The following is a 283,585-nucleotide window of genomic DNA, read 5'->3' on the forward strand; positions in this document are numbered from 1 at the left end:
ATACGTCATCAAATTGTTCGTGTACACGTGCCAGATTCGCCTTTAAGTGCCAGATTCGCCTTTAAATTCTAATCTCTTAGGGGTCTTGAATCGTGTACCTTCCTGTATCCGCAAGCAATACCTGGACTATCACAGTTACTCAAGTAATATGTAATGAATGAATAGCTAAAGCCGCAACCTGTTGAATGAAAGAATGAATGAACCCTCATTAAGCAAGCACTCCCGCCTTCCTACGGGGATCCACTGTGAAAACGTTGCTCTGATTTATCAACAGCGTTAAAATTTTGACCTGTTGTAGTGAAACATACAAACAAAACAGACAGGAAGAGGCGAATGGGGGGGGGAGGAAGGACCGGCGGCCAATACGCTCGCCGCACTCCGGGCCCGGCCCCGCCCCCCCCCGCCCCGCCCCGCCCCGCCCCGCCCCGCCCGGTCGGGCCTGTGCGCGTGCGCCGGAGGGAGCGCGGCAGCTGGTCTGAGCCCCGGCGCTGGGGGCGCGCAGCCGGGAGAGTGTTTGACGTGGCAGTTCCCAGCCCCGCTGCAACTCTGTGCGCGAGACCAGCCTGTGGGGATACAGGGCCGGGGGAAAGGCGCCGCGGGAGCAGCGGCCGCAGCGGGAGCTGGGTCACCGGGGGCACCCGGCGCTAGAAGCAGAGCGCAGGCTCTCGGAAGTCCAGCGGCGTGCGGGAGCAGGACCAGGACCAGGTAATGCCTCACCCTGCCTGGCTACGCTCTGGCGGGACAGCCCCTTCCCAGGCACAGCCGGAGTGGGGTGCGGTGCCCGGCCTAGGATAGTTGGCGAGAGGCTGAATGCTCACCTGTGGCAGGGCAGCGGAGGAGACCTCATACTTTGCTCCTTTAGCCTTTTCGTGCAGTTTAATAATGGGGGTGGGGTGGGTGGGCGTGGGCAGTTTTTACCGCCCCCGCCCCCATCTTTTTGTCTTGGGATGCTGGGACTGCGTGGTTAGGGTCCTCAGTGGCCACAATATTCCAGTGGCACGGCCAGCGGTTTTCTTGTCTCGGTATCAACTTAATTTCCTCTTTGGAGGAAGGCAATATTGGAAATAGAGTAAAAATGGCAACTGTATCTTCAAGCTTCGGGACATCCTATCCGATAGCGAAACCCAATTTGTCCAGATCCGAACTTGGTCCAGGGTGGGAAGCACACCTTGGCTCTCGTTGTCCAGTGACAGTGGCCTGGGGCTTGTTCTGTGATTGAAGCTCCCCAGATTTTGATCCTAGGCCTGCTCTTGCCAAGTGGCTGTGTGCCATGTCGCCGCTTGAAGCTGAGTCAGGTTTCTGTAACTTGGTGCTGTGTGAGGAAGTTTGACGTGGCAAACTGGGCTGCGTGAGGAAGCAAATTCCTGTCAGGACCAGTTCAGAGGGACCCGACTGCTTGCTTCCTGCTGTTTGGAGTGAACATCCCTGCCTTTCCTCTCCGTCACTCAGCAACAGGCTGCTACGTAGGTGTGTGCTCCTGCTGACTTCCTAAATGTGCTTGGTTGGATGAGCTTGACCAAAGCTCAGGCTGCCACGTCTCTCTCTGCTAAAGTGGGAGGAGGGTAAAAGTGTTGTCAGGAACAAAGTGGACCAGCAGGCTTTTGCCTCTCTCTCCTCTCATTATTTCTCTCCTTCCAAGGAGAAGAAAATGATCTTATAATATTTTCTTTAATTTGGGGAACTTATAGTTTAATAGGAAAATGAAACCAAATGAAGAATGAGATTTCCTGAATATAGATCTATTTCAAGTCTTAGCAGGTATCATCGAACTTTTACCTTAAAAAGTAGCATTATAAAACAACAAAAGGAGAAATATTCCTATGCCACATGAAAAAACTGGAGAGAAATTGTAGGATCAGTGTTTTATGTTTGCAAAGACTTTAGAAGCTTCATTTTGTAAGAGGGAACTGAGGCCCAGAGAGGTTCTTCACCTTATTCCATGTCACACAGCAGAGTAATGGTAGATTTGTAGTGAAAACCTGCTTCCTTTACCAGGATTCAGAGCTTTTTTTTTATTATAAAAATTCTTTGAGAATAGTTCTATGAAATGTGTCTTATTTTGTGAAACCTGGAAAAACGATAAATTTAAAACAAATCGATGTTTAGCTTCTGAGTAGAATCAAGATGGGTATGTTGTATTGTGAGGTGTGTGTGTGTGCCTGAACCTATATGAAATTGCTTTTTTCCCCTTAGTTCCTTAAATATATGTGTATATGTTCTTAGAGGTGTGATACTTAAATTAGAAAGAGAGTCTGTCATCTTTGAATGAGAAACCACTGATAACTCTCAAATCTTTGCAGGCTGCAACCTGGCTTAGTCATTTTATGACTCATAAAATAAGTCCATTACCAACTTCTTTATCTTCTGCTATATTTGTTGGACTATTGATTTCTCTTTATCCTAGCTGCCTGATTAAAATTACTAATTAGGATAGCACTGAAATGACAAAAGTCCTAAAACATCTGATTGCAGACTGCTGGCAGTTCTGCTGGTCAGTCAATTGAATGACTTGTGATTATTGCCATTGGCATGCTTTTTGCTGAAACGGGGCCATGGAAACCAAAGGCACAAAAATAGTGGATACACTATGAGAGACTGTCTGGGAAATGGTTCATTTGTCCAATGAAAAAGTGATTGGCAGTTGTTATGCAGATTTTGTGCCTGAGAATTTGCCTATAGAAGTGAGTTACTGAGTTCCATAGAGCTATGATTAGAGCCTTTTTAGAAGATAATATGATATGTTGTATGATATGAAGACGTCTCACACACCTGATATTATCCTCAAACCATTATAAATATTTATTAGCACTGTTCATATTTTGAATAACATTAAGTAACTCAAACTCTCTTGTTGACATTTTTTTTCTTTCTGTTGCAGAGTCCTTTTGTGGAGCTATCCCTTGGAATGATATTTTCATAATGAGTCAACAAGGATATGTGGCTACACCCCCCTATTCTCAGTCCCAGCCTGGAATAGGCCTTTCTCCACCCCATTATGGACACTATGGGGACCCATCTCATGCAGGTTCTCCACCAGGTAAAGTGCATTATTTTGACTTGCATGTGATTATTGATTCTCAGGCTCAGAGACATAAGATATTCTGAAAGAGCAGCTTTGGAAGTGTTGAATGGTCGTTATATGATGCTGTGGTTTGAGAGTATAAGCTTACTTGGAAAAGTCTCTTATAGAAGAAGCCTACGTCTCAGTTTGGTTGTTGCTTGGAATACAACTAGTTTGGTTTTTGGGGGTGCCTGGGTGGCCCAGTCGTTGGGCGTCTGCCTTCAGCTCAGGTCATGATCCCAGGGTCCTGGGATCGAGTCCCACATCGGGCTCCCTGCTCCGCAGGAAGCCTGCTTCTCCCTCTCCCGCTCCCCCTGCTTGTGTTCCCTCTCTTGCTGTGTCTCTCTCTGTCAAATAAATAAAATCTTAAAAAAAAAAAAAACAAAAACTAGTTTGGTTTTTAAACATGGATTAAAAAAAAGAAGCTTCCTGAGTGTGTGTTTTGTTTTTTTTTTAACTGTTAGACTTGTTCTTGCCACTACTCAGTGGTGTGAGGTTATTTAAACGTGTAATAAAAAACCAAATTAAATGTATATAAATATATATACTGTATATTATATGTATATAGTATATATTTTGGCAATCATATTAAAAAATCAGGTTTGAAATTGGAAAAATACAATTAGATTCATATACCAAAGATTACTCCATGATAATAACAAGAAAAACATGACCTTGCCTTGAAATCACTATTGAACATATTGTTTGCTCTAAAATACAGTATTTATAAGGGAATCTTGGCTTTTGGGGCAGAGATGGGAGAAAAAGGAGCAATAGAGTGTGGGACTACCATTGCTCTGATGGCTGTTGGCACTCTGAGGCCACCTTCCTTTATCAAGGGGCTGCTCTGAGGGACCAAGTTTCAGGGTTGAAGTGAGGCTAATAATAGCTTGTTTCAGGTCTAATGGTTCCAAATCTCCTAAAAATATTTGTGTAAGACAGTTCTTGGGAATTCTGAGAGAAGATGCTGAGAAATTCAACTCAAATCATTGGTGGAGATTGGCTGTGCATAAATCAGTATCTCTTGGGGCTATTGAGGACTGACTGAGATGTGTAGGATCTGGGCTCTGCTGGATAACACGTATGGAGTGCAAAGTCACTGAGGGGTGAGGAAAGCCCTGTAAGGGAGGCCGGATTGTAGCAACCACACACAGTTTGTTGCAGAAGATGCTCGAAGACTGGGAATTTCCTGTGGAAAGTCACCCTTGTGATTTAGTGTGCCCCTAATTTTCAAAAACCTTCAGATGAAGCATCCTCCTTTTGTCCAGAACCAGTCTTCCCCACAATACGTAAAGATCTGGATCCTGGAGGAACCATCTTTTTCTAGTTTCTGTCTGGTGGTTCATTCCCCCTCTGCATTTGTACATGATGAAAATTATACATTGTTCTTTTTGAATGCTTCCCATGGATCAAAAACTGGTCCTGAAAGCTTTATGTGCATTATCTTATTTAATCTTCACACAATGCTGTGCAGTAGATTATTAGCTCTATTTTGCAGCTAAGAAAACTGACTGGCTGGTGTATTGTGACTTATTCAAGGTCCCAGGAATCATACCCAAGTCCCTCAAGAAAACAAACAAAAAACTCTAAAATACACCAAAGTAGAACCTTCAGTATTCTTCACTCTTCCTCTCTTCACAGCCACTTTCTTAAGCAAGTACTCACTTCCCTCAGTGACTCTCCATCCTTGCCTCTCAGTCCCTCTATGGCTCAGTGTAGTCTCTGCTCCATGGCTTGGGCCCCATCCACCCTTCCCCCACCAAGGTCATCAGTGGCCCTATTACCAGATGTAGTAGACAGTGTCCTGTCATCTTTTGAATTTGACACTGTTTATGGCTCTTGTTTGTACAAAATTCTTTTCTCCTTTGGTTCCAGTGACACTGTCTTTTGTTATTTTTCTTGATGGCTTTCTGGACATCTTTTTTCTAAGGAGCCCCCTATCCCTTCTCAGTGACCCTAGGTATTGCTGTTTCTCCTTCTTTGTTCTATAGTCACCCCTCTTCTCCTCTCTGATTTTTTTCCCTAGGCTGTAACATTTCATATGACGTACTAGTCTCTCAGATCTATTTCTCTAGTCCATATGTCTCTCCTAAGCTCCAGACCCATATTTTCAATTACCCACCTGTTTACATGGGCACATTAAACTCATCATGTCCAAAATAATTCAGAATTTTTTTTATGAAACCTGTTTTTCCTGGCATTCCATATCTCACCCAGCGTCATCATCATTCACTCAGTTATCCAAATTAGAAACTTTCACTATTAAAAACAATCTCTTCCTTTTACCTTCTTCAATCCAGCTGTCCTCCCAAATTCTTTTGGGATGATTGTAAACCTCATTCCTACCTACTTCCTCCTCTCTATTCTCTTGTCACTCTTCTTGTTCAAGCCATTCATCTTTCACCTGGGTAACTAAAATGATCTCTTACCCATTCTCTCTCTCTCCAGTACTGCCTTTCTCCAACCATCCAGTTCTGTGCCGGAAGGATTTTTATAGCATGCAAATCTAATTTTTGACTCTTTTTGCTTAAAATCTTTTATGACTTCCCATAGCCACCGATTGTATTTTAAGCTCCTTAGACCTTCATTAATTTACCCATTTTCGTTTTTTCAGCTTGTCTGCCACATTACCATACCTGTTACAGCAGTGGTACTTAGCCATCAGTCGTCTGGAGGCTGGTTTGTGCTCTGATTTGCAGTCCACACTACTAGAAGGCCAATCCATGCCTTTATATTGTCCTCCTGGTAGGGTTTACCTCCACACCCCTCCTTTAGATTCACTTCAAGTGTTGTGCCTGTAGGCCTTTCTGACCACTGTTCTTTCTCAAGCCTATCTATAAATGCTTTCTTCCTTTTGTGTTCTCCTAACACCTGTGCAGGCCTCATTTACTACACTGTATTATAACAGATGTGCCTGGAGCAGAGAAGATACTCATTAAATGAGTGTGTGAATGACAAGCTGCTTCATTCATCAGCAACACTCTGGTATTTACCAATATTAAAACAACAACAAAGAAACTGTCTCTGTTGGATTAAATCCTTCACACTTTAATTTAAACCTCTTCCTCCTTATTTAATTCTCAGAGGGATACCAGGCTACCACACTCTGTAAATATACCTTTCTGTAAAATACAGTGTTTTTGTTTATTTAAGGCTGTTTCTATGTTACCCTAGCCTTCATTTTTCTGTATTGAGTGACCCTAGGTCTCCTAATCTTATGTGCCTTCTTTTCTAGTCTTTTGATGATCCTTTTGTTGGTTTTGTGATGGACCTAGGCAACCTGGTTGTGATTCCTTGAAGTATCTATTCTTACATAGATCTGGGCAGTGCTGACTCTTGTTTTGTGTTTCTCACAGACCATACCTCCATTTGTGCCCATCACGGGATGCTAGTGCTATGTAGTAACAAATTTAACAGATTTATTGAGTGAGCAAAGTACTTGTGGCAATATAACAGTGAATAAAATAAGCCTCATCTCAGCCCATGTAATACTTACCTACCTAGTGGAATATGCATTAAGTAAATTGACAGTGACAATACAGGGGGTAGTACCAAGATAAAGGAGGTGGAGGGTGCCATGGTAGCACATGGCAGGGGCACATAACCAAGACCTATGGATCAAGGGAATCTTCCTGGAAGAAATGACCTGGAAGATGAGTAAAAGTTGGCCAAGTAGGGAGGCAGTTCGCTGGGGTCGGGGGGTGGCACTTTTGAGCCACCTGCAAGAGGCTCAGCTTGGCTGACATGTATAATGTCGGCCGTGAGAGGTATGCCTGAAGGGAAAGTGGGGTCGTCCTAAGACTTTATTTAGGCTTTATTTTAACTGAAGCATTTTAAACTGGGAAGGGTAATGATCCCATGTATATTTTAGAAAGAGTTACACTCCACATTAGAAAGTGTAGAGAAAGGCATCAGCCCTGGACACACTGCTTTCTGGAACAGGGTGTCTCATCCTCAGCACTGGTGACATTTGGGGCCAGTTAATTCTTCATTGTGGGAGGCTGTGCTGTGTAGTGTAGGATGTTTAATAGTGTTCTTGGCCTCTACACAGTGGATACCAGTACAACCTATCCTATACCCACCTGGCCCCTGCCCCCTATCCCCAGGCTTTGGCAACCAAAAGTCTTAGACCTTGCCAAATGTCCCTTCAGGGGCGAGATCACCCCTGATTGAGGACCACTGGTCTGGAAGCTAAGAGGCAAGAACTGTTGATGTCCTGAACTAGGGTAGGGCTGTGGAAGTGGTGAGGCTCATAATAGCAAGCTTATATAGGTACACCACCAGGCACAGTGCCTTAGGAACAGTGGTCGTTATGATTATGTCCATATAATAGGGAACTTGTCTTTATTTTATTTTATTTTAGTATGATAAGTGTATTATCCCCATCACCTATTTCACCCGTCTTCCCACCCACCTCCCCTCTGGTAACCATCAGTTTGTTCTCTGTAGTGATGAGTGTGTTTCTTGGTTGCCTCTCTCTCTTTTCTCCCCCTTTGCTCGTTTGTTTTCTTTCTTAAATTCCACCTATGAAAAGATCAGATGGCATTTGTCTTTCCCTGACTGAGTTATTTTGCTGGAGTTAATACCTTCTCAAACTACTCCAAAAGAATAGAAGAGGAAGGAAAACTTCCAAATTCATTCTATAAGGCCACCATTACCCCGATACCAAAGCCAGATAAAGACACCACAAAAAAGAGAACTATAGGCCAATATTTCTCATGAATATAGTTGGAAAAATCCTTAACAAAATATTAGCAAACTGAATCCAACAATACATTAAAAAAGTCATACATCCATGATCAAGTAGGATTTATTCCTGGGATGCAAGGGTGGTTCAGTATTCATGCAAGAGTGGTTCAGTATTTGCAGAACAATCAACATGATACATCACATCAACAGAAGGAAGGATAAAAACCATATGATCATTTCAGTAGATACAGAAAAAGCATTTGACAAAGTACAACATCCATTCATGATAAAAACTCTCTGCAAAGTAGGTCTAGAGGGAACATACCTCAACATAATGAAGGCCTTATATGAAAAACCCACAGCTAATATCATACTCAATGGTGAAAAACTGAGAGCTTTTCCCCTAAGGTCAGAAACAAGACAAAGATGTCCATTCTCACCACTTTTATTCTAGTACTGGAAGTTCTAGCCACAGTAATTAGACAACATAAAGCAACAAAAGACATCTTTGTTTATTTTAGATAAACTTTTTTTTTTTCACAAATGGTTTTTAATTTTGATTTTAGTTTGTCAGATCGAGGGCCAAATCCAAGGTATGCTTTTCTGTGATGTTGTTTTAGGCAGGGTTTTTTTGTTGATCATAGAAGCCACTGTAGCAGAAAGCAATTTGTTAAAGGGTATCAAGAAGCCAAGAGAGTATTAGAGAAAGCGAGAACCAAGCTTGGGATTCCGTGGTCCATAGAAATGCACACCCCACATAGGACTCTTCCTTTAGTAGCCAGTGCCTTTCTTTTTTTTTTTTTAAGATTTTATTTATTTTTCAACAGAGGGAGAGACAGCGAGAGAGGGAACACAGCAGGGGGAGTGGGAGAGGGAGAAGCAGGCTTCCCGCAGAGCAGGGAGCCCGATGTGGGACTCGATCCCAGGACCCTGGGATCATGACCTGAGCCGAAGGCAGACGCTTAACGACTGAGCCACCCAGGCGCCCAGCCAGTGCCTTTCTACCCCAGAACCATCATCTCTGCCCCCTATCCAGGGTCTCCCAGAGGGGTGTTGTTTTGCTGAATTTAGACAACATGGCAACCCCATTTGTAAGAGAATTTATGCAATGGAGATTCCATCTTTCCAGCTCAGAACCATACAGGAAGGTAAGCCAGAAAGAAAATGGAATTGGTATTGAGTAAGCTCGCCTATAATATCTGCTGCTGTGTTAAAGACCAGTTTGTGATTTTAGAGTTTTTTCTTTTGGCATAAGCATAGTTCTTTCTCATGGTCTGGTTTTCCTTTCCTATTAAAATTCTCATACTGTTCTATAAAGAACCTGCTTTCTTTTTATCTCTGATCATTTTTGAAAATACCTATAATGTGGCCAGGACAAGACTATGACTTTGCAGATAACAGTGATACCGATTTCTCTTTGCCCTGAGGATAGAGTCCAAATGGCATACAGGACTTTGCAGCCTGACCCAACCAACTAGGACAACCTCTGTTCCAGCCCCTTTTCCTCACAATCTCTCTGTACGGCCCCTTCTACCAGTCCCTGAGCATGTCCTGCTCTCTCTTATCTTTGCACAGGTTTTCCCTTCTGCCTGAAATCCTCTATCCTGTCTCTATACTAAGAAAACTCCTGCTTGTCTTGAAAGATTCAGCTCCAGCAGTCCTTCCTCTTTGAACTTTTTCTTGATTCCTCTAGGAAGAGTCGGCTTGTCCCCTCTGCTTATTATAACACGAATGACAAGGCACTGTCATTGTTTGTTTACATGGTTGTGAGTTCCGTAAGAGCTCGCAAAGGCACATTGAATGTACCTTGAACAAGAATGAGTTTGAAACATTGCCATAGAGCTGATTTTCAAAAATAAAAGGGAAAGAACATTTTCCTGAAATTGGTGTCTAACAGTTCTGCTTGAATATATGTAAGCTGGTTTTTTTTTTTCAATTTTGTTTTTGGAAACAGAGAAATTTATGAACACGTGAATCCCATGGATACACCAGACATGAATAATTCCGAAAACTGTTTTTTGCTTCTCTGGACATATAAATGAGGGTTGTTGATGAAATTGGTATTTACTTACTTATCTAGGAAATTAGAATATCTTTGGTTTCTTGTAGTATGTGTTAATTATTATTTTTGCACTGGTGTTGTGGATTTTCTACTTTTGTCCAAACTAATGTTTCAAAAATGAAAATACAAGTGTGCATATAATTATGGTATGTATGTTCTGTTAGAATATAAATCCTTGAAAAAAGAAGGGCAGGGGATATGGTCAGAGAAGAAGCCAAGATTTGTTGATTCATTGCCTTATATATCAGGCATTCTGGATGCTCTCATACCTATTGCCTTATTCAGTTCTCAGAACAGTTCTCAGAGATAGGGGACATTACTGCTATGACACAGTTTAAAAGTTGAGGTTTCAAAACATAGAGTATCCTTGTCAGGGTCACAGCTGTGAAATGGTAGGGAAGGAATTCAAGCCCAAGTCTGTGTGACTGCAAGTCTCATGTTTTTCTAATTTTGCTGGCTTTGGAGTTTAGAACGTCATATAAAAATGTAGTGTTATAAGAAAAATATTTGTTGTTTTTCTTCTTAGTATATGAAAAAATTCTAAATAAGACTGTGACTGTAAAGTTAATATAAAATTTTTCTTAAGTTTGAGGAATCCTGTTTTAAGAAAAGAAACCTTTAGGGGCACCTGGGAGGCTCAGCTGGTTAAGCGTCTGCCTTCGGCTCAGGTCATGATCCCAGGTCCTGGAATCGAGCCCTGCATCGGGCTCCCGAGGAGTCTGCTTCTCCTTATTCCTCTTCCTCTGCCTCTCCCCACGCTCCTGCTCTCTCTCTCTCTGTGTCTCTCTCTGTCTCAAATGAATGAATAAATAAAAAATTCTTTAAAAAAAAAAAAAGAAAACAAGCCTTTGTGAAAGTTTCAATATTATTCATGAATACAGCCATTTCCCTGGTTATATTACATTCTGTATTACCCAAACATCTGAAAGCATGTTCTCAAAAGTATGATGATGATGATGATGATAGTATAAGAAACTCTTATTTGACAACTGCAAGGTCATCCAGTCAATTCTCTTGTTATTTGAGAGAATAAACTCTCTAGAGGAAGATAAAAGAAGAAAGGAGGTGTTGGGTATGAAATATCATTATGAGGTCAAGTGGAGGAGAGCACGCAAGGCATCTAGGAGGTCACTGATGATGGTGCCATAGAGGAGGGTGGGGTCAAAAGTAAGTTGAATGAACTGGAACAAAACAAGCAGATTGTAAGTAGAGAGAGCAAATAGAAGACATAGTTTGGGGTTTGTTTGTTTTTCTTTTTTTTCTTTTAAAAGACTAGAAAGGCTGTCACAGTCATCTAGTCCAAGCCCTTCCTTTTGCAGCAAGGGGAAGGAAATTGAGATACTTGAATATAACCTTCTTGCCTGCCTAGCACCATACATCTATCTGCTAGTAAATGGCCTGGTGGGGCCTTGAACTCCTCTGGCCCATGTTCAGTGATTTTTCTTCTGTACCACAATTTCTCTAGAAGAGAAAAATGTCTGCAAACAGTTCTAAAGAGAGAGCTTTAAAGATCTTTTGAGAAGGAACTTCTTGTAAATGAAAACAGTTATTTCCAGGAGCATCTACTAATCACGTGATCCCACATTTTATATGAGTGATTGTGATGACTTGAGGAGTCCTTCGATTGTTTATCACCCAACTATTTGGAATCCTGGAAGAATGATTAACTCTGAAGGCTTGCTTTGCATTTATTGGAAAAACAGATGCTACTTTCCATTTTCCTCATGCTATAACTCAAAGCATTTTCAGAGGTCTTTTTTTTTTCCATAGTTACAGTTGGGATCTTTATGATGCCTCATACTGGTTTTTTCCAGAGTTATTTTCTGATATCCAGAATGGCATTTTTCATTGTGTATTCTAGCATTCTTCGTGTGATATTATGTTCTATCAAGGTGCTTCTACCAAATGCAAGTTTATTATTTCTTCTGTTTTGGTTTCTGTTTAGTATTGAAATGATCTTTCCTTTTCTGTTCTCCTATCATTATGGTGGTCAGATAACTATGCCAGAGCCTGGCATTGACAGGTCCGTGATGGTTAAGGCAAGTTTGAAGGAGAACTTGTCTGAACCCATTTTTTCCCTTCCTCCTCCTCCTAGTTTTCATTTTTAACCTAATGGCACGGCATCCTCTCTCTTTGCACATTCATACTCTTCTAAATTCATGCCCTTCTGTTGCAGGTATGATGAAACCAGCAGGGCCTTTGGGGGCTCCTTCCCCTGGGGGGATGTTGCCTCAGGGCCCTTCACCTCCTGGACCCCATCAGTTTGGCCAGAATGGAGCTCATGCCCAAGGGCATCCTCCCCAAAGGTGAGCTAGGTAGATTCCAACCCACATTTGTATATTCTACTACAATTATCTCACAAGTGCCTTCTAAACTTGCATGTTATTGATTGAAAGTTTGACCTCTTGATACTGCCCATGCCCTTGAAAGGACTTGGTAGACAGACCTAGGAAACAAGACATTTAGAAAAGTTGGGAGGAATAAAGACAATACTAGTACATATTAAAAAAATATATAAAAAATTACTTGTGTCAATACCACACATTTTAATTTTAGATTATATTCATCTTGTTTTAGAGTTCTGTATTAATCTCTGATTCCTTCTGATGTCTATGCCCTGTATGCCCCAATAAATTTTCAATCATCTATCCTCTTGAATCCTTTGTAGAACTGAGCTCAGTGCCAGTAGGTGCTTAATAAATATTTTAAAAATTAAATCAGATGGTGGCCAGTGGTAAAAACTGGATTTGATGTGGAAGGTACACAGATGCCAATGAGGGATTTTTGAAAGGTAGGTCAAAAGTAAAAACAGCACAGGAAATAAATCCTGTTTGTGTTTATAATAAATTAAGGAAGGGAAAAGTTGGAGGAAGGCCTGAAGAAGCCAGGGTATGAGATATATAAGATGTGTAGAGCTCTGTACCCCACTGGGAACTATCCCATGGAAAGGGAGCCAACATCACACCTTCCCTGATGGAAGTCCCATTATTGATTGTCCAGTGAGCTGCTGCTATTGAGAATCCCAGTGCCAAAGCTGTGTGTAGTGTTTACTTTGGAATTTCTCCAAGGAGTACCTGGAGGCTTCATTTCCTAGGTTCCCTCCAGTGTAGGGTTGGGTGAGGGGAGGAGTAACCCCTCAGTGTGAATCTGGACCTGCTGCTGCTGAAGCCATTCAGTTATCCTTTCAAGGGGCCTGTGAATAGTCCTTGTTAGTGGGAAAACTCTCTGGTCTTTTAAATATCATCAAGTTAATGCTCTTACAGGACATTTGTGAAGTTGACACTTCCTGGCTCTTGTTTGTCAGGATAACATTTACCATTGACATGGTTGCTGTGAGATACAGAGTGAAAGAAACAGGATGAGTAAGTCTAAGTAATCTGGTTTACATGTGGTTGTGGTTTGAACAAAGAGCACAAAGTCAAAGGGCATGACTCGGGACCTGACCCTACGACCCCTACCTAGTCTCATTCGCATGGTGGTGGGGCACAAGGATTAGAGTAGAAAGACTGAGAACCAAGATGCCTCTTCCAGCTCAAAAATTCGTCATGTGATGAAATTCCTGGGGCCTCGAGGCCTCCTCATTTTGCTCACTTGTAAAATGAGGAAATAGAACTGTCAGTCCAGAGCACAGGGGAGAAGATCTGGAAAAGTTTATTGTGTGAACTGCCAAGCATTTTAGATTTTTTTTTTTTTTTTTTTTAAAGAAGAGATGCAAGAATTAAACAGCTAGTTTGAACTTAAGAAAGCTTTTGGTCACTGGTGTTAGCCTAGATTGTGTTGATCTTTTTGCTTCTTTACATTTGTTTCCCTTGAATTAGGTTCCTTAGAAATAAGTAAACTGTGGACTTTACCATCAGATAGACTTTGGCTGTTTGGTTGTGAGCTCAGCACAAAGTCTGGCACCGTGAGGAGTATAGACTGTGGAGTCAGGATGGGTTTACTACTCTTGGCTCAGGCAGCTATTACTTCACTTCTGTGTTCCTTAGTTCCCTTATCACAATTTAAACTATAATGATGTGGTTGTAAGGATTTTGATGGTTAATGCATGCCAGGAATCTTGCATAATGCATAATGCCCATGAAAGACTCAATATGTGTTAGCAGTTGTCAGTACCATTTTCAGGGCATGTAGAATGTCTACTCTCCGTAGCCTGTCCTTCCTACTGGTTCAGTCCAGCTACTCATAACAGCTCAACCTAGAAATCTGCTTTTATTCTGATTCCCAGGGAAACCCTGACAGATTTTTCCCCATCTCCCCCATTATTCACTTGCTTCAACTTGAACTGTGAATCAAAGGTTGGAAATGAATTTAAAAATGAAAAAGTCAGGGAAAAGTCTAGTATTCATGCTCAGCATCCACAGTTACCACGCTACTTTGCCCTCATGGCAAAGGGCACAGTGATTGTGGAGGTGAATCACACAATCTGATGACAAGGGGTTGTCAGAGAGCATAGGTGGCTCATGACATTTCTTTGATGATGATAGCACTTCATCGGTGCTGTTTATACTTAGAGAACCCATCAAAAAATCTCTTAATTTTTACAATATCTAAACTGTCGAATGAAAACAAGATATAATAGTCATTATGTTGATTAAAATTTAAAAATTTATCCTTTTTATTTTTAAATATTGCTCCTTCACAGCAATGTTTTATAAAATTTAAGAATTATACCTAGTCATTTGTCTTCTTGATCTTGGCTGAGGCAGAATAAATGTCTTAAACTTGTAAATAGTACTAAAGTTATTTACAAAGTGTTATTGCTGGGTGGGATTAATCTAGTAAATAAAATCTGTAACTGTAAGTTATATAAATTATCTATTTTGATCAAGAAATTATGAATTGGAGGGGAAGAGGGTAGGAAGAGATTCATCTTCCCAAATTGAAGCTGATGGGGTGAAATCTGACTAAGGACTTGGTTGCAAAGAAAAAGAGTGAGCAAGAAAAATAAGAGAAATAGTTGTTTTCTCTTTAATTTTTTTCTTTCTTTTTTTTTGGTGGAAAGCAGTGATAATGGGCAGAGGTTTTATTTTCTCTACTTCATGGACTGAGTATTTAAAATCCAGATTTTACTCCAGTCCTATCTTGACAAATTTGGTAGCATATCTCCACATTCTAGCAATTTTCAGCATACAGCTCACTACTTGAGCAATTTGTTAAAAACTTAAAAATAAGAAATATTTGAGATTGAGCAGACCACAGACAACTGAGTCAACTCTCCAGAGGTTTAGGACTAAACTGAAGCTAAGTTTTTATGTTTTATTAATCCCCTGGTAGTAATTCTTCATTGACTGTTGTTTATTATGGTGGATCTGCTCTTTTCTGACATTGAATGAAACAGCAAATTAAAATATAGCATTGAATATTTTCTCTGCCCAGAAACATGTTAAGTGAAGGAATCTACCTGAGAAATATTTAAATCATATGGTTCTTAATTTTAACCATTATATTTATAGCACAGAAAGGGATCGTTCCATTCTATCTGCTCATTTTCTCATTTGAAAGCTGAGCGCTATAGAGATTTAAGTGGCTTGCCCGCAGTCACACACCCGGGTCTCCAGTTGAGACCCAGATTCATACCTAAACTCTGATACCTACATGCTGTGTAACCTTGGATTAACTAATTTAGTAAAGTAATGAAATTGAAAAATATTAAATCACTTTGCATGTTTAAAATGTTCTGTTAATCTCTTTTATCTAAATGAAAGTTTTTGTTACCCCTTTACTACTACTTTATTCTTAAATTAATAAAATTGCTTTTAAAATTCAAATCTAAGATTTGCAACATTTAAGTTGGTTAGGGAAAAAAAAAATTTAATTATGAATTTCTAAAGCCTAACTCCCAGGACATATATTAAGCAATGAAGGATAAGTAGGCATTTATGGGTCAAAAAGTAATGGCCTAATGGTTGTGTATTCTCTTCTCTCATTCTGTATTTTAAATAATTAACCTTTTGTTAAGTTTAAAAAAAATATTGGAGGCTGCTTGTGTCATAACTTCCATTTGAAACATACTTCATCCTATTTGTAGTTTGTAATAAATTATTCATATAATTTTATATTTTACAAGTTATTAACATTTGTGAAATATCTGTAAATATGTTTTAGAGATATTTTTTTTCTTAAACAATTGAATAATCTCTTCTTCCCCCAATTTAACTGCTGGTTCCCAGTTTCTGCTTATTAGATCCAAACCCTGTAACAATACCTCATGCTGCACCCACTAATATATTTTTATAGAGTATGTACATTCTGTCTGTGTGCGATTATTGCATGTATCTATCTCTTGTGACTTTTTTAAAAAGGCAGAAGTATCATTTCTTGAAAAAAGAAATGATGTTTTTATGAAACAGTGAATTTACAAAATATATCATTGACAATTCTTGAAATCATTTCTAGGTGACCAACAATATTTTAAATGTGTCAATTAAGACTTGTTATATTTTGCCTTGCCTTTCTTATTCCTAGTGTCATTAATAAATTAGAGATATAAACAAAACTTCAATTGTGAAAAGTTAACTTTTATATTTTCTCTCTTTATTCAGTTTTGTTCCAAAAATTATTTAAATCAAAAGATGTTTAGTGTAACTGTGTTGGTCTTGTTTCAGTTTTTTGACAGGAGAGGAAATCAACAGCTTTGCTAAGCAGTATTGTTTGGGTTAAAATGTTATTCATTCTAACTTTATAACCCTTTATAACCAAGTATCTGCTATAGGGTAGCTTTTGATAGAAAAAGCGTTTGATCATTCATCCATTTAACTCAAAGTGTGGGATATCATCATTCTGAAATATGCTTAAATACCATACAGCATAATGGTTTGAAGGTTAATTTTAAGTTTTGTTTACAGTAATCATTCAATTTAAGATACATGGAGAAAAATGACAAGAGAAAATTAGTGTGATGTTTTGGAAAGTGTACTCGCTTAAGACCTGGGAAGAGGCTAGTCCTGGTTTTATCACACATAAGTTGTGGGACTTCAAGCAAGCCACTGGCCTCTCTCAGGCTCTGCTCCTAGCCTCTCAGGTGGAGTGAAAGATGGAAGGCAGGAGCGTGTGCCACTAGGGACATAGTTTCCAGTTTGTGGAGAAATTGAATTCAGAGTATACCATTTTGGGAAATTTCATTTTTATTAGTAAGAGGTCACAGTGTAACTTGAAGGGAAAGCTTTAACTTCTTTCTGTAGATTAATTACAATAAGAACAGTTTCTATTCTATTCTACTGTGGCCACTGTTTCATTCAAAATAAGGAAAAATAAATATACAGTAAGTTCAAACTAAATTAAAGGTAAAGCATGATGAAATTTTTAGATGACAAGGAATGAACGATTTCAAAACTTTTTACTGAGTTGTTCACTTTCAAGTACTGTTTTGCAGGGCACTGAAATTATAGTGCAGGTAATTTTTTTTTTTAAAGCTGGGTAGGAAAAAGGAGAATGATCATAAAGATACAATGACAAAGCATTTTATTTTTCTTGGTTCTGTTCTATTAATCATTAACCCGGGTATATATAAGGCTGTGGTGGACTCAGCTTCCCAACTTGATTTCTAAAGCTGGTTCTATGTTTACATTAGGAATTTTTTGCTAAGTATCTTGACATGCTGAGCTTGTGAGCATAGTAATGAGATGATGCTACATGATTCATTTTGAACTCTCATTAAATTAAAGACTTAGGATAAAACATCAGTTATTTCCCTGGTGTCCATTAGATGGGCTTACTTAATTTAACAAGTTATTAACGTTTGTTGTATATCATTTGCATATGAAACTATGATATTGTTTAACATCTCTTTTTCTCTCTTAGATTTCCAGGTCCTCCACCTGTCAACAGTGCGGCATCCTCCTATGCACCATACTCACCATCTACACAATCATCTTATTCAAGTCCTGCATCTACTTCATCCGTCACCCAACTGGGCAATCAGCTCAATGCTATGCACATTAACAGCTATGGTAACAGTTTCATCATTAGTGTTCACTGACCACCTATTTCATGAGTATTTTTATTGAAGGTGGTTTTTTCCATTTTTAAAATAGACATAACTCAAAAAAAAAAAGTAGGCATAATTCTGGCATATATTGAAGTGTTTTTTAGACATTTTAATATAAATCATCTGTATTATGTATGGCTGTAATTATTTTTTTCTGCCATTTATTTCAAAATAATTGAAAGACCCTCAGCATACCTAACATTCAATATTAGAATAAAAAAACAAAAAAATGCTGACTTCACAAATCAGCATTAGAACAGTGAAATTATTTTGAGAAATGTGAGGATAGTTTTAACTTTCTGTTGTTTATAATGGGGCCCTAAAATAAAAAAATATAGTACTTATTGTTTCACAGTGCTTTGATTCTGTATTTACATCATGAAAAGAATGGAAGCTCAGATGTTTGAGGCAGAAGAGAGAATAATAGGAGAGAGAACAGTTACAGTACTGAGATTTGTGTCAATAGAAATGCTGTATATTCTAAGGGCCAAAGGAATCTTCACCGTAACAACAGCCATTTAGCTTGAGGAAGAATGTTTCCATTACTTTAAGTAGTTTTTTGGAAGTATCCGTAAAACAAACAAACAAACAAACAAACCCTCTGACTATTTCCTGTCTTTTACTGATTTCAAGATGGGTAAGTCTCCAATGAAGCAAATTTCACATAATCAGAGATAGAAAGAATAGTCTGGTTTTACAACTATTTCCCATATGATTAGAAAGCATGTTAGTGGCCTGTCTCCCTTGTTATTTCTACTTAGTTCTGAGATCTATTTGATCAAGTCAAGCACAGGCCACAAAATAATTTATTGAAAGTGTAAGTTACCTGAATAATGCTTGTTACATAACATTTTCCGCTATATGGTTTTCTAGATTTTGTATCACATGCAATTTCTTAACTAGTGACATGTATCATGTAAAGTTAATGCAACCTGAGTTGAAATTTATCCTATTAATTTTCTTTTTCTTTTTTTTAAAGATTTTTATTTATTTATTGAGAGAAAGAGAATAATAGAGAGTATGAGAGGGGGGAGAGTCAGAGGGAGAAGCAGACTCCCTGCTGAGCAGGGAGCCCCATGTGGGACTTGATCTCGGGACTCCAGGATCATGACCTGAGCCAAAGGCAGTTGCTTAACCAAATGAGCCACCCAGGCGCCCTATCCTATTAATTTTCTCACCAAATTTATAAATATTGCTTTTACCCTTTAAAAATTCTCCAGTTTTATAAAATGCCCCACATAGCATTTGTATAACTTTCTGAATGAAGGTTCGTTCATCTTGGGGTGCAAAAAAAAAAAAGTGTAAGGAAGCCTTCTTGTTTTATATCAGGAAAAGAAGTGTCCCTGTGTGTACTTTGTTGAGAAATGCAATGTTTAGTGGTCTGATCTTCTTTCTCTCACAGGTTTGGGCATGGCTCCCCCTGGCCAGGGACCTCCCGGCCCTCCATCAGCACCTTCATTCCAGGGTCTTCCTCGACCTCCGCAGCCATCCATTATGCAGCCTGGATCTCAGGTTCTCCCACCACCACCCACTGCACTAAATGGCCATGGTGCCTCGCCCTTGCCTCCATCAACACATAGGCAGGACGGGTTCCCTGGGCCTGCTCCTCTGAATGTCCAGTACCAGCCCCCGCCTCTTCCAGGACAGATGCTGGGCACTGGATATTCGCCACAGCAGGGTAAGGCAGGCAGGGCTCAGGGGAAGGTCTTGGGTTACCTAGGAAATAGCTTTGTTCTATGTTACTAGGCATCTATCACTTACTCTTAAGGAAAGCTAGTTTTAGAATAGTGTGGCAAGTGCAAAGAAAAAGGGAATCATAGATATTCACACTTAACTCTCTGCCTTATATAATAAGATGAAAAAATGCAGTATACTTGACTAAACAGCATAATATTGTCAGTGAGCCCTACATTTAGGACTTTGGGTTCTAATCATTTCTTTTTAAAATTTTTTTCCAAGCAGCCAACTATGGTCCCCAGATGGCAGGTGGGCAGCTCTCCTACCCAGGAGGCTTCCCTGGAGGTCCTGCACAGATGGCTGGTCCACCACAGCTCCAGAAGAGGCTGGATCCTGACTCGATCCCCAGCCCAGTAAGTGTTCTCTCACTCCCATCCTCTCCCTCACAAAGGACCATTCTTCATTCACTATCTCAGAACTCTTCAGTTTATTAGCATTTATCCTCTCCTTTATTGTTGAAGCACAATACCCATCACATAGAGGCTTCCTTCTTTCTGTGTATGGGGGTAGGGAGGCTAGGTTATGGCATATTAGGGGTCTCCATGACAGAAAGCCTATGTAGATTTTCTTTGGTATCACATAAACTTGGCAGTACTATTGATGTTTATATTAGCCTATATTAGCAGTATTTATTGATTATTTGAAGTACGTAGTAAGAGGATATAAACATGCTAGTTTAGATAATAAATAAAGGATGCTTTTCAATAGGGGAAGATACCCACTGAAAGTGAAAGCACAAAGTATTTTACATTTTGCCTATTAACAAAATTGTTTTATGTAAAATTAGAGGTATAACTTAATTCTTCATTCAAGTGATTTTCTTTGGAAAAATGCTCTTTAGTAATTCTATCAGTCAGCTCTTATTCGGTTATTCTGCATAACGCACAATTCCCAATTTGCTTACAACCATGAAGATTTATCTGTCACTTAGATTACATGTTTTGGCTTTAGGTGCTGCTGTATGTGCCCTTATCATTCCAGAAGCCAGTGTGAAAGGGCATCCTGTATTTGGGAATGTTGTTATCATGAGAAAGGGAGAAAAGAGAACTGGCCAAAAGGTGCAATAGCTCTTAAAGTTTTCACTCAGATGTGGTACATGTCACAACCACTCACATGCCCTCAACCAAAGCAAGTCATGACAAAGCCCTGGGTCAGTCAGGCAGGGATATAAACTTCTGCTTCAGAAGAAGCTGCAAGTCTGTAGCAATGAGCAGAGAGATGTAGTCCTTTTGGAATAATAATGAAATTGATACAGTTAACCTAGGTCTTTGAAGTGGTTCTATTACCATGAGTAGAAAAAGTTAGAGATAGCCCAAAGAGCTACTGTATTAGCTAACTTTGGCTGTGTAACAAACCACCACCAAATTTAGTAATTTATAGCGACTGTTTATTAATCCCTATGAGTCAGTGGGTCCTCTGGGCAGTTCTGCTAATCTGGGCCAGGCTCAATGGATTTGGTTTGGGCTTGCTTGTACATCTGGGGTCAGCTGGAGGTATGGCTGGAGCCTGAATGGTCTAGGATGATATATTAATTCTCTGGCTGCTGTGCCAAATTACCACAAACTGGGTGACTTAAGATAGTAGGGGTTTATTCTGCTATGTTTTGGGAGGCCAGACATCTGAAATCAATGTGTTGGCAGGGCTATGCTCCCTTGAAAGGCTCTATAGGGGAATCCATTACTTGTCTCCTCCATCTTTGTGGGGCTAGTCCAACATTCTTAAGGTAGTTGTTTATTTCAGAGATGGTTTATAAAGGATAAAGGATATAAATTAATTCTGCAAAACTTCTTTATATATTCGAGAATACTTACCCTGATTTCCCACCTCATTTGTGTTATTTGCTTTTCCTTCACTGTTCCCACCCACCATGGGTACAGGTTGATCTGAAGCGGAGAAGGTAGAAAGACCAAAGTAGAAGGTTGGATGCACTATGAACAAAAGAATAATGAATTCTTCCCTCAGGTTCTGACTCCTCTTGGGACCAACGTGGCCTGATTGGAGGAGAGAGGCACTCCTTGGCTTGTGGCTACATGACTCTACTTTCTGCTTGGGTCATCATATTGCTTCTTCCTCTTCCCTGAGTCTTCTCCTTTGGGCATCCATCTCAAAACTCCTTCTGTCTCTCTATTATGATGTTACACATGATTCCATTCAGGCCCCACCCAGATAATCCAGGCTGAGTGCCTTCTTTCAAGACTTTTAATTTAATCAGTTCTCTTACTGTGTAAGGTAATAGTCACAGATTGCAAGGATTAGAACATGGAAATATCTTTGGTGTGTGTGTGTGGGGGGGGGTACCACCAAGCCACTACAGATGGTGTCATTCATGTGTCTTGTATTTGGTACCCACCTGTTAGCTGGGAATGATTGGGCCGTGTCACCAAGCAGGCTAGCCTGGGTTTGTTCACTTGGCTGTGGCAGAGATCTAAGAGGGAAAGTAGGAATCTGCAAGACCTCTTGAGCTGTGACTTCGAACTAGAACATTGCCACTTCTGTGACATTCTCTCAGTCAGAGCAAGTCACAAGATCTCCCCAGAGTCCAGGAGTAGAAAGATAAGCCTCTGTCTCTTGATGGGAGGAACTGCAAAGTCCTTGAAAAAGGCACAGAGAGGGTAGAGGATTTTGGTTATTTTTGTGATCTACCCAGTTATTCTATATTTATTTGAATATAGAGTTGAAGGTTTCTCATAAAGTGTCCTATTACATGTTAGAAATTAAATTTTAGTAACTCTTAGTGCCTTTATTGATAATTATATTACCAGCCATTAGTTTATGGCTTAATATTATTTCATTATTCTATAACAAGGAATATAATATTTTTACATTGAATTTATCATTTTCACTTCTTGTTTCTTTGCTTCTCTATAACATCTACAGACCCTTTGGGTCATTCTGTTTCCTTCTCTGAAGTTTTTAGCTCCAGGTTCACCATTAATCTCTCCAGTACTATTTTTGTCACAATTATTGGAAATTTTACTATCCACCTATAGAAATTTTCATTTCCTTGGCCTTTTAGTTCTTTTTTTTTTTTTTTTAAAGATTTTATTTATTTGAGAGAGAGAGAGAGCACAAGCAGGGGAAGCAGCAGGCAGAGGGAGAGGGAGAAGCAGACTCCCCGCTGAGCAGGGAGCCCGATGTGGGGCTCGATCCCAGGACCCTGGGATCATGACCTGAGCCAAAGGCAGACACTTAACCGTCTGAGCCTCCCAGGTGCCCCTGGCCTTTTAGTTCTTGATCTTCTTTGCTCTCAATGTTCTTTTCATCCATTCCACCTCAGTTATCCATAGTCTTACCATAGATCATGTCATTACCAAATATAGGACACTTCAGAATCTCAGTTGAAAGCATCTCATTTTCCAACCACAGCCTCCTATCTTTTTAGCTCATTCCTTTTAGGACTCAAACTTGAATAATGATTCACCCACCAGGACTTATAACTTAACACTTTTATCTCTTACATTGCCTTCATCTTCTCACTTCTATTACGCAGCTTAGATTATTTGATCCATGATAATAAATCTGTTCCTTACATCCTCTACTCTCAATTCCTTTGCCCCCTCCCTCCACTGAATTCACCTAGAAAAATCCCATTTGTTGTTAAACCAACTCCACCTGCTCCATGCCTGTACCCCAGATGCCACCTGTGACTTGATTTTATTTTATGATTCCATAATACTCTGTTCATAGCAGACAAGTGTAAAAGTAACTCTAGTGGCAGATCTTCTGAAGGAAAAAGAAATCTATATGTTTTGAGGTAGCTTTGGCATTATCAAGAGTCACTATCATCAAATCAAAATCCTGTATGTACCGAGTCATAGTCAAAATCTCTATTGAAATTTCTGTGTATTGTTAAATCTCCAAGCCTGTTTTTGAGAATATGTGTTTGAGGTAAATTTTAAAAACTTAAAACCTATAATATATTTTTAAAAATTACTAGAAGTGTTTTAATATTTCTTACTCCCTTTATAGTATTCCAGCCAAGATGTGAATTAGTTTAGAAATATAATTACCACATACAACATTGTTTCTTTGGAGGCTCTGCTTTGTAAGTTGCAAACAACTAATTTAAAAATAAATTTTTAGTAAATATAGTCTGTTTGAAGACAAGAAACTTGTTCAATATGCAGCTTATTATGGCTTTTAATGTGGTTTCGTATTTGACACTTCATTGGTTGAAATGATTACTCTAAATGTTGATTATATAAAAAGTTCTCCAAATTTGAAGGAACCAGATTAACCTTAGGGTAAAAATATAGGATATAATAGTAATGTTTCAATTTTTCTGTTTGCTTCTTGTCTCTGTCCATGGTAGCTTTTGGCTTCATCTGCATCTTACAGTAGTTATATTTGGAACATATTCTGTATCTTTAATAAGAATTCAAATCCTATGAAATTAGAGAAACAGAAATGTGTGGATTTAAAGGCAGGTTAAATCTCTCTCTGATATGCCATAAAAGCAATGATATCAGTGCCCGCTAGGCCTGGATTTGATGAGATGGGAAGGCAAAATGGAGAAGGTAACATTTCAGAGTTTGGGGGAAGATAATTTTCATATTAATAGTTTCTTCAGGAATATAAAAAAGTACATATCCTCCAAAGCTATGTGGTGTATTCTGGGCACTTGCTCATTTCTCTCTCTTTTGTTTTGTTTTTTTGTTTTTTGTTTTTTTTCTCTTTTTACTTTCTTCTTCTTCTTCTTCTTCTTTTTTTTTTTTTTTTTTTACCCCCTTGTCTCTTATCTCTTTTATTTGATGACAAAAGAAGTGAGAGCAGGGAGGAGATAAAGAGGAAGAGGAAGATAATAGATTGCCTTCTTGTTTTCTTCTTAACTCCATACTACTAGATTTTGCTTATTTTTTTCATCCCTGGACAACTACAACAGAAAGACAAATTTTTATCTTTATATTATTCACTAATAAATATTTTAGTAGAGAAATACACGGTATTTCCAAATTAGATGACAAAACTTAGGGACTTTTTCCCTTCTGATTTCTATACCATAGGCAACTTCCAGGTGGGAACACTGTATTGTTTGTTTTTTTTACTGTCTCATGGAGCAAGGGTGAGGTGGAAGAACTTGTAAGGCAACTTGAGGCTCAAGAGAGATTTAAAGAGAAAAGTTAAGGTGTTTTAAGTTATACTGTAAATCATTTCTTCTGAATTTAATGATTTTTAGCTTTGTATATTTTCCGTTAAGTATAAAAGGTATTTTCTTTAAAAGCTATTTTCAATTTCTTTTTCTACCAGAATCTTCTTTTTTTTTTTTATTTAATGCTTATCTATGTCCCAATAAACAAACTGAATAAAAATGAAGTTCTCTGAAGGGTCAGAGCTCAGAGTATTACAGAACAGAATTTAGCAACTGCTGCTCTAAAATTGTGAAAGTTTTAAAAGTAGGCCCTCAGTGAGAATTTGGTCTGAAATGAACTAAAAGGATTTAGAAAATGCCTATTTGTGTGTGTGTGAATAATGAAAGGGAGGGAGAGACAGGGATGTTTGGAAGAGTCTTAACTTACTTTAACTTGTTCTTGATATCTTATATCAGATTCAGGTGATCGAGAATGACAGAGCCACCAGAGGAGGACAAGTTTATGCCACCAATACCAGAGGCCAGGTCCCTCCCCTGGTCACTACAGATTGTGTGATACAAGACCAAGGTATTTCTTGTCAATAATATTTTTCATTGAAGTTTTAAAAGTTTTCACCATTTTTTAAAAACAAATAACACTGGCACCCTTCAGTAATGCTATCATTGACGGGGAACCTCTTGATAGGTGATAATGGGTACTAATTTTCCATCGATCACTCAAGCACTGTGAATGTATTATCAACTGAATTCTATTTTCTGCTTGTAGAAGTCTAGAGAGTGGTGAGATAGAGTTCAATATACTAGTTTAAGAAAATTATTTTAGTTTATAGGGTTAAATTAGTACATGCCCTACTTTGGTTTACTTTAGTTACTACATTAGGAACCTGGCCAAGATAGCATGAGTAGAGCAGTAGGGGATTGAACACTTGAGAAATCAGCATACTTGGTTCTAGCCCCAATGATATATATATATTTTTTCAGCAACATCTTTAATGTGTGGGTTCTGTTTTTCCAGTTTTGAACTGGGATGAGGAAAGGCTGAGCTCTATTTCTACTAGCTATCCAATGTGTGCTGCCAGTTTAATATATCTGTCCTTGCACAGGTTTGCTCTTTCTGGGAATATATCATTATTCTCTTCCTTATGGCAAGTTAAATCACAGCCTGATGAAATCATTATTATTTAATTCCTGAACTTTTTTATCATCCTACACTGAAACTCTGTACCCATTAAACAGTAACTCCCTATTCCTCCACTCCCCAAAGCCTCTGTATCCTGTATTCTATTTTCTGTCTCTTGCCTATTCTAGGTACCTTGTGTAAGTGGAATCATACAAAGTTTGTCTTTTTGTGTCTGGCTTATTTCACTTGGCATAATATTTTCAAGGTTCATCTGTGGTATAGAATGTATCAGAATTTCATTCTTTTTTAAGGCTGAATAATACACACACACACACACACACACACACATTGTTTTTGTGCATTCGTCTGTTGAAGGACATTTTGCTATTAGTAGCCTTAGCAGCCAGGTGGTTGCTGTGAACATTGGTGTACATGTATTTGTTTGAGTCCCTGCTTTCAATTCTTTTGGGTATATCCCTAGAAGTGGGATTACTGGATCAGAGGGCAGATGTAAGGAAAGAGTACAAGGAAGACTCAGGAAGAGAAGGAAGGACCAGTGAGGTGGCAAGGTCCAGATCATCATCATTTCTCCTGCAGTCCAGCCCTTGGCAGGGAGAGAGAGCTGCCTGCCATGGAGCCCCCCTCAAATTGGCCCAGTCACACCCCTTGGCTGTGAAGCCCCTTTGTCTGGCCTGGCTGATCAACTGATACTTACTAGTGAATGTTTTAGGATGTAGCCCAAATCTCAGACATGTGCAGAAATTCACAGAACATAAGTAGAACATGGAGGCAGAGGGAACCTTGGCCTTCATTTGCTCAGCTCTCCCAGTTTACAGAAGTGAGGGCGCTAAGGCCCAAGGAGCTTAAGTGACTTGCCCAAAACTACACAGCTAGTTAGGAGTGGCTCCAATAAAGAAAAACACCTACTTAAAAAAATACTGTTTTCTTTGCCTACAAAAATTATATATATTGTTTTTTTGGCTACAGGATCTAATTTAGGACCCAACTCGTCCCTTGATTCTGTACTTCTCCCTATCCTACAAGACCCTGTTCAAGCACCACGTACTTTGTGTAGTCATCTCTGACCAACGTGGCTGACTCATTGCCTCCCTGGGCTACTTCTTAATGAACTTGCTCCTCTGTGCCATGCCATTTTACAGTTACCTGTTTTTATTATCGCTCTCTCCTACCAGGCTTTGAAGCCAGAGGCTTCACTTGTCTCTGTCCCAAAGCCTCTAACAGGAGCTTAGCTTCATAAATGTTTGTCGAATGACTAATTTATTGAATGTTTTCCAGTCAGATTATCCCATAATGCTCTTTATTAAGCATCGCCAAGAGTTTTGAATCTTAATTACTGAGATTGTTAAATTATCTACTGTAGCCATATCTTTCATGCCCCACTTTTGCATACCTATTTATAAAAACAAATTCTCAGTGCCTTTTTTTTTTTTTAAGATTTTATTTATTTGAGAGAGAGAGCGTGAGCACGAGTTAGGGGAGGGAGAGGGACAAGCAGATTCCACACTGAGCGTGGAGCCCAACCTGGGGCTTGATCTCAGGACCTGAGCTGAAATCAAGAGTCAGACGCTTAAGCAGTTGAGCCACCAGGTGCCCCAAATGAATTCTCAATGGCTTTTTAAAAATTCTATCTTTGTGTGCATTATCTTCCTGAAACCAAAGTTTGTTTAGTCACTTTTATGAGCTCATTCATATGCATATTTCACTGTCAAGAACTAAAAACCCTTTAAAGAATAAATACTCAATTTCAATATATTGTTAGTAATTTTGGCTGGTAAAAATTGAGTACAATGAAAAATTAAAATACTTTTTAAAATATTCAAAAATTCTTATTTCACAGTCTGTGTAAAATTCTTATTTCATACTCTTGTGTGATGTAATGAGGAAGATCTTGTCTAAGTTTTTTTTGTCTAAGTTATGTGAAATGTGTAAAAATAATAGGGGTTCAAGCATATTTACATTTATTACCTAATATTTTTCTTTTATTTCTGCCAAAACTCTTGTTTTACCCTATGTTAGTGTTTACCTGGACTCTAACAGTAATGACCAGTCTACCTGTGTCTAATGTTTTCCTGCTCCCAGAAGCTATCTGGGTAGTTTAGTTTTTTCAAGTATTTATGTGATTATATTGCCCTTGCTTAAAAAAAAAAAAAAAATGTCCCATCATTGCCCATGGGCAAAAGGATTGATCTTAACCACCCGTCCTTCATAACCTGGACCCAACTTACCTGGGATATAGTAAAGAATTATGATAGGTTCTAATACCACTTCTGTCATTTACTAATCCCTTAACCTTTGGCAAGTCACTTAACCTCCTGATATCTCAGTTTTCTCCTCCGTAAAATGGGGTCCTAAGGGTATCGATCTCATAAGGCAGTTGTGAGACTAAAATGAAAACACTTGTAGTGGTCTTAGAACGATACCTAATACACTGGCAATTACTGTCATAATTATGAATCCAGTTTTGGGCTTTGCTACAGAGGCTGTGAGAGACTATGGCAGAAACATGGTACCAACAACTGGATTCAGCCTGCAGTCATGTTAATTTGTCGTGCACAATATTTTGTTTTGTTTCTATTTGAAGTAGTGGCCATTATGTAAAATTGGAATATCTTATGTAAAAATCCAGATTTCTAGCTGGTCCTAAAAAGTAAAATCTGGCAATAATAGGTTAAATCTGAACAGAAGAAACTCAGCTTTCTTAGGTTCAACTTCCCACTCATTCCGGGCCCACCGGTGCAGCAGAACCTGGCCAGAGAAAGGCTCCCGGCCGGGCTGCACTGCCCGCCCTGTAAACTCAGGACTGTACTTCCCCTCGTCCTCTCACTTGTCCACTGTCCTAAGTAACTGTTTCACATTCCTTCCTGAAACCTGCAATACCTCCTCTCCCAACCTTTCTTTAAGCTGTGCATATGTCCTCCTTTCTGAGAAAATTGAGCAGTCAGAAGACAGCTTCCTCGGATTGTTGCCATCATATCAGCCCTGCCCTAATGTGCACCTTTGCTCTGCCTTTCTGCTTTTGGCCATAACTGAATACTCTGTGCTCCAGTCGGAAGCTAGCCCCTCCTGTGCACTAGTGTAGTATGTTGCTACAGTAAGTCTCCCCTCTTTCTCGTGTGTCGGCAGTATCTCTTTTTACACTCTCCTATCTTCAACAATAAAAATGTTTTTTTGACCTGTTTTCCTCACCAGCTACCCTTCTTTTCTTTGCTCCCCTGTGCAACAAAACTTGAAAGGATTATTGCCAATTCCTGCCCTTACTCACTGTAGGCAGGCTTCCCACCCCAGGCCCTATTCTGCCAAAACTGTCTTCGGGTTTCTAGCAACCTCTGTGTTGTTAAATCCAGCGTGGTTTTTTTTTTTTTAAGTTTTTATCTAAAGTCCAGTTAACAATACACTGTTATATTAGTTTCAGTTATACAATGTAGTGACTCAACACTTCCATACAACACCCAGTGCTCATCACAGCAAGTGTGCTCCTTAATCCCCATCACCTATTTCACCTCCCCTCTGGTAACCATCAGTTTGTTCTCTATAGTTAAAAGTCTGTTTCTTGGTTTGCCTCTCTCTCTTTTTTTCCCTTTGCTCATTTGTTTTGTTTCTTAAATCCCACATTTGACTGAAATCATATGGTATTTGTCTTTGACTGATTAACTTATTTTGCTTAGCATAATGCTCTCTCGCTCCATCCATGTCATTGCAAATGGCACATAAATCCATTGGTCTTGCTGATCTAGCAGTACCACCTGGCGCAGATGATCATGCTTTTCCTTGATGTACTTTCTTCACCTCCAGGACACCAGATGCTCCTTGTTTTTATCCTTCTTAGTCCTTTAACTGGTTTCTCCTTTTCCCCTGACTTCTTTATGTTAGAGGACCAGGGCTTAGTTCTTGGTCATCCTCTCTGGCTACAATGATTTCATTGGTAGTTTCAAGGTAGTTCATGGCTTTAGTTTGTTCTTTATAGAAAACTCCCAAATGTGTATCTTCAACCCAGTGCCCAGACTCACATATCTAGTTGTTTACTCAGTTTCACTGTTGGATTGCTTAATAGAGTTCCCAAAGTGGACATGTCCAAAGCCAGAGTCCTGATCTCTGCCCACATTCCTATTAACACACCCCTTCCCTTCCTGCAGCTTTTCTCTTATCAGTTGGTGGCAACCTCATGCTTCTGGTCCCTCAGGCCAAAAACTTTGGAGCCATTCCCAATTTCTCTTCCTTTCCCACCTCCCATCTTCACACCTCGTATATCACTCCCATAACAATCCGTGTACTTCCAAAATATGTCCAGAATATGGCCACTTGTCAATAACTCTACTCAGGCTGGTTCCTGCCACCACCATATCTCCTCTGGTTCCTGCATAACCTTTGTAACTTCTCTGAACTCCTCACCAGCTGCTGTGCCCAGTTATGTGCTCCATTCCAGCCACACAGGCCTCCTGTGACTCCTCCAGCAGGCCAGACATGCGCTGCCCCTAAGGTACCTACCTGGGTCAATGCCTTGCTTCCTGGGAGTCTGCTTAAATGTAACCTTTTAAATAAGGCCTACTCTGTAACTGTTTAAAGTTGCAGTCCGCCTCCCACTACCCCTTTACCAGATAGATTTTTCATAGCATTTACATCTTCTAATGACCCATGTAATTTACTCATTTATTGGGTTTAATAGTTATTAATAACAATAGTTATTGTCTGTATCTTCTGTCAGAATATAAGCTCTACAAGGAAGCAATTAGGACAGTGTCTTAGTAGACGTTCAGTAAATACAAATATAAACATAGATTGTTGCATTGCATAATACTCTTTTAGAAATCATGAAGAAAGTTATACAAATAAGGCAATGTATTATCTAGAATTATAAATATTTAAATATTATAGGGCAGATTTTTTTTTTCTCAGCAAATTTCAAGTGTGTTCCTTTGAACATTTCAGGCAATGCTAGTCCTCGATACATTCGTTGCACAACATACTGTTTCCCATGCACGTCAGATATGGCCAAGCAAGCTCAGATTCCATTAGCTGCTGTCATCAAACCCTTTGCCACAATTCCTTCAAATGAGGTAAGAATGATAAAAACAGCAATTCAAGGGGTGCCTGGCTGGTTCATTCGGTGGAACATGTGACTTGATCTCGGGGTTGTGAGTTCGAACCCCACGTTGGTTGTAGCGATTACTTAAAATCTTAAAAAAAAAAAAATAGCAACTCAATAATTTAGCAATTCCAAAATTCTTCTTTCATCATTGTTTTCTTATACATTATTCTGTATTATAAACAGAAAACTGGAGAATATTTATATAATGCAGAAACATCCAATCATTCAATTCACTAGGAAGACCAAAATCTGACAAGCTATGTTTTTTGACAACCTGTATAACAAACACTGAAGGACAGGGTCACTTTTGGTTCTGCTGTAACAATGTGCATATTCAGGAAATAGAGAATGTCATGTAGTGACAAATACTAAGACTTCTCATGTGACCTTTATGCCTAGTTATTAGCCCCAACATCTAGGTGAAGGAAGCTAACAGAGCCTAAGGTCCGTGGTCTTACTATAGCTGCTTTAATAGTCACGGGGCCAACGTGCTCATGAACTCTTAAAGTCAGTATGATTCATTTGGAAAAAAGATAAGAAGTGGTATTTATTTAAAATTTCTGATATTGGGATGGTGTTAATGGATGTTGTGATTGAGACATCCCCCCCAACAAGGCTGCCATTCCTTCTTTTCATGCCCTGAATGGTGGATACACACATACTCACAGAGATACAAGGTACTATAGAGCTAGTCAAATAGGTGAGGAAAAGCTTTAATTCTGGCTGGAGCTTTGACCATAATCCCATTGCAGTAGTCTAGTAAGCTATACTGAACACTGGATTCCTTTTGCTCTACCCAGATTCTCTTCCCAGTTTAAACCTCAGCTTGGCTGTAATGACTCTGAGGTTGGCTGATCTAATGAACACCTAACAGCACCCGAGCAAAAGGCAGAGCATCTGCACAAGAGAACAGATTTGTCCCATTTCGTGGGCTGGCCATGCCAGCTGATATGGGTGGTAGAGTGGCCTGGGGAAGGGGACGAGGGCTTTGCTTTACATCACCTCAGGGAAGGAGGAAACAGAAGAGACAGTGTGCATGTTGACAGTGGCTTTCATACCCTTTAAGATATCCACTCATTCTATAAGGAGAATGGTGGCAGAATGCTGCCTTCTCTTTGTGGGTAGAGTGAACTGGGGTAGAGTGGGGCATAGAAGAGGCTGTTCCTAGAAGCCAATCTTACATGCAATATGGTCTCATATTTGTAAGTCAAGAAGTACATTCAGTATTTACTTATTTTAAGTATGGTCTCTTATATGATGGTCCCAGAAATTTAATATTAATGTCCATAAAATCCTCTTTAGAATCACTATGCTTAATAAGGATAAGGTAGACCAATGTGAAATGACAGATCCATGCTGAATATAATGTGTATGTGTGTTTTAAATAATAGCTAGAAGTAATTTTTTGCTATTTTTCAACATTTTATTATGAAAATTTTCAAGCATACAGAAAATTTAAAAGAATTTTATGGTGAACACCTAGATTCTACCATTAACATTTAACTATACTTGTTTTTATCACCTATTGATTCATCTGTCCATCAATCCATCCTTTTTTATGCATTTCAGAGTAAATTGTGGACATTAATTAGTACACTGCCCACTAAATACTCCAGCATGCATATCATTAATGAGAGTTCAGAATTTTCTTACAGATTATTTTTCCTTTTGAGGCAAAATTGATTTACAGTAAAAGGCACGTATCTTAAGTAACCACTCACTGAATTTTGACAAATGGATACACCTGAGCAACCCTAACCTCTCTCAAGATGAAAAACATTACTGTCATCCTTAGAAGTATTTCATCCTCCCACCCCTTCTAACAACCTTCTTTCCCTGGCACCCATTGTTCTGATTTTTTTTTTCCCCACCATAGATTTGTTTTGCTTATTGTAGGTCCTCATATAAATAGACTTCCAGAGTATGCACTCTTCTGTGTAAGGTTTCTGTCATCAGCGTAATGTTTTAGAGTGCCATCAACATGCTGTTGCATGTATTAGTAGTTTGCTCCTTTTTTATTGCTGAATGGTATTTGATTGTATGGACATACTAGTTTGTTTATGTAGTCTTTTACTGATGGATATCTGGGCTCTTTCCAGTTTTTGGCTCTTGTGAATAAAGCTTCCATAAATACGCTTGTACAAGTCTTTCTGTGGACATATATTCGTTTCTCTTGGATTAATACCTGTGAGTAGTTTGCTGGCTCACGAAGTACATGTTTCTTTTTAGTTTTGTAAGAAATTGCCAGACCATTTTCTTAAGTGGTTGTATCACTTTATAGTCCTTCTAACATTGTATTAGAGTGCCATTGCTCATTATCTTCTCTGTTTGGTGTCTTTTTTTTTTTAAGATTTTATTTATTTGAGAGAGCGTGCATGAGCAGTGGGAAGTGCAGAGGGAGAAGCTGAGCGGGCGGCCTGGGACTCCTGAGACTCTGGGATCATGACCTGAGCCAAAGGCAGATGCTTAACCAACTGAGCCATCCAGGCGCCCCTAATTTTAGATGTACTGATGGCTCTGGAGTAGTATCCATGAGCTGTGTTTTTATTTCAATTTTCATACTTCGAACAAAATTTAAACAAGTACCAGTGAATAACATCACACTTACATACATACCACCCATCATTAATAAATGATAACATATTGTCATATTTGCTTAAAAAATTTTTATGAGAGTTAAAACTTCATAGCTACATATGATATTTCCTTTATCAGGCCATTCCTTCCCCACCCCCCTTTTAGGGGCAGACACTGTAATGAATTTGGTATGCATCCTCCCTATATGCGACTTTATATATTGACTTCATGCTCGTGAATCCATAGTAATATGTAGTAATGTTCTGCTTTTTAATGACTCAATTAATTTTAAATAAGTAAAATATAAACTTAGATGCAAGGGGTATAAAATGAAAAAAGACCCTTCCTACCCTTCTACCGTCCCCCTTACAGACAATCTTTTTTTTTTTTTTTTAACGATTTATTTATTTATTTGTTAGTGCGAGAGAGCACAAGCAGGGGGAGCGGCAGGCAGAGGGACAAGCCGGCTCTTTGCCTAGCAAGGAGCCCGATGTGGGACTCGATCCCAGGACCCTGGGATCATGACCTGAGTTAAAGGCAGACACTTAACCGACTGACCCACTCAGGCGTCTCCCGCTTACAGACAATTTTTACCTATTCTTTGTGGTTCCTTCTAGAAATGAAAAATGCATATACCAGCATATAAGTATACATCCTTAAAAAAATAAATATATAAATGATAGTATAGTATACACACTATTCTGCACCTTTCTTTTTCCAGTTAACATGTCTGGCACTCCTACCATGTCACTACCTACAGAACTGCCTTATTCTTTCCAACAGCTGTGTGGCATGATATATGAGTAAGACAAGCACTGTTGTTACTGTATGTATCAATTTTAAGATGTGTAAGATTCCAGAGATGTGAAAATTTAAAATATGAATCCTAAAATTGAGGGAAATATAGTAAGATGAGTGTGCCTGAGAGAATGGTATAGCAAACCCTTGACACATCTCCGAGGGGGTGGGATTGCTGCAGATGTGCACTCTCTACTCTACGGCACTCATTCCTATGCTATCTGAATCATTTTATAGTAACTTGTTACTTTCATAATGAGAAGGTAACACTTTTACCTTGAAAGAAAGCCAGGCAACAACTTTACTCTCTATCAATATGAGGATACATGGGATTTCTGCCTCCAGGCAGTGTTAGCTTGAGTGCACCTTGTTCACAACAATTAATTTGCATAGTTTTCAGTTGCACACTAGCAGAAACCTCTCCTCCCTGCTCCAACGCATGAGACAACTGCCCGGGGTCAACCACCCATGGAACAGAACAAAACTCAGCAGTTATTCATACCCAAAATCAGAATCTGTAACCACCTTTTTGTTTATCACCATTTAGTATTAACAATGAAATTATTCAATAACGTGTTCCTGAAAATAAAACTTAGTATTGAGAAGTGTCTTTCAAATGTTAGTTCAAGCCAACCACCCCCTCCCGCCATGCATGTACACATTTCATACACAGATTAAATGTGTATGCTTTCTATTTAACAAAGTTGTTTGATCTAACCAAATACTAACTCCCTACCACCATGAAGTTTTTTTTTTCCTTTGGTGAAAACTTATGCTGCATTTTAGTTTTTGTGCTTCCCAAAGTACTAAATGGATGAGTTTAGAGTGGTGGTTTATTTTTGGAATCTGACTTAGGGAGAAGCTCTACTTGAGAAAATAACATTCTCTATTCTTTTCATGTTGCTAGAGACTCTGCACACTGACCAGGTAAATGTATTTTGACAGTGCTATTTTTTTTTTCTATTGCAGCTCTCTCTATAGAAGAAGCTCTTCCTTTTTCCTTAGACCAAGAACAGAATTACCCTGAATATAATATACTTATATATTTTATTCTTTCTCTATGTATATATATGTTTTCATTTGTCATATATATATATATATATATATATATATGAAGAGAGAGAGGTATAATTGACAAATGAAATTGTATGATATTTAATGAATATATTATATTTAGGAAGGATTACTGTCTCTTACATAGCAGTGTCTCCTGAGTTGAATGAAGACATTCTGTTTAAAGAAGAACATTTACTTTTATTTGTTGAAATAGGCTTACAAGTAAAAAATAAGAAATATGAAAGGGATGCTAAAACATCAGGAAGAAGTTCCTAAAGTTCATGCTTTCAAAAACCTCGTCTTCCTCTTTGGGGATTAACTAGGCCTAAATGAGGTGAGCCACAACCACTGGAGAACCATCACTGCTATGCTGTGCTGATGAGCTGGGATGAGGCAGGATTTGGGCCTCCTTGGCAGACTCTCATCTTGTGGCTTCCATGACACCTCCCTGGTGTATTTGTTTCTACTCCTATGTTTTTTTCCTGGTTTATAATGTTGGGGTTCACCAAGGCATGGACTTGGGATCTTTTCTTCTCTCTTTAGGCTCCCTTTCCTTCCAAAGACTAAATATCATCTGTAACACCTGCTTCTGTTACTGATGAGAATAATAGTAGGCAGGGAGCACTTAATGAGCACAGTTATGAGGGTTTTTTAAATGTATATTCATTTATTTAATCTTCACATCAATCTGTTATCCCACTTTAGATATAAGGAAACTGAAGCACAGACTTAGGTAACTCATTAAGGCCAATGGCTGCTAAGTAACAGAGCTAGGATTCTAGCCCAGGCAGTGTGACACGCGGGTCCTTAACTCGAAATCACTGTACTGTTACTCTCTCCCTCAATCATCCCTACATATCCACATACCCAAATGCCTTCCTGAAATCTCTCCTTGGGTACCTCATAGAAACCTCAGACTTACTATGTTTAGTGGTAAATTTCTGATCTCTACACCCTAAACCAGTTTGCTGTTCCAAATATCCATAAGTGGTGCTATCATATAAATTGCTCGAGCCAGAAATAAAAAATAAACAATTATAGTTAATAATAGAAAATGAAAGATTTCACATGCTGATTTTTGATATTTAGAACATCTAATTAAGGAAATAAATTTTAAAGAATCTTTCTTAAAGGTAAATGGGTTTTATGAATATTGTTATTCTCCATATGAATAGCATTTGAATTTATTTTCTTCTATAATAAATGACTTGCTTATTTTTAAGTATAGTAAAATTTTAAGATTTTATTCCTTATCTGACTAATATTGCCATCATTGCTGCAATTTAAAAAGATATCCCTAAAGATATCTTGATTTGGAATCTATCAAAAAGATTTAAAAAAGGATTTAATACAGTTGGTTTTTTTTAGTTGGTTCTGTTTGACAGAACCTTTTAAAGCATGCCATTGTGTTAGCAACGGCCTATGAAAATAAACCCAATCCAAGCAGTTATGATTAGAGAATGTTCCTGTGAGCATTTGCTTTGGAGATGTATGCTATTTCCAAGGGCATATATATATCATCATTGTTTAAGATTTGATGTTCCTTACTATAAATTTTAATTTTTTGTATGTGTTTCAAGTGAAACCCATTGCCACATTCAATGAAATTAACTATAAGGTATTTATTCAGGAAAAGTAATTGGTTATCTTGTAAGCTCTTCTCTTTAGTAACTTGTGATTTTATTTTTGATGCTGTATTTTAAGAATGAAGGTAGAGTATAAATTTCCAGTGCAAAAGGATTAAAGATTATACTTAATTTTTTATTTTCTTCAAAATAGAAAATCTTTACATTTTGGACAAGTGCATACATCTAGTTATATTTGACATTAAGTTATTTCACCTATAAACCAGATGGCAGAAGCTTTCACTGCCTCTGTGCCTAGATTCAGAAATACCTGTTTATATTTTTTTAGATTATAAATAGATAATAATAGTCAAAGTAATTTCCTTTCTTGTTGAATTAATGTAGTGCAGATAAATTTTTATCCAAGCCTTTAAATTTCACTTGATTTGTAATCCCCTAATTACTCTGTGCTAGGAACTGAGGTGAACTTTATGGGTATGGGGGAAAAATAAGATCAGTTACTTATGTCCATGACTTCCAGAAAATTTGCCAGTGCCCAGCTAATTTTTTGGGCAGTATGGAAAAAATTCTGATGGGTTTGTTCTGTGGAGTTTAGGTTCACGGAAGTTTTACCTTACTTATGACTTATAGAAGAAGTTTGTCCTATTATTAAACACTGCTTAAATTCTTTTTTCTTAATGATTATTTATATTCTGATAGATTCAGTAGATGTGAAGAAGCCATTGGAAAGAAAAAGGAATGGATGTCAAAGAACTGACAAAGGGGATTAAGAAAAAAAGAAAAGACTGTCAGAGGTTAAACCCAACATGAACACATTACACCAGGGGTGGACCTCGTATATATCACCTGTGGTTTAATGCATCAGAGGAAAAAAATGGTCTCACTCTAGTATTATGTCTGTATGTTATTTTTTAGGAAGATAGCAGCTTGTGAAGTAGGTGTTATCCGGGTTTTATAGATGTAGAAGCTATACAGGTTCTGAGGCTATTAAGTCACAGAGCTAAGAGCAATGCTGTTGGAACTTGAGATTTCAAATTCCAAGTTCTTTGGCTACATCTGCCTATAAATGATCTTGTTGAGGTTTTATTTAATTAAACACATAAAATAGCTTTTTCTTGCTGACACTGGTTTTAGCAATGGGCTTCTTGCTCCTGTAAGCTCGTGAATTATCTTGAAATGTCTGTCTTAACCTCTTTTCTCGAAGTCTTGTGACTTTAAGCTACTGCTTAGTACTCCTTGAAGGCAAAGACCATCCAAATCCGGCAGTAAGCTGGGCATGCAGTAAAGGTCCTAGATGAAGAAATGCACTCTCCGGGTTGGAGAGAGGTTTAAAAGACAAAGATAAACCAAACTACAGAATGGTGGTTGATTTCTAAATATTTAGGCCTCTAAATTAATATTTTTAGTGCAGTAAATCTTTTCTTTATTTGAGAGAGCGAGTGAGCATGAGCAGCGAGAGAGGGGGTGGTCAGAGGGAGAGAGACCCTGGGATCATGACCTGAGCCTAAGGCAGATGCTTAACCACCTGAGCCACCCAGGTGCCTCTAGCACAGTAGGTCTTAATTATTAAGTTTCTTGTTGATAAATATGTCACTTAATGAAGTAAGGTTTTATCTTACTTTGGCTATTCTATTTTATTTTGTACTTTTGAATGACTACAGATTTCCCTTATAACCTCATTCACCTCTCTAACAAAACTCCGTGCGTAAAGAAAAAAATCATTTGAGAGATTGTAGATGTATTCTAGCACATAGTAATGAATAAACATATTAATGAGGGGTTATATTTCATCATAAAGAGCAGAACAGTGAAACAAGTAGGAAGAAATTTTGATCATAATAACAATATTTCAGGAACCAATAAAAATTGACTATTTTCTCCAAAGTACAGTAGATAGTAACCAAATGGTGGAACACTGGGTTGGGAGCCAGGAAATGACTTTAGGTTTCTGCTGTGCCTTGTATTGTGACCTTGGGCCTTTATTCCCAAGAGGGAGAAGTCTGGCTCTGATGTCCTATAGATCTAGAAGGCTGCTAGTGTCTACCCTTCTTTTCCACTCTATTGTGCGTTCAGCGTGGATTACCATGAATATATCACACATCCTATATGTTATTAGAAATTCCTGTGAACAGATTGCACAACCCAACCCAAAGTAGTTTTGTCTATATTACATTTTTAATAAAAGAAATCTGGAGTGTATTATTCACTTAAAAAGCCCATGAAGATTGTGAGACTATGCATTTTTTACATAGAGCCCAAATTTAGCTAGCTTTAGTGAAAAACATGCCCTGAAATGAAATTGATTATGACATAATATTGTGTCCTTTAAAAAACTTTTAAGAAAACTTAAATTATTCTGAAATGAAAGCTTCAAGAGCCTGAATCTATTTTTAATATGTGCATTATAATCTGAGGTTGTCTGCTGTAATGCATTATTTTAGAAGGTATTAACATAAAAACTTGGAAAAATAAAATACATGTACTTAAATAGAAATGGAATTATGAATATAACATTTAAAATACTTTAATATATAAAGTTACTCTAGAAACTGAATCTTATCCCTTAATGATTTTGGTCACTGTTTATATAGTGCTATGAAAAAGTTTGGCAGCTGAAGAACAGAATGTTGTCCCTTTTTAGAATGGTGTTATAGCAGACATAGAGAGAGAGTTACATTTGTCAGGGCAAAGGTTATTAGAATTCTATTTTAAGTTACAGTGTAGAAGATAAATGCACCAAGCTTATTTTCTCAATCACCAAATTACTCATGGAAATCTTTTTTACTAACTGGAGAATACCTTTTGGAGAAATAAGAATAAAGAAGAAAACATTCTGCCTTGACTTAATTTTCAGTGACTGTGAGTTTTATGACTTTCCATGCCTGCTGATTGAGTGTGTGGCATCCATAACATAGGAGCCAAGACCAGTCTCACTGGACGTGGAACACTGGGCATTCGTGAGGGGCCACCCTGGAGAGGAAATATTTTAGAGCCTCTTGCTATCATTTTCATCAATTCTAAGGCCCACATTTTCTCACATTTTAATATGTCTAAAACAGGCATATCTCTTATTAACAATGACTTCTTAGCATTGTGTCCTGTTCAGTTGAAAGCTTTTGTATCTCTTACAATTGAGGAGATTTTAGAATCAGTGAAATACACTATTTATGCCTTGCTTCATGGTTCTAACTCTACTCAAATTTTATGGATATTTAGATAATACAAGGGCTTAAAATTTACGCAATTGATAGTGAGCAAATATGAGAGAATAAAATATTTTAAAGTTTTATATTTGAAAGCTCACTACGCATTCCACTGATTAAAAGCAAAAAAAACCAAAAAACAAAATCCTCTTTTGAGAAGAAAGGAGGGAAGGAGAGTAGGAAAGAAGGGAGAGGGAAAAAACATTATGCAAACCTTTCGTGTCTGAAAATGACACCCAAGTTTCTCTGAAGCACAAGTGATTTTTTTTTTTTTAAGATTTTATTTATTTATTTATTCATGAGAGACGGGGGGCGGGGAGAGAGAGAGAGAGAGAGAGAGAGAGAGAGAGAGAGAAGCAGAGGGAGAAGCAGGCTCCCAAGGAGCAGGGAGCCTGATGCGGGACTCGATCCCAGGACCCTGGGATCATGACCTGAGCTGAAGGCAGACGCTTAACCATCTGAGCCGCCCAGGCGCCCAAGCACAAGTGATTTTTGAAGTGATTCTTTGTCAGGAGTTTGAAGTGATTCTTTGTCAGGAGTTGAGCATAATTATGAGTAAAGTAAGCAAGAATTTTGGAGTCACATGAAATTAGGTGTACAGATTAACTCTAGCACTTCTGGTAGTGTGACTTTGAAAGTACTTAACTTTTAGGGCCTCATTTCTCTCATAAATAAAATTATGATAACTCTACTTACCTGATAGTTGCCTAAAAATAATAAGCTGGTGTAAGGAATGATAGTTACTCTTGTTATCATCTTTATCATTATTATTATGATTATTTGCTATACAGTATTAAATTCATCCATGGAAAATTTTAACTCAGCAATCATGATTTGGGGAGTGTACTGTATACAAAGAGGAGAAATATGAACTACAGTAATTTAAGTTTACTTGAAATGTATACATTTAAGAGGGATGTTATCATATACCTTCAGTGATTCTAGCTACACATCTTAAGAAGGAGGAAATTGATATAGACTCCACATTTATATTCATATGTAAGTGGAAAGAATTAGTTGCTCATTTACATTTTTTTAAATTTTTTTGAAGATTTTATTTATTCATGAGAGACAGAGAGGCAGAGGCAGAGGGAGAAGCAAGCTCCCTGTGGAGCAGGGAGCCCGATGCAGGACTCGATCCCAGGACCCTGGGATCATGACTTGAGCCATAGGCAGATGCTTAACCAACTGAGCCACCCAGGCGTCCTCATTTACATTTTTAAAAAGAAATGTTGCACGGTACCTGTTTTTTGATAGTATATCATAATTTTCTATATTTATTATTAGTGATAAGAACTCACCATTGCATAAACATTTATATAGCTTTTGATTTTTCATAAGCTTCTTCATGGACATTTGCTGGAATAATTTCCCCTTAATCTCTCCCACACTATCCTGTCTTTTTAGGCTAATTAATTTCTATTCAACTTTTAGATTTCAGTTCAAAGTCACCTCCTCAGGAGAGCCTTCCTGGATATCCCACATTTATATTCCTTGTAGCTCCCCTCCATACCATGTGTCACAGTTTGCAGTTTTGTATTTGTGTATTTGATGGATGTCTTTCTCCCACTAGGTTCCGTGAGGGTAGGGACCGCATCTGATTTTTCCTCACTGTTGCACTTCCAAGACCTAAAACAGTCCCTGGAACATTTTTGCACTAAATAAATAAATAAATAAATAAATTTATTTTAAAGATTTATTTATTTGACAGAAGGACACAGTGAGAGAGGGAACACAAGCAGGGAGAGTGGGAGAGGGAGAAGGAGGCTCTCTGCGGAGCAGGGAGCCTGATGTGGGGCTTGATCCCAGGACCCTGGGATCATTACCTGAACCGAAGGCAGACGCCCAACTAGGCGCCCCCTAAATAAATATTTAATACGGTATTTTCATTACTCAGTATCATTTATATATGGAAGTAAATTAGAATTTTGGAGCCAAGGAATTTGATTGAGGTTTCAGAATAGAGATCGATATGCTTAAACATTTATTGAGCATCTGCTTTGTATGTATATGTTGTATTTGTAACTGAATGAGTTACAAAGTGAATAAAAGTGGAACTGACTCTCCAGGAACCAAGCTAAAGCTAGGATTTGCATTTTGGAGTCATCTCTATCTAGCCATCTGACATTTGCTTGCATCTCCATGTTCTATATCAAAGAAAGTATTTTCTTTCCTACACATGTGTTCTTATGAAAAATCACCATTTGGATACTCACTGGAAATTATTCTTGCTTTTAGTATTGCTGGCAGACAAAAACACCTGTGCTGACTAGGATAACAGTTGCCTAAAGAATTTCCTGGACGGTGAAATTCTTCCTAAGTTTAGCTTAGGTTTCAGTTTTATCCCCTCCCCCCAAATGTTTGTTTCTTTCAATATTATCTCACTGTAAATGTGAAGATATGTACTCTGTGTGTGTGTATATATTTATGAGAGAGTGGGAAAGAGGGGGGATATATGAGACCTGTAAAGAAAAGATTAAAATCTTTGAAATGTTATTCATTGTTTGGGAAAATAAGAGCTCATTGACTTTCAGGAAAAATATTTCTGCAAAATACAGGTAAAACAGAAGAGCCAAAATTGTAAAATCTGGTGTGTATAGCTATCATGGAACTCATCCACCAGAAATCACTTTTCTTAATCCGAAACTGAACTACTGAGGTAAATTGAAGTATTTTAACATGGGGATGAGATCTTAGTTTCTTTTGGTTTACTATGTTCCATACTCCCTTTCTGCTACAGTTTTAAAAGTTTTGAAAAACTCTTATCTAAATACTCCAAACATATAATTTTGTCTACATTTCTCCTCTTTTTTTTTACACTTCTCCTTTCTTAAAGAAAAATTATAGAAAATGTGTATTAGCTCATATTCATCAATTTTTATTATTTGATAAATTAAGCAGTCATGTTTCCTCTCCTTGCAGCTTATTAATGGTATATAATACGTATATAGATGTATTTATTTCTCCAGATGCTTTTGAATTGGTCACACTCATTTTTAAGTGAAAAATCTTTTCTCAACTTTTTTTTTAACCCTATTTTCAAGTCTTTCCTCCAAATGGCTTTCGGCTATTTGCCCAAATCAAGTTAACTCACAAAGGATGATTTGCCGTATACGTGGAAGTGGTCTAGCCAGTATATGTGGCTGTCCACCAGGGATGGTAACTAAGCAATATTTACATTGACAGCAGATTGGACTGCATAAATGACAATTTATTTATTCTAACTTATTCCAACAAGGATTTAATTCAACAGATATTTATTGTTCACCCAATATGTGCCACTTAGTGTTCTTGGTGCTTGATCTATGTCAGTGAACAAAACAGATAAAGATCTCTGTCTACCCTCATGGAGCTTACATTTTAATGGAGAGAGACAAGACAATGGACCTCATACTGAGCAAATGATGTAATATGTGGAGGAAGGAAAAAACAGAGCAGGGTTAGGGAGTTGAAGACTGTTTGGGGTTGGGGGGGTAAGTGGCAGGTTTCAGATTAAGTAGGGTAGTCCAGTAAACCTGATTGAGAAGGTGTCATTTAAATGAAAGCTTGACTCTTTTTTTTTTTTTTTAACTTTTTGAGGAACCTCCATACTGTTTTCCAGAGTGGCTCCACCAGTTTGCATTCCCACCAACAGTGCAAAAGGGTTCCCCTTTTTCCACATCCTCACCAACATCTGTTGTTTTCATGTTGTTGATTTTAGCCATTCTGACTGGTGTGAGGTGGTATCTCATTGTAGTTTTGATTTGTATTTCCCTGATGATGAGTGATGTTGAACATCTTTTCATGTGTCTGTTGGCCATCTGGATGTCTTCTTTAGAAATGAAAAACTTTTGAGGAACCGCCATACTTTTTTCCAGAATGGCTTCACCAGTTTGCGTTCCCACCAGTGGCAGCCTTTCTCCGCAGCCTTGCCAACATCTGTTTTTCCTGTGTTGTTAATTTTAGCCATTCTGATAGGTATGAGGTGGTATCTCCTTGTAGCTTTGATTTGTATTTCCCTGATGATGAGTGATGTTGAGCATCTTTTCATGTGTCTGTTATCCATCTGGATGTCTTTGAAAAAGTGTCTATTCATATCTTCTGCCCATTTCTTAACTGGATTACTTGTTTTTTTGGGTGTTGAGTTCGATAAAGTTATTTATAGATTTTGGATATAAACCCTTTATCTGATATATCATTTGCAAATACCCTCTCCCATTCCATCAGCTGCCTTTTTGTTTTGTTGATTGTTTCCTTCTCTGTGCAGAAGCTTTTACCTTGGTGAGGTCCCAATAGTTCATTTTTGCTTTTGTTTCCCATGCCTTGGGAGACGTGTCTAGTAAGTTGCTGTGGTCGAGGTCAAAGGGGTTGCTGCCTGTGTTCTCCTCTAGGATTTTGATGGTTTTTTCCTGTCTTACATTTAGGTCTTTTATCCATTTTGAATTTATTTTTGTGTATGGTGTAAGAAAGTGGTCCAGTTTCATTCTTCTGCATGTCACCATCTAGTTTTCCCAACACCATTTGTTGAAACTTTTTTCCCATTGGATAGTCTTTCCTGCTGTGTCAAAGAAAAGTTAAAAATAAAACTACCCTACGACCCAGCAATTGCACTACTAGGTATTTATCCAAAGGATACAAAAATGCTGATTCGAAGGGGCACATGTGCTATCAATAATAGCCAAATTATGGAAGGAGCCCAAATGTCCATTGACTGATGAATGGGTAAAGAAGATGAGGTATATATGTACAATGGAATATTACATGGGCAATCAAAAAGAATTAAATCTTGCCATTTGCAACAACGTGGATGGAACCAGAGTGTATTATGCTAAGTGAAATATGTCAGTCAGAGAAAGACGAATATATGATTTCACTCATATGTGGAATTTAAGAAACAAAACAGATGAACATAGGGGAAAGGAAAGAAAGATAAAATGAGATAAAAACAGAGAAGGAGGCAAACCATAAGAGGCTCCTAACTACAAAAACAGACACATAGATCAATGGAACAGAATAGAGAGCCCAGAAATGGACCCTCAACTCTATGGTCAACTCATCTTCAACAAAGCAGGAAAGAATGTCCAATGGAAAAAAGACAGTCTCTTCAACGAATGGTGTTGTGAAAATTGGACAGCCATATGCAAAAGAATGAAACTGGACCATTTCCTTACACCACACACAAAAATAGACTCAAAATGGTTGAAAGACCTCAGTGTGAGACAGAAGTTCATCAGAATCCGAAAGGAGAACACAGGCAGCAACTTCTTCGACCTCATCCGCAGCAACTTCTTCCTAGAAACATTGCCAAAGGCAAGGGAAGCAAGGGCAAAAATGAACTATTGGGACTTCATCAAGATAAAAAACTAATCGCTATGCAAAAGAAACAGTCAACAAAATCAAAAGACAACCGACAGAATGGGAGAAAATATTTCCAAATAACATATCAGATAAAGGGCTAGTATCCAAAATCTATAAAGAACTTCTTAAACTCAACGCCCAAAGAACAAATGATCCAATCAAGAAATGGGCAGAAGACATGAACAGACATTTTTCCAAAGAAGACATCCAAATGGCCAACAGACACATGAAAAAGTGCTCCACATCGCTTGGCATCAGGGAAATCCAAATCAAAACGTCAATGAGATACCACCTCACACCAGTCAGAATGGCTAAAATTAACAAGTCAGGAAATGACAGATGTTGGCGGGGATACGGAGAAAGGGGAACCCTCCTACACTGTTGGTGGGAATGCAAGCTGGTGCAGCCACTCTGGAAAACAGTATGGAGGTTCCTCAAACAGTTGAAAATAGAGCTACCATATGATGCAGCAATTGCACTACTGGGTATTTACCCCAAAGATACAAATGTAGGGATCCGAAGGGGTACGTGCACCCCAATGTTTATAGCAGCAATGTCCACAATAGCCAAACTGGAAAGAGCCAAGATGTCCATCGACAGATGAATGGATAAAGAAGAATGGTGTATATATACACAATGGAATATTATGCAGCCATCAAAAGGAATGAAATCTTGCCATTTGCTACGATGTGGTTGGAACTGGAGGGTATTATGCTGAGCGAAATAAGTCAATCAGAGAAAGACATGTATCATATGACCTCACTTATATGAGGAATTCTTAATCTCAGGAAACAAACTGAGGGTTGCTGGAGTGGTGGGGGGTGGGAGGGATGGGGTGGCTGCATGATAGACATTGGGGAGGGTATGTGCTATGGTGAGTGCTGTAAATTATGTAACACTGTTGAATCACAGACCTGTACCTCTGAAACAAATAATACATTATATGTTAAAAAAAAAAAAGAAGAAGAAGAAGATAGCAGGAAGGGAAGAATGAAGGGGGGGAAATCGGAGGGGGAGATGAACCATGAGAGACTATGGACTCTGAGAAACAAACTGAGGGTTCTAGAGGGGAGTGAGATGGGGGGATGGGTTAGCCTGGTGATGGAAAAAAAAAAGGTAAGAAAGAAAAAATAAGAGGCTCTTAACTATAGAGAACAAACTGAGGGTTACTGGAGGGAAGTGGGTGGGTAGATGGGTTAAATGGGTGATGGGCATTAAGGAGGGCACTTGTTAGGATGAGCACTGGGTGTTATATGTATGTGATGAATCACTAAATTCTACTCCTGAAACCAATACCACACTATAAGTTAACTAACTTGAATTTAAAGAAAAATAAATAAATAAAGACTTGACTCATGCATAGAGGAAAATGTTTTGAAGGTGTTTTCATGGCCATATAAAGAAGTGAGATAAATGGAGAGAAGACTCTGGTTAATTTATAATTCTGCCAGAGAGACAAAGGGAGTGTGCCCCTAGGCTTATTATTTTTAACAAGTGTAGTATTTTACAACTTTCCTTTGAGGAACAGAAAACTGCCAATTATTTTGGTATAAAAGAAACAATTCATAGGGTTTTTAAGTCTAAAATGTATTTTCACCCTCTGTGCATTCTTTTTTTTTTTTTTAAGATTTTATTTATTTATTTGACAGAGAGAGACACAGTGAGAGAGGGAACACAAGCAGGTGGAGTGGGAGAGGGAGAAGCAGGCTTCCTGTGGAGCAGGGAGCCCAGTGCGGGGCTCGGTTCCAGGACCCTGGGATCATGACCCGAGCTGAAGGCAGACACTTAACGACTGAGCCACCCAGGCGCTCCATCCTCTGTGCATTCTTATAGCAAATATGTCTTCTGCAAGTGGCCTATAATTAGACAAAAAAATATAATTCTCCCTTAGGGGTAAAAGATAAACTATAATAGGTCAAGGTTTAAAAGAAATGTGGGAAAATATCTCTCAACTATAGAATTTCTAAATATCATAGCCTCTTGAGAAGGAGTGTCTTACTCAAAAGTTTCCAATATCTGTTCCAGCCAAAAAAGTGATGCTAATCTTTGCAAATATACCTGTAACTTGAAAGACTGCATCAGCATACCTAATCTAAACTGACCTATTTTTGCTTTAGAACCATTACCTACCATTTATAATCTAGTCATGAACTAGGACTGCCATTTAGGAAAACTGATATTATGATGGGCTCTTCTCCGATAATTATTTTCTCTTTCGAAACTCTGGATGCCCTCTTAACAGAAGCAGCCCTTCCTTAGACTTTAGCATATGGTCCGACTTGACCTTTCCACTAAAAAGCCCTCCTGGCATTGGAGGCCCTGGGTAGAAGGGTTACAACTGTGTTTGCTTTAAGATACTTTTGGCTATTGCAGGAAAAGAGTCTCCTATTTGTGCATATTTTGGGATGAACTTAGCATATTAGGGTTTATCATATCCAGATGTAATCTGTTGTGATAGAAGAACTGGCACATATCCTCAAGTTTAAACATGACTTCCTTCATTTTTATTTTGATGTTTTTCAGACTTATTTCAAACCAGTTTTTCTCTTCTTCTGTCTCTCCCTCCTTATCAGTCATTAAACAAATATTTTTTGAGAATTTACTCTATAATTAAGGCCCTGGGATCCGTGGTGAATCCAAAGCTTACATATAGTAATAAGGAGTGATTTTTTTTTTTTTTTTTAAGTTAGAAATTTACTTTGGGATGTCTGGGTGGCTCAGTTGGTTAAGTGTCCAACTCTTGATTTTGGTTCAAGTCAAGATCTCAGGATCTTAAGATTGGGCCCCTCATTGGGCCCTGTGCCGGGCGTGGAGCCTGCTTGGAATTCTGTCTCCCCCTCCCACTTTCCCCCCCCCTTAAAAAATATACTTTAAAAATTAGAACTAAAATATTCAAACATCTTTTGAGTTTATTTTTTAGAGTTTTATGAATTTAATAAAATATAGGAGATGATGAAATAAACTCTAGAAATCTCTCATGTTAATTGTAAAACATGTAGAATTCACTAATTTATAAGCAGGCTTCAAAACCTATGCCAAATGTACTGTTTTTCTAAAGACATCATTTATTTAGTGAATGGTGAAATCTCTTAACTATCTTCTGTCAGAATTGTTACCATGTAGTATAACAACTGACTTGAGGTGTGTGTGTTGTGCGTGTATGTGTGTGTGTATGCACGCACATGCATGCACATGTATGTCTTAAACACGGCCATTTGGGACGTACCTGGCTTTGAAGGCTCTCCACAGAATCAGTCCAGCTTTCCTCTTTATCTCCCTTCATCTCAGCTGATTTAGGCTACTTGCCTACAAGCTACCAACATACCCCAGCTTTTCCTCCTGTGTTACACTATTCTTATTGATTAGAATTGTCTTTCTTTGTCGGTCAGTGAAAATATAACTCCTTATAATTGCTCATCTCTTCCTTGAAAGAAGCTTTTATTGACCACCCTACCCCCGCTAACCATAAGGCATTTCTTCTTTTATTAGTGCCTTTTGCTTAAGCACCTATCATGAGCTGCCGAGAAATTATGGTAGTGTATTTGTGAGTACCTGATAGATATTTTGTTTGTTCATTCAAAAACTGTTAACTGCTCTCTCTCAGACGTTGTGCTCTAGGAAATACAACAATAAACACGTTAGACTTGTGAGTCATGGATTTGAGAATTTACTAGTAATACCGAAAAGTAGAGCAGTATGATGAGTGCTGTCAGGCACAAGATGATACAGGAACATATAGCTGAAATGTCTAAGCCAGTCCTCAGGGGCCAGTTTGAGACTTGGTTCCAGTTTAGACAAGGTCTCTGCCAAGTCAGGAGGAAAAAGGGATACCCTTTCCCTTGTAATAGGAAAGGGAGAGAAAGGAAAATATTAAGTAGATACTGGCAAATTAGTGGAGGAAAGTCAAGGGAATTCCTCTCTGCTTCTGTTTTATTTTTGAAGAAGAAGGCAAAATGAGCTGCTAAGGGAGGTGGAAAGAGAGCTTATTTGGAGGTTGAGAAGGTAGAAAGTAGCTCCTATAGAGAGAGAGGAAGAGAAATGACAGGAGACATTTAATAGTTACCAGGGAGCACTGAGGGCTTGGTTCAAATCATAGACCACGAGTAATGATGCCTTTCTTTGAAACTGTAGGCTTTTCTTAATCTTTTTTTTTTTTAAGATTTATTTATTTATTTTGAGAGAGTGAGAATGAGAGAGAGAGAAGGAGTACATGAGAGCGGGGAGGGTTAGAGGGAGAAGCAGGCTCCTTGCCGAGCAGGGAGCCCGATGCGGGACTCGATCCTGGGACTCCAGGATCATGACCTGAGCCGAAGGCAGTCGCTTAACCAACTGAGCCACCCAGGCGCCCCGAAACTGTAGGCTTTTCTATAGGAGCAATCTGCAAAGCCGTTTCTGTATCTGTAACACAGAGAAGGCAAATAGGTGGAGTAAATGAATGAGAATTCAAGCTGCATCTCTGCAATTTATTGGACAAGTCACTTTTCATCACTGACCTTCCATTCTTTCTGAACCCACCGATGGTAATGCCCACTCTCAAAGATGTTAGTATCTCAACATCAAATTGATATTTTTTATACATTTGAAAGCATTTTAAACTACAGATAATACTAGATAATAGTTATGATCTTACCTATAGGTTTGAATCAGTAAAATTTTTCAGAATTTTCCATACTGGATGCACAAAACAATACAAACCTCTGCCCCCCCCCCTTGGAAAGGACCCATATCCAATGATCTTCAAATCCGATGTAAGCTCTAAGATAGCTGTAAGAATAAATAGGCTAACAGTGATGTTGAAGAGAAAAAAGCTGAAAATAATCTTTGAGGTGCACTCTAACAAGAGGATACTTTTCTGAAAATATGAAAACACAAAGTTTTAGATTTACAAAGGCCAACTAAAAACATCCTTAGGAAGTATAAGTATTTGCTTAGAATTATTACAGTGCATTGGATGTTTTTATTATCAGGCTCTGTTTCTTTTCAGAAAATGCATAACATTTTTAAAAGGCATTCAGAATATATTCTTTCATGCTGTGTTTGTTATTTTAAAAAGTCAAACACAGCACTACTACTGTTTAGAAAATGTGTGTACAGTAAGTAGCCTATTGCCCTGTTCCTTTCTTTCCATGTAGGCTGACCGAATGTCATATATGGCAAGACTAAAGATAGAAAACACATACAAGCTGCTGCTTATTCCTCTTTCCTATGGAAATGTCTTTAATGAGTGCACTTGATACAGACTCCCTTTTCATTCTAGCTTCTGGGCATAATCCTCTGGAATCTAACCCTGCTTGCCTTCCATCGTGCCTAATAGTCTGAATGTTTAACATTTTTAAAGGGTAGTTGTTCATCACAGGTTCTGGATTATCTTTTCACATACCATTTCCATGCTTCTACTTACATCCCCCCAATTAATCCAAGTTATCAACTGACCTCTTCTTGATAATAGAACCAAAAAATGGGCAGTACTTCAATCCCAAGAAGTAGCTGCATGCCAAAATACATTTAACAGTATGAAACTGTTGTTGCTAAAGATACCTATTTATTAGTGATTTACTGAGGACTATAATTGATGTTGAATGTGGCCCTTTATTAAAAGCTGGAAGACTGTTTTACATTTCCACAGGTCATCTTACTTTAAAACTTTTGACCTGATTTAGGACCCACATAAGCAAAAATTTCTCTCCCTTATCAGTAACTATGTAGCTGAGGTATTTCCTTCAGGCACTAAGTGAAGTAGACTGTTGGTCCTGTTGGGACAACCGTATAGTCCAGGAGACTGATTACTTTCTTTGACCCTTCTATTGAAGGACATAAAGGGAGAAAACAGGGAAGAGAAGTCTATTTTAAAAAGGAAAATATGTACTTTTTCAAAATTAGTGAAAAAGTATTAAAAGACGGGAAAAGTAGGTAGTTACAGAATTTGTGTGCATGTATTAGAACTTCTAGAACTCTTACTTAGAACTTTGGTGCTGAAAAATAAGGAGGCAGGTAGTGGGGCAATGTGAGACAGTTTTCGTCCAGCAATATCTTGGATATGGGCAAGTGTAACCTTCCTAAGTTAAGGTGTGCCCGAACTCTCGGATTTAGCCCCTCTCTCCTGTTCCTCCCTGCATCCACACTCCTGACTGTTCCAACAGGAAGGTAGATGTTTGCTTTAGAAAATACGTTCTTGGGGAGCCTGGGTAGCACATTTGGTTAAGTGTCCGACTCTTGGTTTCGGCTCAGGTCGTAATCTCATGGTCATGAGATCGAGCCTCACACGTTGGCCGAGTTGGCTGTGCTCAGGAGGAATCTGCCTGGGATTCTCTCTCTCCCTCCCCCCGCCCCCGCACTCAGGTGTGTGCACTCTCCCTCTCTCTCTCTCTCTCTCTCTCTAAAATAAATAAATAAAAATCTAAAAAAAAAACAAAAAAGAATTTCTCCATCCCAGTGTACTGCTGCTGAGCACCATGTTGCAAACTTCACTAACTTTGCTTTGTTATTTTGGCCTTTAATGCGCATGTGACAAGTAGGAAGTGGACACTGGCCATGGGGGCATTTGCTTCCTCGGGCCACTCTCTTTCCAGGTCATCTTTAGGTTGCCCGCTGTACTTTGGGGCTACTTATTTTCCCACATATAGTCAAGGAAAAGTCGGTAAGGGGGTTAGAAACTCATTAGAATAAGTTTTTCTTAGCTATTATCTTCAGTAATTTTGACAAATTCTGTAATTTCCATATAATTTATGCTTAAGGTAGCCTGTATTTCATGTTTAATTTTGTTTCATCCAGGATATTTTAAACCATTATTTAATTTTTTTTCAAGTGAAGTATAGGTTTCTTAATTTTGTGACAGTAATAGCTGATATAAGTTTAGTTAAATGTTATTAGAGTTACATAAATGAATGTGTCATAATTATCTTGAGTATTACCTACTGGGTAGATTATATAGTTTTAATTTTTAGTTGCACAGTGCCATCTACTGGATCTGTGCTACAGAAAACCCTCATATTTTCTTTAGTTGTCCTGGTTTGGTTATAATCAGCTTTTAATATTGAGGTGCTTTCTGGTATTCATCTTTCATCTAAAAGAGAGACTAGCAAGACCTGTGTATTTAGACTTTTCTTAGCTATATAGATCCAAAACGAAGCATATAGGCTACAAATCTTAACAGTTTTTCACTTGGGATCTTTCTACATTGTACTTCATTTTCTTTGAGTATCTGTTTTTGCTTTCAGGATACAATCTGAATCGTTTAACATTGCCTTTTCAGCTAAAGAGAACTTTTATTAATGATTATTTCATAACTATTCTTTCTATTCCTACCTTACTCTTTTAATTGCATATTTGCATGCCTGTTTATTTAATGTCTTTTCTATCCTGACAGATTGAATGCCCTACCAAGGCACATACTATACTCAGCACCTACTGTACAAATAAATGTTAAAGTTCCCTGGGAGAATGGCAAGAATAGTTGGGAAACTGATAATATATTAACATAAGAAAATTTTAAAAATTGTAGTCATAGTACCAAGGAGTTATTGATTGATACATCTTGTTGTCTACTCCTTTTACTTGGAAAAATAACCCAAAAGTTGTGTTTTTTTTTTCTAAATCACTTACATCATTTTAACACTGAACCTCATTTCTCAGTGAGTTATATTCTTTCTTGTGGCCCAGTGTGGAGCATGGTATCATACTTGCACAAAAAAGAGAGATTTTATTCAATTAAAGCGTCTTAATTAAAATTAGTACAGTAAAGGACAAGCATAGCCCTGGTAATCCAAAACTGCAAGCAAAAGATTCAACTATTCCTCTTCCTTCCTCAGTTTCCGCATCACTTCCATGTTGTGTAAACTCATGCCACACAGGACCAGTGCTAAGAATAGCCAGATGAGGTTTTTAGAGCCAGTCTCTCCATCCTTTCACTTTTTCCATATACGAGAAGAACAGAAAAGAAAGAGCAGACAGGAATATACTAAAAGCCAAAAGATTAAAGCACATTTATAAACAAAATTATAGAATCTGAAAATGTTAGTGATATAATGTCCTTGGTGAAGAAAAAAAAACCTTAGAGATTTTTTGGGAGAAGTAATTTGATTTTTTTTTTTAAAAGCTGTATACACTAAAGTTGAACTCAGAAGAAGAGTAAGATTAGCTATTTATGAGCTCATGCACACTACTGTAGATCAGATAAGCAGACATCTGGAGAGAGCAAAGAAAATCTCTGATAGTTTGATAGTTTTCAACATGACCTGAGAGAGATGAAATAAGGCAGTGTAATTTAGGAACCCTTGTCCTGTTGCCCCAAAAGAAAATGTAAACAGTTAAAAAGCTTTTAACATTCTTTACTGTCACCTCAATTGTCTGAAGACCTTGCTTACCTATCCATCATCCAGTTTCCAAAAGACTGAAAATAGAAAAAATGTAAGTGTATTTAACAGCCTAGATTCAGTCACTACTCGACTCCAGTTTATTACTAGACATTCATTTTTGGTTCTGCAAGTTTGAATCTGCCAGGACTTGAATGCTCAGGTGTTAGTTGCTGACAGTTTCACAGTAATTTTAGGTTGGGCCTGCCTTTGGGTAAATCATATCAGTAAAAATAAGGCTAATTTTCCTCGTATTACCTCTGCTTTGTTTGGCAAATAATGGCATCATATTTCTAAAGTCTCTCAGGGAATTGATTATAGTCTTTGAACTCTCAAAATAAAAGGATGAGACAAGTAAAGTTGGCTGGAGTGTAGGCAAATTGCAGACTTTCTTCCTGGTTTATTTCTTCAAAGTATCTTCTGATCTCAGAGGTAAAGCTGAACAGCAACAAAGGCATGACTGATAATTGGTTTTGATCCAGAAAAAGCCATCTTATTATTACAGTTTTGTTACCTTTCACTTCTTACTCTAATTCTCCATTCACTATCCTGAGAATTTCTGGTTGGGACCTGCATCTTTTTGTTTACTTCCCTTTTGTCCCTTCAGATTAGTTATTATTATGACCAGCTAAAGAGGACAGACACTTGTCATTTTTTGCCTCTCAAACACAGAGTTTGTATTAAAAAGTATTGTATGTGTCCATATTTGAATATGTATACATTTAAGTCAGATTCCTGGGGAGGGTTTTTAAAATCTTCTGTGGCTCTCGGCTTTGACCGTTAGATTATATCCTTTAGATTATATCAATTTCCTGGAAGGTAGATATCCTCCCTTCTAGATCATTTTAACAGTGGCAGTTTACAGTAACAAGTTAGCTAATCAAAATGTTTATATAAACAAATGCCTGTAGAAACTCAAGCCTATCTTAAACTTATCAAACTGTAACCCTGCCGTTAGGTACACTCTCTCCTGAGCTCAGTGATTTTGAGAGAAGAAAGGTGGTTCTGTATCATTAACGATAGCAACAGTTACCTTTTACCCAATAATTTTGTGCCAGGCACAGTGCTCAGTACCACACATGGATCCCTCATTTAATCCCTGTCCCAGTCCTACCAATGGGGCACCAGAGCTATGCCCATGTTAGGGATCAGAAGAGATCCTGTATGAGAAGTCCAATCTGTTTTCTGCCTTCCTTGAGGCAAGAGGAGGGGGAGAGGGCAGTGCAGAGGCCGTGGGGACTAGTCCTGAATTTTTTTTCTTTTTAAGACCCTCTCCCGATTCTTTTATGTATTATACTAAACCTGTTTTTTGTTTTTAAGATCTTATTTATTTATTTGACAGAGAGAGCACAAGCAGGAGGAGCGGCAGGCTGAGGGAGGGGGAGAAGCAGGCTCCCCACTGAGCAGGGAGCCCAAGATAGGACTCAGTCCCAGCGTCCAGGGATCATGACCTGATCCAAAGGCAGATGCTTAACTGACTGAGCCACCCAGGCTCCCCTATACCAAACCTGCTGTTGTTGTTGTTTTTTCGGTTACGAGATCTCACAGCTCATTTCTGAAGCCTCAGCAGTGGATTGGTTTTCGCATTGAACATCTGGACAGGGACAAACAGTAAATCTCAGTTTTCTAAGTTGAGTAGAAAATGGCCTTCTGACCCTGTCTCATCCTCCACCTTCCTCCTCTTCAGGTCTCCATTAAAAAGCAGTCTGCTTTATTTACATCCTTTTTTTTTTTAAGTAAAACTTTGTTACCATGCCAAACCCTGTAATTCTCAAGCTTTTCTAGAAATGTTATCTTTAAGGGAGATTTATAAAAGCAAGAAGAATCTTTGTGGTTTTATTCTGAAAGCCAAAAGAGTTGAGAAACAAGGCAGACTCTAATGCTGAGCTTTTTCACTTTCAAGCTGTAAAATGGTTTCTATTCATGCTTATGAGGAAGAAGCAATTGAAATATTTATTTTTTAAGTCCTGGCAAAGCATGACCAGCGACTTTGAGAGTACATTTTGTCATGGGATAAAGAAACAGAAAAGGCAGAATCAGGGTCCTTGCCTTAAAGTGAACATTATTGTATATTTCTTCAGAGAGTTTCATTTTTGAAGAAACATTTTGTATTCTTTGATGGAACTATCTAAACTAACTAGAGCTCTATCCAAACTAGAGCTTTTGAAATCAGACCCAATTCACGTTCTTTATTTATAATCAATGAACAAACTTAGCAAAATCTGTGATTTAAGGTATCCAGGACATTTTTAACATATGCTTTATTAAATATTATTGCCATCATTATATTTTCTCTCTGCCTTCACACACATACAGATAAATACATATACATAAATATGCATATATACATATGTCCTTATTAATGAGATAAATATTCAAATTAATTTTTGTTTGGGTATTTCTTTGAATTCAGAAGGTATCAAGAGAGACATCTTTACTCTCCTGGTGAACACCAAGAGTTAAGAGTTCCTTAATGAATGCCACTGGAAGACTTTTCAAATTAAAATTATTCCATAGTATTTCTGAAGTACCTTGAAATCCTATACCCATCTACCTCTTCATTTTACTTGCTTCTTATAGATTCCCCTTTATTTGGTAAATCATGGAGAGAATGGACCAGTCAGATGCAACAGGTGCAAAGCCTACATGTGCCCATTTATGCAGTTCATTGAAGGAGGAAGGAGGTATCAGTGTGGATTTTGCAACTGTGTGAACGATGGTAAGTGGTGCCAATACATGCTCGTAGTAAAAGCTCTTTATTAGTTGAAATATGTTTTACTTCTTAGCTTAGGGGAAAAAATATATGTTAAAGCTCTTAGTTATACCTGAGCTTTCCCTAAATACTGATGAGCTCACATTCAAGAATAACTCAGAGCAATAGCAAAAGCAAAACAAAACAAAACCTCAGTTTTGTCATCTGTAAACATGAGAGGTAAAATTTTGTTTTGCCTCCAACGGAGACTTTGTGGAAGGGGATTGAGAAATAAAACTACTTACCTACTTTGGAGTTTTATAAGAAACACAGCAGCTTCGATGTGGGAAGTTGTAGGAGCAACTTCATGCATTTATATGAGGCTGAGAGGGGCGTGGAGGTCCCAAACGGAGCAAGTTCTGGTTGGTTTCCTTCCACAGATATTATAAAGAAGAACTTTTATTTTATCTGTGTTTATAGATGGTAGGTTGGAGACTTAATCTTTCCTTATTCCTCCAAGTTATTCCTGAATGTGAGCTGATCAGTATTTAGGAAAAGCTCTGATTTAACTGAGGGCTTTAACACATGTATAGATTGTTTTCCCCCTCAGGGATGAATGTTGGATTGCTTAAGAAGGAAAAAAACATTATTCTGAAGGGCTTTTGCAGATTCTTTATATTTTCACTGTCATTCCAGTATGAATTGACTGATGTTGAAGAAAACTGCAAACTTGCTAAAAGCAACTTACATTCATTATATTCATAACAAGTCTGTGTTTTTAAGTTTTTGGTGCTCAATAAAGTGCATAGTCAGCCTGAAACATTCCCACATTCATTTACATTTCTAGACCCTTTGTAGAACCATGTGATGATTATGAGAGCATGAACTTTCTACGTGTTTTCCTCTTTCCTTATCTTCATAGACATGCTTCTCTGCAGGTCATTAAATCTGAAGAATGTCACGGCTTTCTGCCTCTGTCATTGCATTCATGGCGGCTCAACTCTGTGAGTGTTCTCTGGTGGGAGAACGCCTTGTTGCCCCAGCTCCTTATTACAGTCCCTGGTTTTGTTCAACTCAGAGTGCCAGAGACTGAGTCTTTCTCACAAAAACTTTGGTCAGTTCTTAAAAATGCCTTGCTATGGAGTGGAATCATTGGTTTCTATCCTCCTCTCAAAAAACTGTGGTCCTCTTGCAATGTCTCTCTCCTTGCTCCAACTGCGGCATCCACTCATTGCAAATTGGATATCCCTGTGAGACCAGATTTCTGTTGGTTCTCCACCCTTACTTCTCTTTCTAAGGAAGATTTTATTCCTTGTTTCATCCTGGATGAAATCTGCAACCAAATCATTGGCTACCACTCCAGTCTTGGGACCTGGATTTCAGGAGCCCTGTGACAATTCATTTCCCTGTACTTTAGTTTTGTGGGGAAGAGTCATGAGAAGGCAGAGACCTCTCCTGCAGCATTTGGATAAATGTCTCCACCGAGGTCACCAGCTCCTCAGTGTCTTTAGCCAGACCCTCACCTTTCTTAGGAAGGTAATCAGAAATTTATGTAGCTTTTAGATCCAGGATTTTCAGTTTGGTGTGACACCCTGGCGTCACACCCAGAGTATCAGCTCAGAGCCCAGCCACTTCCTGGTAGAAAAAAAAAAAAAAAAAAGAATTCTTGTATCTCTACATAATAAATTCCCTTCCCTTGGGTATTCACTCCTAGGAGGCTGCCGTGTTCATTTTCCAATAGCGTTATTCATACTAGGCTCAAATATTTGTTGCTAAAAGGAGCCAGACTCCTATAGATTTACACTGACACCTGCATTCTTCATTTAGGTTTAAAGAAGACAGAGGTTTATTGAAGTTAGAAAGAACCCAGCAAGCTTGGTCACATGGTTTCACTCTATTTCCCTTCAGAGTGTCCAGAGATTGCACAGTGGGAAGCATGTGAGGCCAAAAGGCATGCAGGAAGACAAGTGTCATTTGGCAGTGCATAATTTACAATGTGACTTGAATTTTTTTTATAAACATGACAGATAATATTAAATGCTAATGAATATGAAATTAAAGGAAAAATTTCGCATGTTACATGTAGATATGTGAATGAAAATGAATTATAGTTTATACTATGTAGAAATTACCATACCTAATCCTAAATAGCCAATGTAACATCATCTCCCTCAACTAAAAGTAACAAAATTGCAGGTTTAGACGTTTAGACCCTCATAGTCTACTTATCTCTGCTGAGACTGTCAGTTTCCCACTTCCATAATCTTTACAGGACTTTGAATTTTCCAAATTCAGAGATCCATATGTACGTATGAGTGTTATAAAACTTGTTTTAAAAGAAATGGCCATGTTATGGTAAGAAAATAGAAAAATCAGTTCTTGGTGATTATTTTTAAGTTCCAACCTACGAAAACAGTCTTGTTGTAATTCATGTTGGTTCACAACTAAAAATAAAGAATACTGAGTTGTTGGTTTTAAAAGAGAATGCATTACTTCTGTAGTCTTATAAATGAAAATGTTGCTCTTTATGAAATGCTGAAAACCAGAGCATTGCTGGTTATTCTAAATACTTCTTCCTTTGTCAGTGGTTTAATAGCCAGCCCTATTAATCTCAAGGCAACAGGAGTTTGTTTTCACAGAGATACCAGGCCATATTTGTCCAAGTGTTCAGTGTGTGACTCATAAGTGTTCCTGTGCTGTTGGATGACTTCCAGGTCGTTGCCAGAACTAACCTCCTTAGACATTTGAATCAAATTAAGAGTTCTCAGCTGAGATCTTAGTGGTATAGTCTTTCCCTAATGCAGCAATCCTCTCTGCTCTGAAGTCCAGACATTAAAAGATTACCATGCAGACTTTCCATGGCTGAAGACATCTCTTAATTAAAGGATAACAAATACTGTAGTTAATAGTATGAGTCCAAATAACCAAGGTATATTTCCGTTAGGTATATTGAAAATTTAAATAGTTAGAAAAGTCAGAATTCCTTTTAAAGGAGGTAACTAAATAGGGAGAATTAAATTTTCTCTGTGACAATTTAAAAACACCAGTATTTTTATCCCTTTTCTTCACAGTGGTCTAAATGATAAATGTTATGTGTCATCGGTAACTTGCAGAAGAGTCGAGAGGATTTTTTAGAAAACCTTTGTACTTTCCACACATGCTTTTTACATAGTGGATATTTAGAATATACTGCATTCTAGCTTTAAAACACTTTTTCCCCCTCAAGTACTTCTTTTCCTCCCGTAATAAATTTTAAGAACTTATTAAGTTGTCTGTGTTATGAAAACAAAAGGTTTCCTTTCTTATTTTGATTTTATTAGTTCCACCATTCTATTTCCAACATCTGGACCACATCGGGAGAAGGCTGGACCACTATGAGAAGCCAGAGTTATCTCTAGGATCTTATGAATATGTTGCTACTTTGGATTACTGCAGAGTAAGTGTTCCCAGGACTTCAAGTGTTTATACATTGATGTCAAACTCAAGTGAATAACTTTCATATGTAAAGAACTGAATCTTGGTTCACAAACAAAGCGTTTTGGTGGTGCTATGGGGATGTAGAAATGCCTCAGACACAGATCAGGGTTTCTAGGCTGTTAACATAATTAAATTGCCAAACTATTCAGAGCAGTGATTATTTTTAAAAACTAAAAAGTGGTGCCAGAAATAGAAAACAATAATTTCATTTTTATGTCCCTATCAGATAAAATATTCTGAGTTCTTAAAGCAACAGTACCATAGAGTGCCTCAACCTTATTTGTTTTGTCAGAGGTCTCAGAAGGTTTTCCCTTCCAAGGCAGATGCTCAGCCGATATGGTCAATAGGACTGGAACAGGTTTCTCTACCTCCTTTCTGCACACCCGTCGTCACCACAATGATTTAAGACTCTTAGGATCTCCCTTGGACTATGTGAGAGCCTGGGATTCTGGCCTCCGGTTTCCTTGCTTTTAAATGTAAGCGTGAGACTCCTCCCTGTTTCCTTAATCTAAAAAATTAAATTAAAAAACGTAGCCTTCCTTATGAGATCATTAACTGTTGGCCTCCATACTGTCACCTTGGCCATCTCTTCAGCTGTACAAAACACTCACCACAGACTCTGAACTCATCACCCCTTCTTACAACTCTATGCTTTTAGGTAAGATTGTTTTGACCGGACTATCTTTGCATCCTCCTGTTACATTTATATACCCCACCTAGCAAACTCGTACTCATTCTGTAATACCTGCCTGAAATTTTATCATATGTGAGTGTACGCATGTGTACACATGAACCACTTTCTTTGACTTGATCGTAGTGGTTATTTACTAAATCTCCTGGGTTTCCCCCCCACCCCATAGAATTTGGTCTGTATATTGGTTTTAGCAGGTATCCCCATGAAATTTAAATCTTCTTAAATACTTTCCCTCTTCATAGATTTCAGTATTCTTGGTGACAGGAATCTTGGCCTGGCTGTCTTTTGGGCCTCCACTGCAGTGTCTAGTACAAGGAAGACAGTTAATCAGTGTATGTGGGGTGGGTGAATGAATGAATGAATGAATGAATGAATTGGCAGGTCTGTTACTATTCCCAGGACTGGCTATTTCCCTTTTCCAATGTCATAGTGAGAGTGACCATCATTTTGGGTAACTCGCAGGGCTTTAAAATTCTTCGGTGATTTGGAAACATTTTCTTGGGTATCAGTTCAGATTTCAGCTTCTCTCTGAAGTACCATATGTAGACCTGAAGAAACAGAGCCATTCTGACTAATTTTCTTACTTCCCCTTCCAAATGTGAATGCCTACTGATGCCCAGTGCTCCGTAAACAGCCTCCACGCACAGAATTCTATCACCGATGTTTGCAAGGGGACCAGTCCACATTATTGAGTATAAATTACAAAGAACGTTTTTCCTGAATAGAAGTTTTTTCACTTGATTGGATTTAATTTTTTTTCAGTTAATATAACTTTTGTGTTTATCTTAGTGTTTTGTATGATTTCTTTTACCACATTACATAGAACTAGTTATTAAAAGTTAATGCTTTATTAATTCAAAATGTAACATCTGAACATATTTTGAGAAACATAACATTTTTTGGTATTAATGCTTTATATCAGACAAAAAAAAATCCTAAAGTACCAACTACTTTTAGGCAGTTTATTTGTTCTTTACAGTTCTTGGCTGAAGGTGAATGATTAAGTAGACCATAAATAAAGCCATTATAAAAACTAGTGATGGAAAATTTATTGATTGATCTTTGCAACCATAGTATAAATATAACTATGCTCTCAGTTTCTAGTTCTCTTGCCAGAAAGGCTATATTATCTTGATTTTATGCTTTTTTAATAGAAACTCAGGCAGAGAGTCAAATCTATTTCTGGGAACAAAAGTTTCAGTATCTTCAAACTCTGTTATCTGGAAATGTTCCAGATGTCTAATTGATGGGAAATTTCGCCCAGCAGGCAAGGAACTAAACTAAAAAAAATGTACATTTTAAAGAATTTTTTGTAAGCTTAATCTACCTTTTATTATTCCAAGTAAAATTTAAAATTTAAAGAGTTTAAGTATCTTCAAATTTAATTATAATTCAAAATGTAAATAAAGTATAATAATGAGTCACCTTAGGGATTTGGACAATGAAAAAGAGCTTATTTAATTTGTACCTGTATTTTTTAACACCACACAAATTTAGAAATACAAAATTATATTTTCTCCTATTCATTTTAGTTTATCTTGATACCAATTTTATATAATAAGTTAACATTGATATTTACTATATGTGATGCTCTATGCTAAGTACTTTTTATGTGTTGTATCATTTAGTTCTCAAGTGAACCCATGTGGTGAGTACCACCATTACATGGGGAAACTGAGGCCTAGAGAGCCTAAGTGCCACCCTCAAATCACACACACGTAGAAAGTGCTAGAGCTAGACTGAAAACTGTGTTGGCATGACCATAGAACCCCTATTCTTTATCAATATACTGTGGATTTGTAGGCATTTAGAAAATCACCATGGGATTCCCCTGGGAAAAAAAATATCCAACTCTGTCATATAACTGAGTTTTTCACTTAAGAGTTTACAGAATAGGGCGCCTGGGTGGCTCAGTTGGTTAAGCGACTGCCTTCGGCTCAGGTCATGATCCTGGAGTCCCGGGATCGAGTCCTGCATCAGGCTCCCTGCTCAGCGGGGAGTCTGCTTCTCCCTCTGACCCTCCCCCGTCTCATGTGCTCTCTCTCTCTCTCATTCTCTCTCTCAAATAAATAAATAAAATCTTAAAAAAAAAGAGTTTACAGAATATATCTACACACAAAGTATACCTAAAATGTAAAACCCCATTCCGAGCCAGCCTTTCTTTTTTCTTTTTTTTTTTTTCTTTTTTCATCTCTCCACTTAATTTTAATTCACTGTGACATTTAATGGATACCTAACATGCCCAAGACACTTGGTTATGTGCTGTGAGGGATACCAAAGCTAACAAGATAATGAACTGGTTTCTAGGTACTTCCTATGTCTAGACCTGATAAGTATATTGTTATGATATAAACCCAAGTATGATAAATGCCATATGAGTCCAATAATCCTAGTGCCATAAGAAAACGGACAAGCGATGACGTATGATTTGGAGGATCAGGGAAGGCTTCAAAGAGTAAGTGACTTTTGAGCTGGTTACACCATGAGCAGAGTTTGGACATGTGGGAAGGGAAGGGAAAAAACCGTGAGCAGAAGCAGAGGATTTGCAGCTTCGCTTTCTTCAGGGACTAGGCAGGTGTTGTAGATGAGTGAAGTGGAGTTAGTATGGGAACTAGGATAATTGGAGAGGATGTTCCCTTTCCCCCAAAACACATTCATATTCAAATATTTTTTTAAAAAAACACTATGCCAAACAAAATACTATTCTGGCCAAATTCTTGGCCCAGGCCTACTAAACTGACTTCTGGATAGGAAATGTTTTGAAAATGGCAAACACTTAAATTAGTTGAAGGAATGTGTATTGGGGAATAATGGGAAGTAAAGCTGGAAAATTGTTTTGAGATACAGACTAACCACTGGGTTTGGTGTCATACCTTTGATCTCCTGTTTTCTTTTTATACCTGTTTGTTAATGAGTATTATGGGGAGTTGAAAATGCCAGGCCATTGAGGAATTTATGTTAATTCAGTAGGTGATGAGGACCATTAAAGGTAGAGAGGGAGTTGTTGCCTTAGTCCATTTACCCATCCATTTACTCATTTATTCACTCAGCAGTATGGAGCATTCTTTTGTGCCAAACTCTGTGCTTGACTTTGAGGACTCTCAATAAACATTCTGTCTTCAGAGGCATTATTAGCGTTGTGATCTGTATTGTGTCTTTGGACAGTTTATTCTGACAGCAGTCTGTGTAATGAGAGGAAAGAGATTGGAGGCAGGGGGATATTAGAAGTTAATGCAGTAGTCCAAGCAAGGGAAACTCAAGGGAATATAGCAGTTCTTCAAAAATTTAGAAATAGAATGACTGGGTATATACCCAAAATAATTGAAAGCAGAGTCTCAAAGAGGTATTTGCATACTCATGTTCATAGCAGCATTATTCACAATAGCCAAAAGGTGGATGGAACCCAAGAGTCCATTCATGGATGAATGGATGAACAAAATATGGTATGTACATACGTGGAATATTATTCAGCCTTAAAAGGAAGGAAATTTAGACACATGTTAAACATGGATGAACTTATGCTAAGTGAAATAAGCCAGTCACATAAAAGACAAATACTATGATTTTACTTTTCTGAGGTACCTAGAATTGTCACATTCATGGAGGTAAGAATGTAGAAATGTTGAATGGTGGTTGCCAGGGTCTGGAGAGAGGGGAATGGTTAAGTCATTGTTTAATGGTCACAGAGTTTCAGTCTTACAAGATAAAGAGTTCTGGAGGTGGATGGTGGTGATGGTTTCAGAACAGTGTGAATGTACTTAATACCACTGAACTATGCACTTAAAAATGGTTAAGGTGTTAAATTTTATGTATATTTTACCACAGTTAGAAATAATTTTGGAGGGCGCCTGGGTGGCTCAGTCGTTAAACGTCTGCCTTCGGCTCAGGTCATGATCCCAGGATCCTGGGATCGAGTCCCGCATCGGGCTCCCTGCTCTGCGGGAGACCTGCTTCTCTCTCTCCCACTCCCCCTGCTTGTGTTCCCTCTCTCTGGCTGTGTCTCTCTCTGTCAGATAAATAAATAAAATCTTAAAAAAAAATAATAATAATTTTGGAAATTAGGGTCTAAATTTGGGTACTGGAACCAGAAGGGCTTCACAATTAACTGGTCGTGGATGGTTTAGAAAGGTGGACAATTCCATGGAAAAAATGAGATTTGAAATTCAGATTGTTTTTGAGGATCATGCTTTCTCTAAGTTCCTTACGGAGAAGCCAGTACAGTGGGATAAATCTTGTCTTACCTGCTAAAATTTTGAGTGAAGATCTTGGCAGGCCCTTTATATGGAAGTGTGCTATAGTTAAATAGAATGCTGGTCTGGAGCTCAGAAAAGAGACCATGCTGAGAAAGAATTTGTGGAGTCACCTATAAAGAGGTGCTGGTTAAAATTGCGTAACTAAGATCTCTGTGATGGAGCATGTGGTAAGAGAAGAGAAGAGGGTGTCCTTTGGAGAAAGAAGAAAATGAAAAACAGAAGCAGCAGTCAGAAAAGTGGGAGAGGAGGGACACCTGGGTGGCGCAGTCGTTAAGCGTCTGCCTTCGGCTCAGGTCATGATCCCAGGGTCCTGGGATCAAGCCCCGCATCGGGCTCCCTGCTCAGCGGGAAGCCTGACTCTCCCCCTGCTTGTGTTCCCTCTCTCTGGCTGTGTCTCTCTCTGTCAAATAAATAAATAAAATCTTAAAAAAAAAAAAAGTGGGAGAGGAAATGACACCACAGTGCCTTGACAGCTAAAAAAGTGAAGGTGGTCTGCCATGCCTAAAATTGGAGAAACAAAAGAGATTTAGGATGAGAGCTGGATTTTACTTAATCCAGCTTAAAGTCCCTCATTTGCAGTCAGGAGGTCTGTGACCCTTAACAGAGTGGTTTTGGTAAGTTGTCATGGAAAACCAGGTTTTTCATACCTGTTAGGCGTGGCTAGACAAAGCAAGCTGGGTTGAAAAAGTGGAGTGATTAATTCAGGCAGCCAGGGATGAAGTCATTAGAATTTTCTAGGTATGAGATGGCAAACTTCTGGATGGTTATGAGTAGGGACCAGATAAAACATGTGAAGGGATCATTTTGAAAGGATAATCAATGGGACTCAGTGATGGAAAGAAAAGGAATAGTCAGATCTAATTTCATATTTTTAAGCCTTTGAGTTGGTGTGTAGTGATGTTTTTGATAGAGATGTTGGAAGAGAATGTCATTTAGAGGAATGAGAAATTAGTTTCCGATGCATAGAAAACTAGTTACAGTGAAGCATTCCATGGAGATGTGCGTGTTGGATTTATGGAAACTATTCACTGGGGGAACTGGTAATGAACTTGAGAGAGGACACAAGAATTGGTAAGGCACATTTGGGTCGGTTACAAAGAGGCTTTGGCTTAATTAATGGAAATGATTGTTGTTTTTATTTGATATAAATCATTGTAAGTCTATATTATAAATTAGATTAGGTGGGAATCAGGAATGATTTGCAAAAAAAAAAATGCTCAGATAGACAGCAGTGGAGTTCTTTCTTTTCTTTGTTGGTCTGATTTTGAATGTGACAAAGCAATGAAGCATTTATGTTGATGATTTTTAAGTCCTGCAGTTTTCTTATTTCAAATGACAGACTTTATTAGAAGAGTGTTATACCTAGCCTTCTAGTGGATATAGAGTTAATTAGTAAGGTAATTTGGAGATATTATCATGTAATTTTATAATTATAATAAAATACAATTTTATTTTACTTTTTAAAGATTTTATTTATTTATTCATGAGAGACAGACAGAGAGAGAGAGAGAGAGAGGCAGAGGGAGAAGCAGGCTCCCAAGGAGCAGGGAGCCCGATGCAGGACTCAATCCCAGGACTCTGGGATCATGACCTGAGCCGAAGGCAGACGCTTAACCATCTGAGCCACCCAGGTGCCCTAAAATACAATTTTATTTTAGAACATTTTGTCATTTATCATAAAGTTAAAAATTGAATTAACTTGAACTCTTGTTTTAGTTTGAGTCACTAAGTTTGCCTGTGGTTCTGTTTTCTAAATATTTTGTAAGACCCAACTGAAGAATCACTTCCTAAGAGCTCTTTGAACCCCAGCCAGTAAAGGGACCAACAGATACAAAACATTTATATAACAGCTGCTTTATGTTATAGTGATTGTTTTAAACAGATAGAGAAAAGGCCCAATATTCCATTTTTAACCATAAATATGTAAGGTATAGGTAAGTATTTGACAATATAGTACAATTTTAAGATACACAATTATATTTTATTATTTTTTAAAGATTTATTTATTTAAGAGAGATCACGAATGGGGGAGGGGCAGAGGGACAAGCAGACTCCCTGCTGAGCGGGGAGCCTGACCTGGGGCTTGATCCTAGGACCCTGAGAACATGACCTGAGCCCAAGTCAGTTGCTTAACCAACTGAGCCACCCGGGCACCACTACAATTATACATATATATTTTTAAAGATTTTATTTATTTATTAATGAGAGACAGAGAGAGAGAGGCAGAGGGAGAAGCAGGCTCCCAAGGAGCAGGGAGCCCGATGCGGGACTCGATCCCAGGACCCTGGGATCATGACCTGAGCTGAAGGCAGACGCTTAACCATCTGAGCCACCCAGGCGCCCCTTACAATTATATTTTAATATATAATTTCATATCTTTAAAACTGAAAGAGCTTATAAAGGAAAAGATTTGAAAATAGTATTATCTATAAGTTAATGATGTTTTACTAGTTTCAAGACAAATGCTAATTATTGTATGTACTCTTTGGGGGCTCAATTTGTCAAGGTACCAGACACATTTCTTCTCATAAGGCAGAGGGTTATAAGCAAGGCTGGCCACCAGACTGTACTCACCCTTGGGTAATTGTAGTGATAAGGTCTTTGGAATGCTATAAAAGTGAAGCTTTTCTGCTAGATATCATAATCCTGTCTAACTCAATAGTGTGCCGCAGGTCATACCCTGGAAAACAAACAGCTTTTATCTTTTTTATAGCATCAGAGACTGTGTTCTAGAAAATGATTTAATTCCACAGATGTTATATCCTAAAATATTAAATGAAAAGTTTGATGATCTTCAGGAGTTTCTGAGTGTTTTAATTTGATTATGCAGTATATATACTTTATAATTACATTTGTGTGATCTGTTTGCTTTCCTGTAGAAGAATAAGCCTCCCAATCCACCAGCCTTTATCTTCATGATTGATGTTTCATATAGTAACATCAAGAACGGACTTGTGAAGCTCATATGTGAAGAACTGAAGACTGTGCTGGAAAAACTTCCAAAGTAAGGGAACTCCCATTATTTTTAGAATTTGCACAATATTATGGAATTAGCTTATTGGCCAGAAAACAAGTGCTGAATGACCCATGGATATCTTTTGCTGATGAGGACATTGGGCAAATATTTATAAATCAAACAGCACTATTTTTTTGAGTCCTTAAAAAGTCCAGAGTTATCTTTTGTACAAAGCAAAAGAAACAAACTGATAAAAATTAATGCTATGGTAAACAATATTCAAAAGACATTATAAATTATAAGGAGATTCCCAACAGTGTGATGGGAAAGACTTTGGAAGTCTGTTATTCATTTTCAAAGTGGTTGATTTTCCAGTGGAAACCAGTAGCTGTGGGTTGTAGTAGAGTTCTAAGGGATGCCAGGAAAAACGGAATTGTTGTCTTACCGCAGAGATGGTAGCTTTTTAGCCAAATTTCCTTTGCCCTTTTACACCGTCAAACCCCTTTGCCACTTTACTGCTGCCTCCAGGTCCTAGCACAAGGTAGATCACTTTCCTTGGCACTGCAGGGGACAATGCACAAAAGGAAAGGTGGAAAGGTATTTCAGCAAACATGGCTGTTTTTTATAGTGTGCAAACTAGTTGGTTAGGGTGGGAAGTACCATCTAGTAAGAAGATCCTTTATGAGAGGAAACATGGTTAAGAAAAAGGCTAAGGAATATTGTCTGAAACCTAGTGTCTGCGCCAGGTTCAGCATCTTCCACCCCTCCCTATATCCTGAACATAAGCAGTCTCTGTTCTGGAAAGGGATGCGTTGAGGGATGGGTTGTCTATGGTCCTTAGGGCTTCCTGAGTCCTTGGTGCCCATTCCTCTATATTCGTTCTGTATGTGGCTGCTGTGTTGGTGCATGTGAGCCTCAAAGAGTGAACTCTGGACCTCCCAGGAGTAGCTTTGTTTGTATCTATGAAGCTCAAGTCATAATATTCCCAAGGATGGTTTGGAAAAGCCTTGGGGATGTTTAAAAAATACTGAGGTGATTTCAAACTGAATTCTAAAATGAAGAATGAACTGGGAGCAAATTGAAGATGGGGCGTAGGAAAGGCATGTGATGCCTGCTGACTGTGATTATAGCTTCTGTTACCTCATTCTTAGCGATACTTGAGAAGTGTGGACTACCTGCTGAATATCATATATCTTTTTTTTCAGTATTTTATTTATTTGTCAGAAAGAGAGTGCGTGAGCATGAGCAGGGGGAGGGGCAGAGGGAGAAGCCGACTCCACGCTGAGCAAAGAGCCCAATGTGGGACTCGATCCCAGGACCCTGGGATCACGACCTGAGCCGAAGACAGACACTTAACCGACTGAGCCACCCAGGCATCCCTGAATATCATATATCTTATAGACTTCTCTCACAGGGCTGTTTTAATTCTAAATCTGAACTCAGACTGTGAATAATATGAAAGAAAACTCTAATTTCTGGAAATGATGTCTGTCTCTTTACCTTCACTCAAACTGGTTAGATTAGGCTATCCTCTTCTCTTAGTTACCTCACTAACCCCTTGCTCCTTTCCAACACAGTGTGATATGAAGTGTATGGCCTGTTAATATAAGTCATGAAACTACCCTCCTTCCTTAGATGTTATCATGACTTTAATATCTCATTGAAGCAGATTGTGACTTTAGCAAAAGATAGGAGAAAAAAAATAAAAGGATACTGCTAGTTATTCCCTGCTACTATTTAAATATCTCTCTTCAAAATTTTAATTGAAGCCAAAATGCCTTTTCTTCCTTTATCTTTTAAAACAAATCCGGTTGCTTTTTTTTCTTCCCCGAAGTTTGTTTTGGGCTCTGTATGTGTATAACTTTATATATATATATATATATATATATATATATACATATATATATATATATATATTTAAGATTTTATTTATTTATCTGACAGAGAGACAGTGAGAGAGGGAACACAAGCAGGGGGAGTGGGAGAGGGAGAAGCAGGCCTCCCAGCTGAGCAAGGAGCCCGATGGGGGGCTCGATCCCAGGACCCTGGGATCATGACCTGAGCCGAAGGCAGACGCTTAATGACTGAGCCACCCAGGCGCCCCTATAACTTTATATTTTTTATGGTAAGATTGCCATCAGTCTGATTTACTTTCCTTGAACCAGGTAATATGCCAAATAGCCTTTTTAAAGCACAGTATATGTCTTGATTAATGTCTAAGGTATGTTCATCTCTTAGCAAATCTTTTGAAAAGTAAAGGCCCCATTCTTTACTATTTAACTTTGAATTTACATCTTTGATTTTGCCAGATGCCATTTCTGTCTGATTTCTCTGGAATAGGAAAGAAAGGATTTGAAATATTTCCTCTGTTGTTCAGATCAAGCAGTTGGGTTTTTTTGGTTGTTTTTGTTTTTGTTTTTTTTCTGGTTGTTTTTAATGCTGCTGTAGTTAACATGTTCAAAATGCTTGATTTTTGAATATTCTGATTCATCTAGTTACTAACATCTTCAGTATTGCTCTGTCAGATTCATTCCATTAAAATAACAGGGACACGTGTTGAAGGAAGTGGTAATTGAAAAGCAAAAGAAGAAACACGTATTGTTCCGTGTGATATCCCTTATGTAACTTTATTAAATTTATATAGAATTAATATGGAGAGGCTGAGATTTCATTTTCTTCTGGATATGATTTAACAAGGCAGTTTTACTGTTGAACAAGAAAATTTTAAGATAGTTCTTTGTTTCTCAAATTTTAAAAAAGTATATATTTCCATGAAAACATATACTAATATTTTGCAATAATGTGAGATGTTCTGCTAGAAGTTTTTTAAAATGTTAATTTAGATTTTAAGTGAACCCTGTGAAGCTCAGGATATGCCTTTCCCATCACTTGAAAATGTCCAAATCCAATGGGAAATAGCAATCTATATTCTTCTCTGTAATTTTTCTTCTGTGTCTTTTGCCTTAATTGACTCTAAATTGACTATTAAAAGAGAATAAATGCCCTCAGGATTTGCCGGACATTTATCACCTTATGTAATAAAAGGCTTACTCGGAAATGGGAGCTTAGCCAGTGGTATGCTGGTAAACTGGATCTCAAATAAATAAAGCCTTAATTGTAGTGTTTGCTCATTCCTGTGGTGTAAAATACTTCCAGCCAGGCCGATTTTAAACTAGCAAGGTGACATCACTAAACAGGAGTTCAGAAGAGATGCATATGATCAGTTTATCATTTGGGCTCTAACTTGCCCTCCTAAATACAGCATTTCACCATCACGATAATCATCCTGAACATACCTCTAACTCCCCATGTTATACTAGACCCTGTCAGGAGCAGAGAGCATAAACTTTGGGTTTATTGGTTTATAGTCAAGGATTCATGATACATTAACTAAAAGGCATTATTATACTAAGAGCCCAGTGTGAATGATTTGTAGAAATTTAGAAGAGGAAGTAACTTCTGGTTGGTAGCATCAGGGGAGCTTTGACAGAGGAAGAGTATCTGTGCTTGGTCTTAAAGAGTAAAATTCTAATAAATGGCGGGGGGAGGAAGAACATGGGTACAGTCTAGTATAATGGTTAGTTGCATGAAATCATATAGTTTAGGATATTGAGGGGGGTGAGTGGATATATAAGTCAGTGTATGTGCAGTTACAAAGGGTAAGGATACCATTTCTGAAAATTTTGCAGGAGTCCAGAATATAAACATTTACCAAGTGCGTTTGGAAGGGATTATGAGGACCTATTTAAACTGCCCACCCATTTATGAAGGCCACGGTGAAGAATAAATACCCTCAATTAGCAAAGGAAGTAAAGAAGAGATAGAGTTTAAAGTCAGTAGTTTGTCAGCCTGTACCCTGCTGAAACATCAAAGAAATTGGGAAGTCTGCAATGGCATCAACAATTTGAACTTAAGATCCTTTCATCTATATATTTTATTTTCCTTTCTCTCTTACTCAAGTAACTCATTATGCTATGTGCAAAGTTTAGACACTGAGCATACTAGGTACTTTTTTAAAAAAGTGGTCCTCTAGCAAAATAAGTTTTATTGATATCTAAGGATCAAAGAAAATAGCATATATCTTTTGTGGCTGTCATGTAACCATTGAGCAAGGTTATATCCACCAATGAAAATTAATAAGAGCTTCAGTAGTATTTTAGGAGGGAGGAGGGAGAGGAAGGGAGACAGAGAGAAACTTGGGTAAATATTAACTGGAGCTTAGACCATTCAACTCTGAGTATACTTCATGGAGACTTGAATAAGAATATTTATGCCTTACACTCCTTTCAGAAGATTAAGGCCTTATTTTGAGATTTCTCAAAAAAATTTGCTTTTGTTATGGTTTTAGAACTTTTATTACTTTTATTGTCTTGCCATGACATCACAAATGGCTACCTAATAAGGATTACATCATCAATTTATATATGTGATTTATTTTATATATTTATATAGTATATGGCTCTCAAAATCTCTCAGTTTCTGTTGAGATTCTCTAGAATCTGTAAGAAAAGAATCACACAGAAGGAGCAAGTCCTTTCTTGATAAAAATAGCTATCCTATTTGTAATCTGAGTGTGCCTTTCTCTTGCTTCAGATGTTCCATTTGTTCTTCTGACCTTCTGGTGACTTCTGAGAGATCTCTGTTTATGAAGAATGTAATATGCATAGCATGTTTATGAAAGAAAAAGTACACCTTGTAATTGCTGTGGATTGAGAATACATATATTAAAGAAAGGAATATATTAAAGAAATATATTTTCATATGTTTGACTTTTCTTTACCTAGAATTTTGACAATTTTTTTCTTTATCAACTTATTTTTTGTAATATCCCCATCCCCTACTGTGACTCAGTATTGTTTACACTGGTAAACAATAATTAAGAGCAAAACTTGAAACATCTCTTCCATATATTTTATAGAAGGTGTACTTAGTAAATTTCTGATAGAAACCTTTCATAAATACATGAAAGAAATTTAAACACTATGTTTTTCTCACAGGGAAGAACAAGAAGAAACTTCTGCAATCCGAGTTGGTTTTATTACATATAACAAAGTGCTGCATTTCTTTAATGTAAAGAGTAACTTGGCCCAGCCTCAGATGATGGTGGTGACCGATGTGGGAGAAGTCTTTGTTCCTTTATTGGACGGTTTCCTTGTCAACTATCAAGAATCTCAATCAGTGATTCACAAGTAAATATTAAGTGTTTTATAATTTAGATACAAATCAGGTATCTGTTTTTAATTGTTTTGATTCAAATACACATTATTTTGTCATTAGCAAGGGGGTTTTAACACATGGATTATAAAACTCCATCATTTATGTTCTATTTTAAATGTACACCAATATCTAAAAATAGGAGTTTTGTTTTGTTTTGTTTTTTAGAGAGAGAGAAACAGCAGTGGGGAAGGGGCAGAGGGAGAGAGATATAATCTTAAACAGGCTCCATGCCCAGGCTGGAGCCCGATGTGGGGCTTGATCTCATGACCCTGAGATCGTAACCTGAGCCGAAATCAAGAGTCAAGACACAACCAACTAAGCCACCCAGGCGCCCCAAGGAGGAGTTTTTTTTTTAATACTCACACTCAACCAGATCAGTCCCCTCTCTTTGCTGGAGAGAGAAATTTCCTGTGTATGAATGAGTGTATTCAGTGATGATGGTAATAACTGAAGATACAGCCACTGTTCCAAGAATTTGTGGTTTAAGAAGTCAAAAATGTAAATGGTATGCTTTTGTAAATGTTCCAAACAAATTATAAATTTTGGTTCCAAGACATGTCAGGATATCATTCCCTAAGGAATGACCTATGAAAGTCACCCATAGGTGTTTAGTGTGAAATAAATACCATATGTGTGGATATTATTCCCTAAGGAATGACCTATGAAAGTCACCCATAGGTGTTTAGTGTGAAATAAATACCATATGTGTTTAGGCTTGAAATGCTAGTGATTTATTTCTTGAAGTTTATTACAAATAAGTTAAACATTTAAAACCTTTTACTCATTCATTTCTTATAGTTTATTGGACCAGATTCCAGAGATGTTTGCAGACTCTAATGAAAATGAGACTGTCTTTGCTCCTGTCATCCAGGCTGGCATGGAAGCACTAAAGGTGAGAAGTCTTTTTGAATTGCAAGTAAATAAGTTTTTAAAACACACACACACACACACACACACACACACACTGGAAGTTTTATCTACGAAAGAAAATACGGCCTTCTTTAAAACATGTAGTTTGCTGGAGGCCGTTCCTAACTTCCCTACAAATCTTAGGAGGAAGTGGCCCAAACCATGGATTGCTCCCAGCGTTTACATTCCAGAACTATTAGCATCTGAGCAACTGATTTTGTCAGGATTTCCAGTTTAGCTCCTCCCTTTGGCTTTTATATGAACCTTAAATGATCTATTTTAAAATTACTTCAACAATATCAGAACCAGACACGAAGGGAAAAATCCCCATATCAGCCTCTCCTTCCTTGGGGTTTTCAAACATGCAAGGGCAAGGCCCCTGTGACAGTTGGTGACAGATGTGAATGCCACGCAGGGCCTTGCTGAATGCCCACAGCAAATGCAAGGTTGGCCGTGGCTTCAGTTGGAAAGCTGAGCCCTAATGACTCTGGTCATTTTCATAGTAATAAAGACAGTAATCTGAAGAAGGCAAAATGATTGAAAAGTACTGACTGTTGGGGGACCTGGGTGGCTCAGTCGTTAAGCGTCTGCCTTCGGCTTAGGTCACGATCCCAGGGTCCTGGGATCGAGCCCCACATCAGGCTCCCTGCTGAGCGGGAAGCCTGCTTCTCCCTCTCCCTCTCCTGCTCCCCCTGCTTGTGTTCCCTCTCTCACTGTCTCTCTCTCTCTCTGTCAAATAAATAAATAAAATCTTTAAAAAAAAAGAAAAAGAAAAGTACTGACGGTTGATCATTATTTACCTTAGCACAAGCGTCAAACCACTTTGATCTGCACAGCTAGTGCCTAAAAAGTTGATTTTCAAATTTTATTATTAAAGTTAAATTGAAAATAACTTTTAAAATAAAATGGCTAATAACAACAATAACAGTAGCAATAATAACAAACAGCAAGAATAATGCTAAAGAACTGAGTTTATGAAATATTCCCAGAAATTCTGTGTCTAAACATTGTAGTTTTGTTTTGTTTTAAGATTTTATTTATTTATTTTACAGAGAGCATGAGCAGGGGCAGAGGGAGAAGTAGACTCCCCTGCTGAGGAGGGAGCCCAGTGTGGGGCCTGATCCCAGAACCCTGAGACCATGACCTGAGCCGAAGGCAAATGCTGAACTGACTGAGCCACCCAGGCGCCTCTGTAGTTTTTGGTTTTAGTACAATGATTCTTGCTTGGGTTTTCTGATCTTCAGAGTATTTACTCATTGAATAAAAAATTGCTGATGTCCCTTAAAAATCTTCAGGATACATGTCAATTTAACATAAAATTAAAAATAAATTTTACATCATAAAGTGACTTGGCCAAGTTAGGGTCCGTCTAGTGGAAACCAGTACTAATCATTTTGGGCTATAGAAAGACACGGGAATTCCCATTTTATTCCACATTACGGAAAATGAGTATTTTCCATTTCAATTTGAAAGAGTTTTGTTGTTGTTCTCTCTTCCAGTAAGGTGTCTAGAAATGCTGTGTAAATTTCCTGATATATGATCATCATACATGAACCTATGAGTCTTTCTACTCTGAGAAATTAGTACTGGGAATAGAATTGTATTCATGTGCTCTTGCCTGGGAGGAAAGATGAGTGGATATTCATAAGGCAGCACATCATCAGTTAAGACAGTAGAGTGGAGGGCATGGCTTTTAGATCACTCAAGTCAGCATCCCAGCCCAACCCCATACTTCATTTCTGAAAGGGAGCAATGCTGTCTTGTAATGATGGGCTCACACTGGCAGTCCATGAGAGGTCTAGAGGCTATGTAGCAGCTTTGAAAGACAAAAGAGATAAAGCAGATTTGACCACATGCATTCCATGTGTCCAAAATGTGGTGTTACCTAGGATACATTACTGGGAAACCACTGTGTTGGTAATAACTGTAATGTTCTTTGACGTTACTCATGCACTAACAACTGGAGCACTCAGCATTCTCAGTGCTCACTTACCAGAGGCCAGTTCATTTCATCCAGTGTATTTTTGCATCTTTTATGTGTTATTTTTTGTTACATTTGCAATTTTATTGTTAGAGTAATTAATGCACTCTTTTACACTGAAGTTTAAAAATGAGAGCCAGGGCGCCTGGGTGGCTCAGATGGTCAAGTGTCTGCCTTCGGCTCAGGTCATGATCCCAGGGTCCTGGGATCGAGTCCCACATCAGGCTCCCCACTCAGCGGGGAGACTGCCCCTCTCTCTCTCTCTCTCTCTCTCTCTCTTTCTCTCTCTGTCTCTTATGAATAAATAAATAAAATCTTTAAAAAAATAATAATAATAGAACCAATATCTAAATAGAACAACTCAGAATAACTTCACAAATATCAATGTTAATACGTAGTAGTAGTATTCTTACAAAGTAAAAGAACTGTTGAGGTACCTGGGTGGCTTGGTTGGTGGAACGTGCGACCCTTGATCTCAGGGTTTTGAGTTTGAGCCCCAAGTAGAGTGTGGAGATGCCTTAAAAATAAAACCTTTAAAAAAAAAAAGCAAAAGAACTACCTTTATAAAAGGTAAAGAACTGTCTTTTTAAAAAGATAGGGAACTGCGTTTGTCAAGTGACACTGCTGGACTTAGGTTGGTGGCAGTTGCTGTCATGTACCTGCCGGCACCTGCCCTCACGCAGAGGTAGGATAGCACTCCACGTTGTGGGAGGAGAAGCAGGGCAGGCCCTCCTCAATTAATGAGTCACGGGGTCACGTGTGAAACGGTGCCTGCTTTTTAAAAATGCAGATTTCTGGGCCCTCTCCCAGAGATGCTGATTCATCAGCTCCCCAATTTATGCTACTGATCACCCATATTTGGGAACCACCAGCAAAAGGAATTATTACTGTGCCTTACGTTATGTTAACTCACCAGAAAATGGTGTACCTGACCCATACGACTTTATATGTTACTTTTGTACTAGGAATGCTTTCACTTACCCATGATTTAACATCTTGCCCTAAGCTTTTCATTAGTGGTTAAATAAAGAGAAAACACTATGAAGAAAGTTTCTTTCTTGTGTGCAGCATTAAATGAAGACATTATTGCATACTAATCAATTTCTTACCTGTGGAAAGATTCACTAGCTAGTTCCCTAGAGTCAGTTTTTACAAGCATTATAACTCCTAATGTTCCTTCTAGCCTTAACTACCAAGAAAGACACCAATAATACTTAGGGTAGATTTTCTAATTTAATTATTTCCTTTCCATGACCTTCTTGCTGATTTCTAGTTCTTTACATTTACCTTGGTGATTCTTTTGTATGTGTATCTTTAACTGTCTATTTCTTCAAAACTTTTTTATAAGTAGGTAGTTGATATTAAAAAAAAACAAAACAAAATAATGAGACATTTCTCCTTCATCTGCCAGGAAGATTCTGGGTGGTTATAATTTATTGTATAAGAGCAGGCACTGCTCTAGTACAGTTGGAGCTTGTCTGCAGTTTATGCTTTCTGCCTTAGAGCAACTTGGTTAGGTTTGGATGAAGAAAACAATTTTTCCAAAGAGGATAAAGTGTGTGTGTGTGTGTGTGTGTGTGTGTGTGTGTGTGTGTGTGTGTGTGTGTGTGTGTGTGTGTGTGTATGATTGTTCTCTGCCTCTGACAGTGAGAGTATCCTCATCTCTTCAGGCCCTCTGTGGCTAAAAAGCAGTCAGGCTTAAATGCGGGTAACTTACATACAAGGGCCCTACAATGCTTGTCTGAAGTCATTATTAGGCGAAGAGCTAACATTTTTGAGCATTTATAGGGCATATCTAAATATTAAGGAGACCACACCATTCATTCACTTGTTCTTTCAATCAAGAAAGATTTACTGAATGTTTGTTAGGCAGTGTGAGGATTACGGTTTCTAGTTCTAAATTGCTTATAGTGTGGTGGAAAAAATGTAACTCTGTAGGACAAGACATGATATTTATTGCTTGTATTCCCCAAAAGAGGGGGAGGGAAGGAGAGCAAAGAGTAACTTGGGAAGCCCAGGACTGTGGCTGGTCAGCTGAAGTGCTCAGGGGATTATGCACAAGAGGCCAGAGATGAGAGTCTCATCCTCTGTTGACAGGGAGTAGAAACTGAAAGAACATCGAAGTGCAGTGTTTTTTGTGTGTCCAAGTGAAGACATTTTAGAATTGGACTCCCCCATTTGAATTATAGCCTTATTCTCTATCAGCTAGATGCCAAGTAAAATCTATATATAATTAGTGGTAATAAACTTCTTGAAGCATAGAGAGTTGACAAAAACTAACAAACAACACGTGCTAATTTGTCACAAAGATAAGGAGGGAAGGTTTAGAAAGTTCTTATACATACTTTCTCAAAAGTCCCTGAACTATTCAACTGCAGGCTTCGATACACTTTTTTTTTTTTTCGGTTGTACATGCATCTGTGACCACGGCATCTTGTTCTCTTAGTGCCTTTTTTTCCACATAGTCTTTCAAAATCTGCATCTCTTCTGAAAATCTGACACTCATAATTCAACTACATGTGAACTTCTGGTATTGTCTTTGAACTTGGCCAAACAGTAGTTTTCTGAGTTAGCTATTACTTCCACCAGAAAACTAAATAAATAGAATTAGGCAACAAATTGGAAGAAGTGGCCTTTACTGGTTATGCTTCAAATATATCACGGGTTGGGGAAATTTATCTTTGAGTTATCTTAATGTATTTCTACATTTGATTTCAAGGTGATGCATCACAACATTCCTTCCATTCTTTCTAAAATTTAAGGAGCACCTATAGAGTGAAAGCACTAGCTAGACCCAGTAGGGCTTGGAGAAACACACTAAAGAAAAATCAAGGTCCTTCCTTTTTCATGAGCCTGTGACCTGTAGAAGACAGTAGTATACATAAAGTTGTGATTTGGTGTCATTAAGTCTTATCTGCAAAGTAGAATGGGGACAGGGAGGTAGAGGCAACCAACTCCGTCGAGAGTGATATTAACATGTCTCTCAGAGGAATGGACATTGGAGTTAAATTTTAAACAGTGGGTTCTCCAGGCCAGCCTATCTCAACCTGTTTTCCATCATAATAAGAATGACATATGTCATTGTCATTTATCAATTCTATATGGTACATTAATGTGGGCACAATCAGATCTTGGTAAAAACATAACAGATTTATAGGGATTTAAAGCATAGAATGCCCTAGGAGCTTTTTATTTTATTGGTTCTTACAGAAGATTTTATAAGTATATGATTAATGAAATTATGAATCTAAAATTAAGCCATTTTAATTGGCTGATGAATTAGAAACAAATATGGCTATTTTATTTTTCTCAATAGTGAACTTTATTTTTCTAATGGGTCTTGATTTTTTCCTTTCAAGTTTTGCTCCATGGGTAATATTAACAAGGCAATTGTGTATGTTTGATTATGATTAACACCATGTACTGGTTCATTGAATTCTCTCAACAATATTTTAATGTAGCTACTATTTTTCCTGTGTCACATATTAGGTAACTAAGGCTTAGAGAAGTTAAGTAATTTGCCCAGTATCACTCAGCTAATAAATGGTTGGGACTCTTGTCCATGCTGATAGGAACTAGGACCCATGCTCTTAAGTACTGTGGTATACAATTACAGTACTTGTATGAGCAGAGAATATCTAGATGGATGGAAGTGAATGACTATCTAGATGGATTGATAGTGAATTCCTTAGGGGAACTGGGTGGGCCAGGCAAGGAAAGCTGGGGAGAAGATGGGCTTTTAAAAAAGGTTTCATACCTTTTCTGCTACTTGAATTAAAAAAACAGAAAGTACTTTTATAACAATGAAAGTGATAGAAATAAAATTAGTCCTAGAATTTAAAATTTTTTAACATGTCCTTATCAGTATTACTATAAATTTTACTCAGATTTAGTCATAGGAATGAATGTGTCTTAATTGGCCAAAGTGTTGATAGTGTCTTCATGTACACGTAGGGTCACTGCCTATGCTTCTTCACTCATCCTTGCCTTCTTTCTTACTTATGCTGTATCAATAATTTTCAGTAGAAGGCCAGTGCAGCAATAAAATCCCTGCCCACTGCTGACCATAGCAAAGACAAGACGGCACACTGGTTATGCACCCCCTCCCCATGTGTCAGCTGTGACCTACTCCACAAAACAGGTTGAATGCCACTTAGTGAGACACATTCGGACAAGGCTGAACTTAAATTCTCTCCATTTGTTTTTTAGGGAAGTTCTTCACAAACCCATGTACCTTAGTAGTAGCAGCAAATAACTTACAACACCTCTTAACAGCTGACCCAGGAACACCAGAGTGTGCCACTAACCCCAGGTCTTTGCAGACAACAGCTCCAGGCCAAGAAAAGGGAGAAATGGATTCCAGGTTAAAGGAACAAAATGTGCAAAGATACGGAGTTATGTAAAGCACGTGGTGTATTCCAGGAAAGCAAAGCTTGTATGGTGGAGACTTCTAATGCACAGGATGGCAGGGGTTAGGAAATGTGGATCTCCAGCTGAACTGCGGGGGGCCTCGAAGGGCCAGAGGTTCACTGGCTGTGTGACCTGGGGCAAATTGGATGAGCCTCAGTTTTCCTAGCCTTAAAATGCAGACAACGTTATCTTCTGCACATGGTTGTATTAAATGAGAGATGTGTCCAAAGGGCCTGGCACAGAGCTGCACACAGTGGTTGTTGGCAGCAACTCAACTCGCTGTTTTTTACCCTCCCTGCTCCCACACAGATAAAAGAATATGGACTTTATCATGTAGTAGAAAGTCTCCAGGATTCTTTTTTTTCCCCCCGTTATAATAGCCATCTTTATTTGTAAAAATCCAGATATAAAATGTATTCTTTCGGTGTTTCCAAGTTTTCCTTTTTACAAAAACAAAAAGGCACATAAAAACCCTCCCCGCGGTCATTCCCATAGACGGTGTTTGTCAGGCAGCCCTCCCCTCTCCCCCCCCCAAGGGGAAACGCCCCATACATGATCAGAACAGTTACCTTTATTGTAGAGGGTGCCCTGGCAGCAATATGCCAGGATCGTTTGGAGAAAGGCAAGATTGGAGGGGTCATTATATTGAATCATTTAATTTCAGTAAATTTTGCTTAGTAGATCACTTCTTAGGTCCTTAAATAAGATTTTAAATATTTTTAATGCTGAATCGACTTTTGTGGAGCCTAAATCATCTTTTTATTGCTTCCCAGGGACGACAGTTATATAATCTTGATCACGTATTTTTCCTTTTGTCATCCTGCCTGATAGCTGGTTTCTTGTGTCTGTTGTTGCCACAACACTGCTACATTCTTGTGCATTCTTCCTTGAAATACCACTTTAGGTATAATCTATGCTCACTAACGGTTTCAAAGAGGAGCTTCTGTTGCACCCTGATCCTGGGACTTTTGTTTACTTTTGCATCATGGGATTCACTTGGTCCTGAAAGAGTGTTCTGTAGGCTAAACAAGAATGTATTTTCCCTCTAATACATCCTCTTACTAGTTTTTCAAAGCATCATGGTATAGGGAACTACATTCAAATATTGGCTGTTTCATTCACAACTTGTGTGACTTTGGGCAAATCACTATCCTATCTAAGCCTCAGTTTCCCAGTCTATAAAATGGAGAGAATAGTACTTGCCCAAGGACACAAAAGTTATTAAGAGGATTAAATTATATATAGTATATATATTTATAAATTATATATAATATAAATTATATATATGTATATAGATATTACATGTAAATATATATATAATTTAATCCTCTCAATAACATATATATAGTGTTTGGCTCATATAAAATACCTATATTTTAATTTATTTTCTGATTCCCTTAAAGTAGAATTTCCCCACCCAAGACATTTTCTATATATTTTTTTCTTTTAGGCAGCAGACTGTCCTGGGAAGCTGTTCATCTTCCATTCCTCCTTGCCTACTGCAGAAGCACCAGGGAAGCTTAAAAACAGAGATGACAAAAAGCTGATTAATACAGACAAAGAGAAGGTATTTGTAAACAATGGCCCTTTGAAGTGTCCCTTTGTCAGTTTTTAAAGGGGAGTAAAGAAAGAGTGAAGGTGTCCTTTGTGTAAGAAAGGGAGAGAAGCTAAATGTAATGCATAAATCCAGGACGTTGTATATTATAGTAATATTTTGAATTGCAAATAATTTAAGAAATTTTATATTCCTAGAAAAGCTGATTTCTGAAATATTCCTAAATCAAAATGAGGCCTCAAACTTTTTTCATTGTATAATCTGTGTAAGAGACTAGGTGATAAGACTGTTACAGAAATGGGGGAAATGGGAGGAGATGCAGGAAGAAGATATAGTAGGGGGAGAATGTAGACGGCACCATATAACAACACTCCTGAGACAGGAAGTAGAGGTACCTGATGCTCAAAATGTGCTTTGCTCAAACCCTCTGACAGTATAGCCGTTGCTGGGGTGACAAGTCAGTGGGAAGGTTAAGACTATGGGGTAGGCACCAGCTACTGGCCACATGACACCAGACAGGTTGCCCCACGTAGCTCTGTAAAGGTAAAGAGAGCAACATCAGTTTCATTAGCGTTGTTGGAGGATCAGGTAACATTGCTGGCACACGGACATTTCACACAGCACGAGCCTGGCACACCCTGCGTGCTCAGGAAACGGCTGCCGCACTGATCATGACCATAATTCATTCCTTCAGCCCAGTTCACTTAACTGGAAACAATTTTTCCCTCATTTTAAAAGAAGTCAACAGAAATTAAAAATTGAAACCAAAAACATTTTGTGGTTTTCTTTTTCCCGTTGTGCCTCTTTTTCTTCAGATACTTTTCCAGCCCCAGACAAATGTCTACGACTCACTGGCCAAGGAGTGTGTGGCTCACGGCTGCTGTGTGACCCTCTTCCTCTTTCCCAGCCAGTATGTGGACGTGGCCTCTTTGGGTCTCGTGCCTCAGCTCACCGGAGGAACCCTTTACAAATACAACAATTTCCAGGTAAAAGCCAGCAACTTGTTCACCTCAGGTTTTCTACTGCCATTTGACTTTAGGTGCTTAAATCATGGGTTAAGAAAGCTATGCCCCCTTGTGGGCAGCTGAAATGTAAATGCTGTAACCCATGGAGAAGATTATGTGATTAAGCAATTCCTTTCCTACTCCCTAAGTGTTTGGCAACAGATTGAGCTCATTTAGCCTCAGAGGTGAATTTCAATGTAAGTTTGCATGATGGGGAAAAATATATTCTATATAAAATTTTAGTATTTTAAATATATTTAAGATACTGGTTTTCAAAGTGACTATGTATTTGTTTTAAATTGTTATGATTTGGGGGGGTCCATTCATGATACCCCTCCCTTCCAAGCCTGAATTAAGAGACAGAGTCATGAGAGAGTAAAAATGTGAGCACCGTACAGACTTAGGTCTGTAGGCAAGTGGGCCTGCTAATGCTTTACCTTTCAGTGTAACAAACTTATATACCCAGGCACAGGGTGGGCACAGTTATAAGCTTCTCTTATGGACAACTGTACCTTCAAAACTTACCATATCGAGGGGCAAGAAATGTGTGCCTCCTACAGGCAGGCTGTCTCCCCAGAAAGAGGATCCGGAATAGACTAAGCTATGCTTACCCAGTTCCTTTACTCAGACTCACTACTCAGATAAGTCACCTGCTCTCACCTGAGAAGAAGGGGTCAGGGGAGTGCCTCTCACTTATGTACCTATACATGAAAACATGGAGTGGGAATGAGTGTTCCCCCAACATAAATGACAAATGTTAATCATCATCTGTTTTTATTTAGCATCAGTAAAATTATTTTTAATCACCTAGCTACATATTTATATTGTAAAATAGTTAAGGGATTTGGTAAGACCAAAGATTGCAAGTGAAGTAAAATTGAAAAAGCTTTAAGAGTCCTTTCTAAGATACCTGGATAAAGTGGGTTTTAATCAAGATTTTTTAAACTGAGAATTGTTATTTTAAGTATTTTACTGCCATCTGGTGGGCATTGATCCTACTTTATTTTTCAGATGCACATGGATAGCCAACAATTTTTGAATGATCTCAGAAATGATATTGAAAAGAAAATAGGATTCGATGCTATTATGAGGGTTCGTACCAGCACAGGTAATTTTCAATTATACTATTTTCAAGTCTCTGTTGTGTAATTGTTTCCTTTTCAAATTAATAACAGGCCAGCAGAGAAAATAGTAATAAATTAAATAGGAACAAAATTTCCCTTCTTCCTCATCATTAGGTTTCAGAGCCACTGATTTCTTTGGTGGAATTTTTATGAACAACACCACTGATGTAGAAATGGCAGCCATTGATTGTGACAAGGCAGTGACTGTGGAGTTCAAGCATGATGACAAACTTGGCGAAGACAGTGGAGCCTTAATCCAGGTGATTTAAAATGTATTCCCATCTTTGGTATTTTAGTTTGTTACTGACTGGTCAGTGGGGAGACTAAAATACCATCAACTGAGTTAGTCTCTCTGTAAAGAAATTCAACTCTATTTCTCCCCAAGGCAAAAGTCTTTAGGCACTCTGTAGTGTATTCTCTGCACCCTGATTTACGTATGCTATTTGTAAGAAGTCACAATTGTATGTCATTGCCCAAGAGCCCAGCAAACTGTGGTCAGTGTTGTAGGCATTAGCAAACTGCCAACAACGTTCACTTCTTTTAGGCTTTAGCACCCATTCATTCATTTGTTGCATTCCTACCAAATGTCAGACACCATGTTAAGTGCATTATTATGTTACATGCAAATATAAATAGAATTTGGTTTTTGTAGTAAATAAATTTAAGCAGAAGCCATGGAGATCTTGAATTAAAACAAGAACAATTATATCTAATGGTCATAGTTTTCAGATACTAGCATCACCTTTAAAGAATGGAGAGGGGTCGGCATTAAGTTGAGGAAGAACTCTAACTAATATTTATTTTTTGATCACAGATATTTGAAGAAGTATATACTTGTTTGCATTCTTGAAATGCATATATCAGCAGCATACGACTTAAGTACATCATCAAAGTTAGTTGCATGTTTTCAAGGGAAGTGAGGCTTGAATAGGGCTATGGTCATGAACATGAAAGTCTTATTTCTGCACCTGAATCCCTGGTAATGAAATCTGAGATATCTGAAAGTAGACTAGTGGTAGATGCAAACAGATACTCAAGTGTGGAAGCCCGGTTAAAATTTAAGTTTAAACCAGTGAAGTGCTACATGGAGACCCAGTGTATGAATTGTCATTATACCTCCCTTAATTGTTATTGTTCAATGTGGAAGAATTTAGAGGTCTCTTGAGCTGTACACACTGTTCTAAGTGTAAATAAGATCAGGCTAGCCTGGGTGGACATGTTGACCAGAAAACACATGTCCTTGATCTTGCCTCTGCAGTGTGCTGTGCTTTACACAACCATTGGAGGTCAGAGAAGACTTCGGATTCACAATCTTAGCTTGAACTGCAGCTCCCAATTGGCTGATCTCTATAAGAGCTGTGAGACAGATGCCCTTATCAACTTCTTCGCCAAGTCAGGTAACACTCTGCTAATCCTGTGGTGCAGTGTATCTTGCCTAATAATTCAGTCAAGACTTGTTGGTTAATTGAATTAGTAACTGACAACTACTGTGGTAGCGCATTTTGGTGGGCACATTCAGAACTTATAAAAGCAGAGTGCCAGGGAGAATACTCAGCATTTCTAATTCCAGATTAATAATGAGATAACTCAGTTCAGGCCCACACTATACAGTTTTATTCAGCGTTTCCTTCGGGGGCTGGGGGTGGGTTCTGAGTTGAAATTTAGGAAGGTAATACTTAGACTGTTATTATGGTATGCGAGTATGCCCTCCAGCACCTGGGGATAATGGACTGTCCCTAATGTTGGGCTGAACTTGCCTATCCATACCATGATTATTACGAAATGGGAGGGGCCTGAGTTGGAATTTTCTTTGGTTCCTTCTCCCCTCCACAACCCCTATTTGAGATTCTACACTAAAGTTTCGAGGAAACAGCAATTCAGCCCATAGGCATTCAGGACATCAGAAGATGGCAAATTGGTCTTTCTTTTCTCTGTGTGTAGAGTTCTGTTTATAATATTCTGTGGAAAAATCTGGACCAATTACCTACCTTTTATTAGAGGTAGGCCATTGTTCTCCATTGGGTATATCCTTATTCTTGGAGAACGTTAACAACTGACTTAACATTTTAACACTGTTACTCCTTGCTGTGTGGTCTGAAGATAATAGCAATTTGTTTATTATTATTATTATTATTATTATTATTATCATTTGAAGGGATTGATTTCTGAGCCAAGGCTTTAATGCCCTTTTCATTGTTTTGTGCAATTAGCATTTAAAGCAGTTCTACACCAGCCCTTGAAGGTCATCCGGGAAATTCTGGTTAATCAGACTGCCCATATGTTGGCATGTTACCGAAAGAATTGTGCAAGTCCATCTGCAGCAAGCCAGGTGAGCCACCTATTGTACTTAGATCCTAAAGTGTTACAAGTGATACTAAATGTACGTTCTTTCAGCATTTGGCTATTGAAAGTTTATGATGTTCCAGGCACTTAGATGCTGTGCTTAATAAACTATACAACCAAGAAGATTGAGAATGCGTTTGTGGAGGCTATGGTCTTTTTACAGCCAACATTAAAAAACTTAGTGGCTTTACAAGATTCATGAACCAAAAACTGTGTGTGCATATTGGGTTGACAGTCAATACATTATGTATAAATAACAGAATGTTATATGTAAGAAATGTCATAATATAAATGGGATTCTCTTTTGCTTATAAAGATGACTATATGGTTAAGAAATGTGTGTGCTTAAATATCTTTTTAGGCATGTTAACAATTGTAGTTGATATGAGCAAATGGCAAGAATGAATTCTTTATATCTTATAAACATAAATATAATTTCTAAATATTGGAATTCTTTATATTTAAAAGTTAATAATAAGTATAAAGGGTTTTGAAGGAAATGTCTTTGGGTATCATCTACTAACTTGAAAATTTTAGAAGATCCTTTAAATAAATCTCGTTTAGACTCTTTCGGGTAAAAGAAAAAGAACCTCATGTTCACATTTATTTTTGTATCTGTTCTCTTGTTCACATTTTTCCCTATGTCAGTGAAAGCTAAATGGTACTTTTCATAATTTTATGTTGAATATCTGAATATAGAATTTGGATTGAAAGAGAAGACAGCAACAGATGGGAAAACTTTCTGCTTAACTCACTGTCAAAAGTAGTGGGTGCTGATAGGATGTCTGAAACCCCACTCAAAAATAAGCCTTGGGCGCCTGGGTGGCCCAGTCAGTTAAGCGTCTGCCTTTCGGCTCATGTCATGATCTCAGGGTCCTGGGATTGAGCCGCATGTCGGGCTCCCTGCTAAGCAGGGAAATTGCTTCTCCCTCTCCCCTAACCCTATCCCCTGCTTGTGCACTTGCTCACGCATGCTCGCTTGCTCTCTCTCTCAAATAAATAAATCTTAAAAAAAAAAAAAAAGCCTTTAGCAGCAGAGATAATGTAGATAAAATCCGGGGTGGGGGGCAAATTTCATAATCTGGGTAAAGAAGGAAAATGAAATGCAGTTATTAGCTTGGACTTTTCACAAAAATTCCTTTCTGTGCTGTTCTAAGTGATTAGCCACCCATTCTTCTATCTCCGGTGTTGACAATCACATAAGCAGCTCTTGAATCTCTATGTTAAGTGTCAGTTCTCTTTATTAGCTAGAAGATGTGACATTTCAGTAACTAAATTCCAATATCAGTACAATTTCCACAGTGTACTTGTTTAATTTATACAAAGCCCACCAGGTGCACCTGGAACGAGTCTAATAACGAGCATTTTACACCCCAGTTTTACTGTTTGTTTTACAGCTCTGGAAACATTATTCTGTCTCTGGAGTATTTCATACTGCAGAAGGATTAGTTGAAGGAGAACAGGTACACTTAGTGTCCTCTCAGAAAGTTTATTCTCTAACGTTAAAGCAATTGGATTCAAAGACCTTAAGTTAAAAACAAATCTGTTGCCTATTTAAGGAAAGAAATCAAATCTGTCTGTTCCTTCTGGTTTAAAAGTTACAAGCTTTGTCTCTACTACTAGATCATCTGGTTATGCAGTTTAATTACTTCTGGAGGAAAAACATGATGATACCCTATTTTCTCTGAAAAAGTTGATAGAGATTATTCCTGTTCTTATGATGAGATGTTACTTTCTGTGAACACATTTTCAAATTACATTTCAACCAATGATGCACTTTAAGAAATGAGATAATTTAGATATTTTAGGATTATCCAGCATGGAGTGGGGAAAATGTAGGGATTATTAGACTTAGTGACAGTAGTATATTAAAATATGCCATTACTTAGAAACATGAAATGGCTGGACTTGGGGTTCTCTTCAGAGAAAGTAACTTTAGATGTGTTGCCCTCCCATATTTCACTTGTGAGAAACAATATCTAAAATTCCTAAAGGAATTCCACTCTTTTACTGTAGAGCCCAAAGTTTCCTTGATCTAAGCAGGACTATGAAGCAGCTGTATACTTGGATTATTTGACACTGGACCTCAGAAGATCTGCTTTTACTGAACTTCCAGAGCCAGGAGTAGCTTGAGGCAAGAGAAGCACTTAGGGTATAAAATTTAAGGAGGCACTTTCTCTGGAGGTCATATTTTGATGCTGGGTTAAGACCTAAAACTACAAACAAGAGTAAAGCAATGTTTTGAGTTTACATATGCAAGATAGATTCTTTTTATTAAATCTAATAACTCAATCTTCCGAACTTAAATATATTACATCGTATGGGAGTACAGTGACTTCAAAAGGCAAGTCAAATGCACTTAACTGCAAATAGTTTTTTTTTTTAATTCATTACCATTCTGTCATTTCAAAACTCAGAGAAGAATTCTCTAAATTCAATCAAACTGAACTCGTGAATTTCTACACCTTCCACACTTGTACCTTTTTTTCCCCAAGAATGATTGTTATTCATGGAGGAGATCCAGGGAGGTGGGGAAAGGGTTTATAGGGTCCATCTGTTCCCACATTTTCTTCCCCACCTCAGAAACATTGGCAAAGAATGTCTCCTTCGTTTCTTTCACCCTAACTCCATTTTTCTTCTTCTTCATCAGTTTTCCTCCTTATTTACCTCCTCTGTTTTCTTCTGTCTGCCCCCTTTCATTCAGTCTCTTCTGATCAGACTTTTAGTTCTATGGGGTCACTGTAGGTCAGGAGTCTCACCCCTTGGTGGCATTTAGGACAACAGATTTCTAAATTGTCTTAATGTAACCTGATTAATGAGAAGCAGCCAGTGAAATTACAAGATAATATTTGAAAAACTGTGTGTACATGCTTCTATATGAGAATCTAAGAATATTCTTAATCCATAATACATAAATCGCCTAACTGGTAACTGGCCCAGAAACAGCTTTAAGGCCACATGGCTCTGGAATTGGATTATAATCTGGTTCCTACATCTTTTTTCTTTTTTTTTTTTTAAGATTTTATTTATTTGACAGAGACACAGCTAGAGAGGGAACACAAGCAGGGGGAGTGGGAGAGGGAGAAGCACGCTTCCCGCCGAGCAGGGAGCCTGATGCGGGGCTAGATCCCAGGACCCTGGGATCATGACCTGACCTGAAGGCAGACGCTTAACGACTGAGCCACCCAGGAGCCCCAGTTCCTACATCTTTTGATCATATTTTTCCTTGGTTGAAAAAATGATACAGTAGCATATGTTGTCAAATAAAAACCTTTTTTTTTTCTTTTTTCTTTTTTAAAGGTTTTATTTATTAGAGAGAGAGAGACAGCGAGAGAGGTAACACAAGCAGGGGGAGTGGGAGAGGGAGAAGCGGGCCTCCCGCGGAGCAGGGAGCCCGATGCAGGGCTCGATCCCAGGACCCTGGGATCATGACCTGAGACAAAGGCAGTCGCTTAACCAACTGAGCCACCCAGGTGCCCCCAAATAAAAACCTTTTATGCTAGAGAAAAAAAGAAGAATATTCTGCTCTGATGAGGAAACATGCATTTAACTGTCTTTGATTCTCTGAAAAGAGATTAGAAGGAGAGGGGAAACAGACCACAAAGTAGAATTGTCCTGAAATATGTTTGCCTGAACCAGTTAGAAAACTGTCTTACACATTCTTTACTTAGTAGATCATGAGAAGAAACTTACAATGTGAAAAGATTTAAATGGAGGAATAAATCCTAATGGAGCCTTGGGGGAAATTTCCTTTTCAGGGTGGATTCTGATAAGGATCTATTCATTTCATCATTAAGAGAGAACGCTAAGAAAGCAGTCATGAATGTATAGACCAGATATCTAGAGGTGCTGCCTTGTGTTGTTATTGGGCAGCATCATATTACAGTATGTAGAGTAGTTAGAGTGAGGTCACTTAAGCCGAAGTAGGGATGGAGAGGAAAGTACAGGTGGATCAGAAAGACAGAATTTAAATAATTAATTTATTAATAGAAGGTAAAGAAAAAATGAAATTGGGTTCATCTGGTAGTTCTAATATCTCAAATAGGAAATGTAAGAGGAAGAACATGTTTATGGAATTGTAGGAGTTTGATTTTGCCTGTTACCATTCGGTAGTGACACACCTAAATCCATGAAGCATTTCCTATTTTAGTTTATATCTATAGTGTTGCAACCTCCTTGTTATGTTTTATGTATTTATATATCTGCCATCTCTGATGGACTTTGGCATCTTGTGACATCGACTGTCCCTTATTCCTCTATCGTTGACAATTTGCATAAAACCCATGACACGGTGGCATTCCATGTGTTTGATGAGCTTATGACTAACCGTGTGAGTTTAAGATGCATGAAGTGCATAAAGGAAGAGATGTCTAATGGGCACCTGAAAAAAACACTGTTCTTGAACTCAAGAGGTAGAGGTTCATAACACAGATTAAGAAATAATTTATTTAATTGTATTTAATAAACGTGTGTGATACTTACCGTGTGCTAGATACCATTATAAGTGCTTCACCAATTAATAATCATTTAATCCTCCTAACAATCCCATGGTCATGCAGGAGATGGGCTGTTCCAGTTTTAGATGAGAAAACCTAGGAAAAGAGAGAATGATTTGCCCAGGGTCACACACCTGTTAAGAGGCAGAGCCAGGATTGCATTCTGTCAAAGCACCCAGAGAAAACTAACTGCTGTTGTTTAGATACCTCGTGTGTTTAAGCACATTTCTGTGCTCTATGTGCTTATATGTGTTATCATTTAATCCTCACAATTACCTCAAAAACAAATGTTTTTGTCTTACAAAATTCTTTTGTCTGAGGTAAAGCTCAGGGGTTCTTTCTCATAAACGCCAAGCATATGAAACAAATGCCTTTCTTTTTTCAGCTTATTTTACCAGATTCCATGAAAGTATTACCAGTGTACATGAATTGTTTGTTAAAAAACTGTGTACTGCTTAGCAGACCAGAGATCTCAACAGATGAGCGGGCGTACCAGAGACAGCTGGTCATGACTATGGGTGTGGCCGACTCTCAGCTTTTCTTCTACCCACAGCTTCTGCCAATAGTAAGTACAAGGCAGTGGTGCATTTCCTAGAGGAGTCTGGAAGGGAATCATATTTTGTCCTTTTCCATATGTTCTATCTGGAACATTTTGTTCTTAGGAAATTTAAAGTCACAAATGCCTTCAGAATATGTCATGTGGGACTGAGAGCAGAGGCTTTTTAAGCAAGTATTATGCATCAGCATCTGTTCAGTGTGGAGATGGTGATGGTGGGGATTTGAGGTGTTCCTATTCCAGTGAATTGCTCAGATAATTGCTTTTCTTTCCTCATGCCCAAATTGGCAGATTGAAAAGTTAGTAAACAAGTTGGAGCAAGCCAACCTTCAGTTGTTCAAGAAATCTACCTTGTAGCATTAAAGGCAACTGATATATGTGTATATGGGATCTTATGTGCGCACATGTATTTGTTTCTGTACAATGTATGAATGTCTAAAAGTCACCACATTTAATTAGTATGGCTATGATTAGCCTTGACCAAATACAATTAAGGATTTATAAATCAGATATATTTGAGGCCACCTACACTGTACAAGGGACCAACTTCATTTGCCCTTGGAGAATTTACTTTGCATGTATTCCATTTATTTGAAGTCAATCCTTGATGTTTTGTATGCCTCTGTGCTCTGCAACTAAGCTCTTTTTCCCTGAGACCTAGCAAGTTCAAATTACAATTGAGGGATAAAAGAGGGGAAGGCTGGTGGCTAATTTCTAATTCCTGTAATGAGGGTCATACTTGGGCTCTCAGTAACAGTACAACCAGTATTAGAAAGAGTTAAATTAGGTTGGAAATTAAAAGATATTAATTCTTTCAATCAATATGAACACTAGAATTCTTACAAAATGGTTCGTTTTCAGATAAAAATGGATTAGCAACAATCAACATGCCAGACAAACTAGAACTCTAAGGGATAAGAGCATCTCCACTCCACTAAAATCCTCTTGCCAAGGTCACCAGTGGCCGGCATGACTCTAAATCCAAAGCGCAGTTCTTAGTCCTTCTCTTACTGTTAACAGCATCTGACAGTTTATTGTTCCCTCTAGGAACACCTTCTTCACTTGACTTCTTCTCGTTTCTCTGCTTCTCTGGCCACTTCTCCTGCCACCTCTGCCTGCTGTCAAGAGTACTCTGAGGGGGCTCAGTCCTTGGGAAGCTTCTCTTGTCTATCTGCACTCAACCCTGTGGGGGGCTCATCTGTCCTTTCAGTGCCATTTGTATACTGATTCCCATGTTTGTATCTCCAGCCAGACCTCTGTCCTGAACTCTAGTGTGTCTATCCTGTAGCCTACTGAGCATGTCTTGGTGGGTGTGTAATGGGCACCTTAAACCAAGCCCTGAGCTCCTCTCTATACCTGCTCTCCTGCAATCTTCTCCATCCCCATTTACCTCTACTCTCTCTTGCCAGTTCTTCAGGTCCAAGCTTGCAGTCACCCTTGACTGCTTTAGTTCCCTTATCCATCACTTCTCATCCACCAGCGAACATGCCGGTTCTTCTTTCCGAGAATATCTAGGTTCTGACCACTTTCTCTCCTCCTCATCTATCACCACTCAGGTTCAAGCATAATCATCTCTCCCGTGGACTGCAGCAGTACCCTTCTAACAAGCCTTGAGGCTTGCACCTTTGCCTCTCCGGTCTGTGTTCGGCATAGAAGTTAGTGATCCTGTTAAAATAATTATGAGCTCATGTCCCTCCAATACTCAGAACACTCTAGGATTTCCCATTTCAGGAAACACCAAATTTCCTACTGCCTTGGCCCAGTGCCATCTGTACTAACCTCCTCTCCTTCCTGTCTGACCTCGTCTTCGTTACTGTCCACTTCCTCACTCTACTCCAGCCACCGTAGCCTCCTTGCTGATCCTGAAACATCTGAGACAGACTCTTACCTTAGGATCTTTGAACCGACTATTCCTTCCATCCTGAATGCTCTTCCCCAGATATCCCCAGGGCCCCGTCGCTCATCCTTCAGGCCTACCTAAGGTTACCTTCCCAGCAAGCCTTCTTGGACTACCCTAGTTAAAACTGTACCACCAGCACTGACATGCCCTATCCCACTTTCCTGCTTTTCTTCATAGCACTTAACACCATTTAAAATTCAGTGTTTTTTTTTATTATGTTAATCACCATACATTACATCATTAGTTTTTGATGTAGTGTTCCATGATTCATTGTTTGTGTATAACACCCAGTGCTCCATGCAGAACGTGCCCTCTTTAATACCCATCACCAGGCTAACCCATCCCCCTCCCTCCTCCCCTCTAGAACCCTCAGTTTGTTTCTCAGAGTCCACAGTCTCTCATGGTTCATCTCTCCCTCTGATTTCCCCCCCTTCATTTTCCCCTTCCTACTATCTTCTTCTCTTTTTTAACATATAATGTATTATTTGTTTCAGAGGTACAGATCTGTGATTCAACAGTCTCGCACAATTCACAGCGCTCACCATAGCACATACCCTCCCCAATGTCTATCACCCAGCCACCCCATCCCTCCCACCCCGCACCACTCCAGCAACCCTCAGTTTGTTTCCTGAGATTAAGAATTCCTCCTATCAGTGAGGTTATATGATAAAATTCAATGTATTTTACTTCTTTTATTTGTTGCCTCTTATTCCTTCCAAAAAATGATTAGTGTTCAAGGTAGCTTGAACAGTTACTGTCTAATGACTAGAATAATGCCTGGCACATAGTAGGCATTCATTAAATATGCACTGGGAGGAAAGGAGGGAGGTGAAAGGAAAAGGGGGAGAGAGGAAGAAAGGAAGGGAAGGATGGCAGACTTACTAACTCTCCTGCCTTTGCCTGCACAGCACACATTAGATGTCAAAAGTACAACCCTACCCGCTGCTATTCGTTGCTCTGAGTCCCGTCTTTCAGAAGAAGGAATATTCTTATTGGCTAACGGTCTCAACATGTTCTTATGGTTAGGAGTTAGTAGCCCACCAGAACTGATCCAAGGAATATTTAATGTGCCATCTTTTGCACATGTCAACACAGATATGGTGAGTATTTTTTTGTTGCTGTTTTTGTGGTAATGTACAAATTCTTAAATGTTTTGTGTTCATGTGCAACCACATATTACAAAGTAGAAAAAACAGTAAGACATATAGTTCTTTATAAGAAAGAGAATTTAATGCTTTAATGAATAACAATTAGCTGGTGTAAAGTTATTTGTATAAAGTATTCTCAAACAACCCAAATATATGACTTTAAATAGAGATTGCCCAACACTTCCAGATCATTTACTATGTGTTCATCACTGTGCTCTAAATACTTTAAATACATAATCCCATTTAATTTTCATAACGAATGGGTGAGATGGATATTGCTATCAACACTTCCTAGACGAACTGATTGAGGTTTGGAGACAAGTTCTTTCAGGTAGTCAGTAGCGGAGATGGAAAGTGAATTCAGTTCTTGTACTCTGTGCTCTTCCTGGTGCTGAATTACATATTCAGAAGAATGCAGAAATCTTTCCTACGTGTTCAGCTACAGTCTAAGACTATGTCAGACTAATGAGTTGCAAAATAATGATCTTATGAAAACAGGTTATATACCTCTTTGTTATAAGTAAGTTATATACTCTCATTACAAAAGAGATCGTGGATTTGATGTAAAATGAATACAAATGACTTTATTTTTAAAGTTCCTTAGGAAAAACCAGCAATTGTCATTTGTTTGAGAATCAACATTTATTGCAGATCTTATTTATAGATCATCTTTGCATGAGCATCATTGCTAATGATGGTTATTGTCTTACTCTGCTTGGTGGTGGATTTCTTCTGAATTCACATGTAGAACTCAGCAGATAGTTGGTTCACTGAGGCCTCACTGGTTTGATGGTAAGATGAATTAAGTCTAGTTAAGTCCCCAATTTCTGTTATGGAGGTAGATACATAATTTCTTAGAAGAAGGGACAGGATCAAAGTTGCAGGCTAGGGCTAGGTAGGTGGTCAGTTTAGAGAGCTGAATACCCATTACGAATGTCAAAAAAATAGTTTTAAAGGAATTAAAGGTATCCACACCCCATTAAGAAACTAGTTTTAGGGTGAAGATTTAGAAAGAGTAAGATGTTTGCATGTGGTTAAAATTAAGGAATGATTAGAAATGCAATTTTTAAAAAATAAAAAAACTAAGATTCAATAGGCAAAGAGCTATGAATCTGAAGAATATTTATATAAAATCTAAGGGAGCTTCCTCATCTGTCACAATGTCTTATTGGAGTAAATGTTAAATGCATACTTGCTGAATCGAATGTTACATAGGAGATCGCTGAAGCCCGTCTACCACAAAGCTGCAGATTGGTAGGTTTGTGCTTTTATCGTGCGCCTCCTCTCAACCTTCTTCAAAAAATAAAACAGAAAAAAAACAAATGTCACTTTCATTAGAGATGGCACTTTGAATCATATATGTGAAGTGTACTTACATTATTTGTTACAGAAAAAGATCTACCTTAATGTCAAAAAAAATACACATAGGGGATGGAATGTGAATATCTTATAAATGAATTTTCTGCCTTTTTTTTTCAAGACTCCTGTGAAAAATATTGGCCATGATATTTTCCTGAGACTTGTAACTTTGTGGTAAAATGTTCTACCTCGCCTTTGCAATGGCTAAGTCACAGATGATGTATTAACCCGCTTTTTTTTTTTTTTTTTTTTTTTGAGAAATAAGCATTAGCATTTTACTCTGTCTTATTGGAAGAAATGAAGTCTAGGTCCTTCATGTCCCCTGGAGGCCACGTGCAGCTGGATGGTTATCTTTTTTAAACCATTAGCCAGATTTCAGGGACATCTCAGGGGCCACATCCCCTTGAGAAATCAGCATTTGATGGTTTGTCTTAATTTTGGAACAAGGGTATTTGGATGGTACTTTCTAAACATGGTAATGATTCACGGTCCTGCAACACATCCACCGAAGGAATGAAGTACATCCTTTTCTCCTGTGACAAAGCCTTGCAACAGCCATCTTACAAAGGGATTAAACATCATGGCGAATGATCCAAAGATACTCTTTGCATAAAACATATACCTGTTGTGTCATTTCAGTGGTGTATCTGTATCAAATTCTAGAGAAGGATGTTTATTTTCAATAGAGAGTTGATTGGTGGAAACGTATGCCAATAAGAATGAATAATTTTTAGTGCATTTTTTTCACATTTTTGGTTTTTACATAAACAAACTAAGCCAATAATCAAATATATGGCGTAGAAGGATTTTTTTTTTAACTTTAACATTCTAATAATCTCATTGCTGCTTCTATCTAAATGTTATTGATTACACTGAAACTTAAACTTTGGTTTTCTTTTTTTTTTTTTTTTTTAAGATTTTTATTTATTTATTTGTCAGAGAGAAAGAGAGAGGGCACAAGCAGGGGGAGCAGTAGAGGGAGAGGGAGAAGCAGGCTCCTCACTGAGCAAGGAGCCCGAGGCGGGACTCGATCCCAGGACCCCAGGATCATGACCTGAGCCGAAGGCAGACGCTTAACGACTGAGCCACCCAGGTGTCCCTAAACTTTGGTTTTCTTAAATTTAGACATTACTGCCTGAGGTTGGAAACCCATACTCTCAAACGCTCAGAATGATAACGAGCATCATCCAGCAAAAGAGGCCATATTCAATGAAGGTAAGAATGAGATTTTATTTTTTCCTTTCTTCAAATATTTATTTAAATTTCATTACAGACTTTTTAAATGCATGGCCTATATTTTTATAACATGGTCTTTGGTAGAAAATTCACACTAACCTCTAATATATCTACCTACTCAACAGATGCAAACATAAAAAAAAATAAGTAAATAGGTATCACCACAGGTTGACCATGGTTATTTTAGTAATTATTAACTTAGTAATCAAAGAGAACTTCTTCATGGCTTAGTAGCAATTGATATCATTGACAGACTATGAAATGACTGCCGTCAGTGCTTAAAATTACTTAGTTATAGAACTATGATTCAGAAATTCGGAACATTTTTAAAATTTTATTTTTACAACTTTAGATTTGTGATCTCTGAGAAGTTTGCTATTCTAGCCCTTCTAAGCCTTTCAAGCGTTCAAGTTTCAGTAAAAGAATATAAAATGTCTATAACTCAGGAAAATGATGCCTTGTTACTAAGTCCCCACTACTCCCCGGTCTTCCTTCTGAAGCTCAATATTAGAGTCTCCTGGAGTTTGAAATGTACAGATGATGATGACGGTTTCTTACGGTGCTGCTCCCTGCAGAGGTGTAGGACACTCACCTGGAGACAGGCCTCTACAACAGTCAGGCTATCACAGGCCATTTTTCCCTGAAACATAAATGTGATATTAATCTAAGTCAACATCCTTAACTGTGAGAGATAGTCATGCATGCACACATCCACTTGAGGCAGAGCTGAGATAAACTGCACTAATGAAAAGCTTTATAATCTCTAGGATGATGGGGTGAACACAGAACATTTCTACAACTGTTCTCATACCACACAGCATCTACTTGGGTTCAGTTTTAGGGCAAGACCTAGAGAGGGCAGAGAAGGCTCACACTAAATACATTCTTTGTAGGACACTCTCTGAATGCCTTGGAGGCATGTAATGAAATCTAAGGTCTCGTGAAACAAAAATTGGAAACCACCGGTATTGAGTGCCCAGCAAGGATGATCCATCTACCTTCATCCCAGCTGCAGCAGCGGCATCCCCACCACTGCCCCATATGCAGAGAAGAGGCTAAACATGGAGATCATCCTTGTGCTCAGGAGCCTCTCCTTCTAGGAAAAATAAAACCTGTTTCTCCTCTGCTTTCTCCCACCTGCTCTAATAGTGCATGTTAGCTTTAATAAGTCATGTTAGCTTTAATTATAAAAATATCTGGGATAAGCTCCGAATATATGTGAATAAGAGATAAGCAGTTGCATGCTAAATAATTTTGGCTTGAATATTTAAATCAAAGTTTCTTATGTGCCACTTACAAATGTATCTGTTGTTTCTAAGACTTCTTTGGCCTTTTCAAGGTACTATCTGTATAACAAATTTGAAAACCTAAAATCTACAGATGTTAGAGCTGAAAGGCCTATAGAAGACACCTGGTCCAGCCGCTGCCTTTCGGCTCCCTCCAGCACCATCTAACAGATATGAAATGAGGCTCAGAGGACCTCACCCCCTCGGCTTCTGTCTCACAGCTAGATCAGCGCAGATACAGGCCTAGCCCCGGCTGCTTCGTCCAGGGCACGTAGCGTTATACTTTTGGCTCTCACATTTGAAAATGGACCACACAAAGGAGATAAAAACACATTATAGAATCTTTAAATCTCTTTTAAAGAGTCAAGATTGAAGAGGAGAACAAAAACTGGAATGGAAGGGTCAAGAACAGCAAAATCAAATCCAGAAGGCACTGCTGCTTTCTAGGTTATGCTAATTAGCTTTCCAGGCAATCGACCCTTTTAGACCTCGTCATTGTCTGCATGGTCTTACATTTGTGGGGGAACAAAAAAAAAAAAAAAAAAAAAAGATTTCTATCACGGGATATCTGGGAAGATTACCGAAATCAGATGTCTCACTGATAAATTCTAGTCCTGCCCTGCTCCAAGTTCTCTGTGTTCCAAGTGTTTGCCATTCCCTTCTTCCTCATGTGTTTTGTAGATTACTCCCCGTCCCATTGGCTCCTTCCCAGTTTATAAGCCATTCAAATCTACCTTCACTGAAGCTCCTGATTCTCCAAGATTCTGCTTCCCTTTTATTTCATTGTACAAATTTGTATTAAATACTAGTAATGTAGCAGGTATTTTATCACCATACTTCTTGAAAAAGCCATCTGTTAAACTGCTTATATTCCCTTATTCCCATGTCTCCAGCTATCTGAAAGTGGCCAAACAGCTAAAGAAATTGATTCTCAATCCATTTACCACAGTTATAAAATTGAATATTACCTCTTTCCTCAAATTTTTTCTTCTGTCAGCTTTCAAAACGTCATAGTCTCATGATGCTTCTTTCTCAACTGACCTTCTTCTTTGGATTCTTTTCGTTTATCTGCCCCTTAAGAAGAGTTGGTGTTCCCCTAAGTTGTGTCTGCGGCTGTCTTCTCATTCAGCTCATTCTTTGGGGCGATCCTACTCACTCTCATTATTTCTATTTCTTATGAGGCAGGCAATGAGAAATGAGAATGGCTTTTGAAGTGATTGAGTCTTTAAAGCACCTAGTACTGTGGCCTAGAGAACAGAAACTGGGACTACTCGAGATAGTGCGTTCTTCCATGAAGAGGGTACATAGGAGGCTGGGAGGGATACCAGCGATGATCATTTCAGTATTCTCTTCCCACTCTACAAGGCTATGTCCCTCCTACAGAAATGGAAAGGGAGGGGGCTGATGAAATATGGGTTCCCCAGTCCATCCCAGTATTGTTTCCTCTTAGCTGTGTGGTCTGCTCCTTGAGAAGACTTACCAGCGTGTCAAGACAGCTAAGACGGCTTGCCACCCCTTCATGAATCTGCTTCCTGAGACTTTCCACCATACTTTCTGTGTCACTCTGGGACTAGTAGTGGGTGGTTCAACGTTGTCTGTAGAGACTCAAATGGTAGAGCCAAGATCTTATTTATTTATTTATTTATTTATTTATTTATTTATTTATTTATTTGAGAGACAGAAACAGCCTGAGCAGGGGAGGGGCACGAGGGGAGAAGCAGACTTCTTGCTGAGCAGGGAGCCTGACGTGGGGCTCAATCCCAGAACCCCAAGATCACGACCTGAGTCGAAGTCAGATATTTAAGCGACTGAGCCACCTAGGTGCCCTGGGTCAGGATATTTGTTATTTTACCTTAAAGCTAAGTTTCTGCCTAGGCTGAAATTCATTTCCTATTCTACTTCCCACCTCAGATCATAGCCAGACACCCTTCATCAAAGGAAGTTTTACAGTGAACACCATAGGAAAATAAATAACCCAGGTGAATGGCAGCAACAGCATATGCCCCTCACATGTATAGTATGAACTTCCGCCCATTAATTTCCATAGAGAAGTTAAATTCTAAAGAAATCGGAGCCTCAAATCCTTCCCTTCACAATGTCTCATTCTGCCCAGTCTCAGCCTGGGCTGTTTCACTGAGGCCACACCCACATTGCTCTTGCCCATCACGGACAATAGCAGAGTCCTAGTGGCAGGTGGGAGAAGGTAGATACAACACCAGTAAAAAGAAAATGGCCTTGGCTCCAGGCTTAAGGAGTCTTAATCTCCTTTGGAGCAGTTTCCATTGAAGGTTAGTTGTGCTTCTCCATGTTGGGGTGGAGGCGTGCCTGTCCACATGGCTGTTCCAGTGCTGCGTCCCTGTGCCTGGCAGTGACACCTGAAAGCCAAGACATCACACCTGTCCGTATCCACATAGATTCACTGAGCTGTAGCGGTGGTGGCAGCAGCTGTTGTATTTTTATCAGGTCAGGGGTGGTTTAAAACTTATCAGTGTAGGGACACAGACCAAGTCAAAATAACATAAAGGAAAGAAAGCAAGTTGTGTTGACAGAATTATTCTACTTGATAACTAAAGCGAAAGTAGGGAGGGCCAGGCCCTCCTAGCCAAAATAGAATGTACCTTCCTCACCGCAGCTGGTAACTGCAGACCTTTCTGGTGGTTTCACCAGGTGAGGAGATGCCATGAAGCAGGCAGAGAGACATTGTTTTGTATGTGTGCATTTAATTAACTCCACTCATAGCTCAATAGACAACAGATTCTGAACATTCAGATCATCATCTCTGACTTCCTGAAAACAGGAGTAAGGAAGGACCAGGAGGGGCTCTAAGTGTTCATGCCAAGACTGTCCCCTTCTGGGCTTCTTTCCCTTGCACCTCTTCCCCTAGAGCAGCATTGTCCAATAATGCAAACTACATATGTAATTCTGCATTTCCTAGTAGCCATGTCAAAAATGTAGAAAACTCATCTTAGTAATAAATAATTAACCCAGTATATCCAAAATATCATTTCCACATGGATAAGCAGTTAGGGAGTTTTGTACTTTCTTTTTAAGTCTTAGAAATTCATTGTGTTTTTTACACTTACAGTACAACCCAATTCAGACTAGCCATGTTTCAAGTATTCGATAATCACATGTCGATGGTGGCTACAGTACTGGACAGCACGACCCTAGATCATTGTTATGAGCAGGGAACAAGAATCCCCTGTGCAATCCACCTCTGTAGCACCTCCCAATTGTGTTTCTTTCTTTTCTTTTTAGTAGATTCCATGCCCAACATGGGGCTTGAACTCACGACACTTGAGACCAAGGGTCACATGCTCTACCCATGTAGCACCTCTCAGATCTCTTCCCTTTCCACCTTCACTGCCCTGGAATTCAGATCCCGATCATCTCTCCACCTAGATGCCTCCAGCTGCTTCCTATCGAGTTTCTTTCATCTCATAGTGCCTTCTATATGCTACCAGTTAACTCATTTTGTTCTGCGGCACTTTCACTGGATCCCAATCCCTACAAAAGCTCAGACTCATTTAGGTAGTTTGTCCCTAACCGTCCGCTGATTTTAAGACTGTTAATTCACATGCCAGCCATGTCCATCTTTGGTACATGGTACGTGGCACCCCATTATGGAATGTTCTCTAACCCCACCCCCATCCTTAAGGAAATCCTACCTTATCCTTTAAGGCTCAAGTGATCGTTATTACCATTGTGAAGCCTTTGCCAAAGTGCTTTGCTTATATTTCATTGTTGTCAGTTATAGTGGTATGTCTTGGGTTTCTATGGTTTTGGGGTCAGTGCCTCCCTCCACTCTGGATAATAGGCACTTTCCCATCATCGTCCAAGGCCTCACACACAGTGGACATTATATAATTTTGATGAAATATAAGCATACAAAATTGAGCCACATTCAGAGAACGTTTATAACCACCTGCCTTGTTATTTTTTCCTAGCTGACCATAGTAAAGCAGCGGGAGCAGCCAGAAATGGTTTTCCGACAGTTCCTGGTAGAAGACAAGGGACTTTATGGAGGATCATCTTATGTGGATTTCCTTTGTTGTGTTCACAAAGAGATCTGCCAGCTGCTTAATTAATTGAATCTTCTCTATTGTTGATGTTGCATTTCTAAGGAGATAATCTCCTTCTTGGTGCCTAATTCTCCAGATGATACCAGGCTAGTTTTGATTTCTTGCTCATTTTCAAAATAGCTTTCCAGGACGACATTTAGGACTTCAGCTTTGGTGCTCAGGTATAAAGTCAATGAAGGTACAACTGTACTTTTTAAAGGGAACAGTCTATTTCTGATTGCACAATTTTTAACTGTTAAAAGTGAGACAGTTTGCATTTCATGAAAGGCATAGTTTACAGAACTGTAAACATTCTCAATTTTCTTTCTTTGTGCTAGACATATAAATTATTTTTCAAAATGTATAGATTTGGGGTAAAAAGTTGTCTTGGCTCTCCCATTTGCAGTGAGGAAAAAAAAACAATTTTTACATTATACCTAATTTTTTTAAACCATGTAACAGCCATTGAACATGTTTTTCAACTTAAGGTCTGCATAGCAGACTTCTAATAACCTTGGAATCTATTTGGTAGAACAATTTGTGTTCTACGTTGGTTTTTTTTTTTTTATGATTATATGTTGTGTATGTTAAAACTGTTTTCCAGTTGTTGTTTTGTCTATAAAACTGTCTTTATCTATATTCTTAATGGTTCTCTGTACAATTTTGAGGGTTTCTACCTGTATATAATGGATATTAACCAGTATCAATAAATCACTTCATATGCTCTTACTCAACAGTTAGAAATTTTTTAGGTATTTTGAGATTTTAAAAAGAAGTAAGGGTGTAGTACTCAGTGTCTTGGGAAAAAGTTGTTTAAATGGTTCACTAAGAACAAATTGGGAAAACTGAAATTTTTTTTTTGAGGATTGGGAAGTGTTAGGTGAATAAATCAATCTAGGAAATATCAGAGACAATATACTTGAGAAATGCATTTTTTAAACATTCTCTAATATGCCCTTGTGGGTAGAATAATAGAAATGGGCTATATGAGACCATTATTATTAATGAATATACATAAACCTAGAAGGGTGGTTTTCAGTGGTCTGACACAGGCATCTGTCCTGTATCTGCCCTGTTCAACTTTGATATCAGTGATATGAATAAATAATAAGAGTTAAGTATATTGAGTACATATAGTGTCCCAAGAACTGCAGTATGTATTTTGCAAACATTTACTCCTCATGATAACCCCAATTTTATTATCAGCCCCATTCACAGATGAAGAGATAGACCTGAAGTGATTAAATCAGGACCTGTCTATGATTACATGGCTAGTAAGGTTTATTTATAAATTAGTAGATGTCATGAAATTGAGTAGAATAACAAATACACTAACAAGATTAAAATCTCTTCCCATGTTAGCCAACTGGCATGATGTTTCGGATCGACTTGGATGAGTTTAACAAGAAGAGATGTATGATCCTGAACTTGTGTCCAAAAAAATGCACATGCAAATGCTCCTTGGAAACAATGGTACTTAAAAAAGAACTGAGGGAGTTTGTCAGCGTGAATCTACAGTGTCAATGTAATCAAGTTACTCTCTTGCAAGGGTAGCCTGTCGGCTGAGTGTAGCGATGGCCCTACTCTACTCCGAGGTGAGACCCACCTAGATGAGTGTTCAGTTCTAGGCACCATGCTCTGTGTGAACTAGAAGCCCAGAGCACATTGCTTTACTCACTTGGAGATAGTCTAAGGATTGTTTTATATGTTCCCTAGAGTATAAAACCAGAACCAATACACAGAAGTAACAAGGTGCTGCTCAATTGAAAGAACAACCTTCTAAGTAATTAAGCGCTCAAAGAATGTGCTGTTCTATGAGGCAGTATGTTCTAACTTAAATATTGCACATCTTCTATGTGCCAGGTGCTGTGCCCTTTACTGGAGAGACAGACAATAGTGAACAATACAAACAAAACCCCTGCCATCTTTACAATTACAGTAGTTTTCATAAATGCTGTGCCATGCTATAGCATTTTATTTTTCATATATGTATATATTTATATATATATTTATGCATTATATATATATTTATATGTAATATATAAATAAAATCAGGGATATGTGACCTAGTCTAGCTAGGGGGGAAGGTCTAGTCCATAAAGATTTCCCATTAGTTATATTGAAGCTGGGACCTGAAAGAATTAGTAGACATTAGCCAGGTAATTGAGAGGATTGGTAAATGTTCCAGCAGAGGGAAATATATGCTTGAAGGCTCAGAGTGCAACAGAGCATGTACCACCCTTTCAGTAAACTTGAAGAACTTAAACTTAGCTGGAACTTCCTAGGGAGAGACAAAGTGGCAAAAGATAAAGCTGGAGGAATAGGAAGAGTGAGTCCTGGTCAAGGGAGAGTTTGGATTTAATCCTAAAGGTAAAGTCAAGACATTCAAACTGATTTCAGTAAGAGTGACAGGATATTCTTTACGGAGATTACTTGGCAGTTGTAAGGTGGTAGAACTAGAAGCAGAGAGACCATTTAGGAGGTTCAACAGTCCACTTGAGTATATGGTGGCCTGCACTTGAAATAACGGGTTTTGACAGGAGGGGATAAGGAGGAGTTAAAAAGTTAGTGAAGGAGAAAAAGTGTCTGAAAATGATTTCTGCTTTGGGCAGCTGGGTAGACAGTGAGACCGTTCCCTCGAAAAGGAAATGCCAGAGTAGAGGCTGATTGTGTGTACGTGTCATCTCCGTGTGGTGTGTACAAGAGGTAGTAGTTTACGTTTATATGTGCTGAGGAGGCTTGAGAACTATGCAAGTGAGATAAAAATATGGGCTCAGGAGAGGCCTCTAGGCTGGAAATTTACAAGTCCTCTACATACAGAGAAAAAGAAAGAGCAAAGAAATAGCACAAATAGATGAAAAAAACAAAACAAAAACCCAGGGCAATTCTGTAGTGAGAGGGCGGCAAATCCCTGAGACAGACAATGAAGTGGAAACCTGAGGAGACTGGGGAGAAGGGCCAGAGAGGTTAAGAAGGAAAACCTGGTAAGAGGACATCACAAAACCAACGTAAGAGGGACGCACGGAGAGTGGGCAGCCAAGTTACAGTCTTCCCAAAGGGAAGTTAAAGACTAAAAGGTATGTTGGAATTAGTAAAAACGTCATGGGTGAGTTTGGTGAGAACAGTTTTACAGGGTCAGTGAACTTGAATGCTAGATTGGAGTATGTTGAGCAATGGGAGTCAGAGGGGAGGCAACTCAAGAAGGGGATGAGAGAGTCGCAGAAAGACAGGATTTCTTATTTTAAGGCAGGAATTTAACATTTGAATGCTGGTGGAAGGAAGCCAGTGTTATGTTGGAAAAATAATTAGTAGTGGTACCGTTTCGTCAACCCCCCAAAAATGTTGAAGACTGAAGACCGAGAAAAAATATTTGTAAGAGTAAGACTCTTGGAAGACCGAAGGTAATATAATGCAGAGTACAAACGGAGATTAGCTTTTAATGGGAAGAGAAACCCAGTATATAATGGAAATGCTCCAATGAATCCTGCCTGAAAGGACTACTTGCCAAAAATGGTGAGTGCTATTCCATGGTGTTCGGGTACATCCCCTCCCCCAAACCTTGAGAAGCAGTAGAGCATAATGGGCTCAGGAACCATTGACATGGGTTTCTACACCAGCTCCACCTGAAATGGAACTTCAGGGCAAGTTAGAAACCTTTCTGTGCCTTGGTTTCTTACTCATTTGTCTCAAGATTAGGTTAATAAGTGTAAAGGGCTTAGAACAGTCCCTGACAGTGCTATTTAACTGTTCATTGCTGTTATTAGTATCTTTTTATTAAACCTGCTAAAGATCATGAAAACTAGGAGTCAGACGAATCTGACTCCTAACTGTATTTGCTCTTATGCCATGAGTATCTTAACTGATAGCCTCAAAATCAAGCTATCTTTAAATGCTATAGAAATGTCCAATTAAAAGATGGTTTCAGAGATTAAAATTTAGCAATATGAGAAAACTGTAGCCTAAGCTGCTTTAAAATATTAAAAACCAAAACTTCAGTAAAATATAAGCCAAAGACAAGAATTTATATTTTGTATTTGGAGGAATCATTATGAAAAAATAAGAGTTTACTCACTCAAAAGAAGGCACATCTTTGAGGAAGTTACTAAATGGCATTACCTTCATTACTGCAAGTCTAACCTAATGACAGGAGACGGAGGACAATTAGGAGCGGTATGTTAATATTTTTTAAATGTTCAGTCAGATGGGAACACGTTTATTAAGAAAATAAGAGTTTGGATCAAATTTTTAGCTCGTGTTTTGGAATATGCAAAGGTATATGAAATTGAACTTCAGCTCCACTAGGAGGCATTATACACTAAAGTGTCTGAAACCTTTCAGAAAGGTTGGTCAACAATCTTTCAGAAAAGGCAATTTTTTTGGGAGAATTGACTTTGTAAAAATTTTAATTGCTGGAAACACAGGTGTAATCCTGACTAAATTGGATAAAGAAAAAAATCTCAGTGGAAAAAGGCAATAAAAATCCCTTAGTCATCATCTCTTATGGGTATTTCTTGGCTTTTTCTTGAGACACGGATAAGAAGCTTATTCGTGCCCTAAGCAGCCACTATGAACAGTTCTGTTTGTGAGAAAATTTTATGTAGCACATTGTTTTCCTGAATTTTTTCCTTTTGGTGCCAGCTTGTTCTCTCTTTTGAGGCCGTGGGTGAAGTCTTCCTTCACTTGATAGCAGTTTTCAGAGTTTAAAGCTACCACATATTCCTATTGTGTCCCTTCCAGGCCAAACCCTCCCAATTCCCAAAGCATGTCCTTGTAAACAGGATTTCCAGAGCCATTGTTATCCAAAATTAATACATGAAAATCCAGGGGGTTTTGTAAGATTTTATTTATTTGAGAGCGAGAGAGAGAACACGAGCAGGGGAAGGGGCAGAGGGAGAAGCAGGCTCCCCGCTGAGCAGGGAGCCCGATGTGGGGCTCCATCCCAGGACCCTGAAATCATGACCTGAGCCGAAGGCAGACACTTAATGGACTGAGCCACCTAGGTGCCCCCATGAAAATCCAGTTTGTTTTTAAGATTTTATTTATTTGAGAGAGAGAGAGAGAAAGAGGGAACAGGCAGGATGGAGGGGCAGAGGGAGAAGGAGACTCCCCTCTGAGCAGGGAGCCCAACATGGGAATTGATCCCAGGACCCTGAGATCGTGACCTGAGCCGAAGGCAGACACTTGACAGACTGAGCCACCCAGGCGCCCCTGAAAATCCAGTTTTAACTCACATAAAGCAAAAGCAAAATGACTAGTTAAGGAAATAATCATCACAAAATAGTGACTACAGGTGGTATCAAGAGTACATGAGTTGTGCAAAATCAGGGTGTACTTTTTTTGATAACATTAAAAAATTGTTACCTGTCATCTAAAACTCTTTTGCAATAAGGATTTTTCAATTTTAAGATATTTTATATAAGACTAGTTTCTTAAGTCCCTATTTTTCAAACAGAGGTATTTCTCGAGTCCATGAAAAACTTTCTTTAAATATATATTATTCATGTTTGAAAAATACTGTTTTAGGATATACCATGGGGTTTAGATTAATGTTACCCAATTGTTTTAAGGGCCCAATATTGCCTCTTTGAAAAAAAGGTTATTACATTATGATTTAGCAGGTATGAGTTTACAGCAATAACTGTGTGCAAAAAAAAAAAGTCACGTTTTAAAAATCAACCTAATTGAATATGAATGTCTGTTTCACAGGATGGGCAGGGAAGCTCTGCCATCTTTGGCTCACGCTGATGACTAGCGTCAAGGCCCACCCACAGACTCCTGAGTTCCAGGGCTTCTCTGCTTCCACGTGCTAGTAGGAGATGAATATCCTGGGATGGACACTTTCCTAGCCATTCAGCTATTTTCGAGTGAGGCCGTCTCCTCGGGGCAGTGTTAGTGGTCAGCAGCAGTGTCCCAAAACTCCCGAGTGCCCTGAGTGCCCCCTGAGCCAGTCCTCAACTACCCTGTCCTCTCCCAAGCAACCTATTCTTGGGTCCACTATGACTTATAGGACGGGTGTAGTCTTGTTACTTAAGCTGTCATTAACAAGACGATATAGATGTAGTTAAAATGTTTTCCTTACTTTATGGGTTACATTTGGTAGAAAGAAATTTTATAACCTGAGGAAAGAATCAGGTGTCTTTAAAGTCAGATGAGAGAAAATTCATTCTATAAATCTGCTTATCAGTGGTAAGGCAGTGGAAATTACTTTGTTGCTTCAACCTCAAAAACAATGTTCTCTTGAGAGGAAAAAAAAAAATCCTTATTAGAGAAACACAGTCCTCTTATGTAGCCAAGAAAGCACCAGCAGGAGGGAAAGGAAGTGGAAAGAGAAGGATATTAAAAATCCTCTGGTCATTACTTCCAATTACTAAGAAAGCAAAGGAGTAAGGGACTATTTATTAGGCACCTACTATGTGCCATACATTAGAAGCTGAGAAAGCACACTGCTGCCTTTTTATAAATGACAAAGACTGATTTCTGAGCGCACAAGCAGCAGGGCTGTAAGGACTAACTGAGTAGACAAAGGCAGGCACCTCTGGTGATTCTGCACTGGATTTGGGACAAGGGAAAGCAATCAGAAGTGGGAATATTCCCCAAAGAGGTTCTAATGCCATCTTGATCCAGTATCTTGTTGGCCTCATCTCACGGAGGGGATGGGATTTAAGATTCAGGAAATTAATTGGCTGATTAACTTACATTTGTCCTTATATTTGCTTAAGTTTTGCTTTGGAATTGTTTTTATAGACATTCTTAATTATGATGATCCTGTGGTCCCCCCTTATCTGTGGTTTTGCTTTCCATGGTTTCAGTTACTTGAGGTCAGTCATGGTCCCGAAGCAGATGATCCTCCTCTGACACACTGTCAGGTCAGTAGTAGCCTAACATTACATCACAATACCTATTGTCACTCACCCCACTTCATGTCATCACACAGGCATTTTAACATCTCACATCATCACGAGAAGGGTGAGTACAGTTAAGATATTTTGAGAACCACCACATTCACGTAACTTTTATTACAGTATATTGTTATAATTGTTCTATTATTGTTGTTCATTTCTTAGTATGCCTAATTTATAAACTGAACTTTATCACAGGTATGTATGTTTAGGAAAAAACTTAGTATATATAGGGTTTGGTACTATCCCTGGCTTCAGGCATCCACTAAAGTCTTGGGACGTATGCCCCATGGATAAGGGGGTACTACTATATGCTTAAAAATTTTTTTTCAATAAGACGTAAGAGCAGAAAGGTAAGCTATGATCTGGAGCTCCTATTTACCATGCATATAAGCCTACATTTTTGGACAAGGCCAAATAATCCATCCACCTGTGTAATTTTTATGAATTATGACCAATATTATTACATTAAAAGCCTCTCCTTTACTAAATATTAAAGTATGTGTCTACCCAGTTGTCTTGAGAAGCATAAACCCATAAAATGACAGCAAATTCCATAAGACATTTAGGCAATTACCTTAGAAACTTAACCAGCATAAACTACTAAACTGGCTATCTCTGAACAAAACTGATTTTTTGTCCTCTGCTTTAAGAAGACAAAACACTGAGAAACAAACTGAGGGTTCTAGAGCGAAGGGGGGTGGGGGGATGGGTTAGCCTGGTGATGGGTATTAAAGAGGGCACATTCTGCATGGAGCACTGGGTGTTATATGCAAACAATGAATCGTGGAACACTACATCAAAAACTAATGATGTAATGTATGGTGATTAACATAATAAAATAAAAAAAAGACAAAACAGAATAATGCAGTTACTCTTTTATGATCTTAACAAGTGTAACTGTAAACTAAAAACTTGTACAGGTATGGGATTCTATAAAAGGTGTGTTTTGTGACAACACAGGCCTAGACCTCTACATTTTCTCCCACTGGACAAACAAATGGCTTGCAGTCACGTCACTGTATGCCACTTTAAAGTATTAGTCCACATCTGCAATCTTCTATGAATGTTCCAAAGGACACTGACTATATCACATGCTTCCAAAGCTGGTGGCTTCCTGTTCCAATTGAGTAACGTTTTTCCCCCTTCTTTTAATAGATCTAGTCACTGGTGGTTAGAGACAAGAATTTAAAATATGCATGCAGGATTTAGCTAGCCAAACTAATTTTAACAAAAGGAAATGTAGCAAAGGACACAAATTTAATTGCCAGCATCTAAGAATCTGGGAGATTTCACACGGGTAGCTCAGACTTACCGTCTTCCCTGTGTGGTGACAACGAGGTGGAGCGGAGTAGTGATGTCCACCTTACCCGGGGGGTGAGCTCTCCTGTCCCCCTACCTTTCTCTCTAGTCTCCATGGGCCTGTGATCAAGTCAGTGGCTGTTTATTAAAGTGCTCTGTGCTGCTCTGCTTTTCTTAGGGCTTGAAAAAACCCATCAAACTGGGAAAACAGATGAGATAAATGAAAGTAAATATTCCCATGTTTAATATGCAACCGAAGAATGTCAAAAAAGATAAATACTCCACTATAAAACAGACTCATGGCTTGCTTCACCAATTTATATTATATGCTTGATTCCTGTATGCGTTTTATATTGTTGACCTCTAGATTCTCCATTATTTAGAATTGGAAAACACCTACATTATCCAATTTCACTATTTATTAGCACCCTCCAGACATAAAGACAAGAAGTGTAACACATACACAAACTGATCATTTCAACATTTTGTCTAATACTGGAAAGCGGGTTTGCTGGAAAAGAATTATCTAGATTAAATGGGGTAGTTTTCTCTGTGCACTACAGCTTGCATGTTTGTATCTGAGGAAATGACAGAGGCCTTGCAAGCAGGAACAATGTGGCTTTTCCAGAAAGGGGAGTCTTCTCCATGGCTGGGAAGTCCTAGATTTACAACTTTAGAACTGATTGACTACATATACTTGAGACCCAAGCTAAACTATCACCAAATATCAAAGACAGAGTAATGCTAAAAAGTTCTACATGGACCCCAAGAACATAGGATCGTTCTAAGAAAGGCCCTTCTTATAAGCAAAAGTTTGTTTTTAACAGCTCACAAAAATGTAAGACACTTTTAGATCAAAAACTACTATTTAGAATGAGTCCCATGGGGTCAAGGGAATAAAGATTAAACAAATGAGAAAAAATCTGGAACTAAACTTCAAAGACCAAATCTTATGTAGTTAAATTCAGGATGAAAGCAGTACAGGTTTTAAAATAAGCTGCTGAAACTAATCAGAAAGTTGTAATTTAGCAAATTAAAACGAGTAGGAAGTATTCTGGAAGACATAAAAAGGAATCATTCCTAGAAACAGCCATGACACAGGATCTCAGCTATGGATAGCACACTAACATGCAGGCCCCTTGCCATTAAAACTCCATCAACTTAAAATCAGACTATGGTATGACACTTACTCAGCTTTAGGACAGAGACAGACACGTAGTTTCAGTTTCCAGATTTACGGGCTAAGGACTCACAGGTGGCTCGTTGACTGACCTGAGCATCAGAAGAGTCTATGCTGCTGCTGCAATGCTGACCCATTCCAACTTTGGACTTGTGACCTGGCCGCCATAACCAGACTCTCCTCCACGCTTGATCTCCACTCCCAGTTTGACACCTCTCACACTGTGCCATTTCCTGGTGACCATTCTACTCTTGGACTGACATCTCCATAATCCCTTGGTCTAATCTGGTTCAGTAGTGTTTGGGTATGATATGCCCCACCACAAAATCTGTTCTAGATGACATCATCAACTCCTCCACAGAAGAACTGTAGTACTTTAGGCCTCCTAATCTCCATCCTTTGAAGGGAACTAGGTAACAGGGAGAGAACTATTACCAATGAAAATAAACATCAACTTTGGACTGGAATACTTGGGATTGTAATTATGTATAATAGATATGCTGATCTTAGAACTTTTAAACTGAAAAATGTAAGGTTATTTCACAATTATTAGCTTCTATCCCCAATAAGGAATCTGTTAAGTGAAACAACTATAAATTAACTTATTTGGGGTAATTCCTAGATAATTTTTTGAAAATGTAAGACAAGTAAATAAATATAAGGATGATCACAAGCCAGAAGAGGTCAGATTAGTGAGTTTTCACTGGAAACGTTTCCTCAATGAATAAAGATTCTGTCATAAAAATGATACCCTAACCTTTACTGAAAGTGAAGGGTAGCTGGGGCGCCTGGGTGGCTCAGTCGTTAAGCATCTGCCTTTGGCTCAGGTCATGATCCCAGGGTCCTGGGATCGAGCCCCATGTCTGGCTCCCTGCTCGGTGGGAAGCCTGCTTCTCCCTCTCCCACTCCCCCTGCTTGTGTTCCTGCTCTCGCTATCTCTCTGTCAAATAAAGAAAATCTTTAAAAAAAAAGAAAGTGAAGGGTAGCAAAACTAGTGAGTCAATGCCATCCTGTGCTATAAAAATTCCACATCACATTGTCAAAGAGATAATTCTAGGCCTTGCATTTTCCCCACCCCCTCCTTTCTTATTTGCTGTATTATAAATATGGTGGGCATATTTAACTTTCAACCTACAAAGAAACCATTCGTAACTCCCTGTAAGATGACATTATGATAAGCATCTCACAGGTAACTAGGTCAGGTAAGCACAAAGAATGTTGCCTTCCCTTGGCTAGGCCCAGGGTGTGGACTACACTAGACAGTCTCCTTTATAGGACGGGGTCACTTCTAACTGGTATTTCTAAAGACCCACACTGGGCAATTAGAACATCTATCTTTATTCTCATGTCAACTTTGACAAATACAGTTCTATCTCTAGATACTTTATAATTACTGAAGTTGAAAATACAGGATCATTTCAGTAAAAATTCTAACCAGCTGTGATTCGTATCTACAGATCTACATCAAGAAAGGCATTAGTCAAATGCTATTTGTACTACAAAGTACCAACAGATTGAGCAACCCTATCTCTACAATTCAGCCCTTATCTTTAAACTGAGTCTTTAGTGCGTACAATATAACCTTACTTTAGGTATAACAGAAGCCAATGAAAAGCTGAGAATGGCTACTAAAATGCATCACAGACCAAAACAAAAGTCTGATCTTAAGTCAGTCCTTTTCATTTGGTAACAAAGGCAATTCCACTTACAGAAAACAGACTCCCACATTTCAAAGGTTTAAAGTTTCATTAGAAAAATTGTACACAAAATAAAAAATATATTTTTCAAGAATAATGGTATTTCATTCATTAAATTCATTTAAAACATGAGTTATAGTAGAGAAAGAGAAATGACAGCAGAAAGTTTTATACAACCAATCCATCTGCAAAACCACGCTCTTAAAAACACACCATACGGTTTTAATAAAAGGCAACTGCAGTTCCATTTTTCTAAGCTGTCTTAGTTGAGGGTTTTCTGTAATTGGTTTTTATACTGTTTTCTCCATAACAAGTTTAAAGATGTCATTTCCTCATCACCAAATACTTTATTCTCCAAAACACCTGATAACCAGGTCTCTGTTGCATTTCTTTTACTTTCCTAAGGAATATAAAGCTGCTTTGAAAGTCAATCCAAGTTCAAGTCTATATCAAAGTTCTAGCACTTGGATATCTGTCCTCCTTTGCTTCCTAAGAAATGTGATTCAGTCATCTGCAGCTATGCAACTGAAATTATGATGAGCTTTTTCTCTTTTTAAGTCTGCCTACTAAATTCTACCTCTTCCTCTGCACACCGCTGGGAGCGCCAACCTCCCCTATCAGATTTAGATTTGGGAGGAGGTGATTTTGTTCGAATTCTCTCAATTTCTCAGTAGTAGTCAAATTATATCTGAGTATAAGATTTTTTAAAAAGAAAAAAAAGTCTCTTTTTATTGTTTCATCAAGAAAATGTTAAAACTTTGACAGAAGTTAACCATCTGTCCCAACTCCATTCTATCAAGGCTCCCAAAGAGCCTTCCATTTGCTATGACAGCAGTGGCAGGATGCCTATTATCAACTGCTCTTGCCACTAGTATGACACTACAGATTGGGACTTTTTCACTGTTCACTTAAACTATTTCTAAAAAGCAAAAGCCTCTGTAATTAGTTGGAATCTACCAGAATAAATTAGTCTCTGAAAGGAAGGTATTTGTTTCATTGTCAAGTTACATGCACATGACCAAAGGCAGGATGATCTGTTTTTCTGGGATAAAACTACCCAATGTGTGTAACAACTATGAGGGAGATTAGCTAAGATATTCCTGCAGCTTCGAGAAATTAAAGCAAAGTGCAAGCTGGAATTGAGTAGTAAACAAAGTCCCCCAATTGGAGTTCAAACTACAGGGAAGAAGGTATAGGGGCATTAACAGGTCAGTGTCTTAAAAAGTTACCGAGGTGGAAAGCCGCCTCTGTGTGCGCCTCCACGGCCGCCCCTAAAGCCACCTCTTTCGCCTCGGAAGTTAGAGCGATTCCTTTCTCGGCCGCGGCCCGCTGAAGTTCCACCTCTTCCTCCGCCCCTGGGAGCTCCGCCTCCCCGATCAGACTTGGATTTGGGAGGGGGTGATTTTGGTCGAAGTCTCTCAATTTCTTCTGTACATCCAGTCAAGTAGGAATTAGGAGCACTAAAGTAGGATGCATATGTTTCTGCGTTATAGTTGCTATTTGTAAGAGTTGGTCCAACTGTAAGCCAGCCTGAAATAGAGGGAAAGATTATCTTTTTTTTCCCCATTTCTCTTACTGATCCTTTAGGAGCTACTTCAAATCTCTAATGCATTTTTAAAGCTGCCCCTACCAAAAAAAATAAATAAATAAAATTAAAAAATAAAGATGCCCCTATCACTCATCCAATATTTATCTTTTTTACAGAACACATGGCATTTAATCATGGTTATACAGATTTCATATGTATAGATCTTATTTCACCTGCATGACTGTAACTTTTGTAAAATATCTTCCTCATTGTCTCCATCCACGTTTCACATTCTGTGAGAGTAGCACTTAGAAAAAAAAAAAATTACAGACTACACTGAGTTTGGGCTCAGTGAAAATTTAATACATTTTATTAACCTTCCTACTTGTGGAAATGATATCACTGTTTTCTGATTAAAATCCTGGAATCAACTTTTGCCTCTGCTCTTCCCAACAACATTAACCCAGCTGACAGGTGCTAGAAATTGAACCAGTACCATGTTGCTCCTATTCATTCCCATTTTTCCATGTCTACTGTCACCCTCAAACGTGAGCCTTTATTTTCCTACTAGGCCAGCCCCCTACACATGTCACAGACACACATACATATTGTAAAGCTCTCCCAGCCTCTCCTCCCTCTGAAAGTGGAAAGCCTAAAACAAACTTTAAAATACGTCACTTCTTTGCCTAACCTTCTAGGGCTCTCCACAAAGCACAGATTCGTATATATGGTATCTAATGTCTTTTAGGATGAAACTTGAACTAACTTTCCAATCACATTTTTCATTAATGTTTTTCATGACAACTTCATTTGAGTAAAAAAATGAATCACTATAGTAACTGTTTCCATATAAATCTCCACCTCTGAAAATAAAAACAAATACATCATAATGTAAAAAAAAACCCAAAAACTGACAAAACCCCACCTCTGTGCCCATTCTATCCATCCTTTCAACCTGTTGAAAATTACATCCTTCAACATACAAATCAAATATACATCTTAAATGAAATAAAAATAATTTCTCAGAATTTCCATCACATGTTGTACCTCTATAGGTACAAAGGTAATTTTGTCAGCTACATTGCTAAACAGCTTATAATGAGGATGATTTCTGATTAATTATATCTGGAATGGGAAAAACTACAAATTAACTGTAAATGCCCAATAAAGACTGAGTTTTCAATTATTCACTTTTCTGTTTTTTACATAATATCATGAAATCTGAGACCATGAGTTTCTACAAGTGAAATATTTTCAAGTTACTCTGCTCACCAAAGCATAGAGAAGTAGCTGATGGGCAGGGAGAGAGAAGAGGGGTGGATTATGTTATATACACAAGTTAAGGCAACTTTAAGAATTACTTTTTTTTGAAGGAAAATCAGTTTCTTCTAAATTCTTAGGTACTTTTATGGCTAATTATTCTATTATAAATTCTTTAACTTTTCTTATGTTTTATAAAATGTAGGTTGTTTAAAACAAGATTCTGGCTCTTTTCACCTTTAAACCGGATTTTTAACATGCTAAGGCAAAGAGACTGACTTTATATATCAAGAATAAAGCAATGCTACTTTTACATCTTCTGAGAAAGCAATAAAAGAAACAGAATATACTGACATTTCAATGACACTCTGTACATGAAAGCTGTGCCCTCTAAGAAAAAATCTTTGTCCATAAGAGTCTAATTATTTTTCAAAGTAGTAAATTCACATTATATTGTTTTTGTAAAAAGTTAAAATTCTGAAAAGACAACACCAGTATACATGTAAGTAAACAAGCTAGGTATTTTAGTTTCTAATAAAGCCAAAATCTGTATTTCACAAATGTATGGTTATTTTCTGCAGAATTATTTAATCATTCACTTACGCATTTCTTCAACACATTATTTACTGAGTGATCTGAATGCTGGGTAGGAAGAAGTGAGTAAGACAATCTTTGCCTTCCATGAGACTGCATGCTGGAGAAACTGACTAAAACATATGCCCAGGGCGCCTGGGTGGCTCAGTTGGTTAAGCGACTGCCTTCGGCTCAGGTCATGATCCTGGAGTCCCGGGATCGAGTCCCGCATCGGGCTCCCTGCTCAGCAGGGAGTCTGCTTCTCCCTCTGACCCTCTTCCCTCTCGTGCTCTCTCTCATTCTCTCTCTCTCTCAAATAAATAAATAAAATCTTAAAAAAATAAAATAAAATAAAATAAAACATATGCCCAAATGAACCTGCAATTCATTTAATGATAAGTGTTATAAAGAAAAAGAAAACGGAGTAAGGGGAAAGAGAGTGTTGGAAGAAGGAAGGAGGGGAGTGGAACAGGAAGGTGGCCAGTTTATTTATTTATTTATTTTTAAAGATTTTATTTATGTATTTGACAGAGAGACACATCGAGAGCAGGAACACAAGCAGGGGGAGCGGGAGAGGGAGAAGCAGGCTTCCCACGGAGCAGGGAGCCCGATGCGGGGCTCGATCCGAGGACACTGAGATCATGACCTGAGCTGAAGGCAGACGCTTAATGACTGAGCCACCCAGGCGCCCAGGAAGGTGGCCAGTTTAGACAGAGTTGTGAGGAAAGGTCTGTCAGGTATTTGAATGAAAGTAGAGGACCATGAAGAGACAAGAATGAGCTTGGCATATCTGAAGTACAGCAAGAGGAATCAAACACATCATAAGAATTTTATTTTACACAGCAGTGTGTACTATTTCTTGACACCTATATCCCCAGGGGAGATAAAGCTTTTCAATGATTTTTTTTAAGGTCCTACCTGGCCGAATTGTACTATCTCTTCCAAATAGATGAAGCCGTCTTCTACCAAGGCAAAAATGTTCAATTATATGAAAAATTTCAACAGGCTTTTCTATATTGCCAATTTCAGGTTCTTCCGTGATAATCAAGTCAATGTCAACATTAGCATGAATGAAGTCCCCATCTGTGCTACGCTTAACAGTTCCTTTGATCCCCATGAGGCAGTGTTCCTAAGTAACAGTAAGAGCAGACCAATTAATCTCTTCATCAGCAATTATATTTCCTAACATTTTACATTTCTGATGTCCCCAATTCCAAAACAAACGTCATTTCTCCAAATCTTTAGAAAATAGTTCTATGGGCAAAAACACAATAGGAAAGAAAACCTGGATCTCTGGATGTGGGAAGACTGCCAGGGAAGCTAGACAAGACAGTATTAAATTCGGGGCCATGACGTTTTAGAACTGTGACAATGACCAGTCTTTTCCTCTGCAACCAGTTACGGAAACTTGGAATCTTAAAATGATGTTATACTGGGCTTCATATATGATCCAAGACCAAAACGATATACAAGATGTAAGGCTTTTTATATGGAGAGGGGACTTTAATCATGTATACAGACGTCTAATTACTCAACCTAAAAAAATGGGAAAATCAAACAATTTTTTGTTTTTTTGACCTTCTCTAATTAACCTAAATGGCAGGCGTATGAGTTAAATAAATTTAATCTCTCAGCTGACTCCATGAACCATTGTAAGGGTAACGTAGGTTCCCTTCAAAAGAATTTTCCAGTCTCGGAAAGATTTAATAAGAAAGACTCTCCCACTAATCGCTCCCTAAAGAGTGAAAGACTGGAGGACAAACTTTTAAAGCCTGATAGTAACAGAGCAGTTACATGGAGCAGAGTAGGAACCTTGTGTAGGTTCTTAGGATTCTTATGTAGGAAAAAGAAAAGGAAATAAATACGCCTCTAAGCCAACCAGCTGTGAGAGTGTTGCTGCCATCTCTTTTTTTCTGGACCCAGAGAAAAGGAAAAAATCTGGAGGGGTCAGAGGTACCAAAAGTCCATACTGACTTAGAATTACAGCAGTTTAGAACACACAAGAATACATATTACCTTCTCTAGCACAGTGAATGTTGATCTAACATAGTACATAAAATATTTTAAAATTAAACTGGATGTACTACTATAACGTTCAATGCCCTTTGTACAAATCTAAGAGAAGAACCTTTCTACCAAAATGAAACAGTATACAGTCATTTGGAAAAGCTTGAGGGAAAATAATGAAAATAAAGAAAACAAAACAATAAAGGCAATACCTTTGTTCTCTGGAAGACAGCTTTTGGATCTAAAGTCTTAGTCTTTCCAGGATTGTTTTTATTGGTTTTAATCCAACAAATATCTTCACATCTTCTGTAACCCCATTTGCGTAAACACTAGAAATGAAAGAAGTAAAAAAAGAAATCCTTAGCTAAAAGAAATAAACAATACTTAAAATAACCAACCAGCATTAAAAAACTTCCTAGAGGTTTGAGACACTAAATTCCAAGATGTCACAGTAATTTTTAGTTCAGAAATAGAAAAAAAGAAATACCAGTCTTTAAATAGACAGCCATTATACAGAATGCACAGATACATTCTGGATATTAACATAATCTATAAAGTTAAATATCAAAACAAAGAATTACATTAATACTCCAATTCTTCAATACTACCTTCCACTGTCATCAATAGAAAGTGGGTTTTAAATCATAAAACACTCAACCCCTCTTTAATCATAAAATTCAACAGATAATTTGATTCTTAGCACCTTGATTTTCTATCCTCTGACAAAGCTAAAAACTATTGAAAGTGTTCTAATTGATAGCTTCTTTTCAAATGAGAGTCTTATGTTATTTTTATATATTTACTACTGACAACTTCAAAAAATTCAAAGCCTTAAATGTTATGTAGATCTCATTACTGGATGAAACTGTACTTTCCATCTCTATACAATCTAGAAAATAGAGATCTGACCCATAGTGTCCTAGAACCTGTTATAGAAGAACATGTAACAAACGCTTGCTAATACATTGCTTAGAGTGGCATATTGAGGGCCTACTACCCAATGTAGGTGCTGACTAGCTGGTGGGAATAAAAACATAAGATATGTCCTCCCCCCACCCGCAATGATCCAAGAGGAAAGCAGGGGGAAAATAACTAAATTGTGCAGTACCATATTGTTGGTACTGTTCATTTCAGGAATGCTCTTACTGTGTAAAGTGAGAAACACCTCAAAATGAAACTTGGATTTTTATTTTAAAATCTCAAAAATCAAGATCAGTATCTGTTCCTGTTGGCAATTATTTGTTTTACACTGGATATTCATTATACATCACGAGGGTCTAAATCCCCATGCCTTAATCAATTTAACAAAAAGCTCATGAGTATTTCTCATGCTGAATTATTTTCGCAATCACTTTTGGCCCAAATCTGCTTTCACCAATATGACAGACTGCTACATAAACAAATACAATAAAACCTCCTAATCATTTTCAACCTAATTTGGGAGGTGGAGGGCAAGTCCAAAGCCAGATATTAGAGCTATAAAAGGTAAATACCAACATACCTATAAAAACATATAGTATGTTTCTATTTTCTTAGCTTTTCCAGAGCATCTTGGAGAGGTGCCAGCAAAAAATAGATACCCAATTGGAATACAGTTATAGTCTTACCTTGGAGTTCATAAATGACACAAGCAAGGATGTATCCAACAGTCTCAAACTTGTTATTTATATAAAGAATACAAAGTAATTGCAGAATTTCAGGATTTTAGCACAAATTTATCTCAATATAATCCTACTTAAATTCTTTACCTGTCAAATGGACACTTCCTAAAATTACCAGGATTAAATGAGATCATCTGCTGTATAACAAGTAATATGTCCTAAAAATGGAAGGTGTCATCTAATAACAAGTGAAGAAACTGAAACCCACCAGAGTAAAAATCTCTACCCAAAGTTCACTGCTAGACAGCAGAACTGAGACCAAAACTGAATGAAGCTTTCTATTACTTAGCCACATGCTCCCATGATTCTTGGATAAAAAAGCATATGCTATTTTGTTTCCATTTAGAAATCCAAAATATTGCAATAAAAAATAAAGTTCTGAAATACAGGAAATATAAGATGCTTAAAATAAATACAGGTGTTATGTAACTTCTTTCTCACTCTCATTCTATCATTCAAACCATGTGTTCCAAATGCTGTGTTATTTTTCCAATTTGTTTTGGTTTCTATTTGGAATTCAGCAGTTAATATTATTCAGAGGAGTACTTTTTAGCTACTCATAATGAGCAGTAAATGACACTAAGCAGCCTGTTTTTGAGCTGTGGTTTCAAATATCTAAACTGTTATCCTGAAGTTGTAACAAATCATATTTGGACTTACTGAACCTCAGTGCTAGTTAACTAAGGAGTACTGCCTTTCATGCATTCTTTTCTGAACGTGTTTTTTCCTTCTATTTTAGCAACTCAAGAAACAAAGGACGGAATAACATCTATCTTCACACTTTTTATATTTTTTCTTATGAATTTAAAAATCCAATTAAAAAAAACCATCTTACCACTCTTCCAAGGTCCAATCCCTCCCCGGAACCACACCAGAGAAAGATAAATGATCGAGGTGCTGCAATCTCATCAATTTCTAACTTCATAATCTGTAGGAAACCAAAACAATACTGCATAAAAGTATTTTGTTTCCCAGTCAACCTAAATCCAAAAGAACAACCATTGAGATTTATCAGGACTTTCAGTAGATGTGTTCTTTAAATGTACTAGTTTTCATTAGAAAATACATTTTATCCTTACAACTTATTCTGTTTTCTTATTCTATATTACGAAAATAAACACACATGCACACACATATACATACACTTGATTTTATACAGAAAAAGGTTATAGGGACCAGAGTCATAGAATAATGGAATTTTATAAGATGTAGCCTGAGAACAGCCCTTTATGATTTACAGAAAAAGAAACTCAAATAGAAGAGGTTGAATTACCCCAAAATTAGGGGCAAAATTAAAATGAAATATAACAAATGTTTGGGGAAGATCTGGTTTCCAGTAACTACAAAAGTTCTATATAAAATAAATCAATATGCACATCTCATTATAATGACCACTTTAAGTCTGAAATGCCAAAAAAAATAGTCTAATTTTTCCAAGGAAGACACACAGATGGCCAACAGCCACATGAAAAGATGCTCAACATCACTCATCATCAGGGAAATACAAATCAAAACTACTCAGTTTGTTTCTCAGAGTCCATAGTCTCTCATGTTCATCTCCCCCTCTGATTTCCCCCCCTTCATTTTTCCCTTCCTACTTTTTTTTTTAACATATAATGTATTATTTGTTTCAGAGGTACAGATCTGTGATTCAACAGTCTTACACAATTCACAGCACTCACCATAGCACATCCCCTCCCCAATGTCTATCACCCAGCCACCCCATCCCTCCCACCCCCCTCCACTCCAGCAACCCTCAGTTTGTTTCCTGAGATTAAGAATTCCTCGTATCAGTGAGGTCATATGATACATGTCTTTCTCTGATTGACTTATTTTGCTTAGCATAATACCCTCTAGTTCCATCCACGTCGTTGCAAATGGCAAGATTTTGGGTGTTCTGATGGCTGCATAATATTCCATTGAGGGGAGAGGGGTGGGAGGATGGCTTAGCCTGGTGATGGGTATTAAAGAAGGCATGTATTGAATGGAGCACTGGGTGTTATATGCAAACAATGAATCATGGAATACTACATCAAAAACTAATGATGTAATGTATGGTGATTAACATAATAAAATAAAATAAAAAAAAACTATGAGATATCACCTCATACCTGTCAGAATGGCTAAAATTAACAACACAAGAAACAACAGGTGTTGGCAAGGATGCGGAGAAAGGGGAACCCTTATTCACTGTTGGTGGGAGTGCAAACAGCTACTCTGGGAAACAGTCTGGAGGTTCCTCAAAAAGTTAAAAATAGAACTACCCTATGATCCAGCAATTGCACTACCGGGTATTTACCCAAAGGACACAAAAAAACTTATTTGAAGGGGCACATGCACCCCGATGTTTATAGCAGCACTGTCAGCAATAGCCGAACTATGGAAAGAGCCCAGATGTCCATCAACTGATGAATAAAGAAGATGTGATATATATTTACAATGGAATACTACACAGCCATAAAAAAAGAATGAAATCTTGCCATTTGCAATGGCATGGATGGACCGAGAGAATATTATGATAACAAAATAAGTCAGTCCAAGAAAGACAAATACGATTTTACTCATATGTGGAAGTTAGAAAACAGAACAAATGAACATGGGGGGGAAAAAAAGAGAGAGGCAAACCATAAAATAGACTTTAAGTATAGAGAACTGAGGGTTGATGAAGGAGGTGGGTGGGGGATGAGCTAAATGGGTGATGGGCATTAAGGAGGGCACTGGTTGTGATGAGCACTGGGTGTTGTATTAAGTGATGAATCACTAAATTCTACCCCTGAAACTAATACTACATTTTATGTTCACTAACTGGAATTTCAATAAAAACTTGAAACAAACAAAAAATTAATCTATAATTTGTTTCCCTTGTATGTGTTGTTCCCTTATATGTGTGTGTTTCCCTTGTGTTGTCACATTAAAAAAAAAAAAAGTTGTTCAATAATTAAATCTGTAAATTTCCACATAGCCACATAAAAAACTGTAAAACTAACCATTTTATATATTCTTTTTCTTCTAGTTTTCTGCCACAGTTAAGTTTCAGAGACCATGGTTTAAGCAAATATTTGTGTTTCATTTATTTAAAAAATCTTTAATAACAGATCCATTTAAGTTATAACCATATCATCTCTAACTTAATCTAAATAGAAAAACATTTGACAGTAATAATGGAAATAAGCTACAATATGTCTAAGCCTAGTGAGTTTTATATTCTGACTTTTCTAAATCTTGAAATCTCATCTAATATTCTCATAGGAATATAAATAAGTAAATATGTAACACACACACATACTCCTACATGTTTATACATGAAACAGAAAAAAGTTAAGTGATGACACACATTGGTGAAGAACATTAAGCAAATTATTCTCTTGACATTGCGGTTCTAAATGCTAAGTGTTGGTATTTTAAATAATATCCTTTACCAAAATGTGTTGACCACCACTGACTCTCTAATGTGAAAGAGAATACTTGTGAAATCCACTTTTCTTATTTACATTTTCTGTATTAGTTTAACTACTGGCACTTTCTTTAGGATATTACCACATAAAGGTTAAGAACTTAGGGCTTTGGGCCAGACAAAACATTTCAATATGCCAGCCAGAGTTCAGTGAAATTCAAGTGAAATCAAGAATATGCATATAAAATGGAGTTCCTTTATTTCACAAACTCTATTAGTCTGTCACATATAATTGAAGCTCTTGTGCCTTCACTGACCAAACCTTAGAGACTGGCCAGAGAAAATAAAGTTCAGCCTAGTTATAGCTGACCCATGAACAATGCAGGGGTTAGTGGTACCAATCCATATCCCGCAAAGAAAATGCGAGTGTAACTTCTGACTCCCTAAAACTTAACTACTTATAACCTACTATTGACTGGAAGCCCTACTGATAGCATAAACAGTCAATTAACACATATTTTGTATGTTATATGTATTTTATAGTCTATGCTTAAAGTAAGTTAGAGAAAAGAAAATGTTACTGAGAAAATCATAAAGAGAAAATACATTTAAGCTACTGTTCTGTAAAAATTCCATGTAGAAGTGAAATCGTGCAGTTCAAATCCACATTGTTCACGGATCAACTACACTAATCAAAGACATAATGAGATTTTTTTCAATTTTCTTTTTTTTTTTACTAAAGTCACAAAGACTGTTTTTATAATATTAATCAATTTTGATGAAGATATGGCTAAATAGATATTTCTCAAACACTACTGGAAGGAACATAAATTTGTGCAACCTCTCCGGAAAATTTCCCAGCAATAAATACCAAGAGTATTAAGTCATTTATGTCTTTAGAATACTATACACTGTTACCTTTCTGAATTTCAATAAGCACAAATTACATTTATCATCAGAGGATGGGAAAAACTTTTTCAAAGTGGTAAGATCCATAAAAATGTAAATAAAAAATGTCAGAGGGATTGAAGATGAAAGGAAAAGCTTCAAGGAGGAAAAACTAAAGGTATATCTTGAAGATTAAATAATATTAATAAGAGTAACTATCATTAACACAGAAGAGGACATGCAAGGATTCAGCACCATCTCCTATGAAACAACCATCTTACAATGTCAGTCCTTTCCTTTCCCAACCTCCCCTTCTGTGCTCAACACTCCTGCCTACTCTCTCTTTGGAATTCCCTATTCCCTTGGCCCCTATGTCGTTCATACTCTTGGTTCTCCTTACTCATCTTTGACCCATTCCTTTGACCTCTTTTATATATGCCTCTTAAATGTAAAAGTTTCCTGAGGCTTTACTGTCAACCCACATGTTATCTTAAGACCCTATCTCAGGACAAATTCATCTATTCTCATAGGTTTGATGTGCTAATCTTCTGAAACTGTATTTTGAGACACAGATCTGTCTGTCCTTCGAATGACATATTCCTATTACAACCTCCACACAGCTGTCTTACATACACCTCAAAATCAACATGTTCATATGATCTAATCCCTCCAATCCAGCTCTTCTTAAACTCACTCTTTCTCAACTGGTGAAAACTCAACCTACTTATCCCAAGACTCAAACCTTTGAGTCATCCTTAACTCTCCCCCCTCATCCCAATCACTAGAACTCACCACAGTATCTACTACACATTACTGAATTTATCACCTTTCTATTCTTACTACCATCACCCTATTCAAGGTCCCTTCATCCCCTAACTAGGCTACTACAACAGTCTTCTAACTGCTCTCCCCTTTCCAGACTCTTCCTCTAGTCCATACTCCACACACTAATCTGACCATTTAACTAAACTGGTTAAAGCCCTTCAAAGACTCCTTAATGTCTTCAGGATGAGAGCTTAAGCTTCTAAGAAGACATCATCTCAAGAAAGGCCCAATCTATGTTCTAACATCAACCTACAAACCAGATATTCTTTGCCTCCATCCCTTCTGCTCTTACTGTTCTTTCCATTTGGAATCACCATCCCATCCTTTTCTTTATTTGGCCAATTCCAACTAGTCTATTTATCCTGTTAAAATATCACCTCCTTTTTGTTCATCTACCCCATCCTCCAAGGCTTGGTCAGTTTTTCTCAGATCATCTTACACAGTCCTGTATCATGGAACTAACAAAATAATAATGCAATTATCTGTTTAGGTCAATATTTATCCCATTAAACTAGGTGCTCCTTAAGCCAGAGTACCAGGTCTTATTCATCTGTGAATCTCCAGTACCTACCACATTGCTTTAGCCCAGAGTGGTACTCAATAAGTATTTGTTATTTTTGTTACTGATCGGTAAAAACAGATAACTTTATGTAACTGACTGAAGTTATCAGCTTGCCTAATTTTATTTAGGAAAATGTAATTTTATCACAATTGTACTGAAATTATGTATCTTTTTTATCCATTATACTGTAAGTTCCTTGAAAAGAAATCATGTTTTTTTATATCTATATCTATTATACTCTAATGTTTACTAAAACTAAGCAAATGCAGAGTTATCAATCATTCTGGCTTTAGACTTTTCTGGCTATACATTCAAGAACTCTAAAACTGGAACCGTGAGTCTTCTACAGAGTACTTACTACTTGCTCAACTTCCGCCCCAAAAAGAAGAATCAGACCAAAGATAGTGTAATATTTGTCAGTGTACCCTGGATCTTCCATCACATTATATACTATATATTTACGATTCCTAAAAAGGTAGGAATATTTATAATCTTCTCATCAAATAAATATTCATTTGAAAAATAATTACAATGTAGAAAGTTTCATCATACATCATCCCAAGTCCAGCATTTTTCATTAGCAGTGATGCCAGTTTCTCTGTAATATTCTTCTAAAGGGGGTTCCAGAAGAATCACATCAAATTTAGGTGTCAGTTCTCTGATGTCAAAGGCTTCTATATCTGCTTGTAAGTACCTATTTGATTAAGGCATAAAAAGTGACTAAGAGATTTTCAAATACCTTACAGATGATAATGAAAGGAATTTCTTAAATATTACTAAACGCTATTTACAAAGTAATCATAAACTAATTAGTAAATACTTTTTTATGCAGGAGTATCTTTCTTCAGTATAGACACTAAACCATCTACCAATACTCTTCTCTAGAAGATGGATATAATCACACTACAAACTAAAATCATATTCCCCTATGTACATCGAGAATGTACTTCTCTCATTTTGACACTGAAAATCCATACTAGTATGTAAGTCTCTGAGCCCCATTTCATCCTAATCTGAACATTAGTTTTTTCTTAATTGTTAAGTTAGAAAAACTATTTGTTAGCTTTAAAATCCTCCCTCTAAAAAATTGTTTCTAAAGATGGGTGTAATTTTCTTTTATCAATTTGTTTGTTAGTAAAACTGTTTATATTAATAGCCTTTCCTGGCTACCTAGTATAAATTATGACTAGCCTTTATTGAAAGGTTTTTTTACACATAGTATGAAAGTAATTTAAATATAAAATACTTTAACAGTTTTTTAAATTGGATGAATATTAGAATCTGCTAATATTTTTCTCCACACACTCGGACTTCTTTGTGATTCTTCTAATCACTAACAGTATACATTTTAGCAAATTGTTAAATGTATAAAATGTTCAAAGTAAGCTAATGTGAATTAAGTAGATTCTCCAATTTCAAAGACTTTTTACACATTTTTGAAGAAAACATTATTGTGTTTAGCAAAGGTTAAAATGAATTTTCATAATCCAGTATGTTAAGAATAGTATCCCTGAATGCTGAGTTATAATTAATTTTTATTTTCTTCTTTTCCTTCACCTAAGTTTTCTAAATTTCCTTCAATAAATACACTGCTTTTTGAGAGGAAAAGTCATTTAAAAACACTTTAAGAAACTCAAGAATACAACAAACATGAATGATTTTCTAAGAAAAAAAATTAAAGACACTTTAAGGAAATTGTCTAGAAAACTGAAAAAATAAAATGAAATGAGAGCCTACTAGTGTACTCAGCACTGGAATGTCAAACGAATCTATTTTACAATACAAAAGAAAACAGTCTATTAACATTAAATAGGTGCTGAATTTTTTTTCAAACAGAAAGGCTATCGGATAAAAAGACTGCTATTTTAAGCTTGAGTTGGGAATAAAAAGTAACTGAAAAAACACACTTACATAGGAGGAGTGTTAGATTTAGCTATTAACTCATCTTTCAGCCTGATGAGTTCCCTCAGTTTAGGGTATTCTTCAAATCTGTCAGCCAAACCTGAGGACAAAAAATAGTAAATAATAAATTTCAATACAACTGAAGTTGATATCAGTGAATTCAAAGGTGATGAGCTCCCTCAGGAAAACAAAACAATACACAATTAACACTTTATTCTCGTGTCCTTTTAAAAAGTTAATTTTGAATATTTTAAGGTATTTTATATATACATTTCATATCTAATGACCCTAAATCCCACATGCAGGCAAAAACCCAGATGTTCCAGTCCAAATCAATAAACCATTTAATCTCTCATATTTAAGTTAAATTTGCTCACAGCATTAAGTTAAGCCATTCTGTTCTGAGGGAAAGAAAAGAACAACTGCCTTCTTCTACCATGTTTTCCCCCCTTTCTATTAGCTAAAAGAATTCTTTCTCCTTAAGAAGCTAGTGATTATTGAGGTTTGTACTTAGCTTCTTAAATAGTTATCAAAAGCAGAGAAAATGAGTATTTCTATTCTTTCTTATGATTACATATAGAAAGAAACAAAGAATAGTTAGAGATGAGAGAAACACTGCTGATGATCTTAAATTAACTGGCTATGGCTCATGGACACAATCCTGTAACAAATCTAGTAAAGAAGATAATGAGTCCCTAATAGTAGACTACCTCTCATTTCCAAGACAAGTTGTCTTCTCTATGAGTATTTCTTGTATCAATACTTATAATTTTAAAGATTTCATATCTCCACATTATTATAAACCAAATCTCCATATATATTTTCAGGCTTAAGAACTTAAAAAACATATATAAGTCCTACAAAGGGTACTTAAAAACAGGAGACTCACTGTTCCCATGTTCTCAAAAATGTTTTAGATCTTTGAGCTCAGAAGAGATTTTAGGCAATGAATTATGGCACACTACAACAAGAACTAATGATGTTATGTATGGTGATTAACATAACAATAAAAATTTAAAAAAACTGGGTAAAAAAAAAAAGAAGAGATTTTAGGTAAAGCAGCATAATGCCTGTTAAACAACTGTAGGGATAAGTAAGGATTTGAATGTCAAAGATTCCTAAAAGCTTTTATTTGGTTCCCCCCCACCCCAAGAAACATATTCCTAACAATATAAATCATATAAGCATCTTAATTTAAAAGCCAAAAGTACAGAGTAATAACTTTAATATCAAAGAGTAAAAGTGAAAGATTTTGTAAAGCCTCTTCAATCAGTGCTTATAAAACCAATTGCAAATAAAACAAGTTTAAAGACTTTACTATATAGTCAGGTTTTAATCACAGTAGAATTGGCTCTCACTCTTCTATAAAACAGAAAGTGCAAGTTTTTCTCAATCCGTAAGTTTCCTAAGTACTTTATCTTGGCTGTGGGGAAATAAGTATCTTAAGGGCAGAAAGGTGGATAATGAAATTCAGTTATACAACTATCATAAAAAACAGCTTTACTAAAGTATAACTGATATATAAAAAACACACGTATTTAATGTACACAATTTGATGAATTTAGACATAGGCATGCACCTGTGAAATCCTCACAGCCAAGGCAACAGACATATCCATCACCTCTAAAAGTTTTCTTGTGTTCCTCTGGGTGTGCGTGTGTATGTGAGTGTGTGTGTGTGTGTGTGTGTGTGCACACACGCGTGTACATGTGTGATAACGCTTAAGATGAGCTCTACCCTTAACAAATTTTTAAAGTTTTATTGACTATAGTCAACAGCATTGCTGTATAGCACTATGCTATACGGTAAATCTCTAGAACTAATTCATCTTGCATAACTGAAACTTTATATCAATTCAGTAACACTCCCTATTTTCCCCTTCCTCCAACCCCTGATAACCACTGTTCTCTGATTCCGTGAGTTTGACTATGTTAGGTACTTCATAAAAGTGTAAGTATTAATCATATTACATATACTCTTTTAGGTACCTAAGTATTTGCATATTTGTTCCATGGCTGGCTTATTTCACTTAGCATTATCTTAACATTTATGCTACAGCTAAATTTTGCTCATGAAAACACTAAAATCAGTTTCTACTTCAAGAGTAACACTGCTTGCAAGCAACACAGAAAAAATAAATCAGATGACAACAAAATTAAAATTTTTTCTGTGTTGTAAATTATACCATTAAAAGGTAAAAAGACAACCCACAGAATGGGAGAAAATACTTCCAAATCATATGTCTGATAAGAGACTTGGACTGAGAATGTAAGTCTTACAATGTAATAATAAAAAGGCAAATAACCACTTAAAAAATACACAAAGAGTTTGGATATTTCTCCAAAGTACTTAAATAGCCAACAAACATATGTAAAGATGCCTAATATCATTAATCACTAGGAAAATGCAAGTCAAAGACACAGCGAAATTATCACTTCATACCCACCAGGATGGCTATAATTAATAAGACAGATAATATTAAGTGTCAAGCATGGGAAGAAACTGGAACCCTCATACACTGTTGGGAAGAATGTCAAATGGTACAGCTGCTTTGAAAAACAATTGTGCAGTTCCTCCAAAAGTTAAACAGAGAATTAACACATGACCCAACAATTCCACTCTTAGATATATGCCTAGGAGAAATGAAAGCATATGTTCACACAAGAATTTTACATGAATATTGATGCAGCACTGTTTATAACAGCCAAAAAGTAGAAACAACCCAAATGGATGGATCAACAAAATATGGTACATACATACAATGGAATATTATTTGGCAGTCAAAATAGATGAAGTACTGACTCATGCCACAACAGCAACGACCCTTGAAAACATTGTGCCAAGTGAAAAGAAGCCAGTCACAAAATACCACATATTGTACAATTCCATTTATATGAAATGTCTAGAATACGCAAATTGTTAAGAGATAGAAAGTCAATTAATGGTTACTTAAGGTTGGGGGCAGATGAGGAGGAGGCAATGGGAACTGACTAGTAATGGGTACTGAGTTTCTTTAGGGGAGATGAAAATTACATTGTGGTGATGAATGCACAAACTGGATTGACTAAAAACAAAACAAAACAGAATTATACCCTTTAAATGGGTGAATTATATGGTAGATGAATTATCTCAATAAAGCTGTTTTTAAAAATGCAGGGGTAATGCCTTTGAGGGACTTATTAGTAGCCTGGACAGGGGCTGAGGGAAGAACCTCTGAGCTCGAGGATATCTTAATAGCAACCTCAAAAACTGAAAAGCAAAGAGAACAAAATCTGAAAAAACAATAAAAAGTTAGGAAATCCAAGAACAATGGGACAACTACAAAAGATGTAACATGTGTAACAGAAATGCCAGAAGAACAAGAGAGAGGAAGAGAAGAAATATTTGAAATAATAATGACTGAGAACTTCTCCAAATTAATGTCAGACAACAAACCAGATCCAGGAAGCTCAGAGAATATCAAACAGTATAATACCAAAAAACCCCTAAACTTATGGCATATCATTTTCAAACTACAGAACGTTAAAGATAAAGAAAAAAATCCTGAAGAAATCAGAGGGAAAAAACCACCATGCCTACAGAAGAACAAAGATAGGAATTATATCCAATTTCTCAGAAATATGCAAGCAATAAAAGACTGGAGTTAAATATTTAAAATGTGTTGAAAAAACAAAACACCAGCCAAGAATTCTATACTCTGTGAAATTATTCTTCAAAACTAAAAGAGAAATAAAGACTTTCTTAGAAAAATAAAAATTGAGGAAATTTGTTGCCAACAGACCCACCTTGCAAGAAATGTTAAATTCTTTAAAGATAAGTAAAAAAATAATACAGGTGAGGAAATCAAGCCTACAAATGAAAGGAAAAGCATCAAAGAGGAAATAAATGAAGGTAAAATAAAAATGCAGGGATAGTCACAGAACCAAACTGAAGGAGGAAGGAAGGAAGGGAGTGAGTAACCCTGCTGGAAGGAAAAGGAGGGTACACTGGAAGTATGCAGAATGAAAACAGGAAGCCAGGAGAAATAATTTTGGAATTAGAAAAGCCAAGCCAGGAAAAATAATTTTGTTAGAAATAATCCACAAAATGGATAAATTACATGCATGTAATCAAGAGTTAGCAATAGCATATTCCCAACAAATCTAACATACCTACGTCCCTGATGAAATTTTGAGGTCTATGTCCAGTGTCTACAAAATGTTGGCAGTAATCATTATGGGGATTTAAACTCTGCGTTCCCTAAAGAAAAAGTCAAAATTAAATTAAGAGCATTTACTCTAATGGCAGATACACTAACTCTGTACTTTACTTTTTGTTATGAGGCCATACAAAATAGAAGTTGATACGTAGATTAAAAAAAATTAGGAATATTTAAAAACACAACTAAAATGACAGTATTACTCTTTAGTAGCTACAGACATTGATATAGCATTATCTCATCCTAAATAGCCAAGTATCAAAAGACTATTTCAAGAATAATTTTAAATGATTTTTATTTTATAATAATTATTCCTCAATAACTGAAAAAATGTTGAAAATAAGTATTTAAAATTTTTTCATGCATAGAGCTGAAATGTGAAGGGTTATGATATGAAAATTTATTTACCTTAAGAAAAGTACTAGAATCTTTATAAATCTCTTCTTCATAAGGCAAATTCTCTTCTTCCTGTTGCATTTCTAATTCATCCTTGGAAAAGGAAGATTAAGTAGACATTTTATGTATAGACGGAATATTTTATGTACTTATGATATCTTGAGTATTAAGACTCAATATAAATATTTTGTTTTTTAAAGATTTTATTTATTTATTTATTTATTTATTTATTTGATAGAGAGAGAGAGAGCACAAGCAGGGGGAGCGGCAGACAGGGGGAGAGGGAGAAGCAGGCTCCCTGATGAGCAGGGAGCCTGATGTGGGGCTCAATCCTAGGACCCCGGGATCATGACCTGAGCCAAAGGCAGACACTTAACCGACTGAGCCACCCAGGTGCCCCAAGACTCAATATAAATATTTCATTTCCTTAAGACATAATTTTTCAAATTATCATTAAAGTCAAACACTGAAGTCTTTGCATTCTTATCATTATCTAGTTATTTTTACAATAAATAAAAATTTCCTTTTCATTCTCATCAATACCTGTCTCTAACTACTGATTTTGTTGACTGAATTGTCTAATACTATTTATCTCATACTATAGATATTAGAATTTAGCTCAAATCATGAAAGACATGGCCACCAATGGGGCAATTTTATTTCTATTAAAAACCATATGAAACTACTATTTTTACAGATCAAAAATGTTAAAATATCAGGAACTGTATATGGTTAAATATACATATTTATATGATAATAAGTAAATAAAGTAAAATGATAATAAAATAATCACTTATATTTAAGTTGCATACTAGCATATACCAAAATGCAATGCACAAAACAGTATTTATGAGATTAGGAAACCATCACTGAACTTCCTAGAAACTTACTGAAACTATGCATTCTCTTCTCTATTAAATATAATTGTACAACAATTAACTTGAAAGAAATGGAGATAGGTTTTTCGTCTATAATACTTCCTTTTCAACTAAATATTGCAATTGTAAGTTTAGAAGTTGTGTTTTTTCCTTCGGCCTCTTTCAGAAACGGTTCTACATTATTGTCTAGCCCATGGGTTCTCAAAATATCTTAACTGTACTACCCTACCAATAAACATGGAATAACGCAACTCAAAAAAGACTCAAAATTTGATCCCATTATCCAAAGTTTCTGATACATCTACCTCCTTAGTCTTACTTAAGAATATTATTGTCCAGTGCTTACTAGGCATTATGCTTTATATCCATCACCTCTTACATTAAAATGAGGAAACTGAAAGATCTTAATTGAACTGATTAAGGACTACTTCATTTTATTGTGCTTCAATTTATGCATGCTGCAGATATTGCATGTTTTACAAACTGAAGGTTTGTGGCAACCTTGCATCGAGCAAGTCTATTGGGACCATTTTTCTGACAGCATTTGCTCACTTTTTGTCTCTGTGTCATATTCTGGTAATTCTTAACAAAATTTCTAATTTCTTCATTACCATATTTGTTACGATGATCAGCAATCTGTGATCAGTGATCTCTGATGTTACTATTATAATCGTTTTGGGGCACACTGAACCGTGTCCATACAAGATGGCGAACTTTATCAATTAATGTTGTGTTTTGATTGTTCCACCAACTGGTGGTTCCCCTGTCTCTCTCTCTCTCCTTGGACCTCTCTATTTCCTGAGACACAATATTGAAATTAGGTCAATTAGTAACCCCACAAGTCCTCTAAGTATTCAAGTAAAAGGAAGAATTGCACATTTCTCACTTCAAATCAAAAGCTAAAAATTATTAAGCTTAATTAGGAAAGCATGTGGAATCTGAGACAGGCCAAAACCTAGGCCCTTTGTGCCAAACAGCTTAATTGTGAATGCAAAGGAAAAGTTCTTGAAGGAAATTAAAATTGTTACTTCAGTAAACACACAGATGATAAGAAAGTAAAACAGCCTTATTTCTGATATGGAAAAAGCTTACTGGTCTGGACAGAAGATCAAACCAGCCACAACATTCCCTTCAGCCAAAGCCTAATCTAGAGCAAGGCCCTCACTCTCTTCAATTCTATGAGGCCTGAGAGAGGTGAGGAAGCTGCAGAAGAAACGTCTGAGGCTAATAAGGATCAGTTCATGAGGTTTAAATAGCAGAAGAAACGTCTGAAGCTAATAAGGATCAGTTCATGAGGTTTATTCACTAAGAACATAAAAGTGTAAGGTGACGCAGCAAGCGCTGATGTGGAAGCTGCAGCAACACAGAGGAAAGACCCTCCACCAGCAAAGATTAAAACTTGCTAAAAAGCTCAAATGAAGGCTAGCATTTTTTAGCAAAAGTTTTTTTTTTAAAGATTTTATTTACTTATTTGTGAGAGAGAGAGAAAGCAAGCACAAGCAGGGGGAGCGACACGCAGAGGGAAAAGAGGGCTCCCCACCGAGCAAGGAGCCTGATATGGGACTTGATCCTGGGATCATGACTTGAGGTGAAGGCAGATGCTTAACCAACTGAGCCACGCAGGCATCCCAGCAATAAAGTATTTTTAAATTAAGGTATATAACTTGTTTTATTAGACATTAATGCTACTGCATTTAATAAATATAAGATAGTATAGACATAACTTTTATGTGCACTGGGAGACCAAAAATTTCATCTGACTTGCATTATTGCAATATTCACTTCATTGTGGTGGTCTGGAACCAAACCTGCAATATCTTCAAGGTGTGCCTGTATACATATGCTACTGACAATTATTGTAGAAAGTTTAAAATTGAGCTTTTCATCAAATTTATTTTCCTGGATAAGAATCTATTATTGTAGGGTGCCTGGATGGCTCAGTGTCTGCCTTCAGCTTGGGTCATGATCCCAGGGTCCTGGGATTGAGCTCTACGTTGGGCTCCCTGCTCAGCAGGGAGTCTGCACTCTCCCTCTGTGTGCTTTTCTCTCTCTCAATAAATAAATAAAATCTTAAAAATAAAAATAAATTTTAAAAAAAGAATCTATTATTGTAAGGATTTATATTTTTCTTGACCAGAAAATTGCCCTGTCCTCTACTTGCCTTATATTCTTCCATTTTGTCTTCATCTGTCTCTCCTTCGTCCTGATACTTACGTTTTGCATTTGGAGCAGATGTATCGTAGGAAGCCCTGAAAATTAAAACTGAAGTGTTACACACAGATATAGAAAGATGTATAAATGGCAGCTATTAATAATATTAAATAACAGTTTACAGAAACAGAACAAGGCACATTTTTTCTGATTAAGTAGTATCTATTCATCCAGTTTATAAAATAAAAAAAAAAATCACAAAACCTGATTGGTAATTGTGTATTTTACTTTTATGAGAAAGCAACCAAATCAGAAACTAAGCTTTTATAATGGATGTATGGCAAAAAGAAACTTCTACATTATATATCATTCTAATCTGTCTTAAGCAAAATTGATATTCAAATTAATAACCAGAATACTGAAAAATTCTAAGTGCTTTATGAACTAAAAAATGAATACCACTTTCAGGGCAAAGTATGTTTTCTCTCATAAGGATCTGTAAATAAAATTATTTATGGTATATAAGCTAATTCTTAGTCTAACATTCCATTTTCTAACTACTTCATGAATGAGAACTTACTATATTCAGAAAGTATTTCATAATTCATGAATACTAAAAACCAGTATTTCTGAAATCTTTATTTTGATGCTTGTCGTAACAACACACTTCATACCTAGGATTGTTTGTTTATCAAAACAATAACCAGGGGCGCCTGGGTGGCTCAGTCGGTTAAGCATCTGCCTTCGGCCCATGTCGGGTTCCCTTCTCAGCAGGGAGTCTGCTTGTCCCTTTCCCTCTGCCCCCCCCACTTGTGTTTACCCTCTCTTTCTCTCTCTCTCTCCCCCTTTCTCTCAAATAAATTAAATTTTTAAAAAAACAAACAATAACCCTTTCACAATATTAACATGTCACTAAAAAAAAAAAAAAAAACAATTATTCAACTGACCTGCAAGTTTCTCTTGTTTCAGCAATTTCTCTCTGCTCATCTTTGCTATTTAACACGGCACCAATGCTGTCAGCACTTTCTGCTCCCAACTGAGAAAAGACAAAAACCAAAAATTAGATCATAATGTACTGGATAGCCTTTCCAGCCAGTGTAGCAACATTTAACATATCAGGTATTAAAAGAAAGAAAACAAAAAAATCCCCAGAGAAACCAAAAAGCCCTAACTACCTCAGCAGGCAAATGGATTAATTACCTTGCAGGAAAAACTAGAAATACCTTGTAACAAAACCATGTTAATTAGGAACAAATCTGAGAGCTAGCGAGCATTTTATACTTCGTTATATTTTGAAATTAAGGCAATTTCAGCCAATCCTCTACTTTTTAAGTAAATAATAAAACACAATTTAGTAACAGTAGCAGTAACAAAAAAAGCAGCTAACATATAGTGTATATAGGGTGGTAGGCATTAACACTTTGCGTCCATCAGCTCATATATTATATCTTATGTATCCCGTGCTGTAGTATCTATCCAGTTTTATTCAAGCCAAGTCTTTATACAATGATTTATAGACACAACACTGAATTTTAACAATACCTAAAAAATGGTAATGCAAATTCCGTTTGGCAGTTGGGGAAATTCTGCAAAATACAACAAAAAACTAGTTGAGATAAGCTGGCTACACAGAGTGGGATCAGTTCATGGAAATCTTAAAAGCCAAATGAACAATTGCAGAATGTAATTTATAGGCTATGAGGAACAATTTAATATTTTTAAGTACAAGAAGCGCACGAGGAAATCTGCCTTAAATAGTCCCTTTAGCTCAGGAAAGGGAATATACTAAAATATCAGAGCAAGTCCCTAGCCTTGATCTTAAACAATTACCACTGCCTTGGAGTGCCTGGGTGACTCAGTCGTTAAGAGTCTGCCTTCGGCTCGGGTCATGGTCCCAGGGTCCTGGGATCAAGCCCCGCATCGGGCTCCCTGCTCAGCGGGAGGCCTGCCTCTCCCTCTCCCACTCCCCCTGCTTGTGTTCCCTCTCTGTCAAATAAATAAATAAAATCTTTAAAAAAAATAAACAATTACCACTGCCTTTTTTGTTTGCCTACTTCATGACTCCCCAAAGGTTTCTCCAATGATAAATCTCTTACACTATATCAAATGTTCCTGATATTTTAACTCTTCCAAATATTTTCTTGGAACTTCCAATTATTTTATTTTACACTTCAATTCTTTTACCTTTACTTTTGTTTTCTTCTCCCCAAGTTACATGTAAGCTCCCTAAGGAGATGAACTCTGTCTTCTTGGTATCTGTATGTTCAGCAGCTTGCATAATGCCTGACACAAGAGTAGATGCTCAATATTTGAATGAACCAATTAGATATCCTACTACATTAGAATACAATGTATTACAATAGAAGTGCTTTAAGTCAAAATTCTCACAAAACTGTGGAATGACTGGAATAAGTAAATCATAGATTTTCCATTACAGAAGCACTAAATATATTATTTTAATAATTAGGACAATTTGGTATCATTCAAAAGCATATACGATTTTTTTTTGGAATAAAGCTACAGCTAAGTAAAAAGCAGGTGTAAGTTGCTGATGTTTATATTCTGTATAACAATAAGTAATATAAGTAGTGTACTCAACAGTAAGGACAACAAAAGCCAGGTGGAAGAAGATCCTTAGCCAGAGAGATCAAGATCTCTCTGATAGCTTTCATTACAATGTTCTGACCTGAGCTGTGCTACAGTGGATGGACAGAAATCAGAAAGGAAGGAGGACAATTTTTTAAAAATCGTAAAGTATAAATTGCACAAATCACATTCGGGGGAGTAATCTGTGTTGTTCATATGGAGAAAAGCAATTGAAAGAAAGGCTGAAATTAGTTGGTAAAGTGGAGGTCTGTCATTGATTATATCAGACATCCTTACCTAAGAGGTATAGTTCCTAACCAACTAGAAGACTAGGGAGCAGCTAGTCTACTGGAAAGAGCATGCAAAGCCTAAAACTGAACCTTGCAAACTTACAAACTTTGTGGACTTCAGCATGTAGCTTAAATTCTTTTGAGGCCTACTTTCTGCATCTGTAAGATGCAAATAGCATCTGACTTGTATGACTGAAGATAATGTATATAAAAAGCTTAGCAGTCTTGATTCATTGAAGGTACTTAATAAACAGGACCCATTATTAAGTTTTATGCATTATGCAAGCTTTTTTAGGGTAAAGACTATGTATACTTTTTATACATAGTTGAATTGCCAGTGGCTACTAGGCCCCCTGGTATATAGTAAGACACAAAAATAACTATTTATGAATGCATTTTAAGTCAAAGAATTCAAAACTCAAAAATAAGAACCTTACTTGGTGGTAACAAAGCTACTGAGTATTTTGAAGACAACTTGATAAAAGGTGGGAAGAAGAAGGCTTGGAAAAGATACCTGATTTGTCCCAGATCCTAATGCCAGAGGGACAGAACAGATCTGATTCCAAAGTCCCACATTTTTAACACTATACCACAAACCTTTCCATCAGATCATAAGAGTGTAGGTTTCAAATTTTCATTTACTAAAACCAAGATTCATTACTGAAAAAATAACAGTAAGATGCCTCATTAAAACCTCTTAGTATTTTCTCCATCACTTTTACTGATATGAATGGTAGGATGTGAAACACAAACTCCCAGTAGAGGTTTACACCTGCATTTTCTGTATGTGTACTCTCCTGATCAAGTGTTAACTTACACACGAGAAGCAGTGAAGACAAGCTTTGGAGACACAAACTGGGTTCAATTTTCTGGCCTAGCGGTGAGTGACACGGGCCAAAAACTACTTAACCTCTCCAGACTGTTTCATTATTCAGTAAGTGAAGTTAATGATACCTATTTGAAGGGTTTGCTGTGACTGATACAGAGTAAGAATTCACATGTCAGCGGTGGGTGATGACGAAGATACTGTACTCTGCACAGCGGACTGCAAACACACAAGATGCACAAACTAAAATTTACACTCAGGCTACTTCTAATGCAGTCTTTAGACATGATCCCAAAGAAAACACTATAAACCTATTTCACAAGGAAGCCACAATATCAAGAATTACGTGTTAAGAGAGGCAAGACAAAGAAGACCATTTAAATAGTTTAGAGAAACAAGGGATAACAAGTCACTCTTCCTTGTGTGAACTACGGTAATTTATTTACAAAGACCAAAGCTTTGTATCCCCATAATTGAGCCCTGCGCCAGACACTTGGCGCGCATTCCATAATGGTTGCTGAAGACCAGTCGTGGCGTTCGGTTTAGCAACACAACGACCGCGGCACAGTATGGAGAATATGAGGCTTACTGCGGGAGTTAAGAACAAGAAAGGCAGGCAGGCCTAGGGAACAGAGTCGCGGAACCAGGAAAGTACGTACCGCAGTGGGTAGGCAAAGACAAAGAAGAAAGGGGGGGTGGGGGGGAGAAGGGAACCGCGCACGCGCATTCTCGATTCCTCCCTGGGCCGCGGACCTGCTGCGCAAGGAGCTGTCGCCGTAACTTCTGGCGCTCCCGGATCTCCTGCAAGCGGCTGTCCATGTCCCAACTCCTGCTTCCCACTGCCCCCAAAACCTGACAATTAGCGGATGAAAAACCACCCGATTTTTCTTCTGAGTCTGTGGAATACAAGATTCACCGGAATCTTCAAGCACCGGGTATCCCTCAGCCTTTCCTCAATAGGTTTCCGGCGCGGCCAGTATCGGCCCCACCGAGCCCGGAAGTCCCACCTCCTTCTGGACGCCCGCGATTTGACGCTACCTGGAAGGGACCCAATGAGGGATGTTGTGGCGGCGGCGCGGTCTTTGAGGCCCTTTTGCCGCCAGGAACGGCGTCTGTCAAAACCGCTCCAGGGCGGACTCACTTCCTGTCCTCTCGCTTGCCCTCCCTGGGGTCATCAGCCTTCTTTGGTGTATCAGCGTTGTATACGAGGTGTGGACCGTTTCGTAGATTCCCTTTTCCATTAGTTCCCCAGTTGCCAGTACTGACGGTTTAAAAATTGCCAGAATAGCAGTTAGCAGTTTTTTACTGAAAGCACAAACTCGGACCCGAGTGTCACGTTTGAACCCTGGACTGCCCTTTACGAGATGAGTAGTCTTGGCTAATCACCTCCGTGAGCCCCGGGTTTCTCATTTGTAAAATGGGTTATAAAAGTGCCTACGTCACAGAACTGTGAAGATTGAAAGAATAAACAGAGCCTGGCCCATAGTGTCATGGAGGTGTTGATTAAGATTTTTATTACTTGAGTTTCCCTTCAGACAGGGAACAAACCATTGCATTTGCCTGTGCTCCACACCTCACAAGCCCTTGAGAAGTTTCCTATTTTACCAAAATGCCACATGGATATGGCAAATGGAAAAGTATATGGATTCTTCCCTTTAGGGAAGTGGGTGGGTGATAGTAAAATGTGGTCTTGGTTCACGTCCTAGACGACAGAGGCTAGGGCCACTTTTTGTGTTTATACATTTGTGCCTATACATTTGCCTTAGCTGGAAATAACCCTGGGATATAGAAACAGCCTACTGAAATGAGGGAGGGTGCGGGTGAGCCGGGCACAGCCGTGATTCTCTCTTCATAGAAAGGCAGTAAAGACCGGTCTTAAGTTACTGCTATTATTATCCACCACATTTGTTGTCTTATTCCAAATTCAAAGTAGCAGAAGTAGACGAAGACATCATGTTGCCTCAAGTTTAATTGGAAATTGTGGCAAGTACTTACCAACATTAGTAACAAGTCTTTATTCTTGAAACTTAATAAATCCTCCAGATCAAAACCAGGTGACTCAGACTAGGCCAAAAGTGGGCAGGGATAGATTCTACTAATTATCATGTATTTCTCAAGAACTAGCTCTGAAAGGCAATTTCAAAGGAGTTCTAAATATCCCTTGAGTAATGACAGCACTATTTCAAAGTATGTTAACTTTCAAGGGGCCAATACGTTAAAAGACAATACTAACTTGTACAAATGAATTACAGTGTTTCTTTAAAAATCAGTTGCATCTCCTGCCAATCATGGAAGTTGAGTACTGATTTGAACTATTTATCAGGATAGGAATAGGCATTTGTTCATTCAAATATTTAGTCAACTGTTTAAATGACAGTTACTGTGATAGACCCTAGAGTTTATCAAGTCTGTCAAAGAATAGAAACCAAATAAGTCAGGGGTTTTTTTGTTTTTGTTTTTTTGTAGTTTACTTTTTTTTTCCCCCTGGTAAAGCATGGTGTAGTTTATTTGCCTGTAGTCTTTGAGCCACACACTCACCTAAACTCTGCTCTGATGATAGTTGGCCTGAGAGTCTACAGACTACATTTCTCAGCCTTCCTTGTCAAATGGCTTTCTGTATGATTCTCCCAAGAAGAAACACAGGCAGAAAATCATAAGGTGGAACATTGGAAGGCTGTTGTTCTTTTCTCTCACTTTCTGCATCTGGTATCCAGGAAGACATCTGTGCCCTTTAAAAGTCCCAGAGCCAATTGCAGCAGCCCCTGCAGTGGTCCCCTGTCTTCCCTTTTCCCATCCTCCTGTAGCATCCTCAGCAGTGAGTTTGCACTCAGACTTTAATACCACCCCCACCCTCTGTTCTACCAGCTCTAGGCCTGGTAGCCACTTCCAGCAATTAGGAATTTCTAATTTAATCTCACCTTCCCCTTTTGCTCTTCTAGCCTTCAACACTTATGTCAACATTTCCCCATAGCAAATGCTGTTTAGAATTTTTTTTAATGATTTCTCTTTTCTTGCTGGGCACCCAAACTAATAAAGATGCAAATGTGTTCTACTTTATGGTATTTGCAAAACCATTGGGTTCCAGTAGAAGGTTGTAGTTTTTACAAAGGAAGTGTTATAACTCTGAAATCTGTCTCCCAACCAATGAATTATAAAACACCAGACCCCATCAACTCACCTGTAGAGTATTGCACATGCCTGTCAGTAACATCTGTTCATCATGGCAATTGTAAGGGTCACCAGGGAGTGTGTGTTGTGGGGAAAGGAGGAAGAAGAAATTTGGAAAGTCTCCACATATAATTCATACTCTTTGAAAAAAATTTCACTTCTAGGTACTGATTTTAAGGAAGTAATGATAAATCCATGTAACATTTATATATCTCCTCCTAAGCTCCTTGAGAATGACTTCAAAATCTATATATCCAACTGCCTATTGTATATCTTACTAGAATGTCCCTCACAATCTCAAACTTAACAAGGATATAACCTAAATTCATCATCCACCCCTGTCGTCTCAAATATATATATATCCCACTCCCCTGGAGTTTCCTATTTCAGAGAATAAGATCAATATCCACCCGTTTTCCTAAATAAGAAGCACTCTGTCCCTCCTTCACCCTCCATATCTACTCGGACTGTAGCTCTGTCCCTGACCCCAACCCTAACACAAACACACATACTAGTCTTCATTTCTGCAACCAAGGTCTAAGTATGATGTGCATCCTGGTTCATAAACTAATTGCCCTACCATTTTCCAGTTTATCAAATTCTTCCTGGAGATTTTTGGAAAATTATAATTTTATCATTTCCAACTCTCCTCAATGTCTATAGGGCAGGACTGTCCAGTAGAACTTTCTATAATAATGGAAATGTGCTCCTTCACTAACCAATATAGTTGCCACTAGCCATATGTATTCACTGCGTATTTGAAACCTGACTGGTGTACCCAAGAAACTGAATTTTTATTTGATTTTAGTTAATTAAATTTAATTAATCATATTTGGCTAGTGGCTACTCTATTGGACGGCACAGGTTTATGTTCAAGGGGATAAAAATCTACACCACTTAGCATTATATGCTGAGCAATACTCTGCCACCCTGCCCAGCTTCATTCTGTTCTCCTTTATAAACCCACTCATCCAGGCATATTAATGTTTTTGTCTTTTTTCTCCAAACATGCCTTCTTTCTTGTACATTTTATGAATTTATAATTGAGTAAAAAAAAGTCTCAGATAAAGAGTCTCCAAAATGACTTTTTAAAAAATACAACATTTGGTTAGTAGAACTTTTTAGGAAACCACTAAAGGTAAAATGAATGTCAGAATCCGCTGATAACTTCTGCTTTCTTCCAGTGCCTTGTAAAGAACACACTCAATAGATGTTTATTGGTGAACCTGTTGATGAGAGCTAACTCTCTCTAACTTATCTGAGCTTTGTTGGAAAGATTGGTTGTGAGTAGCTGTGTTGGGGAGAAATAGGAGACTGCCAGTTAGTATTCTGCATCTACATCATTGTTAGGAATTCATTTATGGTTATTAGGTGCAGAAAGTTTCTAAGTCTATTTTTTTTGTGTGTGTGTGTGTGCTCAGTTGCTAAGATCTGGTGTAGCTGTGGCACAAGAGAATATTTAATAAGCCTTGTGTGTCAAATATGTGGACTACATAAGAAACAAGGATGAAGATTGTTTATATCACTTGTCAATAGATTTTTTAAAGGGTATTGTGATTACATTAAAATATCTTAAAGCATTGGTTTCCTAGAATATAAAGTAAGAAGAGATATATTTCAGAGACTATATGTCATTATCAAATGGAAATGCATAGAAAATTGAGTACATTTGATTTATTTGGGGAATTTGCACAAAATCCCTTTTGTCTTTTCAAAATGACCAAAACTGAGAGGAAAGTGAGAAAAGGCAAGGTGAAAATAGTGAAATAATAGAGACTACATAATGTCAATACATTTCACTGAATAGATTAAGAAAACTATTTAAATGTTGGTTAATATAATGCTAATTTGCTGTATTCTTACAGAAAATCAGTTCTGCTAGAGAGCACAGAATGGGATGGATGAATCCCATAGGATGTGGTAAGTATAGATAATGAGAAAGCAAGTAGATTGTGAGACATAGGCAGAGTTCATAAGATTTGCTAAAAATAGATACTAAGTAACCTGAAAGATGTAAAGCTAGATAGACTAGGTGAAATATATGATAGAACAAGCAAGAGTGTTGTTTATAGATGGAAAGGGATGGAAAGACCAAACCATGATCATGCCACCTCTAGGCTGACAACCATGTTGTTGTCGGATCATTGAACACAATGGTCCAGAAAGATGTCTTGAGACATCTTCAGTCTCTCATTTAAGTAGCAATGGGACAGGACCTGTGGGCAGAAGGAGTTACACTTTTGCTCTATAAAGCTGGTGGTTATATGCTTAGTGTTCAAGGGGGAGGGGATGTGCAGGGCATATTAGATCATATGTGTCTTCTTCGAATTTCTACTTATAAAATTACTTTCCCAAGATTTCCCTAGGGCTTATCATTCAGTTCAATATTAAATATTGTCAAGATGTACAGGCAGTCATGAGACCCTTTAAGAAGGTAGCAACCAGCATGTATTTGATCCTTATTGAAACTGTGCAGGCTGTAGGGCAGCCTTCTGGGCCAAAGGTGGAATTTTTCTGCTTCTATCCCTCATCAGTGTCACCCTTACGTGGGCCACCCATGGCCATATTCTGGACCCAAATGTACTCTACCTAAGAATTGCTGATAATATCTATAGCTGTTGGCTGTTGTCTAATTGGCAAACTAAACCTATGGCCAAGAATATTTGCCACTGCTTCTCTTTAACAGAGTAAGTACCTATCATTGGCCCCAGGTACCTTCTCTCTGTTGACCTCCCTGCCTAAATGTCAGTCTGTCCCCAGGTCATCAGTGAGGAAGACTAATGCAGCAGACACACACAGAATGAGAAAGGGAGTGCACACATATGAACATTGCATAACTTGGGATTCATGGAGTGTGTTCCTTCCCATTTGTCCCATATCCTAAGTGTGGTAATTTACCCCATCTCTTTCTTTTTGCTATAAAGGGATGTGTGATTTGAGAATCTCTGGTCTGTGAGCCTTCTATTCCATGACCCCTGGGATAGCTTGGCTTGTAGTGTACTTGGAGGCTACCATTGCATCAAAGTAATTTCCCATGACATCTAGAGGAAACTTAGAAAGATAACAACATGGAGTTGTAGAGCATAAGCTAAAGTGGTGGAAGAAGGGGAAAGGAAGGCAGTCACAAATTGTATCCATCATATACTAAAAGACAAAAATAGGCAAGTAAAGGGCAAACCAAAAGATAATATGTGGGAAAGATTTCTTTTTCCTGAATTGATTAATGGAAAAGAGAAGACAAGAAAAAGGAAAGACTCAAGATTTTGACAGCATTGTATATAGACCATTGATAACCAGTTATACTTTATTTATCAATGTGACTAAAATAACTGTGTCAGAAGTAAATACAACAAAGTTCAAATGAAGGGAAATAAACTTTCAACAGGTGGACTAATTCCATAAATTATTATTGTTATTTTTTTTAAGTAGGCTCTGAGCCCAATGTGGGACTTGAACTCTTGACCCTGAGATCAAGACCTGGGCTGAGATCAAGAGTCAGATGCTTAACTGACTGAGCCACTTGGCTACCCCAGAAACTCTTTTTAATTCACTCTACATAGTATTGCAGTAGTTTTTTTTTAATGCTTGTTACATTTGAAAGCATTTAAGCTATCGAAAAGAAGAGTCTTTAAAAATACTTATAATTAGGAGGAAATGCATATATTGCACTACTTTCTATAAAAGATTTTATTATGTCTGCATAATTTCTGAAATAGTTCCTGTAAATCAATTCCTATTTAAAAACACTAAAATTACAACTATTTTAAAGATCTGTGAGATAGAGGACTTGCTAAGTAAAACATCGCTTTGAAATGAAAGTAATTTATTCCTAATTTATCTCTTTTATAATTCATTTTCTTTAACAAGTCACTGTGTCTGTATGTATTACAGAAAATGTTGAGTTAAAAACTTGTCTAAGTGAAATATATATAAGAGCGTGTAGGATTTTCTCTAAGAAAATTACCATAAAATTACTTACATAGATGAAATTGTTTCTGAAGCAAACACTTCATGGAGCTTATTCTGTGGTTTTTAAAAGAATATGAAATTTTGGGATGTAGCTTATTCAAACTAATAGCCTCAATGCCTTATGCTGTTTTTTAATATTTTACAACTTAATTCTTACTTTGAAGTTGAATATTCTCTCCCTCCAAAATTGAAATGTTAAAAACAATTAGAAAAAGAAAGTGCATTCTGTGATGAATCAAAAATAAAACCCACATTTATTTTTTTTTAAGATTTTATTTATTTATTTGACAGAGAGAGACACAGCAAAAGAGAGAATACAAGCAGGGGGAGTGGGAGAGAGAGAAGCAAGCTTCCCACAGAGCAGGGAGCCTGATGCTGGGCTCGATGCGGGGCTCGATGCAGGGCTTGATCCCAGGACCCCGGGATCATGACCCAAGCCGAAGGCAGACACTTACGTGAGCCACCCAGGTGCCCCTAAAACCCACATTTAAAGAGAAGCTGATGGTATAATATCATCAAGTCCTGATTATTTTTTAATGATCTACTTGGGATTTTAAGTATATCATTTTATAACCAAAAAAATAAAAGGTAGAAGATCTGTTCTCAGAATTTACAAAGTACTACTGAACATTATACAATTTTTAAAAAGTTATTATTATAAAGAAAGGCACTATTGTAGAAATTTGAATAAGAAAAATACTAAAAATTATTTTTGTAACTTTATGCCAAACTACCATAAAGACAGATTTAGTTGTATACATTCTTTAAAGCATGTGACATATTTTTGTTGCCAATTCAAATATTGTAATTTTACAATATTTGGAATTAAATTTCTGAATTCCATTTTTTTTTTTTGAGAGAGAGAGAGAGAGAGAGAGCACACAAGCAGGAGGGAGGGGCAGAGAAGGGAGGGAGAAGCAGACTCCCCACCAAGCTTGGAGCCTGATACAGGGCTCGATCCCAGGACCCTGAGATCATGACCTGAGCCGAAGGCAGATGCTTAACTGACTGAGCCACTCAGGCGCCCCTAAATTTCTGAATTCCAAAGAATTAAGTTTCAAATGAATATGAAAAGGCAATCCTAATAAAGATATTAAAAGCAAATTATGGCTAACATGCTAAATCTGTTTCATATTATAAATGAGTGCATCCAAAAGAAATCACTGGAGTTGCACTTTATTCTCCATTCCCAGCATTCTCCTCTGGGCATTTGTGTCAGATGACTTAGGAATGTGCAGAATTCATAGTTCCTGGCCAGTCATTGGTTATTCAGAATTCTCTCTGATTTGAATTAGCTCTGTTGTTTCTTTTCTCCCATCATTTATGGGTCATATGTACAATAAATCGAAGTATGTTGATCCTAATGAAATTTAGCAGAGAAAAACAGCTTTGGCCATTGGCCACACAAATTTGAAAATCTTTACTCAGGGGAAAAAAATGGACACTTTCTCATCCTGGATAGGAGCTAAATTCTAACTTAAATTTCCAACTGTAATAATTTTGCTATTCTAAAGGCTCGATCTTGCATATGATAAAACATTTCTCTCAAGCCAAAATGTGCAGTTTCACATTTGCAGTACTATATTCCTGCTCAGTAAGTAAAATAATTCAGAAAAACTGGAAATCATATTATGAAGAAGCAACTGTGCCACATCTATAGCTAAGTCTAGATTGGTTTTTGCTGAAAACAGATATTCATAGTAGAGGGAAAATTACATAATTCTGCACACATGTGTATATACATATATGCACATATGTATATATGCAATAGTATAATTTGGAAAAATTTGCTTAAAATATATAGGAAGATTACTTTATATTTAGAATACTGAATAAACAGGACTTGTAGTGTACATTCATCAGACAAATTAATTATTTTTTCCATTACCCTTTCTGTGAGGCTGCTTCTTCCTCAGCCCTGGATGAAAATTTAAGCAGTCTTCATGTTTTTTCTGGTCATTCTTAGATATCAGCAAGAGTTATGTGTTTAAACTTCAGTCTCAGTTTAACCATCACAATATAAGGTCAAAATTTAAATCTAGCTTTTGAGTTTAAGGCTTGTCTCCTTGCCCATCTCCAGGTGAGTTGCAGGCCCGAAGCTTCCAGTCCAGGAGGTAGAGAAAGGAGAGTACAGTCTGATGCTTCTTTCTTTCTCCACAAGGATGCTCCAGCTCCATCTTGTTTAGGCCTGCAGTCTGTCCCAAGGTTGGAGTGTGGGGACAGAGGGGATTTAATAGAAGTGTCTTACAAGAAAATTTATGACTAAACTAGTACTGTCTTCATGATCTAGCTTTGGCACTTTCTGGACTTGGTAGATGTTTAAAATGGACTCTTTCTCATGAGCATTTTCATGGGTTTTTCCACTCTCCATGTGGGTTCCAATACAAGATGCCTCTCATCCTGCTGGTCCTTGGCTTTATTTACTTACTTAGCTTCTTTCTGCAGAGGACTGTTCACCTGTCTTGGTCATGCTTTTGGGAATAACCTAAAAAGACCCCGTGCTGGCTTTCTTAAGTGAGTGGTCCACATTTGGTTCATGGGAAAACCATGTTGTTTGCCCCCAAGAGACTCTGGGAGCAGTATTTTACTGCCGGAATTCAGGAAAAGCAGAAATCCTGTTACACAACCACATTACCCCTCCTTATCTCTGCCCCCTAAGCAATTAGCCAGCCGTTCTCTAACGTTTTGGATTTCAATGGAAAGAAACACTTCCATGTCCCCCAGACCTTAAGTTCTCCCAGTGGTCTTCTTAAAGTCTCTTCTTTTTTAGGGTGAAGAGGGACTACTGTCTACTTTTCTTCCTTGAGGGGAAGGCTGCTATCACAATATAACAACAATGATTACTGAAAACTTTCTCCTCCAGTCTCTACTTCTCAATCATTTGAGACTATTAAAGTTGTTCAGAGCCTTACAGCCAATTACCCTCAACTTTTTTGTACAAGTCCTTACAGGGTGGTTATGATCTTCACTTTGTAATGTTGAATTTACTCTTTTGGGGTCCTAGCCAAAACTTCACAAGTCCTGTTTTACATTAACTGAAAGATGTCCTTTTATATATGTAAATTAAATTTTTTATATATAGTAAACATTTTATTTTGAGATAATTATAGATTCTTATGCAGTTGTAGGAAATAATGCAGAGAGATCCAGTGATCCTTTATCCATTTCCCCCCAGTGGTAACATTTTGCAAAACTACAATACAACATCACAACCAGGGTATTGACATTGATAGAGCATTTCCATCACCACGGGGTCCCTCTTTATATTTTTATATATTTATATTAATTTATATTATCATAATTATTAAATTAATTAATTTGCCCCCACTTAAAGGTAATCTACCAGAGCAGGGCCCTTGCCTATCTGTCACATCTCAAACACCTAGCACATGGGGTCACTCAAGTAATACTGATTAAATGTTGAACACTTCCATTTCTTTTTCAAAAACCGTATTTCCTTTTGAGTTTTCAACTGCTGGTAAATTCAAAATGTCCTCAAAGGGGACTATTTACAATATTGCTAATTACTTAGGGGAACAAAGAAGAGTGAGTTCTGATTTCTGATCAATCCAACTCATAGTATGTCCTTTATTCAAGTTGCATGAAGTGCACAGACATAATGTAGAACCAAACGAATCTCAAATATATCTTGATTCTAACTACAAGAGAGGATACCAGTATTGTGTTGTCACAAGCTCCAAAAACTGGAAATTCCTATCCTTTGGCTTTACCAGTAATTCTGTGATTTACCCTAGGCAAGTCTGAACAGGTCTTTACAGCTTAGTTTCTTGTTCTGTTAAAATAGTATAACACAGGCTGACCTCATCAAGATGCTATGTTAAACAGTTTCTATTTATTACAAGTACTGTGTGATTTTTGTGTCTATATTAGTGTGGAGCACACATTTATTATATGATGGTATCAAAAGACTTAATGCCATGAAGGATGCCATATTCTTGAAGATACTAGAAGGATTATACTGCATATGACAAATTAATTTTGGGAATTGTGTCAAAGACAAATTTGGAATTTAGCTAGACTGAAAAAATTGTCTCAAAAAGTTTTTATTGTGTTTTTAGAATAAGACTCTTAGAAATCTCAGAATAGCCTCAAAACCTTAGTAGAAAATCAATGAACTATACCTTATAAACTTTAAACTTATAAAGTTTATGTGTGTATATGAATATATAAATAGAACTTTGCAGACACATTCCTTATTTGAAATGAAAAAACTTTCTGATATTATTAGTACTCATTTACTTGAGATCCTGTGGAACTCAACAAAATAGTAGAACTGGGAGAAGAATTGTCAACTTATATATGATGTAACTCTGATTCTGAAAGGATGATACTATTAATCTTTCTCAAAGAAATTGGAACTTGAAATGTATAGTTTCATAAGGTGCATTGTATGGAATTTTTGAAAGGACTTTAAAATATCAAAAGATCCTTATACTTACCTTAAATAAATGTAATTTATTTTATGAAATAGTTATAAAAATATAAAAATAAAAATATAAAATTTAAAAAGATATTTAAAATTCCCAAACTGTGAAAATGACTAGCTCTGTGACTTGGATCAAGTCATCTAACCATTTTGTATCACAGATTCCTCAATTACAATTCAAAGGCAATGAAATAATTAAGTAGTTCTCAAACATTTTGGTGGAGGACCCCTTTACACTCTTAAAACTGGGGACCTCAAAGAGCTCAATTTATGTTTGTGAGGATTATACCAATCATTATTTTAACAAGATCAGAAAAATTTAAGACATCTATTCATCAAAAATAACCCATTTTATTGTTAGCATAAATAATATATTTTATGAAAAATAACTATATTTTCCAAAACAAAAACATTTTTTTGGAAAGAGTGGCATTGTTTACATTTTTTTAATCTGCTTAATGTCTGGCTTAAAGGTTGGCTGGATTCTCATATTTTTTCTGTATTCATTTTGCTGTGATAATGTTTGTTTTGGTTGAATTATATGAAGAAAATCTGGCCTCATGCAGATACTTGGAAAGGGATTTGAGCCTATAAAACTTTAATGTTCTTTTCAGATAATTATAGATGTTCTTCTTTATATTACATAGAAACTTGACATGTTGTAGTTTCTTAAATCTTAGCTGCTATGTGAAATCCAAAACCATAGTAATGAATTTTTCACATTAAAGAAAATGGGGAGTGGCTTAAAACAACTAAGATAGATTGTGTCACCTTCAGTATTCCCCTGCAGTGTGATGTGATAAGGATTTTTTCCTTTATCTTTATTTAGCTACTTTTTATCAATGAATATTCTTTTATTTTTTAAAAAATATTGTATGGTCACTAACATAACATAGTAAAATAAAATTTTAAAAAATATATTTATATTTGGGGCACCTGGGTGGCTCAGTTGGTTAAGTGTCCAACTCTTGATTTTTGGCTCAGGTCATGATCTCAGCATCATGAGATCAAGCCCCAAGTCAAGCTCCATGCTCAGAAGCGAGTCTGCTTGAGATTCTCTCTCTCCTTCTCCCTCTGTCCCTCCCCAGCATACACGCGCGCATGTGGTCTCTCTCTCTCTCTCCCTCTCTCTTTCTCTCAAATGAATAAATCTTTAAAAACAGTTTTTGCAAGACTAGAAAAATAATAAGATAATCTCTGTGTAGGGGCACCTGGGTGGCTCAGTCGGTTAAGCATCTGCCTTCGGCTCGGGTCATGCTCCCAGGGTCCCGGGATCGAGCCCCACATCGGGCTCCCTGCTCAGCGGGGAGCCTGCTTCTCCCTCTCCCTCTGCCTGCTGCTCTGCCTACTTGTGCTCTCTCTCTATCTCTGTTAAATAAATAAATAAACATCTTAAAAAAAAAAAGATCTCTGTAGATAGTTGGATAGATAGATATCACAGTAAAATGATGAATACCTAATATAATTAATTTAGTCTGAAATTCTGTAAGTATCTCCAAACTGAAAGACATAAGTAGATTGGTGGAGGAGGGGAGAAGGGAGAGCGATGATAGTGGTTAGATGCAGTCACGGTAATAGTAATAATAGAATAATGCTCTGATTCAATTCTACCAGCAAAATTATGGGAACCTAGCTTCTAAATCTTTCTTTCAAGATCAAGAAGTACCCGAGATGTCTTGTAGATCTGTTAACCATCTAAGTCTTCTTAGCCTCCTTTTAGTAGCCTCCCTCCTCTGCTGACAATAATGGACTCCTAGGTCCTATATCACCAGACCTCTGATCATCTGTTCTTCCCTGAATTAAAGACACACCTTGCTCCTCATCTGTCTGTGCCATTAGGACAGACATACTCCTCAAAATGGCTTGTATTCCATTCTCCATTTTATTTTGAGAGTTTCTTTTCAATCTGACACTCTGACACTCAGAATGTCAATCTGACATTCAATCTAACTTAAAAGGTTAAAGATTGGATCTTGTTCTCCGATGATTTAGGGACCTTACATTTGAGCTGGGGAACAGCTATCAAAAGTAGCTAGATCTTCCAATTAATTTTACAGTTCTTCATGGAAATAGACCCAGCAAGTAAGTTCACCTACTTCTATAATAAAGGTAAATGGTGAATGCATAACAGGTACATGCTTTGGACCTCATTCTGGGAAACTTCCTACTCAGATTTTTGGTTTGCCTTGCTCTCTCTCTTGATTTTATTCTTTTTTCAGCATCAGATACTCCTGTACCCGCTTTCTGTCATTTTCTCTTATCCAATTATTGCCTGCTCAATCATGAGCAAATACATTTGATCTATGCTCCAAAGATTTAAATACTTCCCAATGTCTCAGAATCATCTGAGGATATTTACAAAAGTTTTATTCTAAGGCTGTATATACCTGTTTTGAAATACAAAAGCTATGTGTGTGTCTATCAGAGAGGAGAAGGGAGTGAAAGGAAGGAATGACAGGGAAGGAAGGAAGGCAGAGAACGATAGCCTACAGATGAAGAGGGCTAAGCATCAGGAATAGAGGTTTGGTTGGAGGAAGAGTTGCCCTTTTCTCTCTCCCACATTGTTCTGGCCCATCATTTCCCATCCCATTGCCTCTGCAGGGCAGAAAAACAATGGCATCAGCTCAGTGCCTTCCGGGTAATGCCATGGTAGCATATAACAACAAATGTGGGCAAGAAGGCTATGCTCTGAGCATTCATTCTTCCCCTCCATTCCCTTCACCCCAGTTCTTTGGCCAGATAATTAAAGCTGAAAGAAACAGCTGGCAGGCAAGAGTAGTGCCCAGGACCTTGATGCAAGGAGGTAATGGAGTACTATTTTCAAAGGATTTCAGCAAAAAAAAACTGTAACATAGATTTTTACATCTAGATAAACTACATTCACATGTGAGAGCTTGGCAGTACCAAGGTACAAAAAGTTCATTACTCTAAAACCTTTTTTGAAAGTACTCTTGGGAGAAGTATTTAATCAAGAGAGAAACCCTAGAAAAAAACAACAAAATATTTTTTTTAAAAAGGTGAGCAATTAATTAAGCATTGACTCAAGGAAAAGAACAGGAAAGAAAAATATATGTATATCAATTCTGAAGAAAAATGCTAGATGACACCAATGTGGCCAGGTGAAGGGCTGAGGCAGAACAGAAAGAAATAGGCAGATGCTAATTAAGGTCCTTATCTTACTTGGGACAAGACATATTTATTGGTAAGCTTAATTAATTGGTGGAGAAAATTGAGTCTAACCATATGGGTTTTAGGAAGAGATAAAAGACAAAAATAACACGTAACTTTCAAATCAGCAGAAGATAATTTGTATTATCCTATGGGAAGTAGAAAAGGAAGAAAAGAGTGGCAATTACAAAACTCTAAATAAGGTGTGTCAGAAAAGATTCCAAATACTACAATAATTTCAATTAATAATAGTGGATAAATTCACAGCTTATAAGACAGGAATTTTCAGATTGGATTAAAAAAGACAACAATTTCTGAAATATATTTCCTAAAAAGAGATTTTTTTTTTTTTCCTCAGAGAGATACATGGGCAAGCTTTGTATCCCCACTGGAATATGTAGCACTACTCTGTACCTTTACTGAGCATCCAGAACCTACACCCTGATTTCACCATATCTGTTGTCAAGACTGTTGCTAAAGCTTTCTAGAAACCTCAGTATGGAGGCTGAGCTCTATATCAGAAAAAATCTCTTCAGATCTCCCACTCCTAGTAGCATCTCAATTGGTATATATAAGGCCCTCAAACTCTGGGAAATAATGATTTACGTGGGGTAAAATGCCTCAAGGTCTGTTGAACATATCAGTAAAACTACTGGGACTGCCTGATAAACAAGAGACAATGTTATGAATAGGAGATTAACAAACTGATGACAAATTGGCACTGAGAAGGAATTTAAATAGAATAATTGTCACACTAGGTTTGCCTGTGGCTGTCAAAGCCAAAACTGCTAAAAGGGGAGCTAAAAACCTCTCCCATCTCATTACTGACTAATCTGGCCATTCAGATGTTATCTAGCCAGTTCCAGTTTTCAGTATGATCAAGGATCCATCTCACCAGCAACAAGCTCACTATGCAGCATTTCATAATTCTTCCCTATCAGTGCTGCAAACTTCAAGGAAGCCACATGCACTGGAGCCAAGGTATAACAGAATCGAAAGAATGTCATCAAGAGGAATAAGGAAAGATGCTACCAATATGGGGCATGAAGTGTTTTCCTCTGAACATCCTAGGGAATAATGAAGCCCCGGAGCTGCTGAAGAATATCATTAGAAAGACTGTGTACACGGATAGCATTGCTGACATAGATGAAAGTACCTCTAATTTTTCCCATGTTGGACATATGACTTGGATTTCAAATCTCCTATTAACTCTAGTTGATATACGACATCTCACTAGCTATCTGACCTGCTTAAGTTTTTCATTAAGAATGGCTCAGTGGTGTAGTGGTGCTGTCCGTTTAACATCCTTTTGATGAAGGTGACTGGGAAACTTGAAAGAAGTTCCCCAGGGTATCGTTTCCCAGGTGGTGGGAGTTGATCTCCCAGTGACCAACCCTAAACAAGTTTCCAAAACTGTGATTGCCATCACCTTCTGCTCACAGTGAATCAGACCAGTAACTGAGTCATTTAGGTGTGTTATTTGGTTCAGTCCAAAAGGTGGATTCTATTGGTTTCCCATTATTCTGTGGATACTGAGTTATCATTGTCAGTACGGACAAAATGAGATGCTTTCTGTTCCAATCTTAGTGGTTGGCCAAGTACAGCTAGACAACAAAGAAACCAAAAATTCCCTAGACAAAGCTTTATGAGCTGAGTAAGACCTATGCTCCTGTTCTAAAAGCAGACAGCCCAAGGCACTATTAACTACCTCTTTTGCCCCTTTACCTTTTCATATTCTCAATGATTCATTAGAACTGGTAAATAAGAATCTGAGCTTGTATCTGGAACATGCTGGAAGAGCATAGATTGTGTGACTAGCTCAAAATCATTATGTAATCTCACCTTTCTCTATGAAGCTATACACTTACTATGTAGACCTTAAGGTGTTTGTAAGTAACACCCGCTGTGGCTTTATGTGTGTGGGGGGGGGATTCAGTAACCTACCTCAAATATGTTTATAAAAGCCATATGTTAAAGGACAGAAAAAGGTGTATCAGGCATATATGAACCAGTCCCCTTTAAAAAAATCCATGATAGCAAAGTAGAATTTAAAGTTAAAAATAATTTTTAAATAATAACATACCAATAAACTATAATGATATGAACATATTAGCCACAAACAATATACCTTTGAAATATATATGGAAGCAGAAAGAACTATGGGAGAAATCAATGATAAGTCAATTGAAACTGGAGGTTTTGAGTCATCCTTCTAAAAACTAATAGAACAAGCCAACAAAAAATCAGAATTATATAAAATTATAACATGTTTAATAAATTGAAATGAAGATACAGAATCTTACACTCAACAGAGAATTCATATTACCGTTGACCCATGAACAACACAGGTTTGAACTGTGCAGGTCCACTTATAAGTGGATTTTTTTCAAAAAACTTTTACAGTGCTATAAATATATTTTCTTTTCCTTATGATTTTCTTAGTAACATTTTCTTGTCTGTAGCTTACTTTTACTGTAAGAATACAATATATACATGTTTATCAACTGTTTCAGTAAGGCTTCTGGTCAACAGTAGGCTATAGTTTTCAGGAGTCAGAATTTATATACTTTTTTTTTTAAGTTTACTTATTTTTTTTTTTAGTAATCTCTCTATACCCAATGTGGGACTTGAACTCATGACCCCAAGGTCAAGAGTCACATGCTCTTCTAACTGGCGCCCCTACATACAGATTTTTGACTGTATGTATTAGTATTTCTAACCCCTGCATTCTTCAAGAGTCAACTGTATTTTCAAACACATATGGAATATCCACAAAAATTAACGAAGAATTAAGTCATAAAGAAAGCTCCATATATTTCAAAGAATCCATGTAATGTAAATTACGTTCTTTCATCATTTAACAATTTAATTAAGAATAAGCACTTAAAAAAAAGTGGCCGGAAAAAAAATCCCGAAACTCTAGAAACTAAAAATAACTAACAACCCTAAGAAGAGGAAAAATTTTAAGGGAAATTAAGAAATTCTTTAAGATGAATGACTGACTTTAAATACATATATCAGAAAACAAGAGGGGCAGCTGGGTGGCTCAGTCAGTTAAGCGGCTATCTTAGGCTCAGGTCATGATCTCGGGTCCTGGGATCGGATGGAACCCCGTGTTGGGCTCCTTGCTCAGCAGGGAGACTGCTTCTTCCTCTCCCTCTACCCCTCCCCCCCCACTCATGTTCTCTCTCTCTTAAATAAGGAAAATCTTTAAAAAAAAAAGAAAACAAGAAAGATTGAGAAAAATAAAGCATCATTAAACCCAGAGAGCTAGAAAATGAAACAGTAGAATAAGCATATACAAGACAGAAGGGAAAAGATAATACAAATAAGGAAAAATCAATAGGAAAGAAAGAAATTAATAGGGATGATTAACAATCAAAACCTTACTTCTTTAAAGAGATGAAAGAAGTAAATAATGGGGTGCCTGGCTGGCTCAGTCAGCAGAGCATGTGACTCTTGATCCTGGGGTTATGAATTCAAGTCCCATGTTGGGGGTAGAGTTTACTCAAAAAAAAAATTTACAAAAGAAAAAAAAAAGAGTAAAATATCTGACAAAGCTGATCAACCAAATAAAAAAGACTATAAATTAAAATTTAACCCTCAAAAAGAGACTCAACTACAGAAATAATAGAGATTTTAGGAATAAAAACTATGAACTGTATAGTAATAATATTCAAAATCTAAATGAGGGGTGTGTGGCTGGCTCAGTTGTTGGAGCATGTGATCTCAAGGTTGTGAGTTCAAGCCCCACGTTGGGTGTAGAGATTACTTAAAATTAAATCTTAAAAAAAATTCTAAATGAAAAAAATTAATTTCCAGGAAAAATTTGCCTGAGAAGAAATAGAAAACTTGGATCACCCATTAACCATGAAAGAGATTTCTGATCATTCATCAGGCCTCCAGTCTAAGTACAATTTGTTGTAGTTAAGGTTCTTAATTTCAGTTAAGCAAATCTACTTTATCTAGTATAATCTGGAAAGGGTTTATTGAGGAATATATAAAAAGCACAGAATTATTGGAAAGACTAAAGTAACAGACTCTCGGTGACCTTGCAAGAATGATCTTGAAAACCCAGCAGAACTCAGTAACCAAAACAACCATGGCCCCTATTATGATCAGGAATTTGCTGCCAGCACTGGGGCTTTAGTCTTAACACCGCTGCTAAGATGATCTATACCATAAAAGTGAATGTTCTGTACCCTGTTTGCACATGACTCGATATTGAATCAGAATTTCCCACAAGTGAATCTTACTGACAGAACCTAAAGCACATTTAGAAATCCTAAAAATGCCAGGGAATCTGAAACATGTAGATTTTACCTTCAGTTTCTGGATGTCACAGAGGGGTTAGAATGAGTTTGAAAAATTAATCCACAGGCTCAGATAGTTTTAAAGTTAGAGTTCTTCAAAACTTTCTTTAAAAAAAAAAGATTTTATTTATTTATTCATGAGAGACAGAAACAGAGAGAGAGGCAGAGGCAGAGGGAGAAGCAGGCTCCCCGCGGAGATGGGAGCTCAATGCAGGACTCGATTGCAGGGCCCTGGGATCATGACCTGAGCCGAAGGCGATGCTTAAACGACTGAGCCACCCAGGCGTCCCAGAACTTTCAAGGTAAAGATAATTCCAGCTGATATAAAATGTTCCAGAAAAAAGAAAATGCAACTCATTCTAAATCTTGATTAAAATTAATTAATTATAATTTTCAGACCAACACTGGATTAGGACAATACAAGAAATTTATTAGCCCATTTCACTTATGCATAAAATGTGAAATCCTGAATAAATATTAGATGAGTCCAATGATGTTTTAATAAACAAAACTTGGTAATATAAGTTTTATTCCAGAAATGTAAGAAGGGTCATCACCCGAAAAGATATCTATGATTTAGCACATTAATTCCCTAAAGGGGAAAAAATTACCTCAACATATGCAGAAAGGACATTTGATAAAGTTTAACATCTACTTATGACATTTTTAAGGTATTAGAAAAATTAGGCATAAAAGATAATTTCTTTAATTTGATAAAAGCTTTTAGCAAAAGCCTACTGGAAATGTACTGGGGAAAAAAGTGACACATTATCTTTATGATTAGGAACAGGAAAGAGGCTTGTTATCACAGATGCCATTCAATTTAGTTAGGGGTCCTTTATAAAATAAGAAAAAATAGGTCTAAACATTGAATGGAATTTGCAGATTATTAGATCTTCTTTGAGACAACCCCATTGAATCAATAGATAATCTATTAGAACTAATAGGGGAGGGGTGCCTGGGTCGCTCAATCCATTAAGAGTCCAACTCTTGGTTCCCATGCTGGTCCTCTGGTTGTAGTCTCAGGGTCCTAGGATCCAGCCCTGTGTCTGGCTCTGCCCTCAGCAAGGAGTTTGCTTGAGGATTCTCCCTCTCGCTCCCCTTCCCCGTGCTCCTGCTCTCTCTCTCTCTAAAAAATAAATCTTTATTAAAAAAAAAAAGAACAAATAGGGGAGTTCAGAAATATTGTGGCGATGCAAGATCAATAATGGGCAACAGCAACAATAAAAATAATAGTGAATACTAAGTACTATATGAGAAACTTTATAAAGATTTTATAAATATTCATTTCAGTTGCATGTAAGTGTCCAAATGTTCTTCAATGTCAGCAGCAACCACCTAGAAATTAGTATGGAAAACGTGGTTTCACTCACAGTAGCAGCAAGAACTGCCAAGTACATAGGATATAACCCAATGTACCTTTGCAAAGAATTTTTCAGATTGTATTAAATGACATAAAACAAGATCTAGGCAAAAAGAGAAAAGTACCAAGTTCAAGGATGGGAAAAATTAACAGTAAAAATACCATTTTTCATAAATCTATAAATTCAGTGGAGTTTTAGTGAAAACTTCAGCACTGTTTTTGAAGAACTAGACAGACAGTTTTAAAAATGTGCATGGAGGGGTACCTGGGTGGCTTAGTTGTTAAGCGTCTGCCTTTAGCTCAGGTCATGATCCCAGGGTCCTGGGATCGAGCACCTCATCGGGCTCCCTGCTCCGTGGGAAGCCTGCTTCTCCCTCTCCCACTCCCCCTGCTTGTGTTCCTTCTCTCGCTGTCTCTCTCTGTCGAAATAAAGAAATAAAATCTTTAAAAAGAAAAATGTGCATGGAAGAATAATGTACCAAAGAGAGGGAATTTATCTTACTGGATATATTAAGACATTTTTATAAAACCACAGCAATAAAAACAGTGTGCTACTGGTGTAGAAACAGATAAAAAATTCATGCAACAATAATAAAAGAAAAAATAACAATGAACAAAGCCCATGTTATATATGAGCAGGTAGAGTGTAGTAGAAATTAGCATCACAAATCACAGAGGAAAAGAGGGATTATTTAGTATATGGTTCAGTATATAGGGAAAGTAAATTTATATTCTTATGTCACTCCAAATACAAAATAAAGCTGAAATGGATTAAAAACCTAACTATAGAAGGCAACATATAAAGTTAATGAAATATATGAGGCTATCTTTGTGAACGTGGGGTGGGAAAGGATGTTTAAACAAGATTTAAAAAAAACAAAATTTAAGGGTAGGTGGTGGAGATCAATGGATGTGAACATACTCAAATTAAGTACCTCTATACAAAAAATTCATGATATGTAGATAGATTTAACAGACTGGTGGCAGATTAGAAGATATTTTCAAAATGTAAAGCTGAAAAGTGATTAACATATAGAAAATACTAGGAGTTATTAAAATCTATAAGGAGACAACAAAAATTGGACAAGGGAAAAAATAGAAAATTCATGAAAGACGAATAGCCAATATATATGTGAAGAGATGCTTAATTTTGCTTGAAATCAGGGAAATTCAAATTAAGTCAACATAGAATTAATAAAAATTAAAAAGTCAGCTAATATCAAGTGCTGGCTAGAAGGAGCAGAAATGAGAAACCTCATGTACATTGGTGAGAGAATAAACCCTTAATTTTAGTGAAATTAATTATCTGTATATCCTATATATGTGTCATTCCCACACCTAGATTTATACTATGTACAAGTAGTTAAGGGGGTATTTATGAGGATAAAATCAGAGCATTATTTGTATTAGTGAGAAGTCACAGGAAGCCTTGCTATCTGTCCCTAGAGAAATGGATAATCAGAATGTATTGTGTGTACATGCAATGGGATACAATACAGCAATTAAAAGTAACCAATTTTATATATAGCAAAGTGGATAGATCTTAGAAATACAGAATGAATTCTATTAGGAAACATAATTTATGTACATTCAAAGCACACACAGAAAACCATCTATCATTTCTCATGGCTATATTTTCAGATGCCAAAGGACATATACTGAATACGCTAGTGTGAACATCTTTGATGGGAAGGACAATGATAATGAGAATGCGTGAGACAAAGGGGAAATACTAAAACAAAATGAGAGGGACATTGCATGGGCTTATAATGATAGTACAATATGAAATCTGTGTATTTGAGAGCCATGTGACTCATGGATAATTAGCATGTTTGTCCTAATTTGGAGGAGGAATAATTAATGTTCCTAGCAAAAGGATGCACATGTTTTAAAACAGATTCTGGAGGATTTGAATGGCTTTATGTAGAAGACAGATGGATATTTGGTTAATATAAATTCTTGCTTTAAATATATTCCTCCAGCAGAAGTGTTAGAAATTAATCTGAAATTTGCCTCCAGTAATCAGTCCAAGAAGGGAGTGGAAATTTGAAAATATGGTTATTTACTTTTCAAAGAGAATTGCTCTGTAAATCTGGAAAATACAAAGGTATTCTCTCAAAAGTGTGCCTCTTGTTAATTTTCATATAATCTATCAGGCAGTAGTTTAAAATGCATCAGTTTGTTTTGTTCTTACAGTATGACCTCATTGCACATACCCTCTGACTAAGCCTTTTATTCATCAATAAAATTTTCCCCATCATTAATTCTTGTGTGAACAATATACTACAAATTATAGCTTGTAGATGCTGCTCTGTCATGCTTAACATACTGCATTATTCAATAGTTTTGGTGTTCTTGGTATTAATCTTAGGCTCTTTAATAATGTCTCCTAGGTATTATGTCATTCCTGTCCATACTGTACTTTATAAATCATAGCAATGTGAACTTCATAATCAAATGAAGATTGAATTCTATGGTCTGTAATATTCAAAGGGCATTACTTTTCAACAGCCCAATCTCATTTAGAAGTTTTCATGGAAGTTTCTCTTGGTTTAAAAAGAAAGTGTTCAATATGATCACCTTTTTCTATGACCCATTAATATTTTAGGAATAATATGATTTTCAATATTAATATTTTAAACAAGATCCTTTAATCATAGTTAAATAGGTCTACTAAAATGTCTTAGAGCTTGTCAAAAATGTTTCTAGAAATGTTATATATATATCTTTTTTTTTAAGATTATTTTTTTATTTATTTGACAGAGAGAGGGAACACAAGGGTGGGAGAGGGAGAAGAAGGCTCCCTGCTGAGCAGGGAACTTGATGCGATGCAGGGCTCGATCCCAGGACCCTGGGATCATGACCTGAGCCGAAGGCAGACGCTTAACGACTGAGCCACCCAGACGCCCCTATATGTATGTTTCTTATTGTTTCTGAATTTTGTGATTTCTTTACTCAATGTTCATGTTCTTTTTTAGCTCATGGAAAAAGTGGGTCAGTATACAAGTGTTTTGAGAATATTAATGTTCTTCTTTCCAACATTTTTCATGTCCTGGCAATATTAAATGTGGTAATATTGTAAGGCACCCAGGGAAAACACTGTGAAAATACTGTAGCCAAAGCAGCTACACCTTGTAGGTGCTGGCCCAGCACTCTGCAGCTGTAGGGGTGCTACCTCCTACACACTTTTGACAGCTAAATGTCCTCCAGCAATCCAACTGGGAAGCTCTGAATTAATGCTTGGGAATTTTTTGAAAGACAGAACTTTTCTAGCCTCTAGAGTAAGACTGGTTCTAGAACACAGTGCGATCTTCTCTTTTATAAAGGATACAGAAGGAATAAAAGATGGTAAAGTAGGGGCCACCTGGGTGGCTCAGTCAGTTAAGCAACTGACTCTTGATTTTGGGTCAGGTCATGATCTCAGGGTCGTGGGAGGGAGCCCTGAGTCAGGCTCTGTGCTGGATGTGAAACTAGCTTGAGATTCTCTCTCACTCTCTCTGAGCCTCCCCCCCCCCACACTTGCGTGTGTGCTCTCTTTCTCTCTAAAAAAATTTTTTTTAAAAAAGTTGTTAAAGGACTATGGCCCTTCAAAGAGTAGGGATGACTCAGGGAAGATCTCCGGAGACTTTCACCTGATTTACCAGTAATAGCAGCAGCAGCGTGTGTGATTTATATTTGGAATCATGGAATTTGGCCCGTCTGGATAATATAAGGTCAGTCAGTTGATTGCAACCTTAATTCTATCTGCAACCTTAATTCCCATTTGCCATGTAACGTGTACCAGCAGGTTCCAGACATTAGGATGTGGACATATTTGAGGGGGCCTTGTTGTGCATAGCATATGCATATGCATATGCCTTGCCCATTCTGACCAATCAGACCTAGCTAGGGGGCCAGGTCATATGGTAGCAGCAGAATAATTGAGGTGAAAGAAACCACTTAGAAGGATGTCACAGACACAGCAAGCATGCTGAGTCTTGCTTATCCAGTAAACCTAGTAATTAATTGCCTTGTGATTTTTAAAAATAACACTAAACTGAAAGATGCATGAATATATTAATATGATTATCTCTTGTGATAGGACTATGAATTATTTAAATTTTCTTCTTCATGTTGTATTAAGTTACACTCACTCGATAAGCGGATTTTGCTTTTATAATAAAAATAATTAATTTTTCAGAATTTCCAAAGAATCTTCATAGACTGTGAAAGTTACAAACAGAAAAGAAATAAGTGAAATGCATATAAAGTTCATATAAATGACAAAGGCTAAACATGCATAATGACCACAGCCTCAGCATAAGTTAGCTGATGAATACACTAACAACACTTAACTCTGGATCACATTTTAAAATATGGTAAATTAACAAGTCATCCTATTACACTTGGCACAAATTATTAGTAGCATTCCATTTCTTTTCCGAATTTCTAGTACAGGTAAATGTATCATTAAGAGACATCAAAATAGGTTTTAAAAAATAGACCAAGAAAATAAGAATTACTTTCTTCTGATAAAGAAATTTGATGAAAAGAATGGCTTAGAATATATTCAGATGACAGGGATAAACTCAGCAAATATCAAGCTTCCTTTTGTTCTCTCTCTGTACCAGGTTGAGTAGGGAGCCAGGCAGAGCTTCTCAAGATTCCCCATTCTGATTCTGCCTGCGGGCTGGGGTCACTGAAAGCCCCCACTTGCAAGTCCTGAGCTACTCCTAACCAAGCAAGAAATATACCTCACTGGCTGGTGAGACTTGGATTAGTTCTTCTGATGATTGGTCCAGTATTTGGCATGCCTGGCACCTGGACAATTGGTTTTCTGCCTCAGTTTTTCCTGTTTAGCTCTCCTTTTCCAACCATATCTAGAGTTCTAACCAGAACCTCAACCTGTCATAGATGGGCTGCATCAACAACACTATGCCAGCACCAGCCTTAGAACACTGATTCAGATATGTCCTGGACAGCTGAAGCCGTGCAGTCGAGGGTATGATTTTCTAGAACCACCATGCCTTTCCTCAGTATAGCTATAGGTTTGTTGTTGTTGTTGTCGTTGTTTTTTCCATTATAAAAGCCATATAATTACATTATGGAACCTTAGAAAATTTAGGAAATAATGACATATTATATACAATACCACTACCCCAATTCAATCTTCTTAAGGAGTGTGGTATAATTATTCCTATAAAGTTTTGTATGTATAGTTGTTTTTATAAGCATGTAGAGCAAAATTTCCAATTTCAGAGTAAACTGTGCTTATAACAGAACTCAGACATGTCAGGACACATCTCTAGGTCCTGCAGAAGCTGCCAGGAAGATAATCATACAATGGGACTCTCAGGTGGGATTCCCTCCAGCCCCACTGACCCACAGGTGAGTTCTAGGGAGCGAGGACGTGGATATATATGAAAAACCCTTCTCACCAACCAGCCAAAAACCAACCAACCAACCAACCAACCAACCAGCAGATAAAAACCCGATTTCATTACTGTTTTAGGCCTAGGTATCAGAGTGATTCTCACAACTTCAGCAGTGAATGCAGTGGGACCCCTACATTTGGCTTGGGGACAGCCTCCTAGGGCAGTAACACAGAGAAGAAAGAACAATAGAGGGCATGAAATGATCAGTGTGATGATTACGTTCTCTCTTTTTTTTTTGTCATGAAATAGAAGCATTTTTATTTTTTTATTTAATTTAGTTTTATTGGGACGCCTGGGTGGCTCAGTCATTAAGCGTCTGCCTTCGGCTCAGGTCATGATCCCAGGGTCCTGGGATCGAGCCCCGCATTGGGCTCCCTGCTCACCGGGGAGCCTGCTTCCCCCTCTCCCACTCCCCCTGCTCCTGTTCCCTCTCTCGCTGTGTCTCTCTCTGTCGAATAAATAAAAATCTTTAAAAAAAAAATTTAGTTTTATTTACATTCAATTAACATATAGTGTATTATTAGTTTCAGAGGTAGGTGATGATAAGTTCTTGAGCACACACAAGATGACCACTGGGAATGTGCAGAAGTGTTTAGGGGTTTCTGAAAAGGGAATGACAGTCCCAGTCCCCACATTCAGGAACACAGGAATATTGTGAACCTGTCATTCTACCTCCAGACTGGAATGGCTTGAAGCAATCTAGGTCCGTTTTGGAGGCTCATGAGGGGAACATAATATCCTAGTGCTTTCTTATGTGCTCCAAAAATAACCACCCCCCCTAGAATTAATAAATTTGAGACAGTGGTGGTGACATGATTAGAAGACTGTACTGCAAGCTTCTGGAAGCCTGGGACTATGCCTGCCTCATTTTCTATCCCCAACATTTAACATAGTGCTGCATACAGGAGGTGCTCAGTAAACACATGCTAAATAAATGCAAAATGAAGCCTGGAACATGCTGTCACATGTAGATCATTCAGAAGGCATTGCTGATTTGGGGAAATCAATAAATTCCCTGTGACAAGGCTGAAACTAAAGAGATCCTGGACTGCTTTAAGCTGTCTTCTGAGGGTGGGAAATGATCAAAAGCTTGCAAATCATTTGTGTCCAGTACAAACAATCTGTATAATTGCGATAGAATGCTGTAGTGAGAGGCACCTGGATGGCTCAGTTGGTTGGGCATCTGATTCTGGATTTTGGCTCTGGTCCTGGTCTTGGGGTTGTGGTGTAGAGCCCCCATAGGGCTCTGAGCCCAGCTCAGAGTCTGCTTGTCCCTTTCCCTCCCCCTGCTTAAGTTCTCTCTCTCTCTCTCTAAGATAAATAAATAAAATCTTTTTAAAAAAATGCTGTGGTGAGGGTGGCAATTTTGGAAAGGTGGGTAGTGATTTGCTCTGAGAACATTAAAAGGAGGGGGCTCTTTGGGACAATTAGAAACTTGAGAAACAGAAATAGGTCGGAATTGGGTATACACCCATGAGGTTATATAAATCAGGGAACTAAATTCAAACCCGAAAGTTTAGTGGCTTTAATATAATAAAAATACTTTCTGCTAAGGAATGTAAATTCATACACGCTGTTTCAAGAGTAATTTGGTAATATGCTAATAACCAACAATGTGCCAAGATTTAAATGAATTCACTCCTTTGCTTCTCTCATGGTCCTGAATTAGGTACTAATTTTAACTTCATCATACAGATGGGGACTGTTGAGATGAAGTAACTCATCCAAGAACATACAGCCAGTGAATAGCAGGGGAGTCTTTAAATACAGGTAGCTTAGCTTTCAAATACAGAAAGCCAAGCTTTCAACCCCTACACCGATCTGTCTCTGTGTGTAGTAAGCAGTAAGAGCTCTCTGATGAAATTGGGCCTATTCAAGGTAGTATGGCTATAGAGAGAAGGTCCTCTGAATTATATTTGTGTTTTTAGGAATTTATTCTAAAGACAAATAATCAAATATATTTCTAAAAAGATTTTTATTTTTTTTAAAGAGTTTATTTACTTGAGAGAGAGTGTGAGAGGGAGAGAGAGAGCACCTTGGGAGAGGGAGAAGCAGACTCTCTGCTAAGTGGAAAGCCTGACGGGGGGGTCAATCCCAGGACTCCAAGATCATGACCTGAGCCAAAGGCAGACCCTTAACCGACTGAGCCACCCAGGTGCCCCTAAAAGGATTTTTATTACAATCTGGATTATATTGTGAAAAATTGTAAGCATCCAGAGTGAGGCAGCAAATTATAGATTCCAAGGGTCCTGGAGTCAGTTCTAGGTCAGCTCCTGTCTTTGTCACCTCACATGGGATATTAATACTGGCCCACTCCAAACTTCTGTAAAATTGGAATAGGAATGTGCCTACATGACAGGAATTTAAAATAGTGAAATGCTGCTTTCTGGATGGCTAAAGATGTGACTTTCTACACAAAAACTAAAATTCTTTGAAAACCTCCAAATTTATGATAATGTAATTATACAAATAAAGCAATGACACAACTGATCAGTCTTCTTTGAAATGACAGTTTGGGAAACTTTGAGGGAAGTTGTAAAGAGTGAAAATCCTAATAATCTGTAGCAGATCTGATGAAACGATGGATGTCCAGTCTCTTTCTAAAGTCTATCTGCATTTGACGTAGATCAACAGTCTATGACGGTGGAGGTTCTACTGTTTGTGTCCACAAAGACAAGGTCTGCTGTTGTCCCACTTTAGTTCAGTGATGCAAAGGCACCAAGCATGCTTCTTTTTTGGTTTGGTTCTAGAAATCATTCTGTTTGGTTCTACACCATTTTAATGCTGGTGTTATTGTTAAAGTTCCACCACCAGTGGCATGAAAGGAAATCTACAGCCTTGAGGCAGCAATATTTTAGATGTAAGAGTGGCTTTTGATCCCACCTCTCTTGCACTAGTCCACCAAGTGAAACATTTAGTCCTCTGTGTTCTGGTGGAACAAAATGAAGGACAGTGCTGTAAAAATTTTATCTTTAATGTAACTAATTTTTACTATTGTATTGCCTTTCTTTTCAGTGTAGAAAGATAATAAAGAATTACAGAGGAACCTCTATTTCTATTTCAGTGTTCTGAACAAAGCAATCTATTGAGTCTTTGACATATTTCAGAAACCACCCACATGAATTAAAAAAAAAGTTTGCTGCTTCTTAAGGCTCATTTAAAAAAATTTCAAAATACAAAGAAATCTATGACAGTCATTTTATGATTCCTAAAATTGGGGGGAACTCATTTAAGGGGGGAATGACAGAAAAAATTGCGTTGCCAAACAGAAACATGAGCCTAGATGAGATGGTCCTGATGACCTGTTATACTGGCAGCTGCACATAGGCACAGGCACTGCATTCTGGAAACTACTGCTCCTATTTTGAATTTTTGGACAATATTTAAGTGAGAGTTTTCCTCCATAATCTTCTTTCTGAGATAGAGGCAAACCCTTTTTGATTCCACTCCAGATTTCCCTGGGGTAGCCCAGGGCCACTGGTTGCTGCCTGCAGGTTGCTGGTGGCAGGTGTGGGAGACACATTGCACAAAGCAGAGTACAAGGTGTGTTGGGTACATAGGCAGCAAGAGACATACAAATGCTCAATTTACAGTTGTGAATGTTTGTACATCTGAGTTTTATTATCCAGGGAGTACTGCTTCTTAGAAAAAAAGTACTGCTATTAAGATCTAGTCAGGAAAATAGGGCCCATACCAGGTAAATTCACTAGAGGGAACTTAATATAGGAATCTTTTGGGGCTTGAGCTCAGATCATGATCCCCATATCCTGTGGGGCTCTCTGTTCAGCGGGGAGCCTGCTTCTTCCTCTGCCCCTCCCCCGCTCATGCTCTCTCTCTCTCTCTCTCTCTCTCTCTCTCTCTCTGGCTCTCTCTCAAATAAATAAAAATTTAAAAAAATAAAATAGGAATCTGTTTCAAAGGTCCTGAAATCTGGGGCCACCACCAGTTCCTGTCCATAGTGTCTTTATCATCAAGCTGTTTCTTTTAAGGAAGAATGAAGTAAACAGATAGTTTGCAGTTGCTTCTTTCTTAAGCATATTATTTCCCACCTACATTCTTTAGGATATGTGTCCAACAAAGTTATTCTAAAACCCTTTTTTTACTTACTTTTCCATTATGCAAGGCGTATTTTTTTAAGAAAAGCCTTTAAAGTAATAAAATCAACAATGCACATTTTAGAAATTAAAAAAACATTTTAGAAAATTAAAAAATATAAAGAAAAAACTTTAAAATACCACTTATTTTACCACCTAGAGATGATACTTCCAAATTTTTAGTTGAAAAGCTTATAGAAAAACCTGTATAGGATCATACAGTCTTGTCACTGCTTTTTTGTTTTTGTTTTTGTTTTTGTTTTTGTTTTGCCTTTGAACATATTTTGTTTTCTTCCTAGTTCATTAAGTATTCCTCAGAAACTGTCCTTTGGTGGCTTCAGTGTATTCCAAGTCTAAATTTCTTTTCCATTTACCTACTGTTAGACATTGAGTTTATGCCAACTCTGCTATCTCAAATAAAGCTATAATGTAAAAGTCTTATAAATAAGCTTTTTTTCTGCTTCTTTGATTATTTCCAAACTTAAGCACAGAATAACCTCCTATTTGTCTCCTCTTAATTAGGTTGGTGAGAGGGGAAAAAATCAGTTCTAATCACAACTTAATATGAGTAGTGCTAAATGACATGACTTCTTAAAAATAAAGGAAAATTCGAACTTTAAAATAGTTGTTTGAAATGAATGAAATCTTGCCATTTGCAATGCCGTAGATGACGTAGATGGAGCATTATGCTAAGTGCAGTAAGTCAGAGAAAGACAAATACCATATGATTTCACTCATGTGTGGAATTTAAGAAACAAACAAATGAATAAACAAAGAAGAAAAGACAAATAACAACGACAACAACCAGACTCTTAAATACAGACAACAAACCAGAAGGGAGGTGTGTGGGAGGATGGGTGAAATAAAGGGAATTAAGAGTACACTTATCTCGATGAGCACTAAAAAATGAATAGAATTGTTAAATCACTATATTGTATACCTGAAACTAATATAACACTGTATTAATTATACTTGAATTAAAAATAATAAGTAAAATATACACACTCATATATAAATGAAAAAAAATTCACAAACCTGTATTTAGCTAAACTACATGCTGTTTTCTTTGTATTTCATTAAGAAACCCTTAATGAATTATAACCCCCAAAATACAATTATTTTATAATATCAAAATACAATCTCTAAAGACCTTGAAAAGGCCCCGTAGGCCCTTCAGTATTCTCTTAATTTTCTGTTTTCATCTCAGTGAACCGAGTTTTCTTGAATATCATCCTTCAAGAAAAAAAAATCTGATTCTTTTGTATAGATTTTCCACTTTATTTAATACAGTGTCAGAAACAATATTATATTCTATTATTTCTTCAATTTTAATAAATTGCATTTCAGCTAAATAATAAACTTGGATATATATCCTTATACTTATTATTATTTCTGTGGGAAACTGTTCAAAGTTCTAAATGCATATTTACAAATGGACGTTTAGCAACACAATTTGCTTATAAGTAAAGGACTTCCAATATCTAAAAAAGTAAACTATACTTATTTAACCTCATATGTCATAATTCATGTACGACCAGAAAACATTGTGCTTCGATATATAATTCATAGTCAGGTCAGACATAAATACTATCTTTCTAAGAGATGTGTGTGTGTATGTACATTAAATATTAGCGCAGATTCTTTGACGGACCTGAGCACTTAACCTGGAATTATTGGCATGACCTTAAAATTATGTTGATCTCCAAAAGGAGATTATAAGTCATAACAATGAAGATTGTGAGCAAAGTATATAAAATAACGTTGTCATCTCTGTTGTTACTGTCTCTTAATTTTTCATAACATTTATCACCGTCTGGCTTACAAATATTTATATGTTTTTATATTTATTGCATGCCATCCTTCACTGGACTTTAAACACCATGAGAATGGGACATTTCTTTTTTTTTAAATTTTTTATTGTTATGTTAATCACCATACATTACATCATTAGTTCTTGATGTAGTGTCCCATGATTCATTGTTTGTGCATAACACCCAGTGCTCCACGCAGAATGTGCCCTCTTTAATACTCATCACCAGGCTAACCCATCCCCCAACCCTCCTCCCCTCTAGAACCCTCAGTTTGTTTTTCAGAGTCCATCGTCTCTCCTGGTTTGTCTCCCCCTCCGACTTACTCCCCCTCATTCTTCCCTTCCTGCTATCTTCTTCTTTTTCTTTTTCTTTTCTTAATATATGTTGCATTATTTGTTTCAGAAGTACAGATCTGTGATTCAACAGTCTTGCCCAATTCACAGCGCTCACCATAGCACATACCCTCCCCAATGTCTATCACCCAGCCACCCCATCCCTCCCACCCCCCACCACTCCAGCAACCCTCAGTTTGTTTCCTGAGATTAAGAATTCCTCATATCAGTGAGGTCATAAGAATGGGACATTTCTTTCATTCTCTGCTTTATTTACTACTTAGTACATAGCAGATGCTCAATAAATGTCTTACTTGAATAAATAAAAATTGAATAAACAGTGAAGAGTCTTTGTTTTTAGGTTTGATATAATAGAAATGACATATAGTAAGATATTGAAAATTCTGCAAATCCAACTTTTAAAAAACTTGCAAGTGTCATATTTTTGATAGCCCTTTAAAATTGAATGTGCCAAATCTTTGGCTAAATCTGTACAAGAAAGAAATGTGAATCTCAAAGCCTCATATTACATATCTTTTTTCCCCCTCAGTAAATTATAGAGTTTTGCCTTAAAAATACGATAGAGAGGGGCGCCCCGCTGGTTCAGTCATTAGAGTATGCGACTCTTGATGTTGGGGTCATAAGTTTAAGGCCCATATTGGGCATAGAGCTTACTTAAAAAAAAATATGACAGGGACATAACTCGTTAAACCAAGCAGAATTGTAATGGTTTTAGAATGCGGTTTCCCTGACTTTCGTGGAAAGTCACAAATATGTTTTTCATTTAATACAGACTTCATTTGCTATATTCTTAATAAATAAGTTAAAACTCCAACACCATAAAAAATTACCCTGGTAAATGAGTAATTATGTAATTTAAATCTTCTGAAATTGAGGATTCTCAACAATTCAAGGATAAACTCTTTAGCTTTTTTTTGGAGAGGCAAAGCTAAAAAGAAATAATAAGATAGCCAGGGTCAAACCTAGTCTGGCTTTATTTCCCAACAACCGTTAGGCATAGGAATGCATTGGTCACAGTACTTAACAGAAGTTTCCGAAGTTAAATGAGAGAGTGGAATTAGAATAGAATTTAAACAAATGCTTATTGAAATCCATAACTGTATTCATTGTTGGTAACTGGACCTCCAAAGCAGAATAATGAGTTTAAATACACAGCAACCGGAATCACTTTTCATTTTAATTTACAAGAGGAACTACAAATTAGATTGGAAATAATAGAAAAAGAATCATCAACATCAGTCTTACAACCAAAGCCTTTGCTTTTATGCATCCTTGAGAGGTGAACCAGTTAATACACCAGTGCCCATTTCCATTACATCTCTTTTCTCTCTCTCTTTTGCACTCTAGCTTTCCCTTTCTAGATCCCTTCTCACCTCTCCCAACACAGCCACATCACATACTCATGCACACACATGGGTGTGTCTTTCGCATAAAGCTATTGTCTTCAGTTTCTTCTTGGCAGGTTATTTTTACTAAAGGACCTAGGCACAATTATTTCATTAGAACAATTGCAATAGTTGCTCATTACCACAGAAAGGCATATGAATAAAAAAGTAATTCTTTTTTCTTGTTACAAAATGCCTACCTTGTATAGACAGCAATTGCTTTTGCCATTTTCTGCAGGTATGATGCCATTCATGTTACTGAAGGAATAGAAAGAATTTTTCTGTTCAGTCTGGCCTCTGGAATCACATGGAAAGTTATTTATATCAAAGGCCAGAAAAACCACCAAGAACTTTTTATTCAATGATCCTAGTGCTAACAAATCTATCCTAAAAAATATTTCCAAATATGGAAAAGTATGGATGCAAGTATTGCTGCAAATAACAAAATAAATATTAGCAAAATTAAGCAAATAGAGGACAATTTATTTTATTTTATTATTATTTTTTTTATTTTTTAAATTTATTTGAGAGAGAGAGAGAGTGAGTGGGGGGGAGGAGCAGAGGGAGAGGGACAAGCAGACTGTGCTGAGCACAGAGTCTGACACAGGGCTTGATCCCGGGACCCCGAGATCATGACTTAAGCTGAAACTGAGAGACGGATGCTTAACCGACTGAGCCACCTGGTGCCCCTTTTTTATTTTTTTATTTTTTAGGAGAATTTATTTTAAAAGTAACAGTTAAGTCACAAAATTAATGAGACATTTGTAAAATTGTCTCAGGAATGGGCAGAAGCTAACAAACAGCTCTAGGGCAGGTGATCCAAGCTATAAGAATTTCTAGAATCTCTTGTCAGTGGGCGACTGCTAGAATTAGCCAGTTCCGATTACTTTTCCTGTCTTGGTTTCAGTGGACTTAAGATTCAGAATCCAAGGTGGGGGAGGTTGGTGGGAGCATCTCATGGGCCTTGTGTACTAGAGAAACCAACACCCCAAAATATAGTGGGTTGAGAATTAAAAGAAATCTATTCTCTCTCATTCAAAGCAGATTAGCAGTCCGTTCCACATCAGTCAAGGATTCCAGTTCCTCTTGTTTTACTGTTCCACCATCCCCTAGGAAGTATTGATGTTACCCACAGGATGATAGCTGGGTCACACCCTGGCATCCAAGCCTGCAGAAAGGTGGAGAGAGAGGCTAGGGAATAAGCAACTTCCTTTTTTAAAAGATATGACCCAGAAATTATATATAATACTTCTGTTCACTTCCCGTTTACTGGAAGTTAGCCACAAATACATGGAGCTGGAGGTGAGGTTAGGAAATGTGGTCTCTTGTGCCACACTAAAACTTGGAAATACTCTCTTACTAAAAGAAGGAAGAAGAGAATGGATGCGGGGTACCAGCGTACAGACTAGGATGAGGCAAATAATTTGCCCTAGGTGCAAAATGAAAGAGACACTCACTCTTGGGAATGTGCAGGTACGGGTGCTCCTTACATTTTGTACCCCAAGTGCCTCATTGCCTAGTTCTGGTCCTGCTGGGGACAATTAGTAGTATCTGTCACAACTAGTTAGATTATGTGGGAGCACAGGACACCTTAATTTACAGTCCTACAAGAGTACACACATTGGGTAAGAAATATTTACCTTAAAAGGAAGTAGAATATTATTGGTGAAAGTAGAATGAATATACATATGGTGGCTGACTGAAAAAAACAATGTTCCTTACAAACATGAAGATGGCTGTAATATATTGATCAATCCCCACAGCTTTTCATACCCCTGTAGACTCACCCTTTGCCATGTGAATTTGCACCTCCCTCTGGTGAGAGGTGGAGTCTGTTTTAACCTCTCTTTGAATCAGAGTTATACTTATGATAAGCTTTTTATTTAAAGATTTTTCATTTATTCATTTGAGAGAGAGAGCACAAGTGGAGGGAGGAAGCAGAGGGAGAGGGAGAAGCAGACTCCCCTCTGAGCAGGGAGCCCGATGCGAGGCTCGATCCCAAGATCATGACTCCAGTGGAAGGCAGGCGCTCAACCAGCTAGGCCACCCAGGCGCCCCTGTGAGAAGCTTTAAACAAAGAATGCAAGGAAAGTGAGGTTGTGCTAGCCAGTTCTGAGCCTAGGTCTGAAGAGCATTTGCATGCTTCTTTGCTGACTGTTGGAACCCTGTCTAGGTGCCACGTAAACAACTGGGCTAGACTGCGACAAAGTGAATGACCACAAGGACCAGAGGCAAGATTGCTCATGAGATACGAGAGAGATCAGCAAACCTGTCTGCCCAACCTTCTGCTGAGTATAGACTCATGAATATGCCCAGCTAAGATCAGTTGAATCTGGCCCAGGCCAGAATGACCCAGCAGATCAACAGTTGTGGTTGTTTTAACCAATAAAGTTTGGCATGATTTATTAGGCAGCAATAGTTAATCGATACAAAGTCATTCATTGCTATATCATTTATCATAACAAGAAAGCAGAAACAATCTGAGTAGTGATAATAAGTTGTTTAAATAAATTAGCCTATATTTCCTTGGAGGAATATTTTATAACCCTGAAGCTGTTCTCATGAAGTTAGCCTATAATCATGCTGACCATTACTGAGGCATCACATGACCTCAGATTCCCTTATCATGAGTTTTTATGAATTCTCAGGGTAGATTTCATTCTTCCTGAGCTGGCAGGGTGGCTTTTCCTAATTTATCCTTTTATTGAAATGAAGCCTCATCTTTGGACAGGAATTGCAATACCTACCTAAAATCTTGTCTTATGATCCCACTTACGTGTTAATGAGGGGGGCAGATTCGGAGGGGGAGACGAACCATGAGAGACTATGGACTCTGAGAAACAAACTGAGGGTTCCAGAGGGGAGGGGGTTGGGGGGATGGGTTAGCCTGGTGATGGGTATTAAAGAGGGCACGTATCGAATGGAGCACTGGGTGTTATACGCAAACAATGAATCATGGAACACTACATCAAAAACTAATGATGTAATGTATGGTGATTAACATAACATAATAAAATTAAAAAAAAAAAAGTAAAAAACCCAAAAAAACTCAAGGCACTTCATTACTAAGTCCAGCAAAACTTTCAGAACAGTGGTTTCAAAAAGTCAGGTGTTTACGCCTCTGGTTTGCAATTTCTTCAATTTTTGATCCTTGGAGATTTTTTTTTTCTTCTGAGCTCATCTATGTATTAAAAAGGGCATTTGTTATATTTTATCCAGGATGTCTCAATGTTTTGTAATATGAAATATGGTTATAGTGTGACACGTTACCAGATACAGAAGCTTCCCTTCATAATATTTACTCATTGGCTGGACGATGACACATTAGGCTCTGCAGTAGGTGGGAGATAAAGTTCTCTCTGCCCTTTAAGAGCTTGTAATACAAATGCCTGGCCTTCCTTTTCTAGCCTGGTCTACTAAATCCCTCCATCCTAAGGGCACGCTAGACTATTCACTGCTCCAAACAGGCCATGCATAAGATTGTGATACTTTTCATGCTGAACCCTCTGCCTATGATGTCTTTTCTCTTTTCTAACTTATCTTACACATATTTTATTTATCCAGTTTCTTGAGTGTGTACAATGTACCAGTCACTGAGTAGGGTTCCAGAGATTTAAAGATAAAATAAAACCTCTTTTGATAAATTTACAGCTATTCAAGCTCCAGTAATGCTACATTTCTACCTAACTTTCCTTAACTTCCCAGCCAGGATTTAAATATTTCCTCTCTACATTTTCACAGTATATTTTTATGTCTTTATTTTGCACTTAACTCATTCTGTATTCCATTGTTATTTGTTTTACGTAGAACAATATCGGAAAAAGCTTTCTTGCTTTAACAGGTCGTATGAATCCCCATATAAGACGTTACCCACTGATGGCTGAATGCGTTATAAACTTCATCGGAGAGGACATCTCCCAGACCTGGGCGTCCCCTGAGATTCAGTTTTGAGCATGTGTTGATGATTCTAAATTGCTCTGCATAAGAAAAGCATGGTAATTAGGATTTAGAAACTGTATGGGGCAAGGGGACAAAAGGGGTTGATGTTTAGACTGATTTTGAGGAGGTTAGGAAACAAATGTTTAATAAACGGAAGCCAAGTATGTCTGTTTTGTGCCCCTACCTCCTCCAACCAAACTAGAGTGAAAGCTCCATGAAGGTAGAGACCCACTTGGATTCCTCTTTGTGTCTCTCCTGCACCTACTACCGTGTCTTCTCCACAGGACCTTCTCAATAATTATTTCTTGCTCTCAAACATGAAGATGAACCAGAGAATCATATCAGACAACTAGGGTCAGAATTAGACAAATTTCAGGGTCTTATAGATAATTCAGTCTAACTCCTCATTTTACACATGAGGAAATGAAAAGTGAGTAAATAACATGCACAAATTTATCAAGCTTGTTAATAACAACAAATAATTTTAAAAATTTGGCCAGTGTCTCTTTTTTAAAAAAGTGTTTATAGCCTTTAAAAAAAAATTGGTGGGGTGCCTGGCTGGCTTAGTTGGTGGACTATATGACTCTTGATCTCAGGGTCATGAGTTTGAGCCCCATGTTGAGCATAGAGACTACTTAAGAAAAATTTTAAAAGTTTTAAAAATTTTGTAAATACAGGGCGCCCCTGGGTGGCTCAGTCAGTTAAGCGTCTGCCTTCGGCTCAGGTCATGATCCTGGAGTCCTGGGATCGAGTCCCACATTGGGATCCCTGCTTAGTTTGCTTCTCCCTCTGCCCCTTACCCCACTCTTATGCTCTCTCTCACTCTCTCAAATAAAAAAATAAAATCTTTTTAAAAAATTTGGTAAATACATATAACATAAAACTTACTATCTTAACCATTTTTAAGTGTACAGTTCTGTGGCATTATGTACATTCACATTGTTGTGCACCCAATCTCTAAAACTCTTTTCATCTTGCAGAATTAAAACTCTATACCCATCAAACAACAGTTCCCTATTCACCTCTCCCCATATAGCCTCTGACAACCATCATTTTACTTTCTGTCACTATGAATTTGACCACTATAGGTACCTCAGATAAGTGGAATCATACATTATTTGTCTTTTTGTGACTGGCTTATTTCATTCACTTAGCATAAGGTCCTTGGGGTTCATCACTATTGTAGCAGGTGTCATTATTTTATTTTTCCATTTTAGGGCTGAGTAATATTCCATTGTATGTATATATCACATTTTGTTTATTCATTCATTCATTGATGGACACTTGGGTTACTTCCACCTGTTGGCTATTGTGACTAATACTGCTTTGATCATGGGTGTACAAATATCTATTCAAGACCCTGTCTTCCATTATATTGGGCATATATCCAGAAGTGGAATTGCTGGATCATACGGTAATTCTATTTTTAATTTTTGAAGAAATCACCACACTGTTTTCTATAGCAGCTACACCATTTAACCCCAGCTATGTACAAGGGTTCCAGTTTTTCCACATCCTCATCAGCACTTGTATTTTTTGTTTTTCTGATAGTGACCATCCTAATGGGCATGAAATGTTATCTCATTATGGTTTTGATTTGTATTTCTTTTGTGATTAGTGACATTGTGTATCTTTTCATGTGATTGTTGGCCATTTGTCTATCTTCTTTGAAAAATATCTATTCTAGTAGAATACCGTTTTAAAATTATTTTTCTGGGGTGCCTGGGTGGCTCAGTCGTTAAGCGTCTGCCTTCAGCTCAGGACATGATCCCAGGGTCCTGGGATCGAGTCCCACATCAGGCTCCCTGCTCGGCGGGAAGCCTGCTTCTCCCTCTCCCACTCCCCCTGCTTGTGTTCCTGCTCTCACTGTGTCTCTCTGTCAAATAAATAAATAAAATCTTTAAAAAATAAAAAATAATAAAAATAAAAATTTTTTTCTGTTGAGTGTTAGGAATTCTCTAGATATTCTTGCTACTAATCTTTCACCAGGTGATGTGGTTTCCAAATATTTTCCCCCATTCTTTGGGTTGCTTTTTTACTCTGTTGTCCTTTGATGCACAAAAGTTTTTGATTTTGATGAAGTTTGATTTGTCTATTTTTTCTATTGTTGCCTATGTTTTTGGTGTCATATCCAAGAAATTACTGCCAAATCTAATGTCATCAAACTTTCCCCCTAAGTTTTCTTCTAAGAATTTATAGTTTTAGCTCTCATGTTTAGGTCTTTGATCCACTTTGAATTAATTTTTGTATATAGTGTTAAGTAAGTGTCCAGTTTCATTCTTTTGCATGTGGATGTCCAGTTTTCCCAATACCATGTGTTGAAGAGACTATGCTGTCCCCACTGCATGGTCTTGGCGTCCTTGTTGAAAATCATTTGAACATATATATGAGGGTTTATATCCAGGATTTTCATTCTGTTTTTATCACTGTAGCATTGTAGTAAATTTTGTAATCAGGAAGTGTGAGTCTTCCAACTTTGTTCATATCTGTCAAAATTGTTTTGACTATTTGGAGTCCTTTGAGATTCCATATAATTTAGAGGATTTTTATATTTCTGCAAAGAATGTCCTTGGGATTTTGATAGAGATTGCATTGAATCTGTACATCAGTTTGGGTAATATAACATCTTAACAATATTAAGTCCTCCAATCCATGGAAATGGGATGTCTTTCCATTTATGTCTTCTTTAATTTCTTTCAGCCGTGTTTTGTAGCTTTCTTTATACAGGTCTTTCACCCCTGTGGTTAATTTTTAAATATTCTTTTTTAAAAAAATTTTAAGTAATCTCTACACACAATGTGGGCTCGACTCAACAACCCTGAGATCAATAGTTACACACTCCACCAACTGAGTCAGCCAGGTGCCCCTTAAGTACTCTTTTTGATGTATTATAAATGGAATTGTTTTCTTTTTCAATTGTTCATTGTTAATAGAAATGCAACAAATTTTTGCATGTTGATTTTGTATCCTACTATTTTGTTGAATTCATAATTATTAGTTCTAATGGGTTTTGTGTGGAATCTGTAGGGTTATCTACATATAAGATCCTGTCATCGGCAAATAGATAATTTTACTTTTTCCAATTTGGATGACTTTTATTTCTTTTTCTTGCTTAATTGCTCTTACTAGAACTTACAGTACCATGTTGAATAGAAGTGGTAAAAGTGAGCATCCTTGTCTTGTTCCCGCTCTTAGAGGAAAAGCTTTCAGTCTTTCACCAATGAGTATAGTGATAATTGGAGGTTTTTAATATATGGCTTTATGCTGAGGTAGTTTCCTTCTACTTCTAGTTCAGTGGGTGTTTTTATCATGAAAGAGTATTGAATTTTGTCAAATGTTTTTTCCTGCATCAATTGAGATGATCATGTGGTCTTTTTCCTTCATTCTGTTAATGTGATATGTTACATTGATTGATTTTCATATGTTGAATCAACCTTGCCTCCTAGGAATAAATCCCTCTTGGTCATGGTATATAGTCCTTTTCATATGCTGCTGAATTATGTTTGCTTATATTTTGTTGAGGATTTTTGCATCAATATTCCTAAGGGATGTATGTCTATAGTTTCTTGTAATGCTTTGGCTTTAGTATCAGGGCAACGCTGGCCTCATGGAAGGAATTAGGAAGTGTTTCCTTTACTTCAATTTTTTTGAAGTTTGAGAAGATTGCTGTTATTTCGTCTTTAATGTTTGGTAGAATTCACCAGTGAAGTCATCAGGTCCAAGGCTTTTCTTTGTCAGGATGTTTTGATTACTAATTCAATCTGCTTACTTACTTTGGGTCTCTTCCGATTTTCTATTTCTATGTGTTTCAGTCTTTGTAAGTTTTATGTTTCTAGGAATTTGTCCATTTTCAATAGGTTATCCAATTTATTGGCATACAATTGTTTATAGTACTCTCAGAATCCTTTTTATTTCTGCAGAATTGGTTGTAATGTTCCCATTTTTATTTCTGATTTTAGCATGTGAGTCTTGATCTTCAGCTAGATCGACAAAAAAAAAAAAAAAAAGAGAAGATTCATATTGTCAATTTTGTTCTTTTCAAAGAACCAACTTTTGGTTTTGCTGGTTTTCTCTATTGTTTCTCTATTCTCTGTTTTAATTAATCTTTAGCATTTACTTCTTTCACTGTTTCTTCAGTGGACCAACCTTATCCCAAGTTTAAATCCTTTGCACTAGCTCTTCCTTTGGCTTGGGATACTCTTCATCCAGTATTTCCTGGCTAGCCCTCTCTTGTTTTTAGGATTCAATTTCCCTGGAAACCTTTATCAGCCACTCAAACTATGTAGCCTCTAGCTATTTTGTAATGCATCCTTTATTCTTCACAGCCCTTTTCACTCTGTGAGATTTTTTGTTTGACTCTTCCCCACCACCACACATGCACATGCAAACACACTACCCACGCATGCACACTTGTTAGAATATAAGCTCCATAAGAGCAAGAACCCTCTTTGTCTTATCTAACCACTGGCATTCCCACTGCCTAGAACAGTCTCTGACCCAATAATAAAAGATGCTCAATAAATATCATTGACTGTCTAAGATATTGCAAAGGCTAGTGTTTTAAAAAGGAATGATTGAATGAAAAATTAATTGGGGCGCCTGGGTGACTAGGTAGGTTAAGTGTCCAACTCTTGATTTCAGCTCAGGTCATGATATCAGTGTCCTGGGATTGAGCCCTGTGTCAGGCTCCATGCTCAGCACAGTGTCTGCTTAGGAGTCTCTCTCTCTCCGCCCCTCCCCCTGCTTGCTCTCTCTCTCTCTCTCTCTCTCTCTCTCTAAAATAAATAAATCTTTAAAAAAAAAGAGGCGATGGGTGCCTGGGTGGGTCAGTTGGTTGAGCGACTGCCTTCGGCTCAGGTCATGATCCCGGACTCCTGGGATGGAGTCCCGCATCGGGTTCCCTGCTCAGCGGGGGGTCTGCTTCTCCCTCTGACCCTCTTCTCTCTCATGCTATCTCTCATTCTCTCTCTCTCAAATAAATAAATAAAATCTTAAAAAAAAAAAGAAGGGTACCTGGATGGCTTAGTCGGTTAAGCGTCTGCCTTTGGTTCAGGTCATGATCCCAGGGCCCTGGGATCGAGCCCTGCATCAGACTCCTGCTCAGTGGGGAGCCCACTTCTCCCTCCCCTCTGCCTGCCACTCCCCCTGCTTGTGTTCTCTCTCTGTGTGTCTAATAAACAATTAAAAAAGAAAAGAAAAAGAAAAATGTGTTTATCTTCCTCCTGGAAGAATAAAGAGATTATTCTTTATAGATTAAGATCTATATAGATAAGATCATCTTAATAAAGAGATGAGGAATGGCATAAAATAGTAAATTTTAAGAGAGCCATAACCAGTTATTACCTAATATACTTTATTAACATATTTGGTTTGACTAGTTAAATATTTATATGTGCTATCTTTATAATATATTAGCATCTACTTATTATTCCATTATTTTTGAGACTAATGGATTTTTGGTATACAAATATACACTGTTCATATCATGGAGTCAGTATGTGGCACTAAAATGAGCAACAAACTGAGCGTCTTGATTTTCTAGCCTCATCGTCACTACAATGTAATTGGATAGCTTTGGAAAGAATCACTTAACTTATTTGCACCTCAGTTTCTTCATTTGTACAATGAGGGGATTACACTAGATAGGTTAACACAATTCCTTCCAGTAATCAAATCTATAATTCCATAATTTAGAGCCCAATTTTACTTTAGATGTTTTTAATTATTAGATATTCATAATACATTTTTCTACACTTAAAATGACAAATTCTTTAATTCACTTGTAATACTGTACCTCCAAATTTGAGCATGCAGTTTCCTTTACAGATTTCCACTGAGCTGAGATCAAGAGTTAGACACTTAAACAACTGAGCCACCCAGGCACCCCAAGATTCCCACTTTATAATGGAGCTTCCAGAATCGAACCACATGGAGTTTTTCCTACCCTAGGCAAGTTGAATATGTGACTCATTAAATGTTTACTTAATTTGTAATGCATTGGCTTAGGAGGAAGGAATGATAATATATCAATGGCCAATTACAAAGAAAAAATAAATAAAGCTAGATCTAGTAGAGTAAAAGGAAATTATTTTCAAAGGTAAATAATGTGGGGGGCACCTGGGTGGCTCAGTCAGTTGGGCATCTGCCTTCAGCTCAGGTCATGATCCTGGGGTCCCGGAACAGAGCCCCATGTCGGGCTCTCACCAGAAGGGAGCCTGCTTCTCCCTCACCCTCTGTCAAATAAATAAATAAAATCTTAAAAAAAAAAGTAAATAATTTGGTAAATTTAAAACTGTTATATTCAGTTAGGAGCAAACCAAATGTCTAAAGCCATAAATCAGCCTCATTGTGTTGAATATTGTCAATAATCCTGCTGCTGCTCATAGTTTGGATGTAATTGATAACATTCCAAAAATACATAACACTTTAAATCAAGAAGTTTCAAATTAAAATAACAACTAATATCATAAATTAAAATACATAATAGCTTAAGGAGAAGATATTTGCAGACCCTATGATATTTATAAAATAAATTTTATCTAAATTGGTAATTGCATTTTTTTTTAAATTTTTCTTTCTTTTTTTTTTAAAGATTTTATTTGACAGAGGAAGACACAGCAAGAGACGGAACACAAGCAGTGGGAGTGGGGGAGGGAGAAGCAGCTTCCCACGGAGCAGGGAGCCCAATGCGGGGCTCGATCCCAGGACCCCGGGATCATGACCTGAGCCGAAGGCAGACAGACGTTTAACCGACTGAGCCACATTTAAACGACATGGATCCACATATAAAAAGTAACATCAAAAGGCCAATGTTGATTTCTTTTCATAAACTTGTGGGATCTTGAATGTAAACTGTCACATTAGAGGAAATAGGTCTTAGAAGATAATTTTATGTTCTCAGCTTCTGACCCATCTCTGGACAGTCACATCTCTTTTGAGATATACACATATGCACACACAAACACACACACACAAGTAAAAATATTTTGGATCTATTTCGTTAGTTAGTTTTTTTATTTTAGAGAGAGAGAGTGCCCAGGCAAGTGAGTGGGGGAGGGAGAGGGGGAGAATCTCCAGCAGACTCCCCACTGAGCGCAGAGCCTGGCTGCGGGCTCGATCCCATGACCCTGAGATCATGACCTGAGCTGAAACCAAGAATCAGTTGCTTAACCCACTGAACCGCCCAGGCACCCCTAGATGTATTAAGAGTGAAAATTTTAAGAAATGTTTTAGGAAATTGTTACTGGGCTAACAATACACATTCATATCTTCAGAGATTCAGAGTGGGAAGACTAGGTATAAAGACCCAGTAGGCAATTTTGCTCATTAAGAAAACTGTGGATTCTGACTCTCTGAGGTAAAAAGTTTTGATTTATTTCACTTAAGTTGCCTTTTAGGGACACTTGTGTGATTGTAAAATATCTTTTGTGGATGCAATTAATCTGTTTGATTTGTTATCATTTCCTTATAGGAATGATGTTAACATAATGCGGACCTCTGAAGAGGTATTAGATATCTCAGTACTGGTCAACCATTTCACACCTTTCACATTATCTTTTTTCTCTTATCTGTAGTTAGGCCATTTAATTCATTTAAAATCCCCATTGAAACCCTAGCACATCATCAACTGTGAAACATTTGTGGGAAGACTTGCTCTGTACAATGCATTTTGCATGTTCTAGTGAAAGGGGTGAGCAGAAGGGATTTGTTAGACATAATTTACATCTATTGCATAGTCAAACCTTAATTATTTAGTGGCTGATTGTCCTGTTTGGGAATTATACAAGCATTCTGTTTCTACTCTGTCTCACTTTTGCTGGCTGTTCAGCCATTTCACTAATCATCATCATGTCTGCCGAGAGTGGTTTGGGGATAGTAAAGCAGAGGATCACATTGTCCCTCATTTTGCTATTTCTTGAAAGACTTAATAAAATCTTTAATGAGTAAGAGGATTGAAGCTTGTGTGTAAATCAGTGGACCTTAATGTTTTCATTATCGATGTTATTCTCTGTCTCCCAAGGACAATTAAAAGTTCCTTTTCTCCCTTCCTTCCTTCCTTCCTTCCTTCCTTCCTTCCTTCCTTCCTTCCTTCCTTCCTTTCTTCCTTCCTCTCTCTCTTTCTCTCTTTCTTTCTTAAGGTCCCTATGTATGTTCCAAAAATTGTAAGATAAGAATAAGAAAATGTGTTTTAGGGACTCCTGGGTGGCTTAGTTGGTTGAGCATCTGCCTTCAGCTCAGGTCATGATCCCCGGCTCCTGGGATCAAGTCCCATATTGGGCTCCTTGCTCAGCAGGGAGCCTGCTTCTCCCTCTGTCTGCTCCCCCGCCCCTGCTTGCGTTCTCTCTCTCTGACAAATAAATAAATTAATTAATTAATTAAAAAGCAAAACATGTGTTTTAGTCCATTTAGGTTGCTATAATGAAATACTATAGACTGGGTGGCTTATGAACAGCAGAAATTTATTGCTCACAGTTCTAGAAGCTAGAAAGTCTGAGATGAAGATGACAGCATGGTCAGGTGAGGCCTCTCTTCTGGGTTGCAGACCTCTTTGTATCCTCACTTGGAAGAAGTGGGTAGGGAGTCCTGTGGGGTCTCTTTTATAAGGGTACTAATCCCATTCATAAGTGCTCCACCCTTACAACCTCATCAACTCCCAAAGGCCCCACCTACTAACACCATTATCATTGGGAGTTAGGATTTCAGTATATGAATTTTGGGAGGACACAGACTTTCAGACCTTAGCAACATGGTTATGCACATTTAAAAGACATTTTTTCAGTATGGAAGTTCCTCAAAAAGTTGAAAATAGAGCTACCGTACGACCCAACAATTGCACTACTGGGTATTTACCCCAAAGATACAAATGTAGTGATCCAAAGGGGTACATGCACCCCAATGTTTATAGTAGCAATGTCCACAATAGCCAAACTATGGAAAGAGCCCAGATGTCCATCAACAGATGAATGGATAAAGAAGAGGTGGTATATATATACAATAGAATATTATGCAGCCATCAAAAAATTGAAATCTTGCCATTTGCAACGACATGGTTGGAACTGGAGTGTATTATGCTGAGCGAAATAAGTCAATCAGAGAAAGACATGTATCATATGCTCTCACTGATGCGAGGAATTCTTAATGTCAGGAAACAAACTGAGGGTTGCTGGAGTGGTGGGGGGTGGGAGGGATGGGGTGGCTGGGTGATAGACACTGGGGAGGGTATGTGCTATGGTGAGCGCTGTGAATTGTGTAAGACTGTTGAATCACAGACCTCTGAAACAAATAATACATTATATGTTAATAAAAAGAAAGATAGTAGGAAGGGAAAAATGAAGGGGGGGAAATCAGAGGGGGAGACGAACCATGAGAGACTATGGACTCTGAGAAACAAACTGAGGGTTCTAGAGGGGAGGGGGGTGGGGGGATGGGTTAGCCTGGTGGTGGGTATTAAAGAGGGCATGTACTGAATGGAGCACTGGGTGTTATATGCAAACAATGAATCATGGAACACTACATCAAAAATTAATGATGTCATGTATGGTTATTAACATAACATAATAAAATAAAATTAAAAAATATTAGAACAAATAAACAAAAAAATAAATAAAAGACATTTTTTAATTGAAGTATAGTTGCTATACAATATTAGTTTCACATGTACAAAGTGATTTGAGAGTTCCATACATTACATAATACTTACCAGAATAAGTGTAGTCAACATCTGTCACTGTGCAATATATCAGAATATTATTGACTATCCCTGTGCTGTACTTTTCATGCCCATGACTTATTTATTTTATAACTGGAAGTTTGCACCACTTAATCCCTTTCACCTATTTTGGCTCCCACCCCTTTCCCCTCTGGCAACCATCAGTTTGTTCTAGTATTTATGAGTCTGTTTCTGTTTTTGTTTGTTTGGTTGGCTGGTTTTGTTTTTAGATTCCACATATAAGTGAAATCAATGGTATTTGTCTTTCTCTGATTGCCTTATTTCATTTAGCATTATGCTCTCTAGATCCATCATGTTGTTGCAAATAGCAAGATTTCATTCTTTTTTAAAGCTGAGTAGCATATACTTTGTGTATATATATATATATATCCCATTTTCTTTATCCATTTATCTATCTAGGGACACTTGGTTGCTTCCATATCTTGGCTATTGTAAATAATGCTACAATAAACATAGGGATGCACATATTTTTTCAAATTAGTGTTTTCAGGGGCACCTGGGTGGCTCAGTCGCTAAGCATCTGCCTTTGGCTCAGGTCAGGATCCCAGGGTCCTGGGATCGAGCCCCGCATCGGGCTCCCTGCTCTGCAGGAAGCCTGCTTCTCCCTCTCCCACTCCCCCTGCTTGTGTTCCCTCTCTTGCTTTGTCTCTCTCTGTCAAAAAAAATAAAATCTTTAAAAAAAATTAGTGTTTTCATATTCTCTGGGTAAATACCCAGTAGTGGAATTACTAGATCATATGATATTTCTATTTTTTAATTTTTGAGGAATCTCCATACTGTTTTCCACAGTGGCTGTATCAATTTTCCTTCCCACCAACAGTGCACGAGGGTTCCTTTCTTTCCACTTCCTGGCCAACAGTTGTTATTTCTTTTCTTTTTGGACTAGCCATTCTGACAGATGTGAAGTGATATCTCACTGCAGTTTTGATTTGTATTTCCTTAAAGCTTAGTGATGTTAAGCTTCTTTTCATGTGTGTCTGCCTCCTGTATGTTGCACATTTAAAATTTTTTTCTTTTTCTTTTTTTCATTCTCCCCTGCCCCCCCGCACATTTAAAATTTTAACAGGTATTGCTCTACTGTCCTACAAAAAATTTCTACCAATTGATACTCCCCATAAATGGTGTATGAGAGTGACTTTCCTCTCTTTAATGTTTTCATTATCTATGTTTAGCATCTTTCTAATGATCTTTTTTCTCTTCTCTGTATTTAGACCATTCAAGTCATTTAGAATGCCCATTGAAACTGCAGCACAGGGACACATGAGTGGCTCATTTAAGAGTCTGCCTTCGGCTCAAGTCATGATCCCAGGGTCATGGGACTGAATCCCACATAGGGCTCCCTGCTCAGCAGGGAGTCTGCTTCTCCCTCTGCCCCTCCCTGCTCATGCATGTGTGCTATCTCTCTCTTTCTTAAATAAATAAATAAATAAATAAATAAATAAATAAATAAAATCCCCCAAATTTCTCTACTATAGATTCTATCCCTCTAAATGGAAATGTCTTTGGGCATTTATACATCTGAAAGACAAATCACCCAAGAGACTTAACAAGTAAACACAATTTCACCTATCATGTTGGGGGAAAAAAATACAGTGTTGTTTGTTTCATAATATCATGCAAAATGGATTGCATAGAGGAAGTCTTTCACAAATTTTTCACAGTAGAGAATGTGTTGCAGTTTCTTTTTTAAAAATTTAAAAGATTTTATTTATTTATTTATTTAAGTAATCTCTATCCCCAATGTGGGGCTCAAACTCACAACCTTGAGATCAAGAGTTGTATACTCTACTGACTGAGCCAGACAGGTACCCTTTGGTTATACTTCTTCAACCCTTAAATTACAGAGATACATGTTTTGACAGTCTAAATATTTGTGTATTTTTTTTTTATTTGTGTATTTTTTTAACTTAGTATTTTGAAATGGAATTACTGGAAATTTATCTTAAAAGTTCAGAAATGTACACAAAACTCCCATATACCCTTAATTTTTAAGCATTTCTTTATTGTCTGGCATATCAAAGTATTTCAGGCTTATGCTTTACTGATCCAGACCTGGAAATAGTTTTCTAAGGAGCCTGGTTCCTTTTGTAGGAGAATGGAATTTAAAAACCAGATCTGGGTACTGTGTTTCCTGTGTTTTTAAATGAATATAATGAGGCAGCATTAAGATAGAGATGAGTGCATGAATTTCTAAGTGAAAGCATGAGATTCCAATTTTGACCAGCCAGGTTACTAATGTGTAACATAGGGGCATTATTCTCTCTGAGATTTTGTGTCCTCATCTTTAAAAAAATAGTTAACACAAAAACAGTAATGATAACAAAGAAGAGAAGGATAATGATATATAGCTCTTGTAATCTGATAGGTACTGTTCTAAGTTCTTTAGTTATATAAATTTTATATATAAACTAAATTTTAAACATATATATATTTAATCTTCAGAAATATATTGTCATACCCAGTTTACACATGAAATTAATGAGGGTGATAATAAAATATCAGTATTCAAGTTTATAAGAATCAAATAAAATTATGTGAAAGTCCTATGTAACAAACACTATATGTGTATATGAATTGGTATGTATGTATTTATATATGTATACATATAATCACTCAATTGTTTACTGACTCAATCAATAAACATCTATTAGGTATCCCCTAAGTATCATATGCTGTTTATGCTAAGTACAATATAAAACAATGTATATAAAAGTATTAAGTTTAACAACATTAAATACACATATTTTTATGTTTATAACCCCAAAGAAAATTTCTCTAAAAGTATACTTTACAATAGAAATACAATGTGAGTCACATATATAACTTTAAATTTCTTAGTAGCCGTAGGAAAATTGTTTTTTAAAAGTGAAATTAGGGATGCCTGGGTGGCTCAGTCAGGTTAAGTGTCTGCCTTCGGCTCAGGTCATGATCCCAGGGTCCTGGGATTGAGTCCCGCATTGGGCTCCTTGCTCAGCAGTGAGCCTGCTTCTCCCTCTGCCTGCCACTCCACCTGCTTGTTCTCTCTCTCTCTCTGACAGATACATAAAATCTTTTAAAAAAAATTTAAAAAATAAAAGTGAAATTAATTTTAATTGTATATTTTATTTTATCCAATATATCCAAATTATTAACAAAAATATCATTCTTTCATGTAAATGTAAAGCAATTATTAATGATATATTTTATAATCTTTTTTCATTTAAGTCTTCAAAATTCATTGTGTATTTTATACTTAGCACATCTCAAAACACACTACATTTCAAGGGCACAATAGCCACAGGTATACCTAGGGGCATCTATGTTGAACCTCTCAGGTCTAGAATAAAATACAAATAAAAGAAACTGTTGGGGAGACATGGGAGAGAGAGAGATTTACCTTTTACTACATATTCTTTTTTGCTTTTTAAAGATTTATTTATTTATTTTTAGAGAGAGAGCGGGAAGGGGGAAGAGGGGGCAGAGGAAGAGGGAGAGAATCTCAAGCAGACTTCCTGCTGAGGATGGAGCCCAATGCAGGGCTCGATCCCACGACCCTGAGATCATGACCTGAGCCAATATCAAGAGTCAGTTGCTTAACCAACAGAACCACCCAGGCGCCCCTTACTATATATTCTTTTGTACTTTTGTTTTTTGTACTCCATGTACTTGTTACCTATTCAAAGAAATTTGCAAAAATTAATAAATTAGAAGCATCGTGTTTTTATCTCTGTGGGTGTATGCATCCTTCTATGTCAATGGTTTGCAACTGGTGGCGGTTTTGCCCCCCAGGGAACATTTGGCAATGTCTGGAGATATTTTGGATGGAGTGGGTAGTAACTACTGGCATCTAGTGGGTAAATGTCAGGGATACTGCTCTATATCTACAACGTACATATAGCACAGCACCTCCCACCCCCCACCCCCCAGCCCCCAATTGTCTGGCCCAAAATGTCAATAGAGCTGAGGTTGAGAAACTCTGTTCTTTGTATATATTCCAAAAAGTAAAAATTTCAGTGTCTACTAGTTACTAGGCATTGTCAAGGCCATGGACCTGCAAAGAGGGATCACACACCCAGAGCTCCTGAACCCCAGTGACTCACAGTTTAATGAGGGAGTGATGTAGAAGCGAACAACTGCAGGACTGTAATAAATTCTAGAATAGAGTACAAACGAGGCATTAAGCAAGAACTAAAATATCTATAAACATATTCATTAACTAGAAAGCCACTTGTTTGCAACATCAATTTGAATTGAATAATTGAAACTAAAACATGAATTATTTCCCACCAAATCCTCTAGGTTGAGAACGCAGCACTTTATTCAAAGGCTTTAATGTTCCTGTGTACCAACATAATGTCAATAAAAGATATCTGAAGGGAGCCCTGAATTTGGTTATAACAACTGTTACTCTATTTCTGTGCTGAGTAACACATTTTGGAACTTTAAATGGACTCAGTGATATATTTTAAAAAAGAATGTAAGTCATGACGAATGTTGCTGTCTGAAAGAGATAGCTATAAGAACAACAGTCCAAGGATTATCATGTTTTGCATATCTTCTCCCACGAATGCCTCCATTTTTCCAAGAAGCTCAAAAGTTCAACCGTATTTCATCACCAAAGAAATCAGACAAAGCTCAGACTCTGAAATCCATTGGCTTTGTTTAGCTTTTTTTTTAAACCTAGTGCTTTATACTTTTGCTTTGGTTTAGTTTTTTACTGGTGAGCTCACAGAGTCCTGCACACATCTGTTTGAAAGAGAAAAGCCTGTGCCCTTCTCACTGCCTATAAGCTGCCTGCATTCAGGATGAGGCAGCACAGGGTCTCGGTGAAGTGCAAGTGCCTTGGCATCTGATAAGGCCTGGCTTTGAGTTCCAGTTTCACCTCGCAAGGTCTAGCACGTTATTTAACCTCACCAAACCTCAGTATCCTCATGCAAAATGTCTGTCTTGAAAGGGTTGCTGGGTTGATTAAATGAGATAATATATATTCAATGCATTTATCATTGCCAGGAATTAATCAAGTGGTGGGGACTGTTATTGAATGGCACAAAACATAAAAAACATAAAAAAAAACTTTTAAGTTATCAGTCAAAATACTGCTGTTAGGGACTCCTAGCTGGCTCAGTCAGTAGAGCATGTCTCTCTTGATCCTGGGGTTCTAAGTTCAAGCCCCATGTTGAGTGTAGAGATCACTTGAAAATAAAATCTTTTTTTTTTTTAAATAGTGCTATTAGGATAGTGCTTGTGTGATTTTTCCACTAGACTTTATTTATTAATGTATTTTATCATCAGTATTTTCCTAAAAACCAAGGGATTTCCTATCTTTTTGTTTGACACCATTCTTAATTAGATGGAGAAACTTGAGTTTTGGCACTCTGGGTTTTATTTGTTCACATTTGTGTTCATTATTCATTTCCTACTACCTCTGACCACTGTGCTGTTAGAATACAGTACTAGCTCTTATCTTTTGATGTTTGCGGTCTATGCTTCTTCTCAGCTAAATTCACATTGTCTATTTAAGACCAACTGTTTTTTGAAATTTCCCTTGTGCCCTCATTATCACACTGACTAAGCCGCACTAGATAGTAACCTAAATCTCTTTAGTAATGAGCCCATCCTCAACAGCTTGAAGAAATACACTGCTCTGTAAATACAGAGCTCATTTATAGACAGAGACAAAAGGCTCTTCTTGATTATAATTTCAGCAGACCAAGTGATTGTAATGTCACTCTGGTAAAAATGCAGTTACAGGGGCGCCTGGGTGGCTCAGTTGGCTAAGCGACTGCCTTCGGCTCAGGTCATGATCTTCAAGTCCCGGGATCGAGTCCCACATCAGGCTCCCTGCCCAGCGGGGAGTCTGCTTCTCCCTCTGACCCTCCCCCCTCTCATGCTCTCTCTCTCTCTCATTCTCTCTCTCAAAATAAATAAATAAATAAAATCTTAAAAAAAAAGAAAAGAAAGAAAAACAAAACAAAAAAAAATGCAGTTACATTTTTCATGCTTTCTAGAAAAGCTGAGATAAAATCTCACAGTCACAGCACACATATTTTATAATTTAAATCTCCAAGTGGTTTTGCTTCATTCAAAAAAGCTGAAATGTAAATTTCATTTTAAGTTTATGTGAAAAGTTATATTGTAATAAATCATTTTCATAGATACTCTTATATTTTTCATGCCTCCCTAAAAAAGACAATAGTTTTCTTATTATTTTAATATGTTGTTGATATTTTATACTACCCTGTTTTAATGATAGCAAAAAAAAATGAAGACCAGATTAAAGAAGGTAAATGACAAAGGATATAGGTAATTTCATTGTTTTTTGTTATTATGATCAATATTAGTAATGTTAATATTAATAGAGTAGAGCATAAATAAAAGGCAAAAGATTTCTCTAACAGCCTAATGACCTGAGACAGATAATTAAGGTTCCAATCCATCAAGAGGGAGGAGAGAAAGCTGGTAGGTTTTCCATAGCAAGGGGGGGCCTGGCTCCTGTCTTTCCCTTAGCGCCACAGAGGAAGATGAGAGACAGACCTACTGCTTCTTTCATCTTTATCTCTCCCGTTTTTCTTTTTATTTCATCTCAGAGCTGGCATGCCCAATATACAAGTAACAGATTTCAGAAGAGGGATTTTTATACATGAAAGGCATATATGTGAAAGGAGAAAATACAAACAGTGCAGAGGGAGAACGGTTTCTGACTGAGTAGGCTGTGTAGAAAAAATATCACTGAAATGGGTGTGGGAAGAGACAAAGGGCGTTCAGGGCGGAAAATGGCTGAAGAAATGAGGGGAGAACAGTTGGGAATATAGATGCTTAGAAATCACCGTAAAAATCAAAACCATCAAATGGATGATTTTATTTTTTCCCCAGAGGACATGTTCAAGTCGATTCTTTATTAAGTTGTGGAAATCTGTGAAATTTGTTGGCCACATACCCAGAAGAATTTGAGCTACGCAACAAGCTGCTCATCAAAAGCATCTGTCTCAACCTGTTACTCGCCTTCACCCCTTACCTGGTCTAGAATTTTAACCTCGGTTCTCATTCCTCTGGGTGACACACCAAAGCGGATGGTTATCTTAAAAAGCCACAATTAAGACTGTTGGAGATGGAGTAGAGGCCCTGAGGGTTCTTTTAGTCTAGCACAAAGGAATTTATCAAATTAACCACTTGAGAACACTAAGAGCTCAATATTGTCCATCAGAAAATGTTTGAGATTAGGGAATTGCAGGAAGAGAAAAGCTTACAGCCCAACCGTTGTACTCCTGAGGCTACCTTCTAAGTAGCAGGAAAGCACCAGACCTAGCAAAGCAGGCCTGGGATTCAGAGGGTACCCAAAGTGAAAAATTTGGAAAAGCAAGAAGTACAGAGTTTTAAAGAGACTGATCTATTTTACACAGGGCTTGCCTTGGTTTGATGCCCATTGATAGCCAAGACTAGAGCGGGCCTGGATGGAGTTCTTCCTGTCTTGAGCAGGTTGGTATGAAAAGTTAGAGATGAGAAGTGCCTGGCTGGCTCAGTCGGTTGAGTATCCGACCCTTGATTTTGGCTCAGGTCATGATCTCATGAGATCCAGCCCCATGTTGGGCTCCCCGGTCAGTGGGGAGTCTGCTTGAGATTCTCCCCCTCCGCCCCTCCTCCACGTGTGTGTGTGTGCATGTGCTCTTTCTTTCTCTCTCAAATACACAAATAAATCTTAAAAAAAGAAAAGAAAGATTAGAAACTAGGGGCTCCTGGCTGGCTCAGTTGCTCAGTTGGTAAAGCATGCAACTCTTGATCTCAGGGTTGTGAGCTCAAGCCCTACCTTGGGTATAGACATAACTAAAGGAAAAAAAAAGCTAGAGATTTTACTGCTCTTCTTCTTAAAAGTCATTATCCATAATAGGCCAGAAGCTGGGGGCACTCTTGAGAGTCCTGAACTAAGTTTTGGGACAAATGCCTTAAGGAATTTCATACTCGCCGAATAGTCTCTGAGAACTGATTGGGATCATAATTTATTGGTTCCAGCCCAAAATCAAGGGGATCATTTGAGCCAGAGTTGACCAGCAACTAAAACTTAGGGTGGTGAGGAATTCTAATAGGTAGTCTAGTACTTTTAAAAAATGAAAGCCACTGTTTCAATCAATGTTGTGGGTTAGAGTCCTCTGGAAGGATATTTATAGGGGGGAAAATGGACTTTGATTAATTGGTAAGATTTAGATAGGTGGAGAAGAGGGTGAAGACAGTCATTCATTCATTCATTCATTTATTTCCTCAAGAAATATTTGTGAAATATCTATGGGCCTGTGCCAAACACCAGGGATTCTGTAAAGAACAAGAGTGACAAGATCCCTGCCCTAATGGAGTGTGGAGTCAGACATTACACACAGTAAAAGACAAAGATTATTTCAGATGGTGGTAAGTGCTACGAAGGAAAAAAAGTCCAATGGGATAGAGAATGACTTGGGTGAGGGGTTGATGATGAGTGTTTTAGGTAAAGAATGGAGAAACCCATCTAGGGAGGTGATGGTTGATTAAGATCTAAGAAATGAAGAGCTGGCCCTGTGAAGGGGCATTCTGAGAAGGGGGAGCAGCAAATATAAGAGACCTGAAATGGGAACGAACTGGATGCATTTGAGGGACAAAATCAACAAAAACAGCAATAACAATAAAAACACAGAATAGCCAATGAAAGTAAACAAAAGACAAAGTGTCTAAGACAAAGTCATCACACAGAAACAGTTTCTTTTAATTGCAAAGAGAATTTATTTGTTTTTTAAAGAGTTATTTATTTGAGAGGGAGAGAGAGAGAACAGGCATGCATGAACAGGTGCACTTAGGGGGAGGGGCAGAGGGAGAGAGAATCCTCAAGCGGACTTCCTGCTGAGCTCAGACCCAAAGCAGGGCTTAATTCCAGGACCCTGAGATCATGACCTGAGCCGAAATCAAGAGCCGGCTGCTTAACCGACTGAGCCACCCAGGTGCTCCTTAACTGCAAGAATTTAAAGGGAAGATTAAAGTAGAGGACAACTGTGACCTGGAGAAGGTTCAGAAAAGGCCTGAGTCCCTGGTACGCACGTCGTTCTATGCTGATATGAAGAAAAGAGGGCCACTGGGGTATAGAGCCCTTATAATAGTGACAACAAGAGCTAAAACCCAGGTGACACCCAATGTCAGCAAGCTTTGGTTTAGAAATTTGTGCCCCAGAAAAAAAGGCAAAACCCTCAGTGCTACTGTTGCCAGTAGGTCCGGAAGCCAGGGGTCAACCCAAACTATAATGTAGTTGGTACTTGAAATCCAGAGGAAAATGGAGAGGATGACCACTGATTTCTTCAGTAAAACAAACAAAAACCAAAAACACTACATGACATAAAATTTGATAGCCTAAGTGTTTTATATTTTTATTTATTTATTTTTTAAAGATTTTATTTATGGGCGCCTGGGTGGCTCAGATGGTTAAGTGTCCGCCTTCGGCTCAGGTCATGATCCCAGGGTCCTGAGATCGAGTCCCGCATCGGGCTCCCTGCTCCTTGGGAGCCTGCTTCTCCCTCTGCTTCTCTCTCTCTCTCCCCCTCTGTCTCTCATGAATAAAAAAATAAAATCTTTAAAAAATAAAAAAAATAAAGATTTTATTTATTTGTGAGAGAGAGAGAGAAAGGGAGAATGAGCAGGGGTGGGGCTGAAGGAGGAGAAGCCGGTTCCCCGCTGAGCAGGGAGCCCCATGATGCACTCCTCCCAGGACCCCAGGATCATGACCTGAGCCAAAGGCAGACACTTAACCGACTGAGCCACCCAGGCGTCCCCAATATATTTTTAATAAAATTTAAAAAATGTAAAATTCTTGTGTGTGACCCCAAAAAAGCACCAATGCATAATTTAGTCCTTAGAGGTAATATTTTATTTGTTTTGTGTTTCAAAGGGTTTGCAACATTTTTAATTTGGTCCAAATTCCTTTGTCTACCAATTTAAAGGACTAAGTTCACTGCTTTCCCAAAGAAGCTAAGATTTTAATTAAGTACACATTATTTACTAGACTTCAGGACTCCAAAAACACACTGGGTGAGATTTTTTTTAAGGCTAGCATGTTCTCAAGGGGCTACAACAACTTTTCCTTAACAGTTCTATTTTAGTCTAGATTATGAAACTGTTTCTTAACGCATGCTTTGGTAGGGAAAAAAAAACCATTAGCCATATAATAATATTGAACGAACATTGAGCTAATACAAAGGGGAAAAATGGGGCATGAAACATACCATTTGTAGAGTGCCAATGAAGTAGTCAACACAGGGGCATCTGGGTGGCTCAGTCAGCTAAGTGTCTGCCTTCATCTCAGGTCATGATCTGGGGTGGAGGGTCGTGAGATCAAGCCCATTGTCGTGCTCCCTGCTCAGTGGGGAGCCTGCTTCTTCCTTTGCCCCTCCCCCCAGCTCCTGCTCTCACTTGCTCTTTCTCTCTCTCAAATAAATAAAAAATCTTAAAAAAAATAAACAGTGAAGTAGTCAACACAGCACTTTTTACATCTCTGCACAGTATCACTCTGAGGTGGCTTTGTCACCCATGGATGCAACTCAAAGAGGAGCTAGCAAAGATCTGAGCTCTCACATGGCTGGTAGAATTTGACCTAATGACCATTGGTCATCAGTCTGTGTTCTGTCCACCAGACATTATAGTATCCCCTTATTTAGATGGGACAGTGACAGTACAAAGAATAAGTTTAATTACTAATGTTAAGAAAAATTTAATAAATTCAACTTACCAGTGGTCACATTAATTGTTTAACACTCCCTTCTTCTGATGGAAAAGTTAACTACTTGAAACCTGCCAAGGATCTAGGTTACTTTTCAGAGAGTCTGTGATGGAGGAGGCCCTGGGAAAGGAGGGGGAATAAAATAGTTTGCCTCTGACTATAGCCTGCAGGGAAGCGTTGGAAGCATTATCCACCCAGGGTTAAGCAAAGGGAATTTCTTCTCATTCCTTTGGCCTGTTAATACTCAGGAATTCATGCAAAAGCCTAGGGTGAGCATCTTAAAATGTTTAGAAACAATCTTTGTTTTTCCTCTCTTAAAAAAAAAAGCACAGATATATAGTAGCTCTCTCAGGTAACATTTATGTTAATGGATCAGTATTTTCTGTTGGAAGAAGATTGTTATGCTCACTCTTAAGCCTCAATGAGTTGAGACCAGTGAGCCTAGTGTTTATCCAGCTCCTAGGCAGGCCAAGCTTGTTACTGAACCTGCAGTTTCATAAACCACGTCCAGAACTTACATCTCCTGCCCCTTTCTCAAAAGACAGCCTAGTGACCCAGTGTGTGCCATATTCAATTAAAAGTGGTAAAGAAAAGCCAATATTCTTTTCATCTTCCCTCACCACAACTTTAGATTTCTTATTCTGTACTTTTTAAATAATAATAATAATAATAGCCATCATTTATCCAGAACTGACTATACGCCAGGTACTATGCTGTTATTGTGTTATTTTATTTAATCATCAAACAAGGATCACCTCTGAGATAGGTATTAGAATTATCCTCATTTTATAGATGAGTAAACTGAGCTAAAAGTTACAAGTAAGCAGTTTGCCTGATGTCACTTAAGTAGCAAGAAGCAGAGTTGGGGTTTGAACAGCTTAATCCTTAATAATTACATTGCATAATATGACATAATAAATACAGAATTTCTTTGGAAATGTTTCTGTTATTGGCCAGAAGTTTTCAAAATTATTTTCAATAATAGCAATTTATGAACTAAACCCTGTTCAATTTCTCTTTAATTAATACTCGTTTGATCCCCCCCTCAAACAAACAAACAAACCGGGTACCAATTAGTGTTTTACAAAAATCATCCCACTTAATTCTCATAACAATATTAGGATGCTTAGAGAGGTTATGTAATTTACCCAAATGGTCAAATTGATAGCAAGCTGCTGAGATGAATTTGAACAATGTTACTGTTCAGGTTTTTTGTTGCTGTTGTTGTTGGTTTTCAGTATTTAAACGTTTTAAACTCTTCAAAAGATCTGTTTCTTACAGGTTTCTTCCTTCTGCTTTAATCGTTATATGCCCTGTTGAGCTAGTTAAGTTCCAAAGGTTAATGTCATCCAAAGTTATTTTTGATTCTTTGAAATAATTTACTTAAAATATTTCTGAAGACAAGCATTCCACAAGACATATGCATTGCATTAACAGCCATTCTTTCACAGAACAAAACCTTCTAGTTAATTTTTATTTTAGGCTCATAGATGGAATACAACATCTTCCATAAAGTTGTCTTTGCTTTAGACTCAGCTGTGATCACCACTGTAAGTGATGCCATGTGCCAACTATTGTTTTCCTTGTTGACGGATGGGCCAAGTTCATCTTTCTAATTACCGTTTGATAGCAAAGAACATTGAGTCATATGTAGAGACTTTTTACAGTGGGTTGAGGTTTTTAAGACTTCTAAAAATAAAAGCAAGTCTAGAGTAACATATTTTTAATGCCCTGAGTTTGTTTTATTACATAACTTAGCTATAAATACTGCCAATGAGTCTCTGTTTCAAAACTGTATCTGTCTTTCAGTACCAAAATGAGGGCATATGTCCTTCACAATGTAACTGTTTTATGAAAGGGGAGGAAAAAAAAGAAATTCTTTCTGATTTCAGTTCTACCAGCAAATTTTGTTTCTCATTGATATAGCAGTATTATGCATAAATATAAGCCTTTTGATACTTTGGGGTTTTTGTTCAGATGACAGTGTGTAGAAAGCAACAGAAATATATGTAACTTAATTTCTTGAACAAGAAACTTTGTTGTATTACAAAATGCTGGCATTTGTTTGTTTTATAGATAGTGAATATAATTTAACTGAAAAGGGTTGTAGTCTTCTCATCAAATTAAACCATGGTTATTTTTTTTTTTTAAGATTCTATTTATTTATTTATTTATCTGATGGAGAGAGAGAGAGAGAGCACAAGCAGGGGGAGAGGTAGAAGCAGACTCCCCTCTGAGCAGAGAGCCCAATGCGAGACTCGATTCCAGGACCCCTGGGATCATGACCTGAGCCAAAGGCAGATGCTTAACTGACTGAGCCACCCAGGTACCCCTAAGCCATGGCTGTTTTTGTTTTACTTTATGCTTCTTTGTATGTATTCTAATTAGCAGTATTCTAATACGGACAGCCTTACAAGTGACAGTTTTAAGAGGCATCTTCCTTATCCAAATCACTGCTCCCCTGGACTCAGTTCAGGGCATGTCTGAAATCCCATAATTCCTTTGTCCATTCCATGCATTCTTTTGTCCCGTTAAAATGTTAATAACACCAGACTGGTTGATACATTAAGTCTTATCAGGGAGCTGGTACACTTGGGAGTCTTTTACTAGGAATCAGGATACCTGAATTCACTGATAAAATCTTTTATTTTCTTGCAACCAGCCAAAGAATAAGAATGAGTCTACTCATAAAGTAGAGTGGGAGATGCAATTGGTGGGAAATTCAGACACGTTTGTTTAGAGTTGACCCTGTGTTTTATGTAAAACGATTGTTTAATTGATAATACATTCCCTAAGATAGTATTTGGAAAATACATAGAGCCACCCTACAAATACAGTATCTGTCTAAATTTTCTGTTATAAAGCAATTTTGCAGAACATAACTATGGTAGCCTGCCTTAGAGATTGTCCCCAATGACCCCCATCTCCTGGAATTCACACTCTTGTGTAGTCTCCTCCTCCACTATACTACGTGGTTTACTACGTGAGCGATAGAATATGTGTCACTTCTGAGATTAGATTTTAAAGTCTTTACAGCTCCTGTCTGGGTCATTTTCTGGCTTTCTTGGATCACTGGCACTGGTGGAAGCCAATGTCATGTTGTGAGTGGCCCTATGGAGAAGTTCATATGATGGGGATCTGAGGCCTCCAGCCAACAGCTCCATGAGTGAGCTTGGAAGCAGATTCTAGCCCCATCAAGCCTTCAGACGACTACAGTCCTATCCACATCCTGACTGCAGCTTCACAAAAGACCTTGAGCCAGAACCACCTCGCTTACCCAACCTCAGATTCCTGATTTTCAGGAACTCTGTGAGATAATCAGTGCTTGTTGTTTTTAAGCTGCTGAATTGGGGGCCAAAACATTTATTACCTTGCTAGAAAAAATTACCTATTCATTAGTCACCAGAATCTGTAAGCTGAAATGCCTGTGAAACATCATAGTTTAGCACGAAATTCTTGCCAGATAAAAAAGTATAAACTAAACATGATAAACTTACATGTTTAGAAAGTCCAGGAAGGTGGTGGCCATGATGAACTGAAAGCTGTTCCCTAGGTCTAAGGATGGAAACAGCTATAGATGTGTGTTGCCATGTGGGTATTTGGGTTGTGATGTTGCCAGATCTTTTCATTTTTCAAAGTGTAGTATATATCGGTCAGTATCTTCCCAAGCACACATTACACTCCAGGTAATTAGTCCAAGCTAATCATAGTAAGTCTATCCTTTCTGCCAGTGAAATGGTTCAGGAATGGGCACGTGACCCAATAACGACAAAGTCAGTGTGAGGAGAAATCTCTGAGGAAGTTTCTGGGAAAGATTCTTAGGCACAGAAAGAACAGTCTTTTCTTTTTCTATCTAGTTGTAATGCCTTGCTATTTGCTGAGAGCCTAAGATGAAGCTAGCACTAAAATGACCAAGCAGAGAGAAAAGGGCCTGGGACTTCAATGGCATAGCTGGGACTGAAGCAATCAACCTTGGAGAAATTGGCATTTCCTATCGTATGAAGTCATAAAGTCTGTTAAAGTACCTTATTTTAAGGTAATTGGAGTTGAGGTGTCTTTTACTTGTAGCCAAAAACATTCTAACAGATACACAAGGGAACCTGGTAATCCATAATTTTGTGGATAAACTACTGATTTTTAAAATGCATGAAAATCAACTTTAAAATGGTTCTGTATCAAATAAAATATATCTGGATGGCACGTCCATCCTCCTGACTGCTAGTTTGTGATCCCTTTTGTAGTCACCATACTACCACATTGTAAAAAAAAATTTTAATGCTCATTTACATTTTATTTAAAGGTCTCATATGTTCAATTACTGTTATTAGCTGCTATTTTGGTTGCTAGAAGAAGCAGAAAAGTCCCGATAATTGTCTTCACATACTCAAATGATAGTCATTTGCTCAGTGTCCAGCACTTAACATAGTATTTCTAATTCTTACAACTTTGTTAAGTAGAACAGTTCTCTCTATATTACGGACAGGCGAACTATATTTAGAGAGGTTAGTAGTGATTGATGGATGACTAGGGAGCCAGGATCCCTATATCCTACCTCTACCCCTACCCACATGCCATACATCGCCCCCTCCCCCATTCTCAGGCAGTGAGTTCCCCAGAGGACATTTGTGCATTGAGGACAAGCCCAGACAAAATGCAGGCTTTTTACAATTAGCTGGGGTTTGACTCCAAACCCCAAAGTAGTTTCCTTGTAGCTAGGCCAAACAGCTAACCAGCTTCTGTCTCTCCCTTTCAACTTCAACCTATGATCAAGTCTCATCTTTATGGTTTGTAAGATTCCAATGATGAAGTGAGGAAAAACACTAAGCGTAAGGAAGGAAAATAGGGCATTGATTGTTTATGTGGTTACAGACTTATCTCACAAGATAATAGGACTGTAGTAATGTAGACTAATTACTCTTCTTGGATCTGCCCACTCAGCAAATTGGTCTTGAAGGTCCATAGATAGAAGTGGGGGAGAGTCTTTAGTGCCCCCTGGAGGCCAAGAAACAAAACACTTAACTGGGATTTGAACCCAGGTCTGCTGGATTCTAAATTGATTAAATCAATAGGAGGACAGAACCAGAATCACAGTTAGGTAAAGTAGGTTTCTGGCTCAGTAGAAGAAGAGATTTTTCCAACAATTTGGACTTTCTAGAGATGGAGAATGCTGGCTCCCAAGTAGAAATTTGCTCCATCAATAGTTTCCAAGAAAACCTGGAAGTCCACTTGTCAGGAAGTTTTGGGACAGACTCCTGCACTTGACAGATAACTGGAGCTCTAACTCCTTTTCAGCACTAGGTTCTGTGATCCTCAGAGCACTGGCAAGCAGTTCTAGTGTTGCTTTTCTTCCAGTCTGTTTATTTTTTTCATCTGTGGACACAGCCCACTTGCAACTGAGGGATTTGAAAACCACGCATTATACTTCTGCAAACTCCTCAGGAAAAGTGTTTTAACTCAAAATACTTAGTGTTTCATTGGTTTTTGGGGAGCAGACTTGTTGAGGGGTAGAGGAAGAGAACACATCAGAGAGGACAAACACTCAAGTGAGTAGAGCTAGAGCAGCTTTGTGATTGTCGTTGTTCCAAGAGGAGAATTACTGAGGTGCAGTAAGAGGCACCAGCTGGGTGGGAAGGGAGCTCTGAACACATTTCCTGCTTTTTCAGTCAGGTTTTCATGAGATGACTTCGTTTGAGTGGTTAAGAATTCAAAGGCACTTACTGAGAATATTCTACCATTCCATAGTTGGCATTTATTGAGTCTTATGTTCAACAGTTTACATGCATTATTTCAATTACTCCATGCAGAGATTTATCATGCACACCATTATCTCTTTTGTCAAGCCACTGGCTTAGGGAAGCAAGGGAACTCATCTAAGATCCCATACGAAGAACTAGAGCCAGACTGAGCATGGCTTTGATTCCAAGGCTGAAGGAACTATTTTTTTTAGATATATTTAAAATATGTTATATATGTTCCTCATCTATTAGCATGTATTATTTGAGTAATACTGAAAGTGCATCTGTACAATTAGTTTCCATATAGGGATTACACCAAGATTAGGTAAATTTTTAAAAATAAAAATTTGGGGGTGCCTGGCTGGATCAGTTGGTAGAGCATGTGACTCTTAATCTCTGGGTCGTTAGTTTGAGCCCCATGTTGGGGGTAAAGATTACTTAAAAATAAAATCTTTAAAAAATATAAAAATTTTAAAAAAGTATTTTGTTCTGTTTTATAAAATTCAATTTTAAACGATAAAAAATGGAGCTCAAATGACTTAAGCAGAACTTTTCTTTTACTCTTGAACACTACGTATAAGGTCAACAGTCCATATGTACGGTATGGTTACGTGTTGTTAAATGTAGGGCTGCTGTTGTAGTCATGGGTCCTCAGACATCTTCATGGCTGACGGCTGGCAGAGAAGAGTGTGACCAACATGGGCAGAGGTATAAACTTTACCTCCTATGCCAGAGACTTTCTGCTGACAGCACGTATCTGCCTTTGAATCACTGTATCATTCATTTAGGAATTCATCCCATGTATTCTGGACCTTTTCCTTTATTTTCTTAAACTTTTAGCTAAATATTATTCTTTTGTTGTATTCCCCTGCTCTAGCAGCCTGATCATGCCTTATCATTTCAAATCTCCCATGGTGCCCACAAAGGCTTTCATAGGATTTGATTTTTTTTTCCCTTTTATGTGAAGGAGCAGTGCTCAGTGTTCTTTTAGCAAATTGTTTGCACTTGGAATGGTACAAGTCAATGCTGATTTTATGCCATATGTTCAAAAACTCTTTGCTTCTCCAAATACAGGCAGTACCCAAATTGCAAATGGAACTTTTCCAAAAGTTATTTTGTATACTGGTTTTTGGAACTCTGTAAAAATAATATGTATTTTGGTTGTATTTCCAAACAGGACAACACAAGACCTCCTCAACCCATCATGGATGTGAAGTAAAATCATCTCCTAAACAACCATAAAACCAAATGTTTATATATACATAAAACATAGTTGTCTTGGGAAATGCAGATATGCAGATATGTATGTACCCCACCCCTACCCCCAAGACTGCCCCCCTGCTGTGATATGAACCCTCAGAGGCCCCTCTTCGCTTTTCTAGGTTTTAGGCCATGAGGCTGTGGGTAGTTAAGCTCTTGGGACTGAAATCAGTGAGGTTGCACGATGGAATCCAGAGGTCTCAGAGCTGACAAGGGGTATTATGGGGACCTCCTGGGGCCTTCTAATTGTTGTGGTGGGGAAATGCCTGCAAGGTGTCAAATACTTGTTTCTTTCAGTTCTTTTCCCTGCTCCTTTGTTGCTGCTGAAAGGATTGCAAGGCAGAAAAAAAATCAGCAGTGGGGTTTTTGCAGTTGTAACAAGATGGAATTGCCTCCCCCTTTCCTGTGGCTTTGATATCTATGATAGAGGGTGATGAGAATCTGAGGAGGGATCTGCGGCTAGTGGCTAGGTAGTGCCTAATCCAGGCAGAAGGAGAGAATTTCTCCCTGCAAACACCCCTCCTCCCGGCAAAACACACACTGTGATGTGGTGGTGAGAGAAAGAAATGCATTTCAGGGATTGGATCTGGATTGGATATCCTAAATGTCTGCATGTTGGTAGCAGCAAGGAGGCATGAAAGAAGAGAGGGAAGGAAAATATTAGCAGAGGAGGGAAGTGATATGTAAAGGACAGGTCTGTTTAGGTCATACTTTGCTTGTAAAAGAGAGGACAAAACCCAAATTGTGTCCCCTAAATTCATAGTCCAATTACATAAATGCCATTTTATTTCCTAGGAAAGATGTTTTAAAACCTACATGATTAAATCCAGATGTGGAATTTTCTGTGGGTAACTCCACTTTGTCTGTGTCAGCTTTATAATCTGTTGAATGTAAGTAGACCTTGGATTTCCTCTCTTCTCTCTCATGATTTCCCTCTCTTCAAGATACATAGATGCGTGCGAACTAGGTTTGCTGGCAGACCCCTACCAGGTGTGAGGACGGTTGGTGGAGTGAGCCATGCAGGGGAGGGAGGGCAGCAGGATCTGAGCAAGGCAGCCAGAATCCCAAGGCAGAAGGTGGAGGAACAGGTGGACAACTCCTATTAGAACTGTCACCTATTATATCAAGAATCTGTGATTGGTGAACTCTAAAATAAGTAAATCAACCTCTCTTCCACAAGTACCGTTTTAATTATGCTTTTGGAACCAGAAAAATATTAGTAAAAAAAAAAAAACTCAAAATGGTGCATACAAGCATCTTGAATAAAAACATCTTGAATAAAGATTTGACAAACACACCTTGGGATTCCTAATATTTTTTTGCCCAATTCATTCTGAAATAAAATCAAATATTTAATTAAATAGGGGAGTGGGGAAAATCAATAAAATGATTCACGGAAGTTAAACTAAAATGGATTATTTGAGCTAGGTTAGAGACTTAAATCAGTTTCTAATTGAAACCTAGGTTTTAACAATAAATGTTTAAGTTATCCTCAGGTTTTCTTCGGGATACATTAAATTATGGGACAGTAGTCCTCTCTCACACTTAAAAATGATTACCATAAAGTAAATATTACCATCTCTTTGGCCTTCCTTTTCCTTGTTTAACTTCAGTGGCATGGTCAGGAACCACAGAAAGGAGAAATCCTATAATATCCAACCCCAGTGATTTTTAAAAAATTCGAAGCCAACTTTTTGGGGGATGGGGAGTGGAGCTGTTGAAAGGTTCTACTAAGGCAAGGTCAGGCCAACGGGGCGGCTTCAGAATTACCAGCAGTGAGTCCACTTTGGAGAAGCAAATGTGTAGGCTTAACTCAAGTCCGTTGTCCTGCAAAAACGAGGCAGGTGTTAGAGGGATGGACTTTTTGGATAGGATGGAGACCCGGACGGATGAAGTCTTCTCTGGTTAGAAAGGAAATTTGATATTAAGAGGGCCTCACTGAATCCCAGTAATAACCAGACAACTGGTGTTGTCCAGTTCACCCGGTGGAAAGTGGGAGGCAGGAAGTAGAAAGGCTCAAGCTCCTTTCCCTGGGTCAGTTCAGGAATTTAATTTCAGCAAATGTTTATTGGAGCCTAATAAGTGTTGGGCACAGTGTTAAGCTCTGGGATATAAAACTAAATGAAACGTGGTCTTGTCCTTGAGGAGCTCACAACTTCAGTAAAATGGCTTCAACATTCCTCATGTGCTTTGTTAACTCTTATCCTGGGACTTGTCAGGGGAGAGTTGTAACTAATCCATCCACGCTTCTGAAGTTTTCAAAACCAAAAAAAACGAGACACGGCACAGGGGTGGAGGAGAGATGGCTGCAGGAACTGGTGCCAACCTTGGGAGCCGCCAGACTCGGGCCTCTGATGGTGTTGCCTTCTGGCAAGGAGCAGCCAAGACCTTCCCCCGCACTGGCACCCTCGCGCTTGGCTGGGGCACAGGGAGGCTGCGGCGGTGCCAGCAGCTGGTTTGGCCTTGACGGTGACAGCCGGGAGCCGGCTAGGATGCCGAGCCGAGGTCCGGCTCCGGGACGAGACTGCGCGCCCCGCGCCCGCAGCCAGGGGGCAGAGTTCCCGGGCTCGTGCCACCGCTGGCTACCTGGGGCTCAGTCCCCACCACTCCCCGCCGAGTCCGCGCCTTCTCTTTGCGAGTCCTCTCCACCATCCGGGGCTCGGAGGAGCTCAAGATTTCACCGCCGGCGACCGCTTCCGAGGGGCAGGAGCGGAGGCGCAGCACGCGACCCGAGGCGGGAGGCGAGATGGGGAGGCGAGGGCGGTCCGCGCGCGGGGGCGCGGGAGGGGACTCGAGTGGGGGATTCGAGGGACGCTGCAGCCCCGCCCCCGCCCCCTCCTCTCCTCCTCTTCAGAACCGGAGGAGCCGGAGAGCTTGGACCAAACCCTGCTGCTCTGGCACCATGACGCTCGCCCGCTTCGTGGTGGCTCTGGTTTTAGGGGCGCTCCCCGAAGTGATCGGCTTTGATCTAGTCGTCAGTAATCCCCTCCACCACCGCTATCGCCATTCGCTCCCTCGAGGTCCCCGGCACCCTTATTACCTTCCCACCCAGCAGCGGCAACAGAGGACGCCTGCGCCGCCCCCTCTCCCGCGCGTCCCGCGCCCGGCGCCCGCGCTGCATGCCCAGCGCCTGCACGCCCTCCACGCCGGGCGCACGCCGGGGCCGCACCACCGGGACTGCCCCGCCGGCGAGCCCTGGGTCAACGTGACGGACTTCGGCGCCCCTTGTCTGCGCTGGGCAGAGGTGCCACCTTTTCTCGAGCGGTCGCCCCCGGCGAGTTGGGCTCAGCTGCGAGGGCAGCGCCACAACTTCTGTCGGAGCTCCGACGGCGCGGGCCGACCCTGGTGCTTCTATGGGCACGCCCACGGCAAGGTGGACTGGGGCTACTGCGACTGCAGACACGGTGAGTGGTCCCGGGGCAGCGGCGGCCGCTCGGGACTGGCGGGGAGCCAGCCTGGCTCGCCCAGGGCGTTAGATGTGCCTTGAAGAGAGGGGCTGCGAGTGTGGGCTTTCGGGTTTCCATTGCCGGGTGTGATGGTTGGCTGCCGCCGAGTTACCAGCAAAGTACATTGGTACGGTGACTTTAAGTTAGCGAGGCGTGCTTTGTGTGGGAAAGTTGTGAGGATAGTTTTTGTGCAAGGTGCTGCGCCCTGGGTTCGTGGATATGGCCTCTGGCCACTGCTGTGTGTGTGTGTGTGTGTGTGTGTGTGTGTGTGTACATTTTGTGTACACGCGTGCTCTTCGGGTGGATGTGTGTGCATTGGGTGGATTCGTGTTCTTTAGGTCAGTTTGCCTTGAGGGCGTTACCATATTACACGAAAGAGGCAAAGTAAAGGAGGAGATAAAGTTTCTAATTACGTTATGGGAAGAGAATATTAAATCTAATATGACAACCAATAATAACCTTACCCCCTCCCCATAGACCCCGATTTGGAAGAATGTGATACATTTTTTTTGCCTTCAGTCTCACCACTGACCTATGTTTGAAAAAATATGGCAAAATTTCCTGGTCAGAATACAACTTGTCAAAAGGATGTTCACCTTCTGGGGCACAATTTGGTAAATATTATCAGTGAGTGAAGAGAAAAGAAAGGAAAAAGAAATAGTAACTATCTTAGGGAAGAAGCAACTTGATATAGTCAAATGCAGTTTTCAAGGATGCCATTTTTTAGCTGTATATGTTCTTTGTGGGCGATTGGGATTAGTTGGTGACATCAAGAGATAAAGTTGGTAAGATGTTTTGGTTTTATGGTACAATGAAAACATATTAATAGGTTTAATGTAAGTAAATGATCTGCCTTTGAACAGTGCTTCACTTTGAGTAGTTGGGGTTTTGTTTAACACTGGGGCTTCTTCCCCCCCCCCCACACCCCTTCTTTAATAGCTGGGAAGAAAAACTTTTTGTCCTTCAAAGTTTGAATTTTCCTTCAAACATCTTGTTGGCAGCTCTCCATCTAAGCTATGGGGCAGGGGGTTCACGAATTGGGATTCTGAGATATGTTGTACTTTATACCTTTTGGAGGTAATTTGGAGGTTGGCTTTCATAGTGCCATATGCCATTTTTTTCCTACAGACATTTTTATTTATCTGAATTGCATTAGCTTAGAGTTAAAGGAAGGTTAAGATCAATTATCCTTCATCCTGGAGAATGAAGTCATTGCTATACTCGTGTTTCTCAGACAGAATGCCAATGTGGCTATAAAAAAAATTGAGGTGATATCAGGCAAAGAGCTCTAGCACTGTCTCATTATTTACTGTAAGAGATTATCTGTTGTAAAATATCATGTTCAGCAAACATTGGAATTTTTTTCACTTTCCTGTTATTGTAATATATTTCTTATTTTTAAATGTATATTTAGGATCTATATATGTAAATATGCTGAGAAAAATGGAATTGAAAGTTAAAACACTATAGTGATAAATTGCTCTCTTTCTGACACATAACACTCCTTTAACTTCATATTGCAAACGAAGAGAGTATTTTCCCCCTTGTGTTGAAGAGAAATTTAAATCTAACAGCAGCACAGACTTTTTGTGATGTTTTTATGTTCATAGCTAATTTTCACCAGACAGAATCCCAAACACTGCATAATCGTTGTGTGTGCAGTATTTCCTGGGGTAAAGTGATTGAACACAAGAGAAACAAAAGAAACCACCCAAGATGGGAGATAAAATGCCCCCCCCCCAGAACAGGAAAACAATTGGCTGGCTATGTAATAATTAATTACTTCCACAGACCCAGTCTTGATAACCAGAACTTCCCATCCTTTCATTTACTCACGTTCTGATTAGGCATGATCCATTCCTTTGAAATGACTGGCATGTTCTGAGCATACTTATGGCTTTCTGGCCTTGGTCCTACATTTCACTGAGCAGGGTAAACAAAGCTATCATGGAGTAGTGAAAAGAACATGGAATTATGCTTTAGAAAACACTGGTGTCCGTTTTGGCTCTGGCAGTAGCTATGTAGTGTTGGGTAAGACTCTTAACTCCCAGAGCTTTTGTTTCCTTATCTGCAGAAAAGCAGTTTTTGAACAGATTAATTCAAAGAACTTTTCCAGCTCTGAGCATGTACCAAAATAACCTGGCCTGATTCAATAACCTAGGATTCATTGAACATTCACTCTGTGTTGGATGCTGAGCTAAGCATTTTATATATTAGTTTTCTCATTTAATTCTCATAACAACATTAGGAGGTAGTGTACATTTTCATGTCACAACTCATTTTGCTCTAGTTCTTTAATTATGTAAACGTGGAGAAATATATGTGCTCTCTGAGGATCCTATTTTTGTAGCTTAAGGACTAGTCTTAAAAGGGGAAAGGAATTATGTTTGGTCCAATGCACATGATTTCCTGTATCTTAGGATTTAGAAATATCCAGAGTTTTTTTTTTCTTTATAAAAAACAACTAGAACAAAAGGAAAGAAAATTTATAGTAGTGAGATCCCTCCTTTAAGAAATAAACTGGAGGCCAGAGTCACGTATCTAGTTACACTGAGAGAAATGAGGAAGTTGTTGCCTTTAAGGCAGAGACTTGGTCTAAGCCTGGTTGAAGGGGCGCTGAGGTGATCTCAGGTAAGCTAAGGCAAGGTGTGGACACTCCAGTGGCTCAAATGTCTGAGAGTGAGAAAGATGCCTGGGCTCTAATTGTATGAAACCGTGAATTAGTAATAGTCGTTTGGAGGATTGGAATTACCCTAAATCAGCCCAGGGAGTTTGTTCTCATAATGAGCACCTAGGAACTTCTTAAAACGCAGATGCCTAGGCTCTAGCCTTCAGAAGCCCTGATTAAGTAATCCTTAGCTCTGTCTCAGGAATGTGCATTTCTGATGAGCAGCCAAGGTGATGTGGATGCTGAAGACCCTTTGTCAGACTTGGGAAAACCATGGGAGGGCATCAGAACCCATCTAGAATGTATAGTGGTGGGTGATTAGGTAGACTGAGTCCATCATCTGTGACTTAATTCTGCTAGGTGTAGGATCAAGAAGAAGGCCTGCCAATCTATGGTTAACTTTTTGTGTCATTCTAGGAAATGGCACCACTGTTTTTCATTTGACTGGTGTGGGATAATAATAACCTAGTTCACCAGAATATGATTATTAACTGCATGTGAGTTAGGTTATTTTTTATGTTTCTACAGAAATAATTAACACACAAATGATTCCCCCCACCCCGGCCCCCCGGCATACCCTGCAGTAATTTAGAGCTTCCCGACTAGGAAGGGAAAATCACTTTGCAGTCACTGGTTGGCGTGGCAGATGGGACAACTTGATGCTGTGCTAACTACTCTCCATTACAAGCAGCTGAGCGGAACTCAGCCATAGGTGACTGATGACTGATGGGTAAAACAGGTACAATAAGAGATGATAATGCTCTAATAATGGAGATGTCACCAGAAGGAATGATTCCTAGATCTGACTTTTTGTCATGTCATCATGCTAAGCTATACATATGCATGTACCCTCTGCAATCTCCTGATTCGAACAGAGGTAGCCGACTTGTGGGACAATTGTTTATAGGCTGTACTCTGAAGTCCATCTGGTGTTTGAAGTGAATGTTAATTAAAAAGTTGGCTGAAAACTGTCCCTTTAAAAAAAAATGCTGCATCTTGATTCTGTGTAGCAGGTTCTCAGAAACATTAGCAATATCAGATTTGATATATTTCCTGGCTGGATTTTAAATTTTGAGCTCAATCTGCTCTTTAGGATAAGGCAGATATAAAATACTTTGATTTGAGGCATTGTCTGACTCTTTACTAGTCTGAAGACTTGTTTTTAAGAAGAAAATAAGATATCTAGTTACTGTTGCCTTTTTAAAAACGTTTTATTTATTTATTAAAGAGAGAGAGAGAGGATGAGTGGGAGGGGCAGAGGGAGAGAGGAGAGAGAATCTCAAGCATGTGAGCTAGGAGCCAGATACAGGGCTCGATCTCATGACCCTAACATCACGACCTGAGCCAAAGTCAAGCAAGAGTCCAATGTTTAACTGACTGAGCCACCCAGGTGCCCCTAGATACTGTTGCCTTTTGTGAGTGATTATCTGTGAGTGTAAATAGATATGTGGCCATTGTCTTTGAGTGTGTGTGTGTGTGTGTGTGTGTGTGTTTTAAGGTAATCTTTGTAAAAGTGATTTGGTTCATAGGTGTCTGGGTGGCTCACTGAATTAAATGTCTGCCTTCAGCTCAGGTCATGATCTCAAGGTCCTGGGGTTGGAGCCCCACTTTGAGCTCTACCTCCTGTCCTGCTCCTCGCTCAGCAGGGAGTCTGCTTCTCCCCCTCCCTCGGACCCTCCCCCTGCTCCTGCTTTCTCTTTCTCAAATAAATAAATAAAATCTTTAAAAAGAAAAAAAAAGTGATTTGGTTCATAATTGTGGAGGCAGACCTAAATATACAGCAATAAGATACTACGCAGAGGTTCCCTTCATTTGATGGATACTACAGAGCTACTAAAGTGACAATAGTAAAGATTATATATAAAAAATGGAAAAATACTTATGATAATGTTAAAGGGAAAAGATAGATACCAAGTTTATATACATTATGATTGTGAAAATAAAGATGCCTTTGGAAGAGGAAAAAAATTGTAATTACTTACTTGGGTATGAGTGTGGCTTGGATTAGTTAAGGTGGTTTTGATGGCAAAGACTAGAAACCCAATTCAAAACAACTGAAGCAATAAGGAGATTTGTTGTTCATACTACAAGAAGTTGGGCTCCAACATGGTACAAATGTTTCTCTGCTATTCTTTTGGCTCCTCTGTTCTCTAAGTGTGGCTTATTCCGGGCTTCCCACTGAGATAGGATAGCCTGCAGAAGAAAGAAAGGGCCCCTCCTCATGTAGGTCACATAGAAAGCAAGGAAACCTTCCTAGAATTTCACCCCCCACCACTTCCTCCTGCATTTCATTGGCCAAGACTGGATCACATGTTCCTCTGGCACTCTCTGGAAAGGAAAAGTCAATTAACACAATTGGGTAGTTTAATCAGGATTAATCTTGGAACAACTAGGGACTCTCCTGCAGGAGGAAGTGAGGTTGTTGTTGAGAAGAACCAGCAGGGTCTGCTAAGACGTACGGTTGGAGTTTATCCTTGCATTTGGGAAACTTAACGTGATGAAAAATAGTAGCAAGTAGGGGCGCCTGGGTGGCTCAGTTGGTTGAGTGGCTGCCTTCGGCTCAGGTCATGATCCCAGGGTCCTGGGATTGAGCCCCGCATCCGACTCCCTGTCAGCGAGAGCCTGCCTCTCCCTCTCCCTCTGCCTAGTTGTGCTCTCTGTCAAATAAATAAAAATAAAAAAAATCTTTAAAAAAATAGTAGTAAGTAATTTAAAAAAATTGTTCTGTGAAATGCTACATTTATTTTTCGGCTGAATGTAGATGAATCACATTTAGCCCCTGATTTGATTGAAAAAGCATGTTTTCTTAGGATGCATTTGCAGGTCTGGCAAATTTATGTCTGAAGTAAATAATTCCGTAATTGTTAAGAATATGGAAGTTAGCTCAGTTGTGAGGTAAACACCTTAATTCTAATTTTGAAGCTTCCCCCATCCCTGAATTAACTCATAAAGCAGGCAGTCCTCTGAAATCTCTTCCTTGAGTCTGCATCTTAAACAGGCATTCAGTTGTGCGCTATGCGAACAATTGATTGAGATTGCCTTCCAGGTGGTTGGCACCCTGTTCAGGAAATGTTTATTTTTGCCTCTTTCGCATCTTACTTTTCCAGGGCAGTCTCCCCTCTCCCCACTCCCCTTTCTTCCTGCAAGTCAGCCCAACAATATTAATAAAAATTTTATTGTATGCAAAGCACTAAAATAATGAGATTTTTCCCCCACTACAAGACACAACCTCAGTACTTTTTATTAAGATCACCAGAGGGACACAAAGGATGGAAAATCCTGGTTCTTATAACAAGGCAAGGATAGATTTCATTAAACATTTTCTGAGTTCACACTAGGAGCAGCAATTACAAAGATGAATAAGAAATCACCTGTGTCCTCTGGTTGAGGACACCCGCTCTCTGAGATGTCAGAAGAATACTAAACATTTTCATTACCTTTCCTGTGATCCCTACTCTAGGAGACAGATAAGAGGGTTACTATCAGGAGTAGTTTAATTTCATCACTCAGAGCTGAACAATTAAATGTTAATACCCATACCATTTGCTTATGTGTGAGTAGTTCAGAGACACACAATTGGTGAAGTTTTCTGCTAGGGTTATATGCCTGTGTTCTTAGTATTCCATCATTACACTATGGAGAGAAGCTTCTTTTGCATAATACTATATAATGTTTTAAATGAAGTAATAATTAATAAAATTTATAAATTTCTAATAATCTCAATGTAAATGGGTAGAATTGCTTTTAAGTATACTTTCTCAGGGGCGCCTGGGTGGCTCAGATGGTTAAGTGTCTGCCTTCGGCTCAGGTCATGATCCCAGGGTCCTGGGATCAAGCCCTGCATCTTGCTCCCTGCTCATCGGGGAGCCTGCTTCTCCCCCTCCTTTTCCTGCTCCCCCTGCTTGTGCTCTCTCATTCTGTCAAATAAATAAATAAAGCCTTAAAAAAAAAAGATACTCTCTCATTGTTTAGATACTTTCCCATTTTGACTTATACCAGTTGAGATTTTTTTTTTCTCAGCACTGAAGGTATCTACATGAATAATAAATGAACAACTAATATGAATTATGGATGTGAACTAATGGAGGCAGATATAGTTCAGTTGGAACTCAATCCGAGGGAATGTTTCATATGTTAAAAGATGATCTGATTTCATTTTGACATGGCATGATTTGAATAAAATCTGTTTCACAATGCTAAAGCCGGTTTTGGTTATGGGTAAATATAATCATAGAAAAACATCAAAATTAAACTAGCCTCCTGTACTGTACTTGAAAAATTCAACTAACAACCTCCCAATTCAGTTGTTTTCAGGCAATGTGAATTTTTTCTGTATTTTATAATTAAGATAGGACACGATCATTTAGTGTATTTTCCCAGTGCTGCATTTGGTTTAAGACATAGGATGATGTTTAATTCATTTGTGAAATATGTGTACTAAATTGTCCAACATGTTATGGGCTTTTTCCTTTGGAATAGTTCATACATTGAAATTTCTCTATCCCTTTCAGCTTTAAGTATACTTTTTGTCCGAGATCTGAACAATAGCTTGATGTCACCAGCATTCATTCTTTCTGGTTCCACCAAAACAATAGCAATGACTAAAATTAATTATTTTGTGCTTCTGTGAAGATCAGTAATAGATGAGAAAGGATTTGTATGATAACAGTAATTTTATTTTACTCATTTATCGAATTGTGATTTTAAAAGATTTAAAAAAATATGTTTTTAATTCTATTCAGAAAACACTACTTCCCTTTTTGCTGGTTTTTCTTTCAAACAAATGACTGCTATTCTGTAAGTACATGCTAGTTAATGAAATAGCCATACCTTTTCATTTGGTTTATTTTGGAATGAGCTGGATTCACAGAACAAAGATAGCTGACTCACCTGATTCCCTTCCTAGTATTTCTTTTAGTCTCCTTGAAGAATGGAGTATGAAAAGGACGGTTTTGCTAGCTGTCCAAGGAAGGGTAATACTATCATGGCTCTATTAGTTTGCTAGGGCTGCTGGAACGAGTACCGCAACTGAGTGGCTTAAACAACAGAAACATACAGGTTCACGATTCTGGAGGCTGAAAGTCCAAGGTCAAGGTGTCAGCAGGGCAGCCCTTCCTCTGAAGACATCAGGGAAGGATCTATTCATGGGATCTCTTAGCTTCTGATAGTTCCATGGCTTGTGGGACGTAACCCCAATCTTCAGATAGTGTTCTCCCTCTGTGTGGGCCTCTGTGTCTAAATTTCTCCTTTTTATAAGAACATAGTCATACTGGATTAGAGCCCACCCTAAGGACTTCATGTTAACTTGGTCATCTGCAAAGACCTTGTTTCCAAATAAGGTCATGTGCATAGGTAGTGGGGGTTAGCACTTCAGCATTTTGGTGGGGGAGGAATAGAATTCATCACATCGTAATAGCCTTACAAACTGACAAACCAATGAGACTTATTTAGGGAATTTTAATCTAGTTAGCAGTTTTCTGGAAGATTTCCTTGTCTCCACTGAGACTGATAAAATGGTTAAAGAGAATCCTTTTTTAATGTCTTTCCATCTTGGGAATTCTTGGGTTTTTTTATTTTTATTTTTTTTTTTATTTTAAGTAACCTGTCCACCACACATGGGGTTCAAACTCCTGAGAGTTTGAACTGAGATCAAGAGTCACATGCTGTGCTGATGGAGCCAACCAGGCACCCGGGGAATTCCTGTTTTTTAGCAAAATTGCCCATAAAACAAATTTGAGTAACATGCATCTTTTATGTTCCCCTTCTTTTATAAAACTAGAGGTATGACTACAAAGCAGAAAAATAATAGTAAACTAAAGTGACAAGTTCAACAGTTTTGGCGGGGAATTAAGATAGTAGAATTCTGAGCATTGTTGCACATTGACATATTTTTGCCTTGAGGTAATTGTAATACCAACAGACAGTTGACTTTTTTTGGTGGTCGGGGTGGGGGGTGACAATCTATTTCAAGAACTCTGGAGAGTCCTCTCCGTGACATGGTATCACATATAGCTTTTACAGTTCCAGACTTTCTCCTGGAAAGTTTTGTTTTATAATTATTTAATGCCTGTTTTAGTTGACCTAAAACCTCTATTTGAGACTTCAAATTTTAAATTATAATTATTAACACATTTTAAAAATAGAAACATTTAGAATAGAATAGTTTCCATCAGATTGGCACTTGAGAGACTTCAAGACAGTGCAGCCCCTGCAGTCCAGAGACATTAGCTGAGACTGTGAGGAACATTGCAAAGTGCGTGGCTGGAGTAGGAGAGTGTGAGGGAAGGAAGAGGGATCAAATTTTTTTTTTTTAAGATTTTATTTATTTATTTGACAGAGAGAGATGCAGCGAGAGAGGGAACACAAGCAGGGGGAGTGGGAGAGGGAGAAGCAGGCTTCCCACAGAGTGGGGAGCCCGCTGCGGGGCTGGATCCCAGGACCCTGGGATCATGACCTGAGCTGAAGGCAGTCGCTTAACGACTGAGCCACCCAGGTGCCCCGAGGGATCAATTTTTGTTAATAAAAGAGCTTTACTATTACTTTAGCAATATAAATGAGTTTACCAGGCTTTGACCTTTTGTGGAGTGCTTCATTGTTTCATCCTATTCTTTTTTAAAAATTGAGCTAAGGGTATTTCCCTCCCTTCACTTTGTAATTGTGTACCTGTAAATTTGTGCAAATGTATAGTGCTCCTACAAATTTGTACAGCCCATGGGACTCCTCCACTGGAAGGTCAGCCTCCAATGTAGATCACAGGAGAGTTGTCCCTTCTCTCCTGTTTGCAGGGTGTAAAACCTCTTCAGGCTGTCTGACCCTTCTGCCTGGCTATTTATTCCCATAAAATGTTAGGTAGATTAGTTGCAGTATTTCAAATAGAATATTTCACATAGAATGGTAAAAGCCACGTGACATAATGCATAAGGTGCATTATGCAAAGAATATAAATGCATAGACACGAAAAAGACATAAAATGCAAAGACATCGCAGGGTCTTTGCTCGGGTTCAGAAGTGGGACAGTAGCAGGGACAGGAATCTGGGAGATAACTTAGAGACAGAGGAACAGTGGGAAGGGTGGGAAACTAGGAAATAGGTGGTCATGGCAGTTGATTTGGTCCAAATCTTCCTCATCCATAAACTGAGGGAAATGAGTTACAGTTTTTAAGATTTTGACCATCTTGACCGTTCTAAGAAAATAAATGAAGCAAGAGCAAAGTAAAACCAAAAACAAATAAAAACTGCTACGTGTCTTAAATGCAGTGTAAATTGTGTGTTCAAACTTTTATTATTTTGGAGCATGTTATTCTGATATTTTTTAAAGTGCTCTTTCAAATAATTATTTGAAGAATTATGCACTACCTAGAATTATCTCCCATTAAGAACTACTCACTCTGAGTCCAAAGTAGATAATTTCTCAGAATATGTTAGAAATTTTTATGACCTTATGAGAAGATCATAAACTAGGTGGGTGTGGAGAGTGGAGCACTACTAGGAAGATGTGTGAGTTGGGGATGTTGGTGATGGAATGGATTCTGACAGAGAATTCATTAGTCATTGACATGCAAATTGACTTTCCAGAATTGTAAATATTTGTATTCATTTGTTAAAGGAAAATTGGATGAGCACTCCACATTTCTTGCCATATAGCAGAAACAGCTAAATGAATCCAGGCTTTCAGAGCATGTTTGGAGAATCTGAGAAATGATGGTGGAGTTGATAATTCACCTGGAAACTATTTCCAGCTCTGTCATTGCCATTATCATGATGCAAGGGTAGTAATTATACTTTATGCAGAGTTTTGTATGCCTTATCTCCAAATGCCTTAATCATTTAGATGATATGCATGCATCATTTCTTCTTGATAGTTTTTTGGTGATCTAGGCAGTATTTTGCATTTTATTATGATTTTTTAACATGCATAAGTAGTGTTTTAGTTTGTTTCATTACTAGAACTTTCTTCCAACCCTTTGACATGAGTAATTTGGAGGAGGGGGATTAATAAAGAGATAATAGATTAATTTATTTTTTTAAAAGATTTTATTTATTTGACAGAGAGAGACACAGCGAGTGAGGGAACACAAGCAGGGGGAGTGGGAGAGGGAGAAGCAGGCTCCCCGCAGAGCAGGAGCCTGATGTGGGGCTCAATCCCAGGACTCTGGGATCACGACCCGAGCCGAGGGCAGACGCCCAATGACTGAGCCACCCAGGCACCCCTAGATTAATTTAAATATCATTTCAAGTAATGTTTGTTTGAGGTGAACAGATTAATTTTTTGAGTTGAAATAAAGTGCTGGCATTTGCGATATTCATGGTATTATGTAGGTTTCTATAGAAGAGATTTTGTGGTTAAAAAATCATTGAAGTTCAGTTAAATTCTTCAGACTTATTTCTTTAAAAATGTTTTTGCAGGGGTGCCAGGGTGGCTTAGTTGGTTGGGCGTCTGCGTTTGGCTCAGATCATGATCCCAGGGTCCTGAGATTGAGCCCCGTGTCAGGCTCCCTGCTCAGTGGAGAGCCTGTTTCTTTCTCTCCCTCTACTGCTCCCCCTGCTTGTGTGCTCTCTCTCTTGCTCTTTCTTTCTCTGTAAAAGAGATAAATAAAATCTTTTTTAAAAAATGTTTTGCAGTTCACACTTTTCACTGAGCTTCCTCTTGCTTAGTCTAAATTAAAGAGGTTTGGAAAGTATGAATGAGTTTGAGATTTATCTGCTGTGTGAATGATCCATGCCCATGCTCTCTCCTAAATAATCAGGATTTGGCAGTATAATGTTTTGCTTCCATTTATTATTCTTTTCTTTGAATTATATGACACTTTGTGTTTGTCTTGAGACAAACAATATGTGTTTCCTAAATAGTTACATTTTTAAATGATGATGACTTGGAAAATAATAGATGCCTAGGCCAGTGCAAGTGAAATGAATGGGTAATTTGTGAATCTAATATTTTGGAAAATTATTTTAAAGCCAGACTTTGAAATAACTGAAATACACAATATCTGATGGAATTTTTTGGTAGAACTTACTTTGTTAACTTCTTTACCTATGAAATGAAGGCCATCATAAGTGACTTTTAACAGTTTTGTGAAATTCTTCAGCTGTCCGAGTTTGCTTTGTCTCTGCTTCAGTGTCCTGCTTGTGGCCTCCCAGTAGCCACTCTGCAAACCTTACTAATAAGAAGGGAAATGTAGGGCCTCAATCTGCCTGCACTTAAGGGATGTTATTCCCCCCCTCCCTCAGGGGTGTTTGCATTTTAATTTTGACTCTTTTCAAGACTGAAAAGAATGACTCAAATCATGGACCCTGGAGTGGCTAAATGAGGATGATATGTAAGGGGAAGCGAATTTCCAGGGGCACTCATTTAAACCCAACAATTCTATTTGGTGGGAATTTTCCCAAGATTGACATTAGGCAATGTCATCAACACCAACACCTTTTTGAAATTATAGATACAATCTTTAGAATTTCATGACTACCGCTTGAGGTTAAAAAGAGAAAAAGCATTTTGCTCTTTCGTGGTGAATAAATCAGCTGGAAGGAATATGTAACACAGTCAGTAACAGCTAATTTATAAGTAGAGCATTGAATTTTGTTTCTGTGCTTCTTATCTCTGACCTCAGGTGAAGTGGAAGATGATAAATACATGATAAGAATTTTGCATGATATCATCTAATATTTGAGATGTAATATCAGACATGAGTCACACTCTTGCACTTTTCCCCTTTTAAAATACAATTGATGATTACAGATTTGTAATAGAGCTTGAAGTCTGGAATTGTGATGCCACCAGCTTTGCTTTTCTTTTTCAACATTCCTCTGGCTATTCGGGGTCTTTTCTTGTTCCATACAAATGTTAGGATTATTTGTTTCATTTCTTTGAAAAAAGTGGATGGTATTTTGATAGGGATTGCATTAAATGTGTAGATTGCTCTAGGTAGCATTGACATCTTCACAATATTTGTTCTTCCAATCCATGAGCATGGAATGTTTCTCCATTTCTTTGTGTCTTCCTCAATTTCTTTCATGAGTATTTTATAGTTTTCTGAGTACAGATTCTTTGCCTCTTTGGTCAGATTTATTCCTAGGTATCTTATGGTTTTGGGTGCAATTGTAAATGGGATCAACTCCTTAATTTCTCTTTCTTCTGTCTTGTTGTTGGTGTATAGAAATGCCACTGATTTCTGTGCATTGATTTTATATCCTGCCACTTTACTGAATTCCTGTATGAGTTCTAGCAGTTTTGGGGTGGAGCCTTTTGGATTTTCCACATAACAAGTCAGGAAACAACAGATGTTGGCGAGGATGTGGAGAAAGGGGAACCCTCCTACACTGTTGGTGGGAATGCAAGCTGGTGCAGCCACTGTGGAAAACAGTATGGAGGTTCCTCAAAAAGTTGAAAATAGAGCTACCGCACGACCCAGCAATTGCACCAGTGGGTATTTACCCCAAAGATACAAATGTAGGGATCCGAAGGGGTACACGCACCCTGATGTTTATAGCAGCAATGTCCACAGTAGCCAAACTATGGAAAGAGCCAAGATGTCCATCAACAGATGAATGGATAAAGAAGAGGTGGTATATATATATACAATGGGATATTATGAAGCCATCAAAAAAAAAAACAAAAACGAAATCTTGCCACTTACAACGACGTGGATGGAACTGGAGGGTATTATGCTAAGCGAAATAAGTCAATCAAAGAAAGACATGTATCATATGATCTCACTGATATGAGGAATTCTTAATCTCAGGAAACAGAGTTGCTGGAGTGGTGGGGGTGGGAGGGATGGGGTGGCTGGGTGATAGACATTGGGGAGGGTATGTGCTATGGTGAGCGCTGTGAATTGTGTAAGACTGCTGAATCACAGACCCGTACCTCTGAAACAAATAATACATTATATATGTTAAAAAAAAAAAAGATAGCAGGAAGGGAAAAATGAAGGGGGGCAATCAGAGGGGGAGACAAACCATGAGAGACTATGGACTCTGAGAAACAAACTGAGGGTTCTAGAGTGGAGGGGGGTCAGGGGGTGGGTTACCCTGGTGATGGGTATTAAAGAGGGCACGTACTGCATGGAGCACTGGGTGTTATACATGAACAATGAATCATGGAACACTACATCAAAAACTAATGATGTAATGTATGGTGAGTAACATAACATAATAAAATAAAATTAAAAAAATAAAATAAAATATAATCGGACTTGCTGTTTGCTTAACTAAAAAAGAAAGCACAATTAGTGTGGACACCGTGATGTTAATGACCAAAATCAAATCAAATCAAATCAAATCAAATCAAATCAAATCAAATCTGCAAAATCCTCATTTAAACAAAGAAGCACATGCTGTCAACATGGAGGTCAAATCATTCTGGCTGGATCTCTCACTGCTTATGTGGAAAAATCATGTCAACTGAGGACAGGCTCAGTATGTTCAAATGGTAATTTCTATTAAAGGGTTTTGGGATTCTTTTCTACTTCAGGGTCAGTGCGGCTTCGAGGTGGCAAACATGAGTTTGAAGGCGCCGTGGAAATATACGCAAATGGAGCTTGGGGCACAGTGTGTGGCAGCCACTGGGATGATTCGGACGCCTCAGTCATTTGTCACCAGCTGCAGCTGGGGTGAGTTCGCCCATCCTTGCCCAAACCAGGCTGCTGATACCGGAGAGTAATGGCGGGCACCCGTCACTGCAATGGAAAGATGTCGCGCATCTTCCTTCCTCTTGTCTCACCTCCCTCATTCTCACTTTTCACAAGAGTTATAAAGAAAGGGCCCCACGGGGAAGGAATGCTGACCAGGAAATAAGCAAATGCCCAGTGGTCTGATGTTAAAAGCGTCCTTTGGTCTTTGTCTTTAAAAAATCCTTTAGTCCTAGGAAGCCGGGAACGGGATTCCGAGGATTGTCATTTCTCAGTAGCGTCATTTGCATCTCAGCGGCTACTTGTAGCCCTCCACAACTTCCACCTTTTTGTGCGGGAAGGAGGCGACGTTCATCCCCGCTCTCATCCCGAGAGGGGAAAGGCGTGGTGTCCAGGCCTGGCGCTTCCGTGCTCAGGAGGCCCGGCTAGCAGGCCTGGCGCGGCCCGCGGCTTCCCTGCAGCTCTGAGCACTCTCTGTACACAGTTGGTACTCACTACTTGCCACCAGGCCCGGCGCCTTTATGCCAAGTGCCAGGGGGCTTCCCCGGGAGCGGAAGGCTCCATTTTGGAACAAAAGATTTTGCTTTTGTGGTTGTTCTTATTGTTCTGTTTTTGTCTCGTTTATTTATTTTATTTTTGTAAGTGCACTTGCCAGATGTTTTTCTTGGCCTCTCTCACTAGAGATCTTTAGAAAGCATGGAAACTATCTCGTTATGAACAGGCAGTTCCAAAAGACTGAAAAAGTTTTGCAGTTTACAAATATTTTGGATTAATAATCAGTGAGTGGTAATATCTAATAGGATGATAGAAACGAAAAGGTTGGTCAACTGCAGTCAGATCAGTAAGAACTTTAATTTGTCTGCTTCCTCCTGTCTTCTTGTTAGGAATACTTGTTAATAAGTATTTAATAAAGACAAGCCCTTCTGAAGGCTTAAGTTTTGTTCAGACTTTTGATGCTGTTAGAGCAGCAAATAGGCTTAATGTATTTAATGAATTAACTAATTTTTAAAAGTGAGTGTTGGTGTAAGTCTGGATGAAAGAAGGAATAAGGCTATACAGCCTACAAAGTGTTATGGTGTTTGGGAATGTTAATTACTGATTTGATCAATGAATATTTTGTCTGGCAAAGAGTCATTGGCAGGTGGACAGGACACAGAGAGTGTTGACTTGATGCTTTTTCTTTTGAGGGTCTTAATGTGTAACAAATTTGTAGACTGGTGGCAGTGTCTTCCTTAAAATACGCATTTATATATGCTTTTATTACCCCTGAAAATCAGGGAAGAATACGATTTCCTATGAGACTCTGACATAAAAAACCAAAACACTATAGTGGAGATGTGAACTGCTAGTCTTTTGGTTGATGAAAGAATATAAACTATGATCCTGCAAACAGAAACTGCTGATAAACTGATCTGATTACTTATATCATCTCTTAGTTGATACTTTTTTTTTTTAAGTAATCTCTACACCCAATGAAACGTGGGGCTCAAATTCCCGACCCAGAGATCAAGAGTCCCGTGCCCTCTGACTGAGCCAGCCAGGCACCCCTCGTTTTTATTTATTTTTATTTTTTAGTAGTCCATTAAAAAAAAGTATTATATAATTAGATCAGAGCAGCTCAGAATTATTGCTATTAAGACATGTTCATATTTTAGATATATCCCAAATGTTTACTGTTTGGTTGATGGTGGAAGCTGTTGTATGGAGACAATTCTAGAGATTACCATGTTAATCAGATAAGCCTTTAATATTTTTAAAACTTAATATCAATTTGTACATATCAGAGGTTACTTATAAAATATGTAGATTAGATGAGTTAAAAGCAGAGCCCATCTGCATGTTACCATTTTATTAATTGGTTCCAAAGTCTTGCTAGCAAATACTGTATATAAGGTTTTAAAAATTTTGTGAATGGATTGCCTCTCTTGATATTATCTTACTTATATGTAGTGGTAATCATTTTGAAAATGCTAGCCTAGGGGCGCCGGGGTAGCTCAGTTGGTTAAGTGTCTGACTTGATCTCAGCTCAGATGATGATCTCAGGGTCCTGAGATTGATCCCTGAGTCAGGCTCCCTGCTCATCGGGGAGTCTGCTTCTCCCTCTGCCCTTCCCCCTGCTTTTCTCTCCCTCTCTCTCTCAAATGAATAAATAAAATCTTAAAAAAAATTTAAAAAAAGAAAGAAAATGCTAGCCTAAAATCTCATCAAGCATCCAGACCACCCTTCCTTTTAGACAGCAGAAGGCAGAGCTTACAGAAAATTGCAGCTTAGAGTAATTTGCAGCTGAGTCCAGACTAGAATCCATGTCTCACTGAGCCACATGACACACTTCTTTCACAAAACCAACAGCTTCTTTTTTAAATCTGTAGTATTTGCCCGTATATATTTTTTTCCCTAAAATCAGCCAGAGGTAGGAAAGGCACATGCATACCATTAGTTATTTAAGATTGATTAAAAAGATTGCTGTAGGTAACCAACCCAAGTTCTGATCTGATGTTTTGATTTCCTTGAAACTTATGCAACTCGTTATATTTTTTTTCCTTCCACATCTGTCTTTATTGATTTCTTCCATTTAAAAAAATCTAAATACTTTGACAAAAAATTCACCTATATTCGATAAACCTAACCTCGATCATTGTGTTTCCAGACGAAAAGGAATTGCAAAACAAACCCCGTTTTCTGGACTGGGCCTTGTTCCCATTTATTGGAGCCATGTCCATTGCCGAGGAGATGAAGAAAACATACTGCTTTGTGAAAAAGACGTCTGGCAGGGTGGGGCATGTCCTCGGAAGATGGCGGCTGCTGTCACATGCAGCTTTTCCCAGGGTAAAAACGTCTCTTTTACTTTTTCAACAAGATTCCAGATGATAAAATTGTCTTCGTCAAACCATTTCCTCAAAGAGTTTAAATACAGATGTTAAGTCTGAATCACCATATTATATAGTCAAATCGTCTTCAGTAGGAGTGCGTCTAACATTCTGAATTCCATTTAACTTTCAAATGATATCTCACTCTAACGTGTTTTCTATTTTATCTAATTTCCTTACAGAAGTATTGTATATTGTACATGAAACATATATTTTACTAATGGAAGGTCATGATAGATTCAAGATGGAAAATCATCTTGGAACCAAATATAAAACACAGCAACTACGACAAAATATTTTCACTTTATAGGATAGAATATAATCGTGGAACCAGTGTTCTCCTTTGAGTTGTCAGTAGCACATCCCATAATATGGATAACTGCCTCGGATAAAAGCTCCTTCCAAGGGGCGCCTGGGTGGCTCAGTCATTAAGCGTCTGCCTTTGGCTCAGGTCATGATCCCAGGCGCCTGGGATCGAGCCCCGCATTGGGCTCCCTGCTCCGCAGAGAGCCTGCTTCTCCCTCTCCCTCTCCCTCCTGCTCTGCCTACTTGTGCTCTCTCTCTAGCTCTCTGTCAAATAAATAAATAAAATCTTAAAAAAAAAGCCTCCTTCCCAGCACTATATACTAGCCATGAGATGATGAACGTGGTTCAGTACACATATGTGCAGATGTTTGTATGAACATGTGTGGAGAAGGGAATAGCTGCTTTTCCTGATGGCTGATGGGTTTTCTGGGGACCGTGGCATACTTTAATGTGTGACCAGAACCTGAGACTAGCACACTGTCACAGCATCTCTTCTTGCATTCTCCTTGAAGATGGCAGCACGATCAGATTTCCTAGGTCTTAAAGAGCTAGCAGCTAGCTCAGGGCATTGGTTTCTGTTGGAGTGCAAATATGGGGAGGAATGGAAACTCTCTCACCACAAAACATACAGAGACTCAATTTAGAGTAATTCCTGTGAATTGGCTGGAAGAACCAATTGGAAGATAGGGTGCAGGTATGTGCTTTGAGAACCACAGTCTTTTTTGAGTGGGCCAAAGCTTATGTTAAATCTTAATGTTTTGTAAATTTTTCCTCTTTCTTTCGTTCTCCACTTTTGGATAATGCTACTTTGGGCAGTATATGTTTATGCATTGCTGCTTCAAGGATGATGTGAATTGGGCTCAATAACGCATTACTTTTTGTAGACTATTGCTTGTACTTTATGTTCCACCTGATGGATAAAATGTTTGACATTTTCCAAGTACTGAAATAAAATCTTGAAAACAATAATTATTTTTCTTTCAGGATATCTGTCTGCTTAAAAAAAAAAATCTTTCTGTTCTCTATCATCTATCCACCTGTTTATACTCTGATTGCAAAGATGAATTTAAGGTCATTTATAAGCATATATATATAAATGTGGGAGGTTGAGATAAGATCGAAGTGAGAGAGAAATGTGAGAGAAGTTAGAATGTGAAAGGGGATAGCTCAGATCAGCAAATATTGAGTCTACTTCAAGGCACAGTAATAGACCTTTGATATATTTTTGTAGTTTGGAAAGTACATTTAGTACTTTGTCATTTAGTACTCGTTGCTTTTCCAACACTTAACAAAGTAGGAGATTGTGTAGCAGTATTTGATATAGGAAGTAGTAATTTAAATGAACATGTCTGGGAGTTTTATTTATCCATAAGTTAACTGTGAGTCAGCTACCTCAATGAATTCTCTTTCAAATGATTTTTTGTGTGCTTGTTGGGAGGATGTGGGATGATGATGAAATTTTGTTTTTGAGCTTTTCTATTTTTTCACAATTACTTATATAGCCAGAAAAATCCTACATGTTTTAAAATAAAACATGACACTAAAAAATATAAGGTAGTATGCCATACAGTTCTGGGTTGCAGGTGATTTTAAATTTCCTCTTAAAAAATTTTGTTTTTCGGGGCACCTGGGTGGCCCAGTCAGTTAAGCGTCTGCCTTCAGCTCGGGTCATGATCCCAGGGTCCTGGGGTTGATCCCCACGTCGGGTTCCCTGCTCAGTGGGGAGTCTGCTTCTCTCTCTCCCTCTGCAGCTCCCCCTGCTTGTGCTCTCTCTCTGTGTCAAGTAAATAAATAAAATCTTTAAATTTTTTTTTTCCTGTTTTCTCCAAGCTTACCACAGTGGTAGGGGGAGGAGAGGCAGGGGTGAATATAATAACTTAAGAAACTAATACATTTTCCCATCTTTTTTTTTTATATTTTCCAGGCTTTTTAAAGGAAAAATAAACATAACATGCAAATTTAAGTTTCTTAGCACCATTCAGCCATCAGTTAATTATAAGAAGCTAATATACAATACTGAGAACACTTACGTTTATTAAGACTATCTTTTTTCTTTTTACAAATTTTAAGTACTAGTGGACTTATGTAAATAAGCTAAATTATGAAGATCAGAATATGAGTATATATAAATATTCACTAATCTGAATCTCTGCTGCAAAATTCAAGTATGATATTTGAATATAAATATGAATATCCCAATGCCATTTACTGACAGCTGCTTACACTGTGGGGGAATTAGAAGCATATTTCATGTGGATAAATAATTAGCATTTGGCAAAAGCTGCAGTTAAATTTCTGAATAGGGGCCCAGCCTGTTCTGAACCTTTTACCATATTACATCCTTTATTCCAGAAAAATTACACTGTCTTACTATTTCCCAAACACATTCAACTCTGTTCTTCTATACATTTGCTCATACTGTTCATTTTGCCTGAACTGCACTTACCCCATCTCTGAGTTCTGCAATCCCATCCAGTCACCTTGACCCTCTTCAGATACCAGCTTCTTCAGAAGAGGTTCCCAGACTACCCCCAATGGTAAGCAAGCTCCCTTGCTTCTGCACCCTGCTATGTCCTTAGGTAGCAAATCTCTTGAGGATAGGGTCTGTCTAGTGCTCATTTGAATGCCCCTGCAGGTGCCTAGTATCTGTTAAACAGAATCGAGTGAATGAATATTGCTAAGTATTTTTTTCTTGTTTGGGATGTTCTTTCTAGGCTTTAGCTATCAATTATCACTCCAGTCAGTCAACAAATACCTATTACATGCCTTCTGTATGCTGGGTACCTGAGATAAACAGGTGAAAGAGAAAGGCACGTCCTCTGGCCCGAGTTGCAGCTGTTAGGAGGCAGACAATCTATGCGAAAACCAATAAATCAATGACTGTTTTAGATAAAGTAAATACTCAGAAGGCAACGTAGTAGAAAGTACCTTTGGGTGCTGCATTAGCTAAGGAGGCCAGGGCAGACCTCCTAAACAAAGGACAATTCAGAGTTGAGAACTGAATGATGAGAGCGATGCAGCCAGGGGAAGATCTGCGGGAACTCTTTTAAGCAGAAGGAACAGGAAGTGTTCAAACCCTATGTTGGGAACCAACCTTGAGTGTTTTAGGGACAGAAGGAAGAGGGCGTTGTAGGTATAGCCCGGTGAAGGAGGCCAGGGCTAGAGAGGGATGTTTAGGACTCTGACAAGAATCAGATCAGAGCATTGTGGACCGTAATAAGGAATTCGCAATGGGAAGCCTTTGGTAGTTCGTAGACTCTTTTTTTTTTTTTTTTTTTAAGATTTTATTTATTTTTTGACAGAGATAGACACAGCAAGAGAGGCAACACAGGCAGGGGGAGAAGGAGAGGCAGAAGCAGGCCTCTTGCTGAGCAGGGAGCCTGATGCGGGGCTGGATCCCAGGACTCTGGGATCATGACCTGAGCTGAAGGCAGATGCTTAATGACTGAGCCACCCAGGCGCCCCAGTAGTTCGTAGAAAATGAATATGAACCAATTCATATTCAAATGAATTCTCCATCTTGTTTTTTGTAGGTATTGGCATTGATGTTCACTACCTTGTTATAATGAGTTAGATGTTAACTTGGTATCTACAAATACAAAAATATTTCTGTACTGAAGACAAGTATGTTACAGACATAAGTGCCATTCTTAAGAATTACATGTTGGAAATGCTCAAGTTACTGTACATAAAAAAAAATTAACATCGGGGCGCCTGGGTGGCTCAGTCGTTAAGCGTCTGCCTTCGACTCAGGTCATGGTCCCAGGGTCCTGGGATCGAGCCCCACATCTGGCTCCCTGCTCAGCGGGAAGCCTGCTTCTCCCTCTCCCACTCCCCCTGCTTGTGTTCCCTCTCTCGCTGTGTCTCTCTCTGTCAAATAAACACATAAAATCTTTAAAAAAAATTAGTGTCATCACTACGATGCCATAAAATTAACTGTGTTTCCAATAAACTATAGTTTTGAGTGTGTGTTTTCTGGTTTCTGAGGTTGTTGGAGGAAAAGTGAATTTAGACTACTTCTTCTTAAGAGCTATTTGTATGAATGTAATTCAATTTGGAGTATTTTTTAAAATAATTTTTATTAAAAAGGGTTTTTTTTTTTTATTATTCGGCAAACTCTACCCCCAATGTGAGGCTGTAACTACTCACAACCCTGAGATCAAGAGTTGCCTGCCCTACTGACTGAGCCAGACAGGCACCCCCAATTTGGAGTATTTTAATTGGTCAAGAATACCATAATACATATTAGATGTGTCTGTATGTCCGAATCCCTGAAGTGGCTTAATAAATATGACTTAATTACTGAGAATGGCAAATAAATAGAATATATCTAATCTCATCGGTCAATGCAAATGTATAGGTATATTTTGTTTCTAATTTCACACGGCACAGGCCCGGCATTCCCTGTCATACGCCTCGTGGGTGGCAGAAGCGCGTGGGAAGGCCGAGTGGAAATCTACCATGCTGGTCAGTGGGGGACTGTCTGTGATGACCAGTGGGATGAAGCGGATGCAGAAGTGATCTGCAGGCAGCTGGGCCTGAGGTTTGTTTTTATTCTCATTTTGTTTAAGTTGTGGAATCCATTCTTTCCATACCCAGAGGTAGGTGCCTGTGTGTTTAAATTGTACATTTCCTCAAACAAATAGAAAAAGTCACCTTGCAATCTTTGTACTAGGCTGTAGGCTCCCTGAAGAGAATTTATATGTACTTATAGATCTAACCTGTTTGTGTCTGAATTCAGTTGATTTTATATGCCTGAGAATCTCAGCCTTTTACTCCTTTTCATTAATCGCATTTACATTACCCCAGGTAATGACCAGCACCATCAGTAGCAGAGACTTACTGAAGTCATCTGCTGAAACTCCTTGTTAGGCTTTAACTGAAGTTCGGCTTCTCTCCCCAAGTATGATCTCAACTTTTGACTTTGCTTTCTTATTTTTTAGGTATGTGCTTAGAACAGAGGATGTTTATTAATGTGCAAAGGAAATAATCCCCACGTAGGATGTGGAAATGAAGCATGTGTAATAAAAACAGCAGTATGAAAATCAACATTTCATGTTGCTTGAATTGTGATTATTCTGGAATAGTATGTTGTAATTTTGGATTTTTAATCCCTTTGCTTAGTGATTCTGAACATTGGTATAAGAAGCCTAAAAGTTTCTCTAGAATTATATTTAGGGGATTGGGGCGTCTGGCTGGCTCAGTCGGTTGAGCGTCCAACTCCTCATTTGGCTCAGGTCAAGATCTCAGGGTTGTGAGATGGACACCCTCAACAGGCTCTGTGCTCAGTGTGGAGTCTGATTGAGATTCCCTCTCTAAAATAAGTAAATAAATCTTAACAAAATAAAATAAAATTAGGGGATCTTTTCAAAGTTGATATTTTACTTTAAATTGGTAAATTTCTTCATTTAGTGCTTTGTGGGTAGTGATGGGGAGGCCTCTTTAGATCAAAGCTTTTCTGTTCATGTATCACCTTCTTTACAATTAAGCATAATCCTTGACACTGAAGCATGATTTTTGAACCTTAAACCATTTATACTCATTTGTTTTGCAGCTGTTTTTGCAACTGACCCCCCTCTTTTTCAAAACTCTCTACTGAAGCAATTTAAAGTAAAATATTGACATTTTAACATTTGACCTCTAAATACTTCAATACGTATCTCTTAAAAATAAGAACATGGTGCTGCATGGCCAAATTAACATTATCACAACTAATATATTTGATAATCATTCTTTTTTTTTTTAGAGAGAGAGAGTGTGGGTTTGCGAACGGTGGGGGAGGGGCAGAGGGAGAGAAAGAGAATCTTAAGCAGACTTCACACCAGTGTGGAGTCCTATTTGGAGCTGGATCTCGCGACCTTGAGATCATGACCTGAGCTGAAATCAGGTACTTAACTGACTGAGCCACCCAGGCGCCCCATTGGTAATCATTCTTAATATTTTCTAATATCTGATCACATTCAGTTTCCTATAGTGGCCCCCACAATGTTCTTGACAGATGGATTGTCTTAAGCAGAATTTAGTCCAGGATCATGCAGTACATCTGGATGTTGTGTACCTGAAATCTCTTTGAATCTAGAACAGCCTCTTGTTATTCATGACACTGATTTGTGGAAGAGACAGAACAGTTGTTCTGGAGAATGTTCTTTCCTCCTGTATTTGTCTCATTTCTTCCTACTGGTGTCATTTCCTTTACTCCTCTGGCTCTTGTAATTCCTGAAACTGGAGGCTAGATCTGAAGCTTGATTAGATCAAAGCAGGTATTTTGGCCAGGATTCATCACAGGTGATGTGTACTGGGGTCTTCCCATTGCTGAGGCCAAGCTTGAGCACTGGGTTAAAGGGGCATTGGCCTGATCCTTCCCTGTCAAGTTACATTTCCCCTGTAACTGATTCTGGGACTTAATTGCTGTTTCAGAGTTCATGTGTAGGACGGGACTGGCATGGCAAATCCTGTGTCTCTGGGGCTTATAATTATCAGTGGTGTGAAGTTTACTGGTATGATCATTTTCTTTGGGTGGGTTAGAAATAAGGCCAACCAGTTCTTGTTGAGAAAATTGTTATTAAACATTAATTTTGCGACTACATTTTCAAAATGTTCTGAGGGGATATCAATTTCAATAACAATTTCCCTCAAATTTCCAGGTGTTGCTTTTGGATTCAACACAGCATAAAATTATCATCATGTGCCCTGTACTCAAAACAACCTGGATTTGGTTCCTACTTCTGGAGATGAGAAAAGTTACAGAGTATCTCTTAGATCCCCTCATCTATAACATATTTCTTGACATATAGGGACTGTTGTCTAACAGCACAGTTGGCTGTTAGCACACATAATAAGTATATAATACACATTGGCTATCAAGGTCAGTCAAATTAGGGACTGTTATAGTTGAAAGATGTTATTAACAGTCAAAGTAAACTGAGTGTTTGGTGGTAGATTATCCAACATTATTTCTCTATCCAGAAGTTCTATTTAGTTAGCTGTATCTATGAATTTCATATTTTTTGAAACATTCTAGTGTGTGTATATGTATATTTACCATGTTATCAATTTGGTGGTGCTAATTGATTTGCATGTTAGTTACTAAGAAACCTGTCTTTGCCAAAAATATTAACTTTAAGGGCAGAGTAATAGCATATTTAACATTGCTAGCTGCAGTATGGATTACTCTAAATTTAAGCTATAAGGCATTTTTTTATTATTAATATATTTCTGTGGGGAAAAGGCAGGTTTTGTTGCATAGAAAAATGCATAGAAAACTTAGAGTATCGGGGCGCCTGGGTGGCTCAGTCGGTTAGGTGGCTGCCTTCAGCTCAGGTCATGATCCCTGGGTCCTGGGATCGAGTTCCGCGTCAGGCTCCCTGCTCAGCGAGGAGGCTGTTTCTCCCTCTCCCTCTGCTTGTCGCTCCTCCTGCTTGTGCTCTCTCTCTCTGTCAAATAAATAGATAAAATCTTTTAAAAAAAAGAAAATTTAGAGTGTCATAGAGATACACCGTGAATATTGATATTTATAGTTACAGAAGTGATTCTAGAAATTTATGTTGTAATGTAGAATTCTTTCTTGAGAGCCAAAGATTTCTTTCACTTAAATAAACAGTTCTTAAACAAAGACCATGTTGAAAAACAATAGTCTATTACGTAGAAAGGATACAGAGATGGAATCATCAGGAAGATTATATTGATGTTGGACACATGCAAGGGTCAAGTGTTTCCATCTTTCTCGAGCATTAACTTACTGCCATCTTTTGTATGAGGAAATTCATGTTTGGAAAAGCAATTGAAAGGAAAAATATCTCCAGATATACAAGGCAGCAAATTCCTCTATGAACCTATGCAACAACCGATGATTCAGCTTGGTAGACATTTGTTTTTATTGTAAGCACGCTGATGCTCTGAGCTGATAGTGTTTGGTTTTGCCTTTCTTTCATCTGATCTTACAATTATCTCTTAAGTTCGCATTAAAGCAATATTCTGCAACTGTTCCTCCTTTACAATTTGTTTGCTTATTTAGTGGCATGGCACTTTCGGATGAAATAGTTTTTAAGGGCACATATTTGATAACAGTATAATTGTTGCTTGTCTCAATTTATGATTTTTTTCTTAAGCAAATGTCATCTCCATCTTATTTGTTTGTTGAATTCCCAAAGGGAAACTACATCATACCTCCCTGGAGTGGTGGCTACAATTTCTTCGGGAGACGCTGTCTTGTTGGCTTTCATTTTTTAATGGTGTCTATAGAGTTTGGGAGCTGGAAAGCTTCCTACACACAAAAGAAATCACTGTACTTTTGATACTCAAATTTGAGTAGTCCAGAACTTGGAGAAAGATTAGGAACAGGAAAGGAGGCAACCAGATGTTAGGAAATTGTCTTGAGAATGTGTGTGTACACAGCGAAGTTTCAGGTGAAGACATTTGTTTTTATTTATTTATTTTTATTTATTTGAATTCAATTAGCCAACATATAGAACATCACTAGTTTCAGATGTAGAGTTCAGTGACTCATCAGTTTCATAGAATGCCCAGTGCTCATCACAACACGTGCCCTCCTTAATACCCATCACCCAGTTACCCCATCCCCCCACCTTCCTCCCCTCCCCTCCCCTTACCCCAACCTCAGTTTGTTTCCTACAGTTAAGAGTCTCTCATGGTTTGTCTCCCTCTCTGATTTCTTCCCATTCCGTTTTTCCCTCCCTTCCCCTATGATCCTGTAGGCTGTTTCTTATATTCCTCATATGAGTGAAACCATATGATATTTGTCTTTCTCTGATTGACTTATTTCACTCAGCATAATACCCTCCAGTTCCACCCATGTCGATGTAAATGGTAAGATTTCATCCTTTCTGATGGCCAAGTAGTATTCCATTGTATATATATAGCACATCTTCTTTATCCATCCATCCATCGATGGACATCTGGGCTTTTTGTACAGTTTGGCTATGGTGGACATTGTTGCTATAAACATCGGGGTGCATGTACCCCTTCGGATCCCTACATTTGTATCTTTGGGGTAAAAACAGTCGTGTAATTGCTGGGTTGTATAGTAGACCTATTTTCAACTTTTGAGGAACCTCCATATTGTTTTCCAGAGTGGCTGCACCAGCTTGCATTCCAGGTGGAGTTTCTTTTGTGCAGTTAAAGTGAAGACATTTCCCATGTCTTTCAGAACTCTTAAAAGCATAGTTTAGAACTATGACATCATATTTTATTGTGTGGATATGCCATAATTTACATAGAAATTTAAAAATTGTGAACACATCTTTCTTAGGTTTTTTTTTGGCTATAAAATTATCATACAAAACCATTTTATGGAGTAGTCAATAAAAATCTGGTACAGATTGCTTTTAAAAAGTACTTCTTTGCTTTTTTATTTTACTGTTCATTAATTTTTTTGTATTTTATAGATTTTACCATAAGGACAACCTGGGGACCTTGTGTAACAGAAGAGGAAATGAGGCCCTCTAAGATTACCCAAAGCCCTAAAGTCATACTGTTAAGTGAGAACCAAAATCCCTTTTTTTTTTTAAAGTAGGCTCCATGCTGAGCATGGAGCCCAGTGAGGGGCTTGAACTCACAATCCTGAGATCAAGACCTGATCTGAGATCAAGATGAGATCAAGAGTCAGACGCTTAATCGACTGAGCCACCCAGGAGCCCCAAGAACCAGAATCTTGAGATTTATGGTTCCCAGTGTAGAATTTTTTTTCTTTCATGTTATACTATTTGCAAAATATCCAGGTGTTAATAAGAATAAATACAAATATAGAGCTGAAAGAAATAGAGGATTCAAGAGATAAAAGTTCACTGTAGGGAGAAAATGCTGATAGACTGTTTTTGAGGTGCCATAGGTACCCCACTGAAAATGCCCCAGGAGGCTGTAAGATAGCAAAGTGTTTCGGAGTCAGCTCTGTGGCCAGACAAGCTTCACCAGCAGTGATGGTGTAACGCTGGGCAAATTATCTAACTTCTGGGCCTCAGTTTCCTCTTCTGTAAATTGGGGATCATAATATTGGGTTGTAGGGAGGATTAAGTGAGTTAATACACATAAACCTGGTAGACCAGTGCCTGACCTTTAGTTTGTAAATTTTTAACCTAAATATTGTACAAAAAAATGATACTAATCTTTTAAATCTCTAAAAATGTGTTAGCTAAGAATGCATTCTTACTGTGTTGACTGTTGTAACATTTAGCATCTTATATGTTCAGTGTCCATCAATATTTCTTCTGTGAATAGCCTCATCTTCTCCATGCCCCTATTTTTTTTAATGTTTGTTGTTTTGTCTCATTATAATGTAATTATAATGTTACTATTATTAATTTCTATGAGTTTTTTCTTCTTTGATTGCTGTTACATATTACAAATATTTCTTCCTGCCTGTTGGTTGCCTTTTGACTCTGATTATGGTGTATTTTGCTATACAGTAGTTTAAATTTATATGTGGTTAAATTAAACTTTTTCAGTTTTTCTGACTTCTGGGTTTCTTATCTCAGGAAATCCTCTTTGTCCCAAGGTGGTGTTATTCTTATACTATGTTCTTTATTTTATTCCAACACTTCTTAGCCCTCCCTTCTTCCCATACTCACCCTCCCTTCCTTCCTTCTTTCTCTCTCTCCCTCTCTCCCTCTCCTTTCTTTTTCTTTCTTTCTTTCTTTCTTTCTTTCTTTCTTTCTTTCTTTCTTTCTTTCTTTCTTTCTTTCCTTCCTTCCTTCCTTCCTTCCTTCCTTCCTTCCTTCCTTCCTTCCTTCCTTCCTTCTCTTCCTTCCTTCTCTTTCTTTCTTTCTTTCTTTCTTTCTTTCTTTCTTTCTTTCTCTCTCTCTCTCTCTCTCTCTCTCTCTCTCTCTCTTTCTTTCTTTCTTTCTCTTTCTTCCTTTCTTCCTTTCAATATTTAGATCTTTAAACCCTCTGGAATTTCCTTTTTGTTTCTCTTATGAGTTTGGGATCAAATTTTATCTTCTTCTGTATTCCTTATACCACCTAATCCTGGCTCAGTGAATTGTACCCACTGAAAAGTTCTTCCGTAGGGTCTTTTTCTTTCCTGGCATTTATCCCAGGGCAAAGATCCAAGAAGGCTGTTAATTGGCCTTCCTCCAAAGCTTTCCTTCCTGGCTTCTCCATGACCTGTATCGGTCACCGTGTCTCCCTCTCATCTGTTCTGCAACTTTCAGTGTTCTCTAAATCAGCTTCCATATTTGCTTTCTTGAATCTCTTTCCTTTAGAGCAAGGGTCACCAAACTTTTTCTGTGAAGGGCCAGATAGTAAGTACTTTGGACTTTGCAACTACTCAGCTGTGCCTTTGTGGTGCAAAAGCAGCCACAGACACTAAGTTGGGAATAAGTGAGGCTTTGTTCCAATCAAACCTTATTTCTGGACAGTGAAATTTGAATTTCATAGGATTTTCCCATGTCAAAAATTACATTCTTGATTTGATTTCTTTTCCCTACCATTTATAAAGTGTAAAAGCCCCTCGTAGTGCATGGACCCATATAAAAACAGGTGGTATGCTGAATTTATCCCTTGGGCTGTAGTTCGCTGATCTCTGCTCAGGAGCTGCCAGCAAGGGCTTCTTTGCTCCCATCCTGGATTCTCCCTTTTCACAAAGGTGCAGCAGGTCTCAGGAAGGCAACTCCAAGCACTTCCCTTCTTGTTTGAACCAAACTTAGTAAAATAGCACAGTACAGTTCAGTTATTCAGGCTTCCAAATTCCGGGACTAAGTCACAATCGATACATGACTTGAAAGTTTTATTTCCAGTGGGTATCACACTGTTCCCCTGTTCAGTTTAGTCTGAATGTTGTATGAAAATATTGTCTTCTGGAAGGGGATATTTATTCTACTAGGGGCAACTTAAAACAGGATAATTTATTCACAGCCTTATAGACTACCATTGCAAGACCATTTTGGTATAGAATATATTTTTCTGGGAGCATATATGCTGTCTTTAGAAAAAAAATTGTTTTGGCTATTACAGTTGTTTTTGATAAAATGCCTATGTGCACTAAAACGCTTGAAATTGTTGGCCTCTGAGGATCTGTGTCCCTACCACGGGAATACCAAGTTGAGTGATGTAAGTCATAGCTTAATGATCTTTTGGGCCATCATCTTGTAATCCTTAATAAAAAATAATACAGATTTGTCCGCTGTCTTATAAGCTACAAACTCCCATAAGTATATTCTTTTAAAAATGATTTTAAAATAAATAAATGAATAAAACACATTTACAACCTTAAATCCAGAAAATGTTGAGATTTTTCATTGATTCTCCCTTTCCCACCATTCCCCTGACTTGGGGAGCGGGGAGAACAAAAACTGTGTTGTTTAAACTAAATACCAAATGGTTTTTAGATCAATTGCTTAGCAGTGAAAAATATGCCGTTCATCAGCTGTGAGGGGGAAGCTCTTGAGAGTGCCAGGAGGGTTACTTTGCATCCGTTTAATTCTTACAACCCTGCAAGGGAGTGGTTATCATCCCTATGCGCAAAAGAAACATTTTATGCCTGGAAGGTTTTTGTAACTTCCCCAGGGCAGTTTCACTTGTTAAAGATGGAGCCCAGATTTGAGCCCGAGGGCCAGTTTCCACAACTACTATTCTTCCTCAAAGATTCTGCTTGGAAAGAATAAGCTTTTTGACATGATCAGTAATATATGAATACTTATATATGTCCGTTACACTCTTCTGTGGGGACACAGATACACATTGAAACAACTGGAAACTTCATTTAAAAAATCCTACTATTGAGCATTGATTCCTTCTTTCTGGAAGAGTGGAAATGGCTGTCATGTTTCCTGTCATGTTTCCCCTAGTAAAACAAATTCACTCACAAAATTATTTGATAATATCGTCTGTGTTAGGATATTTTTTTCTTTCACATTTGTCTGATTAGCACTAGATATTAATCCTTAATATTTGTTGGGGCAGACTTCTCAGAGTTCCCTGTATGACAGATATCAGATAGTGATTCAAGTGTGAGGATTCTGAATTTAAAAATTTTAACTCCGACAAAATATCCTGCATAAGCTACTCTTTCTTTTCCTCCCTGCTTCACACCTCCTCCTATAAACATTCCTTTATCCTTGCTCGTGCAAACTCTGAATTTTAAACAGAAAGTGGGTCAGGTGATAATGGAACAAGTATTTGCTTTAATGGTTAAAGGGTTTAACTTTCAAATGTTTTGGGACTTGTTTTAGACGTGTGTTCTCTTAAAAGAAACTTCTATAGTATCTAGTAAAATTAGTCAAACAAGTTCTTCTTTAACCAGGAAGTTGATTATCCAAGACTTGGCCATCGCTCGAGTATTATAATCAGTTAGCAAACTTTTTTTTCCCTTCGATATATTTTGGTTGTAAATTCTCAAGGTAGTTATAAAGTTATGAAAAAAAGGGCAACTAAAATAATGGGGAATATTATTGAATATTGAATGGGAAGCATCATTGTAAAACAAACCAAAAATATGAATGCTCTACTCTAAAAATTAAAAGGCTAAAAGAGGTCGACATGGCAATTTCTGAAGTTATTAATTATTTTGACAGTCAATTGTGATCTTCTTCACTGAAATCTGGGGTTCTAGAATGGGGGACCACTTTGACTTGTGGGCAAAGTACATTTAGTACACATACATTTGAGTGGAGAGATGTTTTAGTTAGAAATATGTTTGGCTCTGAGTGGCAGAGAACTGGAAGTAACAGTGGCTTAAATAAGATGACAGTGTATTTGTCTCTCAAGAGACCAGAGGGACCCAGCTCCAGGCTAGTCTAGTGGTTCCACAATCATCAGGGCCCAGGCTTTTTCTTGGTGGTCGTTCTCTCATTCTTAGTATGGCACCTCATGGACTAGTACAGCTTCTCAAGCTCTGGCCATCACCTCTGCCTTGCAGTCAGCAGGCAGGAGGATCTGGGACAAGGATACTTCCTGGAGGTGATACATGACAACACTTCTACCTAAATATCTGTGTTCAAAACTTAGTCATCTCAAATGGGTACAGAGTTTCAGTTCGGGATGACGAAAGAGTTCTGGAGATGGGTGGTGGTGATGGTTGTACAATAATGAGGAGGTCCTTAGTGCCACTGAACTGTACACTTAAAAATGGTTACAATGGTAAATTTTATGTAATGTATATTTTAAAACAAACAAACTTAGTCATCTGGAAGGAGAAGAGGCTGGAAAATGGGGTCTTTACTCAGGATAGCCATTGCCCTCCTAAAAATCCGAGGTTCCGTTACTAACGAAGAAAAGGAGAGTGAGTATTGGGGGGTAACTTGCAGTCTAAAACATTTGTGATGGCCAAAAATAGAAAGAGCAACAAACAAAGGAACAAGAAAGGAGTAGAGCAAGTCACGTATGACCTGTGGTGTGAATTGGTCAGGGGAAGTATGGATTAATCATAGTTATATGTTTCCTGGGGCAAAAGAAATTATGTCAGATGAATTTTTGGTGTCTAATCCAGAATTCTTATCTTTGTTCAGTGGCATTGCCAAGGCATGGAATCAGGCGTATTTTGGGGAAGGCTCTGGGCCAGTAATGTTGGATGAGGTACGCTGCACCGGGAATGAGCTTTCTATTGAGCAATGTCCAAAGAGTTCCTGGGGAGAGCATAACTGTGACCATAAAGAAGATGCTGGAGTGTCCTGTACCCCTCTAACAGGTAGGAGTTTCACCCCATTAATCTACCAACCCTTGCCGGCACCATCTGGGCTTACCTTCGCTTCTCCTCAATTAGGTAATATAACTAAGTGAGCATGCCAGTAAATCTTGCAAATAAAACTAAAAACAAAACAACGCACAAAAAACAAAAACCAAACAACTGACACAAATTGTATATCAACATGGTATGTCCTTGTTCATAAATATTTCTGAATTTTTCACTTTTTTTATAACATGTAAAAATGTTAAAACATATAAATATGTTTTAGAACATATAATTTTTTTGTAATATATAGTGCCCAATAATCAAAATCAGTGTGCAATGATAAATTTCACATTATTAGGTATATACTTAAGTCCATTTATTTATTGACCTGCCTTGACTCTCAGAATGTGTTTATAGCTAGTGAAACTGTATTGATGGGACTGTTGGTTAAAGCACACTAGTAAAGGAACCAAGTTAACTTGGCTGTGGTCAATTCTCTGACTATTCCAATTTGTAGCACGCTTGTCCGGATATGTCTCATATGTTATAAGAAGGGCATGTCTGAGTACAAATGAGTGTGTGTGTATGTACTTACACGTTTTGTGGGAAGAAGAGGGAAAAGGGCAGACGAGAAGTCAGGTCATCACAAACGCATTGTTTCTATGGTAAAAAGAACTTAAAGAAAAAAGTTGGGGGTTTTAATCTCTCCTTAAAAAATCAAAATAAAAACTTCAGAGGGCCCACGAAATGCTGAAGTTATGCCTTTTTATTTACATAGTTCTATACATGATGTTGTTTTTATTTATTAGCAGAATAACACGTTTATATACAAGAGAAATATAAAATTTATGCCAGATTTTAAACCAGAGCACATCATCTTCTTGGGTCTCCATTTCCTCCTCTTTCAAATGAGTAAAGTCTTGTAGTGTTACTGTGATGGTCAAATGAGGTAAAATGTGTACCAGGGTTTTGCAGACTATAAAGTCTTATATTAAGAAGTGATTGTGTTGCTAAGAGACCATTTACTTTCAAGATCCCGGAGAATCATGAAAGTAAGACCTTTACCCAGGATTATTTATATGTTTCATTTGGGGATGTTTGTATTATTTTGCATGGGAAAGGCTTTTAAATCCACTTGTTGGGGGATAAATTTATTGTATATCTGCTTAGAAGCTCTTAACAGGGTTCTATGGGAATTAATTATTCATTGAACTCATAACCTTCAAATTCAGATCTGTATTGTCAATAAAAGAACAAAAGTGAGACATGTACTCTAGCTTTTATAATTTATGAATGCCTAAGTAATAATAAGTGCATTGACATCATAGATCACACTTTAACCAGAATAGCTTTCTCTGTCTTCGTATTTTAGTATTTTTTCATTTGCAGTTAAAATTTTGAACTATTTCCAAATTACTGTTTTCTTATTTTTTAAATGTAAATGACTAGTATTTCTCATACTTACCAAGATTGAAGCTATAAGAAATTTCCCAAATATTTGTTTAATCTGGAGAAATCTAAATAACTACTTTGGAATTATATCAGAATACATTTTTCGACTCGGGAAATAGGAGCACAAATAAGAAGAAAATAATAGTTTGTTAGGACAGATATGTGTTATGTCATACTTCAGAAACAATCCAATGACCTCAGATCATTGAGCACTGTCCCAAAATAAGTTTAACAAAGAGCCTAGAGAGAGACCTGAAGGGGTGATAATTCTAGTGAAGTTAAAATGTTGTTCTCCCTGTTTTCGATCATTGATTTGCTTAGTCCCTGTGTCTCCTTCTTACCACAGATGGGGTCATCAGACTTGGAGGTGGTAAAGGCGGCCATGAGGGCCGCCTGGAGGTGTATCACCGGGGACAGTGGGGGACTGTCTGTGATGATGGCTGGACTGAGCTGAATACATATGTGGTTTGCCGACAGCTGGGATTTAAGTAAGGCCCGTTGATATGAGGCAGCTAAATGCCAAATTATATTTTTAAAATTCTCCTTTTGTAACCCTTACTTGTAATTTCTATAATACTAACAATACATGTTCTCTGTCATCTGTCTACCTCTGTCTACCTACCTACTTATTCACCTCTCTATATATGGAAGAACAAAAAAACCCCAATAAAAAAAATAACATTTTCTATGATGATGAATATCCGTATCTTGTTATTTATCTCATTACCTTTCCTGTCACCACCCTTCTTCTTGAGTAATTGGTTAGAGCCAGGGGATGACTTTTAGGTTTCTTTGTGTCTATTCAAGTAAGACCGTATGCTTTGAATGCTCGTCTTATTCTGACGCATCACTTCTATTAGATGTTAGTTCTGACATCATTGTGTCTAAAATTGCAGGGAAGTCCGGTGTCAAATGCTTTGGTATTACATTATTCCCTTTCTCAGATGTGATGATAATTATCACTTTTACTTGAGAAAAACGGCCTTCTTGTCATGAGATGACCTTTCGAACTCACCCTTGACCTGACTCATAAAAGCTCGTATCACACTTTGGGCCGTGTATTTCGTGTCACACACATACTGCATTCCAGAGTAAAGACCTCAGTTGGTTGAAGGAACCGCAAATGATGCCTTTTAGCTACTATTTGAATGAAGCCCTCATTGAATGCCCATTCTTTCTTGTTTTTTCATATTTCTCAGTCATGCTTGAATTAATTGTCTCAAGCTTGAAAAAATTGGCAAAATTATTCCATGCTTGAGATAGAACTAATTGCAGATATCCACTAAACCTTAAAACTATACTTTCATCCAAACTAGGTATGATCATGTTTAAACGTATTTTTAAATTTGTAAAAGTAGTATAAAATATTAGAGTTTGGAAAATAAAAATTAAGAACTATCCATAATTTTCCCATTCTTATACTATTATCATTATACCTTGTGTGTATAATTTAGTAACAGCTTTAATAGTGAGTATGTACTTTTTCTATCCATATTTCTTACCTTTATATTACTAGTCATAATTTTTTTTTAAGATTTTATTTATTTATTTGACAGAGAGAGAGACACAGTGAGAGAGGGAACACAAGCAGGAGGAGTGGGAGAGGAAGAAGCAGGCTTCCCATGGAGCAGGGGCCCGATGTGGGGCTCGATCCCAGGACCCTGGGATCATGACCTGAGCCCAAGGCAGACGCTTAATGACTGAGCCACCCAGGCGCCCCTAATTTTTAAAGACAACATAATGTCCATTGAATGTTCATACCATAATTTACTTAATATTTAGGTTAGTTTAATTTTTCCTGTTATAAACAATGATATCATGAAGATATAAATACATGTTATTGCCTAATATTTTGGATTTTCGTGGGCAGTGCAGTTATAATTATTGTGTCAAGGGGTGTGACATGCCAGCCAAAGAGATACTAATATTTAATTAATAAGAATTACTTAATAAATGCTATTTCATCTTTCAGTGAATCTGTTAGGCCTGAGAACTGTATTCCGTTTTCACAGATTTAGAAAGATTCATAAATACTATTAGTTACTATATTCATAATTTCCTTATTAATAAAAACAATGGAGTGATAGTTTTTCTCCATATTTTATTGATTTTGTTTCACAAATATATTCAGTTTTTCTTGTATATACAGAGTATCAGAACTTAATGGTTCTAAAAATGTTCTCACTAATATTTGTTAAAAGTTCTAAATGATTGTGTTAGAAGGTAGAATAGGCATGGACCACATTTACTTTTTGCTTTACAGAGGAATTTCTAAAACAGTACCGTTTTGAACTGAGGAAGGGGTGAACTCTGGGTTTCTTTTTACAAATGAAATCCCAAAGTAAAATGACCTCTTGTTATCTGTTATATAGTTGATATGGACAGAGAGTAATCAGATTGATGCATTTTGTAGAAAAATGGTGTAAGTTCAAAGTGGTAGCAATATGAGGTTTAGGATAATTTTTTTCTTGCTAAGATTTGATTAGTCAGCAAAATGGAAATCTTAGAATAATTAAAAGTTGTACTGTTTTAATTTATTAAAATGTTCATTTTCTTAAATAAATGTAATAAATAAGCACACAGGAAAGTAACTGGGAAAATTCATGCCAGAAAGAAAGATATCTTCATATTCTTTATACAGAAATAATAAAAACATTCAGTAAAGGAAGTGACTGTTATAAAATTTTATGAGTAAGAGTTTAATTACTTAGACTCTTAGAACTGAAAGACACCTTAAATAATTTTTTGCTTAGTGATTTCTGGAGGTTTGGGTTTTACAGAAGAAAAAAACAAAATTGGGGGAAGCATGAATGAAAGTACAGACTGTGACTTAGTTACCAACTTTTTATTTTGCAGATCTTTCCTATTTCCACAATGTATATATTAATTATATTTTTTTGTAGAGCATTGTTACAAATAAAGTCAATTAGAACTCAAATATAATTTATAAAAATTTTAAAAATCAGATTTATGTAACCTTGTGAAAAGCAAAGAGCATCACCATTATTCTGATTTTAGTGGGCTGAAATCCAAGTCTCATCATGGTTTGGGTGTAGTGCTTGAGGACTCACTGAACTAATATACAGTTTTTATTTTGGAAGGGGTGATACCAAAGAGGTCTAGAGAGGCTGATGAAATCAGATGAGCTCAGGTGGCTCTTGAGAGGCCGGTACAAGAAAACTGTTCTAATTTTATGGTTCATGGTGTTATTTCCATTATCAGGAATTCTCTCTGGTTGGTGAGTTAAATTGTAGCCAAAACGCAAGAATGAATGGGGAAAAAGGATTAATTATCCCTTAGGTACCTGTTGAATCAATCGAAAATTGTTAAGATGATCGAAATGTGTGATGGGGTAAACACAGCTCTTAGAACTGTGTCCTTCAGAGTTTTATTTATATTTTTTAGATTTATTTATTTGAAAGAGAGAGAGAACGAGCAGGGGGAGGGGCAGAGGGAGAGGGAGAAGCAGGCTTCCCGCTGAGCAGGGAGCTCAATGCAGGGCTGGATCCCAGGACCCTGAGATCATGACCTGAGTCTAAGGCAGACGCTTAACCCACTGAGCCACCCAGGCGCCCTGGGACTGTGTCCTTCAGATAAGAGAAAGAAGAAACACTTATCCTCTGGAGTCATGATGTTTAATTAGGTTGTTTGTTTTATGATTTGTGGTTCCTTGGAACAAGAGACAGCAGTTCTATGCATGGTGTTCATTTTATTGCCACAGATACGGCAAACAATCCCCTGCAAACCACTTTGAAGAAAGCACAGGGCCCATATGGTTGGATGACGTCAGCTGCTCGGGAAAGGAATCCAGTTTCGTTCAGTGCTCCCGGAGGCAGTGGGGAAGGCATGACTGCAGCCATCGGGAAGATGTTGGTATCACCTGCTACCCTGGTGGCAATGGATACAGACTATCTCTGGGTGAGGATTGGAGTATCCATAATTCAGTAGCCACTGCACCTCTATCCACTGGTCTGGAATGGGAAGCATTTCTTAGCCTTGGCTTTTTTTTTTAGTTAATTTTCTATAATGCTCTAAAACTTTTCAGTCTTTCCACCAATGTTATAAAATTTGTCTTCCTCAGGTTATTGTTCTTTACCTAGAAGCCTAAGTTTCTCACTAAAAATCTTTATAATCACATGTATCTGAAAGGTGGAATAAAGACGCTACAGTGTCCATTCCTCCCCTCGTTGGTCACCTGTTCTGATTCTCATTCACCTTGAATTCTAATGACCAGTTTGGGACAGGATTTTCACAAATTGCAACAGAACAATAGCTCTCTCTCTCCTATCCCCCATCATTTATTTCTTCTTTAGTCCCGAGGCCTTGTCAGTCATTGGTCACCAGCCTTTATTGCTCTGTACTAAGCTAGATCTTTCAGGTTTCTCAGTGGGTTCCTAAAAGGATTTATTGGAGTAAATAACCCATTCGTCTTTCTAAGATACCCTGTTACTCTAGAAACCCATCTGTGTCCTTTACTATTCCCCCATTCCAAATTTCGTTAGATTGGTAGTCAGATAAAAGGTAACTAGCTCATCTAACAGTCTGGAAATATTTGTGGGTAAAGGTCCTTTTGTGAGCAGAGAGCAACTACATGTCCTTGACCGACTTAACATCTGACTGTTGTTAACATCTTACATCTTTTGAGGATGGCAGAATAATTATGAATGAAAAATATAGAGAGAGATATTAAAAAGACTTGCCAAGACTACCACAGCTCCATTATATATCTAAACACATAGTTTTTTTGGTGAATAGATGTTAAAATAATCACAAGTGGTCTTTACTTTGCACCCTCAGAGTTGTATCAACCCCTTTTGGATCATCCTGTTTTGAGACTGTGAAGCTTTAATCTTCACATTATAAAATAACAAAACTTGTTGAATCCCACAGTATTAACTGTATTGTATACTTAAATTGATTCCTCATTGTACTCTAACCTGTGAGATCATGGTGACTCACTGCACTAATCTAGCATTGTACCAAGTAGAAATACAACATTTTACTCCACTCCTTACAGGTCATACTTTCAATTTTGCTTTTCATTTGTCCTCCTTTTTTGTTCCTTTCTTCTTCTGGGGAATTTCTGATCCTCCCAGGATTATGTGATGAGTGACTGTATGTGGCTGGGGGAGATAGAACCTGTTTGCTAGACATGACCCTTGGCCCCAGATGGCAGGTGTTTGGATCATGAAGTGATCTGCTCAGGCACACTGCATCAGTACTCCGGGTGATGATCAGTACTCTAAATACTATACAAAATATTATAATCGGAGTTCTCTGAAGGCCTGTGTGGTTACATGTATGCATATGGTCAGGCAACTGATTTTTCCAGTTCCCTTGCAAATCTTTAATTCTAGGATTCTAGATAATATATTTTAAAAATTTAAAAAGCTGAGGATGATAATTATTAATAAAACGTGATCGTTATTATGTGTCTTTGGTCCTAATTTCAGTAATACGTCTATTAACTATTCATTTGTCCGAAGAACGTTATGTCTGAGCCAGATATACTTTTGGAATAGAATCATATTACCACCGATTCATCCAAAGAGATCGTTACTTTCCCACTTATCAAAAAGTGGGATTTTTAAAACAGTGCATATTTAAAGTGCATATTTAAAACAGAAGCTTAGAGAAGGAAATCATGGAATAGTAATATAAAAAACAGCATTTTAAAAACAATTGATTTTTTACTTCTTTGGCACGGTAGTAATGAGCTATTAGACTATTACTGTTTTCAAGTATTTGAAAGGTAACTTGTGGACCTTAACTTTAGATGTGAATTGAAGTCCTCAAAATTAATAATTGTAAAATTATTGTAATTTTACAATATTTTGTAAATATATATACAAATATATACAAATATAAAAAGTGTAAAATAGACACTTTTTATATTTGGGTGTGTGGTAAATGGAAGGCTCAAAAACAATATTCTAATTCAATAAAAGTAATTCTAGTAAGAATGCAGTTAATACCTATGTGAATTGGGGGAAATTTGTGGGATGGTAAGTGTGTGGATTTCACATTTTAATATTGCACTAATTGCTTTTTTTTATCTCTACACCCAACATGGGGCTCGAACTCATGACCCCCAGATCAAGAGTTGCACGCTCTTCCGAAAGAGCCAGCCAGGTGCCCCAATATTGCACCAATTCTAAATTTCAGAGTATTAAATCCTAGAGAGATTTCATTCGCAGGGAGATGGTCTTTTACCCAATTTTACAGTATAAAATTTTGACTTTACCTTAAGCTAAATTTTATCTTCTAGAAAAATATTATTTTCTAGAATAAAGTATTAAATCAATGTTACAGGAAAATTAAAATAACACTCTACTGGAGGTCCAAGTTTGAAATATATAATTAAATTATATATAATTTAAGATACTATATACTCATAGTACTATTTAGTTTTCCCAAGCATTTTATATTTAAGATTTTAGAAATAAAACAGGTATATTATTGCTACCATAACAAAAAGAACTTAAACAGTAAGGTGGTGTTAATAGAATATCATCCTATAGTGTCATCCAATTTTCCCTTCAAGCATTGAAAATCCAACGATTTTGTAAAATGAAGGGCTAAAACTAGGTTTAGAAATACTGCATGCATTATTTATACAAAGCATGCAACTGAGGCTTTAAAAACACTTTATCGTTTTTATTTTTATGGTATATGAAAAACTGCCCATAAAATGCCTAGAATGGAATGTGGAGCTCTCATTCCATGTGCTCATGTTTTCTTAATTTTGGACCAAACATCCAAAAACGTAAAAATTAAGAACTTTAAGAAAAGAATTTCACCTTTTTTTGGGTTTTTAAGTTTGAGAATCACTTTTCTACATTATTCCTTTTAAAAAAAACTGCAAACTTTCAGATACATTAATAAGAAATGTAAAGTTTCAAGTATACTGTGTTTTGTGCCATGGCTAAAACCCCAAGTTTTTTAGCTAATGTAAGCAGTGCATAGAGTAGGCACTCCATAAACATCTGTTGATTTTGACTTTGCTTTATTGATTCTACTATGATGCCTGCCCCACAAAGTCAGTATGACAGGGACAGAAATTAAAGAGCCAACAACTCGGGGGATAACAAAGAAGGATGGAAAAGTATAAAAATAGATCAGAAGAATCAAAGTAGGACATGCCCATGTTGCCAGTAGTATTTTCTGTCAGTAAACAAATGCCAATCTAGTAATTTCATATTTTGGTTTAAGCAGAAATGATATTTTGTTCTTTAGCTGCTTATTTCACCTCCTTAGTTCGGCTGATTTCAGCTTGCTTCATGGTCTTCCCTAAATCCTCATCAGTAAATCTCAGGGGCCCTGAAGCTGGAGACCCTTCTAGTAACTACGTAATCTGAAGGGTATTAGTTTTTGCTTAGGCTGCTGTAACAAAGCACTACACAGTGGATGGCTTAACAACAGGTATATGTTGTCTTACATTTCTGGAGTCCAAAACCAAGGAGCCATCAGGTTTGGTTCCTTCTGAGGGCTGCGAGGGAAGGGTCTGTTCTAGGCCTCTCTCCTTGTCTTATTTATTTATTTTTTTAAAGATTTTATTTATTCATTTGACAGAGACACAGCGAGAGAGGGAACACAAGCAGGGGGAGTGGGAGAGGGAGAAGCAGGCTTCCCGCAGAGCAGGGAGCCCGACATGGGGCTCCATCCTAGGACCCTGAGATCATGACCTGAGCCAAAGGCAGATGCTTAACGACTGAGCCACCCAGGCGCCCCTCTCCTTGTCTTATAGATGGCCAGCTTCTCCCTGTGCCTCTTCACATAGTCTTCCCTCTGTGTATCTCAGTGTCCAAATCGTCCCTTTTTATAGGGACATCAGTCATAGTGGATTAGGGCCTACCCTAATGACCTCACAGTTCAAACCAGGACAGTGTGCAGGGTGCAGTGAGTGCTTTCAGTTAAATAGTACCATATTTATTGGTGTTGATAGAGATATGTGAAATTCTACAAATGACTTCATTTGCATAACTTAGATAAACCTCAATTTGAAAGAGATCAGTTTCTCAACTTTTTAAAAAAAATGACATTTTAAAAAAATTTTATTATTTTTATTTTTTAGCTTCAGCATTTAAAAAAATTGAGGTATAATGAACATATAACATAATATTAGTTTCAGGTGTACAACATGATTCAATACTTGTATACATTGTGAAATGATCACCACAATAAGTGTGATTAACACCCATCACCTTACATAAATTCACATAGAAAAAATTTTTTCTTGTGTTGAGAACTTTTAAGATCTACTCTCAGCAACTTTTAGATATGAAATATAGTATTATTAACTATATTCACCATACTGTACATAGCATCTCTTTGTAATCTTAGTAATTTTTATGCCTTAAGCCCTTCTTTTGGAGTAAATAGGAAGGCTGAAATGTAAATTGTCCGTGTTAGCTGCCTTCCTTTCTTTTCTTTCCCCTACACATTCAAGTTACCCATGAATGCCAAGCGTATATATATATATGTATTTATGTCTTCCTAAAAATCTCAGCTTTGGAGTATAAATTTCTAGCTATGTTCAAGGATAAATGAGCAGATGTGAAACAAAAACAACTCTAAGGAAATATCTTTTACTATTTGGAAGTTAATGGTAATAAAATAAGACCATTCACAATTTTGCAGTGCTAATCATTCATTCATCATTCATTCATTCATTCATCAAACAGCTACTGCATGTCCTCTGTATGTGAGGCACTGTTCCAAGTGCTGGGAATTCATAGTTGAGCAAGTGAGTACTCTGATCCCAAGGCTTCAAAAGATATCGCAAAAGTGGATACAGTTTTTTATTAATACCTCTTCTCTCTCACTCTCTTGTATTACCCAGCTGATTTTATAGTTGATACAAAAATGAATTGTATTTTATAAAGTCTCTCATACTTTAACATCAGTTTTCTGTTTTGGCTTTTCTAATACTTTCGAATCATGACTTAGGTTTTCCTATCAGACTGATGGATGGAGAAAATAAGAAGGAAGGACGAGTGGAAGTGTTCATCAATGGCCAGTGGGGAACCATTTGTGATGATGGCTGGACTGATAAGGATGCAGCTGTGATCTGTCGTCAGCTTGGCTACAAGTAAGAAAAACCGAATTATTTGGGATGGTTACTTGATGAGCATTTCTGACTTTTTAGGTTTGTTCTAATGAATTATTTCTTACCTAAAAATAATTTCTATTAATCAATTGGAAATATTGGCAGCATGCTGACTTGATTCCAAATTATTAAGAAATACTAAGGAGAGCCTACTTAAATTTTTCTATTTTCCCAAAAGCAATATACACTGTTAGATAAGAAATATAGCTTTTGGGGCACGTGGCTCGCTCAATTGGGAAGCATGCAGCTCCTGACTCAGGGTCCCCAATTCAAGCCCCATGTTGGGCCTAGAGCTTACTCAAAAAAAAAAAAAAAAAAAAAGCTTTTATTTAATAGCAAATGGTCTAATAATTCTTGACTATTCATAATACTGCTTGTATCAGGCAAAGGTGGTAACCTTTTCTCTGTGATTTAGGTTTCAACACTGTAGCCTTTTTAAGAGACTCTGGAATTACTGAAATTGGGGTTGGTTCTCCTTATTCACAGTAGTAACACTCTCTAAAGTCGCAGTGATCACTGTATTAGCAAATACTGAGCCATTGCTTCTAGAGTTAAGATTGAACAAGGAGATGCTTTGCCTTCTTGTTTTAGCTTTCAAACTTGCAAACAGTTGAACATTTTGGTCTGTTAGTATCTTTTTTTTAAATTTTTCGGCTTAAAAAATATTGATGATTTCACTATTTAAAATGCCAGCGACACACAGTGCTCAAGTGCTATCCAGCATTCCTGAGTGCAAGAAGGCTGTGATGTGCTTTCTGGAGAAAATACAGGTGGTAGATAGGCTTCACTGAGGCACGAGTTACAGTGTGGAAAAACATGGCACTAAACAGACTGGGAAAAGGACACTTGTTTCAGTTTGAGAGATGAAATAAATAAGCAGATTGTCTTCTTGTGAGACCTCAACTGGGCAATGCACATTTTTTGAGGCTTTGACATGTCTGCAAATGACTGTGAAAACACTGTGAGTATTGATTTGGCAGCTGCAAATATATGGAACATGTTACAGTTTATAGGTTATGCAATTTAAACGAATGTGCATAAATTGACGAGCTTGTAATAGTTACTAATATTGGTTTGGATTTTAAAATATATCTTTAGGGGCTTCTGGGTAGCTCAGTCGTTAAGCGTCTGCCTTCGGCTCAGGTCATGATCTCAGGGTCCTGGGATCGAGCCCCACATCAGGCTCCCTGCTCTGCGGGAGGCCTGCTTCTCCCTCTGCTTGTGCTCTCTCTGACAAATAAATAAATAAAATCTTTAAAAAAAGTCTCTTAATAAGTAAATCAGTAATTTAATGTTATAACAAATTGGATAATCATCTTCTAGTGCACAATCTGTTAATTTACCATCTAAAAATATTTTACATGAGAATCATTTGGATATTTGTTCAATCTAAACATATTTAAATGTTTTTATAATTTCCCACTAGGGGAAATGGATTTCATATAAGAACATATATATAATTGTAAACAAGTATGTGACTAGAGTAGATGTTTTTCCCTAGGTCTACTTTGAATTGTTAAAAATCTTTAATAAGGCATTTGTTTGTAGAAACCAATCCAGAAAACTTTTAAGCTATCAACAGGTTTGGGTCTTATTAATAGGAGTTCCAGAGATCTGTCCCCCAGTCAGCTATATTATATGTGAGGCTTCATCCTTGGAAATACGGAGAATCAAAGTATCATTAGAAAGCATTTCCACCATTGGAGAAACAAAAATGAAGTAATAAAAACCAGGAAACATGAATGGTAACTAATGTAGATATGCTTAGAGTAAACAGAAAGTAAAAGGCATTATTTAATTATGTATTACATGTTACATAATATCTGACAAAGTCTAGCATAGGAGCATATTATTTTTAGAGGGTTGAGAGAGAATGTGTTGCTATCAGTTACACTTGTTAAGATAGACTAAATAACTGTGATGGAAATTCCCTTCTATTTGAACTTTGTTTGAATCCATTAGCATATGTTTTCAAGATGACATTGTTCTTGAACTGCATATTTATTGTAGTATCCCTTAAAAGAATCTGCAAAACAGTGTGTTCCTACTGAGTTATTAGAGACCTAAAATTAAGTATATCTAGTTTTTATCTTATAAATTGATGCAAAGGATTTAATTTCTGGCATATTTGTGTATGACATTTAAAAATAGAACAGTTATATCACTCTTAATTATAATCCAAAGGAATATCAGTATCATAGTGGCTTGATGCTCTCTGTCATCTATTTAAAAAATACAGGAGAGGCGCCTGGGTGGCTCAGTCGTTAGGCGTCTGCCTTCGGCTCAGGTCATGATCCCAGGGTCCTGGGATGGAGCCCCGCATCAGGCTCCCTGCTCCGCGGGAAGCTTGCTTCTCCCTCTCCCACTCCCCCTGCTTGTGTTCCCTCTTTTGCTGTGTTTCTCTCTGTCAAATAAATAAATAAAATCTTAAAAAAAAAATACAGGAATGAGCTCTTCTTTGACCTTCAGAAATTTTATACAGTTCCTTTTTCTCCTTGAAATTGTATTTAAAATTTTCCTTCTTCACAGAATCCTAATGTTATTATGCTTTAAAAAAATGTGTGTATATGGGTATATACATATATAATATATATATATATACACACATGGAGAGAGCAAGAGAGAAATTAATCCTTCTGACAGGTTCCTCTCTGGATTTTATGATTTCTAGTACACAACTGATTAAAGACAACAAAAACAGAAATTTGAGAAATAATTATTAAATATAGGAAATAAAAGCTGACTAAAGCTCCCATTTCTAACTTAGATTGATGGGTTGGGTTTATGGTGCTTGGTTAAAGGAGGCTTCATTGCTATCATATATTTTGAACTGTTCTTTTGTCCGCTTGAGAGTCTTTTAAATCTTGGAGCAATGCATCGTGGTAGGATTTGGGACGAGTGAAAAATACGTCTTTCTTTTGTGTAGTAGGAGAAGGAAAATTTTGAAAGAGAAGTTGATTTTGATTTCAGCAAGACCAGTTTTAGGCGAGAATACACATGTAATTTGAGGATCTGAATACCGATTCCTTTAAAGCCCATATAGCCCTGAGAAAGTCATCCTCTACTTCTAGGAGCACTTAACAGCCGGTTTAAAGACTAACTAATGTACTGGAGTCTATTGTGTCTTTGCTGTGAATTACTGCATGCCTATAGCCCAATGGGAAGTCTCTTCCCCTTTTTCTAAAGATGACACAGTCCTTAACTGTTAAAAAAAGGTCACAGGAAATTTTTTTAGACTCCACTATATTGTTGAGAGTGTATTTAATCATGCACTTTTATTAGTTTAAATGTTCTCTAATTTCTATCTGTCGATGTATCTAAAATCGTACATTCTTTTAGTGTGTAAATTGATAAATTTCTAAGAAATCATGCTTTGTTTTATTTAATGTGTTCTACCTGTCATCTACTTCAATGGTATTTATCATGCATTTTTGTCTGTTCTTTGTGTAACCTTCTGTTTTTTTATTTGCAAGCAACCCGATTTTCTATTGTCATTCTTTCTCTAGTGGTTGGACATTCAGCATTCTTATTGTTTTACTAGAAGTTGTCTTTAAATTTTTAGCAAACATACTGGCATATTTTCTTACCAATTTCAAAAATTATTATCTGTAAGTTTGCCTTGCTGAAAAATATCAAAACATTTAGCATACTATTTTTTACTTTTTACCTCCACTCATCCTCCCTTCCCAAACTTATGGGAATCACCTGGGATTTTAACTTCAGAGTGTTATTTTTTATTTTCTTCGAATTATGCCTATTTGAATTTCAAATTGCATTACATTGCACATCCATATTATCAGCAATTATTGCTATTTTTAAAAATGATTATTAAAGGGGTGCCTGGGTGGCTCAGTTTGTTAGGCATCTACCTTGGGCTCAGGTCATGATCTCAGGGTCTGGGATCCAGTCCTATGTCAGGCTCCCTGCTCAGTGGGCAGTCTGCTTCTCACTCTCCCTCTGCCTCATCCCTTGCTCATGCTCTTTCTCAAATAAATAAATAAAATCTTTTAAAAAAATGATTACTAAAATAAGCAATCTGTGGCAATTGTACTCAGAAAAAGGAGAGAGAATACAAATAAACATTGGAAGAAAGAAAAAGAATATGAGCACAGATACACAAAAGTTAAAAAAATTGTAAAGAGTACTGTGAATTACTTTTAGCTAATAAATTTGGAAATCTAGATGAAATGGACAGTTATCTGGGAAACCACATTTTCAACAAAAATAAAATTATGAAAATTGATAGAAAACCTTTCAAAAAGATTAATGATCATGGAAGAAATGACTGATTTTTTTGCTCAAGAGTTTTGACCAATCTTCAATTCAGATAAGTCCCAAGTTATATAAATTGTTGCAGAGCGAGAAAAAGATGAAAATCTTTTCATTCATTTAATGAGGCTAATATAAATTGATTTCAAGACTAGACAGTCTAAGTACACACACACACACACACACACACACACACACACACACACACACACACAGAAAACTATACCCCGTCTAATGAAGCTACATACAAAAATTTAAATAAAATATTAGCAAATTTAATTGAATGGTGTATTTAAGCAAATTTAAACAAATGGAAGTCTATTGCAAGAATAAAAGAATGGTTCATAGTGAGGTATTCAATTAATGTATTCCCATATGTCATCTATAAATGAAAATAAATATGATCAGTTAGTAATGGTGTAAAGTTATATTTTAAAAATCATCATTCCTTCCTTACATCTATTAGGAAGCTTGGAATACCTTAGCTTTATATCACAGTCATCAAACAGGAACAAAACAAGAGTGCCTGCTATTACTGCATTGACTCAGTACTGTCTGAAGATCCCACTATCATTAAGCATTGAGCTATCAGTATTGCAATTGAAGTCAGAATTGTTACATGGATAATAAGATATTCCACCTCAATAACACAAGAGAATCAATGGGAAAGACAATAGAACTAGTGTTGATTAATGTAGTCACGTAAATATAAATATGTTTAAAAGGTGATAGCTCCTATACTAGGTAAAAAAGAAAAAGAAAAAAATATCATTTAGATGGTACGAAAACAAACAAACCAAAGAAATGACTAGGAATAATCACAAGAATTGAGACCTATGTGAAAAAAAGTAAATCTTTACTAAAAGTAGAAGAGCTAATAAATAAAACACCACAGTGCTGAATGGGAAGACAAAATAGAAATTAATCTATCCATTAAATGCTGGCATCATAAAAATCTTTTATTTTTCTTGGTGTATTTGGGGGGGTGGGGAGAGAGACTTGATTTTCTGGGTTCATCTGAAATCACATCCGTGTGGTATTGACACAGGAACAGGCAAGAAGTCAATGACACTAATTGCACCAGTGGTTAGCAACCTCGGTTGTACAATTAAAATAACGCTGATAGTTAAAAAAAATATATCACCCATGCCCAGCCCCATTCCTGTGGATTCTACTTTAATTAATGTTAGGTGGGTTCAGGTTTTGCTATATTTTAAAAGCTTCCAAAGGTTTTTAAATGTGTTGCCAAGGTTGGGAACCAAGAAATGGCTTATGTACATGTAATTATGATAAATAATTAAATTAAAAAGCCTTTCAAATCAATAGGAAAGGTTATTAGGACAATGAACTTAGGGACAAAAATCAAGCTAGATCCTTTACTAACACTAAACAGAAAAAATTCCAGACAGAAAAATGATACACAAAATAAAACAGAAAAAACTCTGTTCTTTAAATAATCACATTTTAATTATATGTGTATTTGCTTTCCAAAGACTTGCCTTGTATTTGGCAATATATAGCCAGAACCTAAAAAAAATGTTTATACCTGCTGAACAAAAATTCTGCTTCTGGAAAGAAATCTAAGCTATCCACAAAGACTTGTATTTAAGTGTATATCTATAATTGTAAAAAGTCTTGAATTTTAAAAGTAAATGTGCAGCAGTAGGGAACAAAACGCTAATTTTTCTATGTTACAGTTTTTCTTTTAAGGAGATTTTATTTTGAGAGCAAGCGAGTGAGCACGCGAGCGTGTGTGTGTGGGGCGGTGGGGGCTGGTGCAGAGGCAGAGGGAGAAAGAATCTCAAGCAGACTCCGTGCTGAGTGCAGAGCCTGAGGCGGGGCTCGATCTCAGGACCCTGAGATCGTGAGCTGAAGTCAAGAGTCAGGCACTTACTGGACTGAGCCACCCAGGAACCCCTATGTTAAAGTTTGTTGCAGAACCTCCTGAATAGGAATCATGTAGGGCTTATTAAAAAAATAGATTGCTAAGTCCCGCTGGTGACATACTCAACTCAGAATCAACCCAAGTGGCCTTTTAAGTACTCTGAAATTTGAGATCCACTAATGTGTATAAAGAATTTTTTTTAACCAGTAAAAATTATAGTTAATATTTTCCCCATAAATATGTACAGGAAGGGAATACGCCCAAATGCTAGCAGTGTGTTGTTGAGTATAAAAAAGTATTTTTATACTTTTATTTTGTAAATTTGATACAATAAGCAATTATTACTTCTATAAATAATAAATAGGTTTCATATTAAAAAAGATTTACTCTAAGAGTACCGTTAAGAGTCATCTGTTTGGGCACAGGGGTCTTCCATGACTATAAAAATTTATAATGGGTTACATCTTATTTTTATTTGCAATTTATTTCAGAGTAGCAGTTACTAGTTAGCTGTACCAGTTTTGAAGTAAATGAGCTGCCAACCATAAGCATGTGAGGCCAGGTCTCATCACTGAAGGGGGTCATTCAAATGAATTTCTCAGAGAATTCATATCAATAAATACTTGGCTAGAGTTCCTGCATAAGTATAAGGAAAGTATAATAACTTTATCTTAGTTAAGTAGAATATATTTTGATGTGAGAAATCTGGTCCAAATTGTCATTTTTAATGAATCAGTTTCTTTTAATTTGAAACCTGTCTTTTGCCTGTTTTTCTCTTGGGTTGTTATGTTTTTTTTAAAAAAAATTTAATGAATTTTGAGATTTTTTTTTCTCTGATAGTCCCCTCTATTGGATGTATTCACCAACAAATATATTTATAAGTATGTATTACAAATATATGCATCAACCTTTTATCTTTTACCTTTCCTTAGGGTGGTTTTTTAGTGAAGTAGTGTTCTTAATTCTTATTGAGTTTATTAGTCCTTTAATTTCAAAGTATATCATCTATGTCTTGTTAAATAAGTTTTTCCCTAACTTGAGGTTATAAGGATAATTTCCCTATAATTCAGAATTTAAAACTTTGCCATTTATCAGGAATTGAGTTTTGAATATGACCATTAGTTTGAAATACTTCATTAAAAAAGCTTTTGTATTTGGATAGTTAAAAAGAAGTACTGTGTAATTAAAAACAAACAACAACAAAACATTAACATACCAAAATAAGTCTTCCTTCTATTTGTGATCCCAGGTTTTGTCTTTCTTTCTTAAAAATTAGACTTTTTTTACTTCTAACGTAGGCTTTGAAATTTTTAACTCCCTAGGCTATTACTTAACCTCATAATTTTCTTGGCAGTTTTAACCAACTTTAAAAGAGTGTTATGCTCTATACACTTTGAGATGATTTTTTTCCTGCTTAAACTAGAGTTTAAGACTATCATGAATTTCTGACATGCCATTAAATGTAACTTTCTCAGCAGAAGCTAAATGAGAGGCAAACTAACTGATGCAATAAGGAAGCTCTGGGGTAGGAAGGCAGAGAAGGTATAGTTATTACCCCTTTTAAGCTTTTTTTCTGACAGAGTCATGAAGTAAGTATTTTTTAGCACACATAGATGCAAATTTTAATATTTAAGAGTTAATCGAATGAGACTGTCGTGATGTATTCAAATGTATGATCATCTGGTTCTCCACATCCTCAAGAATGCTCTGTTCCCAGGGGCTCTGCCAGAGCAAGAACCATGGCTTATTTTGGGGAAGGAAAAGGACCCATCCACGTGGACAATGTGAAGTGCACAGGAAACGAGAGGTCCCTGGCTGACTGCATCAAACAAGATATTGGGAGACATAACTGTCGCCACAGCGAAGATGCAGGAGTCATTTGTGATTATTTTAGCAAGAAGGCAACAGGTAACAGTAACAAAGGTAAGTCATCTACTAGGGCCTATACAAGTCAAAGAGTAATTTTCCCTTCATTAGTATAAGCAGTACTTTGATGACAAAAATCTCCTCCCATTAGACTCTATATAATCTGCGTTTGTGTTTAGAGGCAGTGATTCCTGACAAACTTGACTGGATGGGGCTTACATGGGCAGCAGAGTTCAGGGGCAGGAGTGGATTTATAGGATTTGGCATCATGCCCTTTTGACATTCTCAGCCGTTTCTGTACCATTCTTTCTCTGGATGTAATAAAACTGTCAAACTTGTTGGTATCCTTGAAGACTTAGAATTGACATTTACCTCATAAAAAGAAAAAAATGAATTTTTTTAAGGGGGGGAGGGTGGGGAGAGGCAGAGGGAGAGAGAGAATCTCAAGCAGGCTCCATGCTCAGTGTGGAGACCAGTGTCGGGCTCGATCCTAACCACCCTGAGATCATGACCTGAACTGAAATCAAGAGTGAGAGGCTTAACTGACTGCGCCACCCAGGCGCTCCCCAAGAAATGAAAATGTAAAGATGAATCACAGAAAGGAACTTCCACTCTTAATAATATTTTAAACAACCAGGATAAATTTAAAAGTAATTGCAAAAAGAAAATTATCTTTTGTAGAGTTTATTTTCTGAAATTTAAAAACATTAAGGAAAATGAGAAATAATCTTCTAGTATAATACAGTAATAGATGTTTTATACTTAGAAAGGTCCTTGAAACCTGAGAGTAACTTTTATGAAACAACTACTGTTTTAAGTGAATAAAAAAGTAGCTATTTTATAGAAAACTATGGTTACATTTTATGAAAAGAAAAATCACCTCTTTATGTGTGTTGAAAGTTCATAGTTTTGATGCACTGGACTTTCTGAAATTAGGTGTCTATATTTGAGCATTCTCATTTGCTAACATCTTTTAGTTGCTAAAGACAATGCAAAAATAAATTGGATGCTGTTAATATGATTCTTCACTGAGGAGCTTCTCAACTTATCAAATCATATTATATATTTAATATTATTAAATAGTATAGTTATAACTTAACTTATTAAATTCCCTTCAATAATTTAAACTACAGTTAAAAATTGAATATATAATTCTTTGTATTATGTCAAATTTCTGAAGCAGTAGAAAAACATAAAAATTCAATAATTATACAATGTTTTTACTATATTCCTAGGTAAATCTACTTTAAAGTATGAAATACCGTATTTATTTCATTATTTATACATTTATTTTTATAAATTCCCGGAGTTGTAGCAACACTTACTTGATACCTTTCCATGGTTCCAATGCTACCATACCTCAAATAAAAGGATTTTGTCTTAGACCAGCTGGATTACTGAATCTGGCTTATTAACCTATTGATTTTGTATTGAGGTTCAAGACCTAGTGACTTCTTTTTGTTTTTCTTTTTTTAAAAGATTTTATTTATATATTTTAGAGAGAGAGCACAAGTGGGGGAGGGAGAGGGACAAGCAGACTTTGCGCTGAGTACGGAGCCCAATTCTGGTCTCCATCTCATGACTGTGGTCATGACCTGAGCCAAAATCAAGAGTCCCCCGCTTAACAAATGTAAGTTTGTTAAGAATGCACCTCCCTAGTGACTTCTATAAGGGGATTCAAACTCAAGCCATTGGTTATTGGTCATTTGATGGGATCCTTTTATAAATGAACTTCATTTTGCTTTCTAATTTTTTTTTTTTGGAACAGTGGATTTTAAGCTTTAAATAGATTTTACATTTTTGCAACCTGGTGCCTTGCCTCAGGATGATGTAAACTTTCAGTTTTGCTTGCTCAATATTAATTGCATCATTCTTTATTTTGGTGTTATATATATTGACCTGACTCAGAGCATTATTTGAAACTTATGTTTTTCTAATATCTTACAATTTGCTGTGTCATCTAGAGGACTCATATCCTAAGAGATGAGAATTAAATTTAGACAGCATGCCTCTGAGATCATTTGGCAAATTAATGATCTTGGTATACACATTGTTGAACCTCTTTCTCTCTGAAGAAATAACTAGTACTGATTCCCTATTGAGCTCCCTTCTACCTGAATATAATGGGAGAATATTAGTGTTGACTAGATTTTCGTGGTCTTGGTGCAATTCCCAGCCTTCTCTTCTTACACAGATAGAAAAACAGTATCTATCAATACTTTATAACATATACTTAACCAAGGAACCAACATACTCCTATAGACATCCTCCTCCTTTCTAAAATTATTTTTGAAATAGTCATACTTTTACTTTCTTTTGTACACCACTTTTTCATATAATTTAATTCTTTTTTTATGCTCTTGATCGAGTCTGTTATCTTAGGAAGTTAGACTGTATTCCCTCTTAGACTGCTTAGTAAACCCTATCCATAAATTAATATGGTATATGAGTAAATGTAAATGTGAATTTAGATCAGAATCCTATTCTGGGAATATGCTTTGCTCCTTTAAGTTACATTTTTGTAGACATGGCTTGGCAATGTTGTGTATGAAAAGCAAGTAATTTAGACCAGTATCGCCTTTGCAGTTCTCTTGCTTTAACATTCCTGGACTCCAAAACAGCCTCTGAAATCAGCAGAGGAGGAGATGTAGGTACATATAGGATGATGTACTGGGCAGGGTCCAAGTTGAGTATGGGGAACTTCCTCAAGTTCCTGATCTGCTTGTGAATTCTTGGTTAATTGAGAAGACTTTTAATTTTTATTATAAGAAAAAGTATCCTATAATTTGAGGAGAGAAACATTTTGGAATAAAGAACTAAGCAGCAGGAGAATGTGTCACATATGTCTTTACCCCCCTATGAGCAATATGGTAGTCTGATTAATAACCTCTGTCCGCTTCAGAATCCCTCTCGTCTGTTTGTGGCTTGAGATTACTGCACCGTCGGCAGAAGCGGATCATTGGTGGGAAAAATTCTTTAAGGTAAAGGGTCCTTCAGAGGAGATTTTCCATATTACAGAATTACTTATATACATACAGTGTTACAAATTGGGGTTTTTCTACTATTATGTAAGGGATTTATTTTACTTATTTAATTTTCTAAATTAAATACAGATTACACGGAAGATTTCACATTATTAAATTTAAAATGTTCCTAGATTGCTACCTTCTGATTTATAAGATAGATACGTTGCTGAAAAGTTATGTGGCAGGAACTAATTTAACAGGAGGTCTGAAAAAATGTATATAAATACAAAATTCATTTAATTTAGAATATATTTGTTTTAGACTAGACTCTTAATATAATTTTTTTTTATTTGTTGCATTTACTCATGGAAAATCAGCACTTTATTAAATACTTCTTTAGGCTGCCTAGGTGAGGTAGTGGGGAGAGAAAATATGCTTCAAACCATGAAGTATAAAGAAGACTCTACTTGATTCCATGGATGTCAGAGATAGGTGGGATGCGTACAAATACCTATGAGCAGATCTTCAATGTGACCTGCTCAGAGTTCGAGGAGCACCATTTTCAAAGTAGGAAGGGATTTTTACATCCGAGGGTCCCTTTTATATTGCTTTTCTCCCACCTGCAAGCCTTCCGAGTCATTGTTTTAATGGATGCTTTTCTTTGCTTTTTCTACCTTATATGGACTTAAGTGCTTACTTTCTTCTTAGGGGTGGTTGGCCTTGGCAAGTGTCCCTCCGGCTAAAGTCATCCCATGGAGATGGCAGGCTCCTTTGTGGGGCCACGCTCCTGAGTAGCTGCTGGGTCCTTACAGCAGCACACTGCTTCAAGAGGTACGTGTCCACCTTTCCAGACGAATCAGTTGGGCTCTTACTTGCCAGTTCTTCCAATCCCTTCCTTCTCTGTAGCATACTGGAAACTTGGGGTGACAGAGCCAGGCTACCAGTCTTCCTTATGTATGCCAAGGGCATGGTGGAAGTGGGGGAGGTAACAGAAGGAGCAAAGAGAGCCCTCAGGAAGCTACTGCGTTATTAAAGCAAACTCTAGGGAGCAGAGAAGATGTGTTTGGGGAGGGGAGGCAGCTATATTAGTGCTTCCCTCAAGAACATATCTGAAGAGGGGCGCCTGGGTGGCTCAGTCCATTAAGTGTCTGCCTTTGGCTCAGGTCATGATCTCAGGGTCCTGGGATTGAGCCCCGCATTGGGCTCTCTGCTCAGTGGAGCAGGGATCATGTTTCTCCTTCTCCCCTTGCTTGTGCTCTCTCTGTGTCAAATAAATAAATAAAATCTTTTTTTTTTTTTAAAAAGAACATATCTTGAGGGTGAAATCATATCCCAGTAGACCTAGAAGAGACCTCAGATTATCTAGTTATAAACACTAAGAATAGGGAGTGCAATTTTTATTGTTTTTGATTTTTTGGGTCTTCTTGGTGTTTTGTGCCTTTTGTGCATTTTAAATTTCTCTATTTGCACCTTCTAGAAAGTCAGGTTGCATCCTGATTATTTCCTCATGTCCCATCTTATCAGTCCGATCGAAGTCTTCCCAGTTCAGAGGGGAGGCCACACAGAGAAAATCAGTGTGCCACAGTCACACTGCTCATGGGAGCAGTGCCTGCACTAGAACCTGGATCTCCTTTCTTCTTGTCCTGTGCTCTTTTGTGGGCCTGGCTCATGGCCATTTCCTCAGCATGAACTTTGGTGTTTTAAAATGTATACCAATCCTTGGCAAAATACTGATAATTAATGAAGCAAGGTGATGAGTACAGGAGTCTCACTATATTATATACTTGAAAATGGTCATAATAAAAAGTCTTACGTAAAATGTGTAACATGTCACTGAGAAATTCTAACAAGCAAAAATTTGTTTTATATTTTTCCTTATGTGATATCATAAGGCTTCACTGTATATTTGTAATTTATCCATATAGATTTTGTTCACTTTAACCACCATGTGAATCTTAACTCCTATTGAAAGAGTACATCACAGCTTATTTATTCCCCTACTAATGGAGAGTTAGGTGGTTTCCATTCTCTGACTATGAAAAAACAATGCGGTAGTACATATCCATTCTATGTCTCATTGGCTACATATATGTGGGAGCATTTAGCTAGAGTATGGTACATTTCAATTTCACTTGGCCCTACTAATTTTCTTTCTAAAGTAATTGTATCCGTTTATATCTTGGCAAAGTGTAAGTCCCTCTTTACTCAAATCCCTACCTCAACTTGATACTATCAATAGTCTTAATTTTTGCCAGCCTTAGACTTTTTGGATTTCTTTTTAATTCCATTTCCCTGATTAGTGTCTTCCTCTTTCATGAATTCTTTGTTTATATCCTTTGCTTATTTTCTGTTGGATTGTCTTTTTGTAATTGATTTAAAAAATTTGTTCTGTGTACATAGTCTATGTTGTTATGTGTTACAAATACCTTTTCTCGATCAGGGGTATGTCCTGTCACTTGTTTAAGATCTTTTTCTTATAAAGATATTTTAATTTTAATATGTTTAGGTGTGTCAGTTTTTTAAGTTTGATAACAAAATTTTATATTTTATTTAAAAAATATTTTCCTCGCCCTACATGATGAAGAAATTATCTTAGTTTTTCTTTTTTCTTTTTTTTATTTTCTTTTATCTTAGTTTTTCACTAAGAATATTTACAATTTTGCCTGTCATGTTTAGGTTTTTAATCTGTTTACAGTTTTTTGTATGTATGGTATGAGAAAGGAACCTAACTTTATACTTTCATGGATAGTTAGTTTACTATCTTTTTTTTACTCTTTTTACTGAATACTTTCATGGATAGTTAGTTTACCAGCTCTTTTTACTGAACATTATATTCTTTATGCAGTGATTTATCACAACTATGTTGCATGCCAAGTGCAGAGTCTGAGGTGTGGGGCTCGATCCCATGACCTTGGGATCATGACCTGAGCTGAAACCAAGAGTTAGACACTTAACCACTTAACTGACTGAGCCACCCAGGCACCCCAGGGCACCATTTTTAAAGTGTGGTCTTTCTACCACAATATTAGATACATTCAGCTTGTTAAAAATCCAGATTCCTGGGCCTCTACTCCAGATCTACTGAATCTTTGGAGCCAGGCCTCAGAAGTTGGCATTTTTATCAAGCATCTCTGATGATTCTTATGAACACTAATGGTTAAGACCCACATAGGGACGCCTGGGTGGCTCAGTCGGTTATGTATCTGCCTTCAGCTCAGGTCATGATCCCAGGGTCCTGGGATCGAGCCCCGCATCGGGCTCCCTGCTCGGTGGGGAGTCTGCTTCTCCCTCTGCCTTCCGCCCCCACTGTTTGTGCTCTCTCTCTGACAGATAAATGAATAAAATCTTTAAAAAAAACAAAAAGACCCACTTTCCTGGTGGGTAAAATAGAGTTGCCCACAGAGTTAATCAGTCGTGGGCAGCACTGACAGAAAGGTGCAAGACAGCAGTGATGCGCCTTGCTACTCTGTGCTCAAGCTGTTGTCAGAGGCAAAAGCATTGTCACTGTCAGAGAGAACTGTGCTCAGTTCCGGGTGCCGCATCATGAAAAAAATGACGTGGTACACCAGGGAAGGCAAACAGGGGAGGTTCTGTGGAGTTGGATTAGATGTGTTACCTCTTGCTTCAGGTACCACAGATGTTAATGGGAGAAAAGATAATTTTCTTTTTAACATAAAGAGTTATTTTTTATTTCTTTAACACTAGGACCATTCAAAGATGGAATGGGCTGTATGTGGGAGGAAGAGTAAGTTCTGTTATGAAGTGTGTTTAAGCTCAGAGGTTGGATTCATATATTGGTAGAGGTTCTGAAGATGGATAATGTCTAATGTTGAGAGCATAGTGGTGAAACAACATGAGACATATTTGAACAATGGCAGTTATTAGTTAAGATAGTGATCTAGAGTTCTGGTAGTGGACTTACAGTAGAGAATCAGGAAAGGCCTGGAATGCCAGGATAGTGAATTTGTTTCATTCACTAAGTGGTGGGAAACCACTAAAGTTTTTTGAGCCTTGAAATGTGATCTAAGAGTTTTAGGAGATAAGTCATTTGGAGATATACAGGATAAATCTGAGGCGGTAAAGCAAAATTATTAATCCAGGGGTCTCTGAATGAGCTTCAAATTATATGAAAAGTCTTTGCATACATGCTTCTGAAATGACTCAAATTGGTCCATGTTACCAAGCGATTAAGACTCACTATGGTTGGAACTAGGGGGACACTGATTACAAGGCTATTATAATAGAGACAGAAGGTAGAAAAGGAGGGAAAGAAGGTAGAACTGCTGTGACTGAAATCAGTAGGACTTGGTACTGTGTAACAAAAGACGTGGATCTGGCGATTGAGACCAAGGTCACAGTTCTCCTCCAATTTTAACTGTTTAATTTGTGGAAATTATGGAAATTATTTAGCCTTTTGGAGCCCCAGTTTTCCCACCCGTAAAATGAAGGCAGTAACATTCCATGGTGAGGAGCAAATGATATGCTAAGCATCTGAAAATATTTTATAAACTGTAAAACTGAAAACAGATATTGGCTATTATTATGTTGGGGTTCAAAAAAAAGGGAATCAGAGATTATTATTATCAAAAGTAGGAAATTCAGGATGATTTTAATCCACTGACTACCGGAGAAGAAGAAGGTAGGAAATTACAGAGAACCTAGAGAAACCTGTCTTAGGGTTTAGAGTTTGGGCAAAATAACTCTGGAGGTTCAGTTTATCCTCCTCTTAAGATACCTTGTCTTTCAGGTCTCTGTTAAAAGTTATAGACTTCAGGGTTCAAGGCTTAAAGTTTTGAAGTAGGGAAATTACCCAAAAATTCTACTTGAGGTTGAAAACTTTAATCTAAATTTTGCGTTCCCTGGAAGGTCTTTTTCTTTTCAGTACATGTTTGGGTTTGTTTGTTTACATGTCATTATTCCTCCCCCGGAATGGTCCTTCTGGATTCCTGCTTATCAGTAACCATCTCACTTCTGTTTATAAACTGAGTGTCTAGTATATTACTTGGCAGGGAGGAGATACTCCTAAATGGTTGTTGCATGATGAAAGTGGGGGCTCAGTTGCCAAATAGTGGATCCATTTAAGAATGTTGGACTCTTTAGAGGATGGTGGTATTTTAAACCTAGATCAACAGATAATTCCTTCCATATGTCATTTCTGAATTTCTTCCCTTTATCTGCTCAGTATCAGATAAAGACAGTTGATTGAAAAGCAGAGGAGCAGATTATGATATGCAGCATTTTGATGTGCTGTAGATATAATGCAAGATTCTTTTAATGTGTGTAGGGAGAGAATTGGTTTGCAAATGTCTTTTAGATCCATCTGACTTGGTCTGTAACCTTTACCAGATTTCATAGACTTCCTGTTTTGCAGTGCCTAAGGAGGCTGCAGCTCACATCTTTATTGCAGTAAGCCTATTAAAAAGCTAAGGTCACTTACTAGTGATTCAGAATAAGCTCCCAATTTTGTTTTTTTTCTGGGTTCAGGGACTTTGGGTTAAAATAGCCCTCCTTTAATCATCAGAAACTCTGAAATTTGCAAAAATCAATTTCCTTTGGAATTACAGGGAGACTGCCCTGTAGAAGCAGGATCATCAGGTTCTGAGAGGTTATCTTCCTTATAGATTTCTTGGGAGTCTAATTTATTTTTTATTTTTTTAAAAGCTGTTATTTATTTGAGAGAGAAAAAGAGTGAGTGGGAGGGAGAGAGAGAGAGAATCTGAAGCAGACACCATGCTGAGTGCAGAGCCCAATGCAGGGCTTGATCCCAGGACTGCGAGATCATAACCTGAGCTGAAACCAAGAATTGGATGCTTAACCAACTGAACCACCCAGGTGTCCCTTGGGAGTCCAATTTAAGGTCTACTGGTCGGGGACCTAAATTTCATATTTTGAAATTAGCTCTCACTCCTTTTTTTTATTTATATCTCCACTGCTTTAACTACTGGACTTCTGTATGTGCTCTGTAATGGTTTCTTGTTCATCAGGCCTCCCTTGGTGCCTAATTCTTGCAGTGATGATATAGGCCAGTGTTTTTGAACAGCTATTTGTGAATAAGGCATATGGTGCTGTTACCATCTGTGTTATTTTATACTGTGGGATGACAGCTTTTTATGTTTTTTTGTTTTGCCTTTATAGTCGTTCTTTTATACAATTCTCATGTCAGAATAATCTAAGAATGATGGCCTGGGAGGTTGAGATCAGAATGCAGTTACTTCAGATCCACTATCCTGTCATATTCATTTTATATAGTCTCTTTACATGATAAGGGTATTTTATTGTAAGGCTGACAGAGTTCCATGAAATTCTAACTTGTTTGTAACTTTCACATATGCTGTGTCCCAAACACTTTTTTATGCCAACATAATTAGGGTAACTGAGGTAATTGGTGAATCACCATTTATAGGCCTTCTATCTCATTTTTCACATTTTTCCTAGTGTTAATGCAGTGCAAACTTTGGAATGCAATATCCTGTTGGCATTTTGAAGTGGAAACTTGGAATAAATCAAGGTTTTTTGTAGTCCCTATAAACTTACATAATATAAATTACTTGCTTTTGGTATTTTCTACTCTAAACTGTGAGTATCATGAAATGACCCTCTCTCTATTGTGGTGCAGCAATATAATTGAGAGAAAAATTCATGAATATTACATTAACTCCTTTTAGTTGCTTATTCTGGTAACAAGCATCATTTTGGAAGAAAGAATGAATGCAAAACAAGATTCTCTTCTTTCTGTAATTCTACTGCAAATTTGATTTGATCAAGAATATAGCTTTACCTGATTTTATCTTTTTGATTTTTTGCCTAGAAACACTATAGCAGCTGGAAATTTTCAGAGATTGTTGCTCTGAAAATCAGAAATGTTTAAATCTTTGAAATTAAAAAGATGAGCTACAGAGATAGTGGAGTCACTTTTTAAAAACACGAAGTGTCAGGTGCTTAGCATATGCTTCATCATAACCTAGTATCTAGTAGAGTTCATTAGGAACATGGTCTTTTAGTGCTGTACATACCATCAATCATGCTAAAACCATTTCCTGAACACACACAACACACACATACACAAACATACACACATATGACAGTGCAAGGTTCTATGGAGAAGGTCACTTCTCTCTAAGCAACTGTAACCATTTACACAAACAACTTCAATCACTTTTTGAGTTTCATCCAGACAACACAAAAAAACGGATTCTAGTAGTAGCAGATGTGTACAGGTTGATGTAAAAGACTTTCTAAAGACATGAAATCTATGTAGGAAACAGACATAAAGAATAAGACCCTGCAACATGAATTAACTTTTATTTTTATTTATTTATTTATTTTTAAAGATTTTTACTTATTTATTTGACAGAGAGAGACATAGCGAGAGAGGGAACACAAGCAGGGGGGAGTGGGAGAGGGAGAAGCAGGCTTCCCGCCGAGCAGGGAGCCCGATGCGGGGCTTGATCCCAGGAACCTGGGACCATGACCTGAGCCGAAGGCAGACGCTTAACAACTGAGCTACCCAGGCGCCCCAACTTTTATTTTTAATTTCAGTAATTTTTTGTTTTTAAACTCTAAATCTCAGAAAAATGGGGACATTGGATTTTACTAAACTGCTGTGTTTCAGATCCTTTCTTGCTCAAGCTTGTCTGGCAATTTCATCCAATTTTTATTTGAGGAGGAGTTGAAGGCATTTCAGCAAAGCACACAACTGGATGGTGTGTCAGCCAAACCTAAAATGTTTGTTTTAGAAGCATTTTTGAATATAATAAAGTCTGTCAAAGTAACAGAAGGTCAACTAGAGTTTTTTTGTCGGAAAAGAAAAAGATTCCTTGATATGTTTTCTTAACAAGTCTAGAACTATACTAAATGCTTTCAAAGTCCACAATCATATTGGGAACCTCAGCCAAAGTGTTATCCCTTAAGTATATAATCACACCCACTGAGAGAGGTGACAGTAGAAGACAAATATTTGCTTAGCTAACTAATCCAGTCTTGTGTTGGATGCTCTTCAAATTCCAAGCATGTGATTATTTCTAAGAATAATTGGAGTGAAAGGAGTGTGGGAATCACTGGTTAGGTTTAGCTGGCCCATTTCCTTAAATTAGGACAACTTTAAAAGTGTAGGTACTAATAGATTTATTTTGACAAAAATGATGCTTTTTCTCAGGTAAATATTTTTTGTTTTCAGTTTAATATCAACTGCTAATTGGTGAGCATACTAAATTTGGAGTATATTCAAAACTATTGGCTGAAATCTACTTGATTTGAGAACACAGTATATGCATATAACGTATAGTATGGGTTTTGCATTTTGATACCTTTATGTAATCTCGTATGATGCTCACTTCACCTGGTGAGAGTCCAGACATGCAGGGGTAGGAGTTATCACTATGCCTTTAAGTCTTTGGTGTAGTGCTTTTCAAGCTTGACTGTGAATTTGAATCACCTATGGTCCTACATCAGCCCTATTAATATTCTCAGAGATTGTGTGACCTGGACATTTATATTTTAAAAGTGGTATAGGTGATTCTGGTAAACAGCCAGAATTAACAAGAACATTAGATATTTGAGAGATTTTAAAAAATTGGTGGCTCAGTTGTTGAGTGTCTGACTCTTGATTTCGGCTCAGGTCATGAACTTGGGGTCGTGAGATCCAGCTCTGTGACGGGCTCTGCACTCTTGCACAATCTGCTTAAGATACTCTTATTCTCACGCCCACACGCTCTCTCTCTCATCTGCCCTTCCCCCGAGTGTGTGCACTCTCTTGCTCTCCCTCTCAAAAAGTACTAGAAACTTTAGTGATGGTGTTCTAAGAACTGGTGAGAAGCTCTGATTTAAGTTAGGGATGACAGTGTACATATGTAGATGTGGATGTCTTTGAAAACAAGTTGTTTAACACACATTAAGGCTTCTCTGTGCCAACCACTTTGCCTAGTGCTGAGGATACAAAAGTGAGCATGGCATGGTCCTTACATTTATGGAGCCTTTAACTGGGAGGACCTGACATCTTAACTTAGTCTTAGAAACTGTTATGAATGCAAGGACAGTGCGACCGGGAGTGTCCGAAGACAGGACTGGCCAGTTTTCAGGCAGGGCAGGAAGAGCTTCCTGGGAGGTTTTTGACTTGAGAATTGAGTGATAAAACCAGTTTTTGTCATATGGGATGGGAGGGGTGATGATACTACAAATAGTCTGAATAAAGACAGGTGTATGAGACACCTCTTCAAGCAACTAAAAGGACAGGGGCATGGAGAACAGGCTGGTATCAGGTGGGAAGGCCCATTCTTGGATTAATTTGTATATCAAGTAAGGCATTTGAACTTTATTGTGTAGATAATGGAGACCCCTTGAAGGCTATACAGAAGAGTAGTTATATTGTCAGATAGAAACCTCACTCTAGCTGCAGTGTGAAGAAGGGACTGAAAAAGTTAAAACTCGAAGCAGCAAGACTATCAGACAGACTATTGGAGAAGTCCAGGCATGAGATGACACATTAAGACAAGATTCCTCAAGACTTTAACACTGGGATATTTTTTTTTTTTTAAAGATTTTATTTGAGAGAGAGAATGAGATAGAGAGAGAGAGCATGAGATGGGGGAGGGTCAGAGGGAGAAGCAGACTCCCTGCTGAGCAGGGAGCCCGATGTGGGACTCGATCCCGGGACTCCAGGATCATGACCTGAGCTGAAGGCAGTCGCTTAACCAACTGAGCCACCCAGGCGCCCCAACACTGGGATATTTTAAAACACAATTTCCTTGTTGCAGTAATGTCTTGTTGCTTTATTTACTGGCTGAAGACCCAATTTTCAGATAATGTAGAATATATTTATACAGCTAGTTTAGATACAAGGATTATTTTAGCAAAGTATTGCAGCTCTCTTTCAAAGAGTGGAAAATATTGTTGCAATGACTTTTTTTTTCTTTTTAGGTGAACAGTAATGTAATTATCTGAAAGGATACAAAAAGTTCACATATGAAGGGAATGTCTCCTAATTCAGGCTTAAAAATTATAAGCAACGTGGGGCACCTGGGTGGCTCAGTTGTTAAGCGTCTGCCTTCGGCTCAGGTCATGGTCCCAGGGTCCTGGGATCGAGTCCTGCATCGGGCTCCCTGCTACGTGGAAGCCTGCTTCTCCCCTAGCCTGCAGCTCTCCCTGCTTGTGTTCCCTCTCTTGCTGTGTCTCTGTCAAACACAAATGGATAAATCTTTAAAAATATATATATATAAGCAATGTAAGAGACTGCATTAAAGAGGTAATAAGCGGCGCCTGGGTGGCTCAGTCTATTAAGTGGCTGCCTTCAGCTCGGGTCATGGTCCCAGGGTCCTGGGATCGAGCCCCGCATCGGGCTCCCTGCTTTGCGGGAAGCCTGCTTCTCCCTCTCCCGTTCTCCCTGCTTGTGTTCCCTCTCCCGCTGTCTCTCTGTCAAACAAATAAAAATATTAAAAAAAAAGATATAATAACAGGATGCCTAGTTTATCCCAAACTATTTCTCTAGACCAGTGCTGTCTAGCAGAAATACAATGTGAGCCACAAACGTGACTTTAAGTTTTCTAGTAGCCACATTAAAAGATAAAGCCAAACAAGTCGGGGGCACCTGGGTGGCTCAGTTGGTTGAGCGTCTGACTCTTGATTTTGGCTCAGGTCATGATCTTAGGGTTGTGAGATTGAGCCCCAAATCGGGCTCCACGCTCAGTGGGGAGTCTGGTTCAGAGACTCTCCCTCTCCTCCTGCTCATGCGCACTCTCTCTCTCAAATATTTAAATAAAAAAAAAAAACAGGTTGAATTAATTTTAATTATATTTTATTTAGCTTGGTATATCAAAAATATTACTGCAAAATATAAAAATTGGGATACTTATTATCTATGAAGACAATATATTTAGTATTCTTTTTCATGCTAAGTATTCAAAATACATTGTATATTTTATACTTTTAGAACATTTCAGTTCAGACTAACCACATTAGTACTCCAATATCCACATGCAGCTACTGGCTTACAGTACTGGACAGTGGAGCTCCAGATAATTTCTTCAACTCCATTCTAAAGATACATGAAACATTTCAGCAGCACTTTCAAGGATATATTGGCAATTCTTTTTTTTTTCCTTTAAGATTTATTTGAGAGAGAGAGAGCATACGTGGGGAGAGCAAAGCAGGAGGGGCAGAGGGAGGGGGAGAGAGAATCTCAAGCATACTCCACCTTGATTGCAGAGCCCCACTCAGGCCTCAATTTCATGACCTTGAGATCAGGACATGAGCCAAAACCAAGAGTCAGACAGACGCTTAATCGACTGGGCCACCCAGGTGTCCCTTGGCAGTTCTTCTCAGAAAGGTGTTAAATCACTTGAGGTTTTACTCTAAAACCTGAATACATTAATTAGGCCTACTGCATTTTTATAATACAGTATCAGTACACAGAAAGTAGAAGTGAGAAGTATTTAAATTTGATTTTTCTCCATGAGTATTACTTTTTACTGTTTCAGGATGTGAAATAATACCAAACTTTATTTAAATTTTGAAATGGAATCCACAAGAGTATATTCTCTGCGAACAGTGTATAAAAAGCCTTCTGAATTTTGAAGATCTGTGATGAGTTAAGGTTGGAAATGGAGAATCAAGGAATCAGAGGAAATTATTAGTATTATAGATCAACAATAGGTGGCTGAATAAGATGAATCATCTTTGTTTCACTGTTCAATTTTTTCAGCTAACATAGTTAAGAAAATTACTTTATATACTGCAAGCCCTATATAGGGGTATCCAGTGTTTGAGCAACTTAGCGCTTCCAGTAATTTTACAGGAGGAAATGGGAGGTTGTATTTAAGTAGGCAGTCACTAGAAAATTCCAAGTTTTGAATACTGACTTCTCTAAATTCACATTCAAGCACAGGTCTTGTATCCAGTCTAATACTTCCAAGTTTTCATAAAAAGAATTAAGGTGAGAGCTGTAACAGTCAGTCAGATGCTAGCACAAAGTAGGTGCGGAGTTGATGAAATCATAGCTGGAATTTTGGCAGATAAAAAGAATGAAGGACTGAGTTTTTGCAAAAGAATGATTGTGGAATCCAAGCCTGGTAAAAAGGTGAGTCATAAGCAGAGTGAGATTGCAGTGAAAAAAAAAATAGTGGGGTCAAAGGATTGAAATTTAATGGGGTTGAAGGAGTGTAGAGCTGTAAAATTGTAAAGACAGGAGGTGGAAAGTAGGAGATGCTTGAAATCAAGACTTCAGAAGTTTGTAGTATTTGGTGAATACCAGGTCTGGGTCTCATGATGGGAGTAGGTGGCTGAAATGGAGACTAGGCTCACTGCAGGTGAGGAAGTTAGGGAATTAAAAGGGCGTTTTGGAAATTAAGTCATTAAGAATGTTTTAAGCAGTGGTAGGGTTTAAGTAAGCGAGGTGCTATATAATCTTAAGTGAGAAAGAGGAAGTAACCAGGAAGTGGGGTGGATCATGTATTCTATGTCAGTAGTTCTCAACTGTGGCCAGTTTGCACCAGAGGGGACACAGGGAAATGTCTGGAGACATTTTTGGTTGCCACAATTGAGGGGTGTATGCATGTGCTTTACTGGCCACCTTGTGAAGAGAGGCCAAGGATGCTTCTAAATATCCTACAATGCACAGAACAGCTTCTCTCTTACAACAAAGATTTATCTGGTTCCATATGTCAATAGTGCTGAGGTTGGGAAACTGCTTTAGGCGGAGGCACCACAATCAAGGTATGTTGGTTGAAAAAACAAGCTGAGAACTATCAATCCAGTAAATATTGTTTCTACTTAAATTGAATAGTTTAAGGGAAAAAGACATTAAAAATATCTATTCATTCATTTACTCAATCAACAAACATAGGCTGCATTTCTACTTAACAGGGCATCGCTATTGTAGGTTTTTAAGATTCATCAGTTAACATAAGATCCCTGTCCTGAGACTAAGAATTCCTCAAATCAGTGAGATCATATGATACATGTCTTTCTCTGATTGACTTATTTAGCTCAGCATAATACCCTCTAGTTCCATCCACCTCGTAATCTCAGGAAACAAACTGAGGGTTGCTGGAGTGGTGGGGGGTGGGAGGGATGGGGTGGCTGGGTGATAGACATTGGGGAGGGTATGTGCTATGGTGAGCACTGTGAATTGTGCAAGACTTGAATCACAGATCTATACCTCTGAAACAAATAATGCAATATATGCTAAGAAAAAAAAAAGAAGATAGCAGGAGGGGAAGAATGAAGGGGAGTAAATCGGAGGGGGAGACGAACCATGAGAGACTATGGACTCTGAGAAACAGGGTTCTAGAGGGGAGACGGGTAAGGGAATGGGTTAGCCTGGTGATGGGTATTAAAGAGGGCACGTATCGAATGGAGCACTGGGTGTGATATGCAAACAATGAATCATGGAACACTACATCAAAAACTAATGATGTAATGTATGGTGATTAACATAAAATTTAAAAAAAATCCATGAAAATCTTTATTCTTAATACCTGTGTCTTAGAAGTTTTCTTTATGCATTTTGATAGTTATCTAAATCCTCTAAGATTACATTAGCAATTAAAAAAAAAATCTGGTTTGAAAAAAAAGATCCCTGTCCTTGGATGCCTCTTAAGCAGAGAGACAGCTATAAATGTAGATGGTCTGTTAGAAAGTGGTGTTATAGAAGAGAGATTAAGGATATTGGGAGTGCTGGGGAGTGATGGACAAAGGGTAGACTGCAGTTCTAAATCAGGGTCTCACTGGGATGATGTCTGGACAAAGATTTAAGAGATGAGAGAATATGAATATATGTTGCCCAGAAAATATAGTTTTAGTTTGCATTCACTTCACAGGAAAGGGGTAAAGTGGGTTGTGCTAAGGGATACAAAATTAGACCAGCCATGATTTCTGCCCTAAAGGAGCTTCGTGATGAACTAACATCTTGGAAATCCTAGAAAAACGAAGACAGCAAATACAAGACAGTAATTTTGCTCTATACTCTTTGTTCCTGTTTTCATCTTTTGTCATTATCGGAATAACAGGTTAATGATTAGCTGTTATTTTCCACTTGTGCTCCACATTTGCTCCTTCTCAGAAAACAATTACACAGGAACCTGGATTAAGCAGTGAAATGATGAAATGGGTTTGGAGTAAACAACCTAGAGTGGTGGGGTCAGAGAACAGGAAAAGGTAAACTTACAGAAAGGGATAATGTTTAGAAGAAAGGCTTGCAGTATCTCTATTTACCTTCCCTGCTGACAGTTGTTTCCAGCCACTTACTAGCTCTCTGCCTCTCAGGTATGGTAACAGCACAAGGAGCTATGCTGTTCGGGTTGGGGATTATCATACTTTGGTGCCAGAAGAATTTGAAGAAGAAATTGGAGTTCAGCAAATTGTGACTCATCGGGAGTATCGACCTGACAGCAGTGACTATGACATCGCCCTGGTTCGATTAGAAGGACCAGAAGAGCAGTGTGTTAGATTTAGCAGCCATGTTTTGCCCGCCTGTTTGCCACTCCATAGAGAGAGGCCACAGAAAACCGCCTCCAATTGTTACATAACAGGATGGGGAGACACAGGTAATGTAGATAACACGAAGGATAAGTGAGACCTGGGCATGTTCTTGTGTCTGGGACTATCAATACTTTTGGGTGTACAATGGGAATGAAAATCTTAAATGGGTTCAGGCTTAGTTGTTTGGAAATTGTTAAGTGTGTGATGCATGCATGTAATTTGGATTCATATCCTGAGGGTACTGTTGGTTACCATTATTATTAGCACAGATTGACAGAACTCAATTGCCTTATGGGGTAGAGAATCCTGTACTTTCAGTTCCATAGACTAGTAAGGAGACAGAGGAACGGATTTTTCATTTTTAAGACCCTACTCCAACACTTGGGGCCTGGCTCGTTATATTTAAAAAAAATCATTTTTTAAAGATTTTTGTCAGAGAAAAAAAAAAAAAGCAGAAGCAGGAGCCTGATGTGGGCTCGATCCCAGGACCCAGGGATCATGACCTGAGCCGAGGGCAGACGCTTAACCGACCGAGCCACCCACGTGCCGCCCCCCCCACTTTAAAGCTTTTTGTCAGAGTGGCTATATTTTTTAAGCTTTCCCAGAGGACTCTGATTTAGCTACACCAGCAAAGGGCCTTGGTGTTTGATGGCCTTGTTTTTTCTCTAATAAAGGCCACTATCAAACTCAATTTTATGGAGAATCTCTAAATATAGAACAGACAAGAGAGCTACTATGAAGTGGAGATCCAACCCACTTTCTCCCCTTCATCCCACCCTCCCAACCCCCAAGCTAGAGCAAGATGTTCATCTTACAGTCTTCTCAGGCAAAACAATTTTCTGGATTGCCTTGCTATAGAAATTAAATCAGTGTACATCAGCTAGTGCTTTGTTCAGGATGGTCCTTGAGAAAGATGTAGGGCTCACCTAGACTGGGTGCTTGATTCACAAATGGCTATTGAATAAGGGATAGGTTGACTGCTCTCCATTAAAAACTATCAACACTGATCATTGTACTCTTGAAAAGAACATCAAATAAGTATTTCTACGTGTGATAATTTCAATGTTTTATTTAGTAAATGTTTGTGTTCATTTCATCACACTGCACAAAATATGGGCTTTATACTTGCATTATTTCATAGCTGCATAAAGGCAGAATATCTGCTATAGATATACTGAAAAGGCATGTAACTGTCCAATCCTGAGATAAACCACAAAGAAAACATTTTCCGGATGATACAATAATCAGATCAGATCTCTGTACACTATGTGGATCTATGAGGCAAACAGTCTCTGAGAAGGCTTAACTATATCCATTACAACTCATGAGGGAGGGTTCATTTACCTTCCTTTAGACAGAAACAGAAATTAACAGTTAACAGGAATGACAAAGTCAACTTTACACAATGTTTTATTAGGAGTTATTACAATTAATAGGGTACAAGAAAAACAATGGAATTTAGATACAAGAAAAGGCTCATGGAGAATATTATCAATTATACATTTTAGCCACTGAACAATGAGTGGCCTACCAGTATAGAGTACACAAACTTCAAACGCTCAAACTTAGGCCTATTTGATATATAGTAATGTTTTGCTCCTCCATTCTTATGAAATGCCATGCTTCTACCATGCTATTTAGAGTAGTTCTTGCCATTTTATGTCCTTCTATACCATTTAGTTATCACTCATTTAAACTACACTAGATCACAATAAGGCTTTTATTTTCAAGATTAAAAGTTCATTTAACTGTTAAATGTTTTCTGTAAGGTCTTTAGCTGGCATCTAATTCAGATTATTTGGTCCGACTAGGACGAGCCTATTCAAGAACTCTACAACAAGCAAGCATCCCCCTACTTCCCAAGAGGTTTTGTGAAGAACGTTATAAGGGTCGGTTTACAGGAAGGATGCTCTGTGCTGGGAATCTACATGAACACAAACGTGTTGACAGCTGCCAGGGAGACAGCGGAGGACCGCTCATGTGTGTTCGGGCAGGAGAGAGTTGGGTTGTATATGGGATAACCTCCTGGGGGTATGGCTGTGGAGCCAAGGATTCACCTGGTGTCTATACAAAAGTCTCAGCCTTTGTACCTTGGATAAAAAGTGTCACCAAATTATAATTCTTCATGGAAACCTGAAGAGAAAGTATGTTGGAAAATTTTCAACCTCTACATTAGCACTCAGCCAGAGATGCCAACTTATGGGGATGAGAGCCATGTTTCTGCTTTTGTGTTCTGATTAAATCATGTACACCATTGCTGCTTGAGAAATTTGTGATGTGAACATTCTGTTAGATACCTCAGTGTAGTACTAATTATTCTTGATTAGCATTGTTGAAATTCTTTATTCTCAGCACTCTCCAGAGATTACTGTATATCAATTGTGCAATAAGCCTGTTTTTATTCTTTTGGATTAAGAGTCTATAATTCAATCAATACTCTTTATTACACTTAAGTGATATTGTGTAATTAAGCTCAGATTTTCTTCAAAAGGCTGAGAAATTTCCACATTGACTCTCTATAGCCTGTGACAAGTGAGGAAGTCAAGGCCCAAAAAGTGAAGGAATCCATTATAAACCTAGACTGGAATAGGATCAGTCACAATACATTCCTGAATAAAGCCTTTGTACCATGCACTATGGCAACACATTCTAGTTACCTAGCAAAATTTGGAATACCTGATAGTAAAGAATGCCTTCAAGTTGTTGGGATATACAACCTAATTTATCCACCTTATTTGTTAACATCCTCTAGCAGTTACTTTCGGCTTGATAAAATTTTTCCTTGGCATCATGCGATTTGCTGTACCATGACTTAAGAGTGCCATCTATTGCAACTTTCTTATAATGACTAAAACGCGTAGATTTCCACTATCCTGTCCCAGCTAATAAAGACACACTATTAAAAAAATGCTTTCTCTGCTTATGTAGTGGGGGAAAAAAGCTCTAAAATATCTTATTTGTTCCAACTGATTTAATTCATACTCCAGCTATGTGCTAGACACTGCATTAAGTGGCTATGCACCTCACTGACAATTTACAAAAGGCTGATAAGATTTTACAGTATCCCTAGCTTTCAAATTGTCGAACAGACCTAGAGGCCAAGGTAAGCCAGTGGGATCTGAACTTCAGAATAGGTGCCCCAGTACTGACAATGTTGTTTTCCCCCTCTACTGCTGTCTAAAGTCAATTTTCTCCTTTGGCTATTTTCCCAACCCAGTAAGGGACAGCTGCTTACTATGGACTCTTTCAGGACATTCTTGATAGCAATGCAAAATCTTTGCCCAAACATAAAAGGCATGCCCCTCAGGCCTTAAGTAGTTTTAAGCAGTTTTTGTATATCCAAGAAAGATTTGCATAAAGACAGGTAAAGAAGTCAGTGTGAACTTTAGGACCAGTTAAGTAAGCCTCTTCAAAGGCTAAATCCACATGAATGGTACTTCGCTACTTTCCCTACTGCATCTACTTGTGTCCTTTTTGTAAATCCTCAGCTTTGCAAAAAAACTGGTGCTAACATAAAGGTGCTTTATAGTTTACTACTTTACAAAACTGCAATGCTATATCACACATAACATTAAAACTTTTCTAAAAGCTCAAGATTTTTGATAAAGGAAAAACTTTTCAAGCATTTACATCTACAGAGATGAGAGCTACACAGTGCACACCTGCACAAGGGGCTTGAAAAAAATGTGCAATAGAGGAGAAAATTTATCTCTACTGAAACTTCGCACAGGCCACCTTTCTAATTAAACTATAGTGCAGATGCAAGCAACATTTATATTGAATTTTTAATAGACCAGAGGTTGGGACACTTTTAAAACAGCCAACAGGCAGCCTACAGTTTGCTCAAACTTGAATACTTGGTTCATAATGTCTTTATTATAGCTCTTGTTAAGCGTTAAGTGTGAATTTTAAATGACACAAGTGTTCAGTGCACATTTGTGTGAATAAAGTACATAGTTGTTCATCTTGTATAGTAGCCTTAATCTTTTGTGTGGTAACTGTGCTGTCCCTTATGGGTACCCGCCTTTAATGTTGTTTCCCTCCAAATACTGTAGTACCTTACACCAATAATCATCATTCATACTACTTCCATACTACCTCTTACCAGAAAAAGTAGTCTGTTACTTATTATTTGTCGTAACAAATACCTTTCCACTTCCTTTTTAGAGAACCTGGATTCTCCAGATGAATCAAGCATTTAATTACAGCAAGCAAGTGCTCACTTATTCTCTACTTAAACGCCAGTTAAGCAAAAACATCAGACCTATATTGAAAACACCACACTGATAGTTTCCAGAACATTATTTGCACTCAATACCCGAGCTATTGAGATTTAAGATCACCTTTTGGCAGTACACCACAGGTTTCTAAACAAACAGGACTTCACCCATATCACCTTAATTTCTTGATTATCTGCAAGAGAAGAAAACCACCTTTATAAAACTCTTATCTGTGTACTCACATCACTGTTGAGATTTTAGCAACTACTTGTTACTTTCTGTTTAGCTGGCTATTAACCTCTTTCAAATTACAAAGTTAACAGCAAGAAGGGGCCAATTCTGGCCTTCCAATTCCTTAGCAGGAAGGGTTTCAGAACTACGAAGGGTTTCACTAACTACGAAATACGAATAAAAAGGAACCTACCACGTCATGTTTTCTATCATCCATCGGACACTTGGTTCAGCCTCCTGGAAACATTTCAACAATAGTTAGATGTGTGCCCAACAACCCAGCACCCTCCAGGTTTTCCAAAGTGAATGTTACTTGTGCAAGTCAGAATCTGATACCAATTAAATGGTGACAGCTTTGCCAATAAACAAGAATATGCTCTTCCATGGCTAGGAAGGGAGACTGCCACAGCTGACAGGTCCCAAAGATACATGGAGATTCACAATCCCAGAGCAGATGAGCATGCACAACCACAGACACTACTCACCTTCCGGATCTAAATGGGGGAGTTTCAGGATGCGGTGTTACTATTTAACAGTGGCGGAGTAGATTCAAGATGGCTACTTGACACCGACAGCGGGTTTCGCGACCTTTGCCCGAGGGCCCACGACCCGGGCGCGCTCGGCTTCAGGCTCGCCACCCAGGGCTGCACGTGGCCGCCTCGTGACCTCAGGAACACCCAAGGCCCCTCAGGTTTTCCAACCAAGAGGTTTTCAAAGCGGACGTGGACATACCACTACAAGTCTCTTGAAACCCCTGCATTTTAACTAAGCCGGAAAGTTCTGCCCCAATTACCACCTTAGTGCACAAAACGCGACAGCCTACCTTAATCTCAGAGCCTAAAACCCGACGCTTCCCGGATGTAAAAGGCCGCGTCCGTCGGCGCACGCTCTCTTATAGGGCTGGTGACGCTATTCCGGGGAAGCGCCGCGAGGGGCGGGGCCCACGCGATTTTTCCTCCGCTCTGCCCTTCACGGCGCCTCCACGGTTCCACCCCTTCGTGATGGCCCCGCCCACCTCTCAGAGTTTGCTCCACCTCCCCCGCCCATCCAGGGGACGGGGCTGCTCACCAACCCTTTGATTCTGACGCGCGCGCCTCCAGGGGCGGCAGAAAGTTCTCGCGATACTAGGGAATCCTGATGCTCGTGGTCTCCGGCCGACTGGGAAGGTGAAGTTTTTGTTTCCTGGTTACTTTAGGGTAGTTAACTTTCGAGGTTGCCATAGTTACTGAAACACCGAGCTATATAGTTCTCCGCTTCTAAACCTTTAGGTAGGTTAATATATATGGAACTAGCTGATTTTTTGTCTATTAGTGAACTATCCGGGACTCCCGTCTTCCGCTGGAATTGCTGTTTCTGAAGCTCAGGTGTCAGTGATCTGCAGTCATTTAAAATTTTTTTTTTCTGGTCTAATCTCTTAGGAGTATTTACACTCATTACTGAAAGCCTCGCCGAAAGATTCTGTAAACACAAGTTTAGAAAAAGCAAAGGACATTAGCCGGAAGAGCGTACGGCCGACCCATTTACGTGTGTTTCTGAACATGGCCCGCGTTGCAGACTGACCCAGTGTCGTTTTTACATATCTGGCCGCAGCTGGGCTCCGCCGACTCTTGAAAACGGGCGCCTAGGTCTTAACCTCCCTGCTGTACCTTCGAGGGTTTAAATAAAGAAATAATAGAGCTACCCCTTGTAAAATGGAATTAAAAATGTTTAGGAATACTTTTAGTCCTAGACATGTGCTTATTAACTGCCATTACATTTATTTTCTATTTTCCCTTGTCCTCTCAGATGAAGCAAAAGGGAGGTTCGAGGCAACGTTTTTACTTAGTAGTGGACCATTTGGGAAGGTATGTCGCCGCAGTTGCTGTCAGGAAAAATGGTATCAGGAGGCCTGGTGAATAAAGTGCCACAGTAGAGATCTACAGAATCTTCATGAAATCCCTGCATACTGTTCAGGGGGAAATAATTAGTAAGAGCAAAAATTGCTATTACGGTTAGCGTCGGAATGACAAGTTTATAGGAAATAAATTTTAACTTGAAAGAACTAAAGTTTCTGAGGCTCACCTTCTCTCACCCTTTCTTTTTCTTCATCTTACTCCATCTCACTAATGAACGGAAGATACTATTCAATAACAAAGTTTAAATACCAAATCACAGTGGAGAGTTTTGCCAAATTAGATTTCATTTAGAATCTCTTGCAAAGGCTGTCCTAACAAAATGTCACAGATTGGGTGGCTTCAACAACGGATTTTTCACAATTCTGGAGACAAAACTCTGAGATCAAGGTGTCCACAGGTTTGTTTTTAGACCTTCTGTGGCCTGTAGATGGCCCTCTCATCCCTGTATCTTCACATCCTTTACCCTCTAGCTTCTGTATCCCAATCTCTTCTTAAAAAAACACAGTTATTTTAGATTAGGGCCTTGCTTATGACCTCATTTAACCTTAATTGCCACTTTAAAGATCTTGTCTCCAAATACTGTCTTATTCTGAGGTATGGGCTGTTAGGACTTCAACGTGGGGATGCATATATCTTTTTTGATTTAGTGTTTTTGTTTTCTTCAGATAAATACCCAGAAGTGGAATTGCTGGATCATATGTAATTCTATTTTTAATTTTTTGAGGAACCTTCATACTGAGGTTCCTCCATACTTTTCCAAGCGGCTGGATGAATTTACATTCTCATCAACAGAAAACAGGGTTTTTGCTCCACATTCTCGCTAACCCTTGTTATTTCTTGTTTTTGTTTTTTGTTTTTTTAATACTAGCCATTCTGATTGGGGTGAGATGATATCTCATTGTGATTTTGATTTACATTTCCCTGATTATTAGTGATGTTGAGGATCTTTTCATGTGTCTGTTGGCCATCTTTATGTCTTCATTGGAAAAATGTCTAGGGGCTCCTAGGTGGCTCATTTGGTTAAGAGTCTGCCTTCACTCAGGTCATGATTTCAGGGTCCTGGGATTGAGCCCCACGTCGGGCTCCCTGCTGAGCACGGAGTTTGCTTTTCCTCCTCCCTCTGCTCTTCCCCCTGCTTGTGCTCTCTCACTTGCACACGCTCTCTCTCAATTAAAAAAAAAAAAAGTCTGTTTACATCCCCTGCCCATTTTTTAATTGGGTTGTTTAGTATTTTGCTGTTGAGTTGTATGAGTTGTTTATATATTTTGGATATTAACCCATTATTAGATATATGATTTACAAATAGTTTTTCCCATTCGGTAGGTTGACTTTTCATTTTGTTGAAAATTTCCTTTGCTCTGAAGAAGCTTTTTAGTTTGATGTAGTCCCACTTGCTTATTTTTAGA

The 283,585-nt window shown here is 37.9% G+C and overlaps 3 protein-coding genes, 1 long non-coding RNA gene and 1 other non-coding gene across 12 annotated transcripts; 2 read left to right on the plus strand and 3 right to left on the minus strand.

The window, feature by feature from the left end:
- The first annotated feature begins 462 nt into the window (after positions 1 to 462).
- SEC24D (SEC24 homolog D, COPII component) lies at positions 463 to 103,154 on the plus strand. Of its 2 annotated transcripts, none has more exons than XM_028087390.2 (23): positions 463 to 705; positions 2,879 to 3,037; positions 11,989 to 12,118; positions 17,613 to 17,761; positions 19,202 to 19,477; positions 19,759 to 19,889; positions 25,082 to 25,193; positions 30,693 to 30,820; positions 56,341 to 56,479; positions 59,773 to 59,888; positions 67,756 to 67,880; positions 72,830 to 73,021; positions 73,848 to 73,941; positions 81,800 to 81,916; positions 82,720 to 82,890; positions 83,920 to 84,016; positions 84,147 to 84,292; positions 85,291 to 85,429; positions 86,243 to 86,361; positions 91,257 to 91,436; positions 94,236 to 94,427; positions 96,960 to 97,049; positions 102,304 to 103,154. In XM_028087390.2, the coding sequence occupies exons 2-23, from the start codon at positions 2,920 to 2,922 to the stop codon at positions 102,442 to 102,444; spliced, it is 3,102 nt and encodes a 1,033-aa protein (XP_027943191.1). In that variant the 5' UTR covers positions 463 to 705; positions 2,879 to 2,919; the 3' UTR covers positions 102,445 to 103,154. The 2 variants fall into 2 exon arrangements, with proteins under 2 accessions (XP_027943191.1, XP_027943192.1); XM_028087391.2 differs by having other exon boundaries at positions 19,762 to 19,889; positions 102,304 to 103,153.
- Positions 103,155 to 107,243: 4,089 nt separating this feature from the next.
- Positions 107,244 to 140,399, minus strand: METTL14 (methyltransferase 14, N6-adenosine-methyltransferase non-catalytic subunit). 2 transcript variants are annotated; one of them, XM_088021060.1, is made up of 12 exons: positions 140,174 to 140,399; positions 136,666 to 136,754; positions 135,729 to 135,816; positions 132,702 to 132,782; positions 132,247 to 132,334; positions 128,105 to 128,195; positions 126,746 to 126,887; positions 121,360 to 121,452; positions 119,076 to 119,192; positions 117,775 to 117,985; positions 114,725 to 115,025; positions 107,244 to 110,817 (listed from the first exon to the last, which is right to left on the minus strand). In XM_088021060.1, exons 1-12 carry the CDS (start codon positions 140,237 to 140,239, stop codon positions 110,793 to 110,795), a joined length of 1,392 nt encoding a protein of 463 aa, XP_087877186.1. In that variant the 5' UTR covers positions 140,240 to 140,399; the 3' UTR covers positions 107,244 to 110,792. The 2 variants fall into 2 exon arrangements, with proteins under 2 accessions (XP_087877186.1, XP_027943199.1); XM_028087398.2 differs by having other exon boundaries at positions 107,244 to 115,025.
- A 66,777-nt stretch (positions 140,400 to 207,176) lies between these two features.
- On the plus strand, positions 207,177 to 277,952 carry PRSS12 (serine protease 12). Of its 4 annotated transcripts, XM_088021061.1 has the most exons (14): positions 207,177 to 207,333; positions 207,421 to 207,678; positions 221,862 to 222,000; positions 224,666 to 224,844; positions 229,584 to 229,734; positions 239,651 to 239,829; positions 241,613 to 241,754; positions 244,988 to 245,184; positions 250,216 to 250,357; positions 258,247 to 258,452; positions 261,298 to 261,376; positions 262,070 to 262,192; positions 275,618 to 275,898; positions 277,645 to 277,952. In XM_088021061.1, the coding sequence occupies exons 1-14, from the start codon at positions 207,177 to 207,179 to the stop codon at positions 277,950 to 277,952; spliced, it is 2,541 nt and encodes an 846-aa protein (XP_087877187.1). The 4 variants fall into 4 exon arrangements, with proteins under 4 accessions (XP_087877187.1, XP_027943198.2, XP_087877188.1 ...); XM_028087397.2 differs by having other exon boundaries at positions 207,177 to 207,678; XM_088021062.1 differs by having other exon boundaries at positions 207,177 to 207,678; positions 277,700 to 277,910.
- Positions 277,226 to 281,141, minus strand: LOC114196667 (uncharacterized). 3 transcript variants are annotated; one of them, XR_003606766.2, is made up of 3 exons: positions 281,108 to 281,141; positions 280,478 to 280,521; positions 277,226 to 280,246 (listed from the first exon to the last, which is right to left on the minus strand). It is a non-coding gene; the product is annotated as an uncharacterized LOC114196667 (long non-coding RNA). The 3 variants fall into 3 exon arrangements; XR_003606765.2 differs by having other exon boundaries at positions 280,770 to 281,133; XR_003606764.2 differs by having other exon boundaries at positions 280,478 to 281,133.
- Positions 280,589 to 280,719, minus strand: LOC114196677 (small nucleolar RNA SNORA24). The gene has a single exon (XR_003606768.1). It is a non-coding gene; the product is annotated as a small nucleolar RNA SNORA24 (small nucleolar RNA).
- Positions 281,142 to 283,585: the final 2,444 nt, after the last annotated feature.

The sequence above is a fragment of the Eumetopias jubatus genome, unplaced genomic scaffold (genome assembly GCF_037043125.1).
Source record: "Eumetopias jubatus isolate StellerSeaLion01/CBP00866 unplaced genomic scaffold, mEumJub1_p1.0 scaffold_2, whole genome shotgun sequence".
Classification (NCBI taxonomy): domain Eukaryota; kingdom Metazoa; phylum Chordata; class Mammalia; order Carnivora; family Otariidae; genus Eumetopias; species Eumetopias jubatus.

Excerpts from the sequence above, each read along its gene's own strand:
- SEC24D (XM_028087390.2), top strand. The coding sequence starts at position 2,920 with ATGAGTCAACAAGGATATGTGGCTACACCCCCCTATTCTCAGTCCCAG. Across the intron at positions 19,478-19,758 it reads TGGATATTCGCCACAGCAGG|CAGCCAACTATGGTCCCCAG; the intron begins GTAAGGCAGGCA and ends TTTTTTTCCAAG. Across the intron at positions 56,480-59,772 it reads TTGCAACTGTGTGAACGATG|TTCCACCATTCTATTTCCAA; the intron begins GTAAGTGGTGCC and ends TGATTTTATTAG.
- PRSS12 (XM_028087397.2), top strand. The coding sequence starts at position 207,177 with ATGACGCTCGCCCGCTTCGTGGTGGCTCTGGTTTTAGGGGCGCTCCCC. Across the intron at positions 245,185-250,215 it reads TGGATACAGACTATCTCTGG|GTTTTCCTATCAGACTGATG; the intron begins GTGAGGATTGGA and ends ATCATGACTTAG. Across the intron at positions 261,377-262,069 it reads GGTGGGAAAAATTCTTTAAG|GGGTGGTTGGCCTTGGCAAG; the intron begins GTAAAGGGTCCT and ends CTTTCTTCTTAG.
- METTL14 (XM_088021060.1), bottom strand. The coding sequence starts at position 140,239 with ATGGACAGCCGCTTGCAGGAGATCCGGGAGCGCCAGAAGTTACGGCGA. Across the intron at positions 132,783-135,728 it reads ACAAAATGGAAGAATATAAG|GATGAATTAGAAATGCAACA; the intron begins GCAAGTAGAGGA and ends TCCTTTTCCAAG. Across the intron at positions 121,453-126,745 it reads AATGCTGGACTTGGGATGAT|ATTATGAAGTTAGAAATTGA; the intron begins GTATGATGAAAC and ends GGTTTCCTACAG.